Source organism: Sus scrofa, chromosome 7 (assembly GCF_054392235.1).
Source record: "Sus scrofa isolate SSC_HxYL_T2T_F1_AM1 chromosome 7, Sscrofa_HxYL_maternal_Yorkshire_Landrace_v2.0, whole genome shotgun sequence".
Classification (NCBI taxonomy): domain Eukaryota; kingdom Metazoa; phylum Chordata; class Mammalia; order Artiodactyla; family Suidae; genus Sus; species Sus scrofa.
In genome coordinates, this window is record NC_139389.1 from 21,460,432 (window position 1) to 21,744,223 (window position 283,792).

Consider the following 283,792-nt stretch of genomic DNA (forward strand, 5'->3'; position numbering starts at 1 on the left):
TCCCCCGCCCGGAAGCTCTGAGACGATCACCAAACCTAGCGAAGGGAGCCGAAGCATCAGGTCTCCCCCCCTCTTTTCACGCCTACAGCCGGCTTCAACGGCCACTTCCGGTCGTGAGGAGAGAACCCCGCCCCCGCCCGCCAGCGTTAGATCACGCCCCGCAGACACGCGGGACTACGATTCCCAGCATGCTCTAGGACGCTAAACTCCATTTCCCAGAGGCCTCAGCCAAAGAGTAAGAGCCCTTTGAGCAGGGCCTGGGGTTCTGCCCTTCAGTCGTTTGTTCCTTGGTCTCTGAGTTGAAAGTGTTCGTTGGAGAGGTGACTCTCAAGCATGTGTGACCAGACTGATTATAAGAGTACACATTTATACACGTATATAATTTTAAAACACAAACAATTATGTCATAATGCAATACTTTCCTGTATTACGTGCCCTACCTTGTATTTGATATTATACTTATTTGTTTAAAAAATTCTGGTCGTGACCCATTATATTGCTTTCATGACTCTCAAATGGGTCGTAACCTTCACTTTAAACTGTGAGGTGGGCTTCCCATGTTTTGACCGCTGTAGTGCACGGTGTATGCTTACTTCAGCCCACACATAGCTATGAATGAAACCCAACTCCAGTCTGTCGATGTGTCTTTGGCAGAATATCCGAAAGATGTCGATAGGTTTCTATACTTTTAAATGTGTGGCCCAAGCACTTTACTGTACTTCTGTGCATCTCCATATTTGTATAGCGGGGTTAAGGTCAAGTCACAGACTACTGGCTGACAAAACACTAAACTTGGAATCCCAACACTAAGTATATGAAAAACAAAGTTACAGTAAAAGGAAAGGGACGGTATCTAGAAGCAGATTTCAGAAAAAACCTACTGTGAGAACCAGAAAATTTCTGGCAACAATTTGGTATTCTAAGTAGATTGCCAGAAGACACGACCTAAATGAAACAGAAATGAAAGCTGTGAAAGAACAGGCTGAAATAAAGACATCAGATGAAAAGGAATTAAAACATATAGCAAAGAGTATTTAAGTGCAGGAGCATTATTCATAATGGAGAACTGAATTGATGCTACGAAAAAGTGACTAGGTTATGTATAGGATATTCTTTTAAAGCTGAATGATTCAAAAGAAAGACAAATGAAATAGAAGAAAATGGCTGATAGCTATAAAGGACAGAGGATGGAAAGGCAATATGTAGATGATTGCCATAACAAAATGTCGGTAATTCCCATAGATTGAGTGGCTTAAACAATAGAAATTAATTTTGTCACAGTTCTGGAAGCTGGAAGTCCAAGATCAAGGTGTCAACAAGTTTGTTTCTCCAAAGACCTCTTCCTTGGATTACAGATAGCCACCTTCTTGAAGTATCCTCACATGTCCTTTGCTTTATGCATGCTTTTCCCTGGTGTCTCTTTGTGTACCCAAATTTCCTCTTCTTATAATGATACTAGTTGTCAGATTAAAATAACGCTCTTTTAAACAACAAATTTACTGGATACAAAACCCCATATTCAAATATATGTTGTATTCATCTACACCAGTAAAAATAGACAATTTTTTGTCATTTACAATAGCAAGAAAACTATCAATATTCTAATAATAAACACAATAATAAATGTAATAAAATGTGCAAGAGTGCTATATTAAAAGCCTCAAATCACTGTGCTGAGAATTTTTATTTTTTTATTATTTTTATCTTTTCTCTTTTTTTTTTTTTTTTTTTTGCCTTTTCTAGGGCCACTCCCACGGCATATGAAGGTTCCCAGGCTAGGGGTCTGTAGCTGCCAACCTATGCCAGAGCCACAGCAATGCGGGATCTGAGCCGTGTCTGCAGCCTACACCACAGCTCACGGCAATGCTAGATCCTTAACCCACTGAGTAAGGCCAGGGATCGAATCCGCAACCTCATGGATCCTAGTTGGATTCGTTAACCGCTGCGCCACGATGGGAACTCTGAGAGTTTTTAATAATATCTAAATAAATGAAAAGATATATTCATTGATTGAAAGACTCAGATTCAATGTGTTTGAAATAAAATTGTCAAAGTGGACTTCTGAGAGAATTGACAAACTATCTCTGAAATATATGTGCTTGTGGAAAGGACCTAGAATAGTCTCAGAAATCTTGCAAAGAAAGAACAAATCTGGAGGACTTTTATTACCACATGACAAGACATTCTAAAGCCATACTGATTAATAGAGTATTCTTTGGCATAAAGATAGAGAGATCATTGGAAGAAAATAGATATGCCAATATAAAACCGCATACATATAAAAAGTATCTGCAGTTCAAAGGGGAAAATGATAGATTTTTCAAAAGGCTGTACTGGTCAACTGGATATACAAAGGAAAACAATATGGATGTTGGACTCTTTTGTAAACTATTTCCTAAACTAATTCAAGGTGGATTAAATACCTAAATGTGCAAGGTAAAATAATACAAGTTACTGAGGAAAGCAATAGACTCTTTTCATGAACTTTGGGTTGCCAAGGATTTCCTGTTTAATAAGCACAAAAAGCAATAACCATAAAAGATAAATTGGACTTTAAAGTTAAGAACTTCAGTACATCCAAGGACACCATTAGCAATGTAAAAAGGCATAGAGTGGGAGATGTTTTTAATAAATATATCCGACAAAAGATTTACATCTTAACTATACACAGAACTTAAAATCAATAAGGAAAAAAAAAGACAATAGTAGTAAATCAGATGATGGGAATCTACATAGTATCCTTTGGGACAAGGGCTGATTAGCTGGGTCTCTAACCTTGGTGGGGGGGGGGTCCTCCTTCAAGGACAATGTCATGTCATCTTTCTCTCAATGCAATACTGGCACTGGCACATTATTTCTAATCCTTTTCGAAGGGCCTCCATTTTTTACCCAAACCTGTACAGGATATAGTAGATTGCCAGTAGATCTATTTCCATCTCTTCCAAGTGAAACTTCCTGTACTACAGAGGCTGGAAGATTAAAACTATATTGTCCTAGATCCCTTGCTGCTAGGTGCAATTTAAGATTTGTCTCAGAGTTTTCAAATGTGGAAACAGGCACCTTCTGATTCAGTTGTTTTGTGCTGACAAAGTATTATCATGGACACATTGGGATTTTCTGCAGAGGATTATAAGGTGAGGGGTGGCAGTTGTTTTGTTAATTTACATCTAGGAGCATGGCTTATTCCAGAAAATGTAGTTCTCAAAGCGTGATCCCCAAACCAGGACCAGCAGCAGTATTTGGCAACTTGCCTAGAAATGTAAATTGCTTCCTGACTGTTCTGTGTAAAATTCTGTATTGCTCTGTTTGGTACCCAGTAATCAGAAGGCCAAATTAACCACCAGAGTTGTTTACATTTCCTGGTTTCTGGAGCCCACGTGCTGAACCATCTCCTTTATCTAACTTTCACACATCAAGCCAATATTTCTCCTGTTCTAAATAAGCCCAAGGCCAGGTACCAGACAACTAAGCCCCCAAACTCCCTGGATTACTAAAGTTATCAAATCCTAAACTATTTATTCTGACCTGCCTTTCTTTCCTGTGGAAATCCCAATTAAGCCTATAACTTGTGCCTTCTCTTTGCTCTTGCCCGCCTCCTGACCAACACTAGTGCTTCCGCCTGGGGCCCTGTGTGATTTCTCATTTCTAGAGGAAGTGATTCTAGGGAAATTGTAAGTAACATTAAACTTCTCTTCGATGGCATTGGCCTTTCTCTCTTGTCTCTCACTCACCTTTATAAATTAAGACCTGGGCACAAATCACTGGCTAACTTGCTTTCTGTCATGATAGACATATTTCATACCAAATTTTGAGAGCCACTACCCTAGAGAGAACACTGCTATTACAGAAGCCTCCAGATCTCTGCACTGCAGATGCCTGAAATCAACTATTCCAGCTGCAGCATTTTGATGTCCTATTTTCTACTTTGTACATACAGTAGCAGCCTCTCTGGGAGACCATTACTGCAGGGATTTTGGGGGAATCATTTTTGCAGGGATGGATTAGAGCTGGCATCTTCCTTTATCTCTCTGTGCCCCAAATTTTGTAAGCTGCTATATTCTTTATTCACATGCCTTTGCTTAAAATAGCTTGAGTTTTCATTAAGTAAATTTTTATCAGTATATAATAGAGTGCAATATTAATGCAGAAAAATACATAAACCATAATTTTACAGCTCAGTAAATTTCTACAAAGTGAACTTACCTATGTAACCAGCACCCAGAATGAGAAACAGAAGCATTCCTAGCATCTCCAGCAGGACCCCTCATGGCTGTTCTCAGTTATAATTACTTTCACCACTTTTCCGATTTCTAACACCATAGATTTGTTTTGCCTGTTTGGAACTATATATAAATAGAACCATGAGATATGTCTTTATATCTGGCATCACTTCAATACTATGTATATGAGAGTCTCCCTACTCATGTGCAGTTGAAATTCACTTATTCTCATTGCCTTACTATTCCTTTTTATGAAAAGCAGTTATTTATCTTTTCTATTGCTGATGGGCTTTGGATTGTTTCCAGTTTGGGACTAAAGTAGATGGAATGATTTTGGTTTTTGAAGCTGAACTCAGATTCACTTCTTTTATCTGTATCTATTCTGCCATGCCTTTTTTTTTTTTTTCAGTCCACACATATTAATGCAGAGAAAAATAAACAAGGTTGAAACTTTCAAGGAGCTCCATTTATTTTATTTTAAGTGAAAAAAAAAAGAATTGATTAAATTCAGTTCACCTTAATCACAGCCTTTTTTTTTTTAGCTGAAATATTTTAGAGCATGAAATATTTGTTATTTCTTCAGCATTTAACTCCCTTCAAACTAGCGTACCAAAGGAAGTTACCTAAAATGTAAAAATTATTTAAAATGTGTAGCCCAGAAGTATTATTTTAAATGTGTAGGCCAGAAGTTCCCCACTGGTTTACTGACTAGGATTGAGCGTTTTCATTGCTGTGGCCTCTGGTTCAACCCCTGATGAGGGAAATTTAACAAGTGACCGAAAAAACAGAAAATTTTCCTCTTAAAAAAAAATGAGAGTGTGTAGATCAAATAAAAAGGCCGTGGTATGGGTAATTATGGCCACATCGGCAACACATATACTTTAAACTTGTAATTAGCTGTGTTGTAACTTGCCATGATTTAAAACGAATGTATATGTGATTTTTCATTTTTATAGGAAAGGCCGCTCAGCTGCTGTCTTTGGGTAGAATCTAGCTTCTACCCCAAACTCAGCTTAATATGCATCTCAAGAGCTGACTCCCCTCCATTAAACTACGAGGTTTATTAGAGTTGATTTTTTTCTTAGGGGAAAAGCAATCTCACATCCCAAGCCCCGCTTCACTCTTCACCTCTCTGCTCCCTCCTCGTCTCTCTCCGGACTGCTGATTACTCCGTCTTCGGTTTCTCCTCTTCTTTGTCCTCCTCCTAGTCATTGTGCTTCTTTTTCCAAAAATTAGGTTAACACCTTCTAAGCAGGCTAGACAAAATCAGTTTCAAGACTTAGGAAAACACTGTGACTAAGAAACTGGGGTCAAAATATAAGAAGAAGGAAACAAAACAAAACAAAAAACTTGTGTTGGTTAAATTTAGAAAGAGCCCCTGCGCTGGCAAAAAATCAAACCAGTGTTTAAACCTGAAGGCTTAGCAATATCTTGGTGACGGGATACCAAGGCGGCTTTCGACATCATTTTTCTGGTGGTCCACCTGGGACACAAATCAGCGGAAGCAATTTTCTGCTTGGAACGTACCTGGCATCCTTCATCGCGAAGCCTTGGGCTGCGGGAAGCCCGAGGATCCCGGACTAGAAGATCCCTGCCTCCCCTTCGTTACAGGCTAGGTTTGGTGCCTATTTAGAGGATTACAGAAGCCCGGGGGCACGAGGTCCCCAGAGCAGGCAGCACCCCGACGTTTGCTGGTAATGCTGAAACTCACGCGGTGAGCGCTGTCTCTCTCATCCAGTGCTCTGGATCCCAGGGATGTCCGAGGGATGGGCTTCCCTTCTTAATTCTCATTTCACCTCGTTTCCACTAAGCTCACCAAGGACACGGGTTTGTACACGTTTTTCAGCCTGCCACGTGATCCCTGTCTCTACACACTTACCTTCACACGTGTAGTCGTGGCCGAGTGGTTAAGGCGATGGACTAGAAATCCATTGGGGTTTCCCCGCGCAGGTTCGAATCCTGCCGACTACGGTTGCTTTTCCTTCCTGAATTTCCTTACCTCTAAAATTGATCGATTTGACAATCTGAAGTCAGCCGGAAAAGGAGCTCGCTGACCGTTTCTCAACACTATGATTATAACTTACTGGATAAACTGGTGTAGCACTGCACCTTCTCTGGTGGGACGATTTGAAAAAACAAACAAACAGAAAAAACACAAAAAACTCTTCCATAGGTAAACAAAACTAAAACCAGAAACCAGAAAACCCAAGCTTTTCTTTAAACGAAACGCTGGTCTGGACAGGTTTCCTGCTGTTGAAATCCACACCTTGGATTTTCTTCTCCACTATATCCCCAACCCCCTTTTGAGAGAATACACAAAAAATATATTTCAGAAAAGTAAACTTCATGAAATCTTTGATTCACCGCTTCGTTTGCCGAAAGTCAAACCTGAGATATTTCAATCATGATCCTAGTAAGAATTGTCACACCATCAAGCAAACCAACATTGTCTTGCTAGATGACCCAGCCCAAGAGTCTATGCTACAGGTGAAACCAGTGGTACTTACTCTACACTAGGTACTTGTTCTTTAGTGCAATGTATGTATGCTTATCTGTCACCGGCAGCACAGGAGTTCAGTTCCCAGATAGGATAGTTGAGCCATCTTTCTGAATTTTGTGGCTCCAACAAACTGTTCTTGTTCTTCTACTGAACTATTAAATTTGCTCTTTTAATATATTCTTTTCAAGAAAACCAAGTATAATAAGAAACGAGCAGCCTAAATCTTGTGCTGGGTGGTGTATAAAGAAAAAAGTAGCTTGACTGTGGAGAAGCTTGACCAACACCACCTTAATCAGGTGATCATAGTAGGTCAGTATTAGGACGTTCAACATCATGTGCCTCCCAATATAAGGAACTGCAAAGGACACAGTCTCACTTGTGTATATTCCTTCTAAAAATGCATAATCTGAATTTAACTCTCAGGAAGCGTCAGGCAAATTCAAGTTGAGGGGGCACTCTACAGAATATCTGACTTGGTTTTTCAAAATGAAAACCAAAATAAGATTGAGGAACTCTTTCTTGAGGAACTCTTTCAGATTAAAGGACTAAAGAGATATGCCAACTGAATGCAATCTACTTTTCTTGAAATAAAGGATTCGCACAATTGGCAAAACATTAACAAGGTCTGTAGATTAAATGAATTTCGATCTTGATTTTATAATTACTCCATGGTTAGGAAAGACAAGAGTTCTGTTTTTAAAAAATACCTAATGAAGTAGTTAAGGGTAAAAGGAGGATAGCTTGTCTAAAACTCACTGTAATAGTTAAGAAAAAAGTTGTACATATGTAAATCTATCTATTTCTATTAAGAAAATAAACCATATGTGATAAATTTGTTAACATTTGGTAAATCTAGGTAAAAGATTTCTGAAAATTCTTTGTACTACCCTTGCAACTTTTTCATAAATTTGAAATTATGTCAAACAAAAAGTTGGAAGAGGAAAAGAAGCCAATAGAACAATAATAAAAAGACACTTATTGAAATAAAAGTCCAAATACAATGTGAACATTTGATGTAACATAAGTGAAGAGGAAATTATTAAATATAATATTAGAGCAAAAAAATAATGTTAGAGCTGATGAAAAAGTGGTATGCAAAATTCTACAGTAAGCAAGAAAATAAACTTTGTTTTAATAATGACTGATATTTAGGTACAAGGTACATGATTGTACTTGTGTCACGCATGGTTGGAGGGTGTGAATATAATAAATCATTTTGGAGTCTAATGATTTCGTATCAGATGAAAATGAGAAGTTCATTGAATGGCTAAGTGTTACATCAGCTTTCTTGTGACACTGTCATCAAAGTTAATAATCAAGAAACATCCAAGGTATAAAAATAAATATGAAAGATTAATCAAAATTTTAGTTTAATATTAATTATTACCATGATGTTATTTAAATCTTAGTGGTTAATACAAACAGGTATAAAATAAGTTACAAGGATATATTCTACAAGGAGAATATAGCCAATATTTTATAATAACTATAAATGAGGTATAACCTCTAAAAATTATGGATTACTCTGTTGTATACCTGTAACTTATATAATATTTACAGCAACTATACTTCATTTTTTTAAAAAATTAAATTAAAAAACAAAAAATGTTAGTGGTTAAATGTAAAAGAGTGATATAGTGCAACAGAGTTCGCTAAATTATTTCTTCAGTCACTCTACTTCACATTTGAAGTAATATGTACATGCCCATTTTCAACTAAGTTGAATACTAGTTGAGTGTATCTTCTTTCATTATAGACTTATACAAATGTATGTGTATATATGTGAAAATTAAAATTCAAATATTCTATTTGCAGCAAACACTTCAAAGCCTAGGACTAATCTAACAGAAGATATGCAAAAAAATCTGCATTTTAAAAAATATAAATACAAACTGCAAAATATTGCTGGTGGAAATTAAGTGGAGGAAAATACTATGAACATTTTTCTGGACGACTCAATTTTGTCAAGATGACAATTACTTCCAAATTGAGCAATAGATCCAATGAAATCTCAATCAGCCTCCAAATATATATTTTATGGAAGTTAATTCAGTGTTTCAAATACACATTTGGAAATGTAGAACAACTTCAAAAATAAGAAAATTTTGAGGATAGCAAAATTTGAGGACTTGGTATATATATATATATTAAGACATACATAATTACTTATAAATCTACAGTAATTAAGACAGTAAGGTATTGATCATTATACATAAATAAATACCAAAATGTTATTTTCATATCTAAATCATCTTGGCCAGGTGGAGCTACATTGTCCAGAATTCCATTTTCTGTGTGTTTCTGGTTGAACGGTTCCCAAGAGATATTCTTGCAGGAGATTTGGAGGAAGAAAACCAAGTAGAAGTCATTTTGTGGCTTGTATTAACTCATTTACTGACTTATCTTGCAGCAGTGGGGCCTGCAACCGCCCCACCCTCCCCTGGCTCCTCTTTTAGCCTCCTCCTTTTCTGGACCAAATATGTTAAATGTATTTAGCACCAGATACAGGACACCTGCCCTAACAAAATGAGAGACAATTAAGGTACAAATTTCAGACCATTGCATGTGGCTCCAGCTCATGCTTTTGGGTTCCAGCTTGTTCTAATCCCCTCCCTTACATTCATCTTCCCTTCTTGACAACCTTCCCCGTGAATTTTGAGCTTCAGCATTTCAGAAACTGTTTAACCAATTCCTACAAATCTTACATATGTTTATACATGTGAAATGTACGTATCCATCCCAGCGGTTTTGCTTCTCTAAATGAATCCTGCAACGTTTACTTTATTTTGCTATAACACATAGTGCTGCAGTGAACATTGTAATCATGTAAGTCACCAGGTATTTCTGCCTTGTTGCCAGCCTGGCCAAGGTGATTTCACACAAGCTATCTAATCTCCAATTCTCTCTTCAATGTAGTTGTGGGCGTCCAGGACTCTTGGAAGACGAGCTGTTCAGTGGGGGTTGGAAGTTAGGACGTGACTTCACCTCGGAGTAAGCAAAGTTTGGTTCTAGTTGCGGACACTCTGGAGTCCAAACTGAGACCACAGCCTGGTCTCCAGAGTCGGCAGGATTTACTCCTTCAGAGTTTACTGAATTGACTTGTTTGCTTGAAAACACTGAAGATCATGCGGTGAAGACTATGACAAAAGGGCTCTCAGTTGCATAGGTGGCATGAGATGTTGTCCTTGAAAAAAACATTTTTTGGTCTAACCTTTATTTTACCTGAAGGAATATGTTCAGCTCTCAATATTACTGGCGAATTCTTGTATGCCTGGCTATAGGTACCCTGGTTTCCACCCTTTCCTGTGTATCATTTGAAAAATATAAGCATTGTCGTACGTAGTCGTGGCCGAGTGGTTAAGGCGATGGACTAGAAATCCATTGGGGTCTCCCCGCGCAGGTTCGAATCCTGCCGACTACGAAGATTTTGTTTTCCTCCGGGTAGAAGTAAAATTTGAAACGAAACCACAGCGTGCGCGATAATCCTTGACTAAACATAATTTGTTCTTTGCCCAGGCCTAAACTCCATGGCTGTGGCAAGTGGAAGTCATAATCGCTACACTAAAGAAACATTAGACCTAAAGGTGCCTTAGAAAGCAGAACCGTAATCATTTTCCCGCCAGCGGAGCCTCCGCACAGTTCTCCGAGACACCACGTTTCCCTGTCTTCCAAGCCCACTAGAAGCCTATTGGGCATTTGGTATTTTCAAGATAACTCTTTAGTTTTTCCTGCCGCACAGAAATGAGTCCTTGTTTCCTAGGTCCCAGTTTTCAGTCAGTTAGCAGGGAGGTTCCGTGGAATCAGTGGTTCAACTGCTTTGGTCGCGCGGATACGTCGCTTGCAAATCTGGTCCGAGAAACCGTCAAAGAAATAAGACGCCATTACTGTCAACATTAGAGGCCGTTCTGCCCCTTCTGTAGTCTCACCTCTCTGCGGAGGTGGGTGGAGCAAGAAGGCAGAGGGAAGTGTTGGAGCAAGGCTTGGTCTCGGACAAGTCCGAGGGAATTCAGACTTAGATTTATCAGAGGTAATGAACGTAATAGAACAAATTTATAGACGAGAAGAGGGACTAATATTTACATTTATTAGATATCTTTAAAGGCGCTGGTTCCAGTTCCTCCTCGTTAGTATAGTGGTGAGTATCCCCGCCTGTCACGCGGGAGACCGGGGTTCGATTCCCCGACGGGGAGATAACGTACCTCCTTTTTCCTTGGCTTTTTGGAACTCTCAATAATCACGTCGTCAATGCTTAGAATAAAATATTACACTCCATCTTTCTTAATATGAAAGCTGCAGAACACCCTGGCTAACAATGTTGAGCTGGGGACCTAGGATGTTGAGGCAGCTGCTGTGACTTTTGGAGTCTGCAGTGCGTTCAGCCATGGGCACTAACTGGGCCCTGGGACTGAGTAGGCACGAGAATCCCTGGGTCAGTTCTTTACAAAAAGTTCACCCTTCCACGTTTCCGTCACTTCTAATCCCAGCTTCTCTGATCAGAGAAACATTTCAGTGCAATTCTAAAGTTATCAAAGCCACAGCTTCTTTAAGGTGTAAAAAAGTATCTAGGTTTATGTGATAGAAGACTTAGAATGCTCATTGAAAGTTAATAAGAATATAGTTGTCTGGCATCTGCTTTACATTTGAATACAGAAAGAAATGCTGGGGCAAAATGCCAAGGAGCAGATCAAAAAGCGCACGTTCAAGTCTTCTGCTCTCCTAGACAGCAAACTCTGGAATGATGATACAAACATGGCACGGTTGGAGGCTCATGGGTGCTCCAACCAGCCTAATTGGCTGGCCTGGGGAACTCCAAACTGGTGTCCCTGGATGCATGTAACATGTATGGAGGAAGATGACAAAGTGATCACAGACTTGCAGGAAGAGAAGATTCCCAAGTTCCAGGAGCAGAGGAGCAGTGGCAACAATGATGCTTTCAACAAGACCTGAAGACTCAAGTAATATGCTTGCGAATGTGAATCAGGCTAAAGCTTTCTGAAAGGAAAAACAAAAACAAAAAACAAAACTGAGGGATGGGTAAATAAACTAATGGAACAGAGGAATGTGTCCTAAACAGACCCACTTTTACAGTCACCTGATTCAAAACAAAGGTGACCCTGCAGTGCACTAGGGGAAGATTGTTCTTTCCAATAAACCCAAATTCCATAAATTGGTGGCACAAGTGGATATTATGGAGGTAAATGAAACAAAGTAAACAAAACTCGATCAGATGAAATGCATATTTAAACATAAAAGGTAGCGCAAAAATGCTTCTGAAATATACCTTAGGATATCTTCATGACTTTGGAGTGTGCAAGAATTTCTGAGACAACACAAAAAGCAATCACCTCAAAAGAAAAGATATATTTATATATTAGACCTCAACATTGGAAACTATGGTTCATTACTAGCCACCAGTAAGGAAGTACAAGACAAATGTTAGAGAAGATGTTTGTATTACGTATGCCTACAAAAGACTGTGTCCAGAATATATTGGACACAGAATGCATTGTTATGATTTTGTTAAATTAGCATTTAAGTAGAGCACAATGTATTGGATAGTGAATCAGTCAAGGCTCAACAAGAGACCAGGAAAGAAACTGAAATAGAGAAACTTATTGTTCACAGGTCCTGGAGGAAGTACACTGCACACACCGAGGGGCCACATGGGGAGGTCAAGACAGAGGACAGACAAGACAGAGCAATAGGATCTGGGGCACATGCCTTTACTAAGGTCCATTAGTGGAGTGCTTTGGAGTTACAAGCCTAAGGCCTGATTGGTCCATCCAAACCAAAAGAGAGGTTTTGGTAAGAGGGCCAAAAGTTCTAATCTAAGCAGTTCACAAGGGAATAGTCCTGGGAAGCAGTGGTGATTATTGATCACAAGGGCTTTTGGGGAGGTCATATCAGGAACTTACATTTGCTTGTGACCCTATAGGTTGCAGTCTAGGGCATGAGCGTGCATGTCAGAGTAATATTCCCTACAGACCATTTGGCTAAACAGATTGGATGCTAAGGCAGTAATACCATAGAGTAGCTTAGCTAAACTCTTTGCATGTATAAATCCAGATAGATGTGAAGAAAAAAATAAATGTGGAAAGGATAAACAATTCATTAGAAAAACGGACAAAAGAGTTCTACAAGTCCTTCGCATAAGAATATATCAAAATAACCAATAAGCATATAAAAGGATGATCTTCACTAGTCATTGGGAAAAGTGAAAAATAAAACTTGCTTTTTTTTTTTTTTTTTTTTTGCTTTTTAGGCTGAACCTGCGGCATATGGAGGTTCCCAGGCTAGGGGTGGCATCAAGCTACAGCTGTCGGCCTACACACAGCAACACAGAATCTGAGCCGCACTTTCGGCCTATAACCACAGTTCTACCGCAAGCCAGAGCCTCAACCCACTGAGCGAGGTCAGGGATCCAACCTGCAACCTTATGGTTCCTAGTCACATTAATTTCCACTGTGCCACAATGGGAACTCCAAAAGCAAAATGATTAAGATTCCATTACTTTTATGTTAGAGCTTCCCAGAGAAACAAAACCAATAGGATGTGTGAAGGAGATTTATTTTGAGGAATTGCCTCATGCTATTACGGAGGCAAGAAAGCCCCAAATCTACAGAGTGGGCAGCAAGTTGGTGACCCAGGAAGAGCTGATGCTACAGTTCAAATCTAAAGGCTATCTATTGGCAGAATTCCCTCTTTCAAGGAAGGCCAATCTTTTATTTTAATTTTGCAATTGGATAAGACCCATCCATATTATGGAGGGCAGTGTACTTTGCTGAAAGTCCACTAATTTAAATGTTAATCTCATCCCAAAACACCTTCATAGTAACATCACAGAAACACAGAGTAACTGTTGACTTCATATCTGGGCATCATGGCCCAGAATGCTGACACAAAAAATTAATCATCACAACTCTTTACATGCTAGAAGTGTTAAAATAATGAAAGACAAACAATACCAAGCCTTATAAAGAATGTGGAGCAAACTGGACTCTCTTGCACGTAAAGATGTAAATTGGTTCGATCACTTGCAAAAGTGTTTTGACATTACATACTAAACCTTTTTTTGGCCATGTCCACAGCATGGGGAAATTTCAGGGCTAGGATTGGAACACGAACCACAGCTGCCACCTGGAACCACAGCAGTGACAATGCCAGATCCACAGCCCACTGCACTACCAAGGGAACTCCTATGCACTAAAACTTGAACATACACAATTACTATGACTCTGCAATTCCATCCAGCAGTATCTCCACCCAGCAAAAATCCCTGTTTGTATTCACTGAAAATATATATATAAGAATAGTCACTGGGTTGCTTTGCTGTGCAACAGAAATTGACAGAACATTGTAAATCAACTATAATAAAAAATTTAAAAAGAGAAAATATTCATGGCAGGACTATTTATAATAGTGTAAACTGGAAACAATCTAAGTGCCTTTGTAGAAGAGGTGAGCTTTAGAAATGCTTTGACATCTGGGGCTGATTTCAAAGAGTGGAGACGGTGAAAAGATGCTGGTCAGAACAAGAGACAGGCATCGAGGGGCTTCTGTGACCAAGGAAGCTCAGAATATGAGTATCCAGGAGGGGCGAGGACATTCCTATATTTAGCACCCTGCTGGCTTCTCTTCTGCTCCATCCTTTCCATCTCTTAGCCTTCCTCCTCCTCCTCTTTTCCACCCCCTTCTCTTCCTCCTCCTTTTTGTTTTTCAAGTTTTCTGCTCCTACCTGGACTTTTTCTTCCCACTTTCTTCTGCTGGGAATCAAAGTACTGAGTCTCTGAATTTATTTTTTGTTTCCTGAATTGACTGTAAGGCCCAGATGAATGTTCTTGGTCACTGAATGTGCTGGAGATAGGAAGAGAAGGCTGAGACTAGAGAACTTCCCCCTGGAGTCTTTAAGCTGCAGGACAAAGGCACTGAACCCAATGAGCACTAGCAGGAAATTGTGCTACTAAATTGGTGAGCGTTCCCCTAACTGATGTTTTTCATTTTCTATTTTTAAATCCCATAAACTACACAGAACTGAGTCTGCTAACCACTGATTCTAAAAATGTGTTCCCCGTAGTGCTTGTGAAAAATGACTTCATAACAACATTTAAGAAAGGTAATGGTTTAGAATCCATTTTACTGTGCAGTGTTGTGCAAGTCTATTCTCTGTTTCCTCATTTTTAAAATGGTGCTAATATTATCTACCTGATAGGGTTATATTGGTGATTAAGTGATAATGCATGTAATGCCAATTCAGTACCTGGGGCGTGTAAAGGTCCAAAAGTAGTAACTGTTAGAGTAAATATCGTTTTTATAAATCCTGAGTTCCGCAGAACAGATAGTAGCAACGAAAGCTTCTCCACCCCAGGAGAGGATGGAATCTGACTTTGATGCTGAGAGAATCCAAGTTGGCATGACTTGTAATTGAGGAAAAAGAAATTGTCTTTTTCAAATAGGTATAAATGCTAGGTCCACACGTAGTGGATTCATTTCTCCAAGAAGTCAGGCCTCAGACACGAGTCTCTAGATTGAGGGGGTTGGAAGGTGGGCAGGTTATTTGACCCAAGGGAAACAGGTAAGGAGCAATTCAGGGTAAGCAAGGCTAGAACGCAGGTGTGTCTGATTTCGCTGGAGCCTTTGGTTCCCAAAGGGGTATGGGTAAAACCGTAGTCGGCAGGATTCGAACCTGCGCGGGGAAACCCCAATGGATTTCAAGTCCATCGCCTTAACCACTCGGCCACGACTACCTGCTGAAGACGGCTTCTTGTTAGCATCTTTAAAGGTACAACGTCTGGCGTGTCATGTAATCACTATGCATCAAGACAGAGTGAAAGTTATTTGAGTACACAACTACTAGGTCTAGCAACAAAGGATTTCCTATGTCCACTCAGGGCTTCTCACACTTGAAATAAGTCGTCCACAGTAAACTGAAATTCAGTAGAAAAAAAGAGTTCAAAGACCCATTCTGAGACAAGAGACTGGAATTTCCATGCTCAAGAACTCCATACCAGAGTCACTGTCGGCGCTCCAGTTCACGGTTATTTGTTAGAAACCGGCAAAGAGAGGGAGCTTAGGGTGGTACTAGTAGCTTCAGACCTGCAAATGCCAACGGGGCTGGAAAAGGGTTGGAAGATATTTGGGGAAATCAGAACCCATGGAGTCAGTCGCGTTTGCTTTCAGCGTTAAACACAAAACCAGAAAGATCTTCGATGGCCTTCAATTGCTTTGCCCTTCCGCTGCCTTAAAAGAACTGTTTGAAACCCGACTTGAGCCCGGGTGCAGGGTGAGAGAGGTGGGAAGAGTGCAAGAGCTGAAGAAAAAAAGATGCTGCAAAGATGTCCATGCCCTCAGGAAAAGCTCACCCCTTTCCCACCTTCCCAGAGAGGAAAGTCCTAGGAGCCTTACAGAATAGGGAGAAGCAACTTAGATACAGCTTGGGGACATTCTCTATCTCTCTTAACACACGAGGTTATAAATGCCAGGCTAAATCTACCTCTATTAACAGGATTGTTTCTGGGTTTAGGGACTTGATTCAGTGAGTGAAACACGGCAGAACCAGATTATTTTTTCTTTGTTGTTTGAATGGCTATAGAGTTGAGTTCTGAGAATCGAAGTACTTTGCCAAAAGCATCATCAAGTAGATTCAGAATTTCAGGTACCAGTGGGAGAATGCCTTTCATGGCTGAGGCCCTCAAACTGTCTCATACTTAAAGCTCTCCCATTTCTCTTTTCGTTTAGGGCAGGCAAAGAGACAGTTGTTTCTGTAGTGGGTTGAGATGTGTCACCCAATAAGATATGTTGAAATCCTAACTTGAGGTACCTGTGAATATGCCTTTATTTGAAAGTAGTCTTTGGCAGTGCAATCAAGTTAAGATGAGGTGACACTAGATTAGGGTGGGCCCTAAATCTGATAATAGAGCCCTTATAAAGAGAGGGACATTTGAGACACAGAAAAACAGACACCCAGGGACAAAAGCCATGTGAGAGGGAGGTGAAGATTGGAATGATGCATCTGCAAACCTAGGAACTACAAGAATTTTCAGCAACCATTAGAAGCTAGGAGAGAGCCTTGAACTAGATTGTCCTTCAGACACTAAAACCGAAATTGTGGACATCTTGAATTTGGATTTCTGGCCTCTGGAACTGGTGAGAGAATAAATTACTGTTATTTTAAGCCATGGTAATTTGTTAAAACAGCCCTAGGAAGCTAACACAGCTCCCTTCCCCTTTTGCTTAAAACAAGATCCTTCTTTGCACTTTAGCACTTCTAAATTCCACTGGGGAGGCTCATGCAAATGGTTACTCCTTTCCATAAATGTGGTAAACTCATTTTGGAGAAAACTCTCCTAGGGAGGTAATGCAAACTAAAGGAAACCATTTATGTGAAAAGATGTTTATGATACTTTAAGTTATAACAATAAAATAATTAAACATTTCCAACAATGGGGAGGGTATGATTATATAACTTGGGTTATATATATACCTGGAAGAATATTGCCAAGCCATTAAAAACAATATTATGGAAGAGGTTGTGAATAGCTTAGGGAGGAAACACAAAATATAATGCTAAATGAAGAGTAGAATTTTAAAAATCATGTGCCATACGACCTCAATTATGTAAAAATTTTGCATTATAAGTATATAGGGGTGGGAGAAAATACACCAAAATATCGCTAATATGGTTTCTGGGTTGTATGGTTGTGGGTTTTTTTGTTTGTTTGTTTGTTTTTGTTTTTGTTTTTTTCTTTGCCTTTCTAGGATGGAAAGCTGACATCATTACTTAAGTTTTAAAAAGGAAGACTCAAAAATAGTGATTTTATTGCTGGAACAATAAAAATGTAGTCTCTAGATACAAGATTTTGATATTACTCAGTAATCAAGCATCCGATTCTAATGGTCATTTTCCAAAGACACTGATGTTTACTCTGGTGATGAAACCTAGGACTTTATCTTTGTTTTCTTATGACCCTTGTAAGTTAACAATAAAAGCAATTAAAAGAGATGTAACCCCAAAATGATGAAAAGAGCAGGAAAGCAAATGACAGATGGTAAGAAACATTGTTTCCTTCCCAAATTAGCCTGATGCAGGTGAGATTTATTCCTTACTCATGTAAGAGTCCACTGTAGATTTTTGAGTCAGCAAAGAAAAGGGAGCACATTTTTGCGGTATTCAGGGACCCAAGCTTCTTCCATTTTAAGGATCTGCTATCTCCTAAGGCTTGAGAAAATCTGTACTTCTTAGAAGTCTGGAGGGAAACATGTTACTTGCATTCATAATCTGTTTATTATGACTAATCACATGGCTACACTGAGATGTGAGTTGTCTGGTGGATACAGACCATGGCTAGATAACTTATTCCCATAGACAGCTCTGTGCTATAGAAGGTGGAACATGAATTTAGGTGAATACTACAATTATTAACAACATTTTGGGAGATAGAAAAGAGTTAGATAAATAGTAATCAAATTAATAGAGTGAATAAAGCTGAAACCTTGCTGTCTGCAAGGTGGAAAGCTAACAATTATAAAATTATCAAAGTTATTAACATCTATAAAGGATATTACAGATCCTTGGAAAGGCTAATAGGAATTGAAAAAAACATGTAACTTTAGGCTTATTAGTCTGAATTGCCCTTCCCTCTCAGAGGTCAAAGATAAGACTTTAATTTTAGGGCTAAAATGCTCCAGACAGAGATGTTCTTAACTTAGAGAGACTAGGCACAGCCAAAGGTGGAGGCGAAGGGCTATATTGAATGTTGGTGGCTTGAGCAAAAGGCTCTATTGGCTCCACCTCCAGGTCCCTTTCTATATTTGTTTCAGAAAGCACAGACAGCTAAGCTTACACAACTTCTGATCTCAAACATTTAGAAGGTTAAAGGATTACTCTTTGAGAAAACTGTTATGGGAAAACTGAGCCGGCCACAGATATGGACATATTAGGAGTCCTGATTGCAAGGGCTTGTCATATACAATCATTCTAAAATGGATCCATCTATTGGTATATCAGGCTCATAGTATCAATTAGGTTTTGGGGTCTACCTTTTAAATAGGTTTGAATTGCTAAGGGCCATCAGAAATCTGAGGAAAGATACGTAGCAAAGCAAACAAATGGAAAGAAGAAAGTGTGATGGAAATAGAGACCAGTAGGTAACAGAAGGGAAAAAAATCCCTACTTTAATTCTTATTTCTCAGAGAAATGAGAGCATTTCACACCTATGAGACAGTAAGAGGATGGTATTATTTTTGAAAAAGCATCAAGAAAACAAGTACTCTCGAAATTTTTAAAAATGTGATGATAGGGAAAAAAATCAGTAGAAAGGTTGGAAGACAGTGTTGGAAATTTTTTTCATGAAAAGGAACAGAAAAGACAGATGGAAAGTAGGAGAAAAGAAAATTTAAAAATCATTCTGGTTAAGTCCAACAACGTCTGTCAGGAAATGACAACAGAGAAAATAAAGGGGTGACAATTATTCATAAATGTGAAAAAAATTCTCCAAACCGAAAAGATCCACCTACTGCTCCACACAAAAACTAAAAAGTCCAAGAATTTACCTGTCTACTTAAGAATGGCATTTAACTTCATTGCTACAGAGATATCTAGAAGACAAAGGACTAACGCTCACCAAATTCTAAAATGATTTCAACTCGAGAAATCGCTATCTGACCAAACTGAATCATTTATGAAGTTAGAATAAATATCTTTTCAGAAATGCATTATATTTGGGGTGCGTGTGTGTGTGTGTTGGGGGGGGGGGAACCAGGGAACAGAAGCCTCATGAGAATTTAAATCTGGGTGTCTCTAATGCCAGGAAATCAGAACCCAGGAATTCGGATGGCCTTCTGGCAGCAGGCAAGTCTGGCAGGATTTGGAGTCCTGAAGGAGACACGTGCTGCTGCCAGGTGATGTTACAGGAGGCAGGGAAGTAGTTAAGGTGCAGCCTATTCAAGCTGGAAGTAGTTCCTTCCATCTATCAGCCGTCTTTTTGCAACACAAATTGACTTGACTGAATACCGGTTCTTCTCCAGGGCTCTTGTTGGGAAGGTTCAAACTTAAACATATGCGAGTCTTTGAAGACATTTGCTTTTCTCCTCAAGCCTTCTGGTTGACAATCTGGATCCTTCCATCTCCTGCCATTTCCCCACCCTGCTGGGGCGGCAATGAACAGTCCTGGGCACGTCACGTCCCCAGCTTGACATCAGGAAAACAATACTGTTGAGGAGTTTGGGAGAAGCTCGAGGTTGCTGCCCCGTAAAAGAAGCAGGCCACAGCTTTCTCAGTGAGAATCAAGTTACAAAGCTCTGTTTGAAAACATTCACTCTGTTTATCGTGCTTTACCCTTTGGTCTCCACAAGGTGGAAGCTTTCCGAGAAGCAGAAGGCATCTCTTGGCGCACTGCTTTTCCCACCCCGCGCAACGCTCCACAGGGCCGGGGCCGATTGGCCCACCACATCAAATAAAGTCATCCGCAATTTAGAGGTCAAGAAATAAAACTTCCAAGAGCGTCCCTTGGGTTCGAAGAAGAGAATTCCGGACACACACTCGGGAAGCGGCGCGTCTCGGAGTTCCTCCGGCAAAGCTAGCGGGAGCGCGGCTTGGCGGATCTGTATTGAAGCCTCCAGCCTCGTGGTCTGGGCAGCCTCGAGTGCAGCCGAGCCGAGAGCCGTCCGCGAGCTGCAGAAAAGGTAGAGGGACTCTAAAGAGCCCTGATCCACCTATCCCTAGAAACCGATTTGCTCTTAGGTTTTGCGCAGGAAAAAGGACGTTTTGTTATGGAGGCAAACAACGAAAACAGGGATGCAAATGTCGGCGTCTCTAAAGGCTTCTTGGGCTCAGCTATGAAGATATATCCTAACAGGGAGGAGCGGTAGCGCAATCACGGACAGCGGGGTTCCATGGTGTAATGGTTAGCACTCTGGACTCTGAATCCAGCGATCCGAGTTCAAATCTCGGTGGAACCTAGTAGTTTTCTTTTTCCCTTCTTTTCTTTTGAATAAATTTCTTACTTTTCCAGTTTCCCTTTTAGGGATGGTCGGCAAGGAATCCGCGATTCACATGTCACCTTTTCTTTATAAACTTTAATATATCCATATATTAAAATATGGATATTTGTCATAAATAATACATACTTTTTTCCTTGTTAAAGTTTAAAACGGCAAAGTATACATTCTGCTTTTAAATTATCTTGACCAGATGGCAAGAATTTTCAAATAGAATTTTAAAGACTCAAAGCCAAAATAGAAAATAGTTTTGAAAGTTATTTAAATATATTCTAGAGTGAAGAATTAAGACAGTCACATTCTTATTATTCCTCACCGCACTGTAATGAAAATATTTGTAAATATTTATTGAGAATAAAAGTGTATGATATTCTGTCTAGTGCTGTTAGCACTGTCTCATTATATTAATTTCCTTATATAAATCAATTCAATTGTATGAATTATAAATATTACATAAATACACATAAATTAATATTTCCACAAATTATTAATAATGAAGCCTTTGAAATAGTGAAAATACGTTCACATTTTAACTGATTCTTAGTATTTTAACATGTAAAGCACATTAAGGAGATTTTTGACTCTATGCTTAATAGCTGGAATTCTTATTCTTGTTCTAAATATTCATCTATTTTTTCTTAGCTGAATTTTCAGTTACCAAGAGATATTGAGGAATCTGAAAAAGCAAATTGCTAAAATGAAGGGGAAAATGCCCACCTACCCACATCTTTTTTTTTTTCCTTTGGTGTATTCCTGCAGTTGCTAATACTTCAGACTAACTGATACTGTGTCTTCTGAAGACAATTGCCTGATTATAATCTTATTTTCAGAAATCTTAACCAACCAGAAATCTTAACTCCTCAGGAATTTGGGAAAAGGGCATATTCTCATTTCTACCAATGATAAAATTTGTGCAAACCTTGCATGGAGGCTATTATTAGAAAATGCTTCCTGCAGATATATAATCTTGGGGCCCCAAAACCCTTTGTTATAGGTACACAGTTCCTCACCTTCCATGAGTACATTTACTTTACAAAGTCATGAAATCTTGACTTTGGTGCAAAGAACATCAGTTGGCACCAATTCCTAATAAGGATGTCCATAGCATTATTTTAAAACATAGAACACCATAGTAAAACTTCTACTAATTCAACTCCAGTACCTGAACTCAAAAAATAGAGAAATAACCTAACTTAATGTCAACAACTGCCATAGGCAGTGGAGTCCTCACAGAGCTACCTCCTGCTTCTATTAGTACAGAGGGATCAGCATAGTAGGACAGGAAAAAGAGACACTTTGGGACTGAAATCTTACTCTGTGAATATCTAGCTATGTAATTTTTGAGATATCTAACTACTCTGTACCTTGGTTTCTTTATATGTAAAATAAAGAAAGGAAGGCCATTTTTAGTATATTTTTACTGTGTTTTTACCATGGTAAGCCCTAAAGAATACACTCCACAAATACTAGAGCTCTCTTTCCCCCTTTCCCTTTTCCTTTCCTTTCTTTCCTTTCTTTTCCTTTTCTTTACTCCTCCCCCTCCTCATCCTCCTGCTTCAGAAAGAATAGGACCTGAGAATTAGAAGGGGGCATTTCACCTATTTGGATAAACTTAAATACAATGATTCTTCCTTCCCACAAATATTCTACCTGCCAGCAGAAACAGCCCATCTTCTATCCAAAAACACTACCCTATCCTCGCTTAAAAGCCAGGTAAAACTCTCACTTGAAGCAGTCACCCTTTAAGGAGAAATTAAGTTTTCTCAAGACCCACCCACATCGCTTCTCATTGCCTGCAGGACTCAAGGGATGAGTATATATTGCATTTTTATACATTGAAAAAATTGCAAGATCATGCTATTTCATATCCAAAGAAACCAGAGTAATATGTGTGGTAGTGCTAGATCAGGAAAAAAGAAGCACGGTGTTGAACTGGGTCAAATTAATCTCATATGGGTACACTTAATGGAGATTCCAGATTTGGTTTGTTAGTTAGAACAGCTGGGAATTAGTCTAACAGTGTGCTTGGTATAAGGTGGAGAAAGACTCCCAATGTCCTAAAAGACATAGGAAACTTGCAATGAATTTATCGTATGTGATGCTTCTTCATCCTTCCGCTACTATCTCCCTGGAGGACTCAAAGGACATTTCCTTCACAAAATACCCTGAGAAACAGATTGTTGAGGGGGTTGCCAGCCTCTTTGGGAAGCTCTTTAGAAACTATCCTCTCTAGAAAGGTTCAATAGTAGATACGTCCCTAATTTCTTTGTTTTAAAATGTATTTATCTTTTGATCCCCTTCCTCCATTTCTTCTACTTCCCATGACCCCTCTTCTGATATCCACTCATCTGTTCTCAGTATCTATAAGCTTGGTTTGTTTTGTTTGTTTTTGTTTAATTCCACGCATTTGTCCACATATTTGCCTTTCTCTGTCTGGCTTATTTCACTTAGCATCACGCCCTCAAGGTCCATCCATGTTGTCATAGATGCCAAGATTTCATTCTTTTTTATGCACACATATATACAGAATTTTATATAGAATGGAATATATATACACCACAACCTGTTTTTCCGTTCGTCAATGGACAGTTAGGTTGTTTTCTGTTCCTTTTTTTTTTTGTCTTTTTAGGGCTTCACCAGAGGCACATGGAAGTTCCCAGGCTAGGGGTCGAATTGGAGCTGCAGCTGCTGGCCTATGCCACAGCCAAAACAACACCACATTGGAGCTGCTTCTGTGCCCTACATGCACCACGGCTCACAGCAACGCCAGATCCTTAACCCACTGAGCTTGGCCAGGGATGGAACACTAGTCCTCATGGATACTAGTCATGTTCGTTACCACTGATCCACTACAGGAACGCTCTCCTTCTCCTCCTCCTTCTTATTTTTCTTCTTCTTCTTGAGGTTGTTTTCATAACTTGGTTGTTGTAAGTAGTGCTGCAGTGAACAAGGAGGTACATATATTCTTTTCAAGTTAATGTTTTTATTTTCTTTGGATAAATATCCAAAATTGAAATTGCTGGATCATATGGTAATTCTCTTTTAAATTTTTTGAGCAACCTCCATACAATTTTCCATTAGTGGCTGCACTAATTTACATTTCTACCAACAGTGGACAAGAGGTCTCTTTTCTCCCTATTCTTGCCAAAACTTGTTATTTCTTGTCTTTTTGTGTAATAGCTAGTCTAACAGGTGTGAGATATCTCCCTGTGGTTTCGATTTGTATTTGTCTGCTGATTAATGATGTTAAGTGTCTTCTCATGTACTTGTTGGCCATACGTTTGTCTTCTTTGGAAAAAAATTTATTCAGATCTACTTGTTTTAAAATTGAGTTGTCTTCTTGCCTTTGAGTTGTGTGAGTCCTTTATATATTTTTGATATTAACCCCTTATCAGATATATGATTTGCAAATATGTTCTCTCATTCCAATGGTTTAATGTCTTACATTCAAGTCTTTAATTTATCTTGAGCTCCTTGACATGGGTCTTGATGATTTTTTACATTTGACACCAAAAGTAAAAGTAACAAAAAATAAACAAGTGAGACTACATCAAATTAAAAACCTCCCTCACTGCAAAGCAAACAATAAAAACCTTAGTCCCTTTCCATCAGACCAACAGAATAAGGAGTCCTTCCAGTTTGAGAAGTGTTACTAACCAATTTGCCACAACAACATAATATTTGTCTAAATGATGCCAAAGAATGAAAAGCTTTACGTAACACAAATGTACTTTCTGGGAGAAAAATGCGACATTTTGAAGAGAGCTGAAGTTCTCTAGGGCTATTTACACTCAGGTCGGATCCAGTTGCTGTGTAGTCGTGGCCGAGTGGTTAAGGCGATGGACTAGAAATCCATTGGGGTCTCCCCGCGCAGGTTCGAATCCTGCCGACTACGGTGCCCTCCCCTTAGGGGCAATCCCTATTGAAGCATAGCCAGTTTGGGAAGAATGCTGTTACCCTCAAGGAAGAAACTGGATTGTTCTCCAACCTGGCTCTTTAGTTACCAGGATGAATATCCATGAAATAATTAATGAATGGAGATACTGTTTTAATTAATTCAGTTAATTTGTCCACTGCCTAAGGAGAGCCCAGGCTCTGGCAATGCCTTCCTGTTTCCTGCAATCAAAACCCTACTTAGAAGGCAGATTTTCCTATAGAAAGAACTTGGCAGGAGTATTCCATCTCCAAAGAATCACCCTTTCTTTGGAACCAGGGCTCTTTCCCAATCATGTACATCCTTGTTAAGTCCATGTAGAAAAGGAAACCCCAAGAACTCTTGGATCAAATACAAGTGAAAGTCAAGACTCACCGCTAATTTGGCCAATTACAAATTCAAACTGGGTATTAATGAGCAAACCTCTACACAACCAAAGATATTAATTAAGCCTTTTGGGGGGGAGGAAGTAAAACTGTCTACAATATTATGCCAGACTGACTTGTCCTAGGGTTCAGGATGGTGGTAAAGAGAAAGGGAATAAACACGAAGTGAGATTCTGACTCATTCTGGGCTCAGAGTTCAGATGCATAATCCTACTGTATGATTAGTATGTATGGGTTAATGTATTAAAGCGGTAAAGGAATGTTAACCACAGTTGAGGAGCTTTCTAGGAAATTCCTAGGAAAATTTGGTTATCACTGCCTTGGCAACTTAGGGGAACTGGACCTCACCTCTCTGTGGAGATCTGCACAGTTGCCATACTTTAGTGTCATCCTTCATCCCAGGATGTGTCTAATAATTGCTCTTAAGCAAAGAGCTTTCCTGAATTGTTGATTAAATACTAGATCCCTTCCTCTTTGATGTGTATCTTCAGAGGCATGAAGTACAATAAAAAGTCACCGAGTCGCTTTATCTACTAAGACCTGGGCTTCCAGAGGACAAACTCGAGCTTTCTTTGCAGACTCATCATCTCTCATCTCTCCCTCTCTCACATTCAGCACCTGAGTTGCTTTGACTCTAAGAAACTAATAGAATTCTAGAATGTCAAAGCAAATGAAATGTTAAAACCCTTCTGTGGAAACAATTCCTAACTTTAGTGTTTAGGGAAGTGACTCACATGACATCAATGTATGGAGTTTAAAAATGAAAATGTATTCAAAAAGATACCTTAGAGAAGAGTGGTGATAGTGTAAGCAGGAGTTCCTCTCATTCTGGATGAGTATGAAATTCCAATTTTGGGGGCGGAATAGAGATCCTGAGCCAGGACTGACAATTACACAGAATCTTTGTAGAGTACCAGTGTGTGATCTGGCTTCTGAATACTGTCATTAGGATTCTAGAAGGAGTTCTCACTTTACTTTTAAATTGCTGAAATTTCTTAGAGACAAGGAAAATTAAAGCATCAGTACATTTGAGCATCTTGCACTTGAGCATCAGTATCTTTCCAATAGAAACACATGTGAGCTACTGATATAATTTAAAATTACCTAGTAGCCATATTAAAAATTAAAAAGACCAGCATAATTCATTTTAATAACAAACTTTATTTAACCCAACATATCCAAAATATCTTTTCTGCATGTAAGCAATTCCAAAAGTTGACAGTGTGATATTTTTGTGGGTTTTTTTTTATGCAAAAATCTTCTAAGTCTGGTTTGCATTTTGCACTTAGCGCTCATTCCAAGTAGGAGCAAGAGCTCAATATTCACAAGTTCATCCTTCATTCCCCTGCTCTGTGCCCCTCGTGGTATCTTTACCATAACATTGTTTAAGAACATGCAGCAAGAATTTATATTTGTTCTGTATCTCATATGAAATTATTTCTGTAATTATCATTCATTCTGCCTGCTAGTAATGTGTGTTTTTGAACAAATGAACTAAGTCCTACCCTCATTCTCAAAGCCCAGGTAATCACTTATTAAGTCAATTTAAATGATATAAACTAATGTAGTAGAAACTAACCCCATTTATGAATCTAACTGGTGTGTGTCCTTTAAATAGTATGTTTCTTTAGAGTGTCCTTTCATGTCTTTTTTTCCCCTTGGCACCATTTGAAAGTGTCAGTAAAGTGGATGTTCAATTAATCTACCATTTCTTATATATTTTATGAATCCTTGATATTTCCTTTGTTTCATCTGCTAGTCTTTGTTTCCTTTGTTTCATCTGCTTGATATTTCCTTTGTTTCATCTGCTAGAAGCAACAGAACATCCTGAATTAAATGCTATTTATGACATATCTGTGACTTTCAAATGGAAAGTGCCACCTCTACATGGACAGTGCCGTAAACACTCAGGGAAAACACAAAATTCAGAATATTCCTTAAGACTTAAGAAAAGAAATGCTGTCTAACATCTGTCTCCCTTTTGCATGCTTCCTTCTTCAACAAGAAAAAAAGAATATGGAGTTCTCTTGTACAGTGGGGTAAGCATCCCGTGGCATGTGTTTAATCCCTAACCCTGGGAACTTCCATGTGCCGTAGGTGCAGACATCTGCGCATGTGCACATGCACACATGTGCACACACACAATTAATTAAATAAACTTGTTTAAGATCATTAGCCCTTAAAAAAAAAAGAAAAAGAAAGGAAGAACAGAAGAAAAGGAGACTATCACACATCAAGGGCTCCTTCTCAGGGGAGGTCTTAGAGTAAGGATTGAATCTGACATACTTTTCACTCTGGTTAAAAAAAAACAAGATTCCATTCCACTCTGTTGGACCTGCTTGTGATCCATTCTAGTGTCCCAAATGTGAACTGTGAGAAGCTCACACCCATGAAACTTCTCAAAGGAAAGAGAAACTCCAAGAACTGGTTTGATTGGTATCTTAGCTTCAGGCTATATATTGTCAGGCTGTATATTGTCCTTCTAATTATTTATAAAATTGAGGTTTACAACTGACGTCACTTCTTCAGCAACTTTGTGCTTAATTACAGTTTAATAATGGTTAAGCAATAAGCTTTAACCAATACAGTTAAAACTATTTTTTTTAACATAAAGGAGGCTCTTCAATGAAGAGGGGTCTCAGTCTAGTGTCTATGTTCTCCAACAATATTTTTGAACTCCCTGACATGTGTTGACTAAAACAATACGACCTGAAAGTTGAGAGTTAAGTTTTATTTGGGGTGAAAATAGGACTTAAGCCCGGGAGACAGCATCTCAGATAGCCCCAAGAAACCACTCCCAGGAGGCCAGGGGGTAGCTAGGATATATGGGTTTTTCGACAAAGGGAAGGTAGTAGGAACAAAAGGTTTGCAGATAACCAGATTTACAGAAAAAGACTTCTAGAAAACCAGCTTCTATGGAAAGATGTAAGGGTGTGGGCTTACTGGAATCCTTCCTTTGATATCACCTCAGCTGTGGGCCAGTTTGTTTCTTTCCTGAGTTCCCTTAGGGGTCACTGGCCCAGCCTTGGAAGTGGCTGTCCTCACAGATGACATCTTTTGTCCACTAACTGCAGCCCAGGAGGCAGTATTTCAGGGAGATCCAAAATACTGCCCCAGAAAGGAAAGGGGGAATATCAAGATATAAGTCAAAAAGGTGAAGTAGGAGGTGCCTGCAGCCATGCACCCATTTTACAGAAGTCTGTTGCTGGCCTCATGAAGGTTACTAGTAGTCACAGACACTGGTCATCATTGATGGATTTTAGTGTGTTTCTAGATATGAGGAGATACAGGAATTGGGCTCATAAAATCTTCTACAAATATCTATCTGAAGACTTGTTCTTCCAGTTTTCCCAGAGCACAGAGAGCCTCACTCCTGGTCTCCACCCTGAGCTCCACTAAGGGGCACTGCAGGTTGGGAGCTGCAGTGGCTCATGTTTTACTCCATGTAGAGGCTGGTGGCAAGTGCCTCAGTTCACACATGGTTTCTACAATTGTTAGTTTCGTGTCAGAACCATCTCTCTGTGAGAGGATGAATATGTTTTGTTTTACATACTGTAGGATTTTGAGCCAATAAATAATTTGAGTCTGTCTTAATAACTTCATGACCATTGCAGAAGAAGAAGGAGGATTTGCTAGTTCTATTTTGTTGTTTGGGGAAACATGTAAAATGACTATAAAAAGATATATGGGTTCTAAACAAATTCCTTCTAACTGTTGTAATAGATTTGTTGGGCATAAACCCAGCATCTGCCTTCCTAATGACAAAATCATATTCAACTGTATACCAAGCAATAAAGCTCTATTGAAAATCACTATGCTCACTGTCTTGCACATGTGTATTCCTGATGTTCACAGACCCAAACCAGCACATGTCCACCTAAAGTGAATGACTTTTGAAAAGTCTTGCCTGACCTGCGTTGCTAGGGGTATTGACAAAGGTTTTCTTTCTTTTTTTTTTATTTCACTATCAATTGCTTCTGAGAACAAATAGGTACTACTTTAAGGATCTAGTTCTTCAAGTTACCTCTTGTATATAGAAACTCATGGACCAGTACTCACTTCCAATCCGCACATTCAAGTCCCATTCACCTAAAACTTACAGATTTCAATTTTACTTGTTCTTTCCCCTTTATCTCTGCCATTATGCTGTCAGTCTTTAGCAATGTCTTCAGACTCTCCCTGTGTGGGCTGTATTTATCTGCATGTTTATGGAGTAGCCCATTCAGAGGACACTAATCTCAAGGGTAAGGGTCATGCTCTTTGCTTTATTAACTTTGCATTTTTATGCCCCAGTCAACATGTTAATTCCATTCAGAAATGGAATTTGATCATATCATGAATCATATGAAAGAGAGATAGCTCTCAGCCTACAGCCATACCTCCATGAACATACCTGATCTTGTCTGATATCACTCAGCATTTAACATCTGCATTTGGGAAGCTTCAGACAGCTTCACCATGTTTCCTAGGGAAGGAAAATGAGGTCAAAAGGAAATACATTCATTTAAAAGAGCATCAAAAAGAATAACATGCTCAAGAATAAATTGAACAAAAAAAATGCAAAATTACAAAGCTATGCTCTGAAAACTACAAAACATTACTGAAATGAATGGACATCTAAATAAAGAGGATGATAGCTCATGTTCATGGAGTGGATCTTACCATTGTGAAGATGGCAATTTTCCTCCAAATTGATCTACAGTTTCAATGCAATTCTCTTCAAAACCCCAGCTGACTTCTTTGTGGAAATTGATGAGTTGATTCTAAAATTCACATAGAATTCCAAGAGACCCAGAATATCCAGAACAATCTTGAAAAGAGAAAAAAAAGTAAGACGACTCACATTTCCCAATTTCAAAACTAACTACAAAGTGGTGATAATCAAGACAGTGTTGTACAAGTGTAAGGATAAGCATATAGGTGAATGGGATGGAACTGAGAATCCAGAAATCAGCCAGACACCTGTGGTCAACCAATTTTTGAGAAGGATGCCAAGACCACTTAGTGGGAAAAGAATAGTCTTTTCAACAAATGTTGCCTGGAAAAACTATTTAACTACTATTTTTTAATGTAACTAAAAACTATTTAAAAATGAATTTAGATCCTTACCTTACACAATTTACATAAATTAACTCAAAATGAATTAAAGACATAACATAAAAACAAATATTATAAAACTCTCAGAAGAAAACATAAAAGTAAATCTTCATGACCTCAGATTTGGCAATAGATTCTAAGAGAGGACAGCAAAAGCACTAGCAAGAAAAAATAATTGACAAATTAGGCTTTCTTAAAACCTTTTGTGCTTCAAAAGACACTGTCAAGAAAGTGAAAAGACAACACAAAAAATGGAAGCAAATATTTAAAATCACATATCTGATAAGGGGCCTGTATCTAGATTATGTAAAGAACTCTTACAACTCAAGAAAAATAAAGTAACCCACTTTAAAAGTGGGTAAAAGACATGAACAGACATTTCTACAAGAAAGATACACAAATGGCCAATAAGCCCATGAAAGAAACTGATATTACTAGTCTTCTGGAAAATGCAAGTTAAAACCACAATGAGATACCACTTTACACCCTCTAGGATGGCTTGAATGAAAATGGCATATAATAGCAAATGTTAGGGATGCTATGGAGAAATCAGAACCATCATATATTGCTGGTGGGAAGGTGCATCCAAGTTGGATATCAGTTTAGCCGTTCCTGGAACAAACATAGAGTTATCATATGACTCAGCAATTTCACTCCTAGGAATATAAACCAGATAAAGAAGAAAATACATAAGTAATAATAATAGTAAAACAAGTTATTTTGAAGTATTTGTAGTGAAAACAAAAATCTCTCTTCAATACATATGCTCAGCTATTTAATTTCTATCCATAGTAGCAAACTGAAACCAGGTTTCGTATATTCTTCCAGAATTAAAATAGATACATGAGCTTAAGTTCTGTTTTTTTTTTTTTTTTTAAATCGTTGCTGTTACATTTAATTCAGAAGTGAATGTTCCCGTTTGTGGGATGTATCCCATGGATCTCCACCAGAGGCTGACAGAGCAGAAGCTTATCTTATTCCAACAACCCATCAAATAAGAAATCTTTCCAGTTCTGAGGATAAAGAGTTACTGGGCAGTATGGAGCAACAGCATGATAGTCACTAGAATGACATTGAAAAATAGGAAACAACGACTGCAAATACATGTTCTAACATATGATTCAATCCTTCCAATACATAATTTGGTTTTGTGAAGACTAAGATTAAGCACAGCTATTTACTTTTATAGGAAACTATTTCATCATGTAGTCGTGGCCGAGTGGTTAAGGCGATGGACTAGAAATCCATTGGGGTCTCCCCGCGCAGGTTCGAATCCTGCCGACTACGTGGTCATGTGTGCGAGCTTGTCAAAGTTAACTGTGAGTTTGCTATTCCTTTCCAGTGGGTTTGGCCTAATATACATCCTTTTCCCCCAAAAAGAGTCCTAGCTTCACAGATATCTTGGTTTTTCCCGATATCAAAATCCTACGTGCTTCTCCATGCAATTGTTATCTTTTCAGAGATTTCTTTTCTCATATTTAACTGTATCCTTTATATGTCTCAACACATTCATATTTTCATCTGTCTGAGTGAAGTCAATCTACAACTCCATGCTTGCTTCACACTAATCTGCCCTGTTTATAGGGTAAATAAAGTGCCAGAAATAAATGCTATCTGAAGACTGTAAAAATTATTTTGCCTCCATGTGACTGGAAAACTGTGTCTACCAAAAAGAAGTACTCAGCTGATATAAAGTTTATTTTCCTTGCCTATTGAGAAGTTTAACATTTATAGTAAAGGCAATAATCATGGTATGAAGCTCAAATGATAATTGAGGTTATACTTGATGAATAAAATCTATCTTATATCCAGGTGCTCTAGCAGTTCAGTTTCTCTCCACAATAAAATAAATTTTTGTATAACCTTTCAGACTCATATGTGTGTATAATATTCCGTCCACTCTTTATTTTTAAATGAATGGTAGCAAACTTAAATCAAGTGATAGTCCTGGTTATTTCTTTACCTTAAAATATATATTCTGACCCATACAAAATTTGCCCAAGTAATTTTTTGACAACAGTACAGAGAAATTCATTGGAAGAGGGATAGCCTTTTCAACAAACGGGGCTAGAGCAATTGAACATCCACAGGCAAAAACAAAAACCCACATTAACCTAAACCTCATCCCATAGAAAAACATTAACTTAAGTCACAAACTGAAAAGTAAAATGTAAAACTATAAAACTTTTTAGGGAATAACTTAGGAGAAGATCTTCAGGATCTTAGTCCTTAGACTTGATACCAAAGCCCAATCCTTAACAGGAAAATAGATAAATTGGACCTCATCGAAATAAAACAAAACAAAACACTTTTATTCTTCAAAAATACACTATTAAGAGGTTAAAAAAAAAACCTACAGATTGAGAGGAAACATTTTCAAACTGCATACTTGACAAAGGACAGTATCTAGAAAATGTACAAGAATTCTCAAAACACAACAGATTAAAAAAAAAATCTATTCAGAACACGTATAAAAGTCATGAAGAGACCTTTCATTAATGAGGATACACAGATGGCAAATCAGCCCATGACTAGGAACACGTACAGGGAATTTGGCTCCGTTTTACACAATTGACTCTAGCAATGACAAAATCCCCCATCATTAACTACCTTACAGCTTTCCCACACACCCTTTTCCAGGTCTTGGCTCCAACCTTTCCATTCCCTAGAAAGTGACATTAATGCACAGGTCATAGGCCCGGCAAACCTCTTCTGGAAGGAGGCGACCATGTTCTGCTAGTGCTGGAGGCAGTGGATACAGATGTACAAGCGATGACCCCTGTAAAATTCTGCCTTGGGCTGTCAACACTAGGTCTGCAGGTTTTGTGGCAGAGAATAAGGAAAAGAGCAGCAACTCCGAGAATCTACTGGAGAAGGCAAACGACCTGCAGAATTCAGAAGAAAAATTTTCATTCAAAAAAAGAATGAAGGACAACTCAAAGGGGAAACCAGCGAGCATCTTCCGAGGTTTGACTTCTTGCCGCTACAAACCACGCCTGCCTCAGGGGAAACTTGCGACAAAACCCTCATCTCAGGAAAGGGTTTTATCAGCGCTCTTGGGAGCTATCATTTCCAGTTCGGGGCCTGGCAATCTGTGGAGTTGCTAGGGCCTTCTATATTAATTCCTAAGAGTCTCGGTTTCCGAGCAATGAGACCACGTTCAAGGGAACCTGCGGCGTGACCCCACCTGTGATAGCGGAGAGCGGAGCATAGATGACTCCTCGTCGAGGGGAGGAGGGGAGGAATCGCAATCGGCTCTGAACCCCGCAAGAAGGGGGACTTGGAGAAAAGGAGGTTACTTTGGAGTCTCCAATAAGCGAGAGCAGCAGAGCAAATAAAACCAGCGCAGACACAGGAGGAGGGGAGTAACTAAAGCTGAAACAGAGAAATTGACCACTGAAAACATCGGAATGCATGCCTGGGAAGAGAGAACAGAAGAAAGGTAGTTGGTTCCGCGACCCAGAAGAAATCGTGAGGAAAGGTGAGGAAGAAGGTGACTCTTGAAAGGTTTTAAAAGGCTTTGCTGGACTTCTGTTCTGGAAAGCCGACACTCTAGCTGTCATTGATACCTACCTATCTGTCATAATTCCCAACCCACAGGAAAGGATTGGCATCCTCTGGAAGAAAGTGTTGAAAATTTGTGAACTGCAAGCTAGAGGTTGTGTGGCATGAACATTTTGAGAATGGCATGGACTCTAAGGGTGGGAAAGAAAGTCAAGAGCACAGAGGAGAAGAATGAAGAATGAAGATGACAGCCTTAAAGTATTGGGGAAGTGGATAAGAATCAAGATTGAAAAGTATCCTTTTTTATTGCATGGTGAGCAGAGTGGCGCAGCGGGAGCGTGCTGGGCCCATAACCCAGAGGTCGATGGATCGAAACCATCCTCTGCTAGATTCGCTTGTTTTTCTTCACCTGCTAAAACACCTACAAAGTAAAAATGATAGTCAAAAGAAAGCCACCACTCTCGTCTGTCTTTCTGGGGCAGGATTATTTCTTTCTTGATCCAGCTGTATTCAAAGCTCACAGAATAATGGAAAACATTACCCAGTCTTATTCGTCTTCCACCTCAACAGTCTATTTCATCGATGCTTACTTGGCTCTCACTTAGAAGTGCTCAAAAAATGTGTTGAAGAGAAGAAGCCAGACAGTGAACAAGATTTATGACTGGAGAAGTGTTCTGGTAAGGGGGAAACACTCCTGCCAAGTTTTTTCTTTAGGGAAGACTGCTTTCTAAGCAAGGTTTTGATTTCAGGAAACAGGAAGACATTGCCAAAGCCTGGGACTCTTCCAGGGGAAAAAAGAAAACACCATTAGGACTGTGGTCGACTTATTTTAGAAGAAGGAGAAGAGGAAGGGGGAGGAGAAGGAGGAGGTGGAGGAGGAGAAGAAGTAGAGGGAGGGGTGGGAGGAGGAGGAGGAAGAGGAGAAGGATGAGGAGGAGAAGCAGAAAAAAAAAATGATAGAAAGAAGTAAGATTGACCTCTTTTTCACTGAAACTTTGAAGACAGCCCGTTTGGGGAAACAAGTTTCTTCCTGGGAGGCAAACATCAAACGGGTCCAGTGCGGAAGATTTTAATCTTCCAAGAGGGAAGATACCGTAGTCGGCAGGATTCGAACCTGCGCGGGGAGACCCCAATGGATTTCTAGTCCATCGCCTTAACCACTCGGCCACGACTACGTGGCAGTTATGTGCCTTATTAGCATTAATAGCTGTACAGAACTTTAGTTCTCTTCAAGGGGTCAAATGTTCAATCAGAAACTATTTTTGTATTAAGCAAATTTCTTTGCTCTGACAATATTTAGATGAATATTAACGATGTTGTGGCAAATTGGCAAGCAACATTTTCTCCTCAGATTAGAAGGACCCCTTATTCTGATGGTCTGATAGGAGACTAAACAAGAGACATCCTGAGAAACTAACTCCCTGCTCTGTCAGCTTCTGATGGAGAATCATGAAATACATACATACAGCTATTTGATTCGAAGGATCGTTTCACCATTTCAATGTATTTCACTCACCTTTCTCCCCATATCCATATGCAGGAATAACCATGGAATAGACCTCGAATAAAACAGCTCCCAAACCTTAAAAACCTGAAAACTTGGAGTTGGATCTGGCGTTGGGGAAGCTGTGGCTTAGGCTGAGGCTTGGCTTGGATCCCTGGCTGGGGAAACTTTCATACGCCACAGGTGCAGCCAAAACACACTCAAAATAACAACAAAAAAGTGAAAACATTTTGCAAATTTAAAGGACTTACAAAACTGTGCTCTTTTTTGAAGTTCTTTCAAAATGATTTTCTTTAAAAAAAAATAAAACAGTTAAATGCTAGCAAGCAAGAACAAGTGGAGAAATAAATGTCTTCATTAATTCTACCAATCTCTGACATTGATTATTTGAGAAACAAGTTTAGGATGGATGCTCTCATTGTGGACTGCATTGAACAAACAGATGAAAACAAAGGCACCCCAAATTTTGTTTTACTGGCTTTATAATGATCTATTCCATGGATGAAGAAAAATATTTAAAAATGTATCCTTTTTTTTTTAAATATCTGGGGTTTTTTTTTTTTTGCTATCACTTTAAGAAATAATAAAATTTTATTGTGCAGTACATGTTTCTCTTTGTTAAGATTATTTCTTAAAGGGAATGCTTCTTAAACTTCAGTGGGCACTAGAATCACCTGGAGAACTTCTTGTTGGAGTTCAAATTCTTGTATCTTCCTGCACCTGCCCCTCCCATCCTTGGGTGTTTTTAATTCTGTAGATCTGATTTCAAGCGCAAGAATTTGCATTTCTCACAAGTCCCCCAAGTGATGCACACACCGATGGTCAAGGGCAATACTTTTATAAGACATTTCAAGGACAATAAACTTCAAAACAGGTTTACTGTATTAAAGGTATAAATCCTTTATGAGTCTAAATGGAGGTGTATAGCAAGTGCCATGGCAGTAAGAGCAAATAACACTTGCAAAAATACAGTGAAGGGAGGATTATGCGTATTATTCTAAAGAAAAACAGAGGTGAAAGAGCTTTAACTACCAGAGAGATCTACTCCACCTTGATCATGGAATCAAGTTCCTTTCGTATCTGAGATTCTCTTCAAATCTACTAATTTATGCCTTGGCGAAGCACTTCCATTCCTAGAAATCAGAAAATCCTTGGTTTTGGAGTTCCTGATACTTTCATAAAAAGGAATCTGAGGCAAGTTTCTCCCTCATTATTGCATTCTCATAAATCAGATGGTCTCTGACTCAAGAATCAACCCTATTAATTCATCTAGATTTATTCTAACATTTACCACACATTTTCTTCCTTCCTTCCTTCTTTTCTTTCTCTCTCTCTCTCTTTCCTTCCTTCCTTCCTTCCTTCCTTCCCTCCTTCCTTCTTTCCGCTATTCTGTATTAACATAGATGCCTGGAAGGCCTATATTCTGAGTGACTCCCTTTTTCCTGGACTCCAGAGGCTGAGGCCTGCTGTCCCTTGGGAACTGTCTCGCATTCTTCACAAGGACGACACCAGTGACCTTCAAAGGAAGGGGTCCAAGACTTCTGCTGCCTTGTGTTTTCCAGTTAGGACAGAAATTACCCTCCACTCCCCGCCCCCCGAGCCCCGCTCCCGCCTCTCACTCCGAACTGTAGCCGCAGTCCGATTTCAACCGTTCTTTTGGAAGGACAAATCAGTTTGTTGTCATGGAAGAGATTTCTGATTTGGAATTTGACCCTGAGAGCAAATATAAATGACCACCGCATTGTCGCACGTTCCCTTCACTCGAGTTCCTTCTCCCGTTGGCATTGGAGACTCCAGGCTGTCTCGCGCTCACTCTAAACTCTAAGCTCCCCTTCTGCGAGTTCCCGAGAAGTAGATGTTGCTCTTGAGTGTCCGAGAGAGCATCAGCTAGTAGAGAGGCTCCAGGGCCCAGGAAGTTCAAGTCGCTTATCTAGGTGCTTTTTATTGAATTACATCACCAACTTGTTCTTCATTTGCTCTAGATGAGTGAGCTCTTTTATTCTCGAGCGAGAAGCCTGGGCAGGGCCAAGAAATGTTTGTTACCAGACCTACTGTTGGTGAACATGCCGCACACCCACCACTCGTTCACGTTAGCCCTCAGGGTCGATGTCATCTTCGTAGTCGTGGCCGAGTGGTTAAGGCGATGGACTTGAAATCCATTGGGGTGTCCCCGCGCAGGTTCGAATCCTGCCGACTACGGTTTTATCAGGAACTCTGCGCCGCAGAACACAACCTGTACAATGTCATGTTTATACTCCCACTACTAAAAGCACAGCGATATTCTCGTTGACTCCACACTACTGTCTACTCAAGGGTTGTTAGGATTCATTAAAAGGTAGGCACCGACAGTTTTTGTTGAACACTTAAGATGTACTAAGATTTGATTTAAGCAGGAGCCCAGTAATATTTCTATCTCCAGTTAGCAGATGAAGAAAGTGCTCGATGTCGACGATGAGACGGTATTTAAATAGACTGTGTGGTGGCAAAATGTATGCAGTAAAGACAGAGTTTTACAGCTGCAGAGTAGAGGCAGTTGCTTTTTTTTTTTTTCATTTTTATCTGGGAAGAAAATTTTTATCTAGAAATATAAGCAATGATAAGCAAACTTCTGTTTTGACCAAATTAAACATGATTCGTATATATGAATGATGTCGTATGAAGAGTAGATTCCACATACTGTGGCAGTAAAAGGGGTGTGACGAGACCATAAGTAGTGTTTTCCCACTGCAATATTATTTGGAAAAAAAAAAAAGTCCAAGGATGCATAGTGTTTTACACTTAGTGGCACATCGTGAGAAAGAAAACCAACACTCTCTGGTTTTAAATAATACAGTGTGTTTACATGAGAACCAGGAACTTCACAGAACTCATTTATTATGGAGGAGAATCTGGTTATGAATGTTTGAATAAGCAGTTTACCCAAAAGGGCAATGTTGAGAAGAAGCAGACAGTGAATAAGACCTGTGTATTGGGGGGTGGGGTGGGGGGAGTCTTAATTGTGAGCATACTTGGAGTGAGGGATATGTATTGGTTGTGAGAAAAAAAATGCTTAGAAATTCCACATATAACCTGGGTATCACCATAAGACTACTTTGGGGAGGTGGAATCTTCCCAGCCCCTAGTCTATGTGAAATGCCTCCAAATTCCTAATCCAGGAAAACAAAACAAAATGAAACAACTGTCACTTCATCTAAGGCAAATACTACACACACACACACACACACACACACACACGAGAGAGAGAGAGAGAGAGAGAGAGAGAGAGAGAGAGAGAGAGAGAGAAATTCCTGGGACCTGTGCAAAACTATATGAGAACACATTTAAAAAGGAAAACTTATACAAAGAATGTAATTCATAAAGAAATAATGGTACTCACTCAATTTATCTGAGAAAAAGGGATGTTTGGCTTTGTGGGTGGCACTGACCAGATGAACATTGAAATGAAAACATTATCATGGATTTCCCCCCAGTTTTTAATTTGAAATATGTTAAATCTGTCGGTATTTTAAAAATGTAATGAGTCTTACATGGCATTTTACTTAGAGTCACCTACTTTAAGATTTCCCTCTTTCTTTCTTTCTTTCTTTCTTTCTTTCTTTCTTTCTTTCTTTCTTTCTTCTTTCTTTTCTTTTCTTTTCTTTCTCTTTTGCTCTCTCTCTCTCTTTCTTCGTGATATGTCTGTCTGTATTTTATATACATAAACTGAGTTCAGTGGCACAGTTGATGGAGTGGGGGATGTCAGTAATTGGGCAGGTAGAGGTCATGCGTAGAAGAGAAATTTGTTTATTAACTGTATATTCTTCAGTGCTATTAGATTTATTTAATTCTCATGCTTGAAATAGCGAACATTTTTTTCTTTTTAATGTGCACAGAAAATAAACTTTATTAAGAGTTGTTTTTGCTTTTTATTAGAGTTGGTTTTCTAGTCTCAGTAGAGTGTAAAGATTCTGCAGTCTTCCACCTATACTTACTTCTGATACTTCTTTTCATTTTTATAAAATAAATTATATTAAGCCAGCATAAAAGTCCACTTCTGCCTCCTCACCCAGATGCAGATGCGTCTGGACTCACAGGAGCTCACAAGAGATGTCAGAGGCAAAACTGATTCCATTCATTTAGGTAGAGAATGTTTTCCCGCGGGGGGAGGAGGGAGTGCAAAATTGACGCAAAGCACCAGGTAGGTTCCACCGAGACTTGAACTCGGATCGCTGGATTCAGAGTCCAGAGTGCTAACCATTACACCATGGAACCCCACACAGGGCATCTTTCCCCATAATTGTCCCTGATGTGTCGTAGTAACTACTGAAAGCATTGTTTAATTTAATAACTGAAAATTTTAGTCTACATCGACTCACGAGAATCTTTCGAAGAAAATCCTAGGGAATTCTATTTTGTTTTTATTTTTTATTTTACTTTTTTGCCAGTACAGGAACTCATAGAGTGCCCCCCCCCCCCACTAACTCAGAATCTTGGTGATTCTAGGTTTCTTCATTAAGAAAAACAGAATGAGCACTGTTTATATACACCAGCCTTGGATTGGACGTCTTATATTCATTATGTAATTTAATACTTTAAGACTCACTGAGGTATTTTTAGTCTTTATATAGACGGGAAAACTGAGCTTTAGCGATTTCGTATCTTTCGTCTGCACCTCTGATCAATTTCAGCCATGTGATATTTTTCTCCAACTAAATTATTTGGTTATCAAATCGATTGCCTCTAGGAAGTCAAATTTTAATGTGTCGATTTCTGGCACATTCACGGAAGAAAACTTGCAAGAGAAGCTGTGCTTTCGAGGAAGTGGGAAAGGTATGCCTGAAGAAAAAAATGAATTTTGTCATGTGTAGCGATCAGTTAGGAGTGAATCAGAGTCGCGGCATTTCTGGACCAAAGATTCATCAAACTCGTCTTCGTCGAGAGGAAGGTGCCCAGGGAAGGCTGCCAGACTCTACTAAAGACATTCTTTACTACTATTCAGCAGACACCTTTTTCTTAGACCCAGAGCTCTTCCTTATAGATCCATCGGGGCCTGTCGATGCTTCCGCGTCCACTCCAGCCCAGTAGAGTCCCCTCTTCCTTTCAAGGCGCCTGGTCTCTCATCTCCATTCGGCTGCGCTCACCGAAGCCGCTCAGCAGCAAGTTTCTGTCGAGATTTCAACAGAGCTTTGGCCAATTTGTGTTTGTGGAATTTGTGTTTGTGGAATTCCAGGGGTGCTGGCTGCCGTCCCAGCACTCATCCCAGTGAATGCATAGGCCTTCCCCCACGACTGCAGAATGACTTCTAACGCAATGGAAGGAGATATGCCCCCTTAAATGAGGCGGCGCGGTGACCACCCGGGTGAAACAAATAACTGCCCTCAGGACTGTTCTGCCAGTTCAGTGACAAAGCCCTCTGCGTTGGCAGCCAGATCATTGCCACGCAAGGTCCTCCGCCTCCGCCTGTTCCTCATAGCGACTCCCTGCGGTGTGGTGCACTCGCCCACGCGGCGAAAGACTTCAGAATGCAACTTTCCTGCTAACTGGCATCAACAAAATTGCAAAGGGGGCCCACTTCTTCCAATAGTCTTAGTGGTTAAGAACACACACACACACACACACACGCACACACACACACATCTTGCAAAACATCAATCCCAGGCAAAATTCCTACAGTAACACCTTCTAAGGGCTACAGGACCTTGCACCAGACTCTGGACTGTGTTCGCCCAATTACAGCTGCGTGGGATCTCCAGCCCGTGAAGAAGGTGTTGTCCTATAACTCACAAGAGCGCAGAATAAAAAACCATAGTCAAAGGGAATAATTTTAAAGGGAATGTAGAACTAAGGCTTGCAAAGTACAGGAATGAAACCTCCCCTCCTTTCTTAAATATGCCATTCTCTTAGGCCAGATGATAGCCAGTGTCCCTCGCTAGTCACTTCTTTGTCTAGGGCTATTCTAGCCACTTCTTTGTCTAGGGTGTCTATGAAGAAATAAAAACATTGAACAGAGACGCTTCCGTGCTTGTGGGAAAAAGGAATTAGATTAGCACCTTTTCCAATTATTTGTCTCGTTTTTTTAATCCTGTGGAGGATCAGAATCTGTGCAAGGCACTAGAGACAAAAAGGAAACAAGATGAGGGCACAGCCCCTGTCCCTGTGGAGATTTTGTGTCTACTTGGATGGAAGATCCACCACTGTGTACAAAAAATAAAGCCCAGCCAGGGATAGGTTGGAGAAAGCTCTTGTCATGCAGTCTAATGGCACAGATAAGGGAAAGCTAAAATACAAATAAAACGGAAACTTTTATTTTGCACAAGATTTAATACTGCTACTCTGCAGGAAATGCTGGTCCATGATCTTCCTTTTACAAAATGCACAATAGGAGTGCAGCATATAGATCTTAATTATAAAAGATGGAGTGGGCTTATTCTGGCAACAACAACATAGCAAAATATAAAAGGGAAAATAAAGAATAAGCTCCATAATGGGCTTAGAATTATAGCTCAGACAAGCCCTCTAGCTATTTATTTTTAGGGAGACATGCCAACATCAGTATGTGAACATGAAAACCAACAAGGGCACTGCCAGTGAATATAGGAGTTTCCAATGGGGCTTTTATCCTTAATCTATTGGTGAACATTTGTTGCCTTAAGGAAGAAGACATTGAGCCCATGTAGAGAAACTTTTTGTGCTAGGTAAAAAGAATTTGCTTGGGGCCTCATGGCCATTGAAAGGCATTTAATGAATTTTTTAAAATAAGAAAATAAAGCTGGCATTTTTGTTTCTCTCCTCTTAATAGATAGTAAAGTTATTAAGGAAGACTTCCAAAACCTTTGCTAGCTTAGCACCCACCATGCGGCACATGGAATGGACAGTTAAGCACCCTCTCACACCAAGATTGAACTTAGAAACAAAACATAGCACTTAGCAAACCATACTGGGGAATTAATAAAATTATTAAAGACTGTGCCCCAGATTAAATTCTCTGCATTTGAGTTTCTCCTTTATATCATGTAGCCTAATTGTGTCTATCAAAAATTGAAATCACTGAAGTAAAATTAGGCATAAAGCTGCTGACAAAACACCTTCAAATTCAGGCTCCATGATTCATTAACCACAGTTTTGTAATTTAAGAGGCAAAGTTGCACCCACACCTGAGGCTGAGATTCTAGTCAAACCAGTTCTTGAGTGGCTTCTCATCTCAAAGTTGTTATGATGTGGGTTCCTGATGATTCAGTTTGGGGAGGCCAGAGTTAGATGTCTCTAGATCAGACCCGGTGGACTGAAGCAGGCTTGTTTTTAAGCACAGGGTGATCAGAATCTGCACTGCAGCTTATCCTCAATCTTCATCCAGAATTTCCCATGAGATAAACTGTACTTGAATTATGTTTTCCTCATTTCTTTTGATGAAAGAAACTCATAAAAGTATTTTTAAGTAGCAATATTGCTCTTAAGTTTCAATGGATAGTCTAAAGCTTCTATAAATTAAACAGATTTTTTTTTCCCTAGGCTTTTCTTGCAGTTGCTCAATCAGAGGTAACACCTGGTATCTCCTAGTTACAAATCATGCTTTATCCAGAATTTCCTGCTTCTGGAAATTAAAAAAATGGAGAAATAAATTCCAGGAATTGATGGAAGAACAAAGAGAAGGATTAAAAAATATCACAATTATAGTGGGATTTTTTGCACCATATAACTCTCTAAGAAACTAATAAAAAGCATACATGAAAAAATAACCATCAAAGTGATGCAATTCATATTGTATACATATAGTACATACATATATATATATGGAGAGAGAGAGCGAACATTGCTCATATCAGCTTCTGGATTCAAATTTCTTCCAAACACACATGGAATTATTTCAAACTTGACATATATCAGGCTGCAAAGCAAGTCTCCAAAAACATCACAGGGGTTAGTACATGCTAAAAATTATCACAGAAATAAAATTATGTCAGAAATCAGAACATAAAAATTAAAATTTGTATTTGTGTACAAAATAATAAATGCACTTCTAAATAATTTATGGTTTAGGGAACAAACCACAATTGAAATTAGGAACAATTTTACACAACATTGTAAATCAAATATACTTCAATGAAAATATTGAAAAAAGAAAGAAACTAGGAACTATTTTGAAATAAATGATAAAAAAAGTACATATCAAGACTACTGTGCAGCTAGAAGTGTATTTAGAGGGATTCTCTGAAATATATATATAGATATATATCAAATAAATGCTTAAGAGTAATGCTCTAGGCATTTGTTATGTGAAATTAAGAAGCGGCCACTAATTTATTGCCAAAGAAACTTCAGGAAAAGAAATAAGCAAAGAGCAGATATTAATGCAATAGAAACTAAATACAAAATGGAGTCAGAGTGTTCATTGAAAAGAAAGCACAACTCACACTTTTAGCAACAGAAATGGACTATATTGAAAACGAATCATCCTGTGAGTTTGTGTTCATTAGCCCAGAGAGCAAAAGAATGTGTGACTGTGGAGAAAGGTTTAATATTTGACTTTCAGGCACTGCTATAAGCTCCAAGAAGGCTCCTGGAAAACCTAGGGCTTTCCGAAGAAATGATGTGACTGTGGTGTACTTCAGGATTATAGCATATGGTTGCTTTATGAGGAAAATAAAGGAATGCATTTTAAAAAAATTACTCAATGAATTTTATTACATTTATAGGTGTACACCAATCATCACAACCAAATTTTATAGCATTTCCATCCCAAACCCTCAGTGCACCCCCTACTCTCCAATCTGTCTCATTTGGAAACCATAAACTTTTTCAAAGTCTGTGAGTCAGTGTCTGTTCTGCAAAGAAATTCATTGCGTCCTTTTTTTAGATTCCACATGTAAGTGATAGCATTTGATGTTTAAAGTAATGCATTTTTCAAAATGAAACCAAAAAAGCCAACCAAACCAACAACAAAAGTGATAATCTGTTTTCTTTTTGACTTTTCATTGTGAGAAAATATACTTGACATAAAATCGGTCCTTTTAACCATTTTTTAGTGTAGAGTTCAGCAGAGTTAAGTACACTGACTTTGCTGTGCTACCATCCTCACCATGTATCTCTAGAATTTTTTTCATCTCAAACTGCAACTCTGAATCCATTAATCAATAACTACCCATTTCCCCATCTTCCCAGTCCCTGGCAACCACCATTCTACTTTCTATCTCTGAATTTACTCCAAGTATCTCATATAACAGAATCACAGAGTTTTTGTCCAGCATATTTTATATAGGATGTCTTCAAGGTTCATCAATGTTGCAGTATGGACCCGAATTCTACTTCTTTAAAAAGAAGGCTGAATAATATTTCATTGCATGTGTGTTTTATATATGTGCTTTCATTTATCCATTCATCTATCAATGGATACTAGGGTGGCGTCTACATTTTGGCTGTTGTGAATAATTAGGCTATGAATAAGGTTGTACATATATGTGTTTGTATCTCTGCTTTCAGTTATTTTGGGTATATGCAGAATTCACTTGCTGGAATATATGGTAACTGTATTTTTTTCCCCAACTTTACTGAGATATAATTGACCTATCAAACTGTGTAAGTTTAAGCTGTACAGTGTAATGCTTTGATATATGTATATACTGCAAAATGATTACCACGATAAGGTTAACACTTCACCAAAAGGAGTATGAGGGTGACAAATAGCACATGAAAGGATGTTCAACAACATTAATCATTAGGAAATGCAAATTAAAACAACACTGAAATATTATTACACACCTATTAAAATGGTTTAAATTAAATATATAGACGTGATCAGTGTCTGGTGAAGATGAGGAACAACTAGAAATTTCAGTAATTGGTGAGAATTTTAAAAAGCACAGCCCCTCTGGAAAATAGTTTGACAATTTCTTATAAAGTTATGTACTTCCCATGTGACACAGCAATCACATTCTGGGAATCTATCCAAGGAAAATTAAAATTTATATATGCTAATATTATTAATAATTTTTCCCCTTATAATTGCCTCAAACTGGAGAAAACCCTATATATCTTTCAGTGAATGGATGAAGAAGTGAACTGTGGTACATCGACACAATGGAATTCCCTTCAACAGTTAAAAAGGTACACAATTTTGATATATGCAACAGCTTGCCTAAATCTCAAGGCGTATTCTATCTCAAGTGAAACGCTAATCTTAAAAATTTACATTTTGGAGTTCCCGATGTGGCACAGTGGGTTAAAGATCCCACCTTGCCCTCACCTGTGGTGTAGGTCGCAGCTGTGGCTCAGAATTGATCTCTGGGATTTGCATATGTCACGGGTGCGGCCAAAAAAGAAAAAAAAATTCAATTTCCATAACTTTCTCAAAAAGGTCAAATAAAGGAATAGAAAACATATCTGGTTGTCAACTGCTATCCGTGGGGTTAGGAGGTGTCTATAAAGGGATAACACGAGGGAGGTTTGTGGATTGATAGAACTCTTCTGAATCCTAATTGCGGTAGTGGTTACATGACAATATGCTTTTAATGTCAAAAAGGCAATTTTATTCCATGACAAATATTTAAAATAAAATAAAAAGTCTTAACACTTCAACCAACTTTCTAAAGCAGCTTGCTTAGAGCGGGTTCTTGGGTGAGAGAAAACTCAGACATTCTCGAGTCTTGCACAAGGACGGGGGCAGGAAGTTATTAGTGGTCTACTAGGACAAACTTTCTGAGGAACAATTGGTGTTCTCTTGTTTGTTTGTTTGTTTTTCCTAGGCAGCACACGGGGTTTTACGTGGCTTGGGAAATTCTACGTAGTATCTTAATGTTTTCATCTTTGGCGTAAAAGGTTTATTCCGTAGTCGGCAGGATTCGAACCTGCGCGGGGAGACCCCAATGGATTTCTAGTCCATCGCCTTAACCTCTCGGCCACGACTACAGCTGTAGGAAGTGTTCTCATTATAAAAGCAAATGTGATCGATATAAAGATAATAGGCCTATGTAGACAAAAAGTGTGTGCAACGAGTTGGGCAAAAACTCTCAGGTGAATGAAAGTTGAGAGAGGAAAGTCAAACTCTCTCCTCTCCAGCAGTGCCCGACATTTAGGAGCCCTGGGAGAGAGTACTCGCTATACAGGTAGCTTCTTTTCCAACCAAATTCAGGTAGATTCAACTAGCGCCTGCTTCCGTGGCGAATTGGGTTAGTGCTGGGTGCTGGGGTCTGGGAAACCGGAACTGAATTGACTCGGCGTATTCCCAGTTTTAGGCATGCGTTGGGACCAACCCTTCGGGTGGTACTTCCAGCCTCCTCGCTGAATGATACTGTCCTCAGTAGTTTCAGGGAAAGAAATGCTCGCGTTGATTTTTGTCTTAAGGTGGAGGGAGAGAAAAACGACGTTGAAAACTTCCTCTGGATCCCCTCCCTCACTTGGTGTTCCTAGGGTCCTAAACTTAGACCCAAAGCATTAACATTGTGTTTGGGAAAGTGCTTTGCCGATGCAAATGTGCTTTCATTTTCCAGACCGGTTAAGAAGAGGTATAGCTTGTCCAAGAGTTTCATTTTCTGTGGGATCTTAGCTGTTTTCTAAAAAGTGGATTACGTGGTTCAGTTGGGGCGCGGGGGAGCGGGGGGCAATGCAAGGACTCATTTTCTCTAAATTTATCCAACACCGCACGTTTCCTGTTCTCTTTTTTACGTTTGTAACTCACTGGTTCCTTCAGCAGAATTTCCAGATGCTCTACAGAAACCATTCAGAACAGATGGTTAAATGTGGATGCCAGATCCCTTATATAGACAAGTGCCCATTTTATGACCAATAAATTGTTAATGAGTAAGAAGAAAGAGCTGATGAGAAAGCTGGTAATTGCTTGGATTTAATACACTATATTTAACCGCAAGTTTTAAAAAAGTGTTCTTTTAAGTAGAGTTCTGTTCTATTTAATTCAAATATCACTGAGAAAGCCCTATGAATTAATTACAGACACAATAATTTATTTTTACCTATATCCAGGAAAGATCAACTATGCCATGACTAACAAATGTAAGAAATATGGTCAAGAAAAGCAAGTGTATCACTCACTCTGTATGCTCATAGCATTTCTAAGGTGATTTTTCCATTGGCAATCTTTGGAAAATTCCAATTATTTCCTTTAAGAGATTGCCAAATATATTTAAAATCTTCAAATTCTGCCTGCCCCTGTAGGAATATTTTGGGGGTATAGCTCTATCATGAGCATTCCTAAAACTTTTTTTTAATTTGCAAATTTTGCTATGAATGTAAAAGCCCATAAAAGACTACTTTATCAGAGTATGCATGCAAAAAATAATTTTAAAAGTCTAATTAAATATCAGCAGGTGAGAGGGGGAGAGATGCCTCTATGGATTCCACAAAACTCTAAGTAGCATCAATTATTCAAGAAACAAACTCAAGGCCCGTGTGATGGTAAGGACATTGAAAAAGACAGTTGCTCAAACCAAAGACTACCAAGGAAACATTCAATAACACCAAAGTCCTTGAGTCTACAATTAGAGGATTCATCTTTCTTGTGCCAAGTGTAATAAATGTTTTCACTTCCTCAGTAGAAAACCTTGGGTAATGATGACTAACTCACACTAGGGGTGGGGAGTGAGGTAGGAAGAAACCAGCAATAGCAGCATTTTGATTTCTCTATACCACACACCAGTATTTTGAATGAATAAAAATGTGAATCGTTGAAGCCATACGGAATATAAATTGTGCCAATACCTTCCAGACAAAAAACTCCAGGAATACATAAATAGCTAAACAAGTTGGGCTTATAAATACTTGTAGCAATCAAGAACACAATGGGGAAGCGTCTTAGTAAAAGAGTACTAAAAAGTACTCATAGGGATTTAGTCTTGTGCTGGGTGATATAGGAAAAGATTAAAGAAGCAGCGCTTTGTTTTGTATTGGATGATGTCTGGAAGCAGGAAGTGATGCTGTGATTGGATATCTTAAATTTAGAATTAGGATTTAAAAATCTATCCTAAAGGAAGGAAGAATAGAGCAATGATAAAACTATGATTAGTCAAGAAGCTGTAGTCATTTTTTGGCATATATATTTATCAAGCTTAAAATGGGGTGAAATGTCTGTATTTACTTTGTGAGACAATACAGAAGGGAACATTATTCCTGTTAACCGCAGAGGAAAAGAGAAGCTGGTGAAATTTAACTACAAAAGAGCCTTTGAGAGGATACGAGTTTGAGAAAACTTTACCCTTGTAATCTCAAACTGTGTCTGGATTACTTGTCCTAGCAACACATATACCTCGATTCCCAGAATGGGAATCGGGAGGAAATTAACTGTCCTTGACGGAAAGGAAACTGGCTCAACATCCCCCTCTCACGAGCCACGCAATCTCTAAACCCAGAATCAACCCTGCTTATAATACAGCTATGTTGTATAGCTATGTTTACATGTTTCTACTTGTCCTTTCAGCTCTGTGTGCGACAGTAGTAGCTAAGGGAGGCTCTTTGGGAAACTTGCTCTCTGGGATTATGCCTTCTGCTTCTTTGGCCTCGGGTTTCCCTCTTTCAGAGAGAAGGAATGCTCTCTCGTTCCTCACTATGGAGCAGAGAAGGGGACTTTTCCTGAGAGGTTTAGAAATAGTCCCCCAATACCCCTTCTCTGTCGGGAAGCTCCCTCATTAACTATCAGCCCGCATTCCTCTCAAGTGAGATTTCGAATAGTCCTTTGGGCCAGGGAAAGGGCAAACCAGTTTACTGTCATCAAAACCAGTTGATGATTGGCTTTGAAAACAAACGCAGACGACCGGGATTCTCTCGGTCCCCTTCATTCCGGGTCCTTCTCCCACAAGCATTTCCAAGTCTGAGGCTGCCTGGAGGTTCCGCTCAGCTCCCGCCCGTCTTTTCACTGTTTCCTAGGCTTGGACTCCAGCCGACACGTCCTCAAAGACCAAAAGCTTGAGAATAAACTCTCTGGTCAAGGAAACCTGATCAGATCTACCCACCGCCCTCTCAGTCCTAAAGTTGCCAGAAGTTCCGCTGGGGAACTAAGGACGTGATGGGTCCTGGGAAGAAGTGGAGCGCTGGTGGAGCAACGGGGCCCGGAGGAGGGGGCCGGGGAGTGGGCTGCGGGGTGATCTCACCCCCTCTCAATACCTGGACTTCTAGGCTCTAGGGAGGCAAGTACTTTTACACTTGGCTCAAACTTCAGCTCCGGTCTGACCCTCGTCCTTTCTGCCTTGCTTTTTTGCAAACGATCAGTTCAGAGCTCGCGTTTGCCTTTAATTTTCAGAATTAGTTATTTTCAGTTTTGATGCTACGTGAAGTCGAGAAGTTGAAAGTTGGAAGTTCCTTCCAGGCACTTTTTGTTACTCACTCGTTAGTGAAGCTGCCTGAGTGGTTTTCAGGCTCCTGACTCAGACTCTAGTTTCCGCTTGGAAGAGAGGGTCATATTTGTTTCTATCACATTACACTAAGTCGTCCTTTGGTCGGGGTGGCCTGAGACGTCTTCTCTTCCCTCCACAACCTTCTGCCAGGTTCTCAGATCACAATGGCTCCCCTATTCCCAGTCATTAAATCTTGGAATTTCTCGCACTAGTGCTTCACCGTCAACGAACTCACCTATAATTATCCCTTTCTGTCTACAAAGACATCAACCCACTTGACCAACAATCGCTAAGGGAGCTGCAGAAAAGCCGCAGCAAAGAAAAAGGCGTCTTTTGCATCTCAGCCCAAAGATTCACCAAAAGAAAATTAGAAAACCTGGCATATTTCTAAAGCTCCTTGCAGAGAGAGGGAGACGATGGGATTGCGTTGCTTTGTGAGCGCCTGGACAAAAACAACACATGAATGCACCATTTTCAAAAAGAACACACATATAAACAAGAAGGGCTGCCGAATCGAGGGAGAGAGAGGGGGGCAGAGAAACTCAAGACTGGAGATAAAGGAAAAGGAGTGGTGGGGCCTGGCCGTGTGTTAAAAATATCTCCCAAGGCCATTTGCTGGAAGTTCCGCAAATTCCATTTTTCCCAAGCGTGGACTTGGAGAGACCTGATGAAAGGAGATGCTGTATTTGATTCTTGGACAAATTATTTCTTATCTCATGGAGATGAATGACAGTAGGCCCTGGAAGGCTCAGAAATTTCCCTCTGTTGGCCATTGCATGTCCTTTGTATTGTCTTACATGCTTTTGTGTTTCTTAAATTTTCAGTGACCAGAGCATAATAGATTTCCACGAAATATATTTGATAACCAAATAAATAACCAAGAGCCTTTGGGATCCAGCCAAGAAGCTCGTGCCATCAGGCTCTGTGGCGCAATGGATAGCGCATTGGACTTCTAGCGTATGGATGAAAGTCATTCAAAGGTTGCGGGTTCGAGTCCCGCCAGAGTCGTAGACCTTTTGACAGCAAGAGTCCTTTGCCTGTAACTTCTCCCTCTTGTTTGTGTAAACTGAATGATTTCCTCACAGTCAGTGAATGTCACGTCCCCACATTTTTTTTTACTGCTGTTAATTTCTACTTTCTGGTGTTTACTTTTGAGGAGCTTCTTCATAAGGATTCCCAAGTGTGTCTACAGTGATTTGGTACCTAAATAAGGGGGATATATATATATATTCCTACCCATTTATTGTGTGTATATATATATGGTAGCAGGAGAAGAGAAAAAAATCAGAAAACCAGATAATGGGTCAGTGGATAGACAGATTACATTGATGTTAATGAAAGTAATAAGGCAGCGGTAGAAATGGCTTTATGTGGCACATTCTTTGAGGTCCAAAGTTATGTACTCACAGAGAGGGCATTCAAAAGGAAAGTGGTCTGTCACAGTGACCAAAAAAAAAAAAAAAAAAAAAAAAAAAAAAAAGTGCTTGAAGCTGTCGCTCAGTTTTGGGGAATTGGTACTAATAATGCCAAGATTCCAGGCCATAACTGTACCTTATGTCACTTCCATGCATTCCTTAGGAAACCAAAATAATGAGTAAAAGTAACTGATTCGTAGAGGAGGCTAGTGATACTTTCCTGAAAGAAAAATGTGAGATAATGATGTGAATCCAGGAAGTAACGATGCTGGCCTCTGTACTAGGACAACAAAACAATGTCTACACTTCTGTGACAGGAAATTGGAAAAAGAACAGAATGCTAGGCATTGCTTGGAGGAAAGCATCACTCTGCAAAATTTGTAAGGACATCAAGAAAAGGCAAATGATGGCTCCTGCAGGAGTTCAGTCAGCATCTCCTCAGTTTGGGCAAGGCACAGCTGCCCTGGGCTCTGGAATCTTGGGCTAGTTTCAGCACACTCTTATCACTAGGAGAGCAATTGTTTCTTTTTCCTTAACATATGTGAGGCATTGGCAATCTGTATTTGTGCAATCTCATTTAAAACCTTATTTTCTCACCCTTAGAGCATTTTGTCTCTAAAATTTTTTACTTCTGAGCAATGAAAACTCATTAAAAATTAAATAGGTTTAAATTATGCATTTGAAAGCCAAGAAGCGACTGTGGCTGACTCAGCACAAGAGAAGGAGACTAAAATTGGCTCTGGTCTTGAATGTGAACAAAGTCTCTGATAAAGGAAGGATCATAGGTTTACACTCTAATAATTAAGGGAATAATAATAATCCAGGGGACCAAGGGAATGTAAGATCTGCACAGACTTGAAGACAGCATCAAGAATGTTTAAGCAAGGAACTCTTGCTTGGTAAGGAAGGACCATCTATGGGAGGGTACAGAAAGGAGGAAGTTAGTCTATGAAAATAAGAGCTAAGGTGGAGGGAAATGGCTTTGCCTAAAAAGAATTTAATTTTTTAAAAAGAGTTTTATAATGATTTGCCCCAAACCCCATCTGGAATAGTGGACTTTCACTGACAAAAAAATTAAAAATAAATAAAAATAAACAGATAATAGTAAAGTGCTTATCATCTTAGGCTCTATTTTCTGATTCATCATCTATATACCAAATTGGTCAAGACACTACCAAAAAAAAAAAAAAAAACAAAAACCAACAACAAAAAAATCAGTTTCCTATATATAAGCAATCTAGACAACTATATTGTATTATATAATCATCAAACTTGCTAGGAGACTAGGACTTAATTATTCAAGCCACTGAAAAGAAATGATAATTATTCCAAGCTAAGAAGTTAGCTTACTACAGTTTCATGGATACTGGCAGAAGATAGGAGATTCCCAGGTCTCATAAAGACAGTTTATTATTCACCACAATAGTAGTAGCCAGAGTAACATTTGCACTGATTCCCCAAGCATCAGATCCCCACAGGGATCTCTGGAGGACAGCTTGGAGGAACTGGCTACCAGATATACCTAAGCACACTTTTCTTTTTATTTATCCAGTGTGGCTATTTGAACTTTAGATCATTTCCAGTCATTATCTTCTCAAATATTGCTTCTTTCTAATCTTTTTTTCTGCTCACCTTCTTGGCTGTGAGTGTCAATATGTTATATTTTTTGACCTATTGATTGATGACATTTTCCTTTTCTAAGATTTTGTTCTGGATGTATTTATCTCAGCAGTTTATTGCTACTCTTTTTGTTTTAAAACCCATCCATTACATTCTGACATTTTTGTAAACTTTGTTTTAAAGTTCATATTTCCTTTTTCTATTTTCAGGAATTGTTTTAGTCAAAATTCTTCATTTTGTATTTAATTTCCTTGCCTGTATTAAGGTCAACTAATTTTAAATCACTTTGTTAGAACACTATTGTATAGGTTCCAGAAGGGTTTGTTTCTACTGTCAGATGTTTCTCTTAGTTCTGGTCAGTTTTGTTGGTGCTTTGGAAATACTTGCAATCAGAAGTGAAGTGTTTTACTAAAGAATAAAAGATTGAATACTTTTCTCTTAAGCCTCCCCTTGCCATGGGCCCACTGATAAAGCAAAGTAAAAGATCACTTGAAACAATATGTAGCAATTTGAAGACTAAGCTTGTAAGTCATAGTATGTTTCCGATAGTCATATTTTGGAACAGCTTGAAACACTGATAGTTTGATTCCTTTGGAAATCTACTTAAAATTTAGGTAGGTTAGAAATTACATAGAATTCCTGTAACAAACATTATCCATATTAAATTAAAGTATTAAGGAGATAGAAATTATACATTTTTTTGTTAATCTTCCTAAAACTCACTAAAGCTATAGTTTAAACATTTTTTGGAGGGAATCAGGATGGCGGAGTAAGATGTACCACTCACCTTCTCCCACGAACACTTAAAAAAAATAAACCAAAACACAACTACATGTAAAAGAGCTCACGCGGAACATTTACCCACATCCTGGGAAGCCACCTAACTGATTGGGAGATCATCCCAGAGGAAGGGACCTAAAGGCTGCAGAGAAAAGTGCAGCAGCTTGACAGAGGAGGGCAAAGCAGAGAGAGATCCACAAAGACCACTGGTACCACTGCCCCCTATACCTCAGCCTGAGATGCTTGGGTGGAGGCTGGGTGCTGAGACTAAGGCCCCAGAGGTCGGTTGGGTTGCCGGAAGAGGAATGGGGTTGGTCCGTGTGGAGACAGCCGGAGGGAGCTAGCATGCAGCGCTGTGGAGGGAAATAGGAAAGAGGTCTGAGCCTGCAGGAGAAGTAAGGCAGGAGGGGCAGAGCGGCATAGGAATATCTTTCTCTGCGGGACCCCTGGGCTATTGGAGGGCGGGGCTACAGGTGGTGAGGCAACTCTTGTGTGGGCTTAAGCAGGACTGGGGGGGCAGTGCATCCTATGAAGGCTAAGCCTGAAGAGGAGCTACTTGTGAAGTATACAGGCAGTGAGGGCAAACCTCCACAGTTATCTCTAACTCCAGATGTGGACGTGGCCCTTCACCACTAGGCATCCTTGAAGAGGCACCACTTGCGGCCTCAGTCACCTCAAGGTTGGCACAGATGAGGGCACTGCAACCAAGCACCAGTGGTTGTTGCTCTTACTCCCCTGGGAACAACACATGCCTTGCTACTGCCACATGCTCTGGGTACTCCCTAAACCTTTCTGAGGCTCAGGGCCACTTCCCAGGGCCCTGCCACTCAGAGCAGCCTGGACCACATTCCTGTGGGTCCTTGCTACTGTCAAAGACCCAGTAACCAGGCACTGGTCTCTAGCCCTCCCCATTGCCTTTATCTCCCTGGAAGCAAGAGCAGCACCCTAACAAGGGGGTAACAGCCTGTACACACTGAGGAAACAGACAGCAAGCATCCAAACCCTTATGCCAAAAATGAATATTAAGCCCTCACAAAATATGAAGGGGGCTCTCACATATAAATAGCCCTCCAAGATTGCAGTAGTTGGTTTCCCCAAACCTACAGAATAAGAAAAATATAAGCAAAATGAAGAGCACAGGAACAATTCCCAGATAAAAGAACAGGACAATTCACCTGAAGGAGCAAACAATGAAACAGACCCCTCTAGTCTAACAAACACCAAGTTCTAAAAGGAGATTGTGAAAACACTGAAGGAATCAAGGGTGAATATGAAGGAATTAAGAGCAGATATGAGGAGTTCCTGTCGTGGTGCAGTGGTTAATGAATCCGACTAGGAACCATGAGGTTTTTGGGTTTGATCCCTGGCCTTGCTCAGTGGGTTAAGGATCTGGCCTTGCTGTGAGCTGTGGTGTAGTCTGCAGACATGGCTTGGATCCCGTGTTGCTGTGGCTCTGGCATAGGCTGGCAGCTACAGCTCCGATTGGACCCCTAGCCCGGGAACCTCCATATGCCATGGGTGTGGCCCTAGAAAAGGTGAAAAGACTACCAAAAAAAAAAAAAAAAAAAAAAAGAAAAAGAAAGAAAAAGCAAGATATGGACAGTAATGCAGATTACTTTAGAAAGGAACTAGAAAATATAAGAAGGAGCCACGAAAAAATTAGAAAATTCATTTGCAGAGATGCAAACTGAGTCACAGAAGACCAGAATGAATAATGTGGAGGAATGAATTAGTGACCTGGAAGATAGAATAATGGAAATCACACAATCCAGCCGGAAGACAGAAAACCAAAAGAAAGAATATGAAAGCAATATAAGAGATCCATGGGATAATACAAAATGGGTCAATCTATGCATAATAGGGATTCCAGAAGGAAAAGAAAAAGAAAAGGGGGTTGAAAATATATTTGAAGAAATTATGGCCAAAACCTTTCCAAATCTAAAGGAAATGGATATCAAGATACAGGAAGCACAGAGGGCCCCAAACAAGTTGAACCCCAAGAGGCCCACACCAAGACTTATTATAATAAAAATGGCAAAAGTTAAAGAGAGGATTCTAAAGTCAGCAAGAGAAACACAAAGAGTGCATTGTAACAGAACCTTTATAAGGCTATCAGCTGATTTCTCTATAGAAACAAACACTACAGGCCAGAACAGAGTGGCAAGATATATCCAAAGTTCTAAAAGGGAAAATTTTGCAGCCTAGAATACCCTACCCAGCAAGAATATCATTTGAAATAGAAGGAGAAATAAAGACTTTCTCCAATAAACAAAAGCTAAAAGAGTACAGCAATACTAAACCCATTCTAAAAGAAATACTGAAAGGCCTTCTCTAAATAAAAAAGAAGTAAGAAGAAATAGGATGGAGGAAATCACAATTGGAAAGCAATCGCTTAAATAAGCCACTATACAGATCTAAAGGGGGAAAAAAAACCTACTGTAAAAGTGAAGATCAACACAAGGAACAGCAAAAGGACAAACATGAAATGTTAAAAAGGACTAAAAATAACAAACACTGGAGAAGGTGTGGACAAAAAGGAACCCTCCTACACTGTTGGTGGGAATGTAAATTGATACAACCACTATAGAGAACAGTATGGAGGTACCTCAGAAAACTAAATATAGAACTACGATATGATCCAGTAATCCCACTCCTGGGCATATATCTGGACAAAACTTTCATTGAAAAAGATATGTGCACCCCTGTGTTCATTGCAGCACTATTCACAATAGCCAAGGCATAAGAACAACCTAAATGCCCACAACAGATGAATGGATTAAGAAGATGTGGTATATACATACACAATGGAATACTACTTGGCCATAAAAAGAACAAAATAATGCCATTTGTTGCAACTTGGATGGAACTAGAGACTCTTGCACTAAGTGAAGTATGTCAGAAAGAGAAAGACAAATACCATATGATATAGCCTATATCTGGAATCTAATATACAGCACAAATGAACCTATCTACAGAAAAGAAACAAACTTATGAACATGAAGAACAGACTTGTGGTTGCCAAGGGGAAGGGAGAGGGAGTGGGATGGACTGGGAGTTTGGGGTGAGTAATTGCAAACAATTGCATTTGGAGTGGATAAGCAATGAGATCCAGCTGTATAGCACAGGGAACCATATCTAGTCACTTGTGATGGAACATGATGAAGGATAATGTGAGAAAAAAATGTATATACATGTATAACTGGGTCACTTTGCTATACAGCAGAAATTGACAGAGCATTGTAAACCAACCATAATAAAACATTTAAAAAAATGTTTTGAAGGAAAAATGTGGGAAGAACCCAGAGGTGAAAAAGCAAGAAACAAATGGACAAATAGTAATAGACTTGACAGAAACAACCTAGTATATACCAAAGATTCTTCAAAAATCTCTGGAACTGAGAGCACTATATACTAGAGACTAAAGGGAAATAAAGTAGATTGTCTACAAATACCAGATTATATTACTTATATGTGGAATCTAAAATATGACACTAATAAACTTATCTATGAAACAGAAGCCGACTCACAGACATAGAGAACAGACTTGTGGTAGCCAAGGAGGATGGGGAAGGGGTGGACTGGGAGTTTTGGGATAGCAGATGCCAACTACTATATACAGAATGGATAAACAACCAAGGTCCTACTTCACAGCACAGAGAACTATATTAAATATATCCTGAGATAAATCATAATGAAAAATAATGTGAAAAAGAATATATATATATGTATAACTGAATCACTTTATTGCAGAGCAGAAATTGGACACAATATTGTAATCAATTATTTGTCAATAAATTTAAAAAATAAATTCAAGCAAGAAAAAAAAAAGCAGATTGTCTAAAGTTTAAGAAGCAATTACATCCTTAAATTCTATGCACTTCTATATACACTGACTGTTTTCCCTTCCGCCACCCAGGAAAAAATCTGGAGATTTATTCTTCAAAGAAAATGAAGAATAGGATTAGATTGTTAAAGCTGAGGCTCTGAGTGCCATAAGGAGAACAGGAGAGGTTTAACATTTGGATGTAGAGGACTGTCGAAGGCTGTAATACCTAGCTCATTTTCCTCATCTATCTCTAATATCTTTACCAGCTAGGATTTACCCTGATGGCAGGACCGAAAAGTGAATGGTAAATATACTAAGAATATGTGTATGATCCAGGAACTGGTATAAATTGGGAGAAGGCAACTTAACAGATAAGCACTTTGAGGGCTCTTTTCACCCCATCTTAGATTTTGAGTTACATTTATAACCTAAAAAAAAAACCCTTGAAAACACTCTCCACTAAAACAGTGGGGCAAACATAAAAACATAAAATAGATTATGAACAGGTGAGCAAAGTGAAGATTCAGATGACAGCTGTGCAGCAGGTCCACAGAGCAGCAAGTCTAGACTGAAAGCAAGTAGAGGTCAACTGGAAAAATAGGTTCGAGGGAAAAAAAAATTGAACTGATATCTTACCTGATTTGATTGACCTTGTGGGAAGCTCTATGGAAAACTATCTGGAAGTAAAGGAAGAATTAGCAATTAGCAATAGATGCAAAAGAACCTAGGCATGGAGTTCCCATCGTGGCTCAGTGGTTGACAAATACGACTGGGAGCCATCCCTGGCCTCGCTCAGTGGGTTAAGGATCTGGCATTGCTGTGAGCTGTGGTGTAGGTTGCAGACGCAACTCGGATCCCGCGTTGCTGTGGCTCTGGAGTAGGCCGGTGGCTACAGCTCTGATTAGACCTCTCGCCTGGGAACCTCCATGGGCCAGGGGTGCGGCCCTAGAACAGGCAAGAAGCCAAAAAAAAAAAAAAAAAAAAAAAAAAAAAGAACCTAGGCATATTAAAATTTTTCTTTTTAAAGTTTGCCTTTTTAGGCAATTATTCGCATCCATTAAGGAGAGGAAACAGACATAGCTCACGACAATATTGTGTATAATATTTTCACAGGAAAATTACATAAACAATAAATATTGTATTATTGGATGACTATTTTAGAAGGATAAGAGACATAACTATTTCAGAAGGATAAGAAGCAGTGGCTGATGGTGGTGTAAAAGTTAACGGCTCAACATGATGGAAAGTAAATAGATGACATCTAAATTGATTAATCAGGAGTTCTCCTCGTGGCTCAGCAGAGACAAATCTGACTAGCACCCGTGAGGACGCAGGTTGGATCCCTGGCCACGCTCAGTAGGTTAAGGATCCGGCGTAACGGTGAGCTGTGGTGTAGGTCACTGACGTGGCTCAGATCTGGCATTGCTGTGGCTATTGTGTAGGCCGGCGGCTACAGCTCCCGATTAGACCACTAGTCTGGGAACCTCTATATGCCATGGGTTCAGCCCTAGAAAGACCTTCCTCAAAAAATTGATTAATCGTAATTGCGTTTATATATATTATTTAGGAAAATAGATATCTGCAAATTCAAGAAGGTAATAGTTGAAATGTTAATTTTGGTGGCATCTAGTTAAGATAATTTGAGGAATTAGGAGACAGAAGACATGTTTTTCACAATACGCCTCATGTATTACTCAATAAGTAATACTGAGCCTTTTAAAGTATATGCATGCTAGAGAAATTTATAGTAAGACATTCAGAAAGCACTCGTTTTTACCATTAATGTAAGTTCTATTTGTAAAGATGTGTACAATTGGAGGAAAACGACCGGGAAAATGTACTTCTCCAAGAAAAGTAACAGTAGGGGCATTATTATTATTATTACTTTTGTCTTTTTGCCATTTCTTGGGCCGCTCCAGCAGCATATGCAGGTTCCCAGGCTGGGGGTTGAACTGGAGCTGTAGTCGCCGGCCTATGCCAGAGCGACAGCAACGCGGGATCCAAGCCACGTCTGCAGCCTACACCACAGCTCACGGCAATGCTGGATCCTTAACCCACTGAGCAAGGTAAGGGATCAAACCCGCAATCTCATGGTTCCTAGTTGGATTCGCCAACCACTGGGCCATGACGGGAACTCCAGTAGGGGCATTATTAAATTAATTCCTAAGGAGGCACAGGAAGAGTATAATTACTTGAACCCAGAAGACAGCCTTGTAGAGAGGGTCGCCTTGAACAGGTGTGGCCTTTAGTCAAGGGGTGCAGCCCATCTGAAGTGACCTGCAGAGAGGGAGACAAGAAATAAATCCCTGCTGCTTGCCCTCCTTGATCCCACATTTCTCTTGCTGGGATTCCCACTGACCTAATCCACGGGGAAACCAGAGAGCATGAAAAACCCATACAGGCCAGTTCCAATGGCCTAGATCAGCATGGAATAGAATGAAGAGCTAAATGAGTGCAAAAGAGAATCAACAACGAGGAAAACAGCAAACAATAAAGAGGGTAGTGAAGGAGAATAACAGAAACAGAATAAAAATTAAAAAAAAAAAAAGGATTAGGCAGAAAAATGATACTTAAAAAGTAAAGGAGATCCAACACATGAATTACTAGATTAAACAAACAAACAAACAAACACAGTAATAAAACAGAACATACATTTAACAGATAATGTAGTCCCTGGTAGGTAGAGACATACTTAGGGGCAATGGGACCTGTGCAAGTTTCTTTTTTTTCTTCTCTTCTTTCCTCCCTTTCTTTTTTTTCTTTTTTTCGCAGGGCTTCTGTCTATAAAAACAACTTAATTTTAAAATCACGCTGGTTGGGAATCACTGTTCTTCCTCTGCCTCTCTAATCGCTGTTATGCCATGTCACATCCAACTGCTTCACCTGATAACCCATAACCTTAGACTAGCAAAGAGAAATGATGGGAGAAGGTGTGCAAGAAAATAAAGAGGAAGAAAAAAATGGGGTCAGGTGAGGACAGAGACGGAGGGACATAAAGGAGACGTGTGGAAAAAAAGCTTAGGCTCACAGAACAGTTAAAACACTGAAAATAGGAACTTATAACTCTCACCTAATATATGTTTTAAGAACTGCATTTCAGTACTGATATATTGCTATCATTCCATGTACATATTCATAAATACGTAATTTTTATCAAGAGGGGAAGAAAAGAAAAGGAGGGAGGGAAGGCAGGCGGGGGGGGGGGGGGGGAGGGGAAAGACATCTAAATCGCAGTGGTAATGGGGGGAAAGGGTAAGATTTAGTAACGCCAGGAAATGGTTGTGACTCAGACCCAGAAATTCAGTTCCAGAAATTGCAGAATTTGAACGTAATAATAGGAGAGAAAACGTCATGTCAGAAGTGGGATTCGAACCCACGCCTCCAGTTGGAGACCAGAAATCCCGAGCTTGGGAAGCAGGAGCTTGAGTCTGGCGCCTTAGACCACTCGGCCATCCTGACATGCTTATGTAAACAATCACTATAATCGATTACTTGAATTAACAGCCAATGAACTCTATTACTTTCAGAATATTCAGGACGAAGCACAAGCTCTGAATTCATTTCTAAATCGAAGAGGAGAAAAGACAAGTTTTGACGGAAGTTAGAGGCTGTTGCGATGGCACAAAGTTAAGGTAGCCCCAGAGCCCGGTAGCCGGAGGTATGGAGAAGCAGCTCCTGCCACACCACCCTTTCCCTTCCCGCACCGCGCTCCCTGCCTCCAAAAAATCCGACAGCCCACGGCCCACGACGGTCCCCACGGTGCGGGAATTTTGCAAATCATAGAAAAGTGTCGTGTAGAGCCACGTTAGCTCTAGTTGCGAAGACTGCTTCAGCCTGTTTTCCGCGGCGTTTATGCTCTCTCCTTCCCACAATAAATTAAAAAGTAACACAGGCAAGGAGAGAGCCAGCTAAACTGAATCAATCTTTCTGGGGAGCCAGATACATGGCAACGCTTGCTGCATTTTTGCCCTTCCCTTCCCAAGAATGTGACATTTTTCTTTCTTGTGGATAAAGCTGACTCTTGATTCCCTTATTTATTTAACACCATTTATTTAATGTATTATCAGATTCTGTAGTTGAGTCTGAATATACAGAAGTGTAAACGGGGGTGAGGGGTGGGTGGAGACGGGGTGAGGGTGGGCGTGGAGGCAGACAGTACACCATATTAATGAGTGCCAAAAGGTACTTCTGCAAAAATCCACTAGGGACACACATGTAATTGAAAAAGTTGGCTTTATTTGTTAAAGCAAGGGAGAATGCATCGCAGGGAAACTGGAGTGTCTCAGTAGGAGAGTGGTAGAAAGAAGCAATTATAAGACAGACTTTGGTAAGGTGATTTAAAGGAGAGCTGAAGGAAGTAGGGCCTTGCACTGGTTTGCATACTGCTAGAAGGAGGAGATAATTCTGTGGTTGGATATATTAATTAATTTTATCTAAAAGGAGAGTATACTAGACCAAACATAGAGCTGAAATTGGTAAAGAAGCAGCAATGGGAGAGAGAAATGTGTGGTATTCTGTGGCTTGGACAATGTCCATGTTTTATTTGTGTTCAGACATGATTATGGAGTTATCTTGTTTCTGTCTTAATCTACTGGAGAGGTCTTGTCTGATACTGATATTCTGGGAAATCGTTTGCATTCAACAAGAAAACACCAAGTCATAGCTATAAATACCAGGTCAACTTCTGGATGTCCAGGGATGCTTTCCCCTGTCTCATAATTAACATCTGCAGACAGCTAGATGGTGCTAAAAGCCATAAAGAATCATTAAGCAAGGAAGAGGTATGGGATGTGAGAGAGATTTTTACAATATTAAAGTGTTATTATTGAAGATCTCATTGAGAAGGTGGCATTTGAACAAAGGCCTGAAATAATTGTCATGTGAATACCTAAGGTAGATATTTCCAGGCAGAAGGAATGGCAAGGGCAAAGCTGATGAAATGGGATGAAGCCTGATGTTTTTGAGTAAAGGCAAAGAAATCTATGTAGATGGCAGAGAAATTGTGCAACATATAATCTCATTGCTTAACGTGTCTCCACCCTTTCTCAAATCAAGATTATCATCCCTTCCTGCCTACTCCTCCATTCTCTAGGCCTCACCTGCTCTCATCCTATCACTTCTTCCACCTCTGATTTTTATCTTATCCATGACCTTAAGAGTCAGAAAAAGGTACTTAAAATTTCATGAAGCTCAGAGATAGCCCTAAAGAACCCAGATGCCCCGTTTCTGAAAGTGCATGGAAAATATCTAAGGGTTCAACTAGATTTGATTCCCCTATCTTGTGTTAGAGTTATAAACTTTATCTTCTTTCCCCATCTTTTCAGTCTCTAAGATTCTCCTCAGTTACTCCAATCATTCCTAAAAAGGTTATCTCCTCTGGGTTCCCCCAAAGGTAACCAACTTGTGCATCAGCTCTTCAAACATACATGAGAGAATCCTGCCCAGACTGGCAAATCCCCTTCAGCAGTAATTGGCTCAAGGAATAATATTCATTTTTCCAGAAACTAAAAAGTGTGTTTAATGAAAGTACAGTGTGGAGGTTAAACAATCTGCTTGGTGAATAAATGACCCAAGCGATCGAACCACACTTTTAGAGGATCCTGCTTATTTCTGAAGCCTTGGATTATTTCCAGTTCTTCCTGAGGAGCAGAATTGCTAATTGGATTTAGTTACTTAAAGAACAGACTAGAAGCTCAATGCTCAGGGGCCTGGATAGCTCAGTCGGTAGAGCATCAGACTTTTAATCTGAGGGTCCAGGGTTCAAGTCCCTGTTCAGGCGCTTTCTTTTGTTTTAGTCTTGACTACCTTTATATTATTCCAGTCATCTCTACCTTTATATTATTCCTTCTTTTCATTATTCTGTCCTAGATTTTTAAAAGTAATATGGAGTCATGGATAACAGAGAAAAAGACATTTTAACAAGAAATAGCTTGTGATTGAAATACTATGAATTATACCAAATTTAAATTCCCTTGCCTGGTGTGGGGGTGATTCTAGAAGGTAACGTGCAGTTTGGTTGGATCTTATTAATGTATAAATTCTAAGAGAAGTGCTATTTACCTTTGATCTCTGGGGTTCTCTAGGTCTTTTGCCAGACAAAGAACTTTTGCAAAACATAATTAAGAAACTAAAATACAAACGCATTTGAAATTGTTAGCCTCCACTTTGCGATTTCTTTAAAAAGCTACTCTCCTTAACCTGGAATTTAGATAATCTATAAAAAACTCTGGAAATGGTTTTCTATGCATTATTTTCTCTGTGCAGAACTATAGGTTTTTTAAGACTTTAAATGATTTTTTTGGACAAAAGTTCAAAGTTTTCACCTGGTGGACACGGTGTGCACAAAGCAAGATTGCATTTACCTCACGATCATTTCCCTCATTTCCACTAATACCTTATATCCCCAGGAGAAGAGGAGTGAAAGAATTCTTATTAGAGAAACACCGTATCTGAAAAGTTGTGGGGACGTTTAACCTCCTTAAACAGGGACCTCAGATATTCTCCAAGGGACAGGGCAGCGGAAATTCTGTATCTAGATGTGCCTGACATAAAGATGTCAAATAGCTCCTCAACACACACACACACACACACACACACACACACACTTCAAAAGTCTTCTGTTCTCCAGATTGAATCTCTAGCCAGCCCTTGAGTCCTAATCTGGTGGGTGGCAAAAGGATGAGATCTCCAAGAAGAGCTAGAGATAACCCACAGTTTCAGACTCTCAGGCACTCAGCAAAGTGTGGCTTAATCACCTAGAGTTTAGGACTTGTACCAGAAACTTCCATCACTGAGCAGCTCATTTAACCTGTACATTCACATTTGTTAAAACAGTGATTAACATTTTATGAAGATATGGGATATGAAGATGAAGGTTGATCTCAAAAAAGAATATGATCCATTTGGGAGCATTTTCCCTGGAGTCGATCAGTGATTGCAGAAAGGGGGTAGCTAGGCAGAGCAGAGAGGCCCTGGGAAGAGGGCATGTACTTACAAGAGAAGAGCAGGATACTGGGTTCTTTTATGAACTTGAAGAGTGGGCATGTCTAATTTAGTTAGAGTAAGCAAGGAGAAACCTCATGAGAATCAAGAGATGATCGGGTCTTGCCAGTTTGAGTGTGTTTTCCCTTCTCAGCCCCGGATGAAGACAGGCCCGCAGAAAGAACTACGTGTCTCTCTGACTTGAGTTCTCCCAGAAGAAGGCGGTCAAGGATTTCCGTCAGAAAGCCGTTGCTTGCTCGGTGAATGCCTTGATAAACAAGCACGGAGGAATTCAGCTTAAAACTAAAAGACAAAATCAGATCTCAACAAAGCAGAAAGATTTTGGGCATAAAAAGTGCCTGAAAGCACCGTCTCCCCGTCGGGGAATCGAACCCCGGTCTCCCGCGTGACAGGCGGGGATACTCACCACTATACTAACGAGGAAGACATACGGAAATCTTTTAAAAGAACCTCAGTTGAAAAGGCATTCACACATCGTATCTTGAATGTTTTTATTCTGGGCAGTGAATTCCTGGGACTTTCATCATTTTTATAGTAAGAATATGCTATTAAGTCTATAAAACAGTATTCCCCGTGTTATCTAAATCTAAATATGACAGCCTCACAAAAGGTTGTAACATTGCTGTAAATACTTACATCACTAATAGCAAAGAAGGCATTAAACTTAAAAAAAAAAAAAAACTTCCTCTGCTCAAAATTATTTCCTTTCTTCTTCATCTCAAGTTTATTTGTTATTTTAGATTTACCTCAAAGGGTCATGTTCCCTTGGGACTTTTTCTCACACCGACATGATTTCAACGTACTTCCTCTGTTTCACTTTGTCTTGATAAGATAGTACATAGACGTATGAATTTCTACATGGAGCAAAAGTAAGGACTTTGCTTTAAAATCTAGGTCTTTGATTTTGCAAGGTTGTTGTTAAATGGGTTTATTTTTGTGTAGCCTCTTCGTAGTAGAAATTCCACTAGTAGGAATATTCTTCAGTGAAATTCTGGCCTAATTCCACAGGCGGCTTCACAAGGGATAGTCACTGTGGCAATTCCAGGCAGCAGAAAATTGGAGACAATTTGAATATCTATTACTAAAATGAATGTGCTACACAGAGAGAAAAGCAGTAAGTTTCCTAGGGCTGCCATAAGAGATTACTATAAACTGGTTGGCTTAACAGAAATTTTCTCTCTCATTTATGAGGACAAGGAGTCCAAAAATAAGATGTTGGCAGGGCCATGCTCTCTATGAAGGCTCTCTGGGCTCTTTCCTTGCTTCCTCCTAGTTTCCGGTGGATCCCCAAAATTCTTGATGTTTTTTGGCTTTACCTGTATTATTCCAATCTATGCCTCTGTCTTCATATGATGTTCTTTCTGCCTGTGTCTGTGTGTCCTCTCTAATAAGGATAGGAGTTATTGGATTTAGGTCCCACCATAACCCAGTATGACCTCATCTTAGTGTAACTAATTACATCTGCAAAAACTTATTTCCAAGTAAAATCACATTCAGAGGTTCTGGCCCACACTATTTAAACCACTAAAATTAATAATAAAGGATGAAGTGTTACGTACACAAATGTAGTTAACTATACCAAAGTATACATTAAGGGCTATAAAAGTACTGTTTAAAACTTGTTGTGGGTGAGAGGGAAGAGAAAAGGAAAAAAGAGTATACAATTTTATGTTATTTTTGTTCAGATTAAAGAAAAAAATAGTTTAAAGAAAAAGAACAAAGAGAAAATCTCTTAAATAATATGATGATAGATAAAAATTACAAACATTCTAAAACTATTAGAGGAGGTAGAATGACAAAATCATCTATTTTCAAAATAGACACCAGAAACCCAAATAAATGGAGAAATTGATCATGTTTATGGATACAGACAAAATATACCAAAGACATCGTTTCTTCCTACATTCGATTTAACTTCAATACAAATCCCAAAGAGTGTTTTCCAAGGACTTGATAAACTGTTATAAAATTGTATGCAAGTGTATAGGGCCTATAATAGCAAGGACAATTTTACTAAAAATGAGAGAATTGCCAACAAGCTTGCAAGACTTGTTACATAATTCAGTAATTAATATATTAAAATACAAGCACTGGTACAGAACCTGAAACTGGCAAAATGGGATAGAACATTCAGAAAGAAATTTATGCATATACATAATTTGTTATATTGACAGAGGCATCTTTTCAGATCAGAGGAATGCTAAAGCTATGTAACAAATGGAGTTAGGAAAAATATCCTGCTCTCATACGGGGGAAAATATGAAGTTGGATAAAGAGTAAAACCAGAAAGATCAAGGATGTAAACGTCAAAAAGAAAGTTTAAACACTCAGTAGCATATATATGAATCAATCAGGAACCTGTATATACTATTATTCTAGGTAATAATATGATGGAGAAATTGAATATGGTAAATTGGCTATCCTAGTGATAGAAGAGCTAATACGGCAAACAGGATATAGAGTACAAAAAAGCATGAATGATGACAAAACAGACTTTTGAAGTCTACCACTTTTGCCAGTCATCATTAGATTTCAGCATTTTACCAAAATTTGACTCATGCTCAAAAGTAAAAGCACTATACCCCAAAAAAGTCCTCAAACTCTCCCCCAAAAGAAAAGCAAAACATCACATCTTCTGGAAGAGACATCATTATTAAATACTAGGAATGGAAACTATTTGGCTTAAGATCTAATCATACCAGATAGAGAAGGGTAGCCCTGCCAGATACTAAACAAGCTCTTAATGCATCGATAATTAAAACAAAGTAGTGCTCACAAATGAATAGATAAACGGATCAGTGTATTGGAATACAATGCCCAAATTGTGTAAAGATATTTAATGTATGATAAAGAATGTCTCAAACTACAGGTAAAAAGATAGTTTCTTTCTTTCTTTTTTTTTTTTGCTGCGCTGGCAGCCTGTAGAAGTTCCTAGGTCAGGGATCCAACCCACACCACAGCAGTGATCCAAGCTGCTTCAGTGACAACACCAGATCCTCACCCTGCTGAGCCACCAGGAAACTCCACAAAGGTAGATTTTTTGATGAATAGTTCAGGAACAATATATTACTCAATGAGGAATACCTAAAAAGAAATTCAAACCTCACATCTTAAGAAAGAATAAACTCAAAAAGGGATCAATAATCTAAATGTAAACAGTGAAGACCTTCAAGTATTAAAAAGAATCACATGTGAATTCCCTTGTAACTTGCATGAAGGAAGAATTTTCTAATTTTAACTTAAACTCCAGACAATAAAAGAAAATTTGATATATTTAAATACCAAGAAGTGTTTATGTTACAAAAAATATGATAAGCAAACTCTAAAGGCAACTGATAAATGGGTTTTGGGGAAAGGGAAAGGATCTGGGAGTATTTGCAATCTATATAATAGATAAAGGGTTAATATTCCTAATAGAGATGAAACAACTATTAATTAACAGTTAACAATTGAAAGGAAAGGCCACAGTTTCATAGCAAGCTAGGCAAAAGACAGTAATAAATGATTTTAAAAGTATACCAAAAAGGCCCTTATACATATATCCAAACCCTCTAATAGATAAAGAAATGCAAATTGAAACCATAGTGAGATACCATTTTTCTGCCATCAGGTTTGCAAAATTAAAAAAAAAAGGTCAAGGCTATGGGGAACAGGCACTCTTGTTATGGTGGGAGAACAAATTGATACAGTCTTTCTGGAAGAGAATTTGGTTATATCTAACAATCCCAGTTCTAATGCTTTACCTTGAAAATCTGCCTCCAACTAAGTGAAAATACACATGCTCATATATTTATTTGTTGCAGCATTGTTTGTAATTGCAAGCAACCCAGTGCTCATATCTAAGAGAGTGGTTAAAAAAGATTGTTTCTTTTTTCTTTATTTTATTTTATTTTCCCACTGAACAGCAAGGGGATCAAGTTATCCTTACATGTATACATTACATTTTTCCCCCACCCTTTGTTCTGTTGCAACATGAGTATCTAGACATAGTTCTCAATGCTACTCAGCAGGATAAGATTGTTTCTTAAAAAAAAAAAAAGACTTTTACTTCTACACAGAGAAGTACATATGCAGCTATAAAAAAGAACAGGGAGGATGATCTCTATGAACTGATATGGAAAGATATCTAGGATATATTGTTAAATTTAAAAAATACCAATCAACATCTATAGTATACCATCTTTAGACTAAGAAAGAAGGGGAATTTTTAAAATTTCTATTTAAAAAATGTATCTGCTTGCTTATTCAAAAAGAGATACCGAAAGGATAAACCAGAAACGTGATATTGATTACCTATAGAGGGTGTGTGGGAATGAGTTGAAGGTGGAGGTCAGGAAAGGGAAAGAATCAACGAGGCAAGTGACATTTCTCTGAGTATATCTCTTTGCAGAGTTTTGAATCTTAGAAGAATGTTGTCTTTCATGTATGTACAAAAATAAATAAACTAAACATGGACAGGGCACAGAATCAAAACTGTATGGACTTAATTATTTAAAATCAATAATATAACCAAAAAGAAAGAGGAGAACTCAAGTGTATTATGTATTTTGAGGATAAACAAAAATAATTATAATAAGCGCTGAATTCTCAGTACTTTTGTTTCACAGTGTCATTGTTTAATCCACTGTCCACAGAAATTATGCAGTAGAGGCCTATGATCAGGATCTTTTACCGTAATCCAAATTCCTGGATAATGACCAGAGATTTTTTTAATGTAAACATGAAAAAGATGATTTCAAAATGTGTTTGGAAATGGGTTTTTCAACCAGGGACTTTTGCTAAGTGGCACAAATTTTCTATGTAAGAAGAGCTGACCCAAACCATTGGGAACCTCAAAGACAAAATATTGAAAGTCACTGCTCTCTTACTTCTAGTTGGGTCCACCCAAATCACTCCCCTCCGTTTCCAGATTAATGAATCATTTGAAGGGAACTTGAAAATGGCTTACTTCTCAGTGATTCTATCACTAGTTTATTATTTTTTATATGATACCCTTTTTAAATTCTTCTTAGAAAATTAGGGAAGAGTTTTTGTTAATATGGGGAAAGGAGAAAGGAAAGTTAATTTTTGCATTAATTAGAAAGTAAACAGTTTTAGGACCGTGCTTTTGCCTGCGTTAGGTGTTCAGACTTCCTTCCCCACTTTTACAGGTATTCCTAAGGGAGATCAGTTACCTGAACTTCGGTGGAAGAAAAGGTTAATATAGACGCCTGAACAGGGACTTGAACCCTGGACCCTCAGATTAAAAGTCTGATGCTCTACCGACTGAGCTATCCAGGCTCTATTTTCTGCTTTCTAATTCACTATATAAAATGATTAAGTATGCTAGTGATGTTTATGGTTTTGGCAATTACCAGTTTTTCAAGGGCGCTGGTCACCGTCCCTTCCCTCCCCAGCGCAGCAACTGAGCTTGATTGTATTGAGCATGCCACCTAACTCCCATTTTGTTTCTTTGTTGCACATACAAAATTACTGTGTAGAATTTATTACAGGGGGAAGGTCTTGCTCAGAGTAGGGTGGGATCTGTTGGGGAGGGAATATTCCTCTAGAATAATGATGGCAGACAGAGCCCTTAGAGGCCACATCTACTCATTAGCGCTTTAGAGTTGGCACGCAGGCTCCTTCACCTATTTACTGAGTACTCTTTTCACCAATGACTTCAGTTAAGAGGGAAGAAAATCAGGAGAATCAAAAGTTGGGTCAAGAACGAATTGTGGCACAAGGAAGTGGTTCATTTACCGTTGTTTCCTTCAGTATTTTCCTTCAGGGTTGAGGTTTCCTGGAACTTTAAAGCCGGAGCAAGAAATAAATGTGACGTCCACTTAGAAGGGATGCTCTGTCCAGGAAACTAACTCCCTGAACACCCAGCTCTCCAAAATTTTTGTAATCTCATTTTTCTGCATGCCCACCTTTCTTCACCTTCACATTGCTTTTCTGCCTCTCTCCAGTTCCCTTTCCTACTCTCCTTTTCGTCTCTCCAACATTTTTGCCATTTCGAAGCGTCCACATTTGTCCCTTTCCTATTCTTTTCAACTCAACATTTTATCTTGAGCTCCATTCTATTTAAAGACAATAAGGACCAAGCAGGTCAAACAGCGTTCGCTGCCTCTGTCACGGCAGGTCAGGAGGCTTGTTAGCACCTCTGCCTAGACAAAGAAGCAGTGATAAGAGTCACTGTACATAGGTGATAATTAAGATGTTGCATTGAAAACAAAAAATACTAAAAGAAAAAAATAATGTTACATTGTTTCCCAATATGTTGTGAGCTTTGATAAGAGGCCAATTTTTCTCAAGATCCAAAAGAAAACAAGTGATGTAAATCAGTAGTGTCGCTCTCACGAGCGTTTGAACTTGGTTACCTCTGCCTGATGTTCTTGTGGGAATCCTTGGGTTTGACGAAGAGAATAACATATTAGCTCAAAGTTCATGGGGGAGGGGTCAAAACATTAGTACTAGCAGAGGATGGTTTCGATCCATCGACCTCTGGGTTATGGGCCCAGCACGCTTCCGCTGCGCCACTCTGCTGCCTGGTCAGTGTGCGCTTCTTGTGTTTTGTTCATGTGTATATGTTCTAAAACAGGTTCCAGTTATTTTCTTCTCCTCTCCCTTTCCCACTCCTCTCCTCTAATCTCCATCTTCATCTCTCTGAGCCCCCCCCACATTTCTTTCTGAAGATTGCTGTCTACAAGCAAATCTCTAAAGCATCTGAGCTTTTGCAATTTACTCAAGAAAACAAAAGCTCTGAAACTCTATCGATGAAACTTGGTATTCAAACGGTTAGGGTCTCCTACACCGATTTCTAGGGATGGATTTAGAATAGAGTTTTCCCTCCTGAGCTTCCTACTACGCACTCCCTGACTCTGAAGTTAGGACGCCTTGGCTTCTCTGCATCAATGGCAAGGCTGAGGACAGGGTAGGGGCTAGGTTTGGTCGCGCCCCTGGAGAAGCTGAAGACGTGGCGGAAGAGATGGAAAAGCAACTGCTTCTGAGAATAGTCACTCGCTGAGTTGAGGGAGACATGGACACTACATTGCTGACTCACAGGAGGTTCAATTCTTTTTTTTCCACCACAATGAAATTTCCTTCACAAGATTGTAGCAGGCACTCTCTCTCCCCCCTCCCCGCTGTGTGTGTGTGTGTGTGTGTGTGTCTATGAATATCTATGAATGTTGAAAACTGGCTCAGAACACAGAGGCTCAGATCTCTTTCTAGCTATGTCCCTGGACCCGTGTTGGTCAGTGAAGCCTGGTCCTTTCAGCGGAGGAATTCTCCAAAACCATTTTAAAGCCTCCGTCTCCTCATTTCTTAGGTAACAGGCTTTCTCTCAGCTCTTCTTTTCGTTCCTCTCTTCTTTCCTTTCAGTTCCCACAGGTCATTTTTCTTTTCCTTCTCTAGGCCCTTGGCCTTATAGTTATCAAAGCTCAAGGTGATCTGCTGTTTGGAATCTTTGTTCACATCTCAGCATACCACCAACACCACCTGCTGCTCGCTTATTCAAAACCAAACTTCTTCCCTTTCAAGAGATTCTTTTGTGTGATTTTGTATGACTCCGCTATTTTTTTTTTTTTTTTTTTTTTTTTAGGTCTTGGACATCGAAGGTGCTACTGGAGAGGTGAGATTTTCTTTAAGTGGATTTTTACCAAAACAGATTATCAATACTCCAAGTTCCTTAAGAACCAGAAATCATTATTTTCCAAAGGCAGAGAGTCAAGTTTCTTGAGATGAATCTAGTCACCAATATTCAAAATCCAGAAGGGTGATTTTTGCTGCATAAGTCTACCTCAGGAGATGCCGATTCATGCCTTTTCTGAGCTATTCTTTCCTTCTCAATTTCCCTCAGAATTCTGCAGAGTACTGGTTCTAGTTTTTGTTTTTGTTTTTGATTTCTTTGCTACAGAAGCCACAGACTGTCTTAACCTCCTAAAACAGAAGCCATGGGGTCATCATTTCTTCAGATCTTTTCATTCCCAGCAACCTCCCCAGCTACAATGACAGGATAAAACTACCACCTTCAAAAAGAGGATCATTGGCCCATGGTTTTGTAAGCCAGTAATTTTTACTCCTAGCGCATGCTCCTCCAGGGAAACCTTGGAAGGAAGCCTTGGAACTTCAATGAGATACTGTTGGCATTGTTAGTGACCTTCTTTAAAGCTCTTCAAAAGCACAATGCAAGTGTTCTTATTCCAGCAAAGCAACCCGAGTCCTTGAGGGTCGCTCCCTCTTTGTGGACATGTATGTAGCTTTAGACTCCAGGGCATATGCCACACATTTCTTTTGTATCACTCACTCCTTACTGCCTCATCTTTAGCTTCAAAATTATCTTTCAATTTCTATCCATCAGCTTAAAGTTCTTATTTTAAAGGCCCCTGTTGCAGTCACAGTTCAGCTACAGCTTGAAGCTGCTAGAGGACCTCAGATGACATTTCATCATCAGAGGGACCAAGCCAGTATCTCTCCCACATGATTCTGAACAGGATTTATGCTCCCCAAAAGGGGCAATTTTAAGGGCCTGAGATCTAGGCAGGTGAACAGCTCACCACTGCCAGACTTACACTCTTGGGGTTTAATGCTTTGCAACTGCTCTCTTGAAATTCTCAATAGTTCTTTACACATGTTTGGAAGTATGAGCAGGTGTGGGGCTTTAGTTGAAGCCTCAACTCTCACAGGTTCTGTCCCCCAGAGATGGGTTTTCAGTAGCCAATTTACACTACAGCTGGTGACCTGCCCTACTCTCCTTCCCCATCTTCCTCTAACACCTGCCTCCAGCAGGAAGCCCCCAGGAGGTCTAAGGAAGAGGGATCACGGTCCAGCAGCCTAACCCTGGTGCCTCTTGTGGCGTGGCACAGTGCCCTTTGTTCCTGCCCCAGGCTGGCAGCCCAACAGTGCCAGGGTAAGTTGGGAGGATATCTTGGTTGGTGTGAATCTCTAGTCCACACTCATGTGGTTATATTTTCAAAATTGTAACAGCACTTTCTTCCTGCTTTTTAAATAACGGGCCCTGGTTTTCATTTTTCACTGGGTCCTGTAAATTATGTAGCTAGTCCCACTCCTTAAATTTCTGTAGCATCTGGTTTTCTTTCCTGCAACTTCTCCCCACCCCATTTTTTACTATCTTGTGCTCATCTTTGAAATGTCAGCCCTGAACTCTCAAAGAAGAAGCTTGATGTTTTCAAGGGAAGACTGCAGAAGCTGTTACTGAACTTAGAAGCTGTTACTGAACTCATCACAGGACAGGCCAATAAGTTGAGTAACAAGCTATTGAGGCAAGGAAAGCGACTTTATTTGAGAAAGCTGGCTAACCAAGAAGATGGTGGACTGGTGCCCTTAAAAAACCATCTAAATATCTCAGTACAGGCAAGAGGCTTTTAAAGGCAGTGAGGGAGGGTGCCACAGGGTGCATGATCAGCTTGGGCACAATTCTCGGATTGGTAGGCATTAAGGTGAAGTTTTGAGCATCACCAATCTGGTTTCAACCAGTCTGGGGTCTACATGCTTGTGGTCAGCAGTTTTCCTCTGATGGGGGGTAGTCTCCTTGCTGTAAAAACTTTGGAATGTGTATCAGACCTTTATCTATATCTTTCAGGAACTGGGAGTTCAGTGATTGTGCTATGTGGCTAGTTTATGGCCTAAATTGTTACCAGCTTCCTGGCTCAACAGTATTCTCTGTCTCTAGGTCTTTGCAATTCCTAATCATTAACTCTTGAGCCAGCCTTTTGAGATTCAGGAGAGGCTTGGGAGACTAAAGCAAAAAGCCTTTTACTTCAAAGGGCAGGTGCACAGGGGCTTGTATTCAGTTTCAAACCCTCATTTTGAAATCCCACTCCTTAATGCTGCTTCAACACTCCCCTGCAGTAGATTTTTTAAAATGTGGTCTTCTGAATTGAACTGTACTAAACTGATCTTGAAGTGAATTTCATTCCAGTGAAGAGACAAAATATAAACATTGAAAGGATGCCGTGAAGAATATCTTGAAGAACTAAAGGTAGAAAAGAACTTTTAAATAAAAAGGAAACATCCACTATAAAGACAAAGATCGACAAACTGGGATGATATTAAAATAAAGAATTTTTCATTTAAAATATCACACATAATTCAACACTCAAGAGGACTAAATGAAAAAAAATGGATATAAATGAAGAGAGAAAAAGGAGAAAAATATAAGTAAATATTCCAAAATTAATAAAATAGAGGTCGAGATTAAAAACATGAAAGACTAGTAAAGATCCATGAAAAGTAGATTAAAAATTCCAAACAAGAAATAGAGAAACTAGGATAGAAGTTGTTCCTTGACTGCAGAATTAGCCAGTGGTTATTTAGAGCCTATAGATCCTGGAATTAAGATATCACATAATAGGTATTTTTCCTATTAGTATGAAAAGATAGTACCATGTTTATTAAGAGAGAAAAAAATGTAATCTCCCAAAAATTAAATGTTGAAGGGAAGCAGACTGTGCCATCCCAAAATATACCACTTTGGCATGTGAATTATTTTGTACCGAAGGTGATCAAGATCTAGCTCACTCAGGGAAAAAATTCTACCTCTCCCACAACTACCTAAAAATAGTTCTGATAGGGAAGCCTGTACCAGAAACACATACACGCGCACTTAACCCACGCCCGCAACCTACTACCAGATGTAAGTTTTTTGTCTGAAAGACCTATCTGCGTGGCAGGGCAAAATTCTAGTTACCACACAGCTGCTCTTCTTATCCCCTGTGAATTATCCATCTCCCATTTGAAGTCCAAGGCCTTATCCCATTCCTTAACTCAGGATGGCACAACAAGCCTCTGGTTTGCCAGATGTTGACCATTTCAACTGACCTGCATGTTGGACTTCAAGGCCCCTTCGAGGAGATTGAATTCAAGGCCTTATCATCACCTTATCATCACCCATCTCATTGTAATGCCACTCCCCCCACCTTGAGCAACCTGGCCTACTCCTTCCTCCTCCCTGCTAGGAAATGTATGTGGCCTACTCCTCACCCCAGCCTCTGTAGAGCCATTTACACCCCTAACCAACCAGCAGGTGTAGCATAAGACCCCTCTTTCCTCAACCAATCAGCAGGTCAGTAGGTGTATCCTGAGACCTCTTCTCTTCCTGAGTTATAAAAACAGATATGACTGTTAGGTTTGCAGAGGGAGGAACATGCAAGGCCAAGTTAATAAAGCAAAAGAGATTTATTAAGGCATCAGAGGGCTATGGGCTGAGCTCAAAATGGCACCAGCTCTGATTCTGAGGAGGTGCTAGGCTTATAAAGGATCTGTGGCTGGAGTACATGGCCAGAATTTGTGGCAGGAACTATGACGAAGGAGAAGGGGAAGGTCAAGGAAGAGGTCGAGTCCCATGACATAGGGCAGTTAATCCTTGTAGGTGGTTAATCTATGCAGGCAGTTGTTTTCCAAAGGCCATTGTTTCTTGCTGCCCAACTTGAGTCTCCACATTCTGGGAAAGGGTGTACACAGCAAGTCTCCAACGTAAATGGCCACATTTGGGGGTGGGGGTGGGGGTTTGTCTCTGTCCTCCTGGGAACTTATCAATGACCACATGCTCTGTGCAGACTCTCCCTGACCATCGGGGAGTCATCCCGCTGCACTTGCAGAATCTCTCATTTCAATAAACTCTACTTTCTCTCCACCTTGCCATGCTCAATGAACTGGTCCTTTCTTTACCTTGCCTTGAAGCCAGAAATTCTTCTGATCCATGCGCATAGACCACAGCATTGCATATTGTATTGGGCTTGGGAAACAAAATTCACATGACTTCTGGAGGCCCTCTCGATTGTGAATTCTCTTCACACTACATACATCTGATATTTTAAATAATCAAGCAAGGAAGAGTAAAAGAAAGATTCAAAACAAAAACAGAATGATACACTTGTTTTTATTCATCTTGGAGACATGAGTCCATTAGAAAGCATGTAAACTAAGGAAAGCATAAAACTTTTAAAATGTTCCACCTGACCACAGCACTGAAATTAAATATGTACACCCCAAGTGTTACAAATAGGTAAACTAATGAGGCAGAATACTAAATCAGGTAGTCAATATAGGAGCCTGGGCTTCAAGGCATTCTTTGATATGGGTATTGATTAATATTTGTGGCTTAAGGGCTCCAGGGAGTAACATCCCCACAGACCTTGTCTACTATAGGGAGTGTACCTATGCCCAGATGAACATTAACCCCTAACCCCCTGTGACTCAGTTTACAGGAAGAGAAGGACAAAGAAACCATAAAACTTATGGGAAATTTCCACCCCTAAAACCCCTATTGGACAAGGACTGATATAGGTAGTTGGGCAAGGCCAATGGGAGAAAATCACATCTTTCTGGACCCCGCGTTGGTACCCCCCATCTTTAAGGGATAAAAACTCCATAGGACAACGGTAGGGGGGCTCTTCTCCCCCTCCCAGCTGTCCTGGGAGCTATTTGCTTTCTTTTAATAAAGTCTTTGCTTGCTTGCTATCTGTGTGTTCGTGGAGTTCATTCTTTGACTGCATGAACAAGAACCCAGATTCTGGTAACATCTTTCCGGCATCACTAAGGCAAGTGTCACAACTAAGTGACCAAATCAGACATGTCTGCATATCCACTAACACTCTCCTAAATAGCTTACTATTGAACAACTTATATAAATTGTCTTATGTGTCAGGAAAATATTTTATCAAAGATTTTTAAATGAACAATATTCATTTGTTCCAATCCCTGGGTCTTTCTTTAGTGAAGTGCTGGGCATTGTTTAGCAGACCAATCAGGAATTATCTAATTTTATGGGGGTGTGTATCTTTGACTGGCTTTCTATTCACTAGGCTATTCTAGAACTCTCAGGTAGGAAAAGTTAACTCATTGAAAAGTGATAATAATGCAAATGATTCTTGTTTACATCAGTGCAAAAGATTTTGCTCAGTTGAGATACGATTTGCCCAATAGAAGGAATAACTCCAATCTTAAGTTTTATTGCCTTACAGGATATTAACCAACATTGCATCTGTTCGCAAATTCATTTCAGCTTTTCAGATGTATGGTGTTTGTTCTTCATATTCTCCTTTGAAGCAATTTTGTTTTTTCAGCTTACTCGTTGGTTAGAGAGATATATGAAATCTTTGATGCCGTGTTGATATCATGTTTGTTTGAAAGTCAAATTTTCAGCTTTTAATTGGATTGATAACATCAATATGTTATCAAAGTGGGAGTTGATATCAAATTGGGCTAACATCAATATGTTATCAAACTGGGGAGTTCAAAAGAGGGAGAGAGAAGTCCTGATTGGGTTGTGAAGGGCTGAATGACAGAGAATGTGACCAAAAGAGTGGAAGAGCTATTATGTTTGGAAGATTATTAATTGCCAGAAAAGGAGGACTCAGAGCACATTTTCTAAGTGTTTGAAAAGTAGAACACCAGAGTTCAGAAAAGGCAATGGAGCAGGGAATTGGGGTTGTTGCAAAACTGTCAAAATGCCAGAGGTTGTGAATAGAAACATGAAGGTGAATGGTCTCTTGAGCAATTGCTACTTGTCACATGCTCTGCTGGGGAAAAATACCTATATACATTCTTTTTAAATCCCTTCAAGAATATTGAGGTAGGGATTTCCCTCTAAATTTACAAATGAAAGAAATAGTCACAGATGGTGAAAATAATACAAAACATTCCACATCACACTTTTTAAAGTGATGAGGCTTAAAATCAAACACATGCATCTAATTCAAGAATCTCATGTTTTCTACTATTCTGCATTGCCTTTAAAACTATTTTAGGTGCTTTATATGAAAATCAAAAACAAGGCAAAAGAAAACTACTCACCCTTGATCTTTGTGCACACAAAATAGCTGTTCGCCAGTTTATGATACGTGTTTGGCTTGTCCTCTGTAGGAAATGAAAAATTTCTGAAGGCTATTAATTTGGGAGACTAACCAAAAACTACTATGGGACAGAATGGAAAATAAACATTGGGTGAATACTTCTCACCTTAATCAAAGCAGGAGAGATTTAAAATATACATATTTAAAAAATCAGTAGAGATTTTAAACTAAGACGAAGACCTTATTTTAGTCCTCCCTTCTCTGTTTCTCTTATTATGTGTCCTATAATAAACCACTGTCATGTCTCTTCACTTCGCATCCATTCTTTCGGTGCTGGCCCAAAGGACAGAAGGGAGAAGATACCTTTACAGGGAGAGAAAAAAAGGACAAGGGAAGGAAAGAGAGGAGGGAAGAGCGGGAGAGGAAGGGGTGGAGAGGAGGAAAGAGGTAGTGGAAAGGGGAAACCTTTGGGGAAGGAAAGGGAGAGATTGTGCAATAACAATCAAGAATGCCACGTATTCTTGCAGGAACCGTGAAAATGCGGAAAATACTATTGAATGGGGAATCAAGGCCGACCCTCAGGCCCAATATCCACTAATAAAACTTCTTAAGATAGAATATTGTAAGACACTGGGGCGGGAGATACTGTGAACACCTCAGAAAGCTCCTGCCAAGATGCTGGTTGCAACCTGGGCTGATAAAATCTAAATCACCAGTCCCCTACTCCTGAAGGTGGGTCGAGTAACTAACTCGTGGTCAGCAGGGACGGAGTAGGAGAAAAATACTCAAGGTAGATGGTGTGGGTTTCCGATCTTCAGAGCAGCATCAATTCTGTCGCCCCGCGAACTTCTTCACGGTAATACTTCTCCTTTCCTGTCTTTTGGTTTTGCAGCTAGTGCTTGGTTTGCTCCGTAGCTTATAGAAATACTTTATTCTTCTCCTTCTTAGATGGAACAATCTTCAATCTTTGATGTAGGTGTTACTGTAAGTTACCTGTCGCTGTCAGGATGGCCGAGTGGTCTAAGGCGCCAGACTCAAGCGGCAGCTTCCCACCTTGGGCGTTCTGGTCTCCGAATGGAGGCGTGGGTTCGAATCCCACTTCTGACAGGTTCACTTTTGCTCTTGGCACGCTGCGTCCAACAAAATTCGCCTTTCGGCCTTCAAACCTCTTACCCTACCACCTTTTTTTCCGGGGGCACTTTAGCAAACCCCTTGTTTTTCCGCAGTTCCTTTCACACCCCCCTCCCCAAACCCCCATCCCCTGCCCCTCTAGCAGCAGTTCCGTCTGGCCTATGCTCACCAAGTTCCTGGTGCTCCTAGAACACACCCTACAAAGCACGAAAGTTATCCAGCTAAGCCTTTGACAAATGAAAATTCCCAATTAGAGGACCTGGAGAATTCCCACAGCCAATTGGGCACGTTTTAAGAACCACGGATGACTCCTCTTTCCAGACAGAAGGGGACAGTGGATTTCCATTAGAAGGTCCTGTCTTGCTCCATCAGCCTGTTGTTGATGGTAAAGAAACCCAAGAACTTGACTTTACAACAAATGAAACAAAACACAAAAACCGAGTAACCAGAAAAATTTCTTGAGAGACCTGAAACCAGATTGCTGAGGAGGAAAATGTTACATTTTCTGCCTGGCCATTGACAAATCAAATGCCAGTTTCCTGCAGGAACACACGAACGAGGAGGACCCAGACTTTAGTGATAGCTCAGCTTAAGGGGCTCCCACACAAAGTCCTATTTTTTTTTTCAGTGGGGAAAGTACTGGAAAATTCACTGCTTTTTCCAGAGAGAGGAATGGAAAGAAACAAAATGGAGTCATACAACATCTAGAATCAATGTACAGCCTTTGTAATTTTGCATTAGTGTGAGAAAGACATACAAAGAAAAAAGTAGATTTTGCTTTTTGCCTTTAAAAACAGCATCACAGTACCTTACGTTACCATCTTCTAGGTTAAATAAGAAATGACGCATTGGGGAAAGTAGCAAATACCCAAAACTTTGTTTCCCAAGATTTTTTGTTTGTTTTGTTTTTGTTTAAATCAAACTCTGTAACAGTTTCCTGGCTACAAGGATCCTCAGAGTTCAGTACCCAGTGTCCTGAGCAGGTGCTGGGTACTTTACAATGGGAAGTAAGCATTGTAAAAGTATTTTTATTTTATTTTACTTGCTATGTTTCCTCATCTAGCCCAAAACATTCTAGGATTGCTTTGAAATGGAAAGTAAAACCAGTAACAGGAAAATAAACAGTCCCAATTTGAAAAAAAAAATGTTGGAAAAGATGCAAATGGAGAATGGAGAAAAATAATTTGGAATTTCATCATTTCAGGGGAAATGCAGAGCAAGAAAGAGTGGGGGAATGAAAGAGTGTAAAAGAAGTGAAATTAAATGATAGAAGAGAAAGAGAGGTTGTGGCCTCAAAAGGTAAGTTAATCACACTTGGCTGTCCAGGGCTCATTTGTGTTATTGTTTCTTGAAAGGTCCTTCTCAGTTTTACTTTGTTTTATAAGCTTTTTTCTTTGTCATGTCCTATATCCATTCCTTTATTGTCATTTACAACATAAGATCCTTTCTAAAGTATTTAATATTCTTTAGAGAAGAAACTGCTCTCAAAAAATGCTGTTGATTTTTTATTTTAATTTTCCTTGGTATTGTTAATTCTGATAATTCTTTCCTTTTACTCAACATGGTTTGAAAAATCTATTGTCCTGCTACATTTACATCTGCCTTTATGTGCAGCTGTGGCATATTATGAAATGCAATGGGTAGCCATTGCAGTACACCTAGTGGACATCTAGGCTGCTGCTACCAATCAGGTACTGCAAAGTGCTACACTAGGCAAGGCCAACCAAGGAGTTGAGCTGGAATTTCACAGATGTACATTCCTAGGAGAAAAATTTCTGTGTGATAATTTAAAAACTATATAGGAAGAACAACTCATTTAATGTCAAACCTGCAGAAGTTTAAGATCTTAATTTTAAGACCAAGGATCTTAGCCTATGTAGAACTTCATGGAATGCTTTTGTTACCTCCATAAAGCAAAAGAAAAGACATCTAAATCACATCATTTTGAAAAGAAGTCTCGGGGCTATCAATTTACAAAATTTTAACAACACGAGCATTTCTTTGCAATAGCAAAGAATAACCTAAAAACGTTTTCTGTAGTTTCATAATCTTGAGGAACTTTCCCACTTGGAGTTTAGAGATGATATGGGAAAGTGACAAAAGAACAAAAATAACTTTTCTTTTGTTCCTTTTGGCTTCGCCTATAGCATGCAAAAGTTCCCATATTAGGGATGGGACACCTGCACAGCAGTGGCAATGCAGGCTCTTTAACCAGCTGAACTACTTACCGGGCAACAGTAAATGTGTTAAAACTTTATAACAGATACTTTTCCTTGAGCAGAAAGGCAGTGAAGATTTCAATAACTCTCCCCGCAGTAAAAACCCGAGATCCAATTGTAGATGACCAGTCAGTTGATCCACAACGAAGGAAAAGATTCCAGGTTATTTTACTTTTTTTCAGGGAGGTGTGGATCTCAGATGGCCGAGCTGGAGATTTTCTCCACATAGCTCTAAAAACAGCCAAGGATTCTCTCAACTGGAAAAAACTTGATCTGAACGAGCAAAACGTAGTGTGTCAGAAGTGGGATTCGAACCCACGCCTCCATTCGGAGACCAGAACGCCCAAGGTGGGAAGCTGCCGCTTGAGTCTGGCGCCTTAGACCACTCGGCCATCCTGACACCGAAGGCCTTTTCTTTGGAAATGTTAAACTGTAGATTCTGAGAGATTAGCTCCTAGCTGCTTCCCAGATTCTGACTATCTGTCAAACTAGGCCGGAGTTCTGAATTCAGAGACTGCGAAACAGAAAGGCTGGAGAGTACGAGCGTCAGTGCGGAGCGGACCTGAATAATTCTTTCTGCCCAGGAGTGGGAGAGCCAGGGTTCCTGAAACCCTTCCTCTGGCCCCTGCTCTCCCCTGGCGAGCCAGACCAAGGTCTCGCACCTCGCACAAATCTCGACCTACTCCTGACTCCTTCCTACCTGTTACCTGCACCCCACGAAACTCAGATCCTCCTCCAGCAGGTCCAATTCGATGCTGCCCCAGGATCGGTGGAAACTTTCAGTGAACTAATGGCCAAATCCACTGCTCTGGACAGGAGAGGGTCACTCCGCTTGCTCTCAACCCCTCTCTGCTGTGATTTTATCGCCCGAAGCCGTACTTAGATCGTTGATTTCGCTACGCAGTTCAGTGCCCATCACCGTCTTGTGTCCTGCAGGGAAGCTTGGGTTCTACAGTATGAATCCTGCCTTTCCTCTCTCCAGAGCTCACAGAGGCTTTTTAGAAAATATTACCCATCTTGGGTAGCTGTAGCTATTCTGAAACATAATATTTATCCTTTATGACTGAGACATAGGTTTAAATGACTGAAAATGAAGTAGCCAAATGGAGGGGGCAAAAAAAGAAAAAAAAGAGAGAAAAATATCTTTGCCTCAGTGATTATTTTAGGATTAAAGAAAAGAAGAATTTTAAAATTCCAATAACTTGGAGTATCACCAAGTTACTATAATTAGACTGTAAAGGTCTAAATCTATAGTATGCTTAAATTTGGGAGCTATCACTTTTAAATTTGTAATTTCCTCATCCGTTAACCTAAAATTAAAGGAGAAATAACTCTTAAAAATTAGTTTATTGTTTGTAGATTTTACCCTTTTTATTGAGTCTATGTTTTCTCTACACTAACAGTTCAATTAAAACAGTATGCAAAATTGACAGTGCATATTTTAACATATACATATGTCGAATGTTTGCACTAATGTTTCCTATACCTTGAAGCATAGGTATATTCCTGTACACCCTTAAAGTCTATTTATATATTTTTTGTAGAAATGAAAACCTCTGAGTACAGATTTAAGGTATTTGGGATACTTGAAAATGGATATTATCAAAATGTAATGTAAACGAGTTATTGCAACTGAAATATGCCCTAATTCAATTTTCTTTAATGGATTCATTCTTGCAGAGCCCAGCACAGTCAGTATTTCATGAACTGTTGGGTAGTATGTTTCCTCACTTTATTTTAATTTATTATTTAATTTTTCTTTCCAAGTCCAAGGAACATTGTTTAACAGAGGCTTCTAAGTGGTTAGAGTTCAGCCATTTAAAAAAACCTGTTGCACATTGTATTTTCCAAAGATAGCTATACTGATATATCTCATGTCCTGTGTTTTTCTTTTAATGCAATTTTGACACATTTCCTTCCAGTGGTGGGAGTCCTTTGTTCTCTCCCCTTGAATTGGAATAGGCCTAGAAGGGATGCTACATGACTTTCAATGCTAGTCCATAAAAGGTGATAGAAGCTTCCAACAGCTTTCTCTCAAAACATTTTTCTCCAGAACCCAGCTACCACACTATGAGGAAACACAAACTAGACCACAGGGAGAGACCACATGAAAGATAACTAAGGCCTCCAGCCCACAGCCACAAGCAACTACTGGACATTTGAGTGACAGGAGATTTCCTGCCCCCGTTTTATATTCTTCCAGTTGAGTTTTCAGAAATCACGGAGCAGAGACAAGCTGTCCCCATTATACTGTGCCCAAACTCTGTGAGAACTAACAAATCTCAGAGAAAGAATAAATGATAGGTGTTAAATTAAGCCATTAAGTTTTAGTATGACTTGTTATGTAGCAATAGTTAGGTATGGATCAGCCTTCGTTCAGTCTGGAGAGAGAAACCAGTGATTTGACAGGGGACATTGATTATTTATTGTTTTTCCAGTTTTCTTAAGATATATTTGACATAAAATAATGTATAAATTTAAGGTGTACAACATAATGATTTGATATATGTATACACTGCAAAATAATTATCACGGTAAGATTACCACTTCACATAGCTATAACTTTTTTCCTGTGATGAGAACTTTTAAGTTCCACTTCTTATCAACTTTAACATATACAATACAGGATTGTTAACTATAGCTGTCACGCTCTACATTACCTTTTCAGAAAGTCCTTGTAATGAACTGGGAAAGTTTAATAAAGAGAATTATTAACTACAAAAGGTATTGGGAAAACAAGGAACTGTCTAGTAAAAAGTAGAGAGAATGCTAAAGAGTATAGGAATAGTGGACATAAGGAGCAGTCACTACCTCCAGGCTGATGGAACAGCTTAGAAAGTGTGCCGTCACCCACAGCTGAGATAAAGCACAGAAGGAAGATCCCTCTGCCCATCATCCCACCCCTAGCTAAGATCTGGACCTTGTTGGGGAAGGCACAGGAGGTAGGTCCTTCTGCACAGACAAGTTCAGGATTTGGGAGAGCTGAACAAACTGGCCCCTCCAGAAGGTGGGAGGCAGACCTTTAGCTCCAAGTTTAGGAAACAGATGATGAATGACAGCGATAAAATTGACCTCACATTTCTTTCACTCCCTTCACTGTCAGCTTCACTAATATGTCCATTTCTTGTTTTTGTTGTGTTTTCCTGTTACCTACACATATGACACCCCAGGTCACAAGGGCATTGTTTTGCCTCTGTATGACTTTGGTGAGTGGGATGTGGCATATGTGACTGTTTTACCCCATGGGATCTTTTAGAGATCCGGCTGGCTTGCTCTCTATAGAGTCTTGCTTTTCTGAATGGATTTAATAAGTTACTTGCATTTGTCAGTAGTCTAGCCGTTTTTTTTTGGTTTGTTTGTTTGTTTGTTTTGTTTTGTTTGTAATTAAGAGCTCTATCTTTATGAGCCAGCTATCAAATCCTGAAAGTGGGCAGGAAAATAATCCTTGCTTTGTTTCAGATGCACAGGGACTCTAACTTTTGACAGAAGACCTAGGACTTTGTGGTTGAGTTTTCTTGTTCACCATGTCTCCTTACATTATGGTTGTTGCTTGTCTGAACTGAGTTCTTAAAACAACTTTTTTGGGTGACTCCCACAGCCCCTTTTCCCAGGTGGAAATTAACAATTTTCTGGTATCTTTGCCACAGCTCCTTTGGACAGAACTTTTCTATTTGGATTTCAACGACGCCCAGCAGAGAAGAGAAACATGGCGCTTTCTTTACGCCCCCACATCCCAAAGACACCTCAGCCTTAAAGACAAGGCTACAACAGGCGAAGCCTCTTTGGCTTCTGATCCCTAGACGCCCCTTCACGTCTTCCTTCCTGCTGGCCTCATCTTTATCCTCATCTCTTAATCTCTATTCTGATATCTGATATCGGGGAATTTGAGACAGATCTCTCTTGATTTCCTCCAAAGCTCCAAGAACTGAGGGCCGGAATATTGGGGCTTCAATTGGTGTGCAAGGTACTACAAAGCAGAAGGCATGGCTGTACTAAAATTATGTGGCCCCTAGTCTTCACCCCAAACACCGCATCTTGGCAAATGGGCAAGCTACTTGTTCCCTACTCTCTGACTCTCGGCTGTTCTGGATTCAAACAAAACTCTCAGGGGTCAATTAGGGGTCCTGTACTTCTTTGATAAAAGTCAATCGAACAGGATGTTAAAACTATCAGAGTGGAAATTTGTTTGACTACAGCTCAGAAAATCGGAAGAGGATGAAAATGGAGTCTTAAGTGTTCTAGAAATCCATCACAACGAAACAAAAACCCAGACTTCAAAATAAAATCTACTTTAAGACAAGGAGTTAAAAGCTCACCAGCTGAGGCTCCGTAGCTCAGGGGTTAGAGCACTGGTCTCGTAAACCAGGGGTCGTGAGTTCGAATCTCACTGGGGCCTTAGAAGTCTGCTTGTTTTCCATCTTGATTTTTACGGGGTAGTGTTTCCTTGTCACCGAAATACAGAAATAAAAGTGGACCTTCTTGAGTATGGAAAGTTTATTCCACATCTGGAATAAAGCTACTGTACCAGCTGAGTTCTTGGCGAAACTTGAAATTGAGATGCAGAAAACCTGACTTGAAGTGATACCGATGAAACAATTAATACCAACATAAACCAACTAATTTCAATTGAGATTCAATCAATTGCAACCTAGAGTTCTGAGTAACTTAGGTGCCATAGGCCCAGAGAAATATCGTAATTATTTTATCATACTTAACTAATGAACTCCAAGCTCCTTTGAAGACAGGAGTCATATCTTTTTTGAAATTGTCTCAGAGCTTTGTGGAGTATGGACCCTAGTGTGTGCTCAGTAAGGGTTTGTTGACTTAAGCCAAGCTAAAGACCATAACTAGAGTGTGGTGAGTTTGCAAACACCTTAAGAAGTATAAAAATTACCTGAAGGCCAAGGAACCAAGGTCAACTAATAGAGAAGAGCAAACACATCTCTGATAAATATTCTAACTAAATGTGAAGCAGCTAATCTTCCTGGTCTCAACTTACTATTTCATTACTGGAATTAGCTACTGCCTGCACAAACAAGCCCTTGATCACCTCTGAATAGCTAACATAAATGCTAAAAAATCAAGAATTTGCATCAAAGATTAAGATGATGGAATCTCCATACACCACATTTGGATTAAATAACTAATAATATAGAGATGCCCATAAGCCACAGATACATTTCCACAAAAAAATACTTTGGACTCTTGAATGTTTGAAAATTTTATTGTAAATTGCTAAAGATGCAGGACAGGCACAGGTAAATCATTTTTATTAAAATCAGCCAGAGCAGCTTTCTATTTGCTTGCAACTGAGGATTCTAGGTTTTCCTTGGTCTTTGGGGTTCTTTACGCTTTCACAGCTTCATGGATATCATACTCTCTTCTCCAAATGTGTCTCCATCTCTTCTTCTAAGTCCTACTCATCCTTCAGAATTCAGCTAAGGTATCACTTTACTTTTTTTTTTTTTTCTTTTTTTGCTTTTGTGTGTGTGTGTGTGTGTGTGTGTGTGTGTGTGTGTGTGTGCTTTTTAGCGCTGCACCCGTGGGATATGGAGATTCCCAGGCTCGGGGTTGAATCCGAGCTGTAGCTGCTGGCCGACACCACAGCCACAGAATGCAGGTTCCAGCCATGTCTGCAATCTAAACTACAGATCACTGCAATGCAGACCCTCAACCCACTGAGCAAGGACAGGGATCGAGCCTGAGTCCTTATGGATCCTAGTCAGATTCATTCACCGCTGAGCCAAGACTGAAATTCTATTATTATGGTGATGATGATTTTTACTTTCAATCTAAGTGAGAAGTGATTTTTCATAGCACCATTTGTACACCTTTATTATAGCATATATTGAGTGATATCTAGTAAATTACTGATATATTTTTTCTCTTTTTCTTCTAAAATGACACTTTTCGATAGTAGAAACCGTCTTGTTGAGAGCTATATTACTATAAGCAAGTTGGCATTCACATATATGTAGAGAATATATTTTATAAAAACTAATTAAGTAAAGGCTACCTTTCCAAGCCTGCACGTGCTCTATATACAGATGATGTTATCAGGAAGTTATTTAGCCAGATGCTAAAAGAATATAATATGGAAAACTAAAATCATCTTTGTAATAAATATACAGTGTTAATGTCGATAATATTTGCAGTTTATCCACTGAACTTCAGGGACTATGATTTTGGCACACATTTGTAAAAAGCTGTTAATTATATGGCATCATGTTCAGTAATTTTTAAAAGGCAACACACAGTTTCTAGTTTCTCAGGTAAAGAGCTGGGAAATCACCATTCTGTCTTAACAACAATTAAAAAACTGAACAGAGTTTTAAATGAAATCCAACAGCTCTCCCTCAAAACTGAAAAAGCAAAGAGAATAAAAACAAAAAACAAAACAAAACAAAACAAAAAAAGCAGAGTATCCAAGGATGGTAGGAGAACTAGAAAAGGTGTAATGTATAAGTAATGGCAATACCAGAAGAGAGAAAGGAATAAAAGAAATACTTGAAACAATGAATACTGAGAAATTCCCTAAAATTAATGTCAGACACCAAACCACAAGTTAAGGAAGCTCAGAGAACACCAGGCAGAATATGTGTCAAGAAAACCACAACTAGGTATATCATTTTCAAACCACAGAAAATCAAGGATAAAATCCTGAAAGAAGCCAGAGGGGAAAACACCTTACTTCTAGAGGAACAGAGATAAGAATTACATCAGATCTCTCCTTAGAAACCACGCAATCAAAAACAGAATCAAGTGAAATAGTTACAATGTTGAGAGAAAAAACCCCACCAACCCAGAATCTGTACCCTGCAAAATTATCCTTCAAAACCAAGGAATAAAGACTTTCTAAGACCAACCAAAATCCAAAATTTAGGGAATTTGTTGCTAGCAGTCTTGCCAAAAAAAAAAAAAAAAATCTAAAAGAACTTCTTAAGAGAGAGGGAAAATACATATAGGTCAGAAACTCAGGTCTACATAGAAAAATAAAGAGCCTTGAAGAAGAAATAAGTGAAGGTAAAATAAAAACTTGTATTTTGCTTATTTTTATTTGATCTAACATACAGCAGTTTGTTCAAAATATTAGCATCAACAAAGTATTAGATCATGTATGCTCATTTACATATCACAGGTATGTATATGAATTTGCTTATATATGTTTATGTATATATGAAATGAATGACAGAAACAATGCAAAGTCAGGAGAAAGGAACTGGGATTATTTTGTTATTATGAGCATTTTAATGCTAGGTTTGATGAAAAGTGGCCAGTCATGGAGAAATATGATGGCTCAAAGGATATGAGGTAAGTGTGGTAACCTGGGGGAAATGTTTGTTTGGATTCTTCTCAGAGTCCCCTTATCTTTGGAGGTAGAGTGCTTCTTTCCTCTGGTTACTTGTCACTTGAGGGTTTTATGACCTGCTTCAGGAGAGAAGGACAGGGGGAGGGTCAGAGTGACACTCCTCCTTCTACCATTTTCTCAAACTCTTTCTGCTTAAAATATTTAATATGCCAAGATGCCATAATTTGGGGTAGCATGTTCTGAACACCCTCAATTACACAAATATGTTTATTTCAATTATTTCACTCCCATATTCAAAACATAACTTTACGTACTATCCTCAAAATTACTTCATGTCATTCATAACAATGTTGTCAATTGTATCACATTTCTATCAATCAGTATCTCAGGAAAGAAAAGACAGCGTGTTCACATTGGGATAATTTTAGGAGGATTTCATAAGGAGGCTCTTTAATACAGGTGTGGGCAGGTTAGGGGAGGGCAAAGAAGAGGGCTGCTGACATCAGGATGGTACCACCCTTAGTACCGAAAGAGAGAGAAAAGGAGCCGTTACTGGAACTTGGAGGAAAAGTCTACCTTGATGAACTAGACCAAATGATTCAGAGAAAGTGATTCAGAGAAATGAATACTCCAACCTCTCTGCCCTCTCTCATTCTGGTTTCCTGCTAGTGCTCCCACAAATTAAATTCAAGTTGAAGTCACAGGGCAGGGGAGTCCATGTTATAGTCCATACAGGCCAGCTTTCCATGGAAGAGTAGGCAGAGATCAGAAGTTTTTGTTTTCGTTTTTTTTTTAACATTAACAATTCAAAACACTTAGTTTTCTATCTACATTTTTCTCCGTGAGCATTATTTTATGCTTATAATGCCTATGTTGTGAAAGCTGGTTTAATAACCAGTGGCATGCTATGAGTCTCAGAAACTTTCATCTCTTTAAGAAAAATAATTCCCTAGATACTGGTTCTTCTTATCTACATCCAGACTTGGAACATAGCTCCATGAGTGCTATTTTGAAGTTTAAATAAATCGCTTAGAACAGTGTCAGGCCCATGATAAGCTCCATCCAATGTGTGGCTGCTATTGTTATTTATTTATTTATTTTAATTTTTTATTATGATTGACTCACAATGTGCTGTCAATTTCTGCTGTATAACAAAGTGACCCAGTAATATACATATATATACATACATTCTTTTTCTCACATTATCCTTCATAACGTTCCATCACAAGAGATTAGATATATAGTTCCCTGTGCTATACAGCAGGATCTCTCCACTCCAAATGCAAAACTTTTTATCTACTAAGCTCAGATTCCCAATGCATCCCACTGCCTCCCCTTCCCCCCCAGCAAACACTAGTCTGTCCTACATGTCCATGATCATTCCAGATCATTTGTGTCATATTTTAGACTCCACATATAAGTGGTATCATATGGTGTCTTTCTCTTTCTGACTTTCTTCACTCAGTATGAGAGTCTCTACTTCCACCCATGTTGCTGCAAATGGCGTTATTTTGTCCTTTTTATGGCTGAGTACTATTCCATTATATATATAGGTATCACATCTTCCTAACCCATTCATTTGTCGATGGGCATTTAGGTTGTTTCCATGTCTTGGCTATTGCGAATAGTGCTGCAATGCTATTGTTATTTAAATTGAATAACCTCTAGCTGTTCAGGGAGAGCTCCATCCCTCTCTAGGAAGGTGTGGTGCCAATGTAGGAAGAGATGATGTGGTGAGATGGTCATTACTATAGAGCCTGTGTCTTCTCACTGCTTCTCACTTTAAGGTGTATTTAAAGCACATGCAATAATCCCTATACAGCAATGTAGTAGACACAGAGATGTGGAAACAGTTCTCCACACATACCCCTTCATGTGTCTGTATGGAGAAACTTGGTCACTGGTCTATTACTCTCAGTACTATTTGTTAGGTACTATGTGGTCAGATTATTCTGTTCTTTACACAACTCTCCTTCTCACCGACAGGTATTATTCCGAAAAGCCCAAAAGCTTCATATCTGGTGTATATGTGACAGCTGCGATTTCCCCACGCCAAAAACAAGCAAGCAAGCAAACAAACGAAACGTGGCAGGAAGTGAGGATACTAGGTGGGCATTTTGTCTCAGAGGAAAACCATCTGCAATAAACCTCTAAAGGTCAAACCAGGTGGAGAAGGGTGGCAGTGGGGGTGATGGACACCGCCTTGATGTAACTCGCGGCACAAAGGAGTGATTCCTTTTGCTGTTTTTCCGAAAGAGCAGTTATGACTTCAAATACGGTTTTCAGGCAGGCGCGGGGAGGATTTGGAGGAACCAGGGTGCGCAGCCTGGAGGTGCGGGATAGCGAGGTGGGTAGAACCGCCCGGAGCGCAGCGGGTGCTGGGAGAAGCGGCCAAGCTAGGGCTGGGCTGTTTCTGCTTCTCGGCGTCCTCGATCTAGTAGGATGCATCACCGACCAGCCAGGCGGTGCTCGGTGATGTCGTACCTCGCCCAGACAGCCCATGTCGTGTCTCCCACGGAAACGGTTCTTTTCTTGGAGTCAAGGCGAGGAGGCGCCGGGATCCGCTCGCCCTCTCTCCTCAGCCTTCTTTCGGGGCTTCTGAAAGGAGCATCCCTGGATCCCTGGGAAATGCTGATTCCCGGTTGAGTAGAAGAAAGATTGCACACATGCCTCCGGGATAGATGGAAGCGTCTCTATCAACGCCAGGCTAGCCGCTAGCCGCTGCCAGGCTAGCCGCTGCCAAGGTGAATAAGGGAAAGGGCGGGGGGGCGTCTAGAGCAGGCCCGTGCGTTCTCGCTCCCGCGTGTCGCGGGGATCGCGCGCGCGCCCGCCGCTCGTGGCTCTGTAGAGTGCGCACCGAGACCGCAAGGAAAGCATGCTCCAGTGGCGCAATCGGTTAGCGCGCGGTACTTATACAGCAGTATATGTGCGGGTGATGCCGAGGTTGTGAGTTCGAGCCTCACCTGGAGCATGTTTTCTTCCCTTTACGGTTTCAGTCTGTTTTCATTCTCCTGCTCCGCCTCCCTCCCCGCCCCCCACAAAGAACAAGATATAAGGAGCTTACATTTTCTACGGTGAGAACGCAGACGTTCCCTTGTTTAGGGAGGATATTTGGTCGTTTTCAAACGTAAGAAGAAGATCACATGCCAAAACGAAACACACTGGGCTTATTCAAGCAAATTCGAAGCCTGCACAGCTAAAAATGAGCCTCCCCCACCCTTTCCTTTCTCCCTTTATAAAACCATTCCTCAGACCTTTGGGGACTGAGCAAGCAAGAGGAAAACCTGGAGCTTGTGCTCTGCGGTTCCATGAAGCTGTCACAGGGGTCACGGATGTGCGGAAGCTGCTCCCAGGCATCTCAGCTTTGACTTCCACAAGGTTTGCAGTGAGATTGCTGAACTCCACCTGTGAAATATAAATGTACTTAGAGTCGCGCTCTACCGCTTACTTTACATAATCTAGACTGGGGAACAGGAAATAATTCCACCAGCAGTGAAACATGGGTGGCTATGTGTGTGTTTCTTCCTAATTTCATCAGAAAGTAAACGGCCTAGTTTCGAAAAACGGCATTCATCCTGACGCTGTTCTGGAACAAATGACTGAAGGTTACTCTGCTTTTATCCAGTCTCTCCTGTATTTCATTCTGTCTCACAGGGCCCTCCTTCTCTTCTGTCCCTTAAATATGGATATTTCCCGCAATTCCATCTCAGCTTTTCTCTCATCTAATGGCAAACACGCATTCTTTGTGTTATATTCATTCCCTTGATTACAATATCTCTCTAAATACTGATGCTTGTAAGATTTCTTTCCCACTCGGGCCTTTCATTTGAATCCAGAGCGATGCATCCTACTGACTACTGGACATTTCCGACTGGAAATTCCTGTAGGTCTGTAACATCAACACACGTGGGAAAATTATCAACCTCAAATCCACTCCTTTGCCTGTGCTCTTTATCGCAAAAGGAGTCATTCAACAAACAGGTGATGTCTAATTTTTGTCAGGTCCACTTTAGGTACTCAGGTTACCATGGTAAAATAAAAAGAGCAAGCCTCTGCTCTCTGGAACCTAAGTTCTAGTAGGGAGAAATAAAAAATGAACAATTAAATGTAAATATATAAAGTGATAAGTTCTATGGAGAAAAACAAAGGATAAACAGGATCGGGGATACCAGGGGATATGCGGGAAGTGCTATATCCTCTAGGGTTATTATAGAAGGCCTCTCTAAGCAAGTGACATTTAAGCAGAAACCTGAAGGAAATGAAGGAGAAAGTCTTAGAGATATATGGTGGAAAACAGGTCCAGAGAGAGGTAAGAACAAATGCAAAAGCCTAACTATATGGCAATGGCCCCAGAAGCATAGTTAGAGAAGAACAGGGAAAAGAGTACACCCCAGCGTATTTTTCAAGAGAAAAGCCTTTTCAATAATTTTTATTTATTTATTTATTTTGTCTTTTTACCTTTTCTAGGGCCTCTCCCTCGGCATATGGAGGTTCCCAGGCTAGGGGTCTAATCAGAGCTGCAGCCACTGGTCTACACCAGAGCCACAGCAACGTGGGATCCAAGCTGCGTCTGCGACTTGCAACACAGCTCACGGCCACGTCAGATCCTTAACCCACTGAGCAAGATCAGATATTGAACCTGCAACCTCTTGGCTCCTAGTCAGATTCGTTAACCACTGCGCCACAACAGGAACTCCTTCAATAATTTTTAAAAGCTAATACCTGACATGGTATTATGTAATACTAGTTAAGACAGTGACCAAATGACGTTTGAGGAAACAATGTGAACGTGACATTGCCAGAGGCACAAAAAATGTCTCCAGAAGTTATTTCTGTGTCCTGTAGGAATCCCTGACCTGTCAAAGACTGGGGTTGTCCCTAGTTTCCACATCTTGACTCTGATCACACCAGCTCCTGTACCGTTGTTCAAAAGAGAAAGCAGTAATGCAATTCTCTAACGTTTCCTTTTTAGTAAAATGTTTCTGTAATGTCACCCATTTTAAGTGTACAGTTTGATGAAGTTTGATAATTGTATTAATTTCCTACTGCTGCTCTAATCAATTAGCACAAACTTGGTGGCTTAAAATAACACAAAATCATGGTCTTGCAGTTCTGTAGGTTAGCAGTCCAAAACGGCTCTCATTGGACTAAAATCAAGCTATTGGAAGGACTGTGTTCCTTCCGGAAATTCTAGGAGAGAATTCTTTTTCTAGCTTCTAGAGGTTGCCCACATTCCTTGGCCATGGGTGCCATTCACGTTCAAAGCTAGCAATTACTTCATTCTGGTCTCTGCATCTGTTGTCACATCTCCGACTGTCATCTTCTTATGCCTCTCTCTACCATTTTTCAAGGACTCTGTGATTACAGTGAGCCCAGTTGGCTAATCTGGGGTAATCTTTTTTAAAGCCCCTTACCTTAATCACATCCGCAAAGTCCCTTTTGCCATGTAAGGAGGAACATTCACAGGTTCTGGAGATTTTGGTGTAGACATCACTCGGGAACCCTTAGTTTGCCTACCACAATAATTGCATACTGTTGTGTAAAGCACACCACATTTAAGGAGTTTCTGCTGTGGTTCAGCAGAACTGGACTAGGATCCATGAGGGTGCAGGTTCGATCCCTATTTTCACTCAGTGGGTTGCTTTGAGCTTTGGTATAGGTTGCAGATGCTGCTCAGATCCCGAGTTGCTGCACTTGTGGTGTAGGCTGGCAGCTGCGGCTCCAATGATCTGATTCTACCCCGAGCCTGGGAACCTCCTTATGTCTAAGCTTTTTATTTTATTTAAAAAAAAAAAAAAAAGCAAGCAAGCAAACAAATAAAAAACCCACCACATTTAAGAGAGAGAAATGGTACCTTTCCCCTAAAGAGTTTCCTCCTGCTCTTTTTGCAGTTCATCACCCTCCACAACCCATCCTGCCCTGGGCGGCTATTGATCTGCTTTCTATCACTGTAGAGCATCATTTTGTAGAATCTCATATAAATATGCACAGTTTGTAGTCTTTTGTGTTAGATCCCTTTTACCTAGCTTAATACTGTGTTCATCTCTGTGTCAGAGATTTCATTTTTGATTCCTGGCTTCTCCAGACTCCCTATATCTATCTGTGACTAAGTCTTCTTGATTCTGTCGTATGTCTTTCATATTTCTCATTATTTCACTGCTCACAGTCCATGTTCCCAAAGGCCTCTGTACCTTGGTCAAACCCCTCTTTTGCCCTGAACGTTTTCTCCTCCTCTTTATTTGCCTCGACATCTTCTTCTGGAGATCGTGTCTCTGTTCTCAGGGCGCGATGAGCTCTCCATCTCCACAGTTTGGACCAGAGGCTGTGCTGTGAGCTACATGTGCTGTGCCAGGCACTTGATGCATTAGTTCAGTCTTCTCTTGAATTTACTCTCTAACTTACTGGGTCATAAGCTCCCTGGGGAGACAAGGGCTGCATCCTCACTACCTGTTTCATTAGCTGCCAGCTCTGAATAGATTGTAACTCTCAGTATACTTTCCCACCTGTGGTATCCTGGAGGTCTCTGCTTCCTGTCTTCCCCCATTCTCGTTCCTTAAGGTGAGAGTTTATTTTGTTGATTTAATTTATTTATTTTGGCAAAATAAAGGTTAAACTTAGGCTCTGGGAAATGAACAACATTAGCAAGAGAGGTTTGTTTTTGTCTTGTAGTTTCTTTCCCTAAAGGAATGTAAAGATCCCAGGCCAGAAGAGATTTGCCAATGCAAAAAAAAAAAAAAAAAAAAAAAAAAGAAAAAAGACCTCTTAAGCTCTTTTCTCCACAGCGAATGCTCTTCTTCCTCTTGTCTCCAGTATGACAGATTCCTACTCATTCTTCATGGCCTAGAAAAAGAATCTGATAATGTCTTTCTTCTTACTAATAGATAATTTGTAACACAAAATTTGCATTTATGTCAATGTAAAAAAAGATGTATTTAGACATATAACTATCTTCCTACTCATTTGCTTATCAAGGACAATTACCAGGACTCCTGTCTTTTTAAAAAATTTCATTTAATAGTCCAGTCTGAGTCACTTAGTAAAGGCTTAGAGATATCAATTGAGTCTCAAAACAGGACAGTGGAATAAAGTCAGAAGTTTGAGGATGATAGAAGAAGGAAAAAATAAGGTGGTTTGGATGGGAATAATGAGGAGGGAAAAAAATGTTTCTTCTTGGTTGTTCTAGGTGAAAATATTGGATATTTAAAATACTGTAACAAAGTTTTTTGAGTCGATATAAGCTTCTGCCAAATAAATGATTAATATATGTTTTGTTAAGAATTAAAATCTGAAATGAATTTTTTTTTAGTCCCATTGTAGGGTGATAACTATTGTGTGATCTCATACTATTACTGTTGCCAAATAGAAATACGGAGATAGAGTTTTGGGTGAAGGAGAAAAAGATAGCGTTTATTGCTTTGCCAGGCAAAGGAGGCCACAGCAGACTAATGCCTTTAAGTCTGTGGCCTCCATTGGGAAGAACTGCAGGGAGTTTTACAGCAAAAAGGAGAAAAACAGGTTTTCAGATAGGAATCAGGATCAGGGCAAACATGCATTCTTCTTTTTTTAGGGGAATCTTTGTCATCAAATCTGAACTCAGGAGATCTCAGCATGCTCTCCTTAGGGGTCTTCTGAGTTACTGCCTGGAATAAGAGTACTTGTGAAAAGGGCATATGAGTCAGAGATTAGAACAAACTAGGGAAGTTCCTGAAAAACTTCATGTGCTAATAATCTTTAACCCACAGGCAACTGTGTTCAGGGTGCCTAATCTTTAGCTTATTAGTGATTGTGTTTAGGGTTCAGTTAAGCCAGGGAGAAGGGCAAGGTAGGACTCTAAGGTGTTCAATTTTAAAGTCTTCATTTCTAAAAGAAGTATAAGGAATAAAACTTTTCTCTTAGGTGTCTAAGATGCCTCCAGCATTATGTGTATCCCTTGAGAGGGAACCAGGACTCTGCACCAAGGCTGTGCTATTGTTGCTTGACTGTTCCTCCCCTGTCTCTGCATTCCCTTTCTTCCCTGATCAGCAACAGTCTGAACCTGCCCCCTTGGAGCACAGGGAAGGCCATAGAGGCTGAATGACGCTCAATTCCTAACAGCAAGAAATAGGGGACATGGAAAGGCTTTTGTGCCCAGGAGCCCACAAGGCCCTGCTCAGTTACATTACCAAAAAGGGCAAAATATTCTTCTGAAATTTTTTTCTCTTCATATTGTGGAAAGTAACATAATGTCTTTTCTATCAAAGGAAATCTTGGTTTCTCCATTTTGCTCTGGTTTTGGCTGAAATGCCTTCCCGAGAACCCCCTTCCTCTTTCCCTCTTCTCCCAGGAACAATTTGTTTCAAATTAGCCAACCGAGAAGAATGTGCACCCTGACCTAACCAATGAGAAGGGGACAGGTACATCACCTGCTTGGGATAAATAGGGAGGGTCTTTTCTTCTTTGCATGTGCTTTTTGAGTACCCGCACCCTTCTGCAAAAGTAAAGAGCCTTGACGAGATCTCCCTGTGTTCATGTGTCTTATTTTCCAACACCGACAATCTGAACATCTCCCCAACAATATGAGAATACTCCAATACGTTTTTAGACTATTTATGGAATGATAACACTTTGAAGAATAGAACAAGAAACTTTTCTCACAATTTTGACATTTTGAGTTTCTTTAATTTATTTCTTCCCAGTTTCTATTTCTATTTCTGATGCAAGCTGAAATGATCTACGTTCTTTTTTTTTTTTTTTGAGTTATAAGTGGAAACTTTAAAAAAATTTTTTTTTATTTTTTATTTTTTATTTTCCCACTGTACAGCAAGGGGATCAAGTTATCCTTACATGTATACATTACAATTACATTTTTTCCCCACCCTTTGTTCTGTTGCAACATGAGTATCTAGACAAAGTTCTCAATGCTATTCAGCAGGATCTCTTTGTAAATCTATTCTAAGTTGTGTCTGATAAGCCCAAGCTCCCATCCCTCCCAACCCCTCCCCCTCCTGATCTACATTCTTAAAAGGTTCTCCAAGGGATTTTATCTATAACATATATATGGCCTATTTTGTATCTTTTGGTCATGCCCAAATGATATTTCACATAACAATTTTGTTAATCTTTAATTTTTTTACACAAGTAATACATTCATGTGGTTCAGAATTCTTTTATGTATAAAGGTCCTCCCTATTCCTATCCCCAGCCAACCAGCTCCCCTCAGTACAGGCTATTCAACTAGGTTATAAGTTTCCTGGGAAAACAGAATTATTTACATTCTCATTTCCAGATGCCATTCTAGATGAGTGTCTGGGGTGGAGCCCATCTCTTCCTGAGTAGTGAAAAATTTGGCAATGCCTAAAGAGAGGGCTGGCTTTTGCTCTCAGCTTTTGGGAGATAATCTATATCATATCTAATAGTAGTGTGTTTTTTGAGAAGGGGTTGGCCACACAGTAGCCATGTCAGAAAGACCAACCATGTAACTTTGGGTTGCTCAGTATCAGTCAGCCTAGTGAGCGAGTTTAAGCATGAATCACTCACACCTGTGTAATGAAGCCCCAATAAAACTTTTGGACAAGGAAGCTTGGGTGAAATTCCTGAGCTGGCAGTAGTCTGTGTATATTGTCACACATCAATACCAGTAAGATAACTCATCCCAAGGACAATGAAGGGCTTATAATCTGCTAGAATCTATGCTACATGTCTTTTCCTTTGGCTTATTTTAATTTGTATCTTTTTCCCATAATAAGTCATAACCAGTGAGCATAATAAACAGCCTTTGGTGAGTTCTGTGAATCCTTTTAGTGAATTATCAAACCAAAAGGTATTTGGGAAAATACCTCAAACTTGCAAAAAATGTCAGAAGTTGGGGAAGCCCAGGGATCCCATTTGACAGTGCAGCCCATCAATTGTCATATATCCAATAAATTTAATTCTTCCTACCACTTCTCTCTTTACCTCTTTTTCTAGGCTTTCTGGGAAATTGAGTCTAGAAAGAACCCCATGTTACAAAAATTAACTCAAGTGGATGATAGACCAAAACTAAATGTAAAACATAAAGCTATAAGACTTCTGTAGAGAATCTAGGTGACCTTGGGTTTGGGGATAACTTTTTAAGATACTACACCATGAGTACAATACGTGAAAGAACAAAACTGATAAATAGGAGTACATAAGACTTAAAATCTTCTGTTTGTGAAAGCCCCTGAAAAGAGAATGACCAGATAAACCAGAACCTGGAGAAAATATTTGCAAAACGCAGATATAATAAAAGGGCCAAATATACAAAGAACTCTTAAAACTTAACGATAGGGAGATAACCTAATTTAAAAATGGACAAAAGATCTGAACAGATATCTCATCAAAGAACAAATATAGATGGGACGTAAGTATATGAAAAGATGTTGAACATCATGTATCTTCAAGGATTTGCAGATTAAAATGAGATACCACTATATATCTGTGGTAGGCTAAAACCCGAATGAATGACAGCATAAATGCTATTGAGGCTGTGGAGACAGAAACACTCATTCATTGCTGGTGGAAATGCAAAATGGTACAGCCACTTTAGAAGATAGCTTCATAGTTTCTTACACAGCTAAACATAGTCTTACCAGATGATTCATCAATTGCACACCTTTGTATTTACCCAAATGCTTTGAACACCTATGTCCACACAAAAATCCACACACAGAAGTTTGTAGCAGCTTTATGCGTAATTGTCAAAATTTGGAAGCAACCAAATTAAGTAAATGAATAAACAAAAGGTAGTACATCCGTACAACGAAAAATTATTTAGCGCTATAAAGAAGTCAGCTATAAAACCATGAAAAGACATGGAGGAATATTATATGCCTATTGCTAAGAGAGAGAAGTCAGTCTAAAAAAGCTATATACCTTTAGGATAAGGGGCCTGTCATAAGGTACCTGTCATATTCCAACTACACGTCATTCTGGAAAAGGCTATAGAGGTATAAAAAGTTAATGGTTGCCGGGGGTTGGTGGTTTGTGTGAGGAATGAATAGCTGGAGAACAGAGGATTTTTTGGGCAGTGAAACTATGATAACGTATGATACTATAATGATGGATACACATTTTGCATTAGTCAAAATCCATAGAACCATACAACACAAAGAGCAAACCCTAATGTAAGCTATGGACTTTAGCCAGTAATAATGTACTAATATTTGTTCACCCATTGTAGCAAATGTATCCCACATTTTAATGCGATGTTAATAATAGGGAAACCCTGAAGTTGGAGGAAGATGTTATATAGTAACGCTATTTTCTGCCCATTTTTAAAAATGAAAATCTAGAAATTCTCTGAAGAATAAAGTCTAGTAAAAAAAAAAAGGTAAACATAGGAGACAATATAATTACAAATAACCTCAGCTGTTTCAAAAGTGGAATGACTTTGTTACTTTGAATAATCAAGACTTAATTAAAAGAGTCCTAGCAGTTAAATTCTGCCGTTTGGGGAGGTAATGAACTGAATTGTCATAAAAATCATGTAATTATGGGGGATGTAGGACATATTTTATATTTTAACCCAAAATACCAAAGGTGAACAAAAGCTAGCAACAGAACTGAACCAAAAGAGTGCAAAAACAAACAAACAAACAAAAAACCAAAATCCTTATCATGCTACCATTGACAAATGTCTGGAGCACAGGACTCACTGGAATCTCTAATTTGTCAGTAAGGAAAGGACCACAACAGGCTTGAGAGGACTTGGTGTCTGGATGGAAAAGATGGGTGTCGGAGGTGGGCTTTCGTGCTTATGTGACTCATGGCACCAAACTGTCAAATACAGATAAATGAGGAGACATTTTATTTAGGCTATTGCATTTAGGAGAGCACTTCAGATTCAAAACTCAGTGTCTCTGCAAGCTTGTTTGCCTTAGAATTTTATAGGGAATAGTAGACAAGTTATAAGTGAGGTCATTAACATTTGGAAATTCCTTTGAAATCAAGGAAATCTCAATCAGATGAATAGAAAATGTTTATCTCTGTGTATCTAGCTACTTTAAATGGGGTCATACAGAAAAGGGTTAATGTAAAGACCCGAGACTGCTCTCCTGTTTTTGTAAAAGGATCCCAAAAAACACTAACAGTAAAGATTGATAAATTAGACTTCGTTAAAATAAAAAGTTAAAAATACAAAATTGGGAGAACTAAAGATGTGTCACAAATTGGGAGATGTTATTTGCAACACATATGTCTGACAAAAGACTAGTAGTCACAATAAATAATGAAGTACAAAACAGTTTTTTAAAAAACTAACAATCCCCCATCAAAAAATGGGCAGAAGAGCTAAACAGACAGTTCTCCAAAAAAGACATACAGATGGCCGAGAAACACATGAAAAGATCTTCAACATCACTCATTATTAGAGAAATGCAAATCAAAACCACGATGAGGTACCACCTTACACCAGCCAGAATGGCCATCATCCAAAATCTACAAACAATAAGTGCTGGAGAGGCTGTGGAGAAAAAGGAACCCTAGTACACTGTTGGTGGGATTGTAAATTGGTGCAACCACTGTGGAATGCAGTATGGAGATTCCTCAGAAAACTAAACATAAAACTACCCTTTGATCCAGCAGTCCCACTCCTGGGCATCTATCCAGAGAAAACCATGACTCCCAAAGATGCATGTACTCTGATGTTCATTGCAACACTATTTCAATAGCCAAGACATGGAAACAACCTAAATGTCCATCAACAGAGGAGTGAATCAAGAAGATGTGGTACATATACACAATGGAATATTACTCAGCCATTAAAAGGAATGAAATACCAGCATTTTTAGCAACATGGATGGACCTAGAAACTATCATGCTAAGTGAAGTCAGCCATACAATGAGACACCAACATCAAATGCTTTCACTGACATGTGTAATCTGAAAAAAGCACAGACGGAACTTCTTTGCAGAACAGATGCTGACTCACAGACATTGAAAAACTTAATGGTCTCTGGAGGAGACAGTTTGGGGAGTGGGGCTTGGGCTGTGGGATGGAAATCCTGTGAAATCAGATTGTTATGATCATTATACAACTACAGATGTGATAAATTCATTTGAGTAATAAAAAAATAAAAATAAAAAATAAAAAACTAAAAAACTAACAATCAATTCAATTTGTTCAAGTGGGGAAAAGCATATGAGAAGATGTAAAATATCATAATGACCAAAAATATAAATCAAAATCTCAAAGAACTATCACTACATGCTGGACCGAATAGCTAAAATTAAAATAACAATATCCTGTGTTGGTTAGGCTGAGAAGCAACCAGAAGACTCATACACTGTTTTCAGTAGTGTAAACTGGTATATGCATTTTGCAAAACTGTTTAGCAGCAACTAAAAAAGTTAAATATATGTGTAGCCTACAGACCAACAATTCCTTTTATGTATCTATCTAATGAATCAATGACTATGTTCACCTAAAACCATGTACGAGAAGGTTCCGGGCTTTTTATAATAACCTGAAATTGAAAACCAAATATCCATCAACATTAAAATGGATAAGTAAATTGTGATATATCCATAAAGTGGAAGTCAATGAATAGGAACAAACTGCTTTTATATGAATCTCAAGGACAATATTGAGAGAAAAGCCAGACATAAGAAGGCAGGTTCTACTGAATTCAATGTGCAAAAACAAAAGACAATAGGCATAGTGGAAGAATTCAGAACAGTGGCTAACTGGATTGAGAGGGAACACAGGGAGCACGCATGGTGACAAAGGGAGGCAAAATTGTAAAAATCAACACTTAGTAGTTGAGTATTTTCCTGTTTACAACATACCTCAACAAGATATAAAGGCAAAGGAATAGAAACAACTAAAAATATAAAAGATATTTAAGTGCCAAGCTAGAAATGATTCCAAATGGGATTGTCTTGAATTCTAGGAAGCTTTCCATTCCACCAGGAAGCTACCCAGTTCATATCCTTGAGAATCATACTTGTTTTCTTTTATCAGTGTTTTTTTGTTCTTCCTACCATACTCAGAAAATCCTGATGTTTTCCCATTGTCTTATTTTTTCCCATTGTCTTATTTTTTTGTTGGTACGAGTGTTTTTGAAATGGGAAACACATTTTCAGAAAACAAAACAAAGTGTTCTCATTTTTTTCCAAAATGGAAGAGGTTGTTAAGACCATTTAAAGGGAGAAATTGATAGCCAGTGGTTCCGCAAGCGGCCGAAATAGCTCAGTTGGGAGAGCGTCAGACTGAAGATCTAAAGGTCCCTGGTTCAATCCCGGGTTTCGGCATCAGCGTTTTTATCCTCTTTGGTGAATGTGAGACACTGAACTCAGCACCATTTACCACTTCAAATATTTAACTCCATAGTGCCATCTGTAAGGTGAGGAGGTACATACATTTACCTCTATCATGGAAAGGGCCTTTGTGATATCTGTGGCAAAACGCAATTCTGTGCCTATGCGCATAGATTTTGCCACAGCTTCCACTAATTCCTTGAGGTAAACAAAAACAGAAACACCTTTAGTGCTTTATTTGGTGTGCACATAGATATTTTTAAAGGCACCAATAAGAATGAGGGCATAAGCACTTTCAATTCTCCACTTACAGTAAAACTTTCCATGTTCAAACTGCTAAAACAAGCTCATCATTCTTTAGCGATGGCTTTCTTTGTGAACATCAGGGGTCTTATACACACATTTTGAAATGTACAAGAAGATTTAAAAGTCATAATGGAGTTCATTTTGACGAGTGAAGAGGACGTGTGACTGTAGAAGAGGTATCAGATTCTTTTCTGTAATGTTTGAGCACTCAGAAGCCTTAGCTCTTAAAACCCAGGACAAGAGCTCTTGAAGACCAGAGGAATAAAACTTGGAAGACTCTGGCGGGACTTGAGCCCTTAACAGATGAATTTTAATACCAACAGAAAATATTAAGTCACTAAGTTGCAAATCATAAAAAGAATTTTACAGTTTGTGATCTAGTAGGAACATGCTTCTAAAAACTGGAGGCTCCCTTCACTTACTATTGAAAATCCTATTACAGTGCTTTCTCCACCAATAAACTAGACCCAGCATCTGCACAAAAATTTCTCCATGGATTTTCTAATCCAAATCCGAAGAATTGATATAGTATAGGTTGCCCATCAAAGTCTATAAATGCAGTTTGATAGAATGGGAAAGAAATTCCCTTTATAAGTGTTTAGACACACAGAAAAATGTAAATGGATTTATTTGTGTAAAAGAGGCATTTCTTTCTCCACAGTTGGCCGGTTAGCTCAGTTGGTTAGAGCGTGGTGCTAATAACGCCAAGGTCGCGGGTTCGATCACCGTACGGGCCATGTAAGGTTCAGTTTTGGCTTTCTCCCAGTACCTGGGTGGAAGGTCTCAATTAAAAACCCACATTTGCCTGTAACTGAAAACTCAGGCAACTTCCTTCTGGCCCACCGAAAAGACCGTGTGTTTTCCTTCTGCCCCCTACCCTGAGCCTTTTTTAAAGTAAAATAACATAAAAAGTTTATTGAAGACAATTGGAGTAGTGTGAGAACGAGGCGATTGTGTTTCAGGGAAGGATTACGAAATGTGCCTGCTTAGTTTTTGTGAAACTTCAGGAGACAGTATTATTTTGGCGCTTTAAAAGAGTTTCAATCATTTGATTAAAAAACTTCCAACAAACAAAAGTCCAGGACCAGATGGCTTCACAGGCGAATTCTATCAAACATTTAGCGAAGAGCTAACACCTCTCCTTCTGAAACTATTTCAAAAAATCGCAGAGGAAGGGATACTCCCAAACTCATTCTATGAGACTACCATCACCCTGGTACCAAAACCAGACAAAGATACCACACAAAAAAAGAAAACTACAGGTCAATTTCACTGACGAATATTGATGTAAAAATCCTCAACAAAATACTAGCAAACTGCATCCAACAATACATTAAAAGGATTGTTCATCATGATCAAGTGGGATTTATCCCAGGGATGCAAGGGTTCTTCAATATCCGCAAATCCATCAGTGTGATACACCACATTAACAAGCTGAAGAATAAAACCCATATGATCCTCTCAATAGACGTGAAAAAAAGCCTTTGACAAAATCCAACAACCATTTCTGATAAAACCCCTTCAGAAAGTAGGCATAGTGGGAACCTACCTCAACATAATAAAGCCCGTATATGACAAACCCACAGCGAACATGATTCTCAATGGTGAAAAGCTGAAAGAATTTCCTCTGAGATCAGGAACACGACAAGGTTGTCTGCTCTCGCCACTACTCTTCAACATAGTTCTGGAAATCCTAGCCACAGCAATCAGAGAAGTAAAAGACATAAAAGGAATCCAAATTGGAAAGGAAGAAGTAAAACTATCCCTATTTGCAGATGACATGATACTATACCTAGAGAATTCTGAAGACTCTACCAGAAAACTGTTAAAGCTCATCCATGAATTTGGCAAAGTCACAGGATACAAAATCTTTATGTTTTAATTTTTATTGTGTTTTTGCTATTTCTTGGGCCGCTCCCGTGGCATATGGAGGTTCCCAGGCTAGGGGTCGAATTGGAGTTGTAGCCGCCGGCCTACACCAGAGCCACAGCAACGCGGGATCCGAGCTGCGTCTGCAACCTACACCACAGCTCACGGCAACGCCGGACCGTTAACTCACTGAGCAAGGGCAGGGACCGAACCCACAAACCTCATGGTTCCTAGTCGAATTCCTTAACCACTGCACCACAACGGGAACTCCCAGGATACAAAATTAATACACAGAAATCGACGGCATTTCTATACACTAACAAAGGAAGAGCAGAAAAAGAAATTAGGGAAGCAATCCCGTTTACCATCGCATCCAAAAGAATAAAATACCTAGGAGTAAACCTACCTAAAGAGACAAAAGACTGTACTCTGAAAACTGTAAGACACTGATGAAAGAAATCAAAGATGACACAAATAGATGGAAAGATATACCATGCTCGTGGATTGGAAGAGTTAATATTATCAAAATGACTATACTACCTAAGGCAATACACAGATTCAATGCAATCCCTATCAAATTACCAAGGACATTTTTCTCAGAACTTGAACAAAATATTTTAAAGTTTTTTTTGGAAGCACAAAAGACCCACAATAGCCAAAGTCATCCTGAAAAAGAAAAATGGAGCTGGAGGAATCAGGCTCCTGGACTTCAGACTATACTACAAAGCAACAGTCATCAAAACCCTATGGTACTGGCACAAAGACAGAAATAGAGTTCAGTGGAACAGGATAGAAAGCCCAGAATTAAACCCACACACCTACAGCCAACAGGACAAAGAAAGCAAGACTATACAATGGAGAAATGACAGCTTGTTCAATAAGTGGTGCTGGAAAACTGGACAGCCACATGTACAAGAATGAAATAAGAACACTCTCTAACACCATACACAAAAATAAACTCAGAATGGATTCAAGACCTAGATATAAGACCAGGCATGATAAAACTCTTAGAGGAAAACATAGGCCAAACACTCTCCAACATAAATGACAGCAACATCTTCTCAGATCCACCTCTTAGAGTATTGACAACAAAAACAAAAATAAACAAATGGGACCTAATCAAACTTAAAAGTTTCTGCACAGCAAAGGAAACCCTAAACAAAACAAAAAGACAACCCACAGAATGGGAGAAAATCTTTGCAAGTAAATCAACTGACAAGGGATTAATCTCCAAAATATAGAAACACCTCCTGCAGCTCCATACCAAAAAAACAAACAACCCCATCAAAAAATGGGCAGAAGATCTAAACAGACAGTTCACCAAAGAAGACATACAGATGGCCAAAAAACACATAAAAAGATCTTCAGCATCACTCATTATTAGAGAAACGCAAACCAAAACCACAATGAGGTACCACCTTACACCAGCCAGAATGGCCACCATCAAAAATCCTACAAAACAATAAGTGCTGGAGAGGCTGTGGAGAAAAAGGAACCCTAGTACACTGTTGGTGGGACTGTAAATTGGTGCAACCACTGTGGAAAAACAGTATGGAGATTCCTCAGAAAACTAAACATAAAACTACCCTTTGATCCAGCAATCCCACTCCTGGGCATCTATCCAGAGAAAACCATGACTCCCAAAGATGCATGTACTCTGATGTTCATTGCAACACTATTTGCAATAGCCAAGACATGGAAACAACCTAAATGTCCATCAACAGAGGAGTGAATCAAGAAGATGTGGTACATATACACAATGGAATATTACTCAGCCATTAAAAGGAATGAAATACTGGTATTTTTAGCAACATGGATGGATATTGAAATTATCATGCTAAGTGAAGTCAGGCATAGAATGAGACACCAACATCAAATGCTTTCACTGACATGTGGAATCTGAAAAAAGCACAGGCTGAACTTCTTTGCAGAACAGATGCTGATTCATAGACATTGAAAAACTTATGGTCTTCAGAGGAGACAATTTTGGGGGTGGGGGAATGTGCTTGGGTTGTGGGACGGAAAGCCTGTGAAATTGGATTATTACGAACATTATACAACTACAGATGTGATAAATTCATTTGAGTAATAAAGAAAAATTGAAAAAAAAAAAAAAACCTTTCAGTCAAGAAAAGGAGGCAGGCTCGTCGTGGCCAGTGACTTGGTTTAGAGCATAATCCTAACAGCAGCAAGACACTGGATTTGTTACCATAGTATCTGTGCTTCCTTCTGTTTCCTTATCCTAGGCAGTTTCCAAGGTAAATGCCCGCTCCAAGTGAGGTTGCCGCTTGGTTTCACGGAAAATCTCCTCTCCTTTTAGCAGTAAAGAGCCAGGAATGGAATGCGGAGCTGTAAGCCTCCAGCTCTAGTTTCCACCTGTTCACAGCCCAACCGACTTGGGACCCTGGAGCCAGAGCGCGCTTCAGGCTTCGTGCATCTAAGAGCGCACGCTGGCAACTTCAATAAAGTTACCTGCGATGCAGAGCGAGGAAATAATCTACACATTCGGAAATCAACCCACGTATTGAGGTGCTCTTTTGGTTTATTTACAGGAATTTTCCTCTGCTTGGTAATGATTCTCAACCCAGCCTCTCTGCTGTGTCAAGACACGGAGAAATGAGGCAGATCTGTTCAGAGTGGCTGCTCCAAAGCTTCCTTCGCACGTTTGCCTTACCGCCTCATTTTCTCCTGGGGTGTTTACCAAAATAAGTGGGGCGGAGGAGGGTTGGACTCTGTCTTGGTTCTCCAGTTTCCTCCCCAGCTCCTGCCTTTGTCCGGAAGATGGCTTGTTGGGGCTGGTGGGAGAGAGTGGCATTAGCGGAGATTCAGGGCCAAGCTCTGACCAAAGGGCCCAACTGAGGCAAAGAGCTTTTGCATCCCGCGTCCCCACAAGCTGATCCTTTCTTGACTCAACATTTCCCCAGGAGATGTGCGTTTTCTTTTTGCTGGTAGCCATGCGAGGAAAGAGCTGTGCAGGAGAGTCCCCTATGAGTGAAAACTCTTTTCAATGGGGAAAAATACTGATGGAGAAGATACTGGTAGGACATTTTTCCCCCCACTTGCTTTTATTTAATGCTTCTTTGATGTTATAACCTTTCTTCAAATGGTCTTTTTCAGCCAATCTCCTTTATCAAGCTCAACGAAAGATGAAAGGTAGGAAGAAAATCTTTCAGGATGGGTCCTTCGATGTTTCTGAGATGGAAAGTGAAAAGATCAGTTCCATGAAAATACATTCGGTTAAAAATTGCTTCAATACCCTTTTGAGAAAAGGACCTAGGGTAATGTGAAGGAAAAAGTGGGCTTATTTTATCGAGCCAGCCAGGAGTCGAACCTAGAATCTTCTGATCCGTAGTCAGACGCGTTATCCATTGCGCCACTGGCCCATACCCACAAAAGGCTTTTCATATTATTATTTTCATTACTATCGCAGTTTATGTCAGCCAAAGAAATAATTAGGGTGTTTTGGTTGGTTGGTTTCTTTTAATTTAGCAAGGGATAAAAACCAGAAGAGACTGTATTGATTTTGGGAAAGCATGATTTCTTTTGTGATTTAGTTGCATAATGTACATTTATATAAAATGTTTTGTTTGAAAACAATGGAAACTTGTTTGTGCTCAGTATGTAGTTGCTTTTGCTGCTTGAACTCATCTCTATGGACTCAATTTCCTCTATTCCCTGTTTACTTACTCCATTTCACATTCTCTTATCCAGCTTCTATTAGTACTTAGTTTTGCTCTTCTCATTTCTTTTCTTCTTCTTCAGAATATTCATTTGCCCACAAAATGCAGTAAACACAAAATGCAATTAGGAGACAAGAATTCAGTAAAAGAATACACACACTTTAAGATTCTCATTTGATGAAGAAACTTTGAAAAGAGGAATTCATTTACTAACATATAAAATTGGCTTAAAATGTACTTAGTCGTTCAAAGTTGGCAAAAGAGCTAAACACAAAAGCACTTATAAAAGAGGCGAGGTTTTGTATGGATTAAAATGCAAGCTAAAGTCAGAAGTTAAAATATGTCCTCTCTGTGCCTCAATTTCCTCGTTGGTATAAAGTGCTACTCTTAAAGAAAGCTTGGCAAATGTGATGGATTATCTTAATTTTTATGACTCTCACCGGTCTCCGATGTCAGGACAAATATTGAAGACTGTTGCCTGGGATTGTTTTATAGGAGCTACTGGCTTTCTATGATCGCAAAGAGAAACTACCCCCTGAAACTCCAACCAACGTCTCTGTTCACTTTGCTGCTGTGGTCTCTTAAACATCTTCCTCCCAACGTAGCCAGCATTTTTAAGCCCAGAGCTCGTGTACAGTAGGGAGGTGGGGCTCAGGAGGCTCACCGATGATCACACAACAAGAAAGAATGATGGAGGTCAAGTCTGCCTGGCGTCCACCCTCTAAAAACTTAGGTTCTGCCACCTAAGGGATTTCTCTGCGAGAGCTTAAAACTGGAAATCACACCGGGAAAAAACTACCGCTGTGAGCAGGATTTGAACCTGCGCGGGGAAACCCCATTGGATTTCGAGTCCAACGCCTTAACCACTCGGCCATCACAGCCTCTTCTGGTCGACTTTCCACTGCTTAGGCTAAAGATAAGTATGCATCATTTCCACACAAGGTGGAAGAAAAGATAGGACCATTGGTTCCTGAATGTCCCCGAGAAAACCTTCTTCAACTCCAGGCTTGCATATTTCACTTAATGGTAATTTCAACTTTACAAATATTTAAGAAAAAAAAAATCCTGACAACATTTTTTACTCCAATTATTCTTTCATTCCTCAGATGTGAGGGAATTTTCTTGTACCTTCAGAATGAAAAACTCACCGCCCCGACTGCTACCACCCTGGTCCAGGAAACATTCACCTCTAACATGGAATATTTCAAAAATCTTAAATGCGTTTCTTTTCTTCCACCATTTTTCATCCTTACAAAACATTCTGTGAAAAGCAATCAGAGAGATCCTTCTGAACTAGCAATCCTTCTAAAATACTTAATGGCAAGCTCTGGCCAAAACTCATCATCAATTCCTCATTTCATCAGAGGACATGCCAAAGTCCTCACTGAGCCTACTGGATTGTCTGTGATCTCATTTCTCTGGCTGTACTCCTTCTTGCCCACTCTGCTGCAGCTACTATTTGCCTTCTTGTTTTTCATAGTATAGAACAGACACAGTGCTGTCTCAGAGCCTTTGCACTGACTGTTTGCACTGCTGGTAATCGTTTGCTTTGATAAATGTGTGACTCAGTACCTTATCTACCTCAGATCTTTTCTCAAATATCACCTTGTCAGTGAAACTCCCTTCACTATAAACTCCCTTCATGCCAGTGCTTCTCCTCCCCATTCTCTGCTTTATTTTTCTCCATGTCACTCATGATCATTTAATGCACTATTTAACTAGCTTATTTATTTTGGACATTTTCTCTCTCCTCTATGATAGTGCAAACTCCAATGAGGGCAGAGATTTTTATCTATATGTTGCAAGGCTACCAGTACCTAGAGGACTGTCTGGTACATTGATGACATTCAATAAATATTTGTTGAAAATGAATGAAATGGGTTTTAATGTCCCATTTTGCAGACGAGAAAATGAGATCCAGAGAGGTTATTGAGTTTCCCAGGATCACAGCATAATAAAACCAAGATTGAAACCCAGTGTTCAGCCTTCCAGCCAAAAGATCTTTCTACTCTTCCAGAGATGCCTTAAGGGTTTGGGATGGAGTTGAGGGGGAGGATAATGAAGCAATCTTGGCTGACTTGGGGAAAGAGGGAGAACTATGAGGGACTGGGATGATTCAGAACAAACATCTTCTTCTGCAAGAACCATGTATTTGACTAGAACTTTTTTGATGCTCACGTACATGGGCAGAAATCTATGTGATCTGTCTTAGGGAAAACTGCCTCAGCATCAGGACTGTTGTTCATAACCATTCCCTTAAATGGAAAAATTCAACTCTCCTTTTGTCCTGAAAATGTCCAATTGTTCCTTATTAGTATGGAAAAATACCAACAGCAAGCATATGTTTGCTAGAGTTATCTGGTTACTCTCCATGTCTTCTGAGACTATTCATATCTGGTTTTCTCTGCCTCTCCCTAAACTGGAAAAACCACTTTCATATTCTATACCCAGTTTCATCCTCTAAATAGCCATGTCTTTCTACAGGCTCATACTTCTTATAGAAAACTACAATAATGTGGAACACTTTAGTATCAGACACTCATGGTACAAATACAGGCTCCAAACAGGGTAATCTTAAGCAAGTAATTTAACCTCACCACTCCTCAGCTTCTGCAATGATACAAGTAAAAGAGATTGCCAATAGCAATAGCACCTACCCCTTAGGCTTGCTCCTTAGTTTATCTATGAAAACTACTTGATTTAATAGCTGGTAATAAATGGTAGCTATTTATGTTCTAGCTATTTCTTTCCTGTTACAAGTTTCAACAACACAGCATGTGAAGGGATCAGAATATGCCACCCCAAATATGCCATTGCCATAAGGATGGTTTTGAAGGCAATGGAGAAAAAGCAAACACAGGAAAGGCTCTCTGTCTCCCTCTCTACCTAAAAGCGGGGCATAAATTTCCCTTTGTGAAGGTGTTTCCCTTCTCATCTCTGATACCAGAAGATGTGATACTCAAGAGTTGGCATTTTGGGTGGTTTTACATAATGTGTTGTTAAATATGACATCTACAATTGTAATATGTATCGGTCTCTTAAAGTGCTAGTTTCTGCCTCCTCTTGCCTTTATCCAGCCAAAATACCCAGAACATGAGATTTGGTGTGCCTTAACCTCTAAGGGAAAACCAATTAACTCCCCCCACCAATGAGTCTGAAAGAATTCACATCAGAAAGACCTCAAAGACTCCTCCTTGTCCTCGATGGGGGCAAATTGAGGGCCTGAGTCCCATCCGGAGATACCAGTCTCTGTCGCCACCGTGTGGTCACTAAGTGCAGGCGCGAATGGTAACTGAGTTTAATAACAGTCGATAGATAAGGAAATAATTTCGCTGAACTTGGGTCAGGAAAATAGAAGCACTCTCCTTCCAGGGTTACGTTCATTCCAAAAGAAAACCTGTCCTCCCTAAGTGATTTTTAGCAAAAATATGCCAGGAACTACACACAAAGTCACCAAACCTTTCAATCCTTTCTTATGTCCGGGAAATCCCTCAAACTGCGCGAATACCTAACTGATTCCAGGAATGTCCCAGGACCCTACCTTTCATCCTCGACGGTCTCTGGCTGCTGGGCGCCGACTTGGGGCGGAGCTGGATGCCAGATGCTGTTTTAGAGGAACTTCGCCTTGATACCGTTGAAGAGGAAGCTCCCGGAGACAAGCGAGGGCCTCGAGTTCGCCCTGGGCCTGGGGTCTTGAATTTCCCCCTTTGGGGGACACCCACTGAAACTGAGTAACCTAAGATCAAGCCTCTCGGAGAAACTGTCCCAGAGGATCTTCCTGGCGGTGGTGGGAACCGAGGGAAGAGAGCCGGTCCGAACATGCACGTAAGAGTCTCCTTTCTTCAGGACAGATATTCGGGGAGTTCTTGAGAGCAGGAATCTCCTCTTATTTATCCCTCCACTCCCCGCCCTTCCCACAACGCTTCTTCTCCATCCACGCCTGATGACTTTGGAACTACTGTACGGTACTAATAGTCATAATAATAGCTAGATTCTTACTGTGTGGTCGCTGCTGTTACGAAGTGGAAGCACTTTTCTTCCTCTGAAGTTCAGGAGAAGGTCACTTTGCAGAAAACCCACACGTCCGAGGGAGCCAGTGTCGCCTGCGCCGCGCAGGCGGGGTCCTGTGCAGTGATGTCTCCCCCGGTTGACACCAGTCGGGCCCTTCCCTTCTAGCGGGAAGACGCCGAGCGCAGCAGAGGCGCCCGCGACGCGAGCGGGCTGGGAAGGGGCGAAACTGCGAGTTAAGCGCAGGTGGCTGTGGCTTCGGGACAGCTTTTCATCTTGGACTTCCAAAGGTCACATGTCCAGCTGTGTTCTGAAGTCTGGCTGGCTACAGATGTGCTGAAATCGAAAATGACTCGAAATAAAAAGCGAAGACGACGGTTGTTTCCGCCCGGTTTCGAACCGGGGACCTTTCGCGTGTTAGGCGAACGTGATAACCACTACACTACGGAAACCTCGCGGTGAAAGCACTGCAGACAGAAGGATATAAATACTCCTTGATACCCTAGGTCTGACAATTTTTTGAAGTCAATGGTATTACATACCAGTAGAAATGCGTGTATCTACTGTGATGTAGATACGTTTGGTAATGTTCAGAGAAGCTGTTTAGAACAGCCAGAAAATTGGAAACTAACCTCATGCTCTTGAAGGCTCACCAAAACAAACACGGGCCAGCAAACAAGTCTCAATGCATTTTGAAGAATTAAAGTAATTTAAAAAATATTTTCTTACAGTAACAGAATTCAACTAGAAGTCAATAACAAAAAAGATAACTAGAAAATAATAAGATACTGGGAAACTTAAGCATTACACTTCTAAATAAAGTACAAGTACAATGGAAACTAGAAAATATTTTGAACTGAAAGAATGAAAATACCACACGCAATTAAAGCAATGTTTAGAGGGAAACATATAGGTTTGAATACATATATTTGAAGAAGAAATGTTTAAGATTGGAAAACTTTAAGGAGGAAATGATATTTGTATTTTAAGCCAGAATTTTTGTCTGCCGCATTGAGAATGGCTTTTGATGTCAAGTCTTGAAGACAGGGAGAACAGAAGGAGGCTGTTGTGGATTGTGGTAAACAGATATTGAAGATCCAAATAAGAATCAATAAATGAACAGAAGGGAAAGATATCACTCATATGCAGAAGGTAAAATCAGGAAGACTTTGTGATGATTTGATTGGGGGGGGGGGGTGAGGCAGCAGGAGGAGTCAAGTTTAACCACAGCTTTCCAGTGGGATTGATGATCAGTTGAGTTCATGTGTACTGTGCAAGTAGTACTTATATGAAGTCCAGGTGGAGATGGAAATATGAGTTTGGAATTAGGGAGAGACCACTTTTCAGACATGAATATTTTGAAAGACAGATCAGGTCCAGAAACTGCACAGTGAAGCCAAGATGTAAATGTCCAGCCCTGGAAAGTGCCAAGTGTTTTCAATCTTTCTATGTTTTATCGTAGTTGGGGTACGAGACTCAGAGAACTTTAAGCTCAACAATCTGTGGATGTTCAAGATGCCTAAGATGTTGCTTGTGTGGAATTGTAGACCCAGAGATGAAAGAATGATAACAGGAAACAAGGACAGTTGAATCCAGATCTTGTTGAGTCTGCAGAGTAACAATGTTTGGAAGTAGTTTTCCATAGTGTATTGTTAACATATTCACTTCGCACACCTAAAGTTCCCTGCTTGGGCATCAAGTGGAAACACTTCCTAATCATTTCTCTTTCTCCAACATTTTCCATCATTACCATGCCTTACTTTTCACCTTTTTAAGGGTCATTCCATTCAAATCAGTTCACCAAAGTTTACCCAGTGCCCAAGATGGGGGAACGAATACCTGGAATTGAAGAAGAACCACACAGCTGGCCTAGGACAATGTCAGACCTACATCAAGAGCACAAAATCCTGTTCATTTGAGGATTCCAAGCCAGAGAACTTTTAATGGGGGACGAATTTTGAATGAAGAATAATTTAGGTCAAGGAAGTAATGGTATTTCAATTAAAGAGAAGACCCTTTAACAAAGATGCAATTGTGAATGTCCATGATTTGTTTAAAACTGTCTTATAGAGAAACAATCTTTTCATTTAGTCCTACTTAGTACTCAACACTTCTGGAGGTATAGGCTATCACTGATTAGATTCAATTCTATTTTAAAAGTTTTCCTTAAAATGTCAGTCTTTTGATGTATTTGCATTCCTAGATGCTCAGCAAAGGAGTTATTAATCTTTTGAGCCATGACAGTGAGAAGCAAGAAGCTACTTATGATGCAATCATTGCCTATTGAAATCTGTGCACATTACTAAGCACTGAGGAATGGGCATTTGCAGAATCTGACCGATTTTTTTTTTTTCAGATTACATCTTAGAATGCCAAATGAAAGAGAGCAGGTAAAATAGAAAGACTTATGTTTTTAGGATTTGATGTCATTTTCAGAACCTTTATGTAAAAATCTGTCCAGAAAAGAGTCTGAGACTTCCAGTCTCAAAATGCTTTTTCATTTGCCTCTAAATTCTTTTTAGATGCTTTATATGTTTTGTTGCTAACCATTCTTCTTTTAAGATGACATCATCTTCTCCCTTTTCAAAAATTTCAGTGATGTCCTAGAGTCCAGAGTCACTTAAAAAGTAGAAGCACCTTTTTCAGTACTCAAAGTTCAATTAGTTTTTTTAGCTCTTTCTCTCCCTCCCCCCTTTAGAATAGGGCTAAGAGCAAAAATGCAAGAGAAAACGTCAGGTTTAGTAGAAGTGGTAAGTACCAAGAATGATTCAGCAGCAGAAGATTTAAACTCATCACCACTGACCATGAGTTTCTGCATTCAGTGAACTATCCATTGTTTCTCCGAGATAATTGATAAATACTTTCAAATTACCTTGAAATTAGAAAAGCCATTCGTCATTTACTGCTCCATTGTAAAAAATAAAAATAAAAAATTGAGTGCCAACTCCATTCTGAGTGGTAAATATATTGCAAGAACAATTAAATCTCTCAGTAATCAGGCAAATATAAAGGCTATCTTAAAAGGTAAGAGCCTAAAGCTGAATTTCCCTCACTTCATTCCAAACAGCTGGACAAACCTCAGGTAATCCTGCTTACCTCCTGTAAACAGCTTAAATCCTGAGTATTGGAAGATCAGTTCAGGTTCGTTTAAACTCACCTTGTGGGGTACATCTGTCATGTTAGATCTTAAAATTTAAATGCAAGGTATAGGCTACAGGCCCCGCTGGGATTCGAACCCAGGATCTCCTGTTTACTAGACAGGCGCTTTAACCAGCTAAGCCACGGAGCCCGATATGCCTACTCTCTCAGTTACACAATATTTGAAAATAATTTCACACATCTCTTGCAATGAGTTTACAGTAACTGGTTCTTTGGGTGATTAATAGTTAAAAAAAAAAAAAAAAAAAGAAAATTTGTCTCAATCAAAACCAAAAAATGTTCTTTTGGACTCCTCTGTTCAATAAATCTTTGTCAAAGGAGGCAAGAATGTACAATGGGAAAAAGTCTCTTCAGGAATTGGTGCTGAGCAAAACTGGACAGCTGCATGTAAATCAGTGAAACTAGAACACACTCTCACACCAGGCACAAAGAAACTCAAAATGGCTTAAAGACTTGGACATAAGACACCATAAAACTCCTAGAAGAGAACATAGGCAAAACATTCTCTGACATCAACTGTACAAATGTTTTCTTAAGTCAGTCTCCCAAAGCGATAGAAATAAAAACAAAAATAAACCAGTGGAACCTATTTTGCACAGAGAAGGAATCCATAAAAAAAAAAAAAAAAAAGACAACCAAAAGAATGGGAGAAAATAGTTGAAATGATGCAACAGACAGGGGCTTAATCTCCAAAATATACAAACAACTCAACAGCAAAAAAACCCAACTGAAAAAGGGCAGAAGGCCTGAATAGACATTTCTCCAAAGAAGATATACAGATGGCCAACAGGTACACGAAAAAATGCTCAACATTACTAATTATTAGGGAAATGCAAATCAAAACTATAATGGGGAACCACTTCACACCAGTCAGAATGGCCATCATTAATAAGTCTACAAATAACAAATGCTGCAGAGGGTATGGAGAAAAGGGAGCCTTCCTACACTGTTGGTGGGAATGTAAATTGATACGGCTGCTATAGAAAACTAAATATAGAATTATCCTATGATCCAGCAAGCCCACTACTGAGCATATATCTGGACAAAATTTTCATTGAAAAATACACACGTATCCCATGTTCATTGCAGCACTATTCACGATAGCCAAGACATGGGAACAACCTAAATGTCCATCGACAGATGAATGGATTAAGAAGATGTGGTATACATACACAATGGAATACTACTCAGCCATAAAAAAGAACAAAATAATGCCATTTGCAGCAACATGGATGGAACTAGAGACTCTTATACTAACTGAAGTAAGTCAGAAAAAGACAAATACCATAGGATACAGCTTATATCTGAAATCAAATATATGGCACAAATGGACCTATCCACAGAAAAGAAACAAACTCATGGACCTGGAGAACAGACTTGTGGTTGCCAAGGGGGAGGGAGAGGGAATGGGATGGACTGGGAGTTTGGGGTTAGTAATTGCAAACTATTGCATTTGGAGTGGATAAGCAATGAGATCCTGCTGTATAGCACATGGAACTATATCTAATCACTTGTGATGGAATGTGATGGAGGGTAATGTGAGAAAAAGAATGTATATACATGTATAACTGGGTCACTTTGCTATACAGCAGAAATTGACACAACATTGTAAATCAACTATAATACAAAAAAAAAAACCAAGAAAAATGTTCTTTTGGAAGAATAAATACCAGGAGTGGATTAAGATAGCTATCTTCTCTTAAGAAATTGTTCTAGCCTGGACACCACTGGATCCACTAGACTATAAATCTGGCAAGCGGGGGAGGATCAGAGACCTTTGTTGAACCCTTAAAAGAAAAAAATGAAATGACTTTCTATTAACCATCATTTTGTTATAACCATACCTGCTCTCTTCTTTGTTAGTGTGTTGAAGGAGAGGTTACTGGTTAAAAATTTGGGCATGTTTGATACATGATTGCTAAAAGCACTGGGTTGCATCTGTCAAATCACCCTCCAGGATATCAGCACTTATTTCTTAACTTTAGAAATGTAGATTGCTGATGGCTTAAAACTGGTTTGGTCTCTGGTCACTGTCCTCAAGAGAAAAGAGGCACATGCTCTTTACAAAGTTACACTTGCCCCTGGGTGTGGTTCAACTCCAGCCTCAATTCAGAACATATGTAAAGGGCCATTTCAGGTTCAGATATTGCAGAGGGGTCAGGTGAGGCCTCTGTTATAACATGAAGTTCAATTTCTGACTCTTCCCAATTCTGCTTCTTTCACCCTCTCATTGCTGTTAATTCTAAGAATGCCACCCCCCCCACCCCGTTCACAAATCTCCATCTCAGTGTCTACTTCCTGGGGAACAACCTATGACAAAAGCAAGTGGGTGCGGCCTACTATCAAGGTAAGTCTGAATGTAGCCCAGGTTTTCAAGAATCACTTAACCATAGCAAGTACCCTTGTAAAACAAGAATGATAGATACTACAATGAGGTTCTGCTCTACAAACGTTCGGAATTTTCAGCACAGACCAAAACAAATAAAGACACCTGATTCAAAATATTATAAAGTTAGTGAAAGGTGATAAAGGACCAAAGAATCATTGATATTTATGATATTAAAAGCAAAGGATTGAAATGGAAAGTTAGAGAATAAATGGCAAATTTAGCTAGTCAACGGATATGATTCTCATTTCTAGGGGGGAAAAAGTGAATACCGGGTACCAAACACTTTATATACTAGCAGGGCATATCCAAAGGAAACTATGTAATGCATATAGATATATACGCACACATGTACTTATAAATGGAGGGAGAGATTATAAAGAGGGCTTTTTAGATATACCCGGGTCAAATGACTTCTGAAAATACTATCCTTAACAGAAAGTCGTGGTGGGAGGGAGGGAAGAAGAACCCAACAAAGAATGTAGAGGGTGACTCAGGAATTAGCTTCTCTACTGGCCGGCCCCTCCTTGGGTTGACACCTGCCCGCAGGTAGATCAGGCCGGAACTGGAAAGGGTGTACCTCGTTGTTATGCCTCACGAAGTTTTCCCGCCTCTTTCCATTGAGGTGCCGGATGTGGACCTCGACTCCCCCGGGTCTCTCAGAGCCCAAAGTTGCTCTGCAGTCCAGGTAATGGACCTGACTCAGAACACGCCTTGGCTTCGATATCCCTTGTCTTTGATTGGTTCTGCCCAGGTATAGGGTCAGAGGCTCTTAAGAAGCCATCCCTTATCTTTCTCTCCCGCCGATCCCGGCCCCTCACTAGGGCTCCACCAAGCGTTCAATGATTAGCTCTGCAGCACCAAGACCGTGACTTTTCCGCATGCGGAGGCTGAGGCCTGGGACGCACGGACTCTGATCCAGGGTTTTGGAGGCAGCAGAACCACCCGAGCCTAGGCGACGTCGGGGTGCAGGTTTCCAGATCTCGAGGCTTTCGAGAGAAGCTGACATGCCTGGAATGGTCTCGAAGATGGGAATCTGGATCCGGAGCGCGGGAGCTGAATCCTTCGAGGCCTGTGGCCGCTCTGTGGTCGGTTCCGTGATCTACCTGTCGAGGTCTCAGGAAATCTTGGTTGGGGACATTGGGCTGAATCTTCTTCAGTCAGAATTGGAGGTTTGAGAAAGATTAAGTTTTTCCGGAAGAAAGATACTTCCTTGAAGCAGAATAAGGAGCTGTTTCCTCTCTCCTACTCCATTTCCCCAGGCTAATGAAGAAGAAAGAGAAGAATGGAAGTAACTCCTTCCCAGCAAAAATTTTAAGGCGATGCTGTTTAATTATTGCCTACAATCTGAAAAAAAGTTTTACAGGTTCTGGCCGGTTAGCTCAGTTGGTTAGAGCGTGGTGCTAATAACGCCAAGGTCGCGGGTTCGATCCCCGTACGGGCCAAGTCAGTCAGTACGTTTTTTGCCTCCGAAATGGAAACCTATTCCTAGCATATTAGTGTTCTTTCCTCTGGCGTACAAATTATTCAGAGAAAAGAATCTGAGATTTGTAGAACAATCACATTTCCCTCAAACTCTTTGCAGGTTCTGGAACCTTACTTAGCGGAGTAAACTGATGCCCTAATCCCCTCACGGTAGCATAGCAATTCTGGGATCAACCTTATAGAGCATGACCATTTTATTCTCACATCACATTCATTCCCAAATTCATTTTGTTCTTTTCAAAGAACAAGCTGTTTTTTTTTTTTTCTCCTCAGATCTAGTTCCTCATTTGTTCATGCAGTTTTGTTCATTACCACTCTCTGAGTTCATTTCAGAGTTTTTCACCTTGAGTTTTATCCTACCTCAGTCTCATTATCAAAGTTTTATATATATATATATATATCATATATATATCAAAGTTATATATATATATAACTAATATTACATTTCTATTATTTCCTTGTGGAAGGAAGTTTTAATTTTTCTCAGGGATGGACGGATGGAAGGATGGATGGATTTCTTTAAATTAGTTTGTTCTGTAAAAATGCTGCTCTTGTTTTTCCAACCACTCCTTCTTATCATTCTCAAAGGGTTTTCAGCTTGGGAGACCCTTTCTCCATCTCATCCTTTATTATAGTGCCCAAGATGCCAAATATATCAAAGTCCTCACTTACTCTCAAATGTTTCAACTCCATTTTCGTTACAATTGGTTTTCCTACTTGTTACAAAATAATATGAGTAGAATTTGCACTGGTTCCAAGAAGGGATGAACAGCTTCTTTACAGATATATTGGAAATATGTATGAAAGTGTTGACTCTCTCTGAATCTCAGTTTCTTCATTGGTAAAACGGAGATGTTAATTTCTAGTGCATAGTGTAATAATGAGAATTAAAATCATAATGTTTACCAAGTTATCTAGCAAAATGCCTGACAAATAGTAACTTAGTGATCTCCTGTCCATTTAGAAGAAACACTCCTATTTTAAGAGCCATTTTTAAAACCCAGAAATCAGATAGGTAAATTACTTCTGTGGGAGAGGAAAAAGTTTTCCTTGACTCTCCTAAGGCCCCTGGTTGGGTCTTAAACCTGAACTTACAGAGACAGATTAATGAGAGAAAAACATAGAAATTTTATTGGATTTTCACATGTAGATGGGATTCTTCATCTACAAAGAACAAAGAAAAATGACCAGAGCAGGTAGATTTTTATCTTGTAGACAAAGAAACAATAAATGCATGAAGTGACAGGACAAAAGGGTCTCAGCTATGGGTAGTAAATGGTGAAGAAGTGACTAGGAGAAAAGAGTTCGTTTAACAAGTTTTGTTTGTACAGATTTCTCGACCAGTACAGTCACACCCAGTTCCTTGATCTGGTGATAAAAATGTCTTCCTCCTGGTATACAAGAAAGGGCATTTTTTTTTTTTTTTACCGTTTTAATGAAGAATGGTGAGGGTGGGGAAAGTCAGAGTGGCCTTCCAGCTTACATCATTTTCTCAAATTTCTTCCGTTTAAAATATTCAATATGCCAAGGTGTTATACCTTGGGATAGGATGTCCTGAATCCATCACTGCTATGTTTTGAGGGCAAATTCAAGTTTCCACGGTTTAGACTAAAGTCCTTCAAGACCTGTTGGGTGCTCATTGTGTCAGTTTCCCCATCTGTCCTCCTGGATCTCAAGGTCTTCCGGCTTCCTGGGGAGAAAGAAGCCCATTCCTGAACGCGAGTGTCTTTCCGGAAGAAATAGGTGCGTTCAAGAAAACTAAGTTTCTTCTGAAAGGCAAGATTCACTTTTGACAAAGATGAAGGCTTCTTTTCCCTTTAATGAAAGTAGGCCCCGTGGGAATAAGGATGACAAAATTTCCGTATTTTCAGTAAGGAGAGTCCATGAAGTCAATGCTTTTAAATATATTAAGGAAGACCTACCGTTCGTGTGTGGGCCGGTTAGCTCAGTTGGTTAGAGCGTGGTGCTAATAACGCCAAGGTCGCGGGTTCGATCCCCGTACGGGCCACTTTTGATTTGCTGTAGTATTACTAAAAGGCACCTTAACTCCTTGCTACACTGGGAGAATCACCAGCAACGTGAAAGAATAAGACAGAGCTTTTAAGTTCTGCCTAGTTCGTTGGCTTTAGCCCGTGCTGTTTCACAGCTACCTGGAAGGTGTTGTGTACTAAATTGCGGTCTGAAGCACCTGAGACAGTACTCTTTGTTCGCGGTTCGAAAGGAAATCATAATCTCTTCTCAATTATGAAAGTTTGATTATGACGTTTTAGGTTCCTTGCCCACCTCTGAACTGATAAGAGCCAGCAGGGGAATACCTTTACTCATTGTTTTAAACTTAAATATGTTAACTTGTCACACATTTACATTTTCATCTTAGACTAATCATGAATTGCTCCCAGAACTTAAAATGGAGGTAGAATCTCCTGAGTTATTTAGTTTCATGCGTGAGTAGTGGATATCTGATCAAAATTAGAGTTATACTCAGACAGAAAAAGGGTGAAATGGATACCAGATAACAATTGTGACCAGGAGTATATGTAGATTGGCTCAATCTACAACCCCGTTGTAGTGTGCCTCCTGTACACTGGATCCTGCAGCAGTACAGTTAAACTTCTCAGACCTCTTTGTCACTAGGAGTCCTTGTGTCACATAGCTTTTGCTGAGTGGATGTGTGAAACTTGGAGAAGTTAATATTGCGACTTGAAGCCTGGATAGCTCTTCTGGCATTTGTTAGTTTAACTAAAGAGATAAATTGAGGCAAGTTCAAATGACCAGAAATCGAGTTTGTTTGGGAATAGCAGAGGAATTGCAATTCAGGAAAGGCATGATGCAGCAAGCCCCATGTGAGTCTGTTGAAGGCTTGGGATGGCTATATTTGTGGGCAAGGAGTGCAAAGAGGAGGAAGTCCAGCCACAGTCCAAGCGTTAAGTTCTTTCGCTTGAGGATGGGGAGGGATCTTTAGTGGATATTCATTGAACAGGAGATAAGTCTCCATCTTCTGTAAATTAGGCACTTAAGGGAAGACATTCTTCTGAGGGTGCATGTATGAGACTTTCCATTTCATATCCACAGTTCTGTTTTAGATTGAAATCCTTTCACACATGCGTGGATGCGCTGGTGTTTCAGTTTATGTGTATCTAAGGTTTTCTGGAACCTGAAGTGGTAGCAGTAAGATTTCTACTAAGCACTTTCATGAATCCACGCTTTGTTCTGCCCTTCCAGAAACTCTGTGAACTCTTAAGAAATCCCTTTTCATTTAGCTAATTAGTGTAGATTCTGTTTTCTGCCCCTAAGAATGTTGCTTAGTTATCCACATTGTCTGCTGCGGTTGTGATAAAGATAAATCGTGGGAAATAAATGCCAAAAGATTCCAGTTAAATAAGAGTATATCAAAGCAACGATTTGCATCCTTGGGTCTTCATTTCCTTAGGAGGGCTCCCATATCTTATAAAATTATATAAATATCATATCAAAATTTTGTATATTTTGTATATTTTCCTCCTCTTAATTTGCTTTTATTACAGCAGCCCTAGCTGAGAACTTAGAAGGGTAGAGGGAAAGAGAACTTTTCCTCCCCTACACTGGATTGAACAAGTGAGTCAGTGAGTGGAGTATTCTGATGTGTGCATTCTTAAAAATCTCTGGGAAACAAAATTCAGTCTGTGAAAAATCTCAGATTTCTTCTACAAATACAAGAAAAGGAGAAAGAGAGAAACTGTAGATTAAAAAAAATTTTTGAGACATGTATGTCCAAAGAATTGTTTTTTAAAAGTATATATATACATAGCTTATATATATGATTTTTATTATAAATTATAGAATACATTTAAAAATGTGTAAAACTGGCAAAAGGTGAACAATGACTGGCTACTTGATGATCTTATTTCTGTTATTATTTTTAGATGCGATGATGTTATTGTAATTGTTTTTCAGAAGTGTCCTTATCTTTTAGAGATACTTAAGTTTTACTCTCCTGTCAGTCATATAGGAGCTAGGCAATGGGAAAAATATCTATTACTGATTCTCTATTTAAATTTTTGATCTTGTACTCATTATGGATTTTTTGCATACGTTTTTATCTTTAAAAAATATTGCTTTAAAATTTTATTTGTCTCTACTGCTAATTTTCCCGGCAGCCTCCTACATATGTGCCCGAGGCAAGTGCCTAACTCGTCGCATCTTAGTCTAGGCTGTGTTAAATTTATCAATGATGTGTGTCTGAGATTTACTTCAAACAACGCGCTGGCAGGAAGGAGGGTTGGGTTGTGACTAGTAAGATTGCCCTGAGTTGATCATTGCTGAAGCTGTGAGATATGCGCCTCATCAAAGGCTTTGTACTGTTTTATCTTTGTAGATGTACTTTTGAAATTTCCCCCCAAAATATCGCTGTCAAACCTGAACCCTTCCCAGTTCATTTAGAAAGCAGCACTGAAGAGAGATTAAAGGGAGGTAAAGTTGTAACAGCTAGAAATAACCACAGAGAAGCAGAAACCTCCCAAGTTCCTAGAGCGGACCTAGAAATAAGGGCAGTGGAGGTAAATCACCGCGTCCTTTTATTCGACCCCAGAGGCCTGAGTGTTCGAGGTCGCGGTTCCTTGGCAGTGCGCCTCCGGGATCGCGGGGATCAATAATACCCCCGAATGCTGTACCCAAGCAGGACCTCCTGGTGCTTCCGGGGGGCTCGAGAAGGACCAGGCTTCGGAGTCGCCAAGCTGACAAAGGTGGGACTTGGGCAAATGTCAAGAAACTTAAGTCTGGGACTAGAGTTGGTCCCCTTGGCGCACATTCTTGCTCAGAAGAAGCAGGTTGCAAAAATCAGGAGCAGGGGCGGGCGGGGATGAAGGCCGATGAGCTCTGGCGCTTCGCTTCCGGACCCGAAAGCAACCTGCGCGGCTTTCGGAGCCGAAAGGAGTCCCAGGAGCAGGTGGCACAGGCCTGCACACCCGCCACTAGATGAGGTCCTCCCGGAAGCAGCCTGGCTGTGTGGACCGCAGTAAGTCGCTGTTTACGGGTGCGGTTGTGAGGGGTTCAGGCTCTTGCGCTACGGGTTCTGGAGAGCTCTGGGTAATAAAACCGTGTGAAAACCCGTTAAACGGAAGGCAGAAATGTCGTGACTGCTGGGTTGCACGGTTTGATGATTCTGGGCATCCCGTAAATATGTGGTGTGTAATGGTAAGGGGTCGGGGAGGTGTGAGTGGTCAGACGAGAGCAGTGCATCTCCATAGCCTGCCTTCACCTTGGAACCACCCCGAGAGCTTTTAAATGACCCAGATGATGTCGCTGTGCTGAGAGTGACAATAACCATTGGGCTACTTGTCAGATCCAAGAGGTGCATCTCCCTTTTGATTCTTCTGGGCAAAAGCCATTCTTCTGACATTGCCTAGCTGCCTAGAAGCGGCAGTGGGGCCTAACCAGCACTTAAGTTGTGTGTGGAGGTTGTGTGTGCGGGTTCTCCGAATGAAATTTACCAGCAGGGTCCTGAGTCCAAAACGTTGGATAATAGAAGGAATGAGGAGAAGAAGAGAGTCTCACTTCATCCTTCTCCAGTCTGAGGAACTCAGCAATAATTTTCTGTTTAAGCAGCTTTTTCTTCAGCAAAACCAAAATCCATGTAAGGATTTTCTGACGCTTGCCAGGAGCTCAGAGATAGAATTCTAGGGTTTTTTCCTGTTAGAAAAAAAAAAAAGTATTAGTTATTTAATGAAACAAAATTTTTCTGCGTCCTGGCTACTGCACTCAACTCCTTCACTCCGACTAGAGACTGTCTAGCGTTCTGCTAGTCACACGCATGCTCCCAGGGACAGCACTGATTCCCTGGGAGATGAATATGTTTCTTGCTCGGCAGATCTCCCTAGGTGGGTTTTCTTCTTAATTATTGGCTGTTTTACCTGTAGAATAGCATCTTCCTCGCAGCTCCCTCCAGACTGATTTCTATAAGCAGAAGTATCTTTTTATATGGATCTTCTCATACATATTTATGTATATATATGGTCTTGTCCTTAGAAAAGCAACACCATTGTATATTTTAAGAATTAGGGATGTTTGAAGATATGGTTGAGGATAAATAAACCATCAAGTTTCATCCACTTTGTGGCATGTGTCAGAATTTCTTTACTTTTTAAGGCTGAATATGATTCCATGGTTATGTATATACCACATTTTGTGTATCCATGTTTTCATCCGTGGGTACTTAGATTGCTTCCACCTTTTAGCTATTGTGAATAATGCTGCTACTGCACATGGATGTACAAATATTTCTACAAGATCCTGCCTCAATTCCAGAAATGGAATTACATAATCTATGTAAAAATTTTTGAGAATACCTCCATACTGTTTTCCTCAGTGGCTGCTCCATTTTGTAATTTTACCAACAGTATGCAGGGATTCCAATTTCTCTTCCTCCATGCCCACACTTGTTACCTTCTGAGTTTTTTGATAGTAGCCATTCTAATGGGACTAAGGTGGGATCACTGAGGGTTTGATTTGCCTATGCCTAATGATTAGTGATATCAGGCATCTTTTCCTGTGCTTATCAGCCTTTTGTATATCTTTTTTAGAGAAATATTTATTCAAGTTCTTTTTCCATTTTTTAATCGAGTTTTTTGTTAAGTTGTGATTTAAAAAAAATATTAATTGAAGAACCTGCTAGACCAGCTATTCTTTGCAGGGATCGTAGATAAAAGAGAAGGTATGTTCAGAAATAAGTCTTGAATCACATTTTATTCTTCTGGTTTTTTGAGTATGTATCTGTAGAGGTAACATTTAAAAAATGGATTCTTGTTTTCCAGATGGACAAGGTGGAGAGAGAATTCCCAGGTAATGGGATTGTAAACAGATGCAGGTCTGAGCAATAGCCTGGTGACCTTTGCTAAAGTGTATAGCAACAGCAGGTAAGTCTGGAGAGAAGGAGCCTTATAGGTCATGTGAGGCACTTAGACATGCATCCTGTAGCCCCGTCCAAAAGAACTTTGTGTAATGGTAGCAATGTGCTATGTCTGTGCTGTACACCATAGTAGTTACTGGCTACCTGTGGCTATTGAAAACTTGAAATGTGGCTAGTACTGTTGAGTTTATCTCTTTGAACATTTATTAAGATTGTATTATCTTCATACAGCTAGTGGCCACCATATTGGACAGTACAACTCTAGGCAGAGTTTTTAAATGAGAAGGTAGCAAAACCAGATTTATATCTTAGCAAGATTACTTTATAGTCAGACTGTGGAGAATGTGTTGGATAGGGGCAAGACCCAAAGCCATAAAATCAGTTAAGAGACTTTCGAGATAATCTAGATACATGTATATAAACTTTGGCCACCTCCTCGGTTAATAGCACTTTATTCCTTTTTTTAAAAAAATATATTAGGTTGTTTATATGATTAGAACTCCAAAGAATAAGTAACAGCAATTTAATTGGGATAGAAACTTTAGTTATCATGTGAATGTCCTGCTGAAAGGCTAGCCAGAAACTTCTGGAAGGTTTTCTCCAAAACGTTGTCCAGTGGCCTGTGCTTTTCTTGCTGCTTTGTGATCTCTAGAGCACTGTCCTTTTCCACATGGGCAAAACCGAATCACTTCTAGACAGTGCTCTAGAGATCACATCTGATTTTCCTATCTTCTCTTTTAAAACCTTTCCCCCTCTGTAGGAAAGGGGAAAAAGTATTTGTAACCAAGCAACTTCCTTTTAAGCAACATGACACAATGAAAGTTGCACACAACACTTTTGCTCATATTCTGGGTTAAGCTAAAGCTTGAGAGATTCTTTCTGACATCAGAGGGGCCACATATGTAGAAAAGACTTTGTCAATGTGAAAACTTGGGAAAATTTTCAGCCACAGCTCAGCCTTTCCTGCCTAACAGCACTCTTGCATGGAGAAAGAAGGAGGTGGTCTTTGAATGTGAGGAATGAGAGAAAACTTTTGCACAATATCAAAGACTCCTTGCTGTTATCACTCTGCTACGCCTGTTGTAAGAAAGCACCACCACTGGGTGGCTTAAAGAACAGAAATGTGTTTTCACACAATTCCGAAGTCAGAAAGTCCAAAACCAAAGTATCAGCAGGGTTGGTTCCTTCTAAGGGTCATGAGGAAAGATCTGTTTGAGGCCTTATATTTTATTATTATTATTTTTGTCTTTTTGCCTTTTCTAGGGCTGTTTGTGCAGCATATGGAGGTTCCCAGGCTAGGGGTCTAATCTGAGCTATAGCCGCGGGCCTACACCAGAGCCACAGCAACAGGGGATCCAAGCTGCATCTGCGACCTACACCACAGCTCACGGCAACGCTGGATCCTTAACCCACTGAGTGAGGCCAGGGATCAAACCTGCAACCTCATGATTCCATCTGCTCCCTATGTCTCTTCACATTGTCTTCCCTCTGTGTGTCACTACATTCATCTTTCCTCTTTTTATAAAGACACCAGTCATATTGGATTAGGGCCCATCCTAATGACAGCACGTGAACATTTTATCATTTTACTACTTTAAAGACCCTGTCTCCAAATAAGGGTCACATTCTGCCATACTGAGGGATAAGACAAATATTTGAATGTTGGGGGAATACAATTCAACCCATCATACCAAATAAATATACTACCATAGTTCACATCTCATTTGATGTCAGAAATCTATATTTAAGGAAACCATTCATAATAACATTTAACATGGTTTTATGACAACCCCAAATAAATTTGTCAACTGCTGCTCTGTTTTGATAGTTAAAACAGAGGGGCACAGAGTTCAAACTTCATTGTTTTAAACAGAAAAGAAATAAATCCAGACCTGCCTCTCTTCTTTAAATATTCATCCAGTTTCTTCTGTCAGGGAACCAAAATCTCCAGTTATTAATGCTAGTCTAAAATTCTGGACAGAAGAAGTTAACTCCTAAATTAGTGCTCCTTGTGCCCCAACTTTACATAAATGAAACAAGATGAAAATATATGAATAAGTCTTTTTTAAAGAAGTATATGATCTCTTTGGGAAGCTACATTAAAACACATACACACTGCAAGAAACACCTTGTAGGTAAATACTTCTAAACAGGTATTTTAATAATATAAGCAGCATTTACAAATTCAGTAGATTTTTTTTCTTTCTTTTTTCTTTTTTTTTTAAATGCTGTACCTCCGGCACATGGAAGTTCCCAGGCTCGAGGTCAAATTGGAGCTGCAGCTGCTGGCCTAGCCACAGCCACAGCAATGCCAGGTCTGAGCCTCATCTGCAGCCAACACTGCAGCTCATGGCAAAAATGGATAGTTTAACTTACTGAGAAAGGCCAGGGATTGCACCTGCATCCTCATGGATACTAGTCCAATTCTTGCTCAGTGAGCCACAATGGGAACTCCACAGCTATTATCACAAACTCCTTGTACCTTTGATTTTCTCCACCATCCTAGCTAGAGGGTTAAAATCCTTCCCTTCCCTTCTCCCTTGTAATTGGGTTAGCACGTGACCTGGGTCTAACCACTGAGGGTCAAGTGAAAGTTGTTTGTTGGAGGGCTTCCCGAAACATTTTTTTTTTTTAAATCAAGTGATTTCTCTAAAAAATATATAAGAATAAAAGGAAGGGGCTGTGACTTGGCTGACATGCTCCATCACTCTTTATCCTGTACTTCTTTTCTCTTCTTTCTTCCTGTCTGGAATTTACACAAGATTCCAGGAAGAAAAGCAGCTGTTATGGATCTATGATGATGAAAGCCACACAACAAAGACAACTGAACAAAGAAGACAGCGGAAGCTTGGGAACTTCATGACATTCTTGAACAGTGGTGCCAGCACTGAATGAATGCCCTTAGGACCTCTTATTAAATGACATATACTAATTCCTTTCTGTTTAACCACCTGAAGTAGAGTTTTCTGTTACAGTGAATCCAATCCTAACTGATGATACTGGCCAATATGTATCAGCACCTGTTGTGGGCCAGTGCATTTCTAAGCGCTTTCATATGCTCACTTGTTTAATCCTCACAATGACTTTATGAGATAGGCCAAAGGTTCTCAAAATGTGGTCCCCAAGCCAGCAGCATCAGCATCACCCGGAATGTGCATAACACAGTATCACAGTTTAACAGATTAAAGCAATGCCCATTTACATAATCAGAGTTCTATAGGTAAGAAATCTGGACACAGCATAGCTGGGTTCTCCACTCAGGATCTAACAAGGCTAAAATCATACACAGGGCTATGTTCCAAGCTCTCAAGGTTATGGTGGAATCCTTGTTTTCTTGCTGACTGTCAGCTGGATGCTCTCAGCTCCCACAAGCCACCAGATTCTGTTGACACCCCCTTCTCCATCTTCAAAGCCAACAACAGATTCTCCTTCACTTCAAATCCCTCAATTCCCCTCATGCTGACAATCTCTGGCTCCAGGAAGAACCTTCAAAGGAAGGGCTCACCTAATTAGATCAGGTTCACTCCAGATAATGTTCCTTTCTTAAAGTCAACTGTGCTATGTAGCACACCCTAGTCATACTCACAGTCCAAGAAATTGTGCAGGGTTTGTACCTGGGGGTGGGGGGGCATCTTGGGGGCCATCATAGGATTCTGCCTACCTCAAGAAACAACAACAGAGGTTGGAGGTGAGTAGAAATTGTCAGCATCACCCATGATTGGAGGAATTTAATAAACTCAGATAGAATAGGTTCAGATCTTTCCTGTGGCAAAGATGAGAGTGGGACTCTTGCATTTGAGTCTGTCATGAAGAAAAGTGACATAATTTAACTTCTGTAGGGAGGGAACCCAGACATTGGTGTCATCAGCATTATACGCTAGACAACTTTGCTAACCGGCCACTAAGAGACTGCTGTGGTGTCTTTTTAGAAAGTTTTAGTGTAAATAACTCTCTGGAGTCTCATTTAAGAAAGAAAACAAACGCTCCACTCATCATTTCTTACCCCTTCCAAGGGAAAGAAACAAGGAAAAGAAAATCCACTTTTGGTAGGGATGAATCTTGCCTCTCCAATGGAAACTTAGTCTTTCTCAAACCAGCTTATTCAGATAAATGTTCTCAGGAGGAGCTTCCTTCTTCCCAGGACAGCCAGGAGCAAACACTAAGTTGGTGGCTCAGACTTGAAGCCCAAGGCAGCTCATGAAAATGACCCAACCAGCTGTTAGGATTTGAGAACTTCTGAATGTGAAATCTGGATGTTTGACCTCAAAACAAACAATTTAAATATAAGAACAATTTTTATTTGAATTCTAGGTTTATGTTAAAGACTGCTGTTAAGAAAGAGTGAGTTGCTTCTAAGGGGAAAGGGAACTAGCCTGCATAGTGGCAAAGAAAGCTTCTTAATTTGCCAGACCTTCTTAGTGTATAATCTTTTCATTCTTACAACTGCTTTCCATGAAGTAGGGATTATTATCCCCATTTAGCAAAGGAAGAAATCAAGGCTCAGAGAGTTGGTGGGAAAGACAGAATTTGAATGCATGATTGTTGAGTTTCAAAATCCATGCTCTTTCAAATCATCTTCAAGATGCCAGGCCCTCTGAATTGTAGAAAGAACAGAATTTAATATGCTGGCATTTCAATCCATGGAGAGAGTATGGATATTCAATAATGGTATTGGGATTACTGGTAATCTTCTGGAAATAAAAGTGGAGTTGAATCTATACCTTACATAGTAATGTAAGACACAGAAAAAAAATCAAATATATCAACAATCTAAATATTTAAAAAAATGGACACTCCGTAAGAAATCACTGAATTCCTTTGTTACTCTTGTTTCTATTATAGTGGGAAAAGGCATATCCAAGTTAGATGTAAAACCTCAAGAAAAGACTGATAATTTCACCTGCCTAGGTCAAAGTCTGTATATCTGAAATTCCCATGAAGTTCAAAGGCAAATAAACTGGACTGCTTGTGACATAGCAAAACAGGAGTTAATTGGCTCATTTAAAGAGATCCTACAAATCATAAGAATAACCTAGCAATTAGGTAAAAAAAAAAAATGGGTAAAGGATATTAAAAAACGGTTCACACAAAAGGAAATACAGAGGTCTCAAATATAAAAGATGTTCAATAATACTATTAACTAGAAAAATGCAATAAAAAACAAAAGAGCAACCCTCCACTAAGGGACCATTTTTACATTTTAAACTGGAAAAACAGAACAAAACAAAAGACTTGTATTCTGCTGGTGGAAGTTCAATCATGCTTTCCAGAGTGAGTAGGAGGGACACCGGCAGATTTGGAAAAAAATGAGAACATCCGCTCTCACTTCATGAGAGCTACAGAGAGCTTTACTGTTACTATTAATGAGGTCCAAGATTCCATTCCTTTTGGAATTCAAAGACCTGGAAAATTAAAATCTCTTAGGCATACTACCGATTGGGGAAATATTTCCTTACGCTGGCAATCTGAAAGGACTGTCAGGGAAAAGAATTCACACTTAAAACTGCCTATAGAAGTAATTTCTTTAGGCTTGAAGACAAAAAACAGAATAGTGTTAAAGAAAGAAAAAGACAGTCTTCTGAGGCAGTTCAGGTTGGACGGCATGAAAGAAAGAAAAAGACAGTCTTCTGAGGCAGTTCAGGTTGGACGGAAGGTGTTCTCCCGAGGAAGATACTTACGGTCAAAACCTCTACCGAGAGTGGGGTTCGAACCCACGCGGGCACTAGCCCATTGGATCTTAAGTCCAACGCCTTAACCACTCGGCCATCCCGGTAACTGAAAGTGCTACTTTTGCAATCCTTTTTAAATTAGAACCAATGTATTTGCGCTGCGCATTGAAGACATACTGAATTATTTCTGACTTTGTGGAATTGTATAAAAATATGGGGAGGATTATGACAGAGAAACGCAACCAGGTCTCTGTGTTTTCAGAAGCTGCCCATACTCCCCCAACCCCTCTCACTAGATTGCCTAATGTTCCGGAGAAATGTTTGTCTTTACCCGATACAAAAGGAAAAACGAGCGAGAGGAGGGGGGCAGAAAGCCGTAGAAACCACCTCATTAACTCCACCTACTATTTGTACGTCACCAAAGGCTCTGTCCCAATTTTTCCTTCCTATTTTTCCCCTAGGTATAAACCTTCCCTTACCCTATTCACCCCCTCGAATCTTACATAATTACAGAGTACACATAAAAGGAAGTTAATCACCGCGTTGTGACTTGAAATTGGAAAAACTTTGGTTTTCATGATTAACCAGTGGATGTGTTCACTGCTGTAAATACATGCTTGCAAATATTAATGTCAGGAGTGGCAGAGTAAATGTACATGCAGCAACATTGGATGGGACTTAAAGTTACAATACTTTTGAAAGAGAACACTGAAGAAAGAGATGTAGAAGCTCTGCTTCTACCTGTAAAAGATTCACTGCTATGGAAATTGCCCTTCCCCGTAAACAAACAGGATGCTGGAATAAGTACCTGATATAGCTATTTTCAGACATTTGTCTGCTGTCCGTGCTGGGCTATGATTCCTGAGAGAATGAAAAACAAGTGAGTCTTAAAAAGGTTTTAGCTTACTGCCTGGAGGTGGTTTCGAGGCCTCAGCTCAGTTAGAAGGAATTCACACAGAACCAGGTTGTGTCACTGAATTGAAAGCACAAAGACAGTAAAGATTACAGGGAAGCCAAAGCAGTCAGAGCACGTGGGCCAGAATACCAGAGAGGATAAAGCTGCTGAAGAAAAGTGCTCCAGTCCTCAGAGGGAACTTCTGGTATCTTTGGTGGAATATTGATTTGTGCATCAGTAGGGTTAAAACTCCACGAGGCTGCGGAAAGAACCACTGGAAAGCAATCAACTGCTCCTAAATGTCTGGGAATGTCTAAATGTCTCACCAGCTATAGTGAAGAGACCTCATAATTTATGGGGCATGAGGTAAAGTCCTCACAAAGGAATAACCTTAGTGTTAGAGCTAAATTTGCCAAACCAGAGTTTAGACTCACCCTACCAAAATTTGTAGGTAAGCCACCAATAGATTAAATGGACCCCAAGGAAAATGTCATCTGAACCTGGAAGAAAGGGGATGATCCTTAATTTAGCAACAGAAAGGTTAGAAACATTATTGCCTGCAGCATCACTGAATATGGAAAACAAACCCCTGAAGTCGCTTTTTTAGCTAAAGAAATCTCCAGACAGACTTACAAAGGTGTTGCCTAGCCTTTTCTTGCTGTTGATAGTAAAATGTGAGAGGAGAGATTCAAGTTAAGGGAAGAATTGTTAAATACAATTAGCTTTTAAGGGCTAGAACTAGATGAACTAGAACTTGCTGGGTTGAAAGGAAAGCTAGTATTTCCAGCTACTCCAGCTGGAAAATGATGCTAAAATTAAGAAATAACTTTCAGACAAAGATCAAATCCAGACCATTGTCAGAAAATGTGGTCTAAAAGTTAAGCCAAGGGTGTGATTGCAGAACCCTTTGTTAAGACCTCAAAATGAGTTAAGGCGGTATCTAAACAGTAAAACCAATCCCTAAGCAAAAGTCCTCCTACAAATATTAAGGGTGTGGTCCCACTGCAGTTTTACAGAAGCCAAGGTAGACAAGGACTTATTTTCATGAGGTTTGTGAATGTGGCTTTTGTGTAATACAGAGGCTGGCAAACTTTTTCTTGAATAGTCCAGACGGTAAATATTTTAGGCTTTGTGGGCCATACAGTTTCTGTGGAAATGACTCAAATCTGCTGCTGTAACAGGAAAACTGCTCCAGGGCATTGTTCTCAGTATCACTCACCCACAGAGTGAATAAATGAAATGAGAGCTTAGGAGAGAAGGCAGGCTCACTGGTACGCCTAAGAGATGCAATGGTTCTCAAAATAAGCAGAGTTCCTACCTGACAGAGCTGACATTCAAGTGGCATTCTTGACATTAGAGCAGTTTCCTGAAGGAAGAAGACGGTCTTCACAATTCATCTTACTATTCTCATTCTGCAGCAGGAGTGTTCTTCTTTGGTTCATACTGAGTCCCAGGTATACTTTCTTGTTGAATCCCAAAGAAACTACAGACATTAAAAAACAAAACAAACAAAACAAATTGGAATGTGGTAGTTGGTAAAACAGCAGGACTGTCATTTGAGAGGTAGGTGGGCTTCGTGGCTTAGCTGGTTAAAGCGCCTGTCTAGTAAACAGGAGATCCTGCGTTCGAATCCCGGCGAGGCCTCACTTTGCTACCTTCTCAAGGTGTAGCGCTTAAGAGCTGATTATGGTCACCGCTCAAAGCCGGTTTAGATTTAACCTGAACTGAAGCCACTGTGCAAAAGAAAAAAAAAAAAGGAGTTAGGAAATTAATTCGACATTGATTAGGAAGATTCTATGCTGTAAACTGGAGTTAAACTGTAGCTTTCTCTCTTGTAGCTACTTTCCACATTTCCTAAGAAACTTGCAGTCACAATGAACATTTTAGCCTTTAATACAATTCAAAAGAGAAGGCAAGAAAAACGATAAGACTTACATATTATATACACTGAGTGCTGTCATAACTGTTCCTCCTTGCATGATTCTCATGCTAGGACATCACTGAATGTATTGAAAAGCAAAGTTCTTCACTAACCATTCTTCTTACTCTCTTTCAAGATATCATCGTGTTACTTTGCTTTTCAATACATTCAGTGATGTCCTGTAACACGATGACATCTTGAAAAAGAGTAGGAAGAATGGTTAGTGAAGAAATATGTCAAGACAAAACAAAAAAACTAACAAGAGACTGGAGACAAATGAGACGAAGTCCAAATCATTTCTTAGATTAGCAATTTAAGTGTCTTCTCTTTGTTTTTCTGTCAATCTAGCAAAACATTTGTCAATTTTATTGAACTTTTCAAATAGCCAAACTTTGGTTTCATTGATATTTTTGGTGTTGTTTCCAGCTTTCCCTTCCTGATGGCCAGTCTTTTCTGAGTGCCTGCCTTATGGATTTAGAACTTGCTTAGCCAGTCCTCACAACTGACATACTCAAATTCTTCCAATAAATATCTCCCACCAATATAAAAATATTCCCTATGACTCTACACAAACTGACCACCCCTGGGTAAGCATCACGCATATCAAGAACATTCCCAGACCTTTTCCAGTAACTACTCACTTTCTTCAAAGGGATCCATTATTCTGACTCCTAGCAGTGGAAAGGAGTCTTGCCTTTGTAATGCAAACAACTGGAGTCATAGAATACACCCTTTTGTGTGTGTGTGATTTCTTTTGGTCAGCAGACCTTTGAGGTTCATTCACATAATTTGTGGACTGTTCTCTCCTGTTGTATTTTCTCAAGTGACTGCAGATGAGCACTTGAGATGTTTCCATTCTTTCAACTGTTATGTGAGGATTGCTGGATATTCTGGTAAATGTCCCTGATGAAGATATATTCTGATTTTTGCAATATCAATGATCTGGATATGGTGTTGTATATTTTAATGAACAGGAAGTCTGGGATATATAAAAGCACAATGACCAGAAGAACTGAGTTGAAATTACTTCCAGGTATATATTATAAAAGCGCATTCATGTAGGGTTTACAAAAAGAAAAGATAAATACAGGAACCCCCTCCCCCATCAGCGCGTTTCCGTAGTGTAGTGGTTATCACGTTCGCCTAACACGCGAAAGGTCCCCGGTTCGAAACCGGGCGGAAACACGTCGTGTTCTCTCTTTTTTCACATGAAGGTTCGTTCTAATTTGGCTACAGGCAGTCTTTGTTTATCTTTCAACAGAAGAACCTTCAGGTGTCCTGTGTAGTTCTGAGCTACAGTGAAGTTTACGTCGCCCGACTTCCGCCAAGTTCTTGGGCCTCAGCAGACCTCTCTCTCTCCTTCAGTTCAGAGCCCAATCTGCAGGCTGTTAGGGATCCTGGAGGTGTGAATCTGGAGAAGCGCCCTCCGTAAAGGACCCTGCCTGCGACCCAGGGAGGAGACCGGCTTCCCTGGGATCCCAAGAACAGCACACGTAGGTTTTCCGCAGAGTTTTCTCAAGGATTTATAAGAAGGAGCAGAATTCTGCTTTGAGCTTGGCGGGGATTGGAGAGTTTGTCTTCTGCTGAAGCACAGAGAAGGTTTTCTAAACTAGAGGTTAAGTGGTAACATTATTTGGACATGTGGACCCACATTTAACACAGAAACTGCTTGAAGTTTGTGTGTGTGTGGGGGTTATTTTGGTTTTTTTTTTTTTTTTGGTTTTAAATTAACTATTGGTCAGCGGTCTGATTGTTATGGATATTCAAACCCCTAATTGGGGCGTTATCTCAGGATGCTCTTATCAACTAAAGGAATCAATAACTAACAAAATAATTACGTATACAACTTAAGATCCAGCCAAACCAGCATCGTCACTTAATATTTCACTGTAATAAAGCAGGTAAATTCTCTAACTCTTCCTATTTCCACCCTCCCCCACCAACCACCAGTTGCAACTCACCCATTTCTTCAATAAACTCAATAAGCTATCTAAACGGTTGTAAGTAAACAACAAAGTCAAAAGCAACAACAAACACCTCCTGCCCACTGAAAGAACTTGAAAAAGAGAATACTTGAGCTCATTCTTGTGTCGCTTTGTGGAAATAGGAAAGATGTCCTTTCTCATCTGTATCTGCACCTAAATAAAAAGAGGCATGCTTCCTCACTGAAAATCAACATTGATCTTTAAAACCAAACTAATAGACTTAAAGGAAGACGTTTGGTTCTTTTACTTCTGTGGGTGCCCTAGAATATCCATGGAGAAGATGATACGGTGAGAGCATTTCCTCCGTGTTTCTTATGACATTCTAGTGCTAATCAAGGTTGCTCCTCCATGGTTAGAATAAGGCCAGTCGATCTCGGTCTGACCTGTTGAGACCTGCTGAGACCTGCTGGATTCACAAGTTCAAGGTCACTCCTAGCAAATCCAATGTCTGTAGAAGGCCATTCCAAACAAATATTTTTATTCGATCTAATGATTCTTCAAGGCTTGAAAGTCTCACGCCTGTGTCCAGAGCTAATTTTAGATGATGTTAGGGATTCTGAGGTTGCTGGAAATATTTTTAGGTTATTAATAGCAAAATAATCTTCATTAATAGCAGGGAACTCACTAAATTTTAAAGTTCTCTCCACTCAAAATATCTACCCTTCGCCTCAAGTTTACTTATTTTACATTCATCTCAAGAATCACCTTATCCTGAAACATCTTCTCTGACAAATGTGAGTTAGATTGTTAGGCCAATATGAGTTAGAGCTGGTTAAACCCTGACCCTTGTCTCTCATCCTGGCTTGGAAGCCACTGGTCACAGGAAGCCCATGCCCCTTCTGCCCCCACTTCAGGTCGGGCACTCCCCCCTCCAAGCATTTCCTGGGCACAAATTGCTGGTTGCTTTCCAACTTTGGAATCCTAATTCTAAAAAGTCATTTTTGTAATCAAGCACTAAACCCTGGGGTGTGTGAGCCAGATGGAGAAAGGAACGTAGGAAAGTACCGATAAACACCAATTAAAATTCATTGGGAGTTCTCGTCGCGGCTCAGCGGTAACAACCGGACTAGTATCCATCAGGACTTGGGTTCGATCCCTGGGTCTCACTCAGTGGGTTAAGGATCCGGCGGCTCTGTAAGTTGTGATGTAGGTCGCAGACGCGGCTGGGACCCCGCCTGGCTGTGGCTGTGGTGCAGGCCGGCAGCTACAGCTCAAATTCGACCCGTAGCCTGGGAACTTCCATATGCTGAGGATGCAGCCCTGAAAAGGGGGAAAAAATTCCTCTGTCTTCTCCCTGAGGTTTTCTGGTCTGAATTTGTGAAAGATTTGGGTCACTGGGCAAAAACCTTCCTCAGTCTTGATCATGGAGTTTTGATATTGTTCGTTTTGATAAGTAGGAATTATAAGCAAAGGGGGAAAATGCCACCAATGTTCTAAAGAAAGAAAAATTAACAATACCGAACATGTCCATTTTAATTTTCGGAGGTAACTCTTGGGTGTAGAGAAGCTCCGGCGGTAGCTTCAGATCACCTTCCATGGGGAGAGGTCTTTGGTTCCCAAACTGGGTGGAAACCCCTCTTGGCACTATATATATTTTTTCTTTTTCTACTTGAGCTTTGAAAATTTCTAGTTTCACTTAATTCTATTGCAGTTGAGGGCAGGAATGTTTAGGACGGAAAATAGCAGGCCGAGCACAGTATAAAAAGCGCCAGAGGTCTCCTGAAAGAGCCAACATTCTCTGAGGACAAGGGAAAACTGTTCTGACCTCGTCCTCATGACCTCAGATGACCTCACATGGACAGGAAGCCCCTTTTCAAAATTCCAAGGGCAGAGGCCTGAGAGGGTAAACCAGGTACCGGGAAAGCTGAAAGTGGCACTTAGTCAAGTCAGTAGGTGGCAATGCTTTTTCTAATTTCCTCAAATTAGAAATTTTCTTGAGCACAGGAAACGGAGCAGCAGTTAATATCCTTCCTTCTCAAGTCTGGCTTCATGCCTTCCTGGGTTAACCCCGAGACTACTGGAGTCATTTGATTCTTGGGGAAGTTGATCTTAGAGAGACCAAGACAAAAAAAGAGACCAGAAAAACATTCACTCCGGCAAAGTAGCTGATCTTTCATGTAGTTAAGAGGAGAATTAAGAATTGCGTTGTCACAGCAGAGTGGCGCAGCGGAAGCGTGCTGGGCCCATAACCCAGAGGTCGATGGATTGAAACCATCCTCTGCTAAAACGTTTTGTTTTTGTCTCACCCCACCCCTTGGAGTAATTACATTCTAGAGTCTGTAGAAGACGACCTCTGAGAAACTACCTGATTTCACAAAATTCGTCTAGGAATGTGCTTGATATTTTCCTTCTTTCTCCGCCAGATGATTGCACAATTTCCTTCTCACTCATTTCTAGGTAGAGGCAAATCCTATTTCTAGAGCACAGAAACAGGAGGTGACAAATTTCATGTTTACCTCCAATAAATTAACCTTCTATCATCCAGAGAATATACACTGTGGTAGAATATGATTTTATACATTTTTGCACATTTTCTTACACGCAAAGAAAAAATATTGTTACTTACTTTTGCCTGAGACCATTTGTTTCTGTAAACCTATTGCCTTTTTACTTGAGTGGGAGTTTCCTGCCTCCTTTCACTCTTTCGCCACATAAATTCTTTGATTCGTACATATTATATAAAAGCCTCGGTGTGATTTCAGGATTTAAAATCGCCATTATTTGTAGATCTCTTGCTGCCACAAATTACAAACAAACCTAATGTTATTAAAATGTTTCTAACAGTTTCAAGGCTTAAAAGCAGTTCTTCAATTTATCTCAAAAAGAGTGAGGTGATACTTTGCAAGTAGGCAGGACAGAGAATAAAGAATAAAGAAAAAAGGGAGGGTTGCTGGTGGGAGAGATAGAGAAGGAACAGGGAAGATTGGAAGAGAGAAAAATAGGAGTCCACAGACTTCCCTTGAGATATGGTTCATAAAAATCAGAAGAGATTACATTTTTATGCTTAAAGGTGACTATTATACTACTTTGAAACAATAAAACATGTATGTAAAAAATGAGATAAGATTTCTCATTTTTTTTCTTAGTTTGAGTTTTCAAGTTTACTAGTAGCATGCAATCAATAAAAAGTTAAGATATAACTTTTGAGAAATATTTGGTATATGAAGAATAAAACTGCGTTTGACCTTAATGAAAGGGGCAGAATTTTCTTCCCCCACTTTCTTCATATGTCTGCAATTGAAATTTTCCAAGAGTTGAAATGGGGAGGCTCCGGTAGAAATAACATAGTTGGTACTTCGCAGAGAGAGTGGCCTTGGGATAAAACAGATCAGCTGAAGGTCCCACCGAGATTTGAACTCGGATCGCTGGATTCAGAGTCCAGAGTGCTAACCATTACACCATGGGGCCCGCTGTGCCGCAAAGTTTTCTAAATTCTTTGATGATATAGTTCTATCTCCCTAAATTCTCTTAACTGGTTATCTAAAAGGTATAAGCACATTTTGCTTTTCCTACTCTAGGATTAAGTCATTACACTTAACTGTCTCAGCCTCGATTCAACATCTTTTAAGAATCTTAATGGAAAATACTGACTTCCAAACGTTAGGAATTCTCCCCTTGACCCACCCGTTCCCACTGGGGGCAAGAGTTTTGTACAATAGTAATAACCTCACCTAGGGTCCCCCGTGAGATAGGGAATTATCACTATTTAACAGGTGAAAAACCTGAGGCAGAAACCTGGTATTCTTCAGGCTGCTTTGTCAGATTCTGCTGCTTTCACAAAAATCATCCTTTACTAGGGGAGTATCTGCTGCTTTTGCAGACGCGTTATGGAATGATATTGATGTAAGGAAAACTGAAATAAACATATTTGGAAGACGAGGTTGGATGTGGGTCCTTGCAGCCCTGGGAACACCACTCGGAGTTGGGGTCGGTGAAGGGAAGTGGGAAGGAAAGGCTCTGTGGAATTTTCCTAGGACGGAATATAGCCCCATGGTCCCTCTGCTCCCCTTTCACCAACGAGAATTGCGCTCAGAGGAGACGCCCAGTTGAACACAAAGAAGATTCCTCGCCACGCCTGACACATTCATTTCTCCGCACACACATAGTTTCCACACTTTGTGAAAACCCACAAGACAAATCGGTTTCTGTGACTGGTCTTGGTGAATGTTCGGATTCGCTTCCTAATCCGGTCACTTCGGAAACTCCTGGGACTGGCTTTTTGCTGGTTCAGAGCACGAAGATATTCAGTACAAGTTTAGGAGTGAGTCCCTAGCAATTTCTTTAGTGGTATAGGGCAGTTCAGTTTTGCTCCAAGTAGTTTGATGCCTGTCGGATGAGACTGGCCAATTAAAATTGAGTTTCATGGCTTGCGGATTGCGGTTGCCTTCCAGGATTTCGCGTTTTAAGCGAAGAAACGCTGGAGATGGGCTTCGAGGGTGGCGCGCCCTCTTGTGGACACAGGTGGAAAAACGCAAAACCCCACCAACCCCCACAAAACACCTCCAAGAAACAACGAAAAAAACTCCACAAACCTGTAACTATCCCTGTAAATGCTGGGCTTCTTGCGGGATTCCCTTGCAGCAGTAATTTTTCAGGATGGGTTTTACTGGACAAGGTCTTCAAATTGTTTCATTTTTGGAAAGCTGGGTTGAGAATTTCTCCAAGCCTAAATCAGGCGGAGGATGGTCAAGGACAGTTCGTAGTTTGCACCAAGTGGGTAGGAAACCCTCAGGAGAGAGGATAAAAATTCTCTATTGGGGATTCTAAATCGTCGGAACGTAGTAGTGACAAGAGAAAGTCCTTGCAAAGGAGATGTCTTTAAATCTGCACTGGGAAAGCCCAGTAGATTCCTCATTCCTCGACATAACCAGTTAGCAACAGTTCAATTACATTTTCCAACACCACAGGAAATAGTCCCAACAGCCTTGACCTTGTGCGGTTCCTGATATGTTAACAAAAGTGCACCATGTGCAGGAAGGTGCCTGGGACTTGTGCAGGCGCGCCTCTTCCTCTGGCAGAAAAAAATCAGGGCCATATCCTACAGCTCTCCCAGATTCCCGTCCTCAGGCAAACTGAGATGAGAGCAGTAAGTGAAACTCTTCTGGGTAGGGGACGAATAGGTACAGTGTTCAGAGGCTAAGGTCTCCTTCCTGTACTCTCAGGGAAAAAGAGCAATTTCAGTCTAAATCCTCTCTTTCTGCGCAGTCCTCAGAAATCTTCAAGCGAATCACACTTTTGTGAAAAGTGTGGAAAGTTGCCTCAAGCAAAGTGGAAAGAACTTGTCCTGTACTAAAATTCTCACAAGGGACAACAAGGGCTGCTCACTTCTGGATTGCTACCTGCAGTTTGAAGGACACAGTAGGATACGGATCAACTTAATTGAAGTGCAGAGGTATTGCTACAAGACGTCTAAGGAAGAATCTAAGGGATTTGCAGCTATGATGGGATGAGGCGGCCTGAAAGTGGTTAAGGCTAAGCTTGTGTGGCTTCAAATGTCATCCTCTGGGAGCGCTCAGGGAGTAAAGCTTCGCGGGATAGCAGAACCACTTCACGTTTATCGCCTTCTAATCAGATACTTATCCTTCTCAGTTTAGACTCCCTTTTTCAGTTTTAGAGTAACGTGGCCATTTTTTTTTAAAAAGCAAAAAGTCTTTCTATATGCGTATACAAGTTCCTTCCTAGCCGAAGGCAGACAGTGGAAAGACAGCTTCTCCGCACCTGTATCTGGGCACATGTTACAGGATGGGAGGCCTCGAGGGGCTGGTTTCTGCATAGAGCTTCGCTCCAGCAGCAGGTGGGCTCCGACTTCCCAAGACTGACAGTGGTACTATTGCTTACCATAACTGACGTTGTAGTGGGTTAAATTATAGTGGAAAATTCTGGCTTTTAAGGGAGGAAGAATGGAAGTAAAACAAGCTCCGCTCTAAAGGTCCCACCGAGATTTGAACTCGGATCGCTGGATTCAAAGTCCAGAGTGCTAACCATTACACCATGGGGCCTGCGAAGAACATCTCTGAAAAGGTATCTCTTGTGGTAAATATTCGTCTGTGCAGCATTAGATTCCCAACTACATTTTGAACAACGGTTTTTGCCTTGTTTTTGTGACAACCCGCCCCTCCCGCTCCGTACCGCACACTGGAGGGGTTTTTGTTTGTTTGTTTTGTTTTGTTTTTTTTTAGATGTGTGAGTATTTTGGTTGTCTCGGTGGCTTGGGGGCACAAACTGGCCTTTACAGGTCAGGATTTGAGATGCTGGAAGTCCAGAGATGCTCAGGACAGTCCTATACCAAGAATTATCTTTAGGATCGCACAGCTTTTGTAAAACGACACTGACTGTTTCATCTGTGTTTTCAGGGACCTTTTCTAAGGGTGAAATCCCAGCTTTCACCTTTGTACCCACCCACTTAGTCATTTCCTCATACTCAACTAGCAATGTTTTGCAGGATCTTCTTAGAATTTTGATTTTTATTCTGAGATAAGAAGTCACAGCTTCTGGTTGACTGTCCTGGGAAACTCACTTTGGAATCCTGAGAAGGATGAGGCCTGAGAAGTCTGACCACTCTGAGGCCACTACACAATTAGGAAGCCAAACCGCATAAATGTACTCTGGCTGAGGGTCCCAGCCCACAGCCAGTGTCAATTACCAGATACTGTGAGTGAAGATGCTTCCAGATGATTCCAGCCCTCAGCAGCTGACCCAAGAATTACAAGTCAGTGATCTTCCACCTGAGGCCCCAAGCATCTCAGAGCAGACAGCCAGTCCTGCTGTGGTCTGCTCTAATTCCTAACCACAGAATCCATGAACATAAAATGTTTTGTACCACCAAGACTGTGCTGCTTATTGTTCAGTAACAGTAACCTGAACAACTCTAGAAACAGTAGTTTTCATGACCTACTCTCTTCCTTTTTCCCACTAGGACTGTCCCTAATATTTCGCCACTCTAAGTAACGCTTTAGTGATGTAGATATATAGCTATGCAGTGTGCAGTTCTTATCCATTGGCTGCAAATGTAACAATGTTATATTTCACATTTCTTGTTAACTGGTTACAAAAAAAAAAGGACTACTAGGAGTTCCCTGGTGGCCTAGAGGTAAAAGGATCTAGCATTGTCACTGCTGTGGCACAAGTTCAATGCCTGGCCCAGGAAATTCCCCATGCCAGGAGCATAGTTGGGCAGGGGCCACTAGTTACAAAACAGACCAATGGTGCTTTTTCTCCTTCATGCTCAGGGGAACAAAGACAATCCTGTTTGTGAGATTAATTTAGCAAATAATGTGAAAGGCTGCTTAATTTGAATAGCCATAAATTAAACTGGAATCTAGAATTGTGGCTATTTCAGAATCTTATTTGAAAAACTCTTCATCATTTGTAACGAGTTGTTTCATACTGAGGTCTTATCATCATATTGAGAAGCCTGTTCATAGTGCCGAGTGAAGCCCTTGGGGTAACATTCAGACTGCTTACCGAGTCCTTTGGGCTGCTCCCTTCTGCCCACTCCTGTAGACTTTAGTTCCACCAACCATTCTAATGCCTTGAGTGTGTTACCCACTTTTTTCACTTCATCTGCCCAGAAGACTGTTCTGTTATTGCCCCCTGCCCACAGCTGCCTTTTTATGTCTTCTTGGCTTCTGTTCACTGGTGCCCAATAGAAACTCAGAGGCAGTTTTGAGTGAAGTATAAAAGAGTAGTTTTATTGCTTTGCTGGGTCAAGGAGGCTCAGCAGACTACTGCCCTAAAGAGATGCCTTCCTTTGGGAGAGTCTAGGGAGGGGTCTTATCATTTAGGAGTGGATAATAGGGCCACAAATAAAGACCAGGGTAGATATGATAGGGATGGAGTAGGATGGTTACGCAGGTAGTTGTGGAAGTCCCAGTAGGGGACCATAGATAGAGAGGGAAGCCTAGGGCACTTTGGGAAACCACTGTAGGTTAATAATCACTCGAAAGCCATTGGAACAAAACAGGCTTGCTTAACTATAAAACCATAAATAAAAGCATGAGATACTTCAGGTCATTAAGTGAAAGTAAAATGGAGCCTGCAAGATAATACTTAGGACAGAAGACAGGAATTTAGAAAGATGACAATCCAAAGTAGGAGACCCTTATTATATGGAAACCTGAGATGATTCAACATGTTTTAGCATATGTTACCACCCTTTGACTGATTTGAATAATCACCAAGACCGTTCTAGGCCCTAGTTTGACCTCATAAGGTCGAATACTCTCTTACTAGATCCAGAAGGTGGGGGGGGGGGGCCCTAATGGTGTAAAACTGATATCCACTCAAGAAAGAGGTGGACTTTTCCCACTCCCCACTTTCCTTGGATTATAAAGATGTAGGCCACCTAATCCTTGGGGCAGAGCCTCCTCATCTGCCCACTTGCATCTCTTACAAGTGTCCTATCTTAATAAATCTATTTCTTGCCTATCACTTTGTCTTTAGCTGAATTCATAAAGAACCTGAACCTCAGTAAGTCCAGAGTCCAGGTGAGTGATTCTAATTAAAAAACAAACAAACAAACAAACAAATCCATGGGTTCAAGTCCCAATCTGGGTTCTGGTTAGGTTCAAGTCATAAGTGTTAGTTTCAGATGCAAGATTGCATTCTACTTCAAAGCTGGTGTCAGGCGGTCCTGGGGTGAGTTCTGGTGGTCCTGGAGGTTATCTCACCATGACCCTCTTTCTGGAATGAGGAATGCTTCAACAAGTAAACGTCTTCCATTTGTTGGGGGTTTTAGTTCTGCAGAACTCAAAGATACATGTGTATCCCTCAAGGAGGAACCAGGACCCTGCCCCAAGGCTGCACTATTGTTTCTTGAATGCTCCTCCCTGTTGTCTGCATCTTCTCCCTTTCCTGATTAGCAACTATTTGGGACCCAGGGAAGGTCCTGAAAGAAGCCTATTCCTCCAAACAAGAAATGGGAGACACAGAAAGGCTTTTGTGCCCAGGAGCCCCACAGGGTCCTGCTCAGTTTCATGTGCTCCCAGGACTTTCCATTCACATCTCTACTCGTTATCTCACATGTGTTTTACTTATTGACAATGTGAACGTATGATTCCAAATATAAAGTGCATAAAAGGGTTACAATTAGAAAGATCCCTCTCTCCAACCCTCTCCTTGTGTTACCAAGTGCAAGCTTGTTCTGCCTGCTGCAGGACAGGTCAACAAATTGGGAGATGAGGTGTCGGGGCAAGGAATAACTTTATTCGGAAAGTCGGGAGTCTCAGCTATCAGACTAATGTCCTAGAGAACCATCTGACTGGAGTCTGGATGCTAGTTTCTTTTGGGGGGTTTCGGGGAAGGAGGCCAGGCCAGGAATGGAATACCACAGCAGTAATCAGATCCAGAGCAGTGACAATGCTTGATCCTTAGCCAGCTGAGCCACCACAGAATTCTATGTATTTTCAACATAGCAAGGCCGAGGCAAGGCAGGGAAGGACTAGGGTAATGGTGATTCTAAGCGTCACGGTAAGGTGCTGTGTGACATCCAGAGCATCACCAAGCCCATTAGGTTCCTTGCCCGCAGCGATGGAGTCAAGAGCACCTGGTTCCCTCTAGATATCCACCAGGCGCTGAGATTTTTTTTAAGACACCGTGATCCTGACGGCGTTAACCTACTCAAATACGCCAAGCCGAAGACTGCCTGGCTATGGACTTTGTTCCCTGAAGCACCAGAGCCAAACCCTCTATGCCCTTAGCGGCGATTCCCCTGTATCTTATATTTCCGTCAACTTGTAAAGGCTCTTTTCACGAATACTTATTTGTCTCTTAAGGAGTTAGAAAGCTCTTCAGATCACATCTTGTAGCTGGATCACTTGTTCTTTAGTTCCTGCATTTTCACAGGGCATTGTGACCTGCTGCAAAATGATGAGGGGAAGGACTGCAGTGTACAAGTTTGTAGTACCTGTACACGTAGACAGCAGAAGTCGAAAATTATAGGCTTCCAGGTGCCACTTACAGAAGGTACTAAAAAATCATTTGAATCTAGGGGACTCGAGTTCCTTCCCTGAACACCTGTCAGATAAACCGCAAGTTTGGGGCAAGTGTTATTTTCAATTACCACCCAGAGCCCTACGCACTTCACCCCGCCCCTCCAAGAGACAGACAAAGCACCACAGCTCTTTTTTGAAAAAGGTTAGGTGGCTCTGAAAAGAGCCTTTGGGTTTGACACTGCCTACAAACACATTTACTTGGAGCTGGTGTACTTGGTGACAGCCTTGGTGCCCTCGGACACGGCGTGCTTGGCCAGCTCCCCGGGCAGCAGCAGGCGCACGGCCGTCTGGATCTCCCGGGACGTGATGGTCGAGCGCTTGTTGTAATGCGCCAGCCGCGAGGCCTCACCCGCGATGCGCTCAAAGATGTCGTTGACGAAAGAGTTCATGATGCCCATGGCCTTGGACGAGATGCCGGTGTCGGGGTGGACCTGCTTCAGCACCTTGTACACGTACACCGAGTAGCTCTCCTTGCGGCTGCGCTTGCGCTTCTTGCCGTCCTTTTTCTGCGCCTTAGTCACAGCTTTCTTGGAGCCTTTTTTGGGGGCAGGAGCGGACTTAGCTGGATCAGGCATGATGAAGTCTGGCGTTCGATGTAAAATGAACAGCCGAAGGCCAGAGAGGCGCCTCTTTAAGGGCTAGGGTTTATGCAAATGAGGTGGAAACAAGCTTTCTGGCGATTGGCTGTTACTCTCCACTGACCTCACAGATCTGTTTTACCCAATCAAGGAACGCATCCTATCTAGTCGTGTTTCCATTGGTCAAAACGAAAGTGAAACGTTAGCCAATCGTACAGCTTCCTTTTCGCGCCCTGCAGTGGCTATAAACTGTGGTTTCGGGACCTCAGACTCAGTCATCTTTGACAACTGCTGTTCAGTCTCCCAGTTATGTCTGGACGAGGAAAGCAAGGGGGTAAAGCTCGCGCCAAGGCCAAAACCCGGTCCTCACGGGCTGGCCTTCAGTTTCCGGTGGGCCGAGTGCACCGCCTGCTTCGTAAAGGCAACTATGCTGAACGGGTCGGCGCAGGTGCTCCGGTGTACCTGGCGGCGGTGCTGGAGTATCTGACCGCAGAAATCCTAGAGCTGGCGGGCAACGCAGCTCGTGACAACAAGAAGACACGCATCATCCCGCGTCACCTACAGCTGGCCATCCGCAACGACGAGGAACTCAACAAGCTGCTGGGCAAAGTTACCATCGCTCAGGGCGGTGTCCTGCCCAACATCCAGGCCGTGCTGTTGCCCAAGAAGACCGAGAGCCACCACAAAGCCAAATAAGTACTCGGCATAAAAACAACAAAACAAAAGGCTCTTTTCAGAGCCACTTCTATCATCATAAAAAGGTGACACTTGCATTTCCAATTAGCTTACCTCTTGTATTTAGCAGCCCTTGTCAACAAAATGACATTTGTGTTAGACTAGTTCAAAGGCCAATGAATCTGCAAGATTCTAGACTGACTCATGATTTAATATTGAGATGTCAAGAGTATTCTAAACTTGGTTGAAACAACGACGGTATTGGATGCTGTTAAGCTCATTCTAAGAATAATGATGAAGACAGTTGTTATTTCAAGAAATGCAGGCACAAAGTAGTGCATTTGTTTTCAATAAATTCTTATGACACGTGTCATTCGTTAAAGATACAATGTTAATAAAACACCACTTATCCCAAAGAAAATCTAACAGGGAGAAACCAAAACAAGGTGCAATGTAGCAAGAGATAAGCACAGGAATATAAAGGGAGCATAGAGGGGTAAATTCTGAGGTAACAGCTTGTTTGAGGATTAAAGGAAATTGGGAAGTAGAGGAAACTGCAGAGATTGCAGCAGAGAATAGGCATCACCAAACTCATGGCTTGTAAGTGCAGGCAAATAACAAAGTTCAATATTGGCAAATAAGGCAGAGAGAGCTGTAGGACACTTCATTGCTAATGCTAGTGTGTGTGTGTGTGTGCTAATGACTTCCAAATCTTTATGTCCCCATCTCAGATTTATCTCAAATTCAGACATGCATATTCATCTACTTTCTAAAATTCTTGTAGCTCTCTGGGAAATTAAAAATATATGTCCCAGAGTTCCCTTTATAGCTCAGAGGATTAAGGACCGAGGTCTCTGAGGATGTGGATTCCATCCCTGGCCTCACTCAGTGGGCTAAGGATCCTGGCAACTTACATTCGCCACAGGTGTGACCATAAAAAGGAAAATAAATAAATAAATAAATAATAAATAAATATTCCAGACTATCATCACCACTGCTTTCCCAGTGATTCTTTTCTTGGCATCACCATCTATTCATTAGCATGAGCCAAAATGGCCTGGTGTCTGAATATTCATTTTTGTGAGCCATTACTATAGCCAAACTCTAAGTTCCTTGTATGAGATAATGGAAGCATGTTGAAATTCCAGAAAAGAGCTTAGGTAGAAGGATAAACATCAAAGTTCAGCACATGCAGGGTTTAGAGACATGAAATTTGTGTCGCCATAATTAGAAATGTCTACATAACTAGGACTATTCATTTCCTCAAATAAATCTTCATATAATGAGAATTAAAAATTACTTCAGACAAGTATTTTGACTCCATACATCCTGGAGAGGGTGCCTTATGCAACCAGCAGAAAGAGCCATCTCTGTCAAGGGTCCTTCCTGACTTTACAGCTCTTAGTTCCCCCAACCCAGAAGGCACTGATTGCACAGTCAAGAATACCAATCTGATTAGAAATTGGCCTTAGATGGGCCTAGAGGGAGAGGGGGTACTGTGTCTGACCTGTGTCTTCCTTTATATAGTAAGGCTGATTTCTGGGAGAAACTACTTTATTTTGCTGAACGTGTTGATCCAAATTATTTTAACTAGGCAAAAATCTTAGCATCACCCTAAATTACATGTGAAAATCATGTCCTACATTTCATGAGCCCACTCACAGAGAAGTAACGAGCATGGTGGTTTAATGGTTACTGTAATCTTAACTAAAAAAGGCGTTAGGAATATTAGGAGCATAAGGAAAGTCTTCCCACTTGTGTCTAATTTGAGATAGAGAGAACACAAACATGCCGGTTTGTCATGTAGTGCCATTTTGTTTTCTGTATTCAGGAGTACAGACAATGTACTTAATAAATTGGGGCAATACCCTGTAAAAACAACTCAGTTAAGAAAGGCACTTGTAAGGAATTTACTGCCAGACCCAATCCCTGCTGGAGAACTGTAAAGTGATTTGGTATTTAAAACACAAGTCAGCCACAGGTAAAACTTGTAGCAGTAAAAATCATCAGGGAAACAGTCCTTTTCCAGTGTGCATGTGGCCGGCTCTGAAGAGTCTTTAGAGGTGGGTGGGAGGCCTTCAGGCTCAGGCCCTCTCCCCGCGGATGCGGCGAGCCAGCTGGATGTCCTTGGGCATGATGGTGACGCGCGTGGATGGCACACAGGTTGGTGTCCTCGAAGAGCCCCACCAGGTAGGCCTCGCACGCCTCCTGCAGCGCCATCACGGCCGAGCTCTGGAAGCGCAGGTCGGTCTTGAAGTCCTGCGCGATCTCGCGCACCAGCCGCTGGAACGGCAGCTTGCGGATCAGCAGCTCCGTGGACTTCTGGTAGCGCCGGATCTCGCGCAGGGCCACCGTGCCGGGCCGGTAGCGGTGCGGCTTCTTCACGCCGCCGGTGGCGGGCGCGCTCTCGCGGGCCGCCTTGGTGGCCAGCTGCTTGCGCGGCGCCTTGCCGCGGTGGACTTGCGAGCGGTCTGCTTGGTACGAGCCATGCCCGGAAGGTTCAGCAGGCTTAGGAGCGAAAAACCTAGCCATGTATTTGTAGTAAGTATCAGAAGGTGATTGGGCAAAAGGAGACCAGAAGTACCCAACCGGTAACGGGACTGAATAGCACTCGAAATCTTTATTTGTTGTTTCCTATATCCTCTAATTGTCTCAATCATCTATGACCTCGATAATTTTATTTCATTTTCCTATGAAGCTGTTTGCTCTGTAACAGCGATTTCCAGTAGAAGTAAATACAAGCTACACCATAGGAAATATAAATTTTTTTAGCAAAGACATTAGAACAGAATAAAAACGGAATTTACTTTTAACAGTATTTTGTTTAGACAAAGCGGTTCTAATCACCCCTCAACTTCTTTCCTTCCAATACTTCAATTTTAAGAACTTAAAAAAATTTTCATCAAGAACAACCTTATTTGCATGTGAGGATTTCAAGGGCTAATAATTTTATAGGGAAACGCATCTTCACACGAAATTTTTTCATTGTCAGTTAATATACAACTCCATTGCTGCATAATTTAATTTTCTATTTTAGGAATGTAATTCCTTTGTTTTTAAAGAATTTAATTCCCCACCAGTGAGCTATGTTTATGTGTATAAGCTACATCACCCCTTGAGTTTGCATCTACATCCAATAGTTTCTTAGCAGCTGACAATCATAGGATAGGCTCCTTGACTGTCATCAGATACATCTAACCCTCCCAACTCCCCAGAGGGCCTAGAAGTTACCAAGGTAAGTTTTAATTTATTTTATTATTATTTTTAAGTATGGAAAAGAGATCTAATTCCATCAGTACATCAACAAGATTTTTTCAAATTTTTAAATTTTTTATTTTTTTGCTTTTCAGGGCCGCCCCCGCAGCATATGGAAATTCCCAGGCTAGGGATAGATTCCGAGCTGCAGCAGCCGGCCTACACCACAGCCACAGCAATACTGGGATCCGAGCCGCGTCTACGACTTACACCGCAGCTCCCGCCGGATCCTTAACCCACTGAGCAAGGCCAGGGATAGATCCTGCGTCAGATTCGCTTCGGCTGCGCCACTAGGGCAACTCCAACAAGAACTTTAACACAATAAAGAGACGAAGAAAGTTGCATCTTAAAAGCAGAATTTAGTGTTTTTATCCTGAAACAAATGATCATCGTCTTACATAAACATCGATTTGTGTGGATGGGTGAATGAGAGCTTGGGGAATACTTGATAACACAGTAATATACCAATGAATATAGTTACCAGTCACCTCAGTTAACTTTTCCAATAAAAGGCACAAATATTGAAAATTTCCTTTATAAGCATATAAAATATAATGTACACTGATGTGAAATTAGGTCATCTTTCTCAGAAATCTAAAGGTTCCAAAATTGGCTTTTGGCCTAGGATACAGGATTGGTTTCATCCCAGAATACTCAGGAGGTCTCCTAATTACCAGGACCCAGAAAACAGAAATGTTTTATTTATTTAGGGCCACATATTCAGTATATGGAAATTCCCAGGCTAGGGGTTAAATTGGAGCTGCAGCTGCCGGCCTATACCACAGCCCAACAGGATCCAAGCTGCATCTGCAACTTGCACCACAGCTCAGGGCAACACTGGATACTTAACCCACTGATGGAGGCCAAGGATTAAATCCACATCCTCTTGGATACTAGTCGGGTTCACTACTACTGCTGAGCCACAAAGGGAACTCCCCAAAATATTTTAAATCTGCCACAAAGGGCAAATAGACCTACCACGCGAACTTTGTACTTAACAGGGGCTCATGATGATAGGTAAAGTAGGCAAGGGTAGAAATTTTGAAGAGTGATTCAGTTTACATAACCCCTTTAGTGAGCTAATTGGTAGAGCAAAATCAGTTCACTTTCACACAATTTAGCACAGCATGGATGCCTTTTCCTAACAATGTTTATGGTTGGTTAATTTTTTTTTTTTTTTTTTTTTTTTTTAGCATGAACCAGGGTGTGAGAAACTTTAAAACTTAGTGCTCAGTTCTCAGAAAGCTTTACGTGGTTCTGAAAAGATAATTTAGTTTAAACTTATGCAAGTGGCTGTAATCGGCCCCACTGCTTGCCCTTGACTATAATATTAGGTATAAAATGGCATGTAAATTATGCACAGAACACTTAGGGATTTTTTTTTTTTTAAGAACCCAGAGAATTTTGTCAAAATTATTCAAGAAATCAATGGGCAGTCACAAACAGAAAATAGACCTCAGAAATGTTGGGGAAATATAATTAAAAGCAAAATCTCCCAATTCTGAAAACCTCTCCACAAAGGGAGTAGAAACATAAGTTTTATCATTGACTAAGCCTAAGTTAGAATGTGATGTGCATCACAGACAACCTGCTAAAGGGAAATAGTATTATTTTCCTAAACTGTTTTAAAATAGTATTATTTTCCTAAACTTTTTCAGAGATGGGGCCAGGGTCCTCGAAGAACACTCCTGAGTTGGGAGACTGGCTAGATGCATATAAAGCATTTGACCATACAAAGTTTAGCTATTGATGAGGAAAGTGTTTTGAAAGTTTTTAACTTCAGCTACAAAATATCTCTGTGTGTGTATGTGTGTATCTCCCTTGTTTTCTATTGGTGCATGTGATCAACGGCTCTTTAGTGTTTCTCTGCATTAGCCAGTTTCACCTTTGGATTTTTTTCTATAGCTGAGATCTGAGGGAATACTAAGACTTCCTCTAAGTCTAGACTTCCTAGTTTGTCTAATGACTTTTCAGTCCTGCAAAGATATTTTGAGTTCTCCTTTACCCACTATTTTCTGGTCATAAAAACCTCTTCTGTAATGAGGCCATTTTCCTTTTGAGTTGAATGTGGGATATTACTACTTAGCCTTTTAAGTTTTTGATCAGGTTTTTAAAAGCCTCTTTCACAGCCATGAGTTTGCTTCTTGAGCAGAGTGAACATAGGGAGGTCGAATGTCCTTAAGTTTAAGATATAAATTCAAAGTCTCATAGTTGCCCAATGTTACACTAGAGAGGCTCCAGGTGTACTTCCCTCCTTGCATTTGGGTGACCAGGTCATGTCTGCAAGCCCATGAGGTCAACTCACAGGCAAAGAGACAAACTCTCTCCCTAACAGGTAATGTTAGACAAGCATAAACCTCAAAGGCAGAGTATCAACAATAAAGTCAAACCAGCATTGCAGCTCCTCAGATGAAAAGGTGGGGGGCCCTGAAAAGGGCCTTTGTGCAGAGAAAGGAGACCGCGAGCACTCAGCCGCCGAAGCCGTAGAGGGTGCGTCCCTGGCGCTTGAGCGCGTAGACCACGTCCATGGCGGTGACGGTCTTGCGCTTGGCGTGCTCGGTGTAGGTGACGGCGTCCCGGATCACGTTCTCCAGGAACACCTTCAGCACCCCGCGGGTCTCCTCGTAGATGAGGCCGGAGATGCGCTTGACGCCGCCGCGCCGGGCCAGGCGCCGGATGGCGGGCTTGGTGATGCCCTGGATGTTGTCCCGCAGCACCTTGCGGTGGCGCTTGGCGCCCCCTTTGCCCAGGCCCTTCCCGCCTTTGCCGCGACCAGACATGACGACTAAGCCGGAACTCAGCAACGCTCGCCTCTGCCGGGATGCCGGCCTTTATACGGCCGTTGGCGGACCGAACTGAGAACCTGGAGAAAGAAGGCGGGAAGTCCGGCCGTAAGGGGGAGGGGAATCTGACCAAAAAAAAAAAAAAAAAAAAAAGAAAAAAAAAAGAAAAAAGAAAAGAAAAGCCTACCTGGTTCCTTTGCACTGTTTCACGCAACAGTGAACTATTTTGTTAGCGTGTTTTAAATTTTTAACAACTGTTTTTGAATGCGAAAGCAAAATGTTAACGTGGGAAGTGTAAAAAAGGAGAGCAATAAAATAACGCCTTATCCCACCACAGAGAGAGAGAGCACTACTGGTAACTACTAGGTTAGTATTTTGGTGAATAGATAAAAGCACACATCCTTTCAAAGAAAATTTAGACAATGCAGTAAGTGGCATTTCGGAATGTCTTTGCAATGATTACATTTTAATCCCACCCCCCCTTCTTCTTCTTCTTTTTTTTTTTTTTTTTGCTTTTAGGACCACACAAGTCATGTGGTAGGTTCCCAGGCTAGGGACCAGATCAGAGCTGCCGCTGTTGGCCAGAGCCTGAGCCACAGCCACAGCCACAGTAACACCAGATCCGAGCCAGGCCAATGCCAGATCCTTAACCCACTGAGCTATGTCAGGGATTGAACCCGAATCCCCATGGATACTAGTAGGGTTATAACGCGCTGAACGATAATTGGAACGTCCTCAATTTCCCTTATATAAAGAGAAAAATATTTTTAACGTTTGCTTGTTATTCTTATGAATTCTCCTTGATACAGTTTTAACTAACTCCCTAGCAGCCAGTTTTTTTGTTTTGTTTTGTTTTTTGTTTTTTTTAATGAACCAACTTTCCATTTAATACAAATTTACTTCTCTATACTTGGGTATACTATACTATACTATACTATACTATACTATACTATACTATACTGACATTTTAAATGAAGGATAGCATAATATACCACCCCCAAATATCTCTATTTAGCATAAGAATCATTTTGAGCTGATTATTTTTGAGAAAAAGGAGACACAACAGAATCTCTAAAATCACATTAGAATTTATTCCTTTTTAATGGAAGTGTACATTCATATGAGAAATCTCCATTTGTAAGAATATTTCCCTCTATGAGCCCAGGAGAGAAAGATAACTCACAAGAAAATTTCCAACGCAGAAGCTGCAGGACTTTTTTGCAGAGGGCAAAATTAACGGGAGGTCAATTAACTCCAGAAATAAAGTTTAAATAATACTTTTGAGTTCCCACAATGGTGTAGTGAAGTAAGAATCTGGGCTTGCCACAGCTGTGATGTAGGTTGCAACTGTGGCTTGGATTAGATTTCTGCCCTGGGAACTTCCATAATGGCCATTAAAAAAGAGAAGAAAAAACTTTCATAAATCTTCTGCCACCAAAATTGAACTTTAGTTCTTAGGAAAACAACTTACAGTATAAACTGCGGAGTTCTAGAAAGTTCTTCAGGATTCAATTTAAATTAGAAACATCTAAATTATCTTGGCAAGATTTATAGGAAGTTTTTAAATCTCAATTTTTATTTTGTTTTAGCTTGGCTTTTTAGGGCCACACCTGCAGCATAAGTAAGTTCTGAGGTTAGAGGTTGAATTTGAGATACAGCTGCCAGCCCTCACCACAGCCACCGCAACACAAATACGAGCACCTCTAACAGCACAGCTCACAGCAATGCTGGGTCCTTGACCTTCTGAGCCAGGCCAGGGATCAAACCTGCGTCCACATGCATACTATTCACACTAGCCAGGTTCGTACCGGGTTCTCCATTTTAAAATCCAAGTTTTACTTGGATAGTAAAGAGGAATATAGCAAGTGCTTTATCCAATGAAATTGGGATAGTCAATTATTTAAAAAAACTTAGTCAACATGTGGAATTAGAAACAATGATATAACACATTTGAACATTTTTAGTTAAAAATTTACATTCATTTGTCAACTAATTGATTATAAGCTCTGATTTGATCAACCAAAACCACATCAGGAGGAGTTCCCTGGTGGTGCAGTGGGTCAAAGATCCAACATTATCAGTGCAGTTTCCATCCAACGCAAAACCCAAAAGTAAACAACCCCCTTCCCCTCCCCCCACCATACATACACCAATAATTAAGGCAGGCATGAATTTAACAATATGGTGGTTCTTGTGGGGAATAGAAGTAATGCAATGAAGCAAGTGTTAGTAATTGCATCATCGACATAAGAATAACTGCATATTTTATTCTTTTTTTTTCCGCTCCCGCGGTATATGGAGGTTCCCAGGCTAGGGGTCGAATACGGAGCTGTAGCTACCGGCCTACGCCAGAGGCACAGCAACGCGAAATCCGAGCCGCATCTGCAACCTACACCACAGCTCACGGCAACGCCGGATCGTTAACCCACTGAGCAAGGCAGGGACCGAACCCGCAACCTCATGGTTCCTAGTCGGATTCGTTAACCACTGCGCCACGAAGGGAACTCCCATATTTTATTCTTATAAATTGAAAGAACTTGGAGTTCCCATCGTGACATAGAGGAACGAATCCGACCAGGAACCATGAGGTTGCAGGTTTGAGCCCTGGTCTCGCTCAGTGGGTTAAGGATCCAGCATTGCCATGAGCTCTAAGTCACAGACGCGGCTCAGATCTGCCATTGCTGTGGCTGTGGCTGTGGCCGGCAGCCATAGCTCCTATTAGACCCCTGGCCTGGGAACCTCCATGTGCCGGGTGTGCGGCCCTAAAAAGACAAAAAAAAAAAAAAAAAAAAAGAACTTAAAGAACTTGTAGGCCTTTCTTGGGAGCTGTACAATTTACATTACAGCTCTAGTTATGATATAGTTGTTTAACATTTACAAACTCAAAATTCATATGGTTTTTAAAGAGGGAAAAATTGAATAATTAGATTTGGACTTTCCCATATCAAATAAAAAAGTTAGAAAAGGGAAGAAAGGTAATATCTCCGTCTGGAGTTGCCGTGGTCACTTTTATTCCAAGGCGTATTATTTACATGTGACTGTAGTTGAGTCTTAAATATAGGAAATTTAAATATTTCATAAAACTCAAAACAGTCCAACAGACTAAGATTGCCGTAAAAGCTTATTTTCATTAAAATTTTTCAGAAGGAAAAGTACGCATTGACTGATGAAAAATTGAAGGCCCTCTCCAGCTAGGATAACTTGGTGATTGGAAAGGAGAGTGATGGAGAAGGGGGTTAAAAGAAAAAAAAAAAAAAATCAGTGACAGCACTAGGGCTAAGAACTTGATACCATAATTTACAATATCCACATTTCCTATTTGTTAAGGCGCACCGTCTTTCTAATGTAGTTTCCGTAGTGTCTTTACTTCACCATTCACACAAAAGTTCACTATGAAACATATACCCTAAGTTATTTGAAACAAAAAATTTAACCGGTTTGCATTACTATCGCATTCCCATTTAGGAGGGTGAAGGTTGTTAAGATTCAATGGAGTTAGGGGAGAAAGGATGGTAGATCAAAGTTACAGGGTGCTGAATTTTTGTCTCAGAACATTTGCCTCTATGTGGGGAAACCACAGGGATGCAGCAACATTTGCCCTCCTCGCAGTTCAAATTAAGAAAGTGCTGTTTTACATTTAGGAAAGCAGGTAATGTACTGGTGAAAAAACCCTCGTCCAAATTTTACTACTAGAGAAAATGCGACTGTAAAAGTACAGCTCTTTTTGTTGATAAGGTAGGTGGCTCTGAAAAGAGCCTTTTGGTTTGGGAAGGTCTGAGTTGCAAGAGACACCAGACCTCTATTTGCCCTTGGGCTTGTGGTGACTCTCAGTCTTCTTTGGCAGCAGCACAGCCTGAATGTTGGGCAGGACGCCGCCCTGAGCGATGGTGACTTTGCCCAGTAGCTTGTTGAGCTCTTCATCATTACGGATGGCAAGCTGCAAGTGGCGCGGAATGATGCGCGTCTTCTTGTTATCGCGGGCCGCGTTCCCAGCCAGCTCCAGGATCTCGGCCGTCAGGTACTCCAGCACCGCCGCCAGGTACACGGGCGCGCCGGCGCCGACCCGCTCGGCATAATTGCCTTTGCGGAGCAGGCGGTGCACTCGGCCCACCGGGAACTGAAGCCCGGCCCGCGAGGAGCGGGTCTTGGCCTTTGCGCGGGCTTTGCCGCCCTGCTTGCCTCGTCCAGACATTGCTTAGAAATGGACCCACCGCCAAGGATGACTGAGGGAAACGTACAGAAAGTACCGTTTATAGCCCCTGCTGGGCGCGAAAAGGAAACTGTACGATTGGGTAATGTTTCACTTTCGTTTCGACCAATAGATACACGACTAGGTAGGTTGCGTGTCTTGATTGGGCTAAACCTATCAGTGACGTCACGGTCAAGTAACCACCATTAGACACAAAGCTGGTTTACACCTCATTTGCATAAACCATAGTACTTAAAGAGGAGCCTTTCTAAGCTTTTCTTGTTCATTTTCTTTTGAACGTTTATTCTCAGCATGCCTGAGCCAGCTAAGTCCGCTCCTGCCCCCAAAAAGGGCTCCAAGAAAGCGGTGACCAAGGCGCAGAAGAAAGACGGCAAGAAGCGCAAGCGCAGCCGCAAGGAGAGCTACTCGGTGTACGTGTACAAGGTGCTGAAGCAGGTCCATCCAGACACTGGCATCTCGTCCAAGGCCATGGGCATCATGAACTCATTTGTCAACGACATCTTTGAGCGCATCGCGGGCGAGGCCTCGCGGCTGGCGCATTACAACAAGCGCTCGACCATCACGTCCCGGGAGATCCAGACGGCCGTGCGCCTGCTGCTGCCCGGGGAGCTGGCCAAGCATGCCGTGTCCGAGGGCACCAAGGCTGTCACCAAGTACACCAGCTCCAAGTGAGTTCCTGTGTCTGGATCAGACTTCTTAACACCCAAAGGCTCTTTTCAGAGCCACCTATACCATTTCCAGTAAAGAGCTCGTGCGCTGTTAGGTCTATTTATTTACAAATGACTGTCTTTTTGGTTAAAGTATTATAAATGTTTATATGTTTGCAGTTTTTTTTTAAATTACAGATTATGAGTTCTTAGTAAGACTATTAACCCAAATAACGCCTCTGTTCTTAGGGTTGAAGTGGTATTTGAAAAGGTCTCTGCACTGCCAGCAGGCTGGTGCGCATCACCGTAATTACTGAGGTGTCTTTCATCTGGTCTCTTGTCCTTTCTAATATTTAGCTACTTATTGCCTAAGATTCTGAAGTCACAGGTCTGAGTTGACAGTGTCGCAGAATTAATAGCCTAGTGTGTATCGATCCCCAAGGACAGGCCCACAACCTCGAGCATCTTTAAAATCTCAAATCGTCATTTTTGGAAGTTGAAGTTATTTTAAGGTCATGTGGAAGCACAGTTTTGATTATTCCTTTTTCTGGTTTCTCACTTATTTCCATCTTGAAATTTGCAACACCCTTGTGCACTAACTCCCATCTGAAATTTTAAAAAGATAAGAATTGTGAAAAAGATTAGACAGCTTTCAGTGGCGTACAGAAGTGTTTCAAAAATAAACTTGTCTTTTCTCTTTTGCTAGGCTGAGTGAAGTTGGAAAATCACCTCTAGCTCACTTTGAAATGTATCTACTCTATGTAGGCAGGAAAGCCTGTTGCCTCTGAAAAACCCAGAGGTTTTATTTTTTTCTTGAAAGAAGTTACAATGTTTAAAACATTTTAATGGAAACAGTAAAAAGTGTAATGCTTCTTAGTACACTACAGAAATTAATTGCAATAAAGTGGTCCTTTATCATTAGGAGATAAAGCAACCTTGCTGGGTGACCATTTGATCAACTGAAGACAAAAATCATCTACCCCAAAATTAATTCTGAATGTAACAGACTTTAAAAACCACAATGTATAGAACAGAATAGAATTTTTGTTATAGTTCAAAGATTTAAAAGTGACACCTCATCCTAGAGAAGAGAATTAAAAAAAAAAAAATTTGGCTAAGGAATTGCTGGGCAATTGTTTAAAACTGTCCTGTATAATATTCACGGGAAGGAATAACAAGCAGATGTTAATCATTTTAAATACAAGGGACTTTTTTAAATAAAAAAAAACCTTAAGGGAAATCTGTTTAATTATAACTAGTGTAAAGAGGTTTTAAAACGCCATATGCAGTATTGCATACATTTTCTTTGAAAAGAAGTATTTTTATCTGTTCAATAAAGTACAAAGTAGCAGTAGTGATCTCTGTGTAGTGGGATAACAGGTTGTTACCTTTTTTTTTTTAAAGTCTGAGATGATAAACATTTTTTATTACATTTTTCCCCCACTGTACAGCATGGGGACCCAGTTATACATACATATATATATATACATAATTTTTTCTCCCACTGTTGTGTTCTCGGTTGTTGCTGTATTGCTTGTTCTATTCTGTATTTCCCACATTAATGTTTGCATTCGCATTCAAAAGCAATTGTTAAAAACTTTTAAATTTAAAAAGGTAACAAAATAGTTGCTACAGTGAGAAACAGTGTAAAGGAACCAAAGACTTTTTTTTTTTTTTTTTTTTCTTTTTCCCTTTACCAGCTTCCCCTCCCACTTAGGGAGGTATTTCCCGCCTCCTTTCTTCAGGTTCTCAGTTCGGTCCGCCAACGGCCGTATAAAGGCCGGCATCAGGGCCGACTAGGGACCACTAGCTGCTGTTTTTGTGATATTTCGAAATGTCTGGTCGCGGCAAAGGCGGGAAGGGCTTGGGCAAAGGGGGCGCCAAGCGCCACCGCAAGGTGCTGCGGGACAACATCCAGGGCATCACCAAGCCCGCCATCCGGCGCCTGGCCCGGCGCGGCGGCGTCAAGCGCATCTCCGGCCTCATCTACGAGGAGACCCGCGGGGTGCTGAAGGTGTTCCTGGAGAACGTGATCCGGGACGCCGTCACCTACACCGAGCACGCCAAGCGCAAGACCGTCACCGCCATGGACGTGGTCTACGCGCTCAAGCGCCAAGGGCGCACCCTCTACGGCTTCGGCGGCTAAGTGTTTGGTATCGCCATATTTTCCCTAACAAAAGGCCCTTTTCAGGGCCCCCCACTTTTTCATCTGAGGAGCTGTGATGCTAGTTTTGTTTTCTTTTTTTCTTTTTTTTGCACCCAGGGGTGCTCGGACTATAAACCATGTAGCGTTTTGTTGGTCTGGGCTTCCTGCATTCCAGTGCCACCGTTTGTACAGTAGGGGCCGCTGCTCCACCAGTCCCTCATTTTTGAATATATTTGCTCAAAGTTTGCGTGGTTTTTTTAATTGAGTAAAGTGGGAGAAAACACTTCTGGATGCTATGTTCAGTACAATGCAACTTTTACAACTTAACCACTTTCAAACTGGAGTAACACTCCTATCTCAGATAACCCACACCCACTGTTTTACTGTCAAGTAAAATTTAGAGTTATGGCTGTGCTAACTTGGATGACATGTCTTCAGGTCCAAAACTGGGAGGAAAGTTGTAGAAAAGTTTTTGTCTAGGGCTGTTCATTAGTGACATCTGCTCCTCTGTATGTAATAGCTCTAGTCAAATCAGAAGCTTGTTGGCATGTTCTATGTGCTTGGAGAAAAGTCAGAAAATAGCCTATTGCTGGTCTGGATCTCTTTCACCATAAAAGATAGAACTTTAAAAATTTAAATTAGAATATTAGTCGAATCAAGAGAGTAAACGTTTTTTGGTTTTTTGCTTTAATGGTGTGTCATAATTAGCACTCGAGTGTTTCTGTATTTGGTGAAATGATGAATGTCATTGGTGATAACTGTGGAGGGACAATAATATGCATTCAGATAAAGCAAAAGTACAAAGTTTCTGGTCCCCATAGTGAGTACTGACCTTTTTATTTTTTCATTTATTTATTTTTTTAAATATCCGCACCTGTGCATATGGACGATCCCAGGGGGCAGTGATTGAATCTGACCCACAACTGCACCAATGCTGGATTCTTTAACCCACCTTGCCAGACCTGAGATCAAACCCACTTCACAGCAGCTACCCAAGCCACTGCAGTGGTAAGGCTGGATCCCTAAGCTGCTGCACCACAGGTGAACTCCTTAAATCAATTTAAACACATAGCCTGAGGTTGGGGAATGATATAGGTTAAGATGTAAGGGTTCGAGGATATATATGGGCCAGAGTAGATGAATCATGAATTAGGCAATGTTCAGATCTATTTCTGCTCCATTAGCCTTCCCTGTTTTTGGTTTGGTTATGAAGCCAAGTCCAGGTTTGGGTAAGAATGTCCACAAATGGAAGTTATCCTGTGCCAATAACAGGTGCCTAATCTGTCAAAGAGAAACGAACATCTCTAGCCATGGTTGTTGCTCACCAATTTGCCTGCCGAGTAGCCATGGACTTTGTATATCTTGGACAAAGGACACACGGGGTCAGAATGGATATCACCAGTGGGTGACTGAATTGAGGTACCCATATCCCAGATATATCTAGTGTATCAAAACTATTCAGTGCCTCATGTATCTCAGGCATAATTAATGTCCAGGTGTATCAAGTATAACTAGTGCCTCAAGAATAGCACATATTTCTTGGTCCTTTATTTATATAATTAGTGTTGCTAAAACTCGATCTCTTTCCATGGGTGCTGAATAGAAACAGCACCAGAGACAGAGTTTTGAGTGAAGGAGAAAAAATAGCTTTCATGGTTTTGCCAGGAAATGAGGCCATGGCGGGCTAATGCCTTAAAAACTGTGCCCCACTTTGGGGAAAAATTGAAGGGAGTTTTATATTCTAAAGGGAGAAAAAAAAGGGTTTCAGAAAAGAATCAGGATTGGGATAAACATGCATTCTTCTTTCTTTGGGGGAAGCTTTATAACTGAAGCTGGCCTCTAGGAGATCTTGGTACGATCCTGGTGGTGATCTGGGTTATTGCCTAGAATGACAGTACTTGTGAAAAAGGGCATATTGATCAGAGTTTAGAACAAACTAGGAAAGTTCCTGAAATATGTAATGTGCTCATCTTTAGCCCACAGGCAATTGTGCTCAGGATGCCTTATCTTTACCTTAAAGGTGATTGTGTTTAGGGTGCAATCAAACAAGGGAGAAGGACAAGAAAGGGCTCCAAGTGTTCAATTTTTTTTATTTTAATTTATTTTATTTTTTATTTATTTATTTTGTCTTTTTGCCATTTCTTGGGCCGCTCCTGCGGCATATGGAGGTTCCCAGGCTAGGGGTCGAATCAGAGCTGTAGCCACCGGCCTACGCCAGAGCCACAGCAACTCGGGATCCGAGCCGAGTCTGTGACCTACACCACAGCTCACCGCAACGCCGGACTGGATGTTACCTTTTTTTTATTTTTGCTTTTTAGGGCCACACCTGCAGCATATGGAGTTTCCCAGGCTAGGGGGTCTCATCAGAGCTACAGCTGCCGGCCTACACCTCAGGGCAATGGCTGGCTCCTTAACCCACTGAGCGAGGTCAGGGACTCAAACCTGCAACCTCATGGTTCCTAGTTGGATTTGTTCCGTGACGGAAACCCCTGTTTTTTTTGTTTTTTTGTTTTTTTTTAACTTTCTCACTAGCTATATAGTACTTAATGCATCTTATGAGTTTCATCTATCACATTTGTTTCTCCACAGTACATTTAAATCTCTGCAAATAGTATAAGAAATATAAATCTCAAAATGTTTAAGAAGCTAAAATCAAGAACTTAATCAACTATGATCAGACCCTTAGGAATTTTATGAGAGTATTTAAAATTTTATCTTTTGTTCAACTTGATCTATTTTAATGACATTCTTGTGAAAATGCAGAAAGTCCTACTTGTTTTGAGGAGTGATTAGCCCTAAGCCTATGTCAATAACTACATTTTTTTGGTTGTCGTTCTCTCTTTTTAGGGCCGCACTCGCAGCATATGAAGGTTCCCAGGCTAGGGGTCCAATCAGAGCTGTAGCCGCCGGCCTATGCCAGGGCCAGCCACAGCAAGCAGGATTCGAGCCCTGTCTGCGGCCTACACCACAGCTCACAGCAATGCCGAATCCTTAACCCTCTGAGCAAGGCCAGGGATAGAACCTGCATCCTCATGGATACCAGTCAGGTTCTTTAACCACTGAGCCATGCTGGGAACTCCACATTCTTACGTTCTTATGAAATTTCATAAAGCAGTTTTAAAATGAAATCCAAATCCAATCACTCTTCTGTATTGTTTTGTAGACAGGGCAAATCTATATATTTTCTTTTTTAAAATTTTGCTTTTTAGGGCTGCACCCTGTGGCATATGAGAGTTCCCAGGCTAGGGGTTGAGTGGGAGATATAGCTGCCGGCCTCCAACACAACCACAGAAATGGGGAATCCCAGCCGCATCTGCAAGTCGGGTTGGTTTCTACTGTGCCACAACTGGGAACTCCAATCTATATATTTTCTGTAGTCATTAAGTATTCCTGACAATTTACCTAAAGTGGTTTTTTCGGTTTTGTTTTGTTTGTCTTTTGTCTTTTGTCTTTAAAGTGCCGCGGCATATGGAGGTTCACCAGGCTATGGGGGTCTAATCAGAGCTGTAGCCGCCGGCCACAGCAACGTGGGATCCAAGCCGTGTCTGCGACCTACACCACAGCTGACGGCAATGTCGGATCCTTAACCCACTGAGTGAGGTCAGGGATCCAACCCTCAACCTCATTGTTCCTAGTCGGATTCGTTTCTGCTGTGCCACAACGGGAACGCCTAAAGTTCTTTTAATTGAATATTTTCCTAACTTTTGAGGAATCAGTTTGAAACAGAGTAACTGAAAGTCTAAGAATGATTTAGTAAAGGACTTTTAGCTCCTATCAAATGAGTTCATTCAGTCCCAAGTCGTTATTCTTGCTTTGTTATCTTGGGTTAAGCAGCCTGCTTCTAGCATGGCTTGGAAAATCTTAAATCAGTTCGAGTTGTGGCTCAGCAGGTTAGGAACCAGACTAGTATTCATGAGGATTCAGAATTCAGGCCAGATCCCTGGACTTGCTCAGTGGGTTGAGGATCCTGCGTTGCCATGAGCTGTGGTGTGAGGTCGCAGCTGCATCTCCGATTCAACCCCCTAGCCTGGGAATTTCCATATGCACAGGTGTGGCCCTAAAAAGCTAAATAAATAAATCTTAAATCAGTCAGTCCTGTGGTAGAATGTGATAGTATCAGGTATTTAGATGCTTCTTCTGGAAAACTCAATTTCAGAACTGTTGTTTGTGGCGAGGGCCTTTAGAATTAATGTGTAGAAAACTAGTAACCATCTGCTGACAAGATGTTTATAGTTTACCCAACAAAAAGTTTAACACATCAGTAATATTTTGCCTGGTTAACTTAAGATGTGGTTTCCTTTTGTTCTTTTTCAAATATTGCCCCAAACATAACAATTTTCATGACTGTATATGCTTAATCACAAAAATGAAAAAAACGTCAACTCACACAGGGTAAGGGATGAGTTGTTTTGGCACCTAAACTTGAAGAAGCATAAAACTCATAGCTGAGAGTTATCAACAATAGTAAGCAAGAAAGAAAACTCAAAGAACAAACCAGCATTGCAGCTCCTCAGATGAAAAGGTGGGGGGCCCTGAAAAGGGCCTTTGTGCAGAGAAAGGAGACCGCGAGCACTCAGCCGCCGAAGCCGTAGAGGGTGCGTCCCTGGCGCTTGAGCGCGTAGACCACGTCCATGGCGGTGACGGTCTTGCGCTTGGCGTGCTCGGTGTAGGTGACGGCGTCCCGGATCACGTTCTCCAGGAACACCTTCAGCACCCCGCGGGTCTCCTCGTAGATGAGGCCGGAGATGCGCTTGACGCCGCCGCGCCGGGCCAGGCGCCGGATGGCGGGCTTGGTGATGCCCTGGATGTTGTCCCGCAGCACCTTGCGGTGGCGCTTGGCGCCCCCTTTGCCCAAGCCCTTCCCGCCTTTGCCGCGACCAGACATTTCGAAATATCACAAAAACAGCAGCTAGTGGTCCCTAGTCGGCCCTGATGCCGGCCTTTATACGGCCGTTGGCGGACCGAACTGAGAACCTGGAGAAAGAAGGCGGGAAGTCCGGCCGTAAGGGGGAGGGGAATCTGACCAAAAAAAAAAAAAAAAAAAAAAAAGAAAAAAGAAAAGAAAAGCCTACCTGGTTCCTTTGCACTGTTTCACGCAACAGTGAACTATTTTGTTAGCGTGTTTTAAATTTTTAACAACTGTTTTTGAATGCGAAAGCAAAATGTTAACGTGGGAAGTGTAAAAAAGGAGAGCAATAAAATAACGCCTTATCCCACCACAGAGAGAGAGAGCACTACTGGTAACTACTAGGTTAGTATTTTGGTGAATGGATAAAAGCACACATCCTTTCAAAGAAAATTTAGACAATGCAGTAAGTGGCATTTTAGAACGGTTTGCACTGACTGCATTTTAATAAATTTCCTTTGTTTAAAGAGAAAATATTTTAATGTTTGCTTCTTATTCTTATGAATTCACTTTAATAGTTTTAACCAATTCCCTGGTAGCCACTTTTTAAAAATCATTTTTCCTTTTAACACAAATTTACTTCCTCACTATGCTTGGGTATACTATACTATACTGACTTTTTTTTTTTTTTGGTCTTTTTGTCTTTTTAAGGCCGCACCCGAGGCATATATGGGGGTTCCCAGAGTAGGGGCTGAATTGGAACGACAGCTGCTCCGCCTATGCCACAGCCACAGCAACTCGGGATCCCAGCCGTGTCTGCGACCTACACCACAGCTCAAGACAACTCAAGATCCTTAACCCACTGAGTGAGGCCAGGGATCTAACCTTCGATCTCATGGATGCGTGTCAGATTCGTTTATGCTGAACCACGGTGGGAACTCCATACTGACATTTTTAATGAAGAGTAGCATAATATGTGGCCCCAAATATCCCTCTTTAGCATAGTAATTATTGTGAGCTGATTATTTTTGAGAAAAAGCAGACACAACAGAAACTCTAAAATCATTAGAATCTATCCCTTTTTAAAGGAAGTTTACATTCTTATGGAAATCTTCATTTGTAAGAGTCTCTTCCTCTAATAGCCCAGAAAAGAAAGATAACTCATCATAAGAAATTTACCAATGCAGAAGGTGCAGGACTTATATTTGCTTTACCTTGTTTACTGTGCTTTTCAGGATTAACTGCTACAACAGTTCCTCTTCACCTCTTCAAAAAACATCTTTTGTCTTTATCTGAAGACTGTATGTAGAGTGGCAGTTCCTGCCACTTCTGGGAGTTTTACTCAGTTCCCCTCTTGGTGTATCCCATGTGTACAGGAGATGTACATGGTACTAAACTTCTGTTTGTTTTTCTCTTGTTAATTGGATTTTTATTATAGGGGGCTTGCAGCCACAGAACACGTGAAACTAATATTGTCATATAAACAATTGAAATAATAAGCAGAGATAAAAGTCTCGAAGAGGAGAAATTTATAAAAACCATACACACACACATACACACACACAAGCTTAAGGGAAAGGCATTGTCTGTGGGCCTGAGAAATTTGCTTTGTTGGGAACTCCTTAATTCTCTGTCCTTACTGTTTGCCCCTTGTCCAGATTCCCTTCCAAATTACTGGTCCCCAAAATCACTCAATCTATTTTATTAGTCTACCAGGTAATTAATATTCATTAACATCAGTAGCATTTATTTAAACGTGAGACTGTTGATAGATAAAAGTAGTAGGAGGCACACCAATTTAATAAGATCATCCAGATCAACTTTTTCCCACATAAATTATTATAAAGTGAAAAGGCAGTGTTAACCTTTCCAACTGGTCTTTGCTCCTTGGACCCCTTTGATCTTTTTTTTTTTTTTTTTTTTTTTGGTCTTTTTGCCATTTCTAGGGCTGCTCCGGTGGCATATGGAGGCTCCCAGGATAGGGGTCAAATCGGAGCTGTAGCCACTGGCCTACACCAGAGCCACAGCAATAGGGGATCCAAGCTGTGTCTGCAACACACACCACAGCTCAAGCCAACACGGGATCCTTAACCCACTGAGCAAGGCCAGGTATCGAACCCACAATCTCATGGTTCCTAGTCGGATTTGTTAACCACTGAGTCACAACGGGAACACCATGGATCCCTTTGATCTTTTAGGCTTCCTCCTCCAGTTTAGCTACTTTGTAGTTATTAATTCAACAATTTCTGCATTTTCCTCCATGTGATTTCAACCTCATTTAACTTTCAGTTTCTTTTTTGCTCTTATTTATATCACTTACTTTATAAGGATTTTTATTGTTATAAAATTACCACAATTTATTGACTATATTTTATGTACTTGTCATCAAACGAGTGTCTGGGGGATGCAAATATGAGCAAAACCCAGTCTTCACTCTAAGGGACTTTGTAAACTAGTGGATAAGATACTGAAGGGGTTCAGGATGAGCTCCCCGAAATACGTCACTTTCACATGTGGCTTATTTGAAGGTAAAGGCAATTGTGACCCTGCTATTTCATGAGGAACTCCTGCTCCTCCCTTAACTATCTAGAATTTAAATTGGAGGTCTTTCCTAGAATGAGAATTATTACCAGAGAAAAATACTATCTGACTGACCCATGTGCATGACAGGCCAAAACAATTACCCAACACCTGCTTTTCTTCTTATTGTCCTGTGAATCATCCTCTTGTTCTTGGAAGCCCCAGGTCCCTATCCTATTTCTTAGCTCAGGATGGCCTATAGGCCTCATCTTACCTTTCTGTCTTTGAACTTTTCATTTATGTGTGGTTCCTGTATGTATGAAATAAAATTCTATTTTTCTCCTGTTAATCGATCTCTTGTCAATTTGATTATTAGACTAGCCAGAAGAACCTTAGTAGAGGAAACTCTCTCTCCCAACAGTAAACAAAAAAATCTAACATGGGAATGTATTGTTTTGTGCTTTCATAGCAGTCTAGAGTCTGCGGAGGTGGAAATCAATGGGAAGAGCAACTTCAGAAATAAAGTTTGAATAATACCTTTGAATTTCAACTATTGTGCCCTGCGTGAACAATCTGGTGTTGCCACAGCTGTGGCATAGGTTGCAATTGTGGCTTGGATTGGATTTCTGGCCCAGGAACTTTCATATGCTGTGAGTCAAGCCATTAGAGAGAGAGAGAGAGAAATTTTTCTTAAATCTTCTAAAATTGAACTTTACTTATTATAAAAACAACTTAAAATATAAACTATGGAGTTACAGAAAGTTCTTCAGGATCTAGTTTAAATTAGAGGGAGTTCCTGTTGTGGCTCAGTGGAAATGAATGCGGCTAGGATCCGTGAGGACGGGGGTTTAATTTCTGGCCTTGCTCAGTGGGTATGGGATCTGGTATTGCCTTGAGCTTCGGTGTATGTAGGTCACAGATGTGGCTTGGATCCTGCATTGCTGTGGCTGTGGTGTAGGCTGACAGCTGTAGCTCTGATTGATGCCTCACTTGGGAACTTCCATAGGCCCCAAGTGTGGCCCTAAAAAGCAAAAAAATAAAAATTAAAAAAAATTAAATTAAATTAGAAATGATCTAAATTATCTTGGCAAGATTTTTGGGAAGTTTTTAAATCTCCATTTTTTAAATCCAAGTTTTACTTTTTTTCTAATTATGTATAAAGAAGAACAGCAAGTGCTTTATCCAATGAAATTGGAATAGTCAATTTTTAAAAATTCAGTTATGGTGGAATTATAAACAAACAATGATATATCATATTTGACCATTTTATGTTAAACAAAAAATTTATATTCATTTATCAATTATTTGGCTATAAGTTCTGATTTGATCTATCAAAACCACATCAGTCGGAGTTCCCTTGTGGTGCAATGGGTTAAGGATCCAGGGTTGCCACTGCCAGTTCCATCCCTGCCCAGGAATTTCTGCATGCCAGGACTGTGGTCAAAAGCAAAAAACAAAACAAAACTCAAAATAACCCCCCCCCAACCAGTAATTATTAAGGCAGGCATGAGTTTAACAATGTGGTGGTTCTTGTGGGGAATAGAAATAATGCAATAAAGAAAGTGTTAGTAATTGCATCGTCAACATCAATACGAGTAACTACATATTTTATTATAAATTGAAAGAACTTATAGGCCTCCCTTGGAGCTGTACCATTTACTTTACAGTTCTTGATATGAAATATGGTTGTTTAAAATTTAAAAACTCAAAATGCAGCTGGCTTTTAAAGAGGGAAAAAATTGAATAATTAGATTTGGATCTTCCCATATCAAATAATCACAAGTTAGAAAAGGGAAGAAAGGTAATACCTCCTTTTGTGATTGCTTGTGGTCACTTTTATTCCAAGCAGTATTATTTACATGTGATTGCAGTTGAGACATATATAGGAAATTCAAGTATTTCAGAAAACTCAAAACTTATTCCAGTGGACTAGGAATGCTATAGAAACTCGTTCTCATCAAAATTTTTCATAAGGAAAAGTACACATTGACTGATGTGGAGAATTGAAGGCCCTCTCTAGCTAGGGTGACTTGGTGATTGGAGGGAAGGGTGAGAGTGATGATGGGAGAAGGAAGTAAAAAAATTGACATCATTAGGACTAAGAACCTGATATGGCAATTTACAATACCCACTTTTCATATTTGTTAAGGCAACCACTTCCAAATGTAGTTTCCATAGTGTCTTTACTTCATCATTTACGTTAAGTTCACTATGAAATGTATTCTCTACCTGAAGCTATTTAAACAAAGAATTTACCTGCCTGGATTACTACTGTATTGCCATTTAGTAAAGTGAGTGGTGCAAAGATTCTACCGATTTAGGAGAATGAGGCTAAGATCACAGGGTGCTAGTTTTTGTCTCAGGACTTTGACTCTGTAGGGGAACTACAGAGATGCGTGAATCTTGCTCTCCTCTAAATTTAATTGAGATTACTGAGGAAAACAGTTTCATGTTTAGGAAAGCAACTAACGTACTAGGGAAAGTCCCTGGCCAAACTTTGCTACCTGAAAAACAGTGCGACTTCAAAAGCACAGCTCCTTTTGTTGCTAAAGTAGGTGGCTCTGAAAAGAGCCTTTGGTTTGGGAAGGTCTGAGTTACAAAGGACACCAAACCTCTACTTGCCCTTAGGCTTGTGGTGGCTCTCAGTTTTCTTGGGCAGTAGTACCGCCTGGATGTTGGGCAGGACGCCGCCCTGAGCGATGGTGACTTTGCCCAGCAACTTGTTGAGCTCCTCGTCGTTGCGGATGGCCAGCTGCAAGTGCCGCGGAATAATGCGCGTCTTCTTGTTGTCGCGGGCCGCGTTGCCCGCCAGCTCCAGGATCTCAGCTGTCAAGTACTCCAGCACAGCAGCCAAATACACTGGCGCGCCGGCGCCAACCCGCTCGGAATAATTTCCTTTGCGGAGCAGACGGTGAACTCTTCCCACTGGGAACTGAAGTCCGGCTCGGGAAGAGCGCGTTTTAGCCTTGGCGCGAGTTTTACCACCTTGCTTACCCCGTCCAGACATGATCAATGAAATAAACACAACCGGTACAATAAGTTGTGGAGCTATACAGTAAGTGCTACCATTTATAGTCTTTACAGGGCGCGAAAATGAAAGTGTGCCATTGGCCAAAGCCGCAGTTTTTCTTAACCCAATGAAATCCTAGCTTTGAAATACACTTATTTTGATTGGTCAAAACTATCAAGTGACGTGTCCACGATTCACCACCAATCATGACTTTGCTCGCTGCCTCCTTTGTATAAGAAGCTGAGAACGGAGCAGACGGTCTCATTCTCTTTCCTTTTACCTTTGGGTTGTTCGCAGATTGATTCCTGACTATGCCTGAGCCCTCCAAGTCCGCTCCGGCCCCAAAGAAGGGCTCCAAGAAGGCGGTGACCAAGGCGCAGAAGAAGGATGGCAAGAAGCGTAAACGCAGCCGCAAGGAGAGCTACTCGGTGTACGTGTACAAGGTGCTGAAGCAGGTCCACCCCGACACCGGCATCTCGTCCAAGGCCATGGGCATCATGAACTCCTTCGTCAACGACATCTTTGAGCGCATTGCCGGCGAGGCCTCGCGGCTGGCGCATTACAACAAGCGCTCGACCATCACGTCCCGGGAGATCCAGACGGCCGTGCGGCTGCTGCTGCCCGGGGAGCTGGCCAAGCACGCCGTGTCCGAGGGCACCAAGGCTGTCACCAAGTACACCAGCTCCAAGTGAGCCAGCCTGCAGCGGAGCGACTGGTAAGGCTCGTCCCACATCACAAAGGCTCTTTTCAGAGCCACTCAGTCTTCTAAAGAGACCTGGCACTCACTTTATACAGAGGTTTTTTTTATTTGCTGCAAAGAAGCAATTTCCGCTTTTTTTTTTTTGATCTTGTTAGAAGTTACTTCCACTAAGATGTAGGTGGCGCTGCAGCAACGCTCAATATTGTGTTAAATGTTTATGTCGAGAAGGATCAGGTGCATGATAGACAAGTGTAGTAAAGGAAACAAAATAGTTTTTTGTTTGCTTTTTAGGGCCGCATCCTCGTGGTGTGTGGAGCTTCCCAGACTAGGGTGTTGAATCAGTTGTAGCCGCTCGCCTACGCCACAGCAACGCAGGATCCTTAACCCACTGAGCGAGGCCAGGGATCGAGCCGTAACGTCATGGTTCCTAGTCGAATTCGTTTTAGCTGTGCCGCGATGGGAATTTCCAAAATACCGTTTCCTAAAACAAAACCCTCTCGCCTTTTAAAATATCACCCTGGCAAAAGCTTTCGTGAACAATCCCTTGAGAGCTCCATCTTTAATTTGAACTTAAACGTACCTGACTAAAGCGCTTGGCACACAGCAGAAAGGTACAAATCATTTTTGTTTGTTTGTTTTTTTCCCCATATTTTTCTTTGGCGAGAGATGCCGGCTCTTTTCCATGAGTTTGGATTTGCCGAATAGCAAGTTGGAAAGGTAGTAAAGAAAGAAATGGAAGTGAGAACCCAGTTCAGATCTTCGCACGCATCTATCAAGTTCCACCTTGGATTGGTAGCCAATCCAGATGCTGCGCTCGCAATTTGAAGCTTACCAACGGTTTCCCTTTGTGAATTAAGCCTAACTGGGAGAATTCAGGGCCCTCCCTGCGGCTTTGTGGAAAGAACTCATCATTTTCTCCACACCCTAATTTCTCTGAGTGAAATTTCTCTGTAAGGGAGGGATTAGGTCCTACTCCCTACTGTGTTTTTTTTCTCTGCATGTCCCTTGGATTTACTGTTCCTCTACTGATTGTAATAAAAATTTTAAAATAGTACAGAAGAAGAAGAGCTGTTCCCCTATCTTAAAATCAAGAAGTCAGGATCCCATCTCTTCATTTTAGGCCCTTAAGAATGGCATATTTAAAACTAGTTTGTCTCTCCCGGGAAAAAACCTGGAAGTCCATCCAAAAGAAGTGTTATTTTACCAACTGACCACTTGATTCAAAATTTACCATTTGTTCAAATTGCATAAGAAAGTATATGTGACCTAATATTTTTATTTTGCAATGTGCCAAGATAAGTGTCTAGCCATGAAAAAATCTCTCCAAGCTAAAGTCCGGCTTTGAGAAAGGGGAAAATTATTTTGAATCTTTGCTTAAGGTCTCAGGTTCAAAGTTGAATAGATCTGACTATATCTTTTTAGAAGTTGGAGGATGTAATTTTTAGGTGATTTATAATTTCATATTTTTGAACTTTTATAATACCCATATTAAAAGAGTAATTATAATGTATAAGAAAACAGGGACTGCAGTTCCCATTGTGGCTCAGTGGTTAACGAACCCAATAGCATCCATGAGGACTTGGGTTTGATCCCCAGCCTCACTCAGTGGGTTAAGGATCCAGCATTGCTGTGAGCTGTGGTATAGGTTGCAGACTTGGCTTGGATCCTGTATGGCTGTGGTGTAGGCCAAGGGCTACATCTCCATTTAGACCCTTAGCCTAGGAACTTCCATATGCAGGTGGGTGCAACCCTAAAAAGAAAAAAAAAAGAAAACATGTTTTGGAGTTCCTATTGTGTCTCAGCATTTTAAGAACCCGACTAGTACCCACAAGGATGTGGATTTGATCCATGGCCTTGCTCAGTGTATTAGGGATCTGGCGTTGCCATGAGTGTAGGTTGGAGATTGTGCTCAGATCTGGTTTGGCTGTGGTTGTGATGTAGGTCGGCATCTGCAGCTCCAATTCACCCCGAGCCTGGAAACTTCCATGTGCCACAGATGCACCCTCCCCCCCACAAGAAAAACCATGAAACCATGTTTATAAATTTAAGGAAATCAATAACTTACATAGTTAATGTGTCTGTGAAGCCCTAAATTTAAACACACAAGAGATTAGTTGCACTACTTTATCAGTAAGGGAAATAAGATATGCCTTGAAAAAGTATATGTTGTATTTGAGTAAAATATCTTAAGTTCAGGTATTTCATTCTGGCTTTGTATTTTTGGAGTGTCCATACTAAAGAGCTTAACATTCAACCGTTCAAACACCTTCACTTTATGGTCTAGGACATTTTTATCAAGGCTATCTTCTCTTCAATCACTTTTTTTCTTCTTAACCTTTCACATATCCTTTGTTTCCCAGAACTGTGTCCATCACTTCTTGCATGAGAAGGGATCCTTCTGAAGCCACCAGAATGATTAACCTCATCAGAGCCCTTTCAGTGACATCTACAGTGGACTCTCCACTTCCGCCATCTCGACAGTCCTCTGATATGTTTTTGTTGGATCTAAAATCTTGGCGGAGGCAAATCCCTGAACACCATCCTGACTTCTTAGGATGGGATCCTTATCCCCTTCACCTACATCAGTCTGTAGTTATTGCTTCCTTCAAGCCTAGTGTTTTGGCAGTGGCCACACCAGGGAACACAGATTTCTACAAGCCACAACCATGACTTTAAATAATGTGGCAGTTGTAATTTGATGGAGTTAAAAAGTATAGAAGAATATGTACCATACACTTACTACTCCAGTGTTCCTCACCGCAGTCCATTCCATGTGGGGAAAATGATGGCCTGCAATAGTCCTTTAAGGCCATTATCACTCCATACCTATTTCATAGATGAACAAACTGATGCACAGAGAAGGGGAGTAGTTTGTCTAAGTAGCTAGAAGATCAATGACACAGTCAGTTTATTAACTTCATGGTAGTGGCCTTCACTGTAAAAATGATAGATTTTGTGGGGTTTTATTATCATCATACTAAATTCTTTGAAAACGAATGGAGATGAGCCATCTGTATTCGTTTTAGCAATGGGTTTCTCTCTTTTATTCCCGAGGACAGGAGGAAAAGTAGAAAAAAGTAAAATGGCAATTTTTTTTCTTGGAGAATACTGGTCAAATTCTCTTTGGAGGATCATGTAGCTCTACCCTATACCCATAACACAATCAGTAACTTTTGCCTTTCCTATTAGAAAAAAAACATGTGTAGCAAAGTGCCTGTTGATTATAGCACTGAAATTGAGAGAAACTAAAATCTAACTTTTCCAAAAGACAATGCTCAAAAAATGCAAATTTAGGAGTTCCCTGGTGGTTTAGTAGTTAAGATTTGGCTCTTTCACCCTTGCAGCCTGGGTTTAACCTCTGGCCTGGGAACTGAAATCCCACATCAAGCCCCTGCATGTTGCAGCTAAAAAAAAAAAAAAAATTAAAATTAAAAAAAGAAAGATATATCACATAATGCTTGCAGACACCCTGTATTTCATTTGTTAGAAATGTGTGCCAATTTACATCTAAATCATGCTACCAAGGAGCAGAGAGAAACTTGCCCACTGAAACTCTCCGTGCAGGACATGGAGTTACTGTTATATCTCACATCTGACCATGATTTCTCCCTTGAAAGCAGTAATGAAATAGACAAGAAGAGGTCCCTCTCTGAAGCAGCAGCCCCACTGGGAAGACCGTTTATGCTCACTCTCCCAAAGAGTCAGCAATCCAGGTTTGCCCAAGTAAAAGGCTAAAAAATTATTACTGTGGATGCGATATGAATTCTGTTTAGTTATTTGCAACACAGATACTATGCAATTATTTTTAAAGTAGGAGTCTAAGCATTAACCTATCCTTATTCTCAGTTTCTTTGGGGGTAGGGGCACACCCACAGCACATGGAAGTTCCCCTGCCAGGGATCGAACCACACCACAGCAGTGACAATGGGGATCTTTCACTGCTAGGTTGCCAGGGAACTCCCACTTTTAGTTTCTTTTGTCCTCCTTGTTCCTTATCAAAGAACCAAAACTGCCTAGTCCAGGGAAGGAAGTCCTCCACCCCTGATTTCTATAAGCTGTTCTACTGAAAGGAAGGCAGCTATAATGGGGAGAATAATCCACCCTGCCAACCCTCAGAATGTAACAATATTTAGAGATAGACCTGCTTCAGTATGGGCCCCACTCCAATATGACTAGTGTCCTTTTTTAAAAGGCGAAATTTGGGGAGTTCCCACTGTGGCCACAGTGGGTTAGGATCTGACCGTAGCAGCTCTAGTCATTGCAGAGGCTCAGGTTCAATCTTGGATAGGAACCTCCATGGGTTGTAGAATGAATTTGGACACAGACAAGTACAGAAGGAAGATGTGTGAAGACAGAGGGAGGAAGATGGCCATTTATAAGCTAAGGAGAGAGGCGTAGAACCCATCCTCCCCTCCTAGCACTCAGAAGGAACTAAACCTGCTGGCCCCTTGATCTCAGACTTGTAGCTTCACAGCCGTGAGAAAACAAATTTCTGTTTTTTAAGCCACCCAGACTGAGGCACCTTGTTATGACTGCTGTAGAAAACTACTAAAGCAGTCAATGAATTAATATAATGTTACAATCCCAATCCTCTGTCTCTTTAGCTGTAGATCACTAGCACTTACCTAATTAGATTAGAAAAATAGATAATGCACAGTAACTAAAGACAGTACACACTCAATAAATGGCAGCCAGTAACTAATGTGATTTTTCCCCATATGCCAAAAGCAAGATGTAAGTGCCATAGAGTTTATTGCTTGAGGGTAGATTTTTAAGTGCAAAGCCATGATGTAAACACTGACATTCAATAATCCCCCAAATGACAAACTACTAGAGCAACTGAAATCAAGCACATCCAGGGAGTTCCCATTGTGGTGCACTGGAAATGAATCTGACTAGTATCCATGAGGATGAAGGTTTGATCCCTGGCCTTGCTCAGTGGGTTAGGGATCCGGTGTTGCCATGAGCTGCAGTATAGGTCACAGACAAAGCTCAGACCCACGTTGCGTAGGCCAGCAGCTGTAGGTCCAATTCCACCCCTAACCTGGGAACTTCCATATGCTGCGGCCCCCAAAAAGCAAAAACAAACAACAACAAACATCCAGATGTACAAGGAGATAAGCAACAGAAATACGTGAATGAGAATAAAATGCTGAAAATAGAAAAACAGAATGGAGCACCCAAAAGGTCATTCTGATATTCAGAATTAAGAAGCTACTCTAAAGAAGCCTGACCAGGTGGAAGGAGCACAGGCCCTGGAAAACATTTGAAGACTGAAGTTCTGCCCATTCTTGCTAGCTGGGTATCTTGGATACTACCTCAAGGAGTCGGTATGATCAGGCCATGCAAAATGACTCTTCTTCTCTCTGTACATCCCCTGCTCCAACAGCCCCTGCTTCCCCTCACTCTGCTCACAGGACTGACCCTTCTGCTTAATCACAGAGCTTATCAGGAGTTCCCGCTGTGGCTCGGGGTAAGTAACAGTTCCGCTGTGGTTCAGTGGCAATGAACCCTACTAGTATCCATGAGGATGTGGGTTTAATCCTTGGCCTCGCTCAGTGGGTTAAGGATCTGGTGTTGCTCGCCCCCCTCCTTCAACCAGTAATTGTCTTGATTTTTAGAACAAAATAGTGTCACCATGCTGGGTTTTTAAAGGGAAATATCTGCCCCTTATTAACCAAAGATACCTTGAAGGATGTCCTCTGCTGGTTTCCCTGGTAACGGATGAGCCCACCTGACAACAATTGCCCCTTAATTGATCCCCACGACACCCCTTGAAGACCATGGCCCTGTCCTGCCCACTGTTGGTACATCGCGGAGTGCCAGTCTAGGACATTGCTTCAGGCTTGTAAGATCCCCTATCAAATAAACCATTGATGTCCCTGTCGCTGTCTTGAGACATTTTTCTTCAGTCCTGAGGCTGGGCAATAACAGGACTTGCAAGCTTACCGTGTGCAGCCTAACTTCTGATTCTCCTGATTATCAGTAAAAGGAGATAATAATAAGGCCCCAGTTTTCTTAGGACTTTATGAGATGATGTGCACTGTTTCCAGGTGTGTTCTTGGGACCTGGATAAGGTGCACAAATGAAAGCTCTATGAAAAAGGCATGACACAGATTTTCTTCTTTCAATGAAATAATAAATCATTTGATAAATAAAAATAAATATAACTTAATGAATGTTCCACCAAAAGCAAGCTCTTGGTCATATAGTTTTATATTTCCTGAGTTAGACATATAATCGTGGTTCAATTAAACAGCACATTCATTCAACCAGTATCTTCCCTGATCTGTACTAAGTACTAGTGGGGGAACAGAAAATTATTATAATTTGTATGTTTGGGACTTTGGTGTTTAAAAGGTTGAAAGAGAGAGTGAAAATATCATTCTCTTTTCTACGCTCTTTAAATCTTTCTGATTAAGTAACAGGGAAAACATTAATTTGGTCCTGGCAGGTCTTTAAGTCCTCTCTAACACTTGGTAATCCTTGCCTCCCTCTCTGACTGTTCATAACAAAGAAATGGTCTCAGGCTCAAAGCAGTAGGCAGTAAACAATGTATAATTGGAACTGAATTATATATATATGTATCTCCACACCTGTGGCATATGGAAGTTCCCCGGCCAGGACTGAATCTGAGCCACAGCTGCACCTTACACAGCAGCTGCTGCAATCCTGTGGTCCTTTAACCCACTGCTCTGGTCTGGGGATTGAATCTGCACCTCCACAGTGGCCTGCTGCAGTCTGATTCGTTGTTTTTTTTGTTTTTTTTTTTTTTTTTGTCTTTTTAGGGCCGCACCCACGGCATATGGAGGTTCCCAGGCTAGGGGTCGAATCAGAGCTGTAGCCACGAGCCTACACCACAGCCACAGCAATGCCAGATCCAAGCCTTGTCTGCAACCTATACCACAGCTCATGGCAACATCAGATCCTTAACCCACCTAAGGCCAGGGATCAAACCTGAAACCTCATGGTTCATAGTCAGATTTGTTAACCACTGAGCCACAATGGGAACTCCCTGCAGTCTGATTCTTAACCCACTGTGCCATAGCAGAAACTCCTATATGTATATTTAAAATATTGTTTTATAGTTATGTTCTGTTTATGTTCAGGGGTACAAATTTTCCACCAAGGTAGTTACGTAAAGTTGCCTTTTCTTTTTACAGCTGCACCTTCAGCATATGGTAGTTCCAAGGCCAGGGGTCAAATTGTTGCCAGGCTGTGGCCTAGACAACACTGGATCTGAGCCATATCTGAGACTTAAGCCGCAGGTTTTGGCAACACTGGATCCTGAACTCACTGAGTGAGGCCAGGGATTGAACCCACATCCTCACAGAGACAACATCAGGTCCTTAACCCACTGAGCCACAATGAGAACTCCAAAGTGTCTTTTAAAATACATTGATTTCATTTTCTAAAGTATATTTTTTTAAAAAGTTAAGTAAATAATTGTATAGACTACCCCCAATAGAGAAAAAAGAAAAATAATCAAAGTGGAACTCAAACAACTGGTTTGAACAATACAAAATAAAATAATATGAACAATGTCATAAAGCAGCAAAAGGCTAAATGGCACTACTGCTCTATTTTCTACTCATACTATATTTAATATTAATTGCTGTAGAAATTTGGAGGGGATAAATGATCTGGAATGTGGCCATTTGGGAAGGTTTCTTAGAAGAAGTATAAGGTTCAACCTTGAAAGAAGGGATTGCTAGGGTTTTAGCTGGAATATTATCAACTAAGTATGTTGTGTAAAACATGATTCCAAAATTGATCAGCTTAAGACATTGACCATTTATTATCTCATAGAGTTTCTTAGGGTCAGGGATCTGGGCGCAGCCAAGCTGGGTGGCCTGGCTTAAGATTTCTTATGAGGTTACAGTCCGGGACTTAGGTCATCTAAAGACTTGACTGGAACCGGAGTTTCTAACGTCCAAGAAAAGCCTCATTTATAATGCTGTTTGCTGGAGGCCTCAGTACTTCACCATGTGGGCATCTCTTTAAGGTTACTCATGACAAGGGCGGGCTTCCTTTCTCTGGAAAAAGTGATCCAAGAGAGAGTGGGATGATCAAGATGGAAGCTTCCTCGAGTTCCCCTATGTGGCTCAGCAGTAACAAATCTGACTTGTATCCATGAGGATGTGGGTTCGATCCCTGGCCTCGATCAGTGGGTTAAGGATCTGATGTTGCCATGAGCTGTGGTATAGGTCACAGATGAGGCTTGGATCTGGTGTTGCTGTGGCTGTGGTGTAGGCCAGTAGCTGCAGCTTTGATTTGACCCCTAGCCTGGGAACTTCCATATCCTGCGGGTGTGGCCCTAAAAAGATGAAAAAAAAAAAAGATGGAAATTTCCTATCTAATCCTGAGAGTGATATACCATCAATTCTGTCATATCTGGTTGACCATAACCCTGGAGCAATGTGGGAAGGGCACAAATATTAAAAGGTAAGTGTCACTGGGTGCCACCTTAGAGGTTTTGTCCCACAGTTGGCACAGAATAATGTGCCTCTCAATCCTCATAACCATTAGTATTAGCTGGAGAATTTTAAACTCTAGATGCCCAGGCCCCTCCTCTGATAAATTAAAACAGAATTTACTGCAAAGTTTAGCAGTAATATATGTATTTTCAAAGTTCTACCTGCAAGTTTTCCTTTCTTTTTTTTTCCCAGGGCCACACCTGAGGTGTATGGATGTTCTCAGGCTAAGGGTTGAATTGGAGCTGCAAGCTGCCAGCCTATGCTACAGCCACAGCAATGCCTGATCCTTAACCCAAAGAGCAAAGCCAGGGATTTAACCCTCATCCTCACGGATACTAGTCTAGCTCGTTACTGATGAAGATAATAGATTTAACCCTCCTTCGCAAGGATACTAGTCAGGTTCGTTACCACAACAGGAACTCCCAAAGTTCTGCCAGCAAGTTTAATGCATGATTAAAGTTGAGAACCACTGGATGCAAGAGAAATTAGAAACTAGGACTGTAAAACTGATCAAGTGAAACTGGGCATTCGATTATTACCTAGTTATATGGATAATGTACCATGAGAAGAAATATGAGAGATTTTGCTTTCTAGGCTTGAGACAAGGGTGGAAATAAGGCAAGAAAAAGTTCAAAAGTGACAGAAAGGTTAAGATTCAGGAGTGGACACAAGTGCAAAGTGGTGGATATGGCTTTCACATGTGACAGACACCTTATTTGACAATGGCCCTTATTCACATCATCCCTGATGACCCCCATCTGGAAGCCCATTCAAAATTGGTGATCCTTCCACAGAGATTTGCTCAGATCAGAAGATTGTGGACAGGAGGACTGTTCTGGAACAAAATTAACTCTTGGGAGTATAAGGCCTGGAGTTCCTATATCTGTAGGGGAAGGTCTGGTACTTCTGGGGTCCCTGATGCCCTGACTTGGCCTGGGAGTCCTCCTTTCCTCTAACCTCTCTGAGAGGTTTCAGCAAAGATGGAAAATGACACGTCCACACAGAGCACATTTTGTGGTGGGTTTGTTTTGTTTGGTTTGGTTTGGTGCTCCAGGTAAGGATGGAAAGAGTGCCTTTTGAAGTGCAGAATCCGGAGTAGAGACGCGTCACAGTTGATCATCCAAAACCCACAGCTTTGCAGCTCCTAAGAATTTAAAATATATAAGAATAAAATCTACTGTACTGTCCTATAAAGTCCTATGCATTCTGGAAAGCCCCTCCCCCACTGCTGTTTCCCACCTTCAGCTATTTCGCCATCTCAGTTTCAGCCACATAGGCCAGCTGCTACTGTCCCTTGACTAATACCAGGTATTTCCCCCTGACCCCATATATATATGCTTGGGGTCTCTTGTCTCTGCTTCCTTTTGCCTAGTAGAGTCTCCCAAATGGCCTGCTCCCTCATTTCCTCACTATCACCTCATCTTTGTTAAAATTTCACCTTTTTTTTTTTTTTTTCTTTCCTTTTTTGCCGACCCTGAGGCATATGCAGTTCCCAAGCCAGGTATTAGATCTGAGCTGCAGTTGTGACCTGTGCTGCAGCTGTGGCAATGCTGGATCCTTTGACACACTATACGGGGATCGAACCTGCGCCTGGTGCTGCGGAGACACCGGAGTTCCCGTTGTGCCAAGGTGGAAGTCCAAAATTTCACCTTCTTGATGAACATTTTGTGATTGTTATTTAAAATAGAAGACACAAAACCATTCCCTATCTTCCTTTTCTGCTTTGTTTCCCTCCCAAACGTTTAATATATTTTGACAGTTCGTTGTCTTTTGTTTGTTTCTTTGTTTTTTGTCTTTTTGCCTTTTCTAGGGCCGCTCCCGCGGCATATGGAGTTTTCCAGGATAGGGGTCTAATTGGAGCTGTAGGGGCCAGCCTACACCAGAGCCACAGCAACACAGGATCCGAGCCGCGTCTGTAACCTACACCACAGCTCATGGCAATGCTGGATCCTTAACCCACTGAGCGAGGCCAGGGATCAAACCCACAACCTCATGGTTCCTAGTCAGATTCGTTAACCACTGAGCCACGACGGGAGCTCCCAATATTTTGTTTTTATATGCATGTCTTGTTCTTGTGTTAGAAAATAAACTCTGTGAGTGCATAACTTTTTTTGTTTAGTTCACTGCTATATTCTGGCAGCTAGAAGAGTTTATGAAACATTCTATATGCTTAACAAATATTGAAGGAAAAAAACACTGTAAGGACTGAACTCTGAGGTTCGGTTTGATAAATAAAGATATCCTAAGCCTTTCAAATGCCAAATAGATGTACAAGATTCCTTTTTAATATATACAGATATATGTGCATAATAATTTTTAAACAGTCACAAAGCAGTCTCAGTGATCCTCACAATAATCTTGTGACTCTGCATTGCTCTTATCCCCAGTTTGCTGATGGGGAGACTGAGGATTTCAGAGGAGCCACAGTCTTGGACTCTTAAAGTAAGTGGCAAGTGTTTTAGGAATTGGTCTTCTAATTTATTTATTTATTTATTTATTTATTTATTTATTTATTTATTTTTGTCTTTTTGCTATTTCTTTGGGCCGCTCCCGTGGCATATGGAGGTTCCCAGGCTAGGGGTCGAATTGGAGCTGTAGCCACTGGCCTAAGCCAGAGCCACAGCAACGCAGGATCCGAACTGTGTCTGCAACCTACATCACAGCTCACGGCAACACCGGATCCTTAACCCACTGAGCAAGGGCAGGGTCTGAACCCGCAACCTCATGGTTCCTAGTCGGATTCATTAATCACTGCGCCACGACGGGAACTCCTGGTCTTCTAATTTAAAGTATAGGTCCCACAGGCCAACCATAACAGTAGAACTAAGTAATGTTTGTTTAAAGTAAATTATAAAACAAAATGCTTAATATTAAAGAAGACTCTAGAAATAAATCACAGTTCTTAGGTCTCCTAAAGATAAAGGCACAAAGACACAAGAAGGACAAGGAGGTCCCAGCTTATATATGGGCAGGGTGTTTGTGTGTGGGAGAGACTGCAACAAACAGATAGGAAAATACTCTGGAGATACCTCAAGAAGGGAAAAAATGCAAACTGGAATAATCATAGAAGGTTTACAGAGATTAGATTTGGGATTGGCTTTATAGAACAGATGGGATTTATATGGTATAGAAATGGGGACTTTATAGGATGGAGAACAGCTATGTGGGACATTTTAAGAAATAACTACCTTTCTAAGCCTAATATTAGTCATGTCCTCACTGCATCAATAACAATACTAATTTCATACTCAGTGGCCATTGATGTAAAGAAATGAATGAATATTAAACCCCATAAACACTCTGCAAGTGTTTCTAGTCATCTTCTTGAGGCTATGGGGAAGACAATCGCTGGTTTTTTCTTAACTCTCCTTTGCTCCTGGGCTCATAAATTCAGTCCCATTTTTGTACTTTCTATTCCCAGAAGTCTAAGGCCTCCTGTCCTTTAATGGGAAATATTTTCTTTCTTTCTTTCTTTCTTTTTTTTTTTTTTTTTTTTTTGGTCTTTTTGCCATTTCTTGGGCCGCTCCTGCGGCAGATGGAGGTTCCCAGGCCAGGGGTCCAATCGGAGCTGTAGCCTCCAGCCTACGCCAGAGCCACAGCAACAGGGGATCCGAGCCGTGTCTGCGACCTACACCACAGCTCACGGCAACACCGGATCCTTAACCCACTGAGCAAGGAAGGGACCAAACCCACAACCTCCTGGTTCCTAGTGGGACTCGTTAACCACTGAGCCAGGATGGGAATTCCCTAATAGGAAATATTGAATAATGTCTAGAAAAACAGTAATGGTGTTGGATTTTAAGATCTTAATGTCTGATAATAGTCTGCAGAAGGCTTGGAACTAGTATTTCCACACTGATTCCTGACAATTACCCCTAAAATACTGGCCTAAACACCAGGAGACTGAACTTCTCCCATGGGAAAAAAATGCCATCCCCTTTCTCTTCTTTTTGTATCGAAGATCGCCTTTCCATTTAGAATTTCTCCCTATTTCGAGGAAAAATTAAAAGGTGAAGAGGAAGTAGAGTGAGACGAAATGTGGAGCTGACACAAAAAGAAACTGATGAACATTCTAAATTCTTTCTCCCAGTTAAAAAATTTGATCATGTAAAGATAATAGTGAACAGAAATGCCATTGCCAAAGGGGATGAAACATTAAAACTTAAGAATATGCAGCAAGATCAAATTACATGAAAAAATCTAAAGGTAACACAACCTGGTTCTTTTCTCTGAATTCATTCTTTGGTGATATTTATAGAGCATGATAAGGGGAGGGCATAAACTGGATTTGCGGCTGCTCAAAATGATAACTTGTAAGTAAACGTTCAGTTAAAGAGAACAGGAAATTTTCTAGCCCCTAACTTACGCAATAGGTGACTCAAATTGAGTCTGGTTGGTAAGTGAAGTAAGCACGATAAAACATCTGAAATACCACAAATCAAAAATCTACTGTGTTGAACAAATTAAGCGGCATTCAACTAAAGGCTTGAGATTATTACTGCTTTTGCAGGGATAAACTAAGTGCCAGCTCTCTTTGGAAAGCGTGGATGGCTCTGAAAAGAGCCTTTGGGGTCGGTTATGGGTGGCTGTGGGGCAACTCACTTGGCGCTTGTGTACTTGGTGACAGCCTTGGTGCCCTCGGACACGGCATGCTTGGCCAGCTCCCCGGGCAGCAGCAGGCGCACGGCCGTCTGGATCTCCCGGGACGTGATGGTCGAGCGCTTGTTGTAATGCGCCAGCCGCGAGGCCTCACCCGCGATGCGCTCGAAGATGTCGTTGACAAAGGAATTCATGATGCCCATGGCTTTGGACGAGATGCCGGTGTCGGGGTGGACCTGCTTCAGCACCTTGTACACGTACACCGAGTAGCTCTCCTTGCGGCTGCGTTTGCGCTTCTTGCCGTCCTTCTTCTGCGCCTTGGTCACCGCCTTCTTGGAGCCCTTCTTTGGGGCTGGGGCAGATTTAGCTGGCTCAGGCATGGTGAAAGGTTGCCAAATTCTCCAGAAACGAAGAACAACGGGAGCATCGGGTTCTTTTTATTTACAACTCCTTATGCAAATTATATCTAGTGAATGCCTAGGTCTGATTGGGAAATACTAGTAATGATGTCATTTTCAATGATATCCAATCAGAACGCGCATCTACAGGAACTGTATTAGTCTTCTAAAAAGTAGAACCGCTGTTTTGGCCAATGGAAGAACTTCTTTTTCGCGCCCAGCTGTAGTTATAAATTGTGAGTGTTTCTCTTTTCTCTTCAGTCTCTTCTGTGCCAGTTTCCTATTGCGGAATCATGTCTGGACGTGGGAAGCAGGGAGGTAAAGCTCGCGCCAAGGCCAAGACCCGCTCCTCGCGAGCCGGGCTCCAGTTCCCGGTGGGCCGAGTGCACCGCCTGCTCCGCAAGGGCAACTATGCCGAGCGGGTTGGAGCTGGGGCGCCGGTGTACTTGGCGGCGGTGCTGGAGTACCTGACGGCCGAGATCCTGGAGCTGGCGGGCAACGCGGCTCGCGATAACAAGAAGACGCGCATCATCCCGCGCCACTTGCAGCTGGCCATCCGCAACGACGAGGAGCTCAACAAGCTGCTGGGCAAAGTCACCATCGCTCAGGGCGGCGTCCTGCCCAACATCCAGGCGGTGCTGCTGCCCAAGAAGACCGAGAGCCACCACAAGGCCAAGGGCAAGTAAGGTTTCCGTAGCAAAGCCTTCTAAACCAAAGGCTCTTTTCAGAGCCACCTACTTTTTCTGTGGAAGAGCTGGCTCGTGTCAATCCAATTGTCACTGTTACCGGTGGTTTGCGGAAGTTGAGCCAAGAGCCATCTTAAAAAAATCGGGAACTTCTCCCTCCCCCTTGTGGCTCAACGAACCCAAAAACAAATAGTACACACGAGAGATGCGTGTTGGGTTGGATCCCTGGTGCACCCCTGGTTTTTGAGCTTGGGGCTAAAGGATCCCGCGTTCGTGTGACCTTTGGCTTTTAGGACACTCATACCGATCAGATCTCGCGCGGCGGCGCCCGAAGTGGCGGGTGTGGGCGTAGTTATTGTTTTTTGAATCAGGGACCTATCAGAACACTGCGCGGGCTTTTTAAAGTTTCAGCCATGTTATTACATCCTTCATATTTTGTAAACTTTGTCGGAGGAAGAAAGTTGAATGCCTGAACCAAAGTAAGAATGTAAGAGGACAGTTGATATTTAGTGCACAGCTGTTTTCAGAGGTCTCTGGGTGGCTCTGAAAAGAGCCTTTGGGGGTTTGCTACCTCGAGCGCCAACTTCCTACTTCTTCTTGGGAGCCGCCTTCTTGGCCTTTGCAGCTTTGGGTTTTGCTGCCTTAGGCTTTGCGGCTTTGGGCTTGGCGGCCTTAGGCTTCACAGCCTTGGGCTTAGCGGGGCTCTTGGCAGTCTTTTTCGGCTTGGCGGCGGCCTTCGCCTTCTTAGGGCTCTTGGCCACCTTTTTGACGCCAGCAGCCGCGGGTTTCTTGGCCTTCTTGGGCGTCTTCTTCACAGCTTTCTTGGCCCCCGCAGCCTTCTTTGGCTTCTTAGGGGTGGACCCGGCAGGCTTCTTTGCCTTAGCGGCCCCAGCCTTCTTCGCTTTGGGCTTGGCTTCCCCGGTGGCTGCCTTCTTATTGAGCTTAAAGGAGCCAGAAGCACCGGTGCCCTTGGTCTGCACCAGGGTGCCCTTGCTCACCAGGCTCTTGAGACCCAGCTTGATGCGGCTGTTGTTCTTCTCCACATCGTAGCCTCCCGCTGCCAGCGCCTTCTTGAGCGCAGCCAAAGAGAGGCCATTGCGCTCTTTGGAGGCGGCCACGGCCTTAGTGATCAGCTCAGAAACTGGGGGGCCAGTTGCCTTCCGCTTGGCCGCCCCTCCGCTCGCAGGCTTCTTTGTCGCCTTCTTCTTAGCAGGGGATTTCTCCACCGGCGCCGGGGCAGCCGTCTCAGCAGGAGCGGTTTCCGACATGGCGATGGGAGAAACTGCCAGAGGAAGTAGGATTCAAGATCCGAAGAGCAAGTTTTGCAATGCTGCCTTGCTGGGGCCTGGGGCTTATATAAGCCGGTGCTGCCCTGTGATTGGTGGAGCGTCCAATCCACCGCCCTAGGGCAGCCGCCTCTCGTGGTTGGACTTCCAAACTGTGTTTGTTAGTCCCCCAAATTTGATTAAATGCTAAAAAAAATCGTACAGAATTTTATCCTTTGAAACTCCAAAGGAGGAAAATAGCCTCCAGGTTCACATACTTGTTTGTGTTTTAATGAATTACGCGCAACTGATGAAAGATATTTTTAAAAATCCCTTCAGCTTTTCATAGGAATCCACTGGGCTCAAGGCATCGAGCTAGTTAGTTGGATGTTACAGTAAATTCCTAATAAGTATCAAGCGAATGTTTTTAAAAAGGATTTGTCCCTAAATTCGGCCTTTGATTCTTGCAGTAGGAAAGACACTAGGTTCCTTGGTTTTGCCATAAACTTGGTTTCCAACTGCAGGAAGTAACACAGGCGCAGGGTGGCTGGTTACATACAGCCCCAAATTAACCATATAGATCTTTCTTTAAAAACCGGTTTTGCCTCTCAAGGAGTTTCCACATGCCCATGTCTTCAGAGACGTAATAGTACTGTTGCCAGAGTGACTTCTTCCAGGAGGAATAGAATTTGCTTTGGCTTCAGGATGGAATGAACTGCATTCAAATTCAAACAAATTTAGTATGTTTTTGACTGAGATGCCTTTTCTCCTTGGCAAATCCATTAAAGTATGAACAAAAATTGCTTAGCCTAGATAATGTATTTTTGAAAAAAAACTCTGATACCTGATAAAAATTATTCAAGGGTTTCCAGGAGCCCTCAAAACCTCAAACTGTTTTAGATGGCATGGGATTTTGTCTATCTTTCAAGGCGCTTTTCCCAGTGCTCTCACTCAAACTCCTTAACTCCATCTACATTTAACAAATTTCCATGGTCAGGAACATTCTCTTTTGTAGGACATCAGTGTGGGAATTTTTATGTATTTAAGATAGACCTATATGCTTCAGTGAAATAATTGCCTACTCACTATGAGAAGTATGGGTTGAGCATTAAGGGACTGGAGGTTATAGAAGTTTAGAAGAAATTAGGAAAACATTAACATTCAAGGAAACTGAGGCAATGACCAAAAGTTTGAAGGGACAGTGAATTTTTCTATTTACTGAGGAGAGGTGCGAGACATGGACAGGATTTTGAGCTTGGTTGTGATGTTTAGGATACCTAATGCAACCAGCAGTTGGTTCTTCCCTTTGAAAAACGGAGAACCAACACACTTCAACCCCAGGAGCTCCTGGAATTGAAATTACAGCCTACTCTAGTAAAATCTGGACAGTCATCTGTTTTTGCATGGCCCTCCAGCCAATTTTTTCCATTTTTAATTTTTTTTTTTAATGTGACAGACTATATTTTGCCCCCTAAACCTAAAGTATTTACTATTGTTGTGTTTTGTAACTCCTCACAGACACGTTATGCTGCTTCAGGCTTGCTTGCATCGTTCAGAATTATGCAAATCAATAACTAAAGAAAGGGAGATTTTAACAAGAAAATGTTCCAACTAAGCATTTCCCAGTTTTAATCCCCAAACCTTCAGAATATTTTGTAAGGGGGTTTGAGGGGTGGCAAGGTCCATGCTTTAGTGGTAGGAGAGGCCAATATTTGTTGAGTATTTAACTAAAGTGCCAGGAACTAACCTTAGCACTCTCTACAAACTTTAATCCGTTTGCCACATTTTACAGCTGTACAAAGGAGTCCCAGAAGGAGGCTGTGTAACTTGGTAAAGGTTATACAGGTAAAAGCAATTGACAGCTGTAAGGCTTGAACCTCAACCTTATTTCTTTCTACAACAGGAAGACATGGAGCACTATCTGTAGTCACAGCACAGTACTTGGGGGGCGAGGGGAAGCTGCACTTGTTTCCAAAGTTACTCACGTTAGGCAGTACTAACAAAGAATGGGCCAACAGTTCTTTCCATAACTTCCATAACTGTTTAGTTTCTAAAAAGGGTTTCTCCGCCTTCCCATTAACAGCAATAGGCTAACCTAAGAACAAAGTGCCAGCCACTTGCAGTCTGCAACATAACCTCCGAACAAGTTGGAGCCCACAATAGCTGTCTTCCAAGAACCTTGATATTTTTGGCACGACATATATCATCTAGAACCCACAGCTCCTTTTTGGTGAGAATTGAGGGGCTCTGAAAAGAGCCTTTGGGGTAGGGTATTAGATGAAGGAAGATGCCAGGAGATTTAAGCTCTTTCCCCGCGGATGCGGCGAGCCAGCTGGATGTCCTTGGGCATGATGGTGACGCGCTTGGCGTGGATGGCGCACAGGTTGGTGTCCTCGAAGAGCCCCACCAGGTAGGCCTCGCACGCCTCCTGCAGCGCCATCACGGCCGAGCTCTGGAAGCGCAGGTCGGTCTTGAAGTCCTGCGCGATCTCGCGCACCAGCCGCTGGAACGGCAGCTTGCGGATCAGCAGCTCCGTGGACTTCTGGTAGCGCCGGATCTCGCGCAGGGCCACCGTGCCGGGCCGGTAGCGGTGCGGCTTCTTCACGCCGCCGGTGGCGGGCGCGCTCTTGCGGGCCGCCTTGGTGGCCAGCTGCTTGCGCGGCGCCTTGCCGCCGGTGGACTTGCGAGCGGTCTGCTTGGTACGAGCCATGGCTGAGTCGCGCCACTTGCTTAATCGCAGAGGAGGCTGGCTTCTCAATATATATAGTGACCCTCGAGTCTTGATTGGACAATAGGGCGCAGCCTCCCTCCCCTGCCCCGCCCTTTCCACTTGCCCCACCCTTTCCACCATTTCCCGCCCACAGATTTGGATCTGGGTTTATTCTTTAAGGAAGCATTTTCGCGCCTCTGATTTGGCCATTGGGTTTATTGTACAGGATAAAATTTTAGGAGTTCCCGTCGTGGCGCAGTGGTTAACGAATCCGACTAAGAACCATGAGGTTGCGGGTTCGCTCCCTGCCCTTGCTCAGTGGGTTAACGATCCGGCGTTGCTGTGAGCTGTGAGCGGCTCGGATCCCGCGTTGCTGTGGCTCTGGCGTAGGCCGGTGGCTCAGCTCCGATTGGACCCCTAGCATGGGAACCTCCATATGCCGCGGGAGCGGCCCAAGAGATAGCAAAAAAGACAAAAAGAAAAAAAAGAATAAAATTTTATTGGCTTTAAAAAAAGCCTTCAGGATGCATCAACATTCTTAAAGTGCTTTCTGCTACTTTAAATACGGCGTCATAATTGGATCCTTGACAAAAAGTTTACTAAATAACATGAAAGGGAACTGGTGTATGAAAAAAGGCATTTAAGTTGAAATCTAGCCAAGTCCTATGCCAGGGTTATCAAGCTTCAGCGTGCTTAAACACTTTATTAAAACGAGAGCTGGCCAACTTCTGTAAAAGGGTTTGATTGTACTACGCACTGCCAGCTCTAACGTAGTGTAACCACTTTGCCCTAGATGTTGCTGTGCGGGCAGTTGAAATGGCCAATAAGCCCAGGCTACACTTAATGTCTGTGCAGAGTTAATGTACGGATTACGATCAAACTGATAACGATAGGTGTGGTTGCTGATGGGGTATGGATTAAGTGACAAAGCTCGGTTTAAATACCCCATTTTCGACGCTATAGTTGCCCTAAGCCAGACTCCACAGTTAAGTGGTCCAAAAGAAAAAAAACCTTAAGTGCATGTTGTGTACGGCTCTTCAATAGATTTGGTGGGTGGCCCTAAGAAGGGCCTTTTGAGTAAGAGTACTTGCTTGAGGTACCTCTAGCCGCCGAAGCCGTAGAGGGTGCGTCCCTGGCGCTTGAGCGCGTAGACCACGTCCATGGCGGTGACGGTCTTGCGCTTGGCGTGCTCGGTGTAGGTGACGGCGTCCCGGATCACGTTCTCCAGGAACACCTTCAGCACCCCGCGGGTCTCCTCGTAGATGAGGCCGGAGATGCGCTTAACGCCGCCGCGCCGGGCCAGGCGCCGGATGGCGGGCTTGGTGATGCCCTGGATGTTGTCCCGCAGCACCTTGCGGTGGCGCTTAGCGCCTCCTTTGCCCAGACCTTTCCCGCCCTTGCCACGACCAGACATGTCTATAGCCTTAGCAAGTATGCTGTACTGTTGCAGTGTCGCGTTTATATAGTGGTGGTTCGGACCTGTTTGGGAACTGCTCAGGCCAGCTCTACCGCCTCAGGGAGTTTCCAGACCCGAAGCCCCGCCCATGTTTTCAAGCAGAAAGGAAAGGGTGGTGCTTAGACTCCTGCATCAAATAGGCGCCAAAAAAAATCTCCTAGTTCAGCTTCTAATTTTTTTTTCCTCTGTTGAACTCTTGTTTGCTCCTGACTTGAAACCTGATTTTCAGAACTCTTTATCAGAGAAACCCCGTATTTTCTCCCCAAACGCTCTCGAGATCTAAATATATTCTCTAATATGCAGTTTTTCATGCCTAACACCCCATCCTTGTTTTACCTACTGTCCTACGTTGTTTCCCAAATTTCATAATACCATGTAACCAGTAATGTCTTTATTGTCCCTTCTAAGTGTCTCCTAATTTAGCTAGTTTTCATGTCTGAAATACATCCAACAATAGTTACCAGGAACTCTGATTCTTTCATTTCTTCATCTTACTGGCGTTTCCAGGGTTGGAGATTGAGAGGAAAAACAATCAAGATGAAGGCGAGTGTCCCTAGGGTGGGGACACCCTGCTGCCTTGTCCTCCTGGGTTTACCAACATGGGCAGAGACTATGAATCTTCAAATCAGGCTGGTTACTATAGGCTGAATGTTTCTGTTCTCCCCAAATTCATATGTTGAAATTTAATCTCCAGTGTAAGAGTGTTTGGAGGTAGGGTCATTGGGAAGTGGTTTGGTCCTAAGTGTGGAGCCCTCATGAATGGGCTTAGTGCCTCTATAAAAGAGACCCCATTGTCTCTTCCATAAGGTGAGAAAATAGCCATCAATGAATTAGGAAGTGGGCTCTTACCAGACACTGAATCTGACAGCACCTTGATCTTAGACATCCAGTCTCCAGAACGATAAGAATTACATTTCTATTATTTATAAGTGACCTAGTCTGTGGTATTGTTACAGCAGCTCCAGCACATTAAGACATTGGTGTTCTGCAAGTCTCGTTTTTTAAAAGTACTCAGATTTGGTGTCTGGTTTTGGTGGTTATTCCAGTTTGTTTGGTTGGTTGGTTGTTGTTCTTTTGGAAATACAGCTAGAGGATGTTTTTGGAGATCCTGGCATAAGTGTGAGCATGTATGAACTGAGTAATAACATCAAGATTGACTGAGCCTTAGGTTAACGAACCCAGCTAAGATCCATAAGGATTCGGGTTCGACCCCTGGCCTTGCTCAGTGGGTTAAGGATCTGGCATTTCTGTGAGCTGTGGTGTAGGTCTCAGATGAGGCTAGGATCCCATGTTGCTGGGGCCCTAGGGATAGGCCAGCAGCTACAGCTCTGATTGGACCCCTAGCCTGGGAACCTCCATTTGCCACAAGGGCAGCCTTAAAAAGACAAAAAGACAAAAAAAAAAAAAAAAAAAAAAAAAAAGATTGACTGAGCCTTGTATTCAGCTCTTATTTTTGCCATTTACTGGTTTCTTGCTCTCAGAAGAAAGAGAGGATTTCTTGTTATGCGCCTATTGTTTTATTCTTTTCCTTAAATTAGATCGGTGGAATCTATCAGATAACTCCTAACTGTTCTTGTTTTTCCTATTGCATCTGTTATTTATTTTCGTGGCATGAATTACCAGAAAAGCTAGTGGCTTAAAACAACAAGTTTATTATTTCACACGGTTTTTGATGGTCAGGAATCAGAGTGGCTTAACGGGGTGGTTCTGGTTCAGGGTCTTCCGAGAAGTGAAGAATGAAGCTGCCAGTAGGCACCGTAGTCAGATGAGGTTTGACTGGGGCTGCAAATTCTCATTCACATGGCTCTTGGTAGTTGCTCTCAGTGGGTTGGAGAAGGCATCAGCTTCTTATGGTACAGGTATCTCCACAGGGTTGTCTGAGTATTTTCCCAACATGAGGGCTGGGGTTCCCCCAGTCCATCCCCAGCACGTGACCCGAGAGAGAGCAAGCAGGAAGCACAGCACCTTTTACCTAGTACCCCAAAGTAGCTTGCTGTCACTTTGACTTTATTCCATTTGCCTTATTCTGTTCACTATACACCAGTCTCTAAATCCAGCGTACACTCAAGGTAAGAGGAATTAGGTTCCATTTTTTGAAGGGAAGATTATCAAATAACTTTTGGACAATTCCTACAACTACTTTTCCTGTGATCAAACTTAGGCTTCAAATAGAACATGTCATCACTGATCCATAGCACACTTCTGGGATCTGAAGTTCAGGTCTCAGAAAAAACTCTCACATCCCAGCAGATGTCCTTACTGAGGAGTTGGAAAACATTAGAAGAATCTAATTTCTGCCTTTCCACTTAAAGGAAAACAGGCCTTTCTGCCCAGCTTTTTATTATTATTTTTAAATCACTCCTCCTTCTTTATTTTTCTGCAGCCATTGGAAGCTTATCCAGATCTCCTCTTTCCCTTTGAGGGTTTTTTGAAAGAGTTCCAAGCTGAGATCCACAGTCTTTGTCTCCCCAGTACTTGGCGATCTTTGGAAAATACAGACCTCTAGAGCTAGTTAGGTATTAATATATGCCTTGTCTAAACCCAGGGAGCCATTATCAACTTCACATATGAAAAGATATGTGACAATACTTTGGTAAATGTAGAGCTTTATATAATTGTTGTCATCAGTATTGTATCCACTCACCATAGAATTCAAAAAGAGGAGTTCTTGTTGTGGCACAGTGGGTTAAGAATCTGACTAGTATCCATGAGGATTGGGATCAATCCCTGCCTCGCTCACTGGGTTAAGGATCCAGTGTTGCAGCAAGCTGTGGTATAGGCCGCAGATGTGGCTCAGATCCTTGCTGTGATATAGGCTTAGGTGGGCAGCTGAAGCTCTAATTCAACCCCTAGCCCAGGACTTCCATGTGCTGCAGCTGAGGCTGTAAAAAGACTAAATAAATAAATAAATAAATAAATAAATTCAAAAAGAATCTGGGATGAAATGTGTAATGCAGGAGGTGGGAAGCACTCTGTGACTACCACTACCTGAGGCTATCTTGTGTTTAAAAGACAGCAAATTTAATAATAGCCAAATAAAAGATAGCAGATTAACAATACATTGATTCAACTAGAATTTAATAAGTGCCTGAGTCGGGCTTTTTTTGTATTCTAGAGATGCAACAGTGAACAGAACAAAAATCTTTGGCCTTATATATATGGTGAGAGAAAGGGGGCAAAATTTAACTTTTAAAACAGGTTCACACAAGGAGTTCCCTGGTGGCTCAGAGGGTTAAGGAGCCAGCCTTGCTATTGCGGTGGCTCTGGTTAGCTGTGGCATAGGTATGATCCCTGGCCTGGGAATTCCACATGCTGGGGGTATGGCTAAATAAATAAATAAATAAAACCAGTTTATGCGGAGTTGGAAGAATACTCTCCTGGAGTTAGGATTTCATAATTGGGAGTGTGTTGTCATGTAAGTGACAATAAGACAGGGAAGTCCACCAGTGGGGTGTGTGTGGAGGGTATTTCTGCCCCAAGTGAGCCCACTGTGGCTTCTACCTCTGGAAAGTCAGATGTTGATGGCATGCATGGTGCCTGTGGATTGCTTCTTGTGCATGTCTGCATCACGAGGCTCCTGAAAGCTGACAAATTAAAACCAGAGGCGTAATTTTTTAATTTTATAGTATCAAATCATGGAACAGGTGTGAAGGAGATTAAATAGTTCAAAGAGCTTTATCTTGTAAGGTTACCAGGTGCTGCTGTTAAACAGTGAGAAATGCAATTCTCGTGAGAACAAAAATGTTGTCTGAACACCCTGTTTTGTTTTCTTGGTAAACAGTTACACCTTCAGCCAGATCTGGCATTGATTTTCAGAGTTGTATAAAAGAAAATGAGTGTCAGTACATTTGAGGTCTTCCCAGTATCTTAGGATTCTAGGCAAAACATCATTGCCTTAATTAACCTAGATGTGCTCTGTCCCTCCTGGGATAATGGACAGTTCAAATCAATAACTGATTAAAACATGAATGGTGCCTATTTTTCCATGTGCTGGAAGATACATTGGAGAACAAAAGTGAACAAGAACTCAGCTCCCTGACTTTCTACATCCTAAATAGGGGAGAGACTTAATAATCTATGCTCTGAATCCCAGTTTACCTAGTTGGCCTAGTTCCTTTTCTGTTGACTGATTCCTTTTGTAATGGAGCGCTTTGGGGCTCCTGGGCACAAAAGCTTTTCCATGTCCCCCATTTCTTGTTTTTAGGAAATGGGCCTCATTCAGCCTCCCTGGCCTTCCTTTAATTCCAAGGGGGCAGGTTCAGACCATTGCTGATCAGGGAAGAAACGGGATGCAAAGACAAGGGAGCCAGTCAAGCAACAACAGCACAGCCTTGGTGGAGTCCTGGTTCCCTCTCAAGGGATACACATAACGCTGGAGGCATCTTATACACCTAAGAGAAAAGTTATATTCCTTATACTTCTTTTAGAAATGAAGACTTTAAAACTGAACAGCTTGGAGCCCTTCCTTGTGCTTCTCCCTCATTGTATTGCACCCTAAATACAATCACCTGTAAGCAAAGATTAGGTACCCTGAGCACAATTGCCTGTGGCTGAAGATTATTAGCACGTGATGTATTTCAGGAACTTTCCTAATTTGCTTTAATCCCTGATTAATATATGCCCTTTTTGCAAGTATTGCACCAGGATCTTGTCAAGATCTCCTGATGCCAGGTTCTGTTATGGTCACAAAGATTCCCCCAAATAAAGTACACCTGTTTGCCCCAATCCTGATTCCTTTCTGAAACCCTGTTTTTCTCCTCTTAGAGACTATAAAACCCTCAGCAATTCTTCCCCAAGGGAGGGCAGTCTTTAGGGCAATAGCTTGCTGTGGCCTTCTTTGCCTGGTAAAATCTTAAAAGCTATTTCTTCACCCAAAACTTTCTCCGCCTTTCTACTTGGCACCGGTGAAGAGAGGCCAAACTTAGCAACACTTTGTGAAATCCTTAGCTCGATTTTTCAGGGTGCAAGCAAACACTGTTGCCTTTAAATTTTCAAGACTTTTAAATTTTATCTTTGAATAGTAAAGGAATCATGGTATTATATTGCCTTGGCAAATACTTAGCCTAGTTTGAGTGACAAAAAACGGCGAATCTCGCGTTAGAAACCTTTCCTCACCCCATCCCCCATTTACTAAAGACCGAAGTAAGCGTAACAGCCACTCTCAGTGAGAACAGAAAGTGGCTCTTAAAAGAGCCTTTTGGGAGGGAGAAAGCGAATACGTCCAAGGCAAATTAGGAAGGACAACTTTACGCCCTCTCCCCGCGGATGCGGCGAGCCAGCTGGATGTCCTTGGGCATGATGGTGACGCGCTTGGCGTGGATGGCGCACAGGTTGGTGTCCTCGAAGAGCCCCACCAGGTAGGCCTCGCACGCCTCCTGCAGCGCCATCACGGCCGAGCTCTGGAAGCGCAGGTCGGTCTTGAAGTCCTGCGCGATCTCGCGCACCAGCCGCTGGAACGGCAGCTTGCGGATCAGCAGCTCCGTGGACTTCTGGTAGCGCCGGATCTCGCGCAGGGCCACCGTGCCGGGCCGGTAGCGGTGCGGCTTCTTCACGCCGCCGGTGGCGGGCGCGCTCTTGCGGGCCGCCTTGGTGGCCAGCTGCTTGCGCGGCGCCTTGCCGCCGGTGGACTTGCGAGCGGTCTGCTTGGTACGAGCCATAGAGAGAGATCTGACGCCGCGAAAGAAGCAATGGAGAACTGATGCCAGGACCAGACTTTATAGTCATGATCCAATCCTGATTGGTCAGAACTGTTGCAGGAGTAACCTGATTGGTTTTTGGTCCAATCTTCGTTTGGTTCTTACTGCCTCTAAAAAGGTTTTACTTTCCGTAATGTTTTTAACTTTCTATTTTTACAGTAAGGAATTATAGCTGTACTCTCCTGTCTGAGTTTACGGTTTTCGACCCAAACGTTAAGATTTCACCAGAGGAGAAAGGGAATTTGATCCACAATTTGTGGCGGTCAGCGCCTAAATTTTTATAAAAGAAATGCATTTTCAGTGGAGACCCCCCCCTTACAGATTGATATGGGAGAAAATTAGAGCAGAATAATGTATTCATCATTTTCTCTAAAAAGTAGTTCCATTTCACTACATCAAAATCTGTTTTTAATGAATGTACCAAATAATTCAAAGTAAAGTCAATATACACTCTCGCACCTGAACACAGAACTGGGCTACAGCGTTGTGTAGGGAAGGGAGGATACTTGATGTGGGCTTGACTAAATACTAGTGATTATCTCAACTCATTAATGGGTTGTGATGCAATTAAACGGCTGATTGGACTTTAACATGTAAATTGTGTACTTATCAGCAGGCCTGAGGGAAGAGAGGTTTACACTGACTAGTGATTAGGTGTTTTCCTATAAATGCTCTTTCGAAAAGAGCTTTTGAGTGTGGAGTTTTAGTTGGCCAATGGACCACTGGGTTCCAGTGAGACAAATTTTAAAAATGGTTTAGTACATTTGCTGGAGCAAGTAATCACCCCAAATGCGTCCCGGGGAGACAATAAAGGCGGGTGAGTTCATGGGTTTGCAATTGAGTAAACTTCAAACAGGCCTCTACCTTAAAAGTCAACACGTGCCTGGTCAGTTCCAAAGGAAAACTACGTTTTTTACATACTGTAAACTTAACCAGGTATTTGTGGCAGGTTTTACAAAAGTGCTCAGTTCTTCCACAGAAATGGTGGGCGGCTCTGAAAAGAGCCTTTGTTCTTTGAGGTTGAAGTATGAATTAAGGCCTTATTTGCCCTTGGCCTTGTGGTGGCTCTCGGTCTTCTTGGGCAGCAGCACCGCCTGGATGTTGGGCAGGACGCCGCCCTGAGCGATGGTGACTTTGCCCAGCAGCTTGTTGAGCTCCTCGTCGTTGCGGATGGCCAGCTGCAAGTGGCGCGGGATGATGCGCGTCTTCTTGTTATCGCGAGCCGCGTTGCCCGCCAGCTCCAGGATCTCGGCCGTCAGGTACTCCAGCACCGCCGCCAAGTACACCGGCGCCCCAGCTCCAACCCGCTCGGCATAGTTGCCCTTGCGGAGCAGGCGGTGCACTCGGCCCACCGGGAACTGGAGCCCGGCTCGCGAGGAGCGGGTCTTGGCCTTGGCGCGAGCTTTACCTCCTTGTTTCCCACGTCCGGACATGATGTAGCAACCAGAATCTACACCAGTAGTAACTAAGGAGCAAGAAGAGAAACTCACAATTTATAGCTGCAACTGGGAGCGAAAAATCCGCATTTCCATTGGCTAAGATTGCAATCCCATTTTTAAACAAGAAAAAAAAAAGCGCTTCCTAATAATGAGTGTTCTTATTGGACAATATTCACATAACGTCATCACTAGTTTTGGCCAATCAGACCTAGAACTTTACTGCATCGCGTTTGCCTGCGGATTTGTAGGTAAAAAGGATTCGACCGTCCTTGTCCTCATTTATTGTTTCTCAAGGGTTTTTTCTTTACCATGCCTGAGCCAGCTAAATCTGCCCCAGCTCCAAGAAGGGCTCCAAGAAGGCGGTGACCAAGGCGCAGAAGAAGGACGGCAAGAAGCGCAGGCGCAGCCGCAAGGAGAGCTACTCAGTGTACGTGTACAAGGTGCTGAAGCAGGTCTACCCGGACACAGGCCGTGGGCATCATGAACTCTTTCGTTAACGACATCGTCGAGCGCATCACGGGCGAGGCATCGCGCCTGGCGCATTACAAAAATCGCTCGACCATTACGTTCTCGGGCATCTAGATGGACGTGCGCCAGCTGCTTCCCGGGGAGATGGCCAAACATGCTGTGTCTGAGGGCGCCAAGCCTGTCAGCAAGTACACCAGTGCCAAGTGAGCCACCCATGGCCGACCCAAAGGCTCTTTTCAGAGCCACCTACCCTTTCAGAGAAACAGGTGGTGCTGGTGCATTTGCCTATAGTTTCTCTTGCAAGAGTAAGGGGCCGGTTTGGGAGCGGAAAACTGGGTAAAAATTTAAAGGGCCCTCCTCTGAAGCTGTCTTGGCTAAGCATTTGGGCTCAGTGTCATGCAAATTTGGAATGGGTTCTTCGACGCCCTTTGAAAAAGATATTCTGTTTTGTCCTCTTACAAAAGCCAAAATTTCGCGTTTGTTTACACTTTTCAAGGAAAGTAACGTCCCCCCGTCTCTGATTGGGCAGCAGCACTGTTTGAAAAGCCCGCCATGGGCTGTGATTGGCTAGATTGTCTACTATCCGGGTTGTGAGTTTTGAAGAGATTCTTTAGAAAGTAAAATCTTACCTTGCTTCTACTGAGGGAATGGAATGCACCAGGCTCTGGAGCCAAGAGTCATAAGGGTGAAAATGAACGGTTCCGTGTTCTGTGTCTGGTTCCCATCCACTACCGAATTGGTACTGTGACATTAGCCCTGTCTATGGAGATTCTAGGTGAATTGAAACGATATAATGCAAAGTGCAACGGGAACAAAGATCAGGGAAGTAAGTTCCTTAAGGGTAAAATGTTGAACAAGGAACTCGGCAACTTGGGAAAGCGGCGTTCTTCCAGTGTTTCATCAGGAGACGCTGGAAGGGAGGTAGGCCAGGACTCGCTAGGCTGGGAGAACAATTTTCTAACGGTGCTTTGAGTCAACGATTAAAAATCCTGCCATAGAAGGCGGAGAACTCAGTATTTAAGAGAAGATTGTATACTAGCATGGGCTAGCTAGGAATATTAGGAAATGGAATCTTTCAAGGCATGATCAAAAGTCCTTCACTTCCCCACTTCCCTGAATCTTTCAATAGTGCCTAAATTCTTTTTTGCAGTTCAAAGCATTAACATTCTCTGCTGCCCTGTCATCCCCTCTCACCAGAAAATGATTGCTATTGTAAATATATATATATATATTTTCCCCACTAACAGCAAGTAACAAGCTCCTACATTCACACCCTACTCCAGGCTGCAACATTTCCTGTCTTTCCCTATTGTCACTTCCCTTAAAGTTGTGGGTTTAGACTCTATCTCAGAGGAACAGTCTTATCCCTGTCCCAGGTAACAAGCCTCCCGGAAGTCATGCCAACAGGTTAATGGATTGTGAAAAATATATGCGTTCGTTACTCACTCCGCTAAAATGAGACTCTGTTCCCAGTTTCTGCACCTCTGACATTAGGCCTTGGGTGCCGGCAAAAGAACCCACTGACAAGATACCCTACTTGGTGGAAAGCAATCCCCTAATTTCATGCTGAACTCATTGGCATCATATTCATCCCCTCTTTTTATTATTTAGTCTCTTTCCGAGATAGGTGTTTTGTTTTGTTTTTGTTTGTATGTTTGTTTGTTTTATGTTTTTTAACTGTTAAGAGATCTGAGGAAGAATTAACTTGGGTGGGTGAAATAAGAAGCATTGCCCTCTTCTGCCATCTTGTGGCAAGAATACAGAAGGACCGCACCAAGGCGTTATGTTTTCCAGATCCAACTGAAATGCATTCTAACTTCAAGTTTTTAGTGACCCTGAGTTGGGATAAGCAGAGTAATCATTTCTGTCTCCCTTTAACCACTGGATTTAAGTTAGTTTCTTCAAGAGTTACTTGTGTGTATGTGAGAGATGGAGAGAGGTATTGTTTTGTGGTCTGGTCAGAGCTGTCCAAATAAAAAGGAGTCAAAAATCAAAATGCTCTATACCTTAAAATAAATAAAAAACAATAGGGTTATGCTCACACTAGTTCTGGTCCTCGAAGTAATAAAAACTTGAATGTTTTATGTAAACCTAAATGCCTAATGAAAAAATGACTTTTGCTAGACCATTCTTTGAAGCTGCGTCAGGACTTGAAATTATGATTATCATGTGATTAAGTTACAGTTTTTCCACCATGAACAGGTCAATGTACACCTGCTAACCTCAGCCATTTTGTACCTGCCCCCCCCAACACACACAAACACAACTGCTCTTCACCATTTCAAATATTTGTGTGTATGTGTGTGTGTTTTCCCCAAAGTCTGACTTTTTTTAAAATTTTTTTTTTACTCAAATGAATTTATCACATCTGTAGTTGTATAATGATCATAACAATCTGATTTCCAAAGTCTGACTCTTGACCTCTTTGCAGGTGGACTTTTTCTTTCCTTTCTAAATGTTTTTGTCTCTTAGTCCTGCCCTGATAGTTTCTATTGCCTAAGTCCAAAAAATAAATCTTATTAAAATGCTTGGGAGTTTCCTAGTGGCTCAGTGGCTAAGGACCTGGCATTGTCACTGCTGTGGCTCTGGTTACTGCTGTGGCTTGGGGGTCCATCCCTAGCCCGGGAACCTCTGCATGCCAAAGGTGTGGCCACACAAACAAAAAATGCTTGTGTTAGTTTTCTAGGACGGCCACAACAAAATACCACACACTGGGTATCTTAACAAAAGTTTATTTTTTCAAACTTCTGGAGGCCAGAAGTCCAAGGTGTTGGCAGGATTGGTTTCCCTCCTTGGCTTACAGATGGCTCTCTTGCTGTGTCCTCACATTGTCTTTTTTCTGTGCATCTGTTCCCCTGGAGTCTTTTCCTCTTACAGATACCAGTGTCATTGGATTAGGACCCTACCCTTATGATCTCACTTAACCTTAATTACCTTTTTAAAGGCCCTATCTCCAAACAGAGTTACAGTGGGTTTAGGGCTGAAACAAATGAATTTTGAGGGAACGCAATTCAGTCCACAACATCATTTAAGGCCTTTTTTTTTTTTCCCATAATTTGACTGATCCTTCTATTCAAATTGTCTTTCATAAAATGTCTACATTCAGCTTTAACAGCAGCTAAAGAGATGGTTGTGATGTTCCCTAAACTAGAGGTTAGGGGTCCAATGCTCATGAGGACAGAGCAGGTAAAAACAGAACTGGCTGCAGTGTGCTCTTTGCTATTTTTCTTGAAGCACAAAGACTTCTGATGCTGTATTTCATCTTCCCAGTTTTAATAGCATGTTTCATGTTCTCTTAATATGCTCTACAAACAACCACAGCACAAGGTTGTTGATAAGTGCCAGCTAACGTGTGCAAATTAAGAGGACCAGTGGGAATGGCAGAAAATGGAAGGCTACAAGCCTACGCAGTATGATTTCGCTTTGTTGCCAGCTGGGGCTGCAGGCCCAAGGTCAGCAAGTCTTTCAAATTTTCAAGAGGATTTGCATTTTAATAAGGAATACTCTAAATTGGCAACTGTCAACATAAAAATTAATCAGTCGATCTAAGAAAGAAATAGAAAACGGTATTCAAACCAAACTGGGGCTTGTAACCCGAGAAGAGCATCTCAGAATGCACCAAGAACTGTTCTGCCTTTTAAAAGACAAAACACAGTTACATAAGTTTGTTGAGATGGAAGACTGTACATTAAATGACTTATTATTGACAGTTTACACAATCCAGATCTACACATACAAACTGTAGTGAGTGAGGAATCATGGTTCATTACGGCCCCTTTACAAGATCAAGAAGGAATGTAATCTTTTAAGATTACATTTTTTGTCGACACTCTTGTAACATGGCTGTCCTCTTTTCATGTTTATGCATGGCAATAAGAAATTCTTTATGTAGAGAGCAGAATTAGTGCCTTGTAGAAGATTAGGAGGTAGCATGAATTTACCACTTTGAGAAGATGTTTAATCTATGCTTACAATACCCAAGAACAAACTGAAAGTGTATTTATTAAATAGAATCCAGGAGGAAAATGGTGAATAATGTTTCATTTTTCTTGGTAAAATTTCCCCTTTAGATTAATCACATGTGCCTCTGGTGATCTATGAGATTAGAAAGGTTGTTATGGAGAACAGTGTTTTAAAAATCATCTCCAGATGAAAATCATATTTGCCATGGACATATATGTAAGCAAGATTGAAAATGAAATGAGCTCTCACCTGGCACCTAAACTGAATCTTGTCATTCTTTACTGTGATGGGACTTTGATGTGGAAAAAAATAAATAAATACAGTTGCTGAAATAACTTTAATGACAGAATTTCTAAAACCTGTATTTCCAGGTTGATAAAAAAACTAAGTTGCCTTCATTTTAGAACCGACTGAAAGTCAAATATGGCCATTTGGTCTCCCATTGCAGATATTTGTGTAAACATTAAGTATACTCATATGTTTGATTACAGAATAATACATAGAAATGGACTCAAAATCAACAGTATTGTAAAGGAAATCCATTCATGTGGATAACTGTAAGTCAATGCTTTTAAAAATAAGCATTGTGTCATTTAAAGGAAAACTTTAAAAGCAATTGTTCCCAGACTCTGTGCAAATAAAAAGTATCAATAAAAAAAAAGAGAGAGATACACATTAAAATCATGATAGAACTGCCCTGAGAAAGGAGGTATTAGGATTGGGATGCAGTTGAAGAATACTTCAATTTTATGTGCTGTTGTTTGTTTGTTTTCCTTAATTATAAAAAAGTTTGTAGTGAATATATCATAACGTTAAATAGTTTCTTTGTGGTCATTTTTGTACTCTTCTGTAATTTCTTAAAAGGCGAATCAATAAGCAAAGAATAACATCGAAGACTGGTGTTTGGGGTATTAGAAATTGTAGTTTTTGGGAGTTCTGTGGCACACTGGGTTAAGGATCTGGTGTTGTCACTACAGAAGCTTGGGTTGTTGCTGTGGCATAGATTCGATTCCTATCGAACTCCACGCCCGGGAACTGCTATGCCACAGGCAGGGCCAAAAAAAAAAAAAAAAAAAGGAAAAAAGAAAGACAGAAAGAAAATAGAAATTGTTGCTTTTAAGGTATTTAACAAATGACCAATGCTAAGATGTGGCAGGCCGTGTTGTAGACACTACAAGAACCACAATGGCAAAACAAACAAAACTCTGTTCTTTTGAATTTACATGCCAATGGAGGAGAAAATACTAAATGGATAAATAAAATACACTATATGCTACATAGTGATACATGCTAAGGAGGAAAACAAAATAGGGGGAGAGATTGTTGAGAACTGTTATGCTAAGCACCAACTTCATTTAACCAAATCTCTGAAACTGAAATTAACTCAATATAAATTCTTGTTTACTATATGATAGGTAAAGATGAAGATCTTTCAGTCGATGGGTTAATATTACTTCTTTGCTGAGATGGCGCATCTGATAGTCTTTCTGATATGTGAATTATTTTCGTCTCAAATTTTTTCTTGGGAGGAAAATATACCGATGAGCTGCCCACGTTTTTCCTGCTTTCAAGTAAAGAAAAAAAATGACAGCTTAGCAGAGGATGGTTTCGATCCATCGACCTCTGGGTTATGGGCCCAGCACGCTTCCGCTGCGCCACTCTGCTAGACATGCTACCACAGCTCAAAAATACTCCTTTTATTATATGTTTACTTAAGGGCTACTGTTTTTATCAGCTAAAAATGCGGGTTTTTTTCCTGCTGTTGTTGTTTCTCTCAAAGGCCATTCGTCAGCTTTACTCATGCTTCAAACAGAGGAATGAATCCAGAGCAGAATGGCCATATTTTCTGAACGTAGAAAATTCGGTGTTCCCGTTAAGAAAACAGCTCGTCGCCAGCCCGCCCCTTTCACCTAGCAGAAGTGACTCTAGGTCTTAAGGTAACAAAATATACAACTAGGTCAAAATTCAAAAAGGTAAGTATTCGACTTTAATATCAGAATTTTCAAAATTGGAGGGAGGAATCAAAAAGCACATTGATGCATTGGCCGGGAATCGAACCCGGGCCTCCCGCGTGGCAGGCGAGAATTCTACCACTGAACCACCAATGCATATGTCACTTGTCCCTGCTCAGTTCACAAATGGTTTTTACCTGCTATCTATGTCACCCTATTGAAACAATCCATGTTTCCTTTCCAAAATAATTAGTTTTTCGCTCTTAAAGAGTAGACCTTGGCGATATTCCTTTTTATTTTCTTTTCAGGAAACCCTCCCTTCCTCCGCAAGTTCAGAGCGTCCCCCTGCGATTCCGGAGGCTGGCCAGGACATGGGCCGCTCTTCCCAGGCGCGTCTCAGCGACGCGGTAGCCGCGCTCCGGCGATGCTAGCCCTTGGCCCCTGGGTCGCGGGCGCCCTTGCCCTTCCAGTCTCGGGATGTTTTCCGCAGCTGCCGCGCGGCCCTACGTAACTACCTGCGGAGTGCTCCAGGGTTCTGAACTTTCTAGAGTCCCTGCAAGCCTTGGATGCTTAATGCCTCAATTTGCTTCCGAGGCGGGGGATAGATTGTGTATGCGGAGGGCCTCCATGTCCGGGCGGGTTCTGGAAGGTAGGGGAGGTGGAAAAAGGGGTTGAGGCTGAAAGGAAGAAAGGGGGTAAGGGAGCAAAAGGAAGAAGGGGAGGAACAAGAGGGAAGTGGAAGGGAAAGGAGCCTAGTTATGTTCCCCTCTAGGCATGCAGTGGGGGCTTTAAGAATTCCATGGCCTTGTCTTCGCCAGACCACCCTGATCGCACTGGATATGGTGCGATCTTGGAAGCTAAGCGGGGTTGGGGCTGGCTAGGAATTCTGCTGGGGCTGGTTAGGAGGGGAGGAATTCTGTGGGTTTGCCTATGTTTCAGTTGCCATGGTTATGGAGGTAGCACTAGATATTCCATCCAGTCAAATGGAGAACAAAGGTCAAATTAAAGGGTAATTTCCCCCCAAAATATACAATCATGACTTTCGTAGTAATATAAAAATGAACCCCTTTAAAAAAGATATTATGTAATTCATTAGTGAGATAACTGATGAAGTGTTACTGCAAGTTCAAAGGCGAATTCAGAGAATGGACGCCAATTATTGATCAGGAATATTGAAATGAAAGTGTAAATAAGGCCCATTTGGGCTTTTACACAGTTGGAGGTTAGTAGTGGGACTGGACTGGGGAAGAAGAAAATGTCCCACCAAGAAACAGAATTAATTTGAATGTCTATAGACAGGAATTATTTTCTACTGCTATCAGTTATCTACAATTTACAGAGTTGTAAAATAGCTCTCAGAGAATCAGAATGGAACACCTCGAAAAGAGTGCGCTATAAATCTCCTTTGAAGCACAAATTTTCCTGACAGCCCCTTTCTTTTTCTGGGAAATTCTGCTGACTCAACACAGTCATAAGGGCTAAACTCACAAGTTAAACACATCTTTAAAAGCTCACCATTGCTCAAAGCCAAAGGTGCTTGTCTTCTGTTTCTAACCATCTCCCCTAAAAGTCTAGGGTGGGGGATTCTTAACATGTGGGTTCACAGATCCCTGCAAGAAATGATGAACGATCTGGACAAACTCCTTAAGCCTGTACACACGCATGTTTGCATTTGATTTCACGTTTGGAGTTTAGGATAAGAGCCCCTGATCCAGTAGTTCTGGGGTCTCTGCTTTCCATCTTTTAACTTAGAAGGTGGTTTTCATTAAGCACCATCCTCTCTGTGCTACTCATTCATTCATTATGGCCATAGCCTCTTCAGGAACTGCAGTGCCTCGTTTAAGAAAGCCCTACTTGCGGCTCAGCTTAGGTTAGGGATGGGTGGATGGGAGCAAATGCGTAACTAGGAATAGATGAAACTGCACTCCTTAAAACCACGCCCAAAGCTCTATATGCCTGCCTTGCCCCCCACCCCACACACCTTTTATGGTTAGGCCACCCAAGATTGCTGTTCTCTTGCTCATCCCCTCCTCAACCAGAGCCTGCTTCACTATACCTTACTTACCTGACTGAACTTCCCTCTTAATTTTAGAGCCTAATCAGTAAATGCCTATGTACTTGCCCTGGCCCCAGCTAGTGATTATTCTTAAGTTCAGATCAGAACATCTCCAGCTTGGTAGTTTATCAAAGGGGCAGTGAGGGTATCGCCCTTGGGCTGCTTTCCTGGGCAACCAATGAGCCAATCTGCTGGTTGGTTGTCTCCCTCTTCCCTGGGAGTGAAGGCCATTGCTATGTCCTGCCCGCTGTCTGCTGCCCATTGCTCTAGGACGTTGCTTCAGACATGTAAGACTCCCCCCTACCCTAACTTTTCCTTAATTACCTTTAATTCAATATAATCTATATGCCAAAGTGGCATATTTTGGAGTTGTATATTCTGCTCCCCTTCACAGTCTTTCTTGCAGACTTGAGAAGATGATAGTGTAGCATAGTTACACAGGTAGTTGTAGAAGTCCCAGTAGGGGACCGTAGATAGAGAGGGAAACTTGGAAACTTTGGGAGACCACTGTTAAGTTAATAATCACTCAAGAAAGACATCAGAACATAGTGGAATGAAGCAGCCTATAAAACCATAAATAAAAGCATGAAATGCTTCAGGTCATTAAGTGAAAGATTATATGAGGCCTGCATTCAAGTTCAGCAAGATAATGATTCATGGGACCAAGGTCAGGAATTCAAGGGAAAGATCACATTCCAAAGTAGGAGACCCTCATTATATGGAAACCTGAGATGATTTAACATACTTTAGCATAAGTTAACCACCCTTCTGTTGATTTGAATAAATGCTTTGACAGTCCTAGTTTGACATCGTAGGGTCAAATACTCTCCGACCCAATATGAAGGAGGAGCTAGGGATGTAAGCCTGAGGCCTACTCTTCTACTCAAAGAGTGAGGAAGAAGGCAGTCTTTTCCCACTGCTCACTTTCCTTGAATTATAAAAATGTTGACCACCTAATTCTCAGGGTAGGGCCTCCTCCGCCTGCCCACTTGGATCCCTCACAAGTGTCCTATCTTATTAAATCTATTTCTTGCCTATCATTTTGTCTCTGGCTGAATTCCTTCTGTGCTGAGACAAAAGAAATTGAGCCTCAGCAAATCCAGATACCAGGTGGCTGATTCTAAAAAAAACTGTGGTTTCAAGTACCAATCTGGGTTTAGGCTAGGTTCAAGTCAGAGATGTTTCAGTTTCCAAGAGGATGTCCTGAAACTGGACTTAATCCTTGACTCCTCTCTGTCTCTCACAGGCCATGTCCAATTTATCAACAAACAGTGTCAGCTGTCTTTTTAAAATATACTCCCAATCTCCCCACTTCTCATCATCACTCTGTCATTACCATCCTGGTCCAAGCCACCAGCATTTCTTACCTAAATTATTATAACACCTCCTAACTGCTCTCCCTGCTTCTGCCTTGCTTGTATCACAGTCTATGATGTTCTTCCTCTACTCAAACCTCCTAGTGGCACCCTCTTACCCACTGTAAAGGATAAACCCTACAGTGCCCCAACCTACCTATAAACGAAGAAAAATTTTCCTCCACCCTCTTAGGTTCAGTAACTGGGATGTCTAAATTAAACTGAAAACAGACATTAACAGAGAAAAAGGCATAACATTTTATTTTTAATTTTATGTGCATGGGGAGAGCTATAGAAAAATGAAAAAGTCAAGGAAATTGTTAGATTCAGAACCTGATATGCCATTTTCACAGAGAGTAAAGTTGTGGAGAAATGGCTTGATAAAGAAAAGAGGGGCTTGAGACTCTAGTAAATTATGGGAAGAAAATATATGGGAAAATTAATAAAACAGAACGGCAATTTTAGTAAAGTATCTTTGTGCAGGCTCATCTTGGTGCTGAATTTCCATCTTCGTGGCCCTAAAGTTCCCCCTGAGAAGGGATTTAGGGTAGTAGAGTAGTCATATCTTAGGATTTCTGCTTTTAGCCAGAAAAGGGAAGTTCCAAGGTTTCTTTCTATGCCTGTGGATACCTGAAAACTGGATTCACCTCTTGGTAGGTGTCAAGCCAAAAGTCACAACCATGCCAAAGACTGGGAGAAAGAAGGATGTATTGATTGCAACAAGTAAGGAGAACATTGGGGATATTTTCCCAAACCAGTGTCTCCCTGAAAGCAAAACTGGCTAAATTTTAAGCTAAGGATATATGCATATTCATGAAGGGACTTGAGAGGAGAATTCAGCATAGAATTGGGGCAAAGTTCAGAAGAATCCAAGCTTTAGTGTATTGGAGTCACAAGGTCAGAAAAAGTCAAAATCATCTCCCTTAGGCGCCAGTTGATCTGGCGGTTGTGCACTCAAGAATGAGAGGTGTTTAAATTCTTCAAGACAGCTCAAGAAAATGCTTTGTGCTAATATTTATCATGAAACAGTACCAGAAGTCCCTATAACTGATTTACTATCATTGCTATTGTTACTTTTTTGCTTGATAACATTCCTCGGTTTCTGCCTTCTTTTGTTCCATTTAAGTCACTGATTACTGAGACCTGTTCAAGGGCAAGCAAGCTTGGATCACAAAACTGTTGTCTGGTTGGTTGCCTGGAATAGCACTGGGGTCCTAGCCCAGCTGGAGATCCCTTATTTCAGCCAGGGAGTTTCTTTTTCCCATTGGATTTGTGAGACTGGAACAGCACAAGTTTTATTCAATTGCCAAAGAATGGAGAAATGGGAACTTAGTTAGCAAAAGCAAGGAACTGGAAAGGGTGGGAGGAATATTTGTGACTTAGCAGAGAACAGAGGTGTGGTCTGGGACTGTTGTTACTTTCTTTTTCCAGTTGTCAGGCAAACATCAACTGGCATGGCCTTGGCAGGTGTGTCATTTGGCATGCTAATGTAGTCTAATGAACATATAATAAGCCTCAAGGTCCACTGAAAGTCAGATCTTCCACCATCTTGGGCTTAGTTGGTTCTAACTAGTTCTTGTATTTTTTTTTTTTTTTTCCTCCTCTTTGCAGCTTTCTGCTGAAACTTAAATAAGAGTAATTGGTTTCTTTTTTTTTTTGTCTTTTTGCTATTTCTTTTTGGGCCGCTCCCGCGGCATATGGAGGTTCCCAGGCTAGGGGTCGAATCGGAGCTGTAGCCACTGGCCTATGCCAGAGCCACAGCAATGCGGGATCCGAGCCGCGTCTGCAACCTACACCACAGCTCACGGCAACGCCGGATCCTTAACCCACTGAGCAGGGGCAGGGACCGAACCGAAACCTCATAGAGTAATTGGTTTCTATTTGAGCAAGTGAGGCAAGGGTATGATTCTGAGGCAACAGCTTATAACAAAAATGGCTTATTTTATGTCAAGAAAGCTATGTCTAGTTCTTTTTCTCCAGGGACCTCCTACCCTATCTAGTTATATTGTTGATTCTCAATTGCCATCAGCTCAAAATAATATATATGTTTAAATGGCATCTTTGGGGGTGGCATATTCTGATCCCACTTTATACTGAAACAGGAAGGAAATGGGCAGGTCACAGGCCTTAAAGAATGACATAGCCCTTAAGGACACCACAATAACAGGTTAGAACCAACTAGGTCCAAGATGGGTGGATTATTTGATTTCCAGTAGACTTTGAGCCCCATTATACATTCATCGTACTATATCAGCATGCTAAATGACGTGACCATAGGTGCGATGACAAGGCCAACCATAAGAGGCCGAAAAGTGGGTGGTGGCCCAATTCCTGGAAATCTCTGCCCCTTCTCCAAAATAGTTGGAATAATCCTCATACTCCTTAGCCTATGAAATTACCCAGCCCATGAAAACTAACCACTCTGTATTTCAGGGCTTCTTGTCTTCTGAGGTAGCCTACTCTCCATCTGTGAAGTGTGTTTTTCTCAGGGTCACTTTCATCTTTCGAGACAGATCGCACTCTGTCTTTGGAATGTGTATCTCCCAGGGTGTTCTCACCTTCCAAGATGGCCTGTCTATCTCTTTCAATAAATCTACTTCTTGCCTATCATTTTGCCTCTTGCTGAATTCCTTCTGTGCTGAGACATAAAGAACCTGAACTTCAGTAAGTCCTGAGACCAGGTATGTGATTTTAATTAAAAAACAGTGGGGAGTTCCCATTGTGTTGCAGGGGAAATGAATCTGACTGGTATCCATGAGGATTCACGTTCATTCCGTCCCTGGCCTCGCTCAGTGGGTCAGGGATCTGGCACAGTGAGCTGTGGTGTAGGTTGCAGATGTGGCTCGGATCCTGAGTTGCTATGGCTGTGGCCAGCAGCTGTATCTCTGATTCAACCCCTAGCCTGGGAACTTCCATATGCTTATGTGCAGCCCTAAAAAGTAGGAAAACAAACAAACAAACAACAAAAAACAGTGGGTTTGAGTCCCAACCTGAGCTGTGTGGTTTCAATACCTCTACCTATAATCTGTCTCCCACTTTCTTACTCACTCCATGAAGGCACACCAACTGTCACGCCAGTGGGGGAGGAAAAATATTCTCTCTCCCCTTCTAGGTTCTTGGCTTAGACACCTCTGTAATAAAAAGGACAGATTAACAGGAGAAAAACAAAGATACATTTAATAACATGTACGCCACCTGTGTAATGGGAAATGAGTAACTCTCCAAAATGGGTCAAGCCTCCACCTCAAATACCTTTTCCATATGGGGGGCGGGTTGAGGAGGGGAGCCAATTATGGGAGGGCTTCTTGGCAAAGCATGGTAAGGCAGGGGGTATGACTGCTATGCCTTTAGGTCAGTTCTTTCTCCAATGATAAAAATATCTAGAGCTTTGGCTATCTTGCTATTCCTGATACAGAGAGGGAGACATGCTTCCAAGTGGAGATTTCCCTTATTAACGTAAATGTCTCTTTCAGAAGGGTAACTTTTACTCAGTTTTCAGAGCTTCTCCTGGTCTGCAGTTTGGTAAGGTTTGGTAAACAAACATTTGCTGGGTCATGCAGAAACAATGGGCTCTGATCTCTAGACCCTGCACCACACCTAGCCCACATTTGTTGCAATGTAGGGGAACAGAATTTGCCACCCTAAAATATGGCTCTTTGGCATATTACTTGTTATAAGCTGGTTATTTTCTGGGAAACAGCAGACATGGAAAGGGCTCTGAAAAATCAAGGAGTTGCCCTTCTATAAGGAACATTTATATTTTTAAGGAAAATATTTATTCATAAGGGTGTCTCCCTCTCTGCCTCTGAGGTGGGTGACCATATCCCTAGAAACTGTTATCAATGGAAAAGACAATGACTTAAATCTCTATCATAATTACCTTTGTTTCCTGTGCCTTTCCCAGCAATCTCCCATAATAGACTCGCCCCACCCTCAACATCCTTTTTATCTTTAGCTAAGGTATTTGAGAAGAAGGCTTTGGCCATTTTGGCAAGTTAGTTTTCCTGGGCCTCTCCTCTGTATACATGTTATTAAATTTGATTTTCCCCTGTTAATTTGTCTCATGTCAGTTTAATTCTTAGACCAGCCACAAGAACCTAGGAGGGCAGAGGAAAATTTCTTCCTGACAGTGACATGCTTTAAGCCCCTTTTCCCTCCAAATATCTCTCATGGTGTTGCAGGAAGGGGGGACCCCTTCCAGAGTCTGAGAATGGGCTCTTGTCCAACTCTTGGAAATGAATTGTCTGAGGAAACACATGTACTGACAAAGCAAAAGACTTTATTGGGAAGTGGTGCCTGAGCAGAGAGCAGTGGGGAATGGGCACCCAAGAGAACTACTCTGCCACATGGCTCCCACTCTCAGGTTTTACGGAGGTGGGGTTGGATTCTGGCTGGCAGTTGCAGCTGTGATTCAAACCCTAGCCTGGGAACTTCCATATGCAGTGAGTATGGCCACTCAACAGAGTTTTCAGGTCCTAGAAGGAAGATATCTTCAAAAGCTTCTTTTTTCAGGGGATGATGGGCTGTATCACCCTCAACATTACAGATGATGTAGCAGCTTGAATAATGACCCCCCCAAAAAAAAGATATATCCACCTTATAATCTCCAGAACTTCTGAATGTTAACTTATATGGCAAAAGATATGATTAGTCACCAACTTCGAGGTGAGAAATTTATCTTAGATTATCTGGGTGGGCTCTAAAAGCCATCATATAAGATGAGCCATCCTATAAGCCTTATAAGAGAGAGGCATAGGGAGATTAGACTGAGGCACACACGGAGAAGGAGATATGAAAACAGAGGCAGAGATGAATGAGAGTAATGCAACCACAAGTCAAGGACGCCTAGGCACGCCAGCAGCCACCAGAAACCAAAGAAGGCGGGGACGCCATCCCAACACCCCCCCCACCCCCATTGTCTCCACAGCTTCCAGAGGAAGTATGACCTTACCTGATTTCAGAACTCTGACCTCCAGAACTGTGAGAGAATAAATTTCACTGTATCCTTTATTTAAATATTCCATTATATCACAAATTTTGTCTTCAGGAAGGTTTTTTTAAATACATATTTAACAAGATTCCCCCTATATTGGAATTGACACAGCCACAGACTTTCTAGGTTAGAAATGATCTTACAAACCAGGTAGTCCAGTTTCACTTCAGGATTGAAAATCCTATCTCCCTAGAGGTATTTATTCATTCAAGCTTTTCCATTTTTTCCAGTGTTAACTCCCAGATGTTGAGTCAGAGTGAAACTGGACACGGCCCTGTGGGGCTCTTCGGTGCAAGAGCCTTTCCATGTCCCCCATTTCTTGTCCTTAGGAAATGGGCCTTGTTCACCTTTCGCCATCATGACCTTCCCTGAGTTGCTAGGGACAGGTTCAGACAATCGATGATCAGGGAAGGGAGGGGATGAGAAGACAAGGGAGGAACAGTCAAGGACAGCTTAGTCCTTCCTTGTCCTTCTCCTTGGCTTAATTGAACCCTAAACACAATCACCTGAAAGCTAAAGATTAGGCACCCTGAGCACAATTGCCTATGGGTTAAAGATTATTAGCACATGATGTTTTTCAGGAACTTTCCTGGTTTGTTCTAATCTCTGATCAATACACCCTTTTTACAAGTACTGTGATTCTAGGCAATAACCCAGAAGGCCACCATCATGATCGTACCTGGATCTCCTGACTCCAGCTTTGAGACTAAGATTCCCCCAAAGAAAGAAGAATGCATGTTTGTTCCAATCCTGATTCCTATGTGAAAGCCTGTTTTTCTCCTTTTTACTATAAAACTCCTCCCAATTCTTTCTAATGGGGGGCCCAGTCTTTAGGGCAGTAGCCTGCTGTGACCCTCCTTTGCCTGGCAAAGCTATAAAGCTATTTTTTTCTCTCTTACCCAAAACTCTGTCTCTGCATTTCAGTTCGGCACTGGCAGACAGAGGCCAAATTCCAGCAACAAGAGTAGCTTCCAACTAGCTCTTTCCTTAGAAGCCACAAGAATCAACATGACATTTTCCCAAAGGCTTGATTATATCTATTATTTAATCTGTGTCTACTTTTGTTCTTTTGGTCATTAACAGAAATGGTTACAGCAAATATGATTTAGCTACAGAAAATTTCCAAAACAGAATTTAAAGTGGAAAAGCATTATGTAGACTATTTCAATCTCTGTTTTATAGAGGTTTCTGTTTTCCCACATTGCCAGAAATGTTTAACTATTTCATCATGGTATAATATAAATTTTAACTGTGAATCCTTTCCTTATATTAAAACTGGCTTTATTTTTACCCATTAATATGAATTCTTTTCTTTATGGAACAAACAATACTCTGCATGACTGCCCTTCAAATATGTGAAGAGAACTATTACATCATAATTTGACAAAACATTTTCCAATTCATGTTAAACAAATCTATGACTTCAGTAACTTTTCAAGAGGCATGGTGTTCTGATTCCTCCATTCTCTCTCTAGTCATTATTCTGTAGAAGCATTTTAGTTTTACAGTGTACCTCTTAATAGATGAATCCTAGAACTGAGGCCAATAATTTGTATGTTTCACTTTCAGTTTGTTTATACAGACTTCTCAGCCCTGAATTCCCTATCTCTGGTGATCAAGGTGTCCTTCTAGCTCCAGATGTAGGGAGTGCACCTTTTATGGGAGAGATTTACTCTGTTTTCGAGGGGACAGAGGAGTGTCAGAGTTTCCTTTTTGCATCTGCTGCTTCTCAAGCAACTTCAACTCAAAATAATCACTACACCTTTGTGGCATTTCTGGGGAGGACCCACCCTGACCCCCAACATCAGCAAAACATCTTTATTCATTTTAATCTTAGGGTAGCAGTCCTTAAAGTTGTCCCTGATCAGCATTATCTGGGAACTCATTAGCGATGCAATTCCCCTCCCCCCAGACCCACTGACCTAGAAACTCTGGGAATGTAGGTGGGGTGACACCCAGTGATCTTGAATTTTAAAAGTCTTCCAGGTAGTTTTGATGCATGTTAAAGTTTTAAGATCCGCTTTTTTATATTTATTGTATTTTTGACTTTATAGTATACTTTGTAGAAGAAATAATTAGATAAAAAAGGATAGTGAAGCAGTATATAAATATATATATATATATATATATTTTTTTTTTTTTTTTTTTTTTCCCCTTTTCTACACTGCTCCCACGGTATATGGAGGTTCCCAGGCTAGGGGTCTAATCCGGAGATGCAGCCTCGGGCTAGAGCCACAGCAATGCTAGATCTGCTCTGAATCTGAGCTACACCACAGCTCAGGGCAACACGGAATCCTTAATCCACTGAGCAAGGCCAGGGATGGAACCCGCAACCTCATGGTTCTGAAGTTGGATTCGTTAACCACTGAGCCACGATGGGAACTCCGAGAAGCAGTATTGATTCAGAAGCAAAACCATTACAGTGCAACTATTCATCAAATCTGCCAAATAACCAATTCATTGCGTGCAAGTATTTTCCTCAGCACTTTGATGAGCTCTTCACCAAGTCCACAAACCAGTGCTATAAAGCTTGAGACTTTAAATATTTCAAGGTTACACTGTATTAGGGGATCATAATGGACCAGTGCTTAGGATTTGGGCAATGAATATATTTAAGCAGTAGGAAATAAGTGTAGTTTTCTGTCAATAACATTTTATTTGAGAAAGTCACCATAAGAGTTCTTCCTAAGAGTAGTCAGACTAAAGAAATTTAGAATTAAATTATTAAAATATGTAAATTTAAGTCCTTAACAAGGCCTATCCCTTGGGTATTCCTATTTCTTGATTAAGACAATTCTTGCGATCAACCTCCTAAATGCTCCCTTTACATCTTTGTTTCTAAGTGTGTATATAAGGGGGTTCAACATGGGTGTGATGATTCCATAGAAAAGGGACACCATCTTTCCCCGGTCCTTGGAGGCAGGTGATGGTGGTTGCAGATACATATAAATAGCAGTACCATAAAAAAGTGATACCACGATTAGATGGGAGCCACATGTTCCAAATGCCTTTCGCCGACCTTCAGCTGATTGTATTCTCAACACTGCTTGGACAATAAAAGCGTATGATATAAGAATGAGTGTCACAGGTATTAGAAGGAATAGTACACTGATAAAAAATAGTTCAGCTTCATTTGCTGTTGTGTCTACACACGACAACTTGAGCAGAGCAGGGACTTCACAGAAGAAGTGATCCACTTCTTTGTGGCCACAGAGTGGCATCTGAAGGGTCAAGGAGGATTGTAATACTGAGTTGCTGAAGCCACTAATCCAGGATGCAGCTGCCAGCTGGAGGCAGAGCCTTTGGTGCATGATAACTGAGTAATGGAGAGGCCGACAAATGGCTACAAACCTATCAAAGGACATGACAGCCAGGAGGAGACATTCAGTAGAACCCAAGGCCAGGAAAATGAAAAGCTGGGCCACACAGCCGCCATAACTAATTACCTTTCTGATGCTGCATATGTTCACCAGCATTTGTGGAACTGTACTTGTGGTATAGCAAAGGTCCAAGAGTGAGAGATTGGTAAGAAAAAAATACATGGGGGTGTGGAGTTTGGAATCCAGACGTGACACGAGAATTATTGCCAGGTTGCCTAAGATAGTCAAGATATAAGAAATCAGGAACACCACAAAGAGTGGAAGCTCTAGCCATGGTCGATCCGAGAAACCTAACAGGATGAACTCCTGGGGGACACTCTCATTTATTCTATTCATATTAAGTGGTTCAACTCCTGGTTCTCTGGAATATAAAACATCAGTAAGTTTACAAACACATTTACTTGCTGTCAATTAGTTATAATCATTTTGCTAAAAATTTGCATAAATTTATAGGCTGATGCTATTAATAATGGGAAAATATGTTGACAAAAATAAAATAGTTATCTTTCCAAGTATTTCAATTATTTCTATTTTTGTAGCAGTGTATTAGCAAAATAAATTTCAAAATTTTTAAAGCATATCATTGGTTTCCAGACTTTACAGAACTTATTTTTGATAAAACAGTATTTTTTTTTTTTTTTTTTTTATGGCTGTACCTGAGGCATATGGAAGTTGCTGGGGCCAGGGACTAACTCTAAGCCTCAGCTTGATCCTTTAACACACTGTGCTGGGCCAGGGCTGGAACCCAGGCCTCTGCAGTGATCAAAGCCACTGCAGTCAGATCCTTAACTCACTATGCTACAGTGGTTATTCCCTAAAATATCAAATTTTGATATTTTGTTATTTTTGTAAATTCATTGCTCTCACTTCTTTTTACCTCAGTACCTACTATTAGGTAGTTGTAGACACAGTTCCTGCCATTTGAATTCATTCTAATTTCTCTTTAATGCCAATGAGATCCTGTTAATGTGAATCAACTAAAATTGTGTAAATCTCACAGCAACCCCCCAAAAAAACCCCAAAGCTGTCTAGTAAGTTATCAGACATAATTTAAGGATATATATATATATATATATATATATATATATTTCTTATTTGTTTTAGGAGCTCAGAATTCACATGGGATTATTTAATAACATGGATCGGTAAGTCTGTCAGGCTTGGGCTCATATGCTGCCTTGTCTAATAAGTCACATCATCCTGGGAATGTTTCTTATCTTCTGATCTTTAGGCCCTTCACTTGTAAAGTGAAGACAATCTCCTTTTCTAAGTTGTGTTGATTGGAAGCATATATGCACATTGCTTAGCCTGGACCCTGGCCATTAGAAACAAAGCAGTGTGAATGAAAGGACCTATGGTGATTTAGGATCTCTGAGTTGCCAGAGAGGAATTGCATATGGTTTCTAAAACTCTCAACTTCCTAAGGTTACCAATGAAAAATGGCCCTGCCAGTTGAAAACTCTCTTTCCCTTTTTCTCTTTAACCCCAAACCATCAGCCCCCAAATAAGGATCATATTAACTTCCTGCAGTGATGTATAAATGTAATTTTCAGTGTAAATTACCTAGCATTGTACTTGGCACATAGAAATGCAGCTGTTAGTGAAAGTAATGATAGTGATGTGGGAATTCTGAGATGCTTTAGGCAAAAGCTGTTCAGAGCCCTGTCCTTCCCAGTACTAATATGTCAGCTCCACCTGCTCAACACGTATTCATCCCAAAGAAATCTTAACAGGACACTCTAAATGGTTTTATCATTTTATCAATACCTGAATATAAGTTTTTCATTATCATTCATATTCACTAGAATGTTAGCAATGTGTATTTTAATTTTGTTCTACTTATTCTAGGACTGTTAGTCCCCTAAATATTGTTCCCTTGCTCTCATTTGACAAAACTTTGAGATACACAGTCATAGATATAGATTTAAAATGTTCAAATGTATCTTTAAATGAAAAAAAGGTATTTACTGAACATTTGAATAGCATGATTCTATCAATTAAAAAAAGAATATTATATATACATATACAAAAGTACTAATATATAAATTAATGTTTAGATTAAACGTTACCTTGAAGAATACAGAAGAAAGTGTTACTCCTGGGTAATGGGTATGGGGGAGAGTAAAGAAAAATTATTTATAAATGTACCCATACCTGTTTTTTATTTAATTTTTAATAAGCAGACATTACTCTTTTAGCATTTTAAAAAATATATCCTCACTCACCAGTTTGCTCTCAGACTAGCATTACCTTAGTTTAAAACTTTGATACCCATTAGGGTGCAAATCTTTATAAGAAATTTAATTTTTTTAAAATGCTTCATATTTTCTTAAAAGTAAGTCTAAATCTGCAAGGAGATTTTCTAAGGGATGGATTGTGGAAGCTTTCTTGGTTCTTACTTGCCAAAAAAAAAAAAAATGTTGCAAAGAAATGGCAGAATCAGGCAAACAGGATAAATGGCATCAGTAAAGAGAGATTTCCCATCCACAATTTCCTTGAGCAGCACAAGTGCTGGACAGATCCCCTCAAGTCCACGTAATTGGGATAAATGAAACTCTCTGGTTTACCTAGGACTGCTGAGTTTATCCCTGCTGTGCTTATATAGTTATTAACAGAGCTGCTTCTGTTCTCAGTATTCCCACTTGGATAAGGTATAAGATCTCTCTAACTGTAATATTCCTCTTTTTTTTTTTTTTTTTTTTTTTGGTCTTGTCTTTTTAGGGCCACTATTGCTGCACATGGAGGCTCCCAGGCTAGGGGTCAAGTCGGGTCAGAGCTATAGCTGCCAGCCTACACCAGAGCCATGGCAACACTGGATCCTTAACCCACTGAGAAAGGCCAGTGATCAAACCCGCATCCTCATGGACACTAGTCAGGTTCATTAACTGCTGAGCCACAATGGGAACTCCTCTAATTGTAATATTGAAGAGTGAAACAATCCTTACATTATTATGCATGAGGTATCTCATCATTTAGGACATTTTTCCTCTCACATGGCCAGTGGCCTTCCTGATCAGCCCTAGATCTAGGGTTACTTTCTCAAACTTAGCCAAAGAAACCCCCTCTGGAAGATTACAAAAGGAAGGAATCGATTAATTATTTTTCAATCAGTTGAACCCCTCACTCTGAGACTTTCTACTTACAAAAGTAATAAACTGCTTTTGCCATGATATATTATATTGGTTCATGTATCTTGTCATGTGTAATATCCTCTCATGTGCTGTAACCAGTGAGAGCACAGAAAGGGGAAAATTATTTATCACTCTCACAGTGAGCACTGGAGCACAATAAGAAATAAAAATAATGGAGCAAGATAGCACTGAGGAAAGGAAACTTGGGAGAATGGGAGATTTCAGAGGATTGAATTCTTATATTCTGCTTTACTTTTATTATTATTATTATTATTATTTTTGGACATTCACCCATTTTCCAAATACTCGGCAACCTCAAATATTTATCCACTCTTAAAAGTGTATCTTTAAGTTGTGGTGTCATTTTGCATTTTTTTCCTTTTGTCTTTTAAGGGCCACCACCCGAGGAATATGGAAGTTTCCAGGCTATGGGTCAAATCAGATCTATAGCAACTGGCCTACGCCACAGCCATAGCAATGCAGGATCTGGGCCGGGTCTGCGACCTACACCATAGCTCATGGCAATGCCAGATCCTTAATCCACTGAGCAAGGCCAGGGATTGAACCCATGTCCTCATACTACTTGGGTTTGTTAACCACTGAACCAGGACAGGAACTCCCCACTTTGCATTTTTAAGTTTTAAGTAATTTGAATTCTGATTCATATCCCCAATGATAGGATTGAAGTGTTTATTAAAACAAAAGAACAGTATCTCTGTATTATCTGTATTATCTGTATCTCTGTATTAAACTGTATTATCTATATCTCTGAAATTATATCAAATAGGCTCCTGGGTATTACCTGCAATTGTGGCTAATTCCTTAAAGGCCACTGAGTAGATTCTTCAGCTTTTGAGTAAAAGTACATTGCCAGAGTCTCAAGATAATGTTTATATCATTTTGAGTAGCATTCAATAGGGCAGCAGAAGAAAACATTTGAATTATGGAGAATCAAGGGCATCAGAAAGGGAGCATTAATACAGAAGTTAATGGAAGTTGATAAAAGAGAATTTTATTTTATTTTATTTTATTTTAATCTTTTTGGGGCCACACCTATGGCATATGGAGTTTCCCAGGCTAGGGGTCAAATTGGAGCTGTAGCTTCCAGCCTATACTAAGCCACAGCAATGCCAGATCCAAGCCTTGTCTTTGACCTACACCACAGCTCACAGCAACGACAGATCCTTAACCCACTGAGTGAGGCCAGGGATCAAACCTGTGTCTTCATGGATACTAGTCAGATTCGTTTCCACTGAGCCACAATGGGAACTGGGATAAAAGAGAATTTTAGAAAGCCGCTGATGAGGTATTAACAAATTTTATCTTGTGATTGGTTGGTCTGATATCTATCATCTCTCTACTCAATTCTCTTACCCCATATCTGACCTTTAACTTTCAAAAAGATTAAGTTAATCAGAGTCTGGGAAGTTTCTTTTTAAGCTGCACTATGAAAAAAGCATTGAGACAAGAGAGGCAGCAAGAGTTTTAGTCCCAAATCAGCCATTAAATCATTGTATAATTGGGCAAGTTAATTAATAGCTTTGGATGTCAGTTTTATCTTCAGTAACACTATAGGGTTGATATTTTCTGTATAGCATAAAAACTTTTTACTATTACATTTTCTCAAATTATCTCATAGCCCTATAAGATTGGCTTCCAAATACCACATAGATACATATTCTTGCTGGAGAATACGATGAATATCAGTAGTAATTTTTCACACAGCTAATACATTGCAGTTTGACATATCAAGATAAGAAAGTTTGTCAAAAAAGATTAATTTTGAAGGCAGAAACAATTTATATGCTCAGAGAAATTACTTTCCCCAGGTCCTGGAGCTAGTAATACATTTTACAAATATATTCAAAATATATTTGAACATATTTGCTTATAATATAATTTATATAAGATATATTATAAGAATTATATTATAAATTATATTATACATTATATTATATAATTTATATAATATAAATATTATATATAAAATATGTAATTATATTAGATAATATATAAAGATTTTTTAGAACTAAAGCTAAATAAATCAGATTTTTCCTGACAAAGAAGTTAGTCTTTGCTGAGATTTGAAATATCAATAGTCCATGAAATGCATGCTTAGAATACTCAAATTTTAGTGTCATTTTATTTAGTAATTTTAAAAAATGTATTCTACTTACCTCCATCTTAAGTACTGGCAAAATTAGATCAATTTTATGTCTAAAACTTGAATTCAAATAGGACTTATTTAAAATGCACAGATACAATGATATCTTTGTTATTTAGCTGTATAACTGATTTGGTGAAATTCATTCGACTTCTTTTAGTTATACTCAAAATGCAGCAAGTCATAGTATCCCCACTCAGAATTAAATGGCAGATAAGAATGAACTATTACAGATGATCAGAATGGTGTTCTGGAATCACATGACTTGGAATTAAGGTATCATCTGCTTTCTTTAGAGACTTTTTTCCAACCAGCTTTGCAAAAAGGATGTACTTTTTCTGTTGATATAGGTATTTGCTTTGGTCTCTGGCAGAAATCTCAAACACTGAATTGAAAAAGCCTTCTCCCATAGTTTATAGTAATTAACCACATACCCAAATGGGAAGAGAGAGGGAGGAGAGCTTTTCAAAGTAATATTCCTATTTCATCATTCATTTGCTCAGCCACCTGTTCTCTAGGGACTGAATTCTCAACTTTTTCTAAGACAAAAGGAGAGACCGGTGGGGACTAAAATCCTTATCAAAGACTCTTTTGTGCTAGGGAATTGAAATTAGGTTTCTTTTCTAAAGTACTCATTGAATTCTCTAAAGTTACTTAATTACTTCTTTCAGAAAGGAATTTTTATTCCACATGTAAATTCTCTGAGGTTCCATCTGAGGTCATGCTACCAAGTCCTTAATTTGCATATCAGAAAATAGACCTCTATTTAAATTATCTTAAGAAAATTGCTTAACTTGGTTTATGACACTTTTTACATAAAGCAGTTTTTAAAAATTAGCATAGAACCAACATATTTTTCCTTTCATGGATTTTTTTAAATTTCTGGGCTTAGTGACTAAGTTCTTTTTCAACTCAAGATTATATACATTGTCTTGTTAAGATTTAAATTTTTTTATATTAGAGAACTTAATCCAGCCAAAATATATATAGTTTTGTGTGCTATCTTATGCTTTCTTTTCCAGATGAGTAGATTTGGAAGACATACATTTACAATTCTGAAAAAAAGATTACAATTTTAACAAACTTGGGAGAAAAAACACAAATAGCCCAATAGGAAAATAGTTATAGGAATAGAGAATAGTAAATCCAAATGACCAACAGATATAAGAATATATGGCCAAATTCTCAAATAGAGAAAGATATATTAAAGTAATCATGACAAAGCTCTTTGTACTCGCAAGATTGGAAACAAAAGGAGAATTACATTTTGCTAATGAGAAAGAAGGAAAGAGGCTACTGGTGGAAATCCAAAATGCTACAAGTTTTCTTGGGAAAAATATGGCAATGGCTTCTAAAAACTATATGTATTCTCAACCTGGTGCTATTATTCCTAGGAATCATTCCCATAGAAAGCAATCTATCAGCATATAAAGACAAATGGACAATAATGTTTGATGTAGAAGTGTTTTAATGACCAAAGATGAAGAAAAACATAAGGTCTTTTGATAGGAAATTTACTAAATAATTAACATATTCACAGAATGAAAAATATTTATTCATCTAAAACAAGGGATTGTAGCACTAACACATGCCTTGGAGATTCTTCCTGAGGCTTTGCTGAATGAACAAACAAAAATGGAGAAATACATACATACTATGGTCCTGTTTTTATAAAACAATAGTTTAAGACACCTAAGTATGATTTTGTTCTGTATCATTTGTCTGGAAGAGATTACATGAGAAAATATATTTGTGGGATTTTTTAAAGAATAATTAGAAAGATCAGTTCTTGGATAAGTAATTGAACAATCTGGAAAGGAGCAGAGAGCAATATCTAGAGGAGGAAGAGTCATGAACAAAACTAGAAAAGAAAACAAACTGAGACTCTGTGTATATTCAAAAATTTTAAAAAATTAATAGCAGTGGTTGCTTCTGGATATGAGACTAGGAATAAAGTTGGGAATGGTCAGGGTAAAAATTGAACTAGGGTATGAATTTTTTTTACAGTATTTTTTTTAACAGTAATTTAAATCACAGTTTAAAAAGAAGGTAAACAAAGGACTAAAGAAAAGATGAATAGGAGTTCCAATTGTGGCTCAGTGGGTTAAGGACCTGACATTGTCTCCATGAGGATGTGGACTGGATCCCTGGCCTCACGCATTGGGTTAAGGATGCTGCATTGCCACAAGGTTGTGGATGTGGCTGGGATCCAGTGCTGCTGCTCCAATTTGACCTCTAGCTTGGGAACTTCCATAGGTCATGCCTGTAAGAAGAAAAAAGAAGAAGAAAAAAAAAAAAAGAAATATGAGGAGTTCCCGTCGTGGCTCAGTGGAAATGAATCTGACTATCATCCATGAGGACCCAGGTTCGATCCCTGGCCCCACTCAGTGGGTTAAGGATCTGGCATTGTTGTGATCTGCGGTGTAGGTCACAGATGCAGCTCAGATCTGGCATTGCTGTGACTGTGGTGTAGTCCAGTGGCTACAGCTCTGATTCAACCCCTAGCCTGGGAACCTCCATATGTCAAGGGTGTGGTGCTAAAAAAAAAAGACCAAAAAAAAGAGAGAGAAAGAAATATGAATAAAGGTAATATTTATTCTGCAGGATGGACCAAATATATATGTCAAAATTGTTTCAGAAGTACTTAAAATTGGAAATTATGAAGCAATGCACACTTATCCAGGTCCTGTAAATAGGGGAGGCTCTATTAAGTATTATTATCCAGACACCAGTGCTGAGTCCTTTGAAATAATTATTTCACTCAGTCCTCATAAGTGCCCTGTGAGACAGCCATTCATTATCTTCAAAGATACATAGATCTAGAAACAGAGGTTTAAATAGAATGTTTTGGGAAACTGGTTATATAATATGGAAGTCTTACTTTTGTTCCTTTTTTTTTTTCTTTCTGGCACTGTTACCAAAGGATCATATGCCTCCTTTCTTACCACTAAGACTATTTTGGCTGCACCCATAGCATATGGTAGTTCCCTGACCAGGAATCCAATCCAAGCTAAAGCTGCAACCTACACCACAGCTGCAGCAACACGGGATCCTTAACCCACTGTGTCAGTCACAGCAGGAACTCCTAAGACTCATTTTTCTGAAATCTATTTAATTAGTGTAGTTTTCTTTTTTTGCTTGGAAAGAACTTCTAGAACAAGCTTACTTGGTATGTTATTCTCTGACTCCCTGGACTTTTCTTTTTTAAAGGAAGATGTACTGAATATTGTAATAAAAGTCTGCAGTAGTAAGGTAGGCGACGAACCAAAGCCTGCAGTAGCAAGATAAATCAACTGTGTTTCTGTAAGAGAAGTGTTATAATAGAACAAAAGGCTGGAGATGACAGCTTATGTGAGAGGAAATGCGGGTAGGTATCTATTTAAATTCTGCGAAAGTTTAAAATTAACTTTTAGTATTAGAATCCTAAGAGAGTGGTAGTATTCTAAGAAATTCTAAGAAATTTAAATATAAATCACATTCAGCAAATAAAAATATAATGCTGAAGCTTGCTCCAAATAAAAACAAGTCACCACAGTGATTTCCTCACCTAACTGCATACTGCCAAAAGAAACATATTTAGTATACACCTTTATCCTGTCATCTGTTGAGGACACTTAGGTTGCTTCTTGGCAAGAAATATAAAAAAAATGCTGCTATGAACATTGGGGTCCATGTATCTTTTCAAATTAGTGTTTTCATTTTCTTTGGGTATAAATATATATATATATATCACCAGTAATATATGTATATGTGTGTATATACAAACATATATACACACACACATATATTACTCAGCATAAAAAAGAATGAAATTCTACTATTAACAATAATGTCAATCAACCTAGAGGGTATTATGCTTACTGAAATAAGTCAGACAGATAAAGACAAATACTCTGTATTACCCTTATATGTGGAATCTAAAAAATAAAATGAATGTATATAATAAAATAGAAACAGACTCAGATATAGAGAACAAACTAGTGGTTACCAGTGGGGAGAGGAAATCTAAAAAGTAAAACAAATGTATATAACGCAACAGAAATAGATTTACAGATATAGAGATCAAATTAGTGGTTACCAGAGAAAGAAGCAGGGAGGAGCAAGATAGGAGTGTGGGATTAAAAGACATAAACTAGGGAGTTCCCTTTATGGCTCAGGGATTAATGAACCCCAGTAGGATCCATGGGGATGCGGGTTCAATCCCTGGCCTCACTCAGTGAGTTAAGCATCTGGCCTCGCAGTGAGCTGTGGTATAGGTCGCAGATGCAGCCTGGATCCTGCATTGCTGTGGCTGGGGTGTAGGCCCACAGCTGTATCTCTGATTTGACCCCTAGCCTGGGAACTTCCATATGCCATGGCTATGGCCCTAAAAAGCAAACAAACAAACAAAAAACAATAAATTACTATGTATAAAATAAATAAGCAACAAGGATATATTGTATAGTGCAGGGAAATATAGTTACTATTTTGTAATAATTTTAAATGGAGTATAATCTATATCAAATCACTGTACTCATGAAACTAATAATTTATTGCAAATCAACTATACTTTAAAAAAAAGCCTTTAGTACAATCAACTCCTATTTTATGATTTTCTCTTTTTCATCTAGCTGTGTATGTGTATATATATATGTACATTTTATATGTAAATTTTTGAACCATTGCAATAAGTTGTGGACATTATGCCCCAATGCCCTTGAATTCATCAGAGTGTATGTCCTAAAAACAAGGACATTCCCCTGGCACTTTTTGCAGTATAATCATCACAATAAGGAAAATGACATTGAAATAATACTACCATCCAACTATAGACCCATATTTAAATCCTGTCAGTTTCCTTAAAAGTGTCTTTATCATCATCCCTTTCTTTTCTTATTTTTTATTTTATTTTAATTTATTTTTTTCTTTTTTTAATCATCATCCTTTTCTTTCTGGGCCAGAATTCAACCCAGAATTATGTGTTGCATCTAGTTGTCATGCATTTTTAGTCTCCCCATATTAAGAGGAAGTTTTCCCTTGTCTTTTATGACATTGACATTTTTCAAGAATATAGGTATGTCATTTTATATAATGTCTCTTAATTTGGGATATTTGAGTTTTCTTCATTATTCATTTTTGGCAGGAATACCATAGAAATGATATCTTCTCAGTCATCATATAGAAGGCACCTGATGTCCATTTGTCCTGTTATTGAAGATTTTGAATTTTATTACCTAGTTAAGGAAATATCTGCTATGTTTGTCCACTGTAAAACTAATTAAGTATTTTGCATTTATTAACTAGAAAATATCCTGTAGAGAATTTGAAACTACATAGATACCTTCTTTCTTTCCTTCCTTCCTTCTTTTTCTTTCTAAAATTTTATTGAAGTTGACTTACAATGTGAACTCACTCCCTGGTTTTAATATTCATTGATTCTTGTCTGAATCAGTTATTATAATGTGAAATGACTTTCCAATCTTATCTTTCCTTCTATATTTATTAGTTGGCATTCTGCAGAAAGGAAGAGATTTCCTTTCTATTTAATTGCTTACTTATTCATAAGTTTAAAGCAGTGTGGACTCATGAGTTCCTATTTCATCCAACTGGCTGTGATCTAGACAGCCTTGTTCTTTTTTTCAGTGGAAAATGGTAACAGAAACAATGAATAATTACGTGAGGTAATGGGTATGTTGGCTAATTTTAAATTTCCCTCTCTGCTTTAGGGCTTGTCAAATACCTTTAGGGGAAAATTGCCCTGTATTTCTGGCCCTGAATTCACTTTTCTCATTTAGCTGTATAGGAATGAAAGGTTTATGTTTTTTTCCCCCCTATATTCTCTTCTAATGGTCCTTTTACCAGCTAAAGATGAGTTATCAGCTTCTTGCTTGCATACAGAATCAGCAACTTCAGGGGAAGAAAAAGCAACTTCAGCTCACTTTTTCACAGTTCTTCCCTGTGTGGCATATTAACTGAATATTAACATTTTTGTCTTTGTTGTTCCAGTTGCTCTCTGATATTTAACACAAATGATCTTTTTTTTTGGATTTATTATGGCTTTTCTAGTTTTTGAAAACTTTTGAAAGCTATTTTATCCTGCCTGGATGCAGAACCTTGATGCAGATTTGAACTAAGTTGTAATTAACAGCGTAGATTTTGCTGGTATGGGAAGCTTCAAGGGCAATGTCAGAGTTAGATTTACCATGAAACTGATCGAACTTAATCTTCATAGACTATCAGTTGTGTGGGTCCCTTCCAAGATTCTTGGAAGGAAGCATTCTAACAATGTGTTCATATAAACACATGTTTTTGTAAAATTTGTTTAAAAAAAAAGAGAGAGAGAAACTTCACAATTCCACCATAACTTCCCTCTGCCATAATTCTCATGTCAACTGATCATGAAGTAGCTATGAAAAATTTTGTCATCTAAGAAAAAGTTGTTTTAGGGATACAGTTATGAAGTTCACAGTCATTTATATATATAGGTTAGTTGCTGTTAGCCCTCCTGGTGTAGGAATGGCTTCTAAGAATGGTCTAATTTCTGGCTCTGCTCACCTACCAGCATCATGACATGAGGTACAGAGTCAAAATGTGCAGATGTTTGATGATGCCAATCACCTGATAGTAGATAGTTTTCTACAGCTGCTCAAGCCTTAAAATGGATACATAATCATTGTAAGGACTTCAGTTAATGAAGGAATATATATTCAGAGGCTTAAAAGAGAATCCATAACACAAATGAATAAAAATAATTTTTTCAAAAGTTGGTAAAGCTCATATGAAATTTGAAAGATGTTTTGCAATGTTCAAATAAAACTAGTGAGAAATTATAGGCCCCTGATTTGTACAAACAAAATATCTTTTAGTGCCATTTTTGAATTTGTTTATTAAAAACAACTCAGGAAAAACTTTAAGGCAAATTAATAACATATTAAAAAAGAAAAATAAATATGAGTATATTAATTATTCAAATTATATTTTCTTCCTTATAAGACACAGTAACTCATTAAGTGGAATAGATAAAATCTGAATAGTGTCAAGGAGGAAGAAATATTCCTCTACCTCCTAGGATTTTCAGACTAGTCTAAGAATTAAATTGACAGGAGACAGAATAATAGGAGAAAATTAAACAAAAGTTTAATAACACATATACATGGGAGAGATCCAAGAAAACCAAGTAAGTCTCCAAAACAGGCCGAAACACTTAAATAACCATCTTCAGCTAAGGATAAAAAAGATTGTTGGAGGTCGTGGTTTGAGTCTTCAAAGGGGAGGAGGACAATTTACTTGGAGATGGAAAAGCAAATGGCTACACCTTATGTTCTACATTCCCAATAGTAAGTGTGGTGGTCAGAATAATGGTCCCCAAAGGTGTCCACACCCTAATCCTCATAATATATTACTTTACATGGTAAAAGGGACTCCAGATGTGATTAAGTAAGTATTTTGAGATGGGGAGATCATCCTGGATTACCTGGGGGTGGGGTGGGGCTCAATGCAATCACCAGGATCCTTATAAGAGGGAGGCAGAAGGGTCAGAGTAGAAAAAGAGATTGGAACATGTTATGCCACTGGCTTTGCAGATGGAAGATAAGACCATGAGTCAAGGAATACAATAGCTTCTAGAAGCTAGAAAAGGCAAAGAAACAGATTCTATCCTGGAGAAGGAATGCAGCTCTAAAGATTGAGGAATCAGGCTCCAGGCCAAAACCCTATGCGTGATTTTTCAGACCTGACCAAAGGCAGTCACAAATGCTTTACCTGACAGGCCTCATGGCATATAGCTACCCTCCCAACAGACTTGGTGTGTTGTCAGTACATTCAGTCTCTGGAGGGGGCTGAAGCCTAGGATTCAGCCCTCCCTGTCATCCCTACCTAATCCCCTACCCTCACCCTAAAATCGTACTCCTTATACCATCTTTGGGAAAGAAATGTGTTTTTTTTTTTTGTCTTTTTTTAGGGCCTCACCCATGGCATATGGAGGTTCCCAAGCTAGCGGTCTAATCGGAGCTGTAGCCACTGGCCTACGGCAGAGCCACAGCAACAGGGGATCTGAGCTGCATCTGTGACCTACACCACAGCTCACCGGCAACACTGGATCCTTAACCCACTGAGCAAGGCCAGGAATCTAACTGAAATCTCATGGTTTCTAGTCAGATTCGTTAGCCACTGAGCTAGGACAGGAACTCCATGTATGCGTTTTTGTCAGCATTTGGTATTATCACTATTTTTAATTTTAGCTCTTTTATTTAAATGTGTGGTGATACCTCTTTGTAATTTAGTTTGCATTTCCTTAATGGCTAAGAATGTTCAACATATTTTTGTGTGCTTTTTTTCTTCTTTTTACTGCCCCCACCTGCGGTATATGGAAGTTCCCAGGCTGGGAGACCAATCAGAGCTGCAGCTGCCTGCCAGCCTGTGCCACAGCCACAGTAAAGCTAGATCTGAGCTCCATCTGAAGCCGCATCTGGGACCTATGTCACAGCAACACTGGATCCTTAACCCACTGAGGGCAGGCAGGCCAGGAATCGAACCTGCATCCTCATGGATGCTGCTTGGGTTCATAACTTGCTGAGCCACAAGAGAACTCCAAGTTTTGGAAAATTCTTAGCCACTATCTTCCTTCCTTTCTTTCTTTTTAAGTAGAGTTGATTTACAAGTTTGTGTCCATCACCTTTCATATTTTGCTTCTGCCTCATTCTTTCTCACTTCTCCTGATACCCTAATTATTTATATCTTAAACCATTTGTATACAACCTATATGTCATTGTGTTCATTTGTTTCCATTCTTTTTTCTTTCTTGGTGTTACTTTCTTTTTCTTCTACTTCCAGTCACTATTTCTGTGTTATGTAGCTAAACTTAGACTGAGTTTTTAATTTGTTATTTTACTTTTCATTTCTAGAATGTATATTCTTTCTTTTTTATGTTTCGAGTCTCTGGTGAAACTCTCTCAAGTTTACCATTTTTCTCCCTATTTTCCATGTTGAAGTATTTGTCTACTAGCTACAAATCTGGTTGTCTAAGAATCTCTTTCTTTGGCCTTTTAAAAAAAATTCCTGATTGCCGGTTGCATTGTCTTGCCCTTTTTCATGTGTAGTAGTTTCTTATTGTAACTTGTTTTGTGAATGGGCAATAGCAGCACAAGATGATGTTATTTTCCACCAAGGTACTTCTTCATGATATCCTTTAAGTAGATCACATAAGGGCTTCTTTTTCTTCCATCTTACTATCCTCTGCTCCTACCACTGTATCCCCTCACATACCAACCACAATAAGCATTTCAATTCTTTGATTTTGCTAAACTTCTCTATATTTTTCCATCACCTCTCTTTTATTCTCTCAGTGAAGACTTCCCTCCCTAATAGTCCATCTTTTAATTTTTTTCTTTAAAATAAACTAAAATCCAATACAGAGTATTTTAGGTGCAATAAGTGTGACAGAACTACAGATAATGACCCTTAGGAACCTGGATGGAAGAATAGCCAAATGTAATAAAGAGGAATAAGGAAATTTTCCAAGAATGCTTTAACTGAGCATAGTATTATCTTTAGTAGGACAAATACTTCAATCTGAGAGAATGTGATAAGCAAGAATATATATAGTTAGGGAAAATACAATTGCTAAAAATCTACGGTATATCAGGGACCATGCTCAATATTTAATATTTCTTATCTTATTTAACGTTCACAGAAACTCTTCAAAGTAATTTTTCTCCCCAGTGATAGTAAATGAGGCTTTCTAGTTTTTAAGCCTGCACTGATTGTTTCTGAGCTGGAGTTGGAGCCATTCTACCTCCAAAGGCTATTCTCCTTCCCCTTATTCCAAATTATTATCCTGAGCTAATTCAGTTTTTCATTGTTTAGGGAAAATGGTGAGTGGTTTAATGTATTTGGAGTATAAAATAAACAGAAGTTCTTTTAGATAGAATTGAAAATGTAAATTTGTCCAGAATTAGCATCAATATTAAGAAATAAATGTATATTTCTCTAGGCAATGAGTCACTTCAGGACTTGAAATACTGGCCATATAACACCTATATTTTAGAAAGTCTCCTTTTGGAGCAAAGTGAAAAATGACCTTAAGACTCTAGAGATTAGCTAATGAGCAGGTTGTTGTAACAAATCAGGCAAGAGCTAATGATGTTTGGGGATAGAGTAAGAGAAATGGAGATAAAAAAGAATGAGGTATGAAAGACAGATATTATGGGTAGGCTTAGAAATTAACTGAATATGAGCATTCAGAGAAAGAGATGGCTCAGGAAAACTATGATGTTTTAGGACTTAGTGATTGGAAAAATCACTAAGAGGTCAAAATCAAGAAAAGCAGGTTTGGGAAGTAAAGTTCATAGCAATGATGCACATTTGACATCAAATTTTATGAATACACGCAATAAAACTTTCACAAATAATCTGTTGCTCACTTCCACAAAAGCTACAGTGATAATAGTTTAAGTAAAAGAGAATTTGTTTAAAGGTAATTGCATTTGATGGAAAAGATGACTGACATAGACTTATAAACGTCTTTTCTTTCTCTAACATTCTATGATGTCATATCACAACTGGGAAGCATCTCTTGTAATCACTTGTGATTCTTGCATTCTGTTATTTTATTTCACAGAAAATAGCTTTCCATAACTATAATATTTCCATCAGTTACAAGTTGAAATGTATTTGTAATGGATTAAGGTTGGTGGTGGGCCAGGTGTGAGTAAAATGGAAAGAGGTCAGGTGACAAAAGAAGCTTAAAGATTGCTTCTAAAATTTCCTCTTTGGCTGACAATTTTACATCAGTTAAAATTGAGTTAAGTACCCCATGAGGACCTCATCTCCTTCATTTCTCAGAGGAACTTGTTATCTCAGATAGGAAATTTTTGAGAGTGTCAAATTCTCTAGCTATTTCTCCCTAGTTTACATGAGAAAATATTAGGTTGAGATGGTACTACAAGCTAATAACTTTATCTAAGTATAACAAGCAACTCTCAGGGGAATGGCTCATCCTACATGCCAAGAAGTTTGCTGGAATACAGAATTAATATTGATTAGTTTTGATTGCTCATCTATGTATTTCAATAGCTGCTGACAGAAAAAAAAATCATTGTACATGACTTGTTTATGACTTAATGGAGATGTTAATATTATCAGTTGCTAGCTATTATATTTCATCCCTACCAATATAACTATTAATGTTAAGATTATACTATTTGGGGGTTCTCTTGTGGCTCAGTGAGTTAAGGATCTGGCAGTTGTCACAGCTGTGCTCCAGTCAGTGCTGTGGTGTGGGTTCAATCCCTGGCCCAGGAAATTCTTTTTTATGGCTGAGTAGTATTCCATTGTGTACATATACCACATCTTCCTAATCCAACCATCTGTTGATGGACATTTGGGTTGTTTCCATGTTTTGGCAAATGTGAATAGCGCTGCAATGAACATGCGGGTGCATGTGTCTTTTTCAAGGAAAGTTTTGTCCAGATATATGCCCAAGAGTGGCATTGCTGGGTCATATGGTAGTTCTATGTATAGTTTTCTAAGGTACCTCCATACTGTTCTCCATAAAATGTAAAAGCACAATTATGTGTAGTATCTTATGTGTATCAGTTGAAATCTGTGGTTGTAGAGGTGAAATGTGAGAGTCATCTCCCTTAGAAGTCTTTAACAGCTAAATACAGAAAACATGATTTTGAGGGGTTCCCGTCTTGGCTCAGTGGTTAACAAATCTGACTAGGAACGATGAGGTTGCGGGTTCAATGCCTGGCCTTGTTCAGTGGGTTAAGGATCTGGCGTTGCCACGAGCTGTGGTGTTGGTTGCAGTCGAGGCTTGGATCCCAAGTTGCTGTGGCCCTGGGGTAGGCCAGCGGCTACAGCTCCAATTAGACCCCTAGCCTGGGAACCTCCATATGCCTCAGGTATGGCCCTAGAAAAGACCAAAAAAAAAAAAAAAAGGAAAACATGATTTTGAGATGCATGTTTCTATATTGTTTATCTTATGATAGTAACAGATAGTAAAGTGATCTGAAATAGCACATGCATACTATTATTTTTGTCTTTTTAAAAAACCAAAACCTGTTAATTTATTCTAATGACTTAGCTGAAGTCATATGTCAATCATATAGATATTAACTTTCTTGAGAAAATGTTAATAATTTTACACCAAACCAGGCAAGTTGAAATGAAATTATTTTAAATTTTTGGACTTTTTTTTTTTTTTTCTAATTTTAAATGTCAAATGTCAAAATTAATCTATTTTTTTCAAGTTAAATTTTATTATTATGGACCTTAAAATTGCACAGAAAATTAATCTTAAATAAAAAGTCATAAAGGACTATGAATAAAAGTACTTCTCTGCACTGCATGCTGCAAACAAGTGGTGGATCTCTGTGCATTTTTTCATTGGTTCTAGGTTCTATTTTGAATTGAGTATGAGGTGGCCATGTTCCCTGCTTTAATGCTTATCGTAACTACTGGTCTTGATGAGACCCGGTGAGGAAGATTTAGTGCTCGCTCTCTCTCTCTCTCTCTCTCTCTCTCTCTCTCTCTCTCTCTCTCTCTCTCTCTCTCTCTCGGATGAATCCATAACGTGTGTGTGTGTGTGTGTGTGTGTGTGTGTGTGTTGGTAAGAGTGATATTTCCTCTGAGACCCAAATCCTTGTTAGAGATAATTAGTTCAGGGAATTTTTGAAAGGAAGGTTTTACTCCATAGGGTGAGGCAGAAAAGGAAGTATCTAATCCCACATCAACTCTGAAACCCATATAAAGTTCTTCCTTTTCAAACGTGAAAGCTTTGATCTTTAAGTGTTCCTTGTACTTTATGTACATCAGAGATACGCTCAGCTTCCTTCAGCCTGCTCCTTATCTGGCTCCTTATCTGGGGTGGGAGGGGGTATGTAGATGTTTGGGGTCCTCAGGTTGTATAACTATTGTGTGCTCAACATTCTCTCTTCATTCAGCCTCACCTGTGCTGGTAACTGTTGCCTCTCTTCTTCCCTTCTCATAGATTTCCTAAAAGTCATCTTTCTCTTCTTATTTTCACTCTGGTCATCCCACTTGGACTCCAAGTGAAGTCCCAAGAAAGAGAAGGAATTGTGGACATGGTATTTCTGAGGTCAAATGTGGTAAGTTAGTGATTCTGTTTAAGAAGAAACATGATCTGGGCTTCTTTCCAATCACCTGAGGCTAGGGTGGCGGTGGGGGTTGGTTGCTTGGTTTTCTGGGTTTTTGTTTGTTTTGGAGTTTTTTTTTGTTTGTTTGTTTGTTTAACTTTAGACTACAACTGTATCAAGGGCAATTAGATTTATTATGTCAATACTTCCACAGCCTAAATGTCTATGCACTTTATTTACATAGGCTTGATCAAATTTTAAAGATTGTGGTTTAACATCACTCATTCTTTGAGGAAGCTGATGAGAGATTTTGAACTTATTAATGGAGTTCTACCAAAAAAAAAAAAAAAAGAATTTATAAAGTAGTAGAATCTACTGAATTAGAAAGTCTTAAAACACACACACACACACACACACACACACACACACACACACACACACACACACACACACAGCAGTTCCTGCTGCAGCGCAATAGGATTGGCAGCCTCTTGGGAGTGTGGGATGCAGGTTCAATCCCTGGCCCAGCCCAGTGGGTTAAGGATCCTGCGTTGCCATTGTTTTGGCTTAGGTCTGCTGTTCAGACCTGATCCCTGGGCTGGAATTCCATATGCCATAGGGTGGCCAAAAAAGAAAACAAACGAACACACAAATTATGGTTCTACATCACATAATACTATATTGAATATATATATATATATATATTATATATACACTATGTTGAATGTATATACTATATTGAATATATTGAGTGAGCTCTCAGTTGAGTATTAACACAGGGACTTCAAACTCCAGCATGAATGAAAGAAACTTATAAAATATTCTTCTGGGTTTACTATGGCTTAACATTTACCTCACGTTCTATTCAGCATAGAACAAGTGGTTTGTCTAACTATGAAGTGTTCATACTTTTCTTAACTTTGGTACTTGATAATTCCTTAAACAGACTAAGCAGTAATTCCCTGTCCTGGTTCTTTGGAAACAAAGTAGATAATAGCTGGTATTTGGAAATTATTTGGTTCAATTTTTAAAATTTTTGCGAAATGGAAATTACATGTTTAAGGGTCCAGAAGTCACAAAGGATTTACAAATGTGTCTTGTTTTCCATAACAATAAAAACTTATTTAAATGCAGTAAGTGATAAATTGCATCATGCAATTAAGTCATTAACATGTACGGATCTTGTGGGAAAACTATGTGTCACTGTGTTTTGAAGCTATTCTATTAGGTTTGAATAAGGATAGGTATAATCACATATAATTTAAAAGAATATTCTTGGAAAACAGGAATTAGCCATTAATCAAAGTTCAGAAATGCAAGAATTCAGCCCTCACAAAGGGAAGGTTTGGAAAAGGAGAGCAGCGATTAAATACTGATGTGAAAATATGAGGAGAAAGGCAGACAGTGAACAGATGGTTTAACCACCAGAAAAACTTTGAATCAGAATAAAAAAATTCATGGGAATAATTCTGGTTGAATAATCTCATGCTTTGAGGGTCCTTTGGTTGATCTGAGGAACAAGAAAAATAAAGTAACTTGGGTTTGTACTCTATAGTTGATAAACGTTAACATACATACATATAAGTATATAGTTACACAGACATAGGGAAAATTCCAAGTATGTTAACTTTGGAATGAGACGGTCACTGTCAATCACAGTTGCCCTGCACTTCTTTCCAGTAGGGCCAGACCTTAAGCTCATTCTAATAGACTTTCTGTGCCCAGTGTAGCCGGTATTAACACACACTGGCGGCAAATTTTAACTGTATTTCTTATTTGCTGAATAAAAATATGACTTGCTTATTTATATTGCCTGTTAATACCATGGAAGCCACCTGCTTTATTAATTTATATGTTAAAAAAAAAAACTCTGCACTAAACTTTGGGCAACAAATCAAAAGAAATGAACTGCAATCTCAACCACAACTCATTTAGCTTCTTCCTATGCAGATTTGCGTAATTGTTGTTCTGCCTGCCTCTATAGCTAGAGTCAAGATTAGTGGCGTCACCTCTGGAGTGAAATTGCCGGAGTTCCGGTCAGTTCAATGTACCAGCTGTGTGATCTGGGGTGGCTTTTTTTGTCATTCTCTTGGCCTCAGTGGCTTAATTTGCAATGTTGAATAATTAAACTGCTGACCTTCTGGGGCTACTTTGAAAATAAAATGAGGCAAATTATGTCAACATGTTAACATTAGTGCCTAGCTCATGAGGTTCATAAATACTATTTACACTAACATTTAAATGACTCTAATATATATCGTTATTTTATTTTTTCTTTTATATTTTGAGACATTTTAGTTATACAGAAATTTACAGACTAGGAGAAAAAATAGACATACTCCACCATTCAGAATTAATAGCCATTCCTATGGTCATACTTCCTTCTAGCTATTTTTAAAGAAATACATTATAAATATAGACATAATTACAAATTTTGATCCAATTTCCTCTCCAGAGATATCCTCTATTATACTCCAAGTTCATTTGTATAGACATATATATTCTTTCTTAACCATTATGAAATATATATTTTTTAAAATTTCCATTGTATAAGAGGTGGAAGGAAAGCCCTTAATGTTGGCTTGTTTATAAGTGTTGATCCTCAGTTATTCAATCAGTGGATTGTCTATCCACCTAAATAGTATCACATTCTTTTATCACCACGGTAATTTTTTTTTTTTTTTTTTTTTAGGGCCACACCCAGGCGGCAACCCAGGAGGTTCCCAGGCTACAGGTCTGATCAGAGCTACAGCTGCTGGCCTACACCACAGCCACAGCAACATCAGATCCGAGCTGCGTCTGTGACCTACACCACAACTCACGGCAATGCCGGATCCTTAACCTACTGAGCAAGGCCAGGGATCGAACCCAAAATCTCATGGTTCCTAGTCAGATTCCTTTCCACTGCACCACAACAGGAAATCCACCACTGTAAAATCTTGTTCCAGTTTCTGGAGTAATGACTTTGACAATCTTATAATTTCCAACAAGTGTCAAAGTTTTGTTTTTTTGTTTTTTTTGTTTTGTTTTGTTTGGTTGGTTTTTGGCCATGCTCATGGTATGTAGAAGTTCCCAGGCCACAGACTGAACTTGATTTCCGAGCAGGGACCCAAGATACTACAGTGACAATACTGGATCCTTAACCCACTGTGCCACAAGGGAACTCCAAATGTCAAAGTTTTAATGTACAAAATCTTAAAGGGGGTGTTGGAAACACATGCCATGGTATTATTTAATTATGGCAAAGTATTCTTAGACCAGTAACTTTGAACTTTATTTTGTGCCCCAATGTACCTGAGAGATATAATGCATTCCCTTTCAGTAAAAATCACACAACTCTAGGAATTCCCTTGGGGAGAAGTGGGTTAAGGATCCAGCACTGTCACTGCAGTGGCCTGGGTTGCTGCTATGGCTCAGGTTGCATCTCTGACCTGGGAACCTGCACATGCCTCAGGGGGGAAAAAAAGTCACAATTTTATTAATTCTCACTAACTGCAGAATTACTAGAATGAAACTTTTGCCTCGGTTAACTTACATTACATAGTATACTCACACTAAGACATAAAACCACTGCCAAATAATTGAAAGTATAAAGTATCATAGAAGATACAAAATCTTTCAGTTCTATGGGATCATGAGGCAGATAAATAAAATAATCATCTAGGCTTCCTGGAAATAAAGTTCTTTTTGAGAATAAAATATGACTAAGTGGAGAGGCAGGGCTATTGACAGAACATTAAATTCAATTCCACTGGGATTGAGTTCTGAGAAATGCTTTTTTTTTTTTTCTTTTTCATTTTTAAAGGAAAGCATTCCCAACTTCAGAAAAGTCACCCAATCCCAGGGTTATAATACACCCTGGTAATGTAAAACACAATTTTATCATAGCGGTTTAGGATAAGGCTAGGTAGAGGGGCAGGGGATACATTAGGTTCATGCTCCAATAAATGGAAAGAATAGAATCAAAGGTATAGCTATAAATGATAAGGAAGTCATCTTCTTCCTAATTTTATCAATCACTTGAACCCTGTTGAGTTTGGATATGACTCTAGGTTTCCCAGTATTGATGAGAAAATGTTTAGAATGAGATTTCACCTAAAAGCAAGCCTGGTTCTCTGCTCTTTAGACCCAAGCATGACTTAACTAACACCTACTGAAATTCTGAGTCAAGCATCCAGCATATCCAAAGAAGTTTCCATTCTACCATTTTACCAGTCATTCCATTTTGAGGGAATATATCTATGCTCTTCATACATACTAATCTTTTTCCTAACAGGTAATATGTGGTCACAGGTGATGGAAAAGGACAATACAAGTTCTTTTGAAGGCTTCATCTTGGTGGGCTTCTCTGATCGTCCCCACCTAGAACTGATCCTCTTTGTGGTTGTCCTCACTTTTTATCTGCTAACTCTTTTTGGCAACATGACCATTATCTTGCTTTCAGTTCTGGATTCCCGGCTGCACACACCAATGTATTTCTTTTTATCCAACCTCTCATTTCTAGACATGTGTTTCACCACAGGTTCCATCCCTCAGATGCTCTACAACCTTTGGGGTCCAGATAAGACCATCAGCTATCTGGGATGTGCCATCCAGCTCTACTTCGTCCTGGCTCTGGGAGGGGTGGAATGTGTCCTACTGGCTGTCATGGCATATGACCGCTATGTTGCAGTCTGTAAACCTCTGCACTACACTGTCATCATGCACCCATGTCTCTGTGGGAAGCTGGCTTCAGTGGCATGGTTGAGTGGCTTTGGCAATTCTCTCATAATGGCACCTCAGACATTGATGCTACCCCGCTGTGGGCACAGGCAAGTGGACCACTTTCTCTGTGAGATGCCAGCACTAATTGGCATGGCCTGTGTAGACACCATGACCCTTGAGGCACTGGCATTTGCCTTGGCAATCTTTATCATCTTGGCACCACTCATTCTCATCCTCATCTCATATGGTTATATAGCACAAGCAGTGCTTAGGATCAAGTCAGCTGCTGGGCGGAAGAAAGCCTTCAACACCTGCAGCTCCCACCTCATTGTTGTCTCTCTCTTCTATGGTACGATCATATACATGTACCTCCAGCCAGCAAACACTTATTCCCAGGACCAGGGCAAGTTCCTTACTCTTTTCTACACAATTGTCACTCCTAGTGTTAACCCCCTGATCTACACACTAAGAAATAAAGATGTTAAAGAGGCCATGAAGAAGGTACTAGGGAAGGGAGGTGCAAAAGCACAGTAAAAAGTCATCAAATTTTGAGATTGTCTTTTGACAAATCTTCTACATATATTGTTAGACCCAGGATATAAAGGAGAGTTCTAACGTTACAGAGTGAAGAGACACTTAATGAGATGGGGGCAATTCAGTGGTTTAGCTAGGCTGAGAAAATGCAAATTCTTGAGTTAACAATCACTTGTACTTCTCTCAAGTCCTTCTAAGTCAAGCATTCATCACTAGGAGGGTTCCAATCCAGGATAAAACAGTGGTCTACGCTTGCAAAAACCAACCATGAATGTGGACGCCAGGCATTTTTATGCTTAGTCTAGCTTCCATCACAATGATTATACTTAGTAAGTCCTCAACATATTTGAAAAGACTGAACTTAGAAGTGAAGAAAAATACTTATTTTTTCTAGAATATTCAAATGTGCTTTTATAGTGCCAAATGCCTGGACAAGAGGCAATATAAATTGTTCAGTTATCTAGCACTTTAGTGCCTCCAATACCTAACTTACATGTGGATCCTATGTATTTTGTATCATTTATATAATTGAGTTTAATGATATTTATGTTTTGACTTTCTGAAGCAATAGAGAATAAAGAATATATAAAGCAAGACCATGAGGTATTTGCTTTGTAAAGAAGGAAGAATTTTTTGCTCATATTCAGTACTTGTTAAAACTTTATTAGTGACAAAAGAAGTTTGTGTCTTCTTGCTTAAAATGTTTGACAACTACTAATCGCCACTTTTTTCCATATGTTGTCAGGATAAACTGGGATAAAAGTAGAGAGGAATGAGATCAACCCTGGGGAACTGTTGGACTCTTTGTGATTGGGTACTGATTGTCTGGATGTCGAACTTTTCGCATTTACATTAATGATTGCAGTAACTCACCAGTCATAAGGAAAATATATTTGAATGGTTTGTATCAAATGAATGACTCTTAAAGGAAGGCATGTTTCTTCAGACCTGAAATATTATAAATTGGATGAATCCCATCTCATGATCTGGGAAAACATGTATTATTTTAGAATCTCTACAAGTGAATAAGGATTCCAAAATTTGGAAGTATTGCAAGTGTTATCATTTGGCACTGGATAAAGGATGGGTTTAGCAAGTTTCCATTTAAACCCTCTCAAAATATTTAAGAAAGTTTAGATTAATTTAGAGGCCCCAGAAAAAAAATACCAAATATCTAATAATTTTTCTCAAAATACATTCAGACATAATGTACATATTTTCCTATTTTTGAGCACTAACTCTTGTACTTTGTCCAGATAGATTAGATTTTATTTTAGTTTGAGTTTATGAGAATGGGTTTTAGGTTTAGTTTTGATTAGTCCAATAAGAAATTAGGAAAATTAGAATTTAGTTGATTCATGAATTTCCCACTGTGGCACAGTGGGTTAAGGATCAGGCATTGCCACAACTGTGGCATAGGTGACAGCTGCAGCTCTGATTCCATCCCTGGCCCAGGAATTTTCACATGCTACCAGTGAGGCCAAAAAAAAAAAAAAAAAATACACACACACACACACACACACACACATACACACACATATACATATTTGCGTATGTGTATATATATAGTTGATTCTTCCTAATTTATAAACTAAGCAAAAGATGATCCTTAGCAGTGATAATGCTTACTAAAGACGTTATTAATGCAGCCCATGTACAGAATATGGATATTTCTGCCTTAGCATTTCTCATCTCTTCCACTAAAAACAACCTATAGGAGTTCCCGTCGCGGCGCAGTGGTTAACGAATCCGACTAGGAACCAGGAGGTTGCGGGTTCGGTCCCTGCCCTTGCGCAGTGGGTTAACGATACGGCGTTGCCATGAGCTGTGGTGTAGGTTGCAGGCGCGGCTCGGATCCCGCATTGCTGTGGCTCTGGCATAGGCCGGTGGCTACAGCTCCGATTCAACCCCTAGCCTGGGAACCTCCATATGCCGCGGGAGCGGCCCAAGAAATAGCAACAACAACAACAAAACCTATAGTATGGGTCATACTGGCATAAAAATATGATATATATTTCTACATAAATGAAAAATCTTTTTAGAATCAATATCTATTAAACAATGATTAAAATAATTTTTTATCTCATCTCTATACTGTTTAAATATGCATTACTCTAGAATCAATAATATCTTGGAGTAGGGGCAAGAGATCAAAACACAGAATATAGATCTCTACAGATATATCAATACTGAAAGCTCCCTATGGATTTCCCACTTAATTCTTTTCAAAAATTCCCTTTCTCTCTACAGGCGGTAAGTTCCATAGCACTCTTGTCTAGAAAATTTAGAACCACTATTATAGGTTACAGGGTTTCAAGAGAGAAAAAATTACTATGTCCTTAATCACATTACGATGGCCCAGCATCACCTTTTACTTAATTTATCATTTAATTTAAAAGTTTACTTAGGTTACTTACTTATGTGTAAAGTAGAAATAACCAAATATCTAAATATTCTGCCATCTCCTGGGAATAACAAAATATTCTCCACAATAAAACTAGTAGAAAAATTTTATTTTCATTCTCTGTAGATTCCTTTCACTAATCTGAGCTTTCTCCTTACAGATTGATCTTTTACATAGAGCAGGGGGAGGTTTAAGCAGAAAGGAGCATGAAGATTCAACCCACTGTGCACAGTCGTATATTTTTTAGTTATGGTGCTTAAATTTCTTCCAAGAGAAATAACTATTACACATATACTTGTGTATGTATGTATGTGTGTGTGTTTATACTCACTAGGATTTTAAATTAGAAGCCATGAGAAGATAGCTCAATAAATGCTTTTTTTTTCTTCTTCTTTTTATAGCTGCACCTTCAGCATATGGAAATTCAGGCTAGGGGTTGAATCAGAGCTGCAGGCCTACGCCATAGGCTCAGCAACGCTGGATCCAAGCTGCATCTGTGACCTATGCTGCAGGTTGTGGCAATGCCAGATCCTTAGCCCACTGGGTGAGGCCAGGGATTGAACCTGCATCCTCACAGAGACTATGTTGGGTTCTTAACCTGCTGAGCTGCAATGGGAACTCCTCAATAAATGGTGACTAATCATATCATTAGATCATTTTTCATCTTGTTATTTTTGTATGTCCCAGGGGTTTTGTGATTATTTCTTACATAGTTATTCTGGAAATAGATAACCAATATGATTTTATGACCCATTTTATAAGGTCACTATAATTTGAACACCAAATCTGACAAGGACATTACAAAGAAGGAAAATAAGAGAGAGATAGTTCATGAAAATACATATAAAATTCCTAAACAGGGAGTTTCCTGGTGGCTCAGCAGGCTAAGGATCTGGTGCTGCTGCTGTGGCTTGGGTCACTACTGTGGCACAGGTTCAATTCCTGGCCTGGACACTTCGATATGCTGTGGATGTGGCAAAAAAAAAAAATCCAAAACAATTATCAGCAAATTTAATTTAGTGTTACATAGAAAACATAGTAACCATGTGGGGTTTATTCCTGAATAGAGTGGTATAATATTAGAAAATAAGTTGGTGCTATTTATTAATTTTTTTTTAATTGGAAAGAAAACCTACAGATTCAGTCAAAGCACTTGATCAAATTCAATCCCCATTCATATTTTAAATCTCAGCAAACCAAGAGTAGAATGGAACTTCCTTAAGCTGATAAAGTACACCTACAAGGAACCTCCAGTAAACATTTAACACAATGGTAAAATACTAGATGAAACAAGAATGCTCACTATTCTTTTCAGCATTACACTGACGATTTTAGCTGTAATAAACAAGAAAAATAAATAAAATTCATAGAGAATGAAAAGAAGGAAATGTATTTTTCTTTATTGGGGAATGACAGGATTATATATGTTGAAAATGTAATAGTCTACATAGAAACTATGAGAATAGTTAAGTGAGTTTACTAAGGTCCCTGGAATAAGGATAATAAACAAAAATCAATTACATTTATACCAGCAACAAACAAATAGAAAATGAAATGTGAAGAACTGGATGAGTCTGAATGTAAGTTCAGAGGAACCCATCTAATCCAAGGACACTACAAGTTTAATTGAGCCTTTACGTGCTGAACCTAATGATTTCCTAGATCTATCCATCTTAAATAAGGTAAATACAAATAAGAATGAGGTTTAGATATTCACTTTCATTTACACTTTAAACTGGTCTTTGCCATCCACATATCATCTTCTTGGCCACCACTAATTCAGACACAAATACCCACACACATTTGTAGCTGTGGCTCAAGACCTTTCCTTGTTTTCTCTAATACATTGTTCTTCAGATTCCATATCCACTGGGCAATGAGTTTTGACTTTATTATCTCTAAGCTTAAAATTGGCCTTAGTACTTTAGAGTTTTACTTAGTCTCCTAGGTATTGAATACTTGGGGCTCCCTAATGTACTATTACAGGTTTGTCCCTCTCATTGCTTAGTTCCTCCTTATAGAGAAAGTTCTTCCTGAGACTCAGCCCTGAGGGATCCAACCCATAAGGCTTGTCACTAAAATATCACTGGCCCAGCCCATTCCATTCACACATAAAGTAATTGATTAGATAGTTAGAAATCACTACTCTAAATTATGTTTTGGAAGAACTTTCCTTACAAAACAAGGCAGAGCAATACACAGCCTTCTGGGGAATGAGGGTAAGAAGGGGTAGGTGGGGGGATTGGCACTAGCCAAGCATGAGAAATTAAACTGATATGAACCAGAGTCTGTATTTCTAGTTTCCTAAAATATTACATAAATTTAGGAAAGTTTGTTTAACTTCTCTATATGTTAGTTTCCACATCAACTAAATGACGATAAAGGAATAGCTATTTTATAGGGCATTGATGAGGACAGTGAGCAACAATGAACTATTACTACTATTATTAATTTCTGCAGATTTTTTTTTTTTTCTATTTCCAGGCCCCTGTTAATTGGGCACTATTTCTTAATTTTTCACTTTAAGGACTACCGAAAATTTTGAGTTTACTTATTTTGGTCCATTCAGCAAACTAAACACTTGTCTTGGAGTTCCCGCTGTGGCACAATGGAATTGGCGGCGTCTTGGGAGCACTGGAACCCAGGTTCCACCTCCATCTGGCGCAGTGGGTTACGGATCCGATGTTGCTGCAGCTGTGGCATAGGTCAGCCTGCAGCTATGGCTTGAATCTGATCCCTGGTCTGGGAACTCCATATGCCTCGGGGCAGCCAGAAAAAAAGACTTGTCTTTATTCATATTTTCTTATTTGTTTGGTCTTCTATTTTCATTTTAAACTACTATTTTCTTTAATTTAATTATCTATAGAAGAACTTGTGGGGAAAAAAAGGAATTCCTACCTTACAACATAATTTTTCCCCGTAAACTCCCACCTTCATGCCCACTCAGAGGGCATGAAGCACTATTATAGGGATTTTTAAATATTATACATTATTTTTGACGGATTAAATCTTAATTTTTTCTTGTCCTGTTTTACTGGATGCCCTTCTTCCACAGATATCAGCCTCTATTTCCTTTGGATTGTCCATGTTAAGCATCTAATAAGTGTCCTTCCTTATTTTTCTCTATTCTCATATAATCCTACATAGGCATACAATACATAAAATTATATTTAGAACATTTAAGTCATTATTTTATATACTTAAGCTTATGTGACTTAATCTTTTTTGTATCTTCATTTTCTCACTTAGGAATATCATAGGCAAATCATTGGTGCAGATTATTATTCAGTCACTGCCCCTTTGAGGAAATAATTTTTGTCTCCATCTTTGGCCACTATAAACTACACTAAAAATTACACTAAAAATTCTTGTTCCTATGTCTTCATATATTGATGAGTTTATTCCATAGTATAGATTTTTCCATGAATGATATATTTTGTCTACTCATCTGAAAAATTGTTATGGAACTACCTAATAGAATATATAAAAATAGAAGAGACTGGAATTCCCGTCGTGGCTCAGTGGTTAACGAATCCGACTAGGGACCATGAGGTTGCGGGTTCAATCCCTGGCCTTGCTCAGTGGCTTAAGGATCTGGTGTTGCCGTGAGCTGTGGTGTAGGTCGCAGACACGACTTAGATCCTGCATTGCTGTGGCTTTGGTGTAGGCTGGTGGCTACAGCTTCGATTCGACCCCTAGCCTGGGAACCTCCATATGCCGCAGGAGCATCCCAAGAAATGGCAAAAAGACAAAAAAAAAGAAAAAAAGAAAAAAATAGAACAGACTAAGTTCCCATCGTGGCTCAGTGGTTAACGAACCCAATTAGGATCCATAAGGATGTAGGTTCGATCCCTGGCCTCACTTAGTGGGTTAAGGATCTGGCATTGCCATGAGCTTGTGGTGTATTGTGGTCTAGGTCACAGAGGCAGTTCAGGTCTGGTGTTGCTGGGCTGTAGGAGTAGGCCTACAGCTCCAATTGGACCCCTAGCCTGGGGGGACCTTCATATGCCACAAGTGTGGCCCTAAAAAGAAAAAAAAAAAAAAAAAAAGAAGGGACTACAGAAAAAAAAAAAAGAAAAATATGAATAATACTTAAAAATGTGCCCCCCCCCAAAAATCTGGGAAACCAAGTTAAACTGAGGGATAGCTTCTTAACTAAGCCAAAAACAAAAAAAAAATCTATGAAAAAAAGATAGAAATATTTATATATAGATATAATAAATAAAACTGCTTTATGTAAATCAAGATAATAAAAATGTCTACAGTAAATTAAATGAAAGCCTATTTTACTGACTAGAAATTGACCTCACATACAATTTTAGAGCAAATGCAGTTTTCTTTTCTATGTGGTCTCACAGAACTTACTTAGTAGCTTACAAAAGGAAACTCTCAGTTCGATAGCATAAAGCTCAAACTTTATTTGATAAATTATTGAAGTCCCTATCATCATTCCTTTTTGTCTTGGAAAAAGTTGAAACAATCTCCAGAGAAAGGGTATTGCGGAGTAAATTTAAGCTAAAAATGAAATATCGCTTCACAGAAAGCTCCTCTCTCTCTCTTCCCACTGGAAATCATGGTCAGTTACATGAATTGCATGAGAATCAGAGTCTACACCAACTTAATAGTTTCCTATCCCCATTTATTTTGCAAATCTGGTGAGGAGAACTCTGAAAATAGCAGTTAATACCTTAATATTCTGCAATGTAATGCTAGAAAAATATGTTCTTTTGCCTCCAATGTTTTTTTCCTATTCTTATATTTTCTGGGTTAATCCAGAATGGAGATCTCATAATTTGCTATTTAAAGACTGGAATAAAAGATTGAGCAAACTTCATCATATCCATTTTATAAATGAATAGCCAGTGAAGAGGTTGTTGAATCTGCATGTCTCTAATTAGACCTAATTAGAATCCAAAGGTTCTTGGACATACAGACACACAAATCATCTTATCTTTAATGCTTAAAATGAAGGTATGTAGAATGCTTTTCTGAAAATTATTCTTAAAACATACTGAAGTTTGGGTGTTCTGAGCACTCATCTTATGGACGGTTTATCATTATGTCACTTAGAACATTTTGACTCAGTCTCAGTCTCTTAATTCCATTTATTTGTTTATAATGCTACTTTGCATATATTTGTTATCTCTACTGAAAATTAAAATTTTAGAGCACAGCAGTGTTACATTCTAACCTTCAGTCTGCTATAAACGGCTTGAGAAAATAACCTCTCCAAACTAATTCAAATTTCTGCCTAAATTAACCTCTTATGAAATGCAAACAGAGAAAACTTCCCTTTCTGTTCTAAGCCAAATTACAATGTTATGTGAAAAAGTTTACTATCATTCTTATTCTCCAGCAGGAATGTGGGAATTTAGTGTAGTATTTAAAACTTTCTATACATTCACAGAGGCATGGTAATTTCCTGAGAAAACAGAAGTAGATAATTTTATGTCGACTGAAAACCCAGTGTTACGAAGATTAAATTGTTTTCCAAAGCTATTGAGTAACCTGCTCAGTTGTGCAGTGACTTAGTGGCAAAATAGGAGCTATAGCTTTTTTTTTTTTTAGGGCTGCACCCACAGCATGTGGAAGTGCCCTGGCTAGGGGTCAAATCAGAGCTGTAGCTGCACGGCCACAGCAATGCCTGATCTGAGACGTTTCTGCAACCTACACCATAGCTCATGGCAATGCCAGTTCCTTAACCCACTAAATGAGGCCAGGGATGAAACCCACATCCTCATGGATCCTAATTGGGTTCGTTAACTGAGCCACAAAGGGGGCTCAGGAGCTACAACTTTTGTCATTATTTCTTATCTCAAATGCTTTTTCCATAGTAAAATATTTAAAAAGTTTCCAAGACTTTGTTGAATCTCCTAATTAGGAATCCTTGAATCCCAGTCATGTGAGAAAATCCAGTAGGTAGCAGGGGGATATAATGTCAACAGATATGTAGGCAATCAGGTGGTCATAGTTTAAATTTATCTAGGCAACATAAATTGAAATATTTGTCTTGCTTTTCAAAATTCTACTATTCAGTGGCAATTTTTTTTCACTAATAATGGACCCAATGCTCCCATACCCTGGCCTTTAGAAAATCTGTATGCAGAGCCTTAATTCATATTTAATTTTAAGGATCTATTAGGTAAAGACTATTTATATAAGATTTGTTTTCTTATGGTATTAAAGTCTAAGGCAATGCTGATTCTTACAGTAAAATGCAGAGTATTAGTAAGACATTTAAAGTTTTTATATAACACATAATAACTTTCATTAAGAAAAAGTATTCAAATACTTGTTTACTAAAAATTAGATATGAGCAGGAGTAAAGTTAAATATTAACGCCTGAATCATCCTCTCTGCATTCCTACTCCCCAGAGGCAACAACTTTTAACACTTCTGCGTACTTCCACATAATGTTTATACATATGTGAATACTGGCACAGATAATATTATGTTCCCTTATGTAAACACATAAAAGCATACTAAATACGTCTTCACAAACTTGTTTTTCCCCTTGAAGATTGGAGCATTTTTTGCACATTCATATCTATGTGTGTATTTCATACCTCGTTTTATTTACAACTGCATAACAAATAGGAACAGCAAAAGCCTTTCTTCACTACTCTGTACTGAGAACTGTAGAATTAAAATACACATTGAATAATAATTCCAAAATTAACTTCCTATCATTAAATTCACACTTCTATGACAGCAAAATAATAATAATACAGGATAGTGTTAATAAGGTAGATAGTTTTGGGATGATAAACTTTCTGCTAGTGGCTTAGGTTTAATACAATTGGCCCTTCCTATCTGTGGGTTCTGCATCTGTGGATGGAAAATATTTGAAAAAAAATTCCAGAAAATTCCAAAAAGCAAAATTTAAATTCACCCTGCAAATATTTACAAAGCATTTGCATTGTATTTACTACCACTTACATAGAATTTACATTGTATTAGGGCTTATAAGAAATCTAGAAATGATTTACAGTATATAAAAGGATGTGTGTAGGTTACATGAAAATCTTATGCCATTTTGTATAAAAGACTTGAGCATCCTCAGAATTTGGCATCCAAAGGGGTCTTGGAATACTTTCTTATAGATACAACTGTAAGTACCTCCAGCAAACTGAGGACTCTGAACAGTCTCTACTCTAAACATCTGAGTTCTTGCATCACTATGACTTTAATTCACAGTGCTGTGTGACACTATGCCAGACAAGTTACATTAAAGATTACATTTATAATTTACATCAGGTAGTCACTATCATCTCTATTGTTGAAGTTGATAATTTTGGAGTTGTGGAGGAAATGGGAAGGTAAGTTTTCAACTCAAAGAGCCATTTTCCATTGGTAACCCTGGGACACTTAGTTCTAAAACTTATAAGCAGTTTTCTTCTCTGAACATCTCAGAGGCTTTGTATCACTACAGTTCCTTTCTTCACCACCATACCAGAAAGGCATTATTATATTCACTTTACAGTTGGGGAACCTGAAGTTTATAAAATATAAGAAACATTGCCAGGATGATATAACTCATGACTTACATAGGAGAGACTTGAACCCAGATTTTTCTGGCTCCAAATTCCATTTACTAATATTTTTAATTTTGATTCTATGAAGTCCTAAAAGGCAAAAGACATGTTTCTTTGAAATGTCTATAGCTTGCTACAGCCTATCTACAAACATAGTTTGGGAAGTGGTCTAAATGATTTTAATTGTTTTAGATGATAGAATAATTTCCTTGTCATTGAGAAGAATTTAGAATGAAAAAGTAATGTAGCAGAGATTGTAACCAAAATTTCTTAATAGCTATCAAGGTGGAAAGTAGTACAAAGAGTAACCAAATGACAAAAAAAAAAAAGAACAAATTTTATTAAAGGTGTTTACATCAGGTATTTACTTTAAAATTGTTGGCTTTCATTTTTGAAGTGCTGATACAGATACAGAAAGAAATCTTAGTAAATTTCTAAACTTCAGAAATACTTAGATAATTATGTATTTCTCATGTTATAAGCAATATCAGTTCTGTAAATGTTTTCAAACAGGTAGGTAAGTGACTATAAACAATTGAAATAGTCAATAAAGGAGTTCCCGTCATGGCGAAGTGGTTAATGAATCCAACTAGGAACCATGAGGTTGCGGGTTCAATCCCTGGCCTCGCTCAGTGGGTCAAGGATCCGGTGTTGCTGTGAGCTGTGGTGTAGGCCACAGACGCCGCTTGGATCCCGAGTTGCTGTGGCTGTGGACCTCTAGCCTGGGAACCTCCATGTGCCGTGGGTGTGGCCCTAAAAAGACAAAAGCAAAAAAAGAAAAAAAAAAATGAAATAGTCAATAAATATTGTCCATTGACTTCCTGAATTTTTATGTTTCAGGAAACTGAGTTGAAACAACGATCATGAATGGAATAAATGAGAGCATCCCATTGGAGTTCATCCTCTTAGGCTTCTCAGAGCGACCATGGCTGGAGTTTCCACTCTTTGTTGTCTTCTTCATTTCTTACATTGTGACTATCTTTGGGAATCTGACCATTATTCTAGTGTCACGCCTGGACTCCAGACTCCATACTCCCATGTATTTCTTTCTTACCAATCTGTCACTCCTAGATCTTTGCTACACCACAAGTACAGTTCCACAAATGCTGGTAAATTTATACAGCGCCAGAAAGGTAATTAGTTATGGCGGCTGTGTGGCCCAGCTGTTCATGTTTCTGGCCTTGGGGGCCACTGAATGTGTTCTGCTGGCCGTCATGTCCTTTGATAGGTTTGTAGCTATTTGTCGGCCTCTCCATTACTCCGTTATCATGCACCAAAGGTCCTGCCTCCAATTGGCAGCTGCATCTTGGATTACTGGTTTCAGCAACTCAGTGTGGTTGTCTACTCTGACTCTCCAACTGCCACTCTGTGGCCCATATATACTAGATCACTTTCTCTGTGAAGTCCCTGCTCTGCTCAAATTGTCCTGTGTTGACACAAGAGCAAATGAAGCTGAACTATTCTTTGTAAGTGTGCTATTCCATCTGGTACCCTTGACACTTATTTTTATATCATACGCTTTTATTGCCCAATCAGTGTTGAGAATTCAATCTGCTGAAGGTAGACAAAAAGCATTGGGAACATGTGGCTCTCATCTAATTGTGGTGTCACTTTTCTATGGTACAGCTATCTCCATGTACCTGCAATCACCTTCACACAACTCCAAGGACCAGGGAAAGATGGTTTCCCTCTTTTATGGCATCATTGCACCCATGCTGAACCCCTTGATATATACACTTAGGAACAAAGAGGTAAAGGAAGCCTTTAAAAGGTTAGTTGCAAGGGTCTTCTCAATCAAGAAATAAGTGTTAAAAAAAAAAAAGTGCCCAAAATACAGTCAGTTGTACTAAGCCAATATAGTCAAAACAAGACATAAATACCTAACATAATTGCCATCTTAGTCCCCCAGGAATGTAACTTTTACTCAGACAACCTGGAATCAACTGGTCAGCACAAAGTGAGGTAACCTCCCCACTAGGCCCCTCCATTCCCTTTAGGAAGGCAACCTTGTCTGAAGCAATGCATTCTTTGCTAATAATTTCCTTTTTATTTTTAGGCCGCTTTTCTGCTTTTAAAAACCATCCCTTTCTACAGCTAGGCAGAGCTCTTTTCAATTTGCTAATGGAATGCTGCCTATTCCTAAATCATTTAGTAAAGTCAACTAGATTTTCAAAATTTTATGATTGAATTTTTGTTATTTATCATAAGAAATAAATGATAAGCTTTGTAAATGCTTCTTTTCAAGTTGCCCTATTCTCATTATTCCTATAGAGAACTACTGTGATCATCTCCCTCAAATAAAATTTCATTGACAGGAAGCTACACTAGTCTTTTGTTACCTAAACATATTTATTGAATAAGTAACCAGAATTAGTCTTCCAGTTCCCCAGAAATTGTGTAACCTCAACATATTCAGACTTTATAACAATGTTTGTATAATTTGCCTTAACTTAGACCTTTCTGAGAATACGATAAAAGCCAGAAATCACTTCTCTGGTAATATCATATGTACACACATGCACACATGCACATACACCCACACACACCGCACACACTTTGTTTCACACCGCTAAAGGAGGTTGACCAAAACCATGAAAAATAACAATTTTACATTTGGATATGAGATTAACAAGCTTAGTTTCAATTTTTCAGTGCCATACCTATGTAAGCATAATAATAAAAAACACAGCGATTTTTCTTCTAGAATTGTACCCAGATTTGCAATTCTCTATACTCAGGTTTTCCTCTTCATTGGAATTCTTTTCTGTTTCCTTTATAGATCAAATCCTAGGCATTTATTATGCCTAACTTATTTTCACTTCCTTGATTTTTAAAATAATTCTCTCAATTATCAATATTTTCACTATTCTCTTAAACTGTAAAACACAGCTTTGATTTTAAAATAGTGCATCTTTCATGATTTCCAATGATTTATTGTTTCATACATGTTTCTTGCACAGTAGTTTCATTGCATTTTAATCTCCTTAAGAGAACATAAACTATTCCATAAGTACTGGATTACTACACCCTACATCTTACCGTATTACCTTTAGGAGCCATTAAAGTGCTGAGGAAGTACTTACATATTAGTTGGGTCTTTAGACTGTCGAGTGATTCATCACATTACAGATACTTAATTGTGCTTCTTTATCTTTTTCTCCTTTGTTTTCTTTTACCAATATGTTACATATCTAGAAAGTACAATAATTGAAAAATACGTTTATCATGTTTCTCCTTAAAATACTACAATAATACCATGTGTTTTTGCCATAATGCAATGCTGATAAAAAAATAAATATGATTTCCATTCTCTTTCCTGTTAGAAATGAGTATCATTAAAAGAGTACATGGAAGCTAAATACTAATAGTGTATACTGAAAACATAATACTTTCCTCACTGAACATTAACTCATTGCTAAAGGACCAAATAAATAATATATCAGATATCTAGAAGCAAATGTGCATTTCAAGGCCAACATCAGTGAAATTTGGTGAATTATGAGACCATAGATGAGAAATCAAAATAGAAATAACTTCTGATTTTTCTTAATGCAGGATTAATTGATTCAATTAATTTTACACAGTTACTTTGATTTTATAGTGATATACTGGTATATAGTTTTATACTGGTAGAAAATGATTTACAGGGATATTCAATAACTAAGCTATTATTAGTTTGTGATTATTAAAATATGCAAATCACTCATAAGACACAATTTTACTAACTTTAAATATAAACTTATTTTAAAATTAATTAGCAACTCTTAGAACATTATTTTTTTCTTTCTTTTTTTTTTTTTTTGTCTTTTTGCCATTTCTTGGGCCGCTCCCGCGGCATATGGGAAGTTCCCAGGCTAGGGGTCAAATTGGAGCTGCAGCTGCTGGCCTACACCATAACCACAGCCACGCAGGATCTGAGCAATGTCTGCAACCTACACCACAGCTCACAGGAATGCTGGATCCTTAACCCACTGAGCAAGGCCAGGGATCAAACCCATGTCCTCATGGATACTATAGCTGAGCCACAATGGGAACTCCCTCATGATATATTTTTATGACGTAAAGAAAAGAGGAAAATAGTAGACCTCTGTTCACATTTAGTTTAAGTTGGTTAATGGATCATTATGCAAGAAGACAAGCTTATTGTAATAGAATAGAAATATTAATACTTTTATTTTTTATTTATTTATTTATTTATTTATTTTTTGTCTTTTTGCTATTTCTTGGGCTGCTCCTGTGGCATATGGAGGTTCCCAGGCTAGGGGTCCAATCGGAGCTGTAGCCACCGGCCTACGTCAGAGCCACAGCAACGCGGGATCCGAGCCGCATCTGCAACCTACACCACAGCTCACGGCAACACCGAATCCTTAACCCACTGAGCAAGGGCAGGGACGGAACCCGCAACCACATGGTTCCTAGTCGGATTCGTTAACCACTGCGCCACGACGGGAACTCCAATATTAATACTTTTAATCTACAGTTATCGATAACTGAGGTTAAGGCAAAGACGGCAGCCCTTATTAGATTCATAGATGACATAATGGAAAAGAAATTTCAATTAATATAGGAGATAAAAACAAATTCAAACAGTCTTTTCCAAGTCCTCTATACCATGGCATCCTTGTCAATAGTCAACTGATCATGACTGTGAAAGTTTACTTCTGGACTCTTAATTCTATTTCATTGATCTAAACATGTACCTTTATGCCTGTACCACACTGTCTTCATTCCTATAACTCTGTAGAAAGTTTCGAAATTGGGATATTTGAGTCCTTCAACTTTGTCCTTCTTTATTAAAATTGTTTTGATTATTCTATGTCCCTTGTATTTTCATATAAATTTTAGGATCAGCAAAAAAGCCAACTGAGATTTTGTTAGAGATTGCTTTGGATTTGTAGATCAATTTGAGGAGTATTATCATCTTAATAATATTAAGTCTTCCGATCCATGAACATGGACTATCTTTTCATTTATTTAAAAATTTTGTTTCTTTCAACAACATGATTTAAAATTCATTTAACGGAGTCCTAAAAGAGGCCAAATTTCTTTGCTTGCAAGGTTATTAAATCTTGGCTATGGTACCATTGAGCTGGGGAAGAAAGGGAGATGGGAATAACTTAAGTGTTAATACTCCTTTGTCTTACCAAGTAAGTTTAGTACATTATCTTGGATAGACGATTTTAGTTTGTTTTGTGACTTTGTTATTTCCAGAGTTCTGGGGTGGTTGATTTTACTTGCTTTTTTCTGTCCTATATTTGCATTATTTTAGTGAGAGAGCTACTTAACGGAGTTCCTTGCTTTTCCATTCCAGAAGTCAATATTTCATTTTCTTAATGGTGCCTTTTGAAGAGTAAACATTTGCCAATTTCTGTTGATTGGTGTGTTAAATAATTTACATACACTGTAATTATAACGAAATAACATTGACATCTGCCAGTTTACAATGTGTTTATACAAACAAACAAGGAAAACCAAGGAAATCCTGCTCTCTCTGGCCAAAGGACCATGAAGAGGAAGACCTAGCTGGGAGATCCAATTTCTGCTCCACAACTAGGTCTCCAGAGGTGAGCTGTTTCAGTGACAGCAGAAACAGGCTATCCTGGGCTCTGCTCTACAACCAGGGGCTCTGAAGACTACCTGATCCACCAGCAACAATGGACACATTCGTATTCTGGGGCATCCTGACCCCTACCCTGTTCCATGATTAGATTTTGGTGAGCTATTTGATCTACTGCTACAGCAGCAGCAGCCCAGTGATCCACAACAGGGCTATTGGCAGGTAGCTTGATTTTCCTACAGGGGCGGCAGTAGCAAAAACCTCTATCTTCCCAGACACTTCGAAACCCCAATACCTATAATTCTTTCCAGTTTACCTGATAACATTCCAGTGATGTATCTGAGCTTATGTTCTGATTTTTGAAAAGGAATGTTATTTGAGGTTTGAATCAAATAAAAGTTTGTCTTATCTCACCCTTTTCTTACCTCATTTTTCTCAGTATGCTGGCAGATACCCAAGGTTTGCATTCTGCCCAGTAAGAGTTGTTACTTTTTTATCTGTTCTGTGGTGCTGACCAAAACATGTGGTCTGTCCTTCATAGTTATCCCGAACTTCTTCAAAATACTTATTTTACAATTCACATACTTAGAGTTGTGCTCTAATTATTTGACCCAGAGAGATCATATTATTTTATTTGGTATATTATTTATTTGGTAAAATTATTATGTACCAAATAACACTGTCTTGTAAGTAACATTAGAATGCCTCAGGTGTTTGTCTTTTAACGACTGTATCTACTTGTCATGACAACACATAAGTATTTTATTTCAATTTTTTTTAACTGAAAGACATCCCCCCCATGGCATACACATTATTTATTGATGGAAATATTCGAGTGAAGAAAGTGTAATAAGGAAGAGAGAGTGGCAATTTGGGCCAAGTGCTTTTGGTAAGTCATATAGATAAAGATTGAAATTCACCATTGTATTTGGCAAATTGGAGGCAATTTGTGACACTTTGGTCAGCTGTTTCTATATACTGGTGGGGTCAAATTCCAGACTAGAGTAGGTTAAAAGAGAAGGGAAGAAACAGAATTTATTTATGAGAAATTTTTCTGTGAAGGGGAATAATTGTTAAAAATGTACCTATTGGGGAAAGTGAAGTCAGGAAAGTTTGTTTTGGGTTTTGTTTTTTGTTTTTTTTTTTTTAAGATGTTGGAATTAATGGTATATTTGTTTCCTCCTGAGAATGATGTAATAAAAAGAGAGAACTTGATGCTATAGCAGAAATAGGGGAAATTTTCTGGAGTTATACTCATGAGTAGATGATGTAGAATGAACAACTGGAGGGAGTGGCTTTGTTAAGTAAATAATAATAATAAACAGAATCCCTCAGTTACATAGTCAGGAGTCCAGAAGGGGGAGCTCTCACACCTTGCTACTTTAGCAGAGCCCACTATGGGCTTCCTCTTCTTAAAGGACTCAGCCAACGAAAAGCCATGGCTCATTTTTTTTTTCTCCCCAAAGTCCTCCCAGTTTCCTTTTCCTATCTATGAAAACATTCGCCTTCCCTTGTTGCACGGGGGTCTTGTACATGGCTTGCAAAGATGGCCAACTCTGAACTGCAATCCTCTGCTGATCTTGAATAAATCCATCTTTGCTGGAGAGATATCTAGGAAGACATTTGCTTCAGGACAACATTTTGCTGGCCCAGTCAGGGACCAGAAAAGACCCTGAAGGCTCCAGGGCTGGTGGACAAACAGGTGTGGGAGCCACAACCGAGTCCATTTTGCTCACTGCTTTTTTCACTGACCCTGGAATTTGAAGCACTGTCTTTCTTTTGCATCTGAAACTTCCTTCCCCCCATTTGAAGCTCTCCACACTTTATTCGGGATCAATTTAAAGATTTTTTTCTTTCTTTTAGTTAAGGTCTTGTTTGGCACTTTGGACTGATTTTAAGATCAGACTGTTTCACTGAAACTGGCTAGCCTTCGGCCTATTCCTTCAAGGACAGGAGCTGCTTCTTCTGAAGCAAGCCAGCTTTCGATACTTTCTTTTGGGAATAGGGGTTGTTCCTCTGAAAGGGTGCTGGGTTTTTCAGGCTTCTGCTTATCCTTTTGGAGAAAAAAAAACCTTATCCTTTGTTCCTCTGGGACCAAGCTGCATCCTTAAGTCTGGCTGGGTTCGGCTTGCAAGCTGTTTGAATTGGCAATTTGTGCTGTAAGCTAGCTAAGCTATTTGAAAATTGTTCTTTACCCTAGAGGAAATGGGATCCCAGTTACCTATGATTCTGAGAACACTCCCCCTACAGGTCTAACTGTGGTCTTTGCATTTCTAACTAAATGGACAGACCTGACCAAAGTCAATTTGGAATATAAATGGTCATTATGGGGAATATTTGAAGTCCCTAAACTTAATTTCCTTAAAACTGAATTGGACTACAATACCTCAAAAATTTCCAGAACTGAATGGAATGCTTATTTTAATTGGTATTTTGAAGCTTCTCTCAAAATTAAAAATCTAAAATTGAAGATTAAGGGAAGCAAAGAGATGATTAAGGAAATATAAAATGGCTCCTGAAGCCTTAGGTTACTTCCTTGGCTTCTTTGTTTCAGGCTTCACCTCTGGCATCATCTTCTTCCTTCCCTTCGATGTTACCTATGTCATTATTATTATCCTTAAGTCCCCCAATTAATAATTCTCTCACCAAATTTCCCCTTTACTCTGAAATTCTCTCCATTACCCTCTCCTCTGACTTGTCAGAACCTATTCCTTTAAATGTAAGCCTTCCAAGGAACCAGAAGCTAAAACCATAATTTCTTATATTTCCAGCATTAAAGCTCAACTTTGAGTCATAGTCAAAGATTTTCCCAAAGTAACCAAAAATCCTCACCGATTTGCTAAGGAATTTAATATAGTAATTCAAATCTATCAATCTGGTTTCTCTGACAGAAAAGTTCTCTAGAATTACAACCGGAGACCAGTCCACTAATTTATATGATTAGGCTTGGGCAAATGCTAGGTGACTTCATCAAGTGATTGGCTTTTTCAAGTCTGTTGATGGGAACAAAATTCAGGCAGATGAACCTGTTCATGAATATTATGATGGACTTCAAATTGTTTTTAATGAAAATTCTGATATTCCTTCAGATGTTCATTCTACCTGGGTAGTGCTTCACTCAATGTTTATTAATAGACTGAACTGGGACCTTTCCCTTCTAGTAAAAAGGAGACTAAGTTCACCCCATATTTAATTTGGCAAGCCAGTTCTCTCATACCCTAGATGAGCCACCTCGAAAGGAGATCACCAAAATTCTTAATCTTCAACTCTAGCAAATGAAGACTCCTAAATGAAACTACCCCCCCCCCCCCATAGTCTGCTGTTGCTGCAAAGAGCCAGGACACTGGAAAAGAGATTGTTACAAATTTAAGTGCTTTACCTAAAGTCCTCTAATCAGCCATCAGTCCTCTAATCAGCCTTTCCAAAGTCCTCCCAATTCTCAGTGACAGGGCTTTGAGGAAATATTGGAAATCTTCCCAAACTTCCCTCTTTAAACAACTTGGAAAAACATTTTTCTTGATTGGGGATGAATCTCTTCCAGTCCCAACTGATTTGGAACCACAGCCTCACTGCAATAAAACAGCCCCTGATTCAGAGTACTAAAACAATTCAAATAGTGGGGATCTCTAATGAACGTCCAGAGGTTTCTGTCTCTGAACCTTTTCCCTTTTGCTTAGGTCCTTGGAGAGATAAAAACCCTTTTCTCCTTAGTTCCTCTACCCCATCCATTTATTAGGCTGAGACTTCTACAAGAAGTATCATGCCAGAATTTCTTTCTCCCAAAAGGGGGAAATAATTCCAGAAGTTGATGGTTGTCATTAAAGTAACCAACCAGGTGTATTAAATGACACTTTGAGGAGTTCCTGTCATGGCTCAGTTGTTAATGAACCTGACTAGCATCCATGAGGACATATTTTCGATCTCTGGCCTCACTCAGTGGGTTAAGGATCCAGCATTGCCATGAGCTGTGGTATAGGTTGCAGACGCAGCTCGGATCTAGCGTTGCTATGGCTGTAGTGTAGGCTGGCAGCTATAGCTCTGATTAGACCCCAGCCTGGGAACCTCCATATGCCGCAGGTGTGGCCCTAAAAATACAAAAAAAAAAAAAAAAAAAAAGAGAGAGAGACACTTTGACGTCTTTTATTTGTTCCATCTCTGACTGTATAAGAGCTGATTCTGGGAACACTGATTATTTGACCCTAATGAATCAGCTATCCCCTTCCTTATGGGCAAAATCTCCAACTGCGGTTGGCAAAATTCATAGCACAAATCCTCCGCTGCCATTACTAGAAAGTTTAAATAGTTAACATGGCTTATAAATGATCACTCCAACTAATGCAAAACTTTCTCCACTTTCATTTAATGTTATGTGAGATTCATCCGTTTTGACTCATTTTCTGTACTGTAGTGTATTCCTCTGTATGAATGGACCATAGTGTACTAATCAGGTCTCCAACTAATATTCATTTAGGTATTTTCCAATTTTCTGCTACTACAAACAAAGCTGTAATCAGCATTGCTATATCTAGCTCTGGGGTATACATGCAAGTTTTTCTATAGGTGTGGAATTTCTGGGACGTAGTTATATGTGAATCTTCAATTTTCCTATGTATTATCTATTCCACTTATATTATTTTTATTTATTATTAAACTACATGTACATAGTTGTCAATAAACTAAGAAATATTTGGAGTAATGGAGATTCATGAAAAAGCAATAAGGTATAAATAGTCACCACTTTATCATCTATAGAAAAGTCAATACTATAAATCATTTGCCCTTAGAATCTACTTCATCAAAAATTATCTATGCCCTTAGGAAAAGAAAAAGAATGGATATATGTGTATGTATAACGGAATCACTTTGCCATACATTTGAAATTAATATAACATTGTAAATCAATTATATGTCAATAAATTTTTTTAAATTTTATGCTTTTTTCCCCAAAATGTTCACTGTAAAAGATAGCAAATCTTCAACATGTCATATTTACTATCACTTCATAGATTAACTGATATGATTGATAATTATTAATCAAGTAACAACATGTGCTACACTTTTCTAGGCACTGGGAATACAGAGTGAACATAGGATTTAAAGAGAAGTGAATACATTGTAGAGTGGAAAAACAGTGAGCAATTAACAAATGCAATAGAATCAGTAACTCAATGCTAATCTTTTTCTCTCTCTTGTAGTGTGGTAATTTTGACACAATGTTCTAACTTCTTTCTTTTCCTCTTTTCCTTCCTTATGAAATTCTTAAGATCAGGTACATAACATTTATTTATATACCAATTACCTTTCACAATGTCTACAAATATGTTTGATAAACCTAAGCTTATTGAATGCCCGGAGTAAGTCCACATTAGAAGTTTTTAATGGGAATTACTGCTAAAAGCATAAAACAACAACAATGAAAAAGTCACTGGTAAGAGAATAGCTCTCTTAGATACCCCCATTAAATCCCTGCTTAACAAAATGCTATCCATAAGCAAGGGGTTGAGTTTCTGCTTATTTTTGGAAGGTTGAGATTTGGTGTGGATATTGTTGGGTAAATCCTCAGGGCTGCTGAGTAGTTCTTAGAGGCAACTGTAAAGCAAAGGGAACACAACAGGAGCTGAGTCATTTAGCTTTCTACCGCTATTAGTCCTTAATTGACTGTTTCTCCTCTAAGACAAATAACCCTAGAGATTGATCCATTTTCTGAGGTATAATGAAACTTGCTTGAAACTTTTTAATAGCTGAGTGCAGCAAGGGGAGAACATGTTAATCAGTTTTACTCTTCTAACAGCTAAAATCCCTATGGACATAGAGAAAATAAGATCATGGTTATCAGTAGTTCAATTCTAATAGTCATTGTAATGAGATCTCTAGGGTCTTGTTTTTTCCTTCCAACTTGTATAAAGAGCAGCAGAAGTTGAGAATCGCTCTCCCTCTTGCTCTAGTTTTAAATATTACTCATTGACTTCATCATGCACAATCCCTTAAGATTTTCCACAGCTGTCCAAAGTGAAACACATAAGTAAATGTAGTCATATTTCACTATTACAGGAAAGCAGAAACGGCCTAAGAAAAACTGCTTTTATCAACAGATCCAAACATTTCTCTTTTCAGTTTTTCCCATCAATAATTTCATCTTTCCTTTTGGATCTTTTTTAGAACATAACTATCAAGATCAATATGTCACTTGTTCAGTGAAATAATAGGCAGAATATATTTTCAGGAAAAAAAATAAATGACTCAAAACCCTGCATTTTCTTCTGAGTTGTTTGGATTCATTAATTTTATGTTCACATAAACAACTGAAAAATATTTCAAAATAGAAAACAATGGACTATTATATCTGATCTTCTTCCAAACTTATTCACATCCTTACCTTGAAAAATGGCAAGAAGAAAAGTAAGCTAATTTGTTTTAAAAAAACCCTAGTAGTCTGTGTAAAAATACTTTTGAGAGTGCTGTTTACAGATTCCATTTGAGCTTACAGAATCCAAGTGAAGTTTGATTTAGAGGGAACATGAAAACATCTAGAGTGATAGATTTTTGGTCTCAGTTCTACAAATTATTTTTCTGCTTTGATTTTGAAAAACTTTTGTTTTCTCTACCTAAATGTCAATCTGTGAAAGAAGAAAGTTATTTATTTCAGAACAAATTCCTGGGTGTTGTGAGGAAATAACCATGTGATGAATTTAATTAAGTGGCTACATTAATGTGGGGGGAAACTGGGCAGCTATAGAGCTCTGGATCATTGTGATCCTGTATCACAAAGACAACATTATGGGCTTTATAAAACATGTGTGTAACTGAGTGCAATATTTTTTTTTCTTCTTTTTAGGGCTGCACCTGTGGCACATGGAAGTTTCCAGGCTTAGGGTCGAATGGAAGCTACAGCTGCCTGCCCAGCCACAGCCACAGCAACATGGGATCTAAGCTGCGTCTGCAGCCTGCACCACAGCTCAGAGCAACACCGGATCCTTAACCCACTTAGTGAGGCCAGGGATCGAACCTGCATCCTCATGGATTCTAGTTGGGTTTGTTACCCCTGAGCCACAATGGGAAATCCTGACTACAATAATTTTTGTTTTGGGAATATGATGCAAACATGTATTTTCTTTGTCAGATTATGATTGTTCTAGAAACAAACCTAAATATTAAACTCAAGCTAAATTACTTTTATTCACTTCCAAAATTTTATTTAACTCTTTTAAATGTTGAAGTAACATATAATCATGGTTATGTATTAATACTTTTAATGTGGTTATATGTTAACATTTTTTAATTTGGAAGAATGAAAACTGAAATTTCACCTCCTGGAGTTCCGATCATGGCACAGCAGAAACAAATCCAACTAGGAACCATGAGGTTGCGGGTTTGATCCCTGACCTTGCTCAGTGGGTTAAGAATCTGGCATTGCCATGAGCTGTGGTGTAAGTCGCAGACACAGCTCAGATCTGGCATTGCTGTGGCTGTGGCATAGGCCGGCAGCTGTAGACCCCTAGCCTGGGAAACTCCTTATGCCATGGGTGTGGCCCTAAAAAGACAAAAAAAAAAAAAGAAGAAGAAAAAAAAGAAAGTCCATTTTCTTCGAATTCCAATTATCTTTGCATATTTATGCAAACTATAGAAATGGAACTGAATTTTTTTTGTCTGAATTTTTTTTTTTTTTAAGGGCCTTACCCATGGCACATGGAGGTTCCCAGGCTTCAGAGCTATAGCTGCTGGCCAATGCCACAGCCACAGCAACGTGGGACCCAAGCTGTGTCCATGACGTATACCACAGCTCATGGCATCCACCAGACTCCCAACTCACTCATGGATACTGGTCGGATTGATTTCCCCTGAGCCACAATGGAAATTCCTATATCTGAAATTTTGAAACATTGTTTTTAAAGTGCTGATTTTATTTCATTTTATTTGATTTTATTTTTAATTTAACTTTATTGTAGTATAGTTGACTTACAATGTTGTATTAGTTTCAGGTGTACAGCAAAATGAATCAGTCATGCATATAAATATATTCATTCCTTTTCCCCATAAAGGTTATTACAAACTATTGAGTAGATTTTCCTATGCTATACAGTAGGTTCTCATTAATCACCTATTTTATACAGTAGTGTGTATATGTTATTCCTACCCTCCCAGTTCTTCCCTCTGTCTAACGGTTTCACCTATGATAACCATAAGATTGTTTTTGAAATCTGAGTGTTTTTGTTTTATAAATAAGTTCTTTTGTATCATTTTATTAGATTCCACATATAAATGATATCATATGATATTGGTCTTTGCCTGAGTTACTTCACTCAGTATGATAATCTGAGTGTTAATCCATATTGCTATGCATGGCATTATTTTGTTCTTTTTATGACTGAATAATATTCCATTGTATATATGTACCACTCTTCTTTATCCATTCCTCTGTTGATGAGCATTTAGTTTGCTTCCTTATCTTGGCTATTGTAAATAGTGCTGCAATGAACATAGGGGTGCATGTATCTCTTCAAATTATGGTTTTTCTTTGGATAGATGCCCAGGAACAGGATTGCTGGGTCATATGATAGTTCTATATTTAGTTTTTTGAGGAACTTCCATACTGTCCTCATAGTGGTTGCATCAATTTACATTCCCACCAACAGGTAGGAGGGCTCCCTTTCTTCCACACCCTCTCCAGCATTTATTATTTGCAGACTTTTTGATGATGGCCATTCTAACTGGTATGAGGTGATAACCTCATTGCAGTTTTGACTTGCATTTCTGTAGTAATTAGTGATGTTGAGCACCTTTTCATGTGTTTTTTGGGGAGCTTTTTCTTTTTTCTTTTCTATCTGTCTGTCTTCTTTGGAGAAATGTCTATTTAGATCTTCTGTCCATTTTTTGATTGGGTTTTTTTTGATGTAAAGCTCCATGAGATGTTTGTATATTTTGGAGATGAATCCCATGTCATTTGCTTCATTTGCAAAGATTTTCTGCCATTCTGTGGGTTGTCTTTAAGTTTTTGTTTATGGTTTCCTTTGTTGTGCAAAACTTTTAAGTTTAATTAGGTCCCGTTGGTTAATTTTTGTTTTTATTTTCATTATTCTAGGAGGTGGATCAGGCAAGATATTGCTGCTATTTATGTCAAAGGGTGTTCTGCCTATATTTTCTTCTTGGAGTTTATAGTATCTGGACTTACGTGTAGGTCTTTAACCCACTTGGAGTTTATTTTTGTGTATGGTGTTGGAGAATGTTCTAATTTTATTCTTTTACATGTAACCACCCAGTTTTCCCAGCACAACTTATTGAAGACACTGTCTTTCTTCCACTGAAACATTATGTTTGAAAAGTTTCATTTATTTTATATATTTAATATAATTATATTTTAATACTTGCATTCATTTTAATATATTTTAAATTTAATTCATATTCAATGTAATTTTAATATGGTCAACATAATAAATATATTAATATATGACTTACTTAAAATATATTTAAAATATTTTATTCTTGCTTCCATATCAATAAACACCACTATATTTTTTGTGATTTTATATTATTTTATAAGTGTGAAAATATTTACTTAATCATTATTCAGTCAATGAGCATTTAGCCTCTTTTCTTTTTCAGTCAAAATGTAATGGTGTATATATATATAACTTTATGCACTTACGGAAATAATTCTAACAATAAATTTCATGAAGTGGAATTAGTGGGTCTAAGAGTTGTGATTTTACTAAGTTTAAATTTGGTAAAACCATCTTCCAAAAATTTGAACTTGATTTATAATCCCACATATGAGCACCAATTTCTTATATCCTTATATGCTTTTGAATACTATCAAACTGAAAAGTATTTCCAATATAACAGGAGAAAAATAATATTTCATTGTTTTGATTTATATTTAACTATAAGTGAGATTGAAAACATTTTAGATATTTTGGGACCATCTGTATTACCATTTCTTTTTTTTTTTTTTTTTGTCTTTTGTCTTTTTTTGTTGTTGTTGTTGTTATTGTTGCTATTTCTTGGGCCGCTCCCGCGGCATATGGAGGTTCCCAGGCTAGGGGTTGAATCGGAGCTGTAGCCACCGGCCTATGCCAGAGCCACAGCAACGCGGGATCCGAGCCGCGTCTGCAACCTACACCACAGCTCACGGCAACGCCGGATCGTTAACCCACTGAGCAAGGGCAGGGATCGAACCCGCAACCTCATGGTTCCTAGTCAGATTCGTTAACCACTGCGCCACGACGGGAACTCCTGTATTACCATTTCAATAAATTTTATCTTATTATTCTTTGCCTTTTGTCCTGTCCAGACAATTGTAATTTTACTTATCTGAAAAAGTTTATTTGTTGGAAAAAGCCCTTTGATAACTAAAAAGTTTTGCTCTTTGTTCCACATATATATTGTAAATATTTTTCTCTGCTTTTCAGAAACTATTGGCAGGATTTATCTGAGAATTTACTGAGCCATCGCAATTTGTTCATTGGCCAGAAAACTTGAGTTCTACATTGTTTTTTACTTTCTTCTTATTTTCATAATTATAAAATGATAGAATTAAAACTTAGATAACATATCTTTTGCTTCTGAGATGTACGTTCTAAGGATCAGTCATGAGTTTCAAATACAGTTAGTTGGGGGAAAATATGTAAGCTCTAACATATCACTAGAGGAATCTCTCTAATCTCTAATCTGTCATTGGTTGCAGAGATAATATTATCATTTTGGAAATTTTACCTTTTCCAAAAGGTAATCAGTATGGTTTCCATTATTGTTTGAATGTAATTTAAATATCAGGACACAACCAAATTCCATGTATTTATTTTATATTTACTACATTTCAGTAGCTTTAACAATCTAGGTGAAAATAAAATTCACAAATCAAGTGACAAAGAGAAACATAACATGCTTTTTTTGGTATTATCCTTATCCTTTTGAAATTATATTAAAATAGAAAGAAGTTAAATTTTTAAATTCTTTCCTCCAAAAACAAACTAAAATCTCATTTCAGTTTAAGAATAAAAAAAGGTTTTCAAAAGCTATTTGTATTTGCATTATGTTGCCAAACTTGATCTTTTTGCCCCACCAAACACCAGGAAGGAATATTTTCCAACAGATATAAAAGTTCAAATTTTGAAGATATGGACAACTGTGGCTTCAGTCAGAAACCAAGAAAAGACCCTAAGAGTTTTTATTCCCAATCATCTGATGCTATTCTAGGATTTCCCCTAAGAATATACTCCTCTATTCTCTTCTCTAGCCCAGCTAATTACCCAAAGGAGTGTGCAATTCCCATTCTCTCAACAAAAAAACATGTTATGCCAGCTTCCAGGCACCATTTTTGATGCTAAGAAATTAGTCCTCTGTTTTTTTTCCATCTGGGTCTATAAGAGCCTCCTAACCTGTACTGCTTATCTTCTGGGGGCTTTAGCTGACAGCTCTTGAAAGCCTCCTAGAGGCTGGGTATTTGGTCCAAAAGGCAGGTAGACAGAAGTGGAATGCTAATGCTATTTTCTATTTCAAATGTATTTTCTCCATAACTACCCTATGACAATTACTCCATTTTGCCTTTTCTCAAAAGTAGTGATATACCATTACTCCATCACATTAGTCAAATTATAAGAAAAAGGAATTCACACAGCCTTTACCATTCTTTTATCTTCAGAAACAAACTAGACTCTAACGCAAGGAAGTTAGTTTGAGGCTTGATTGTCATTCTCTTTCTTGAAAAGTTAAGATCTCTATAACCACTTCTATATAATTTCTGGTGCATTAGTCTCATATCACCGTATTGTTACTTTCTACCTATATTAACTGCGCAGTCTTCCATAAAATCCCAGATAACAAATCTCAATGAGAGAAAAAAAATATTAATGTGTGTTCTCCTTAGATTCCCTGGGAAAGTTGAAACCAGGTAAGCCTAAATGACTAGAGAAGATATACAAAAATTTTCTTTCTTTTACTTTGGTATACTGTGTTTGTATGTGGAAAATAAATCTACTGTAAGAACTTTTAAGTTGAGAAGTTTTCACCAAAAATGTTTTTCTTTGAGAAGCAAAGGACAACAATTTATGTCCTATTCTGTCTTTATTTTTCTAAGCTTATTGCTAGAAAACAAAAACAAAAAAACTAGGAACGATGAGGTTGCAGGTTTGATCCCTGGCCTCACTCAGTGGGTTAAAGATCCGGCGTTGCCGTGAGCTGTGGTGTAGGTCGCAGATGCAGCTTGTATCTGGCATTGCTGTGGCTCTAGCGAAGGTTGGCAGCTACAACTCCGATAGACCTCTAGCCTGGGAATCTCCATATGCCACAGGTGTGTCCCTAAAAAGACAAAAAAAACCCAAAAATTGACATTTTTGTTTTCTTAGGTAAACATGTGTTTAGTGTCACAAAGTAATTCATTTCCTCATTTTACTCTTCTATGAGTACAGTCTTTACAAGAGCACTTTAGATAATATTTTTAAATAAGGCTGTCATACTTTCCCAATACAGGGCATAGTTTTTACGGCAATAACACTAGTTAATGGCATTATAAATTATGGTACAAAAAGTTATGGTAGTTATAGATTTTTTTTCAGATAACCAATTAATTCTGGAATTTTAGTAACTATTAATTACACAAAACAAAATTTTTATTTTTCTTCATAATCAAGAAGGAAATGTTGACAATCTTAACAAGAAAATTGAGAAGTTATTTTTATACTTAAAAAGTAAATATACTTTTTTGTTTTGTCATTTTAGGTCCGTACCCACAGCATATGGAAGTTCCCAGGCTATGGGTCAAATCGGATCTGAAGCTGTCGGCCTACACCACAGCTCATGGCAATGCCAGATCCTTAACCCACTGAGCAAGGCCAGGGATTGAACCAGTGTCCTCATGGATACTAGTCAGGTTTGTTACCACTGAGCCACAACAGGAACTCCAAAGTAAATATACATTTTATTTAAATTTTCTTCTCAATTATAATGGTGATATTTAATTCTATTATTGTCCTAGTATTCTTTATTCCAAATATGTCTGTTTTTTTATGAATCTAGCACTCTATTCTTCTTAGCCATATTAGGGTAATCATTTTTAAAATTTTACTTTATAAAGTTTATTTATTTATAAAGTTTACCATATACTCTTTCCTTTTCTCTCCATTCATCCTTATTGCCATGTACCTTTTTTCTGCAAGCTAACTGGGTTGTTTTGATGCTTCTAAAAGGCTACCAGAAGACTAATTATATCCAAAATTACCATTTTATTACTAGATAGATTATCATCTCTGACCCAAGCAATCTAGGTTACAGAATTCTATTTCTTTCAAAGAAATGAATGACAGAAATCTGAGTTAACAGCATTTCATGGGAGAAATTGGGTTATTTAGTACATATAAAAATATAAGTAAAAATGGTGACATTGACACTATGAAGTAAATGCATATTGAATAGCATTAATATGATTATAATAAAACAGTTAATGGTAGGCAGTTTTTTTGTGTTTTTCTTTTTCTTTTTTTTTTTTTTTCTGTCTTTTTCTAGGGCCACACCTGCGGCATATAGAGGTTCCCAGGCTAGCGGTCTAATCGGAGCTATAGCTGCCGGCCTACGCCACAGCCACAGCAACGCGGGATCCGAGCCGCATCTGTGACCTATACCACAGCTCAAGGTAATGCCAGATCCTTAATCCACTGAGCAAGGCCAGGGATCAAACACGCAATCTCACGGTTCCTAGTTGGATTCATTAACCACTGAGCCACGATGGGAACTCTGTGTTTTTCAAATCATATCTTGGCTACTGAGATCAACCTTGGTTGTCACACTTCCAGAAGTCATTTTCTACATTTAGAGTATTTGGAAGACATCTACTAGGGTGATAATACATCTGATAACCTTGTTATATGAATATATAGTATTTTTAGGCCGCACCCATGGCATATGCAAGTTCCCAGGCTACAGGTTGAATCAGGGCTGTAGCTGGAGGCCTACACCACAGCCACAGCAATGTGGGATCCAAGCATGTCTGCGACCTACATCACAGCTCATGGCAACACCAGATTCTTAACCCACTAAGTGAGGCCTGGGATTAAACCCGCATCCTCATGGATACTAGTCAGATTCGTTTCTGAGGAACCATGATGGGAACTCACCAAAGAATTGTTGAAGGAATTGAATGTCTTGGCCTAAAGAAAATTTAGGTATGGAAACTGCCTTAAACTGTATTAATGGTTGTCATATGAACAGAGATTAGATATCAGGTATATTCAATAAAATTAAAATACTTTGTCTTATGAATAAGGGAGAAAATATCTACTTAATAAAAGGATGTTGATTTTCAGTCAGAATTTCCAAAAATTAAATAATGTGTCTTACGTGTTTGAATAAATGATGAACAGCTTATATGGCTAGGTAGATGCTACTCAAATATTGGATGGGTTGTTAGACTTGATGGCTTGTATGTTCCTTGAAAATCCTGATATTCAATGGTTTTTCAGAAACTATAGATTAAATATTCTTTATTTCATTCTTACCAGCTATACAGATGATGTGAAAGGAAGGCAATGGAAAGATCCAATGACAGCTTTGAGTATGATTTTATCTTAGTGGGCTTCTCTGATCGTCCCAAGTTGGAGATGGTGCTCTTCACAGTAAATTTGATTCTGTATTCAGTGGCTGTGCTGGGAAATTCAACCATAATCCTCCTATGTATATTAGACTCTCGACTTCACACTCCAATGTACTTCTTTCTGGCAAATCTTTCCTTTCTAGATCTCTGCTTCAGTACCAGCTGTATCCCACAGATGCTGGTTAACCTCTGGGGCCCTGAGAAGACTATCAGCTATGCCGGCTGTGTTGTCCAACTTTTCTCTTTTCTTTCCATTGGAGGAATCGAGTGCATCCTTCTGGCTGTCATGGCGTATGACCGCTATGCAGCAGTCTGCAAGCCCCTGCATTACATGGTTATTATGCATCCCCAGCTGTGTTTGCAACTGGTGGCTGTGGCCTGGGGGAGTGGACTGGTCAATGCCATTGTTATGTCCCCACTAACAATGACCCTCTCCAGATGTGGTCGGCGACGAGTTAACCATTTCCTCTGTGAAATGCCAGCACTCATCAAAATGGCTTGTGTGGATGCTCGTGCAGTGGAAATGCTGGCTTTCACCTTTGCCATTCTCATTGTCCTGCTGCCCCTCACCCTTATTCTTATCTCCTATGGCTATATTGCAGCAGCAGTGCTAAGAATCAAATCAGCTGCTGGGCGTCAGAAAGCCTTCAATACCTGTAGCTCCCACCTCACTGTGGTCTTCTTGTTCTATGGGAGCATCATCTATATGTATATGCAGCCAGGAAACAGCTCTTCTCAAGACCAAGGCAAGTTTCTCACCCTCTTCTACAACCTGGTAACTCCCATGTTGAATCCACTCATCTATACCTTAAGGAATAAGGAGGTGAAAGGGGCACTGAAAAAGGTTTTGGGGAAGCAACAATGAACAGTAGAGGTATGCTAAGTTATAAAGCCTTAGACAAAATATTTTTTTCAAACACCACCATTTATTCTGTGCCTACAATAACTTTAGCCAATGTATCAAATACTCTTGGATTTTTAAAAATGTGGATAAATACATTGATATATCCAGAGTCAATGTGACTCAACCAAAAACCATAGCTACACTCAATATGTATCTTGGTAAAATAATATTTGGTGAAAAAGAATTAAGTCCCAGAAGAAAGGTGAAATGCCTCTCATATAGATATAAAATAGATATATGTTAAAGATTTTATTCAACTCAGTTAATAAGGGAATCAGGAAAAATAGGATAACCAGTTCCGAAGAAACTCAAAAAGCACAAATTTACATGTTGAAATTAATGCACAAATGGAGGCACAACTTTTTTCTGCCACTGTGGGAAAGGGAAGTCAATTTAATTTCTACTTGATAGAACTGAATTCACATGTCATAGACAAGAATTATTTTGCATTGCTATCAGTTATCTCTAATTTACAATGTTGTAAAATTCATGCCACAGAATCAGATAACCTGAAGAAGTGTCATCTAGACTCTAGACAATGTATAATTTTCCACTTCAGCATAAATTTGTCCCTACAAACTAATCTATAAATCTTATTTATGTTATAAAACTAAGTAAGTAGTTTCAAGCCTCTTAATAAAAGGTTTGTGAGTATTTTCATTCTGATTTTTTAAATGGCAAAAATACGGTTTATAGATCCTATGTAAATGAACCTGAGTCACACAGTTAGATAACTAGAATTCGAAAGTGGTGTGTATAAGTCTGAACCTTTGTTGTTGTCCACTGAGTAACACTGCTTTGTTATAGAGTGTTTAGTGCATGTACAGATGGCCTAATAATCAGTCCCAACCTCCTTTTCTTTGCTTGTGCAATCCTTCAATCATGCTGGATATGCTATTGACCATATTAGAGAATTCTCACTATTTAGAAGTTTGTTAATTTTTATTAACTATTAGTATTATGATTGCCCCATGCAAATTCCCTGTCCAAATCTTTCCATGCTTCAGTGGTCACCTCTGATACAATATATTTATAAAATTATCCAGGACTATTTGATTTAAAAAAGCTCTGTCACTCCTAAACTACTGTATTTCTATACGGTGAAATGATAGTTCTTCTAGTTAATATTATTATATTTACATATTTCTGATGTTGCCTATCAGACTGTAGGTTTCTTGATGTGACAGGGCTATTTATTTTTTTAATCCTTGGCACCATTCCACATATTAAATTGTTATTAAAATGCCTTGTAGATAGTAAGCAATCAATAATTGCTTAGGATGACCATGAATTTTAACTGATCAATTACATCTAGAAATAATTCCTTAATTTTATTTGATGTACTGTCTAATATTTTCTTTGTTCTTCAGGATTACAAGTGAACCTATTACAATATACCGTTTGAGTTTTAGCTGCTGTCAAATGTTTTATGCTTTTTAAAAAATAAATTCAAATAAATTCTATGAAGAAACATGAAAAAAGTCATTAAGGAATCTCCATGGATATTAAAAGTCATCCCCAATTTTTTGGAAACAAAACTTTTCCCCCTATCAATCATAAACTCGAGGGGAATTGCAATGAATTCTGCCATGGTCTAAAGGCTGTTTTGATGGTGAAAACTATAGAATTTTAAACTTGTTAATGTAAGAAAGGTAGTTATCCTCTCTTTAAAATGATTTTCTTGCATACAATGCCCTCAACCCCCCATTTTATCATTCCTTATTTGCTACCCACTTCCCATTGTTAATCATTTTAAAAAGTGAAAATATTTTTAAAAAACATTTATGTAAAAATAGTGGAATAACGTATGTTTGCAAATCACAGAAATGTTGGAAAGTTCATATAGAATGGATAAACAACAAGGTCCTACTGTCTAGTATAGGCAACTATATTCAATATCCTGTGATAAACCATAATGGAAAAGAATATGAAAAAGAATGTGTATATATATAACTGTGTATATATATATATGTGTATGTATAACTGTATATATATATGCATATGTATATAACTTTGCTGTACAGTAGAAATTAACACAATATTGTAAACCAACTATACTTGAATAAAATGAATTTTTAAAAAATAAAAAATATATTTAAAAATTTGGAAAGTTTGAGGATGGCCTTTATGAATGATTATATAATACTGAATTTTACACTACAAATGGAAATTACTCTTAATGAGTATATTGTGATGTGCAGGTAGAAAAAATACTTCAAATGAACACTACTTTTATCTCTGGTGCAGAGTTGGCTATACCATTTCTCATGGCACTAGAGATTTAAGTTAGGTAGCACTTAGTATTCTACTCTTGTGATGATATAATCCCCCATAATGTGTTATAGATGTGGTGATTTCCAAAATAGTCTCCACTTCTATACTTCCTTTTCCTTTGTATTTACTTAAAAAGTCAATAGTAATTTAATATGGTAGAAAGGCACGTTTATTTTGCATATTCTGTATTTTACAGAATATTTGCCTTGAAATAATTTTGGGTGAGTATTATTAAGACTGAGAATCAAAAAAAACCATTTAATTTTGCTATGAGAGTCTAACACCCATCTAAAATAATTTATAAGGTATAACAGAATAAATCTAAATACAGAATGACTGTCCTATGTCTATTGCAAAATGAATTATATGTCTGCGCCCGTGCTGGGGAGGGGAGAAAAGAAGGGGTGGGTCCCCATAGAATACCCCCCACGCCACAGCAAGCTTACAGGCCCGCTAGCTAGCTGAAAACTGTGCTTCCCAGTGCATCCCCTCCCCCCACCCCCGCCACGCCCTACGCTCTCACCGGACCTGGGGCTGCCTGCCATCCAGGAGGGCTGGCCTCAACAATTGCCTGAAGCCTACCACCGCAGGGGCTGTCCCTGCACAGGCCTGCTTGCCCTTTGGTGGGGCTACATTTCCGCAGAGCAGCACCAAACACCACCAGCCCCCGAGAAAAGGCCTGCAGCCCAGAAAAGCCAGAACAAGCTTAGCCAGGCTGTGAATAGATCAGCCTAATTCTCGGACGGTTTTTCTGAGTCGGGTTGCCCCGGGGAGGAGCCTCTTCAGTTTCCAATGGCCCTGCTACCCGCCCAAGCCCCCAGGCGGTGCCCCACTCCCATGAAATAACTGCTCAGCACCACCAGCCCCCTGGAAGAGCCCCTGCAGCCCAGAAAAGCTGCAACAAGCTCGGCCAGACTGTGAAAAGATCCACCTACATCCTCAGGCTGTCCTTCTGAGTTGGGCTACCCTAGGGAAGAGCCTCTTAGGTTCTCAGTGACCCAGAGGTCACCCCTGAAGAGCAGCTGCCCAACACCGCCAACCTCCTGCAAGAACCCCACAGCCTAAAAACACCAGAGCAAGCTCTGCATGACCAAGTGAAATCTGCTACCATCGTGGTGTGGACCTCCCAGTCCTGTCTGCCCTCAGGAAGTCCTCCTTTGCTTCAAAGAAACACTGTTAGCCCCATCAACACTCCAGAAAAGCCACACTGCCTCAAAAAAGATTGACCAACAACGCCAGCCCTCAGGAAATATTCCACCACAGTGACAAGGCAAACACTGCCCGATAACGGAGAGTACAACTCCCTCAGGAGAAAGAAAACAACAAGCAAGATGAAGAAGCTGAGAAACCACCCCCAGTCAAACCAACAGGAGAACTCACCTATAACAGTCAACAATGAAACAGATCTCTGCAGTCAGACAGACCTGGACTTCAAAAGAGAAATAGTGAAAATACTGAAGGAATTAAGAGAAGATATGAACACTAATGCAGATACCCTCAGAAAGGAACTAGAAAATATAAGGAGGAGCCAAGTAAAACTAGAACATTCATTTGCAAAGATGCAAACTGAACTAGGGGCAGTAAAAACCAGAATGAATAATGCAGAAGAACGAATCAGTGATATGGAAGATAGAATAATGGAAATCACTCAATCTGGTCAACAGACAGAAAACCGAATCAAAAAACTGGAAAGCAATATAAGAGACCTATGGGATAATATAAAGCGGGCCAAGCTACGCATAATAGGAATTCCAGAAGGAGTAGAAAAAGATAAGGGGATGGAAAATATATTTGAAGAAATTATTGCTGGAAACTTCCCAAATCTAAAGGATACTGGATTCAAGATACAAGAAGCACAGAGGGCCCCAAACAAACTGAACCCAAACAGACCCACACCAAGACACATCATAATAAAAATGGCAAAAGTTAGTGATAAAGAGAGGATCCTAAAGGCAGCAAGAGAAAAACAGAATGTGACCTACAAGGGAACCCCCATAAGAATATCAGCTGATTTCTCTACAGAAACACTACAGGCCAGGAGGGAATGTCAAGAGATATTTAAAGTGCTCAAAGGAAAAAATATGCAACCTAGAATACTCTATCCAGCAAGAATATCATTTAAAATAGAAGGGGAAATAAAAATTTTTCCCAACAAACAAAAACTTAAAGAATACAGCAACACAAAACCCAGGTTAAAGGAAATATTGAAAGGGCTTCTCTAAACCAAAAAGAAAGGAAGGAAAGGGAAGAAAAAAGAAAAGAAAAAAAAAAAAGAAGAAGAGGAAGAGCTAGGACTGAGGAAACTGCAATCAGAGAGCAGTCACTCAAATAAGCCAGCATACAGATTTAATCATGAACATGCTTCAAACAAAATAAAATTAAAAAGAAAAAAATAAAAAAGAGTCATCAAAACCATAAAATGTGTGCAAGGGATGTTAGGAGGTAAATAACCCTTTTTGTTTGTTTGTATGTTTCTCTTCTTAATTTTAATATAGTAATGAAGTGTTTGAACCTACAGGACCATCGGGCTAAAACACACAATTATGGGAAGGGGTTAGCATACTTAAAAAACAGGGCAATCACAAGCCAAAACCAAATATTGCATTTGCAAAAAATGAAAAAAAAATACACTCAAGCAGATAACAACAGGAGACCATCTAACCAAAAAAAAAGAAAGGAAGAATGGAACCATAGAATCAACTGGAACACGAGGTTCAAATGACAATAAATAATCATCTATCAATTATCACCTTAAATGTCAATGGACTGAATGCCCCAATCAAAAGACACAGGGTGGCTGAGTGGATAAAAAGGCAAAAACCTTCAATATGCTGCCTACAAGAAACTCACCTTAGGACAAAAGATACATATAGATTGAAAGTGAAAGGGTGGGGAAAAGTATTTCACGCCAATAGACATGACAGAAAAGCAGGAGTCGCAACGCTCATATCAGACAAAATAGACTTTAAAACAAAAGACATAAAGAAAGACAAAGAAGGACACTATTTAATGATTAAGGGATCCATCCAAGGAGAGGATGTTACTATCATCAACATATATGCCCCAAATATAGGAGCACCCAGATACATACAACAAATATTAACAGACATAAAGGGAGATATTGATGAGAATACAATCATAGTAGGAGACCTAAATACCCCCCTCACATCAATGGACAGATCCTCTAGACAGAAAACCAATAAAGCAACAGAGATCCTAAAACAAAATGAATTATATGGATTATTGATCTTATATGAACTCCCTATAATTTCTGATGCACTAGCTTTAGACAAATTCAGGATTTTTTTTTTTTTTTGTCTTTTTAAGTCTGCTCCCATGGCAAATGGAAGTTCCCAGGCTAGGGGTCGGTCTACACCACAACCACAGCAATGCTGGATCCAAACCTACATCGCAGCTCATGGCAGCACCGGATCCTTAACCCACTGAGAGAGGTCAGAGATCAAACTCGTGTCCTCACGGTTACTCAGGTTCATTACTGCTGAGCCACAATGGGAACTCCAACCTGTTCAGGATTTTTCACAACAAACTACCCTGTCTCTACTGTAAAAGAAAGCAAATTCTTCCGTTGAAGTTTTTACTACATTTTAGAAGTGCTAAAAAAAGAAAAAAATTCTTCTTTTAAGCTTCCTTCCACTGGAGTATTTTATTACATCAGGGGATCATTTTTAGAAAATTGTTATCCAAAGAAATGAATCCATAACAGGAGACTATCAGTCATCATCATGAGGCTTATTAAAAATTATGTTTATCAACTTGAGAAGATGCAGACATAGCTGTTCACATCCATCCTGTGTGAAATTAAATGTCACAATTATAATTGATGAGAACATTTAAATAAAAAGTATATTTCCTTTTTAAGTTTAAAAAGCAACTTCTGGAGTTCTGTCGTGGCTCAGAGGTTAAGGAACCCCACTAGGAACCATGAGGTAGAGGGTTCGATCCCTGGCCTTGCTCAATGGGCTAAGGATCCGGTGTTGCCGTGAGCTGTGGTGTAGGTCGCAAATGCAACTCAGATACCCCGTCGCTGTGGCTACAGTGTAGGCCAGCGGCTACAGCTCCACTTAGACCCCTAGCCTGGGAACCTCCATGTGCCATGGGTGCAGCCCAAAAAAGAAAAAAAAAAAAAGTAACTTCTTAAGGCAATAAAAATAAGAGCAAAAATAAACAAATGGGACCTAATCAAACTTATAAGCTTTTGCACAACAAAGGAAACTATAAACACAATGAAAAGACAATCCATAGATTGGGGGAAAAAATGTTTGCAAATGATGTGACTGACAAGGGCTTAACTTTCAAAATATAAAAACAGCTCATACAACTCAACAACAAAAAAAGCAGACAACTCAATCAAAAAATGGACAGAAGACCTAAATACATTTCTCCAAGAAGACAGATGGCCAAAATGCACATGAAGAGATGCTCAGCATCACCAGTTATTAGAGAACTGCAAATCAAAACTGCAATGAGATACTACCTCACACCAGTCAGAATGGCCATCAGGAAAAAGTCTACAAATAGCAAATGTTGGAGATGGTGTGGAGAAAAGGGAGCCCTCCTACACTATTGCTGGGAATATAAATTGGTGCAGCCACTATGGAGAAGAGTAAAGAGATCCTTCAAAAAACTAAAAATAGAATTGCCATATGATCCAGCAATCCCCCTCCTGGGCACATCCAGATAAAACTATAATTTGAAAAGATACACACATCCCTATATTCATAGCAGCACTATTCACAACGGCCAAAACATGGAAACAACCTAAATGTCCATCAACAGATGATATCATATGGTATTTATCTTTCTCTTTATGACTTTCTTCACTTAGTATGATAGTCTCTAGTTGCATCCATGTTGCTATGAATGGCATTATTTCATACTTTTTTTGGCTAAGATTCCATTTCATTCAATGGAAAAATGGGCAAAAGACCTGAATAGACTGGTCTCCAAGGAAGATATACAGATGGCCAGCAAACACATGAAAAAATGCTCAACATCGTTGATTAGAAGAGAAATGCAAATCAAAACTACCATGAGATACCACCTCATACCAGTCAGAATGGCCATCATTAATAAGTCCACAAATAACAAGTGCTGGAGGGGCTGTGGAGAAAAAAGAACCCTCCTGCACTGTTGGTGGGAATGTAAACTGGTACAGCCACTATGGAGAACAGTTTGGAGATACCTGAGAAATCTATACATAGAACTTCCATATGACCCTGCAATCCCACTCTTGGGCATATATCCGGACAAAACTCTACTTAAACGAGACACATGCACCCGCATGTTCATTGCAGCACTACTCACAATAGCCACGACATGGAAACAACCCAAATGTCCATCGACAGATGATTGGATTCGGAAGAAGTGGTATATATACACAATGGAATACTACTCAGCCATAAAGAAGAGTGACATAATGCCATTTGCAGCAACATGGATGGAACTAGAGACTCTCATACTGAGTGAAATTAGCCAGAAAGACAAAGACAAATACCATATGATATCACTTATAACTGGATCTAATATCCAGCACAAATGAACATCTCCACAGAAAAGAAAATCATGGACTTGGAGAATAGACTTGTGGCTGCCCGATGGGAAAGGGAGGGAGTGGGAGGGATCTGGAGCTTGGGGTTATCAGATACAACTTAGAATACATTTACAAGGAGATCCTACTGAGTAGCATTGAGAACTATGTCTAGATACTCATATTGCAACAGAACAAAGGGTGGGGGAAAAATGTATACATGTAAGAATAACTTGATCCCCATGCTGTACAGCAGGGGAAAAAAAAAGAAAGTAATTGACTAAGACTTAATAAAAGAGGATCAATAAAATAGATAATAAAGAAAATACCTCAGGGTTTTTCTAAGTCTTAAAAAAAAAAACCAAACAGACTCATAGACATAGAGAACAAACTTGTGGTTGCCAAGAGGTAAGGGAGAGGAGGAGGGTTGGATTGGGAATTTGGGACTAGTAGATGCAAACTATTACATAGAGAGTGAATAAAGAAGATCCTATTGTGTAGCGCAGGGAACTATATTCAAAAATATAATGGAAAAGAAAAAAAAACCTTCTGATTTCTTATTCAAAATACCAATGTTTCCTTCTTTATGATTATGAAGAAAAAAATTTTTGTTTTGTTTTGTTTTGTGTAATTAATAGTTTCTAAAATTCCTGAATTGATTGGCTATCTGAAAAACAAAAATCTGTATCTACCATAATTTTTCTACCATAATGTGTAATGCCATTAAATAGTGTTATTACCATACAAACTATCCTCTGTATTATGGAAGTATGTCAGCCTTTAAAAATATTATCTATTATCTAAATAGCTCCTGTAAAAGGCCGTACTTATAGAAATATGAAATGAGGAATTCAACTACTCCGTGACATCAAAGACATGCTTACCTAAGAAAACAAAATGTTGAATTCTTTTTAAAATTTTTAGTCAGATGATTTCTTAGGGATTTCACACGGGCATTTCATAAAAGGTCTGGATGGTTACCACCCACCAGAGACTGTGCCCACTGAGGGCTGCCATTTCTTTTGATAATGCTGCAGGAAAGGTGAGTGTCTAATTTGCAGGTTTGAAGGTGCCATAGGGCAGACAGTGTTCCACCTTAGTCTCAGAGACTGCTGCCTGTTGTAACTTGTAATGGTGAAAACAAACTGAAGTTGTGTTTTGGGACAGTTTTCTGAAAAAGGTGGCCAGCAATGTCAACATCAATTAAGTCAGGGTGGTTGACAGTGTTGTTTAGAACATCTATGTCTTTGCTGATTTTTTTTTTTTTTTAGTTCTATCAATTGCTGAGAAAGTAACAGATATATATGTTTATTTATTTATTTATTTATTTACTTTTTTTTTTTTTTTTTGTCTTTTTGCTATTTCTTGGGCCGCCCCTGCGGCATATGGAGGTTCCCAGGCTAGGGGTCGAATCGGAGCTGTACCCACCGGCCTACGCCAGAGCCACAGCAATGCGGGATCCGAGTCACGTCTGCAACCTACACCACAGCTCACAGCAATGCCGGATCGTTAACTCACTGAGCAAGGGCAGGGACCGAACCTGCAACCTCATGGTTCCTAGTCGGATTCGTTAACCACTGCACCACGACGGGAACTCCAACAGATATATATGTTAAAATATCCAGCCATGGCTGTGGAACTGTCTTTGTCTCCTTTTAATTTTGTCAAATTTTGCTAAAAAGAAAAAAATGACACAGGTGATATGTTTATTCTTGTACATGTAAATAAAAATATCACCTGACATATTTTGGCAAAATAATTTGTAAATTTACTGCACTTACCTGCCAAAGAATGTTCATCATAATTGCAAATCATACATGTTTTGAAATGTATTAGGTATAGGTAGGATCCTGAGTCTTATGTAAAAAATTACCTCTAACCCTAATTATTTTGTGACTCTACAAATTAATTCCATCAAAAGTGTGATTATCTATCTATTTGGACATACATGTGAAAATTCCTGGTCACAGTGGGTCAGAACCCCCTTAAGACTATGAGTAAAAAATATAAATATTTTGCGTTCCCGTTGTGGTGCAGTGGAAACAAATCTGACTAGCATCCTTGAGGATGCAGGTCCTATCCCTAGCCTCGCTCAGGGGTTGGGGATCCATCATTGCTGTGAGCTGTGGTGTAGGTCGCAGATTCGGCTTGGATCCCACATTGCTGTGGCTGTATGTGTAGGCCGGCAGCTGTAGCTCTAATTCAGACCCCAGCCTGGGAACTCCCATATGCCAAGGGTGCAGCCCTAAAAATAAAATATATACATATATATTCATATATACACACATACTCATATATTTCATGCTTATTACATTTTCTGACAAAGGAAAGTTATCACATTATGCTCCAAATTAACTTTCAGATTACTGCAAACAATCAGTTTCTATGCCCCAAATTGACTTTCAGATCACTGCAAACAATCAATCCTATAATCAAACTGTCTAGTCCTTAAACACCTCAATTCAATTTCTCGTTTGTATGCTATGATATCCTTTTTATAGGGTAGATACAGGTTTCCATGAAATTATAAGACACCCCAAGAATTATGAAACTTGTCAGTTCTGGGTCAGGAGAAGATTCCAGGAACTTGCATCCTGGGTAACATTTTCAAGAAAATAAAGGACACATGACATGATCATTTGGTTACCTTCTGAGTTCTGGAGTCTTAATAAGACTTTGTCCTACTCAGTTGCTTTCTATTAGTCATTGTGACTACTGCAGGAATACCTTTATTATTTAAGACAGCACAGTGCCTTTACTTGTTCCCTTAGATAGCTTTCTCTTAGTTCATAATGTCCTTGGTTGTTGAGTTATGTATCTCTTATTGGGTCTTCCTTTTTTGATCACATGATCCCATTACAACGAAAAAGGAGAAATTATAATATTAAGCTTCTTTTTGTCCAAAAAAAAGGAGATATGTGTTATACATGTGTGTGTATATATGTGCATTTGTGTATAAACTATCTTGAAAATGGGCACCTGGAGGTGAGATGGAAAGAGAAGCTGTTTGAGTAAATAAGAGGTGGTGGCTCCCTGGGATGCTCTTTCTGCCAACATTGACATGATGAATGTACTTTGGGAGTGAGACAAACTATCCTTCCACTTCCAATAGTTTATAGAACTCTCTCTCCTCTCAAAGTCTCATTACATATCTTCAGAGTATCATGTGTATACTGCAGTAGTTCGTGGTTCTAGAGAGCCCCTTGACCAATCTGTACTCCCAAGAGTGGGAAGGAATGGAAAGGTGGAAGAACAAACTTCAAGGACTTCTGATTTTCCTTTAACTCAAAAGTTATACCACTGTACTAATTGGTATATGAATCTGAATTGATAAAGATAGATTATTATAGATCATCTTTAAATCCTACAAGAACACATTGCTATATTATTTAATTTAATGTCAATATGATTTTAAAGTTTTCTAAGTTTTATTCTTTTTTTTTTTGGTCTTTTTGCCTTTTCTGGGGCCGCTCCCGCGGCATATGGAGGTTCCCAGGCTAGGGGTTGAATTGGAGCTGTAGCTGCTGGCCTACGCCAGAGCCACAGCAATGTGGGATCCGAGCCGCATCTGTAACCTACACCACAGCTCATGGCAACGCCGGATCCTTAACCCACTGAGCAAGGCCAGGGACCAAACCCATAACCTCATGATTCCTAGTTGGATTCGTTAACCACTGCGCCATGACGGGAAGTCCTAAAATTTCCTAAGTTTTAATCAACTATCTTGTATTCAATCTATGCCTATTTCTTTCCATAGTCCTCTTTTTATCCTTAAATGTACATAATTGGATTAAATATAATCTTTTTGTGTGACGCAAAGATTCACACATAAATTCCTGATCTTTTAACGTGGATAAATAAATTGTGGTGTATTTAAGAGGAATATCATATAATGAAAAACATGAATAAGCTTCAGCTAAACAATCTTGGAAAAAAAGATAGTATTTCTCCTTTATTTACACTCACAATACTCACAACACCAGATGAGTGGGGTTTTTTCACACATCAAGCAATTCTCCAATACCTGCTGGGTTTCCTACATTTTAATTCATTTCTGAAACTATCCACCT

General features: G+C 39.9%; 20 protein-coding genes, 2 long non-coding RNA genes, 38 other non-coding genes and 2 pseudogenes across 67 annotated transcripts in view; 29 read left to right on the plus strand and 33 right to left on the minus strand.

Moving 5' to 3' along the window:
* The window catches only part of ZNF184 (zinc finger protein 184), a 21,899-nt gene extending 21,772 nt beyond the window's left edge, over positions 1–127 (minus strand). For 4 of the 6 annotated variants that reach the window (XM_013977500.3, XM_013977499.3, XM_084967672.1 and 1 more), the window contains exon 1: positions 36–127. The gene's annotated coding sequence lies outside the window, so the exon portion shown is untranslated. The other 2 variants (XM_013977497.3, XM_084967671.1) reach the window with 1 other exon arrangement.
* A 5,982-nt stretch (positions 128–6,109) lies between these two features.
* TRNAS-AGA (transfer RNA serine (anticodon AGA)) lies at positions 6,110–6,191 on the plus strand. The gene has a single exon. It is a non-coding gene; the product is annotated as a tRNA-Ser (tRNA).
* A 3,868-nt stretch (positions 6,192–10,059) lies between these two features.
* TRNAS-AGA (transfer RNA serine (anticodon AGA)) lies at positions 10,060–10,141 on the plus strand. The gene has a single exon. It is a non-coding gene; the product is annotated as a tRNA-Ser (tRNA).
* A 697-nt stretch (positions 10,142–10,838) lies between these two features.
* TRNAD-GUC (transfer RNA aspartic acid (anticodon GUC)) lies at positions 10,839–10,910 on the plus strand. Its single transcript has one exon. It is a non-coding gene; the product is annotated as a tRNA-Asp (tRNA).
* Positions 10,911–15,382: 4,472 nt separating this feature from the next.
* On the minus strand, positions 15,383–15,464 carry TRNAS-UGA (transfer RNA serine (anticodon UGA)). The gene has a single exon. It is a non-coding gene; the product is annotated as a tRNA-Ser (tRNA).
* Positions 15,465–20,604: 5,140 nt separating this feature from the next.
* TRNAQ-CUG (transfer RNA glutamine (anticodon CUG)) lies at positions 20,605–20,676 on the plus strand. Its single transcript has one exon. It is a non-coding gene; the product is annotated as a tRNA-Gln (tRNA).
* A 3,852-nt stretch (positions 20,677–24,528) lies between these two features.
* Positions 24,529–24,610, plus strand: TRNAS-AGA (transfer RNA serine (anticodon AGA)). The gene has a single exon. It is a non-coding gene; the product is annotated as a tRNA-Ser (tRNA).
* A 24-nt stretch (positions 24,611–24,634) lies between these two features.
* MIR7857 (microRNA mir-7857) lies at positions 24,635–24,722 on the plus strand. The gene has a single exon (NR_128470.1). It is a non-coding gene; the product is annotated as a microRNA mir-7857 (primary transcript).
* Positions 24,723–31,337: 6,615 nt separating this feature from the next.
* On the plus strand, positions 31,338–31,419 carry TRNAS-AGA (transfer RNA serine (anticodon AGA)). Its single transcript has one exon. It is a non-coding gene; the product is annotated as a tRNA-Ser (tRNA).
* A 2,533-nt stretch (positions 31,420–33,952) lies between these two features.
* TRNAM-CAU (transfer RNA methionine (anticodon CAU)) lies at positions 33,953–34,024 on the plus strand. The gene has a single exon. It is a non-coding gene; the product is annotated as a tRNA-Met (tRNA).
* A 705-nt stretch (positions 34,025–34,729) lies between these two features.
* Positions 34,730–34,811, minus strand: TRNAS-AGA (transfer RNA serine (anticodon AGA)). Its single transcript has one exon. It is a non-coding gene; the product is annotated as a tRNA-Ser (tRNA).
* A 2,446-nt stretch (positions 34,812–37,257) lies between these two features.
* On the plus strand, positions 37,258–37,339 carry TRNAS-UGA (transfer RNA serine (anticodon UGA)). Its single transcript has one exon. It is a non-coding gene; the product is annotated as a tRNA-Ser (tRNA).
* Positions 37,340–39,319: 1,980 nt separating this feature from the next.
* TRNAQ-CUG (transfer RNA glutamine (anticodon CUG)) lies at positions 39,320–39,391 on the minus strand. The gene has a single exon. It is a non-coding gene; the product is annotated as a tRNA-Gln (tRNA).
* Positions 39,392–45,939: 6,548 nt separating this feature from the next.
* Positions 45,940–46,021, minus strand: TRNAS-AGA (transfer RNA serine (anticodon AGA)). Its single transcript has one exon. It is a non-coding gene; the product is annotated as a tRNA-Ser (tRNA).
* Positions 46,022–50,373: 4,352 nt separating this feature from the next.
* Positions 50,374–50,463, plus strand: TRNAR-UCU (transfer RNA arginine (anticodon UCU)). The gene is given in 2 exon segments: positions 50,374–50,410; positions 50,428–50,463. It is a non-coding gene; the product is annotated as a tRNA-Arg (tRNA).
* Positions 50,464–60,448: 9,985 nt separating this feature from the next.
* On the minus strand, positions 60,449–60,555 carry TRNAL-CAA (transfer RNA leucine (anticodon CAA)). The gene is made up of 2 exons: positions 60,518–60,555; positions 60,449–60,494 (listed from the first exon to the last, which is right to left on the minus strand). It is a non-coding gene; the product is annotated as a tRNA-Leu (tRNA).
* A 2,247-nt stretch (positions 60,556–62,802) lies between these two features.
* TRNAK-UUU (transfer RNA lysine (anticodon UUU)) lies at positions 62,803–62,875 on the plus strand. The gene has a single exon. It is a non-coding gene; the product is annotated as a tRNA-Lys (tRNA).
* Positions 62,876–64,449: 1,574 nt separating this feature from the next.
* On the minus strand, positions 64,450–64,521 carry TRNAD-GUC (transfer RNA aspartic acid (anticodon GUC)). Its single transcript has one exon. It is a non-coding gene; the product is annotated as a tRNA-Asp (tRNA).
* Positions 64,522–69,305: 4,784 nt separating this feature from the next.
* On the minus strand, positions 69,306–69,378 carry TRNAK-UUU (transfer RNA lysine (anticodon UUU)). The gene has a single exon. It is a non-coding gene; the product is annotated as a tRNA-Lys (tRNA).
* Positions 69,379–70,551: 1,173 nt separating this feature from the next.
* Positions 70,552–70,623, minus strand: TRNAM-CAU (transfer RNA methionine (anticodon CAU)). Its single transcript has one exon. It is a non-coding gene; the product is annotated as a tRNA-Met (tRNA).
* Positions 70,624–78,895: 8,272 nt separating this feature from the next.
* On the plus strand, positions 78,896–79,001 carry TRNAL-CAA (transfer RNA leucine (anticodon CAA)). Its single transcript has 2 exons — positions 78,896–78,933; positions 78,956–79,001. It is a non-coding gene; the product is annotated as a tRNA-Leu (tRNA).
* Positions 79,002–81,538: 2,537 nt separating this feature from the next.
* On the minus strand, positions 81,539–81,644 carry TRNAL-CAA (transfer RNA leucine (anticodon CAA)). The gene is made up of 2 exons: positions 81,607–81,644; positions 81,539–81,584 (listed from the first exon to the last, which is right to left on the minus strand). It is a non-coding gene; the product is annotated as a tRNA-Leu (tRNA).
* A 3,923-nt stretch (positions 81,645–85,567) lies between these two features.
* On the plus strand, positions 85,568–85,640 carry TRNAT-CGU (transfer RNA threonine (anticodon CGU)). The gene has a single exon. It is a non-coding gene; the product is annotated as a tRNA-Thr (tRNA).
* Positions 85,641–89,627: 3,987 nt separating this feature from the next.
* Positions 89,628–113,088, minus strand: LOC146401247 (uncharacterized). The gene is made up of 2 exons (XR_014809843.1): positions 112,206–113,088; positions 89,628–91,958 (listed from the first exon to the last, which is right to left on the minus strand). It is a non-coding gene; the product is annotated as an uncharacterized LOC146401247 (long non-coding RNA).
* TRNAI-UAU (transfer RNA isoleucine (anticodon UAU)) lies at positions 91,431–91,524 on the plus strand. Its single transcript has 2 exons — positions 91,431–91,468; positions 91,489–91,524. It is a non-coding gene; the product is annotated as a tRNA-Ile (tRNA).
* Positions 102,731–102,803, plus strand: TRNAF-GAA (transfer RNA phenylalanine (anticodon GAA)). The gene has a single exon. It is a non-coding gene; the product is annotated as a tRNA-Phe (tRNA).
* Positions 103,779–103,852, plus strand: TRNAI-AAU (transfer RNA isoleucine (anticodon AAU)). Its single transcript has one exon. It is a non-coding gene; the product is annotated as a tRNA-Ile (tRNA).
* TRNAR-ACG (transfer RNA arginine (anticodon ACG)) lies at positions 108,295–108,367 on the minus strand. Its single transcript has one exon. It is a non-coding gene; the product is annotated as a tRNA-Arg (tRNA).
* Positions 109,464–109,545, minus strand: TRNAS-CGA (transfer RNA serine (anticodon CGA)). Its single transcript has one exon. It is a non-coding gene; the product is annotated as a tRNA-Ser (tRNA).
* On the minus strand, positions 113,052–113,124 carry TRNAV-AAC (transfer RNA valine (anticodon AAC)). Its single transcript has one exon. It is a non-coding gene; the product is annotated as a tRNA-Val (tRNA).
* A 2,763-nt stretch (positions 113,125–115,887) lies between these two features.
* Positions 115,888–115,961, minus strand: TRNAT-AGU (transfer RNA threonine (anticodon AGU)). The gene has a single exon. It is a non-coding gene; the product is annotated as a tRNA-Thr (tRNA).
* Positions 115,962–119,588: 3,627 nt separating this feature from the next.
* On the plus strand, positions 119,589–119,662 carry TRNAI-AAU (transfer RNA isoleucine (anticodon AAU)). The gene has a single exon. It is a non-coding gene; the product is annotated as a tRNA-Ile (tRNA).
* Positions 119,663–121,636: 1,974 nt separating this feature from the next.
* Positions 121,637–121,710, plus strand: TRNAI-AAU (transfer RNA isoleucine (anticodon AAU)). The gene has a single exon. It is a non-coding gene; the product is annotated as a tRNA-Ile (tRNA).
* Positions 121,711–124,252: 2,542 nt separating this feature from the next.
* Positions 124,253–131,567, plus strand: LOC102160564 (uncharacterized). The gene is made up of 3 exons (XR_304333.4): positions 124,253–124,423; positions 126,491–126,592; positions 129,348–131,567. It is a non-coding gene; the product is annotated as an uncharacterized LOC102160564 (long non-coding RNA).
* Positions 131,568–132,275: 708 nt separating this feature from the next.
* TRNAL-UAA (transfer RNA leucine (anticodon UAA)) lies at positions 132,276–132,358 on the minus strand. Its single transcript has one exon. It is a non-coding gene; the product is annotated as a tRNA-Leu (tRNA).
* A 2,361-nt stretch (positions 132,359–134,719) lies between these two features.
* On the plus strand, positions 134,720–134,793 carry TRNAT-AGU (transfer RNA threonine (anticodon AGU)). The gene has a single exon. It is a non-coding gene; the product is annotated as a tRNA-Thr (tRNA).
* Positions 134,794–136,182: 1,389 nt separating this feature from the next.
* TRNAV-AAC (transfer RNA valine (anticodon AAC)) lies at positions 136,183–136,255 on the plus strand. The gene has a single exon. It is a non-coding gene; the product is annotated as a tRNA-Val (tRNA).
* A 4,136-nt stretch (positions 136,256–140,391) lies between these two features.
* TRNAQ-CUG (transfer RNA glutamine (anticodon CUG)) lies at positions 140,392–140,463 on the minus strand. The gene has a single exon. It is a non-coding gene; the product is annotated as a tRNA-Gln (tRNA).
* A 2,519-nt stretch (positions 140,464–142,982) lies between these two features.
* Positions 142,983–143,054, minus strand: TRNAQ-UUG (transfer RNA glutamine (anticodon UUG)). Its single transcript has one exon. It is a non-coding gene; the product is annotated as a tRNA-Gln (tRNA).
* Positions 143,055–147,190: 4,136 nt separating this feature from the next.
* On the minus strand, positions 147,191–147,653 carry H2BC13 (H2B clustered histone 13). The gene has a single exon (XM_021099844.2). The coding sequence runs from the start codon at positions 147,620–147,622 to the stop codon at positions 147,242–147,244; it is 381 nt and encodes a 126-aa protein (XP_020955503.2). The 5' UTR covers positions 147,623–147,653; the 3' UTR covers positions 147,191–147,241.
* A 245-nt stretch (positions 147,654–147,898) lies between these two features.
* On the plus strand, positions 147,899–148,689 carry H2AC13 (H2A clustered histone 13). Its single transcript, XM_001928557.6, has one exon. It carries the CDS (start codon positions 147,935–147,937, stop codon positions 148,319–148,321), a length of 387 nt encoding a protein of 128 aa, XP_001928592.1. The 5' UTR covers positions 147,899–147,934; the 3' UTR covers positions 148,322–148,689.
* A 1,574-nt stretch (positions 148,690–150,263) lies between these two features.
* On the minus strand, positions 150,264–151,042 carry H3C10 (H3 clustered histone 10). The gene is given in 3 exon segments (XM_084967746.1): positions 150,264–150,445; positions 150,447–150,753; positions 150,756–151,042. Coding segments are annotated over 3 exon segments (573 nt in total). The 5' UTR covers positions 150,961–151,042; the 3' UTR covers positions 150,264–150,384.
* A 2,931-nt stretch (positions 151,043–153,973) lies between these two features.
* On the minus strand, positions 153,974–154,360 carry H4C20 (H4 clustered histone 20). Its single transcript, XM_021099850.2, has one exon. It carries the CDS (start codon positions 154,333–154,335, stop codon positions 154,024–154,026), a length of 312 nt encoding a protein of 103 aa, XP_020955509.1. The 5' UTR covers positions 154,336–154,360; the 3' UTR covers positions 153,974–154,023.
* A 3,746-nt stretch (positions 154,361–158,106) lies between these two features.
* On the minus strand, positions 158,107–158,563 carry H2AC14 (H2A clustered histone 14). Its single transcript, XM_013977503.3, has one exon. The coding sequence runs from the start codon at positions 158,528–158,530 to the stop codon at positions 158,138–158,140; it is 393 nt and encodes a 130-aa protein (XP_013832957.1). The 5' UTR covers positions 158,531–158,563; the 3' UTR covers positions 158,107–158,137.
* A 245-nt stretch (positions 158,564–158,808) lies between these two features.
* H2BC14 (H2B clustered histone 14) lies at positions 158,809–159,279 on the plus strand. The gene has a single exon (XM_003356567.5). The coding sequence runs from the start codon at positions 158,840–158,842 to the stop codon at positions 159,218–159,220; it is 381 nt and encodes a 126-aa protein (XP_003356615.3). The 5' UTR covers positions 158,809–158,839; the 3' UTR covers positions 159,221–159,279.
* A 1,714-nt stretch (positions 159,280–160,993) lies between these two features.
* Positions 160,994–161,392, plus strand: H4C11 (H4 clustered histone 11). Its single transcript, XM_005665661.4, has one exon. The coding sequence runs from the start codon at positions 161,030–161,032 to the stop codon at positions 161,339–161,341; it is 312 nt and encodes a 103-aa protein (XP_005665718.3). The 5' UTR covers positions 160,994–161,029; the 3' UTR covers positions 161,342–161,392.
* A 4,472-nt stretch (positions 161,393–165,864) lies between these two features.
* On the minus strand, positions 165,865–166,262 carry LOC100525821 (histone H4). Its single transcript, XM_021099852.2, has one exon. The coding sequence runs from the start codon at positions 166,224–166,226 to the stop codon at positions 165,915–165,917; it is 312 nt and encodes a 103-aa protein (XP_020955511.2). The 5' UTR covers positions 166,227–166,262; the 3' UTR covers positions 165,865–165,914.
* A 5,017-nt stretch (positions 166,263–171,279) lies between these two features.
* Positions 171,280–171,751, minus strand: H2AC15 (H2A clustered histone 15). Its single transcript, XM_013977504.3, has one exon. The coding sequence runs from the start codon at positions 171,712–171,714 to the stop codon at positions 171,322–171,324; it is 393 nt and encodes a 130-aa protein (XP_013832958.1). The 5' UTR covers positions 171,715–171,751; the 3' UTR covers positions 171,280–171,321.
* A 226-nt stretch (positions 171,752–171,977) lies between these two features.
* H2BC15 (H2B clustered histone 15) lies at positions 171,978–178,304 on the plus strand. The gene is made up of 2 exons (XM_013977505.3): positions 171,978–172,432; positions 174,778–178,304. Exon 1 carries the CDS (start codon positions 172,029–172,031, stop codon positions 172,407–172,409), a length of 381 nt encoding a protein of 126 aa, XP_013832959.3. The 5' UTR covers positions 171,978–172,028; the 3' UTR covers positions 172,410–172,432; positions 174,778–178,304.
* A 1,892-nt stretch (positions 178,305–180,196) lies between these two features.
* Positions 180,197–185,902, minus strand: H2BC16 (H2B clustered histone 16). 3 transcript variants are annotated; one of them, XR_014809826.1, is made up of 3 exons: positions 185,497–185,902; positions 184,783–184,881; positions 181,852–182,038 (listed from the first exon to the last, which is right to left on the minus strand). XR_014809826.1 is itself a non-coding variant. In XM_084967748.1 (2 exons), exons 1-2 carry the CDS (start codon positions 185,871–185,873, stop codon positions 182,011–182,013), a joined length of 405 nt encoding a protein of 134 aa, XP_084823874.1. In that variant the 5' UTR covers positions 185,874–185,902; the 3' UTR covers positions 180,197–182,010. The 3 variants fall into 3 exon arrangements, 2 of the variants coding, with proteins under 2 accessions (XP_084823874.1, XP_020955505.2); XM_084967748.1 differs by lacking the exon at positions 184,783–184,881 and having other exon boundaries at positions 180,197–182,038; XM_021099846.2 differs by lacking the exons at positions 181,852–182,038; positions 184,783–184,881 and having other exon boundaries at positions 185,441–185,902.
* Positions 185,903–186,189: 287 nt separating this feature from the next.
* H1-5 (H1.5 linker histone, cluster member) lies at positions 186,190–187,903 on the minus strand. Its single transcript, XM_084967751.1, is given in 2 exon segments — positions 186,190–186,529; positions 187,169–187,903. Coding segments are annotated over 2 exon segments (906 nt in total). The 5' UTR covers positions 187,846–187,903; the 3' UTR covers positions 186,190–186,300.
* A 2,176-nt stretch (positions 187,904–190,079) lies between these two features.
* On the minus strand, positions 190,080–190,578 carry LOC146401248 (histone H3.1). Its single transcript, XM_084967747.1, has one exon. The coding sequence runs from the start codon at positions 190,550–190,552 to the stop codon at positions 190,142–190,144; it is 411 nt and encodes a 136-aa protein (XP_084823873.1). The 5' UTR covers positions 190,553–190,578; the 3' UTR covers positions 190,080–190,141.
* Positions 190,579–191,597: 1,019 nt separating this feature from the next.
* Positions 191,598–191,987, minus strand: LOC146401249 (histone H4). The gene has a single exon (XM_084967750.1). The coding sequence runs from the start codon at positions 191,964–191,966 to the stop codon at positions 191,655–191,657; it is 312 nt and encodes a 103-aa protein (XP_084823876.1). The 5' UTR covers positions 191,967–191,987; the 3' UTR covers positions 191,598–191,654.
* Positions 191,988–196,810: 4,823 nt separating this feature from the next.
* H3C12 (H3 clustered histone 12) lies at positions 196,811–197,697 on the minus strand. The gene has a single exon (XM_021099837.2). The coding sequence runs from the start codon at positions 197,663–197,665 to the stop codon at positions 197,255–197,257; it is 411 nt and encodes a 136-aa protein (XP_020955496.1). The 5' UTR covers positions 197,666–197,697; the 3' UTR covers positions 196,811–197,254.
* A 1,033-nt stretch (positions 197,698–198,730) lies between these two features.
* Positions 198,731–199,171, minus strand: H2AC17 (H2A clustered histone 17). Its single transcript, XM_003356570.5, has one exon. It carries the CDS (start codon positions 199,135–199,137, stop codon positions 198,745–198,747), a length of 393 nt encoding a protein of 130 aa, XP_003356618.1. The 5' UTR covers positions 199,138–199,171; the 3' UTR covers positions 198,731–198,744.
* Positions 199,172–199,337: 166 nt separating this feature from the next.
* Positions 199,338–199,938, plus strand: H2BC17P (H2B clustered histone 17, pseudogene; annotated as a pseudogene).
* Positions 199,939–205,167: 5,229 nt separating this feature from the next.
* On the minus strand, positions 205,168–205,239 carry TRNAM-CAU (transfer RNA methionine (anticodon CAU)). The gene has a single exon. It is a non-coding gene; the product is annotated as a tRNA-Met (tRNA).
* A 372-nt stretch (positions 205,240–205,611) lies between these two features.
* On the minus strand, positions 205,612–205,682 carry TRNAG-GCC (transfer RNA glycine (anticodon GCC)). The gene has a single exon. It is a non-coding gene; the product is annotated as a tRNA-Gly (tRNA).
* Positions 205,683–216,704: 11,022 nt separating this feature from the next.
* Positions 216,705–217,646, minus strand: LOC100514111 (olfactory receptor 2B2). Its single transcript, XM_021099821.2, has one exon. It carries the CDS (start codon positions 217,644–217,646, stop codon positions 216,705–216,707), a length of 942 nt encoding a protein of 313 aa, XP_020955480.2.
* A 22,316-nt stretch (positions 217,647–239,962) lies between these two features.
* LOC100516618 (putative olfactory receptor 2W6) lies at positions 239,963–240,919 on the plus strand. The gene has a single exon (XM_084967732.1). The coding sequence runs from the start codon at positions 239,963–239,965 to the stop codon at positions 240,917–240,919; it is 957 nt and encodes a 318-aa protein (XP_084823858.1).
* Positions 240,920–251,594: 10,675 nt separating this feature from the next.
* LOC100514657 (olfactory receptor 2B6) lies at positions 251,595–252,663 on the plus strand. Its single transcript, XM_021099828.2, has one exon. It carries the CDS (start codon positions 251,722–251,724, stop codon positions 252,661–252,663), a length of 942 nt encoding a protein of 313 aa, XP_020955487.2. The 5' UTR covers positions 251,595–251,721.
* An 18,268-nt stretch (positions 252,664–270,931) lies between these two features.
* LOC100512238 (putative olfactory receptor 2W6 pseudogene) lies at positions 270,932–271,861 on the plus strand (annotated as a pseudogene).
* The last annotated feature ends 11,931 nt before the right edge of the window (positions 271,862–283,792 follow it).

Coding starts and splice junctions, on each gene's coding strand:
- LOC100514657 (XM_021099828.2), top strand. CDS start 251,722: ATGAATGGAATAAATGAGAGCATCCCATTGGAGTTCATCCTCTTAGGC.
- H2AC14 (XM_013977503.3), bottom strand. CDS start 158,530: ATGTCTGGACGAGGCAAGCAGGGCGGCAAAGCCCGCGCAAAGGCCAAG.
- H4C20 (XM_021099850.2), bottom strand. CDS start 154,335: ATGTCTGGTCGCGGCAAAGGCGGGAAGGGCCTGGGCAAAGGGGGCGCC.
- H2AC15 (XM_013977504.3), bottom strand. CDS start 171,714: ATGTCTGGACGGGGTAAGCAAGGTGGTAAAACTCGCGCCAAGGCTAAA.
- H2BC15 (XM_013977505.3), top strand. CDS start 172,029: ATGCCTGAGCCCTCCAAGTCCGCTCCGGCCCCAAAGAAGGGCTCCAAG.
- LOC146401249 (XM_084967750.1), bottom strand. CDS start 191,966: ATGTCTGGTCGTGGCAAGGGCGGGAAAGGTCTGGGCAAAGGAGGCGCT.
- LOC100514111 (XM_021099821.2), bottom strand. CDS start 217,646: ATGAATAGAATAAATGAGAGTGTCCCCCAGGAGTTCATCCTGTTAGGT.
- H2AC17 (XM_003356570.5), bottom strand. CDS start 199,137: ATGTCCGGACGTGGGAAACAAGGAGGTAAAGCTCGCGCCAAGGCCAAG.
- H4C11 (XM_005665661.4), top strand. CDS start 161,030: ATGTCTGGTCGCGGCAAAGGCGGGAAGGGCTTGGGCAAAGGGGGCGCC.
- H2AC13 (XM_001928557.6), top strand. CDS start 147,935: ATGTCTGGACGAGGAAAGCAAGGGGGTAAAGCTCGCGCCAAGGCCAAA.
- LOC100525821 (XM_021099852.2), bottom strand. CDS start 166,226: ATGTCTGGTCGCGGCAAAGGCGGGAAGGGCTTGGGCAAAGGGGGCGCC.
- H3C12 (XM_021099837.2), bottom strand. CDS start 197,665: ATGGCTCGTACCAAGCAGACCGCTCGCAAGTCCACCGGCGGCAAGGCG.
- LOC146401248 (XM_084967747.1), bottom strand. CDS start 190,552: ATGGCTCGTACCAAGCAGACCGCTCGCAAGTCCACCGGCGGCAAGGCG.
- H2BC16 (XM_084967748.1), bottom strand. CDS start 185,873: ATGCCTGAGCCAGCTAAATCTGCCCCAGCCCCAAAGAAGGGCTCCAAG. Junction 182,039..185,496: donor ACCAAGTACACAAGCGCCAA/GTGAGTTGCCCC, acceptor TTAAATTCTTAG/GAGCTGCAAAGCTGTGGGTT.
- H2BC14 (XM_003356567.5), top strand. CDS start 158,840: ATGCCTGAGCCAGCTAAGTCCGCTCCTGCCCCCAAAAAGGGCTCCAAG.
- LOC100516618 (XM_084967732.1), top strand. CDS start 239,963: ATGTGGTCACAGGTGATGGAAAAGGACAATACAAGTTCTTTTGAAGGC.
- H2BC13 (XM_021099844.2), bottom strand. CDS start 147,622: ATGCCTGATCCAGCTAAGTCCGCTCCTGCCCCCAAAAAAGGCTCCAAG.